This window comes from Tenrec ecaudatus, chromosome 4, assembly GCF_050624435.1.
Source record: "Tenrec ecaudatus isolate mTenEca1 chromosome 4, mTenEca1.hap1, whole genome shotgun sequence".
NCBI classification, from domain to species: Eukaryota; Metazoa; Chordata; class Mammalia; order Afrosoricida; family Tenrecidae; genus Tenrec; species Tenrec ecaudatus.
This window is the reverse complement of record NC_134533.1, coordinates 64,593,967-64,873,063: the sequence shown is the minus strand read 5'-3', so window position 1 is coordinate 64,873,063 and position 279,097 is coordinate 64,593,967. Positions and strand designations below refer to the sequence as shown.

At 48.2% G+C, this 279,097-nt stretch overlaps 10 protein-coding genes, 1 non-coding gene and 1 pseudogene across 13 annotated transcripts; 5 read left to right on the top strand and 7 right to left on the bottom strand.

Moving 5' to 3' along the window:
- Positions 1-18,236: 18,236 nt before the first annotated feature.
- Positions 18,237-27,106, bottom strand: HPX (hemopexin). The gene is made up of 10 exons (XM_075547729.1): positions 27,024-27,106; positions 26,613-26,677; positions 26,434-26,505; positions 25,934-26,055; positions 24,079-24,229; positions 23,051-23,263; positions 22,662-22,781; positions 18,879-19,009; positions 18,624-18,786; positions 18,237-18,505 (listed from the first exon to the last, which is right to left on the bottom strand). Exons 1-10 carry the CDS (start codon positions 27,104-27,106, stop codon positions 18,237-18,239), a joined length of 1,389 nt encoding a protein of 462 aa, XP_075403844.1.
- A 2,967-nt stretch (positions 27,107-30,073) lies between these two features.
- On the top strand, positions 30,074-30,625 carry LOC142446740 (succinate dehydrogenase cytochrome b560 subunit, mitochondrial pseudogene; annotated as a pseudogene).
- Positions 30,626-40,806: 10,181 nt separating this feature from the next.
- On the bottom strand, positions 40,807-78,972 carry TRIM3 (tripartite motif containing 3). The gene is made up of 12 exons (XM_075546154.1): positions 78,792-78,972; positions 67,724-67,889; positions 52,148-52,379; positions 51,769-51,920; positions 51,375-51,555; positions 50,375-51,107; positions 50,153-50,256; positions 43,561-43,728; positions 43,193-43,361; positions 42,942-43,012; positions 41,483-41,623; positions 40,807-41,363 (listed from the first exon to the last, which is right to left on the bottom strand). Exons 2-12 carry the CDS (start codon positions 67,852-67,854, stop codon positions 41,211-41,213), a joined length of 2,235 nt encoding a protein of 744 aa, XP_075402269.1. The 5' UTR covers positions 67,855-67,889; positions 78,792-78,972; the 3' UTR covers positions 40,807-41,210.
- Positions 78,973-81,338: 2,366 nt separating this feature from the next.
- Positions 81,339-86,043, bottom strand: ARFIP2 (ARF interacting protein 2). 2 transcript variants are annotated; one of them, XM_075546151.1, is made up of 8 exons: positions 85,886-86,043; positions 84,931-85,071; positions 84,588-84,684; positions 83,895-84,013; positions 83,520-83,741; positions 82,839-82,996; positions 82,517-82,691; positions 81,339-82,097 (listed from the first exon to the last, which is right to left on the bottom strand). In XM_075546151.1, the coding sequence occupies exons 2-8, from the start codon at positions 85,027-85,029 to the stop codon at positions 81,942-81,944; spliced, it is 1,026 nt and encodes a 341-aa protein (XP_075402266.1). In that variant the 5' UTR covers positions 85,030-85,071; positions 85,886-86,043; the 3' UTR covers positions 81,339-81,941. The 2 variants fall into 2 exon arrangements, with proteins under 2 accessions (XP_075402266.1, XP_075402267.1); XM_075546152.1 differs by lacking the exon at positions 85,886-86,043 and adding an exon at positions 85,636-85,851.
- A 66-nt stretch (positions 86,044-86,109) lies between these two features.
- On the top strand, positions 86,110-92,291 carry TIMM10B (translocase of inner mitochondrial membrane 10B). 2 transcript variants are annotated; one of them, XR_012783937.1, is made up of 4 exons: positions 86,110-86,210; positions 86,405-86,500; positions 86,670-86,916; positions 87,446-92,291. XR_012783937.1 is itself a non-coding variant. In XM_075546153.1 (3 exons), exons 1-3 carry the CDS (start codon positions 86,181-86,183, stop codon positions 86,844-86,846), a joined length of 303 nt encoding a protein of 100 aa, XP_075402268.1. In that variant the 5' UTR covers positions 86,110-86,180; the 3' UTR covers positions 86,847-92,291. The 2 variants fall into 2 exon arrangements, 1 of the variants encoding a protein (XP_075402268.1); XM_075546153.1 differs by having other exon boundaries at positions 86,670-92,291.
- Positions 92,292-98,144: 5,853 nt separating this feature from the next.
- DNHD1 (dynein heavy chain domain 1) lies at positions 98,145-171,316 on the top strand. Its single transcript, XM_075547728.1, is given in 43 exon segments — positions 98,145-98,199; positions 98,469-98,537; positions 99,020-99,854; positions 103,711-103,884; positions 112,797-113,000; positions 113,079-113,189; positions 115,700-115,856; positions 122,122-122,376; positions 122,490-122,627; positions 122,756-122,807; positions 131,638-131,900; positions 131,991-132,234; positions 136,367-136,524; positions 136,986-137,165; positions 137,168-137,492; positions 139,732-139,859; positions 139,964-140,162; positions 140,620-140,714; positions 141,300-141,507; positions 144,102-144,227; positions 144,519-144,616; positions 144,705-147,591; positions 147,789-147,969; positions 148,125-148,317; positions 148,798-149,086; positions 151,845-153,447; positions 153,623-153,831; positions 153,986-154,190; positions 154,267-154,369; positions 158,965-159,114; positions 159,311-159,493; positions 159,627-160,058; positions 160,309-160,792; positions 165,223-165,501; positions 165,731-165,883; positions 166,091-166,269; positions 166,404-167,366; positions 167,557-167,743; positions 167,954-168,064; positions 168,191-168,392; positions 169,352-169,443; positions 169,619-169,768; positions 169,992-171,316. Coding segments are annotated over 43 exon segments (14,634 nt in total).
- A 7,530-nt stretch (positions 171,317-178,846) lies between these two features.
- RRP8 (ribosomal RNA processing 8) lies at positions 178,847-190,657 on the bottom strand. The gene is made up of 7 exons (XM_075546148.1): positions 190,435-190,657; positions 188,587-188,953; positions 187,748-188,198; positions 187,515-187,644; positions 187,266-187,372; positions 187,069-187,165; positions 178,847-186,846 (listed from the first exon to the last, which is right to left on the bottom strand). The coding sequence occupies exons 1-7, from the start codon at positions 190,531-190,533 to the stop codon at positions 186,727-186,729; spliced, it is 1,371 nt and encodes a 456-aa protein (XP_075402263.1). The 5' UTR covers positions 190,534-190,657; the 3' UTR covers positions 178,847-186,726.
- Positions 190,658-190,730: 73 nt separating this feature from the next.
- On the top strand, positions 190,731-197,901 carry ILK (integrin linked kinase). The gene is made up of 13 exons (XM_075546149.1): positions 190,731-190,840; positions 191,199-191,333; positions 195,217-195,382; positions 195,527-195,622; positions 195,794-195,890; positions 195,994-196,077; positions 196,179-196,264; positions 196,395-196,504; positions 196,609-196,736; positions 196,814-196,935; positions 197,031-197,130; positions 197,244-197,374; positions 197,492-197,901. Exons 2-13 carry the CDS (start codon positions 191,245-191,247, stop codon positions 197,639-197,641), a joined length of 1,359 nt encoding a protein of 452 aa, XP_075402264.1. The 5' UTR covers positions 190,731-190,840; positions 191,199-191,244; the 3' UTR covers positions 197,642-197,901.
- TAF10 (TATA-box binding protein associated factor 10) lies at positions 197,856-199,320 on the bottom strand. The gene is made up of 5 exons (XM_075546150.1): positions 199,049-199,320; positions 198,787-198,941; positions 198,486-198,550; positions 198,234-198,348; positions 197,856-198,030 (listed from the first exon to the last, which is right to left on the bottom strand). Exons 1-5 carry the CDS (start codon positions 199,278-199,280, stop codon positions 197,941-197,943), a joined length of 657 nt encoding a protein of 218 aa, XP_075402265.1. The 5' UTR covers positions 199,281-199,320; the 3' UTR covers positions 197,856-197,940.
- Positions 199,321-200,786: 1,466 nt separating this feature from the next.
- Positions 200,787-208,966, bottom strand: TPP1 (tripeptidyl peptidase 1). Its single transcript, XM_075546147.1, has 13 exons — positions 208,884-208,966; positions 208,715-208,786; positions 208,297-208,436; positions 205,993-206,143; positions 205,688-205,815; positions 205,373-205,551; positions 205,046-205,244; positions 204,751-204,939; positions 204,444-204,513; positions 203,510-203,630; positions 203,256-203,414; positions 202,961-203,086; positions 200,787-202,787 (listed from the first exon to the last, which is right to left on the bottom strand). The coding sequence occupies exons 1-13, from the start codon at positions 208,925-208,927 to the stop codon at positions 202,647-202,649; spliced, it is 1,719 nt and encodes a 572-aa protein (XP_075402262.1). The 5' UTR covers positions 208,928-208,966; the 3' UTR covers positions 200,787-202,646.
- Positions 208,967-209,536: 570 nt separating this feature from the next.
- DCHS1 (dachsous cadherin-related 1) lies at positions 209,537-248,177 on the bottom strand. Its single transcript, XM_075546146.1, has 21 exons — positions 247,914-248,177; positions 229,654-231,523; positions 223,073-223,261; positions 222,753-222,984; positions 222,400-222,636; positions 221,060-222,085; positions 220,655-220,848; positions 220,421-220,517; positions 220,171-220,328; positions 219,188-220,052; positions 218,839-219,078; positions 218,626-218,751; positions 217,616-217,825; positions 215,024-215,902; positions 214,811-214,924; positions 214,481-214,692; positions 214,235-214,389; positions 213,939-214,069; positions 213,539-213,822; positions 213,056-213,194; positions 209,537-212,618 (listed from the first exon to the last, which is right to left on the bottom strand). The coding sequence occupies exons 2-21, from the start codon at positions 231,442-231,444 to the stop codon at positions 210,007-210,009; spliced, it is 9,891 nt and encodes a 3,296-aa protein (XP_075402261.1). The 5' UTR covers positions 231,445-231,523; positions 247,914-248,177; the 3' UTR covers positions 209,537-210,006.
- Positions 248,178-272,627: 24,450 nt separating this feature from the next.
- Positions 272,628-272,791, top strand: LOC142447339 (U1 spliceosomal RNA). The gene has a single exon (XR_012784080.1). It is a non-coding gene; the product is annotated as a U1 spliceosomal RNA (small nuclear RNA).
- Positions 272,792-279,097: the final 6,306 nt, after the last annotated feature.

The window sequence follows — 279,097 nt, the reverse complement described above, 5'->3', positions numbered from 1 at the left end:
CAGTCCCCTGGCTGGTGAGATAGAGCCCAGAGCCTCCAACCGTGTGAGGGGAGCGTTCCCATGCAGGCTTTCTCTAAAAAGCTCATTGCTCGAAGGCAGGTCCTTTTGGTTTGGGTTCCCATCCTAAATTGTATTTGTTGTTGTTGCCGCCATGACACATTCTCAGGAAAACATAATACCACTTCAACAGTGTCCTCAATGACAGCTCAGTGGCATTGACCACACTGATGGTGGCAAGTTATGCCACCGTGCTCACCCTCCTTTTCTGAGTTGACCCTGCCTCACTAACACAAACGTGTTGCCCCCTAATCTTCCCAGCTTCTGTTGTCAATTGGATCCCATGCAGACAGTTCTTAAAAGACCAAGAATGCTGAGGGCAGACTTTTTGTTTGTTTTACTAGTTAAGCTAAACCGAATTGCTTTAAGAATGCTAAAGTGGGTATTTTTGGTATAAGGTGTAAAGATAATCCCAGGGCAGTCGTTTCAGGAATTCACTCACCTTCCATGGTTCCAAGAAGTCTGTAAGAATTCTTAATTCTGTTCTGCATCATCCCCGTTTTGATCAGGATTTTCCTATGGAATCTTTGATGGAAATGTTCAGTGTTAATTAGGTACCCTCCAGTGTTTTTTGTCTCATGGCAAAAGAGCAGTAGTTGTTCCAGGGGGGTGGGAGCAATTAGGGACGCATTCCATACGTTCCTCCTGTTCTTGACTCTCCTTTCTCTGTCGCCAGGTGAAGAGAGACTGCTGTCGTGTCTGAAGCAGATCTTAATTTACTGAACGTGCTTGTGTTGAGCAACAGACTGGAGATGTTCTCAGACCATCTAACATTAAAGATGCCCAAACCAGAATTCATTATCTCGTGCTCTTTTCTTCATCTACGGTGTTTCACTGAGGCAAAGAGAACCTTTTCCAACATACAGAGTCCATTTCATGCATGCTAGAAACTTCAAGGTCATCTTTGACTATACCTTCACTGGACTTGAAGTGACAAATACTTTACCATTTCGACATGGACAATCACAAATGTATACAATAGTAGACAGAACACTATCATGAACTCTCATACATTCATCAAGTCAACAATTACCAATCCATGGTCCCCCTTAGGATTCAAAGATAAATTCCATCTGCTTGACACCCAACTTGGAAGCGATAACCTGGGTCCTGAAGAAATTGCAGCGGGAATTGTTCCTAAGAAAAAAGGGGGCCCAGTCACTGGCTCGCTTTCAAGGGTATTTCTTAACATATAAGGCACTGTCCTTGGTACTTGAAACACATCCCCCCCAAAACAAGCTCTGGTTCTTGCCTGCTTGAAGTTTGAGATTCAACAGAGAAAGGTAAGATAGAGGGTCTAACTAGGATGCAAAAAAAAGTCTACAATTCACCAGTACACCTTCCTTCTGATGTTTTTTACATACCTACAGTGTTCTTGAATGCCCAATCTCCTCTTGGGTTTTTAAAAACTCCTGACCAGTAACCCATCTTTTCTCTATTGTTCTCTCTTTCCCCTTTTAATATTCTTTATGGTGTAGGAGCAACAAATAATCTGTGAGCCAATTGTGGTTCCCTCTACCCTGAAGAAGCATTGGATGGAAAGATCAGCAGTTCAAACTCACCAGCTGCTCCAAAGGAGAAAGATGAATTGGAATCAACTCGATGGCAGTTGAGGGACTTCCTTGGAGACAAATCGATCCAGAGTCACTATTTCTAGGAGTAATGGGCTTATATTATTTAGTTTGATCCCCCACCAACTCCCTCCCATCAAGTTGATTCCAATTTGTGGTGACCCAAGGCTGTAAATCTTTGTAGGCACAGGTAGTCTTCTTTCTCCGTCGGAGAAGCTGCTGGGTTTGAACCACTGACCTTGGAGTTACCTTCCAGTACCATCAGGCCCATTAGGACAGCATAACTACAAATCTGGGCCTCAGCCCCCTCCAGCAAATGTACCCCTTTCCTCCCCATTAATGGCAAAAACATTTTTGCATCAAAATCAGTCTTCACCACCAACCACATATAAATATGGCTTTATACTGTAACCTTTCTTGTATTCTGTTTACTCAATCCCTTTTCTTCTGGTTGGTTATTTTCCATTTGAAAATTTGTAAGAAGCAAAGTTTCCCCACACATTGTATGAAATGAAGTTTATAAGTCAGTTGCTAGACCTAGCAAGGACTTCCTTAACACCCTTCTTCAGCATGGCTTGTCTCTAATGCATAACTGAGAAAGAGACCAGCATAACAGGAGGGCTGAGGGAGAGACAGTCAAGAAGAAAGTTGAGAGGGACCAGAAGGGTAAGAGGAGACTCCAGAGAGTAATGCCATGGAAGGAATCCAAGGGGAGAAGGACTTTCAAGGAGGAGACATGGTCAACAGCCTCAAATGCAAAAAGATTTCCTATAAAGTCAGGGCAGAGAAGGTTATGTTGAATTTGGCAGCACGAATGTCATGGATCCCCGTAACAAGATCTGTATCAGCAGAAAATGGAGGCAGAAGCCACAATGCAAGGAACTGAATAAAAGGAAAATGATAGAGTACAAGGGAAAGTAAAAAATTTGCTTCAAACTCATAGAAACTTTTCTCAAGCAAAACTATCCAAATGTGCAGGTATTGTTTCTTGGCATAGCCTCCTGATACATTTACATTTTTGAAGGGCTAAAGAATGGTGCACTTTTTAATGTACACAATTATTGAAATGGCAGTTTTGGCATCCTTGAGAGACTCAAATCATGTGCCTTTTAAATATTCTTTGAGTTTTAGGAACAAAGAGAAACCTAGAGGAACAAGACCACAACTGTAGGATGAATGGCTTCAGATTCCCTAAGAAAATTCCTGTAGGAAACCCTGGCTGCCTTAGAAGAATGAGCTGGTGCATTGTCATGATCAGGGGGAAAGGAAAAAAATATTTAGTACAACTTTCCTAGTCTTTTCTCACCAATACAGTTTTCAGTTTTCTTAAAATTTCTTCCAAATAAGCTCCCACGGTCATCCTGTGTCCTTCAAGAAAATCTATCAAGAATGCCCCTTTGAAACACAAAGAAGATGGGGGGGGTGTGAAACAGTTACCATAACCTCATGAGCCAACCTCTCTGCCTTGAATTTAACTGGCTAACATCCCTTGGGAAGCCGTTGTTTTTATCACACCTTTTAATTTTTAAGGCACCCTAAGAAGAAAGACTAAGGCAAATGAAAGAAATGATGAAAAGATCTGAACAGAAGACTTCAAAGGGCAGCTCGAGAAGACAAAACAAAATATAATGAAATGTGCAAAGAAGTAGCGTTAGAAAAGCAAAAAGAAAGAACACACTCAGCATATCTGAAACTGAAAGAACTCAAGAAAAAACTTAGAGCTTTGTGCTAGTTACTTAATCTGGTGTCAATTTGAGACTATTACGAGAGAAGAGGTGGGGTTTAGCCTGTCAATCAGGTCGCAGCTTGATTACCTCATTGGGAGACGCAGAAGAGACAAATAGTTCACTGGAGACCAGATGCTCTCTCTCCCTGTGTGCGAGACAGTATGGTTGACAAGCCTCATGGAGCTACACTGACGGAACCAGAGCCCGGAGCTGGAGGAGCCACATTGGAGACCCATGCCAGCTCTCAGATGTTTCCACCACCACTGATTTGCAAGACTTTCCACCCATTAGCCTGTGACCTTCCTGCATTCAGCATTATTGCATGACTGTGTGAATCTAAAAAAGGAATTTATGGACTAGTATTGACATATGGAGTAATATTGGACTTATGGACTGGATTGGACTGGACAGGGATGTTTTCTTAATATATAATTACTCTTTTATATAAAGCTCTTTCTTATACACATGAGTGTCTATGAATTTGTTTCTCTAGTCCACCCAGACTAACACAAGCTTCGAGGCACAATATTGAAAGATTCTATAGGCAATCTTTATATATACTTCCATAGGCAGGAAGCATCAAAAAAGATGAAAAAATATACAGTCACTGTACGAAAAGTTACATTCCACCATTTTGAGAGACACGAAAAGTTACATCCCACCATTATGTTCATGAACCCATAATGCTGCAGGAAGAAGTCCAACAAGCCTCCAGGAAATGATGAAATACCAATTAAAATGTTTCAACAAACTGATGAAGCCCTGCAAGCATTCACTCATCTGTGCTAAGAAATTTGGAAGACCACTACTTGGTCAACTGATGGCAAGGGATCCATATTTTTACCCTTCCAAAAAAGTGACCCAACAGAATGTGTTGATTATAGAGCAATATCATTGATATCACACATAATTAAAATTTTGCTCAAGATCATCCCAAAATGGTTGCAGCGGCACATTGACAGGGAGCTTCCAGAGGGTCAGGCTGGATTCAGAAGAGGACAAGGAACAAGGGCTACCATTGCTGTCATCAGATGGATCTCAGCTAAAAGCAGACCATACCAGAAGGATGTTTATTTGTGTTTTATTGACTATGCAATGGAATCGGACTATGTGGATCATAACAAACTATGGGTAGTCTTGAGAAGACTGGGAATTCCAGAACACTTTATTGTGCTCCTGGGAGAAAATGAACATGATGCAAGAGGCAGTTGTGTGAACAGAACAAGGGAATACAGCGTAGTGTAAAATCAAGAGAGGGGTGCACAAGGGTTGTAATCTCTCACATATTTATTCAATCTATATGCTGAGCAAATAATCTAGAAGCTAGATTGTATGAAGAAGAATGTGGCACCAGGTTTGAAGGAATTCTTATTAACAACCTGATATGCAGATGGCACAACCTTATTTGCTAAAAAGTGAGGACTTGAAGCACTTGCTGATGAAGATCAAGGACTGCAGCCTTCAGCGTGGATTACAACTCAATATATAGAAAGCCAAAATCCTCCCAACTGGACCAGTAGGTAGCATGATAATAAATGAAGGAAAGATTGAGGTTGTCTAGGGTTTCATCTTTCTTGGGTCCACAATCAGTGCTCGTGGAAGCAGCGGTGAAGAGATCAAAGACGAATTGCATTAGGTAAATTATTGGAAAGCAAGAATTTTACTTTGAGAACTAAAGCGCACCACACCCACTCCGTGGTATTTTCAGTCGCCTCATATGCAGGAGAAAGTTGGACATTGACTAAAAAAGACCAAAGAAGAATCGAGGCATTTGCATTGCGGTGCTGGCAATGAATATTGAATGCACCACGGACTGCCAACAGAACCAACATCTCAGTCTTGGTCTTGGAAGGAGTACAGCCAGAAAGCTCCTTGGAGGCAAAGATGGCGAGACTTCATCTCGCGTACTTTGGACATGTTATTGGGAGAGAATAGTCCCCAGATAATGGTCTCACACTACATAAAGTCGAGGGGAAGAAAAGAAAAAACAGACCCTGCAGGAGATGTGTTCACACAGAAGTTGCAACCATGGGATCACGCAGGAGGATAGGGCTGGCCTGGGAATTGTTTTGTTCTGTTATACACAACAACAATAACAAGACTAAGGCAAGAATATCACTGAAAGGACATGTCTGCGGCCATCCCCTTATCACAGAGACAAGGTTAAACACGTTTTGTTTGGAATAAACCTATGTATGTATCAACTGTAAAATACTAGTAACAATAGTATTTTATTGATCCTCATAGAATAAATAAATACAGAAGTTCCTTTTGATACATCTTGAGCAAAGAATACACAGTAGCTGAAGAATGAAGGGAAACCCTGAGTGGTCTAAAAACTCACCGCCTTCCAGCAGATGACGCCTCATAGCGCCCCTAGAGGACAGAGTAGAACTGCCCCTGTGAGTCGCTGGTAACAGCTCAACCCCTGCGAGGGCACCAGGGCTCTCCTCCCTGAGTGGTACAAGTTCCTAATGTGCTCGGCTGCTAACTGAAAGATTGGAAATGCAAGTCCACTCAAAAGCACCAGAGAAGAAAGGCCTGGTGATCCGCTTACCAAAATAATCTTTTGGTGAAAACCCGCAGGTTGCTCCGTAAGGAGCAACAAACTGAGCACAACTAAAGAGAATATTGTGAAAAATAAAACTTAATTTGCTGAACCATTTGCATAGAAATGGTCAAAAGAGAAACCAGGTTTGCTGTGTAAATTTTCACCAAAAACATAATAAAGTATTATATTAAAATGCTAGGGGGTCATTGTTCTTCTCTGGCGTGGGTCCCCGTGAGGGCAGGACAGCTCCACAGCCATGATTTTTTTGGCTTCGTTATCAGAGTGTGCGAGGGTAAAGGTTTTACTTTTGTCTTTTTTTTTAATGGGCACAACTTGAACATGGGTGTACACTGTAAAAATGAAAGCGGTAGAAAGATGAACTTGAAAATAAAATAGAATATGAGAGACAGGGTGGAATCCTCGAGGGAGTGGGATCTATCTAGGCTTGATATTGGCCACCTTATAGACAATAGACAACGGGTGAGAATGAAGATGCAGGCAAAGTAGTTGGGCAAAAAGGTTGGGGCAGGTACTTGAGGTGTTCTTTTTAATAATATCAAGGTTTCACGATCTTTAGCTGAAGAATGGGAGAAAGACAGGTTTTGTGCTCCCATACTCCTGTACACTCCCAGATTCATAGCAGTTCTACCCTTTCCTATAAAGGTTACTATGAGGACATCACGGCAGTGAGTTTGAGATTTTAGCTGAGGAAGAAAGGGAGTGTTGAATAGGATACAAGAAAAACCCCACAAGACAAATATGATCCCGCTGTTGGTATCTATTATCACCACTATTGTTTTTTCCTGCCCAGCAATCACTCCCACTTTCATTGGTAGCAAGATGTCTATTTACTTTAAAAACTTGCTTAATTGGGCCGCCACTCAAGTATTCCCTCAATGTAAGAATACTTTCTTCTATTAAATCAGCATTCTGTGATGCTCACCCTCCCAACACAACTGCTGAAGACAAAGTGCGTGAATAAGCAAACGTGGTGAAGAAAGCTGATGGTGCCTGGCTATCAAAAGATATAGCGTCTGGGGTCTTAAAGGCTTGACGATAAACAAGCGGCCATCTGGCTCAGAAGCAACAAAGCCCACATGAAAGGACACACCAGCCTGTGTGATCACGAGGTTCTGAAGGAATCAGGTATCAGGCATCAAAGAGGCACTTACAGAACACAAACTGGTGAACATCTTGCCATCGTGAAGGACAGTGAACGGAAGCAAAGCTAAGAGATTGGTGATAACATCATTGTAACACCAGCATTAACGTGGCTTGAAGGCAACGTCCACCCCTGAATTTTTCATTTGTTTTAATCAATAAATTCATTTCTTAATGTATGCCTATTTGAGTTGGGTTTTATCACTTGCAACCAAGAGCTATGAGAAATACATGTGGCAGATACTGTGTGGGCACTCATCCCACTGCCATCTTTGTATGACCTCTCCTCTACCAGGAAAGATTCAATATAGCAGGGCTGAAAACTTGAAAACTACACTTCTCGGACTCCCTGTCAGCCGGATTTTGAAGGTGGGAGGATGGGAACCCTCTTCTGCTCCTGCCAGTGCCGCTGACAATATCCGTGGCAGTGGTCCCTGCCTAGTGAAAATAGAGGTGGTTCTGGCCACATCAACGTTGTAAGCCCCAGCGACACCTGCAGTGGCTAGCAAGACCTTCACTAGTTTGCATTCTCTAAGCACCTTGTGCCCAAAGTTCCAATTCCACTTGGTGGCTTCAGCTTCTTAATCCTCAAGCAATAAGATTTCCGCCGCCTCCGGCTCCTCTAAACTAACATTGTCAGTAGCTTTTTGATCTCTGCATAGCCTTTAAGCTTCTCTGCATGACCAACACATTTTGTAGCAAATCAATTGCATTAAATACTCCTTTACTTGGAATATGGAAATTGTTTGTTTCCTTATTGTACACTGAATGATACAATGTACAATTATTTTGCATGCATATGCTGGTGGTGGTGTTAGGCACCCTAAGGAAGCACCACCCAGTCCTGCTCCATCTTCATGATTCTCATGTTCGAGCCCGTTGGTACAGCCACTGTGTCCATCCATCTTGTCAAGGCCCTTCCATTTCTTCACTGCCCTTTCCTCTACCAAGTATGATGTCCTTCTTCACCTACTGGCATGTCCTGATAACATGTCCAAAATACAAGGCTTCTAAGGAGCATTCTAGCTGTACTTCTTCCAAGACAGATATATTTGTTCTTTTGGCAGTGCAGGTACTTCAATATTCTTTGCCAACACTGTAGTTCAAGTGCATCTGTTTTTCTTCAGGCTTCCTATTCAATCTCCAAGGATGAAAGCATTATGAGGTGGTACCAAAAAAACCCAAAAGCTTCGCTGGGTGGACCTTTCATAGTGTGCATTTTTCCTGTTAGGTGAGCATCCAGCAACTCACTCTGAGTTAGTGCTCCCAGTGGCATAGCCTGGGAAGGTTCTCTCTGGTCATAGTAATTTTTTTCATAAAAACAGTTTCACTCAAACTTCACTTTTTTTTCCCCTGCCCCTCCACTTTTTTTTTAAAGCAATTTATTAGGGGCTCATACAACTCTTATCACAGTCCATACATATACATACATCAATTGTATAAAGCACATCTGTACATTCTTTGCCCTAATCATTTTCTTTTTTTTTCTCCTCTTTTCTTTTTTTACATTTTATTAGGGTCTCATACAACTCTTATCACAATCCATACATATACATACATCAATTGTATAAAGCACATCTATACATTCCCTGCCCCAATCATTCTCAAAGCATTTGCTCTCCACTTAAGCCCTTTGCATCAGGTCCTCTTTTTTTTTTCCCCTCCCTCCTCACTCCCCCCTCCCTCATGTGCCCTTGGTAATTTACACATCGTTATTTTGTCATATCTTGCCCTATCCGGAGTCTCCCTTCCCCCCCTTCTCCGCCGTCTCTCCTCCAGGGAGGAGGTCACATGTGGATCCTTGTAATCAGTTCCCCCTTTCCAACCCACTCACTCTCCACTCTCCCAGCATCACCAAACTTCATTTTTTATGATGGCTGGTTTAAGAGAATAGCCGTGAAATTTAGTTTCCTACTTGGGGAAAAATGCTGCTGAAGCTGTTGTGATGTCGAACACAGATTACCAGGACAACGCTATGGGAAAAACTCCAATGTGTGAGTGGTTTTCTCATTTCAAAAATGGTGAAATGTCCAACCCAGGGATGCACATGACAGCCAACTAAAAAGGAAAGGAAAGGGGGTAAAAAATGATGTGGATAGTGGGGGAACAGGGCACAACCCACCCAAGGGGAGGGTATTGTTTATGTCTCCACAGGAAAGGCAGAGAGGGACCAGACCTAAACTCGGTGCACCAAACCTTGAGGGCAACATACCAGCATGAGGCAGCAAACTAAGAGAGAGGTTTGCAGGGCCCACCCCAAGCCCAGCAAGTCAACCCCCTCCTCAGAAGAATGCACTAGAGAGGACAGATGAAGATACAGCCCAGGGAGAGTGGCAACAGACCACATGGGAGAGAGAAAAGGAGAGAGAGAGAGAACAGCATTCTGGCCCACCAAGCCTCCAGGACGACATTCCTGCAGGAGAAACCAATGCACAGAGAGGACCACAGGGCCAGCCCCACCACAAGACATGACATCCCTTCACTGACCCACAGTGCTATCGAGGACAGCATTGGAGACACCGTACGGGAACTGTGCCCATCTAACACCCCACAAACACCAGGTTGAAACATGAAGGGAGCATAACAGAGCAGCAAGGGGAGCAAAGCAACACAATTCCCAAGGAATCCCGAAAATAGACTTCTGACTCAGAGGTCAGGGTACCTCATCAGACCCTCAAAAGGGTCCGCAGACAGGCTGTTTCTTTTCTTCTTCTCTTTTTTCACTTTTCCCTCTTTGTAAAACTTCTTTTTCCCCCTTATGTCTATCTATATACGATAAGCAGAATAAATAATCCCCAGGAGAAAACAACAGGACCAACCATTCCGGGGGGGGGGGGCGGGTGGAACATGGGACAGGAGGAGGTGGGGGGAAAGGGAGAGGGGAGCTAATAAACGTACGGACAAGGGAATAACAAGAGATCTAAAATTGATGACAAGGAGAGTATAGAATGCTTGGTGGGGTTTGATTCAAGTGCAATGTAGTCAAGAGGAATTATGGAGGAAGAGCCAATGAAGGTCGATCATGATAGTGGGACAGTAGGAAAGTAAAAGGAAATAGAGGAAAGAATTAGGAGGCAAAAGACATTTATAAAGGTATAAATATAGACATATATGTAAATATATTCATATATAACAATAGGGATGTAGGTCTATGCACATATATGTTAAGTAGTAAGGTAACAGACAGACATTGGGCCTCTACTCAAGCCCTCCCTCGATGCAAGAACTCTTTGTTCTAATAACCTGGCATTCCGTGATGCTCATCTTCTCTACAGAATCACTGAAGACAAAATGGGTGCATGAGCTAATGTGGTGAAGAAAGCTGATGGTGCCCCTCTATTAGATGATATAGTGTCTGAGATCTTAAAGGCTTGAAGTTAAACAAGCGGCTATATCAGGGAAACAACAAAGCCCACATTGAAGTAGCACACCAACCTGTGTGATCATGGGATATCAATGGAATCAGGTACCAGACATCAGAAGACCAAAAAGAAACAATCATATCAATGTGAATGAGGAGGGCTGGGGTGGAGACCCCAAGTTTGCCCATAGACAAGTGGACATCCCCTCACAGAAGGGTCACAAGGAAGGAATGAGTGAGCCAGGGTGCAGTATAGCACCAATGAAACACACAACATTCCTCTACTTCTTTAATGTTTCCTCCCCCCAACTATCATGATCCCAGTTCTACCTTACAAATACTGCTAGACTGGAGCATGTACATTGGTACAGATAAGAGCCCTGGACACACGGAATCCAGGACAGATAAATCCCTCAGGAACAATAATGAGAGTAGCGATACCATGATGGTAGGAGGAAGGTGGGGAGAGAAGGGGGGAGGGGGAACTGATCACAATGATCAACACACAACCTCCCCCTGCCCCAGGGGGACAAACAACAGAAATGTGGGTGAAGGGAGACAGCAGATGGTGTAAAATATTGAAATTAAAAATCATTTACCAAGGGTTCATGAGGGTGGGAGTGAGGAAGGGAGGGGAAAAAAGAAGAGCTGGTACTAAGGACTCAAGTAGAAAGAAAATGACTGGAAAATGATGATGGCAGCATATGCACAAATGTGACTGATACAATTGATGAATGGATTGTTATAAGAGCTATAAGAACCCCCAAGAAAATGATTTTTAAAAGGTGAAACGTTGATTGATGATAAACCTCATTCTAGACGTCCATCAGCTTCCTGAATGGATGAAAATGTTGGCTCATTGTACATTTGGAATTCATTCAACCAGGTCAGACTGTTAATCAGGTTTTCTATTTAGAGGATCTGAAAAGATTGCATAACAGTGTGTGACCAAAAAGGCCTGATTTGTGGCAGCCGGGGGACTGGTTTCGACAGCATGACAATGCACCTGTTCACGCGCTGTCTCAGTGCACCAGTTTTTGGCAAAAACTGTGTGACCTACTTTTGTTTCTGGGAATGAAGATGGACATGAAAAGAGGGCAATTTGACAATGTAGAAGAGGTGAAGAAAAAAAATGAGGGAGGTGCTGTCAGCCGTCCAAACAGGTAAGTTTGAAAAATGTTTCCAAGAATGGAATTACAAGTTTGACAAATGCATTAAGTGTAATGGAGAGTACTTTGAAGATGATGAGGTTGTTTTGTTAAAAAAAAAAAAAAGTAAATACATAGCTTTGAAAAAAAATCCATTTTGGGGGGTGGTTACCGCCTCATCTACATACAAATGAGGTTCAGAGGTTCAGATAGATTAAGTTTCTTCAAGCCACAATTAGTAAGGGGCTTAGCTGAGACTGGAATTTAAGCTTGTCTGACTCTAATGTTCTCATCCTTTCCCTAATCTGTAGCAGGACTTTGTTGGTGGTATTTCATTCCACTTTGTTTTCTTCATGGCTAAATAAAATGGAAGTATTCTCTTTTTTTTTAACATTTTATTAGGGGCTCATACAACTCTTATCAAAATCCATATATATACATACATCAATTGTATAAAGCATATCTGTACATTCTTTGCCCTAATCATTTTCAAAGCATTTGCTCTCCACTTAAGCCCTTTGCATGAGGTCCTCTTTTTTTTCCCCTCCCTCCCCGCTTCCCCCTCCCTCATGAGCCCTTGGTAATTTATAGATTATTATTTTGTCATATCTTGCCCTATCCAGCGTCTCCCTTCACCCCCTTTTCTGTTGTCTGTCCCCCAGGGAGGAGGTCACATGTAGATCCTTGTAATCGGTTCCCCCTTTCCAAGCCCACTCACCCTCTATTCTCCCAGTATCGCCCCTCACACCCCTGATCCTGAAGGTATCATTCACCCTGGATTCCCTGTGCCTCCAGCTCCTATATGCACCGGTGTACAACCTCTGCTCTATCCAGACTTGCAAGGTAGAATTCAGATCATGGTAGTTGGGGGGGGGGGGGGGGGAGAGGAAGCATTTAGGATCTGGGGGAAAGCTGTATTCTTCATTGGTGTTACATCGCACCCTGACTGACTCATCTCCTCCCCTAGACCCCTCTGTGAGGGGATCTCCAGTGGCTGACAAATGGGCTTTGCTCCACTCTGCACTTCCCCCTTCATTCACTATGGTAAGATTTTTTTTTTGATGATGCCTTATACCTGATCCCTTTGGCACCTTGTGATCGCACAGGCTGGTGTGCTTCTTCCATGTGGGCTTTGTGGCTTCTGAGCTAGATGACCGCTTGTTCACCTTCAAGCCTTTAAGACCCCAGACACTATCTCTTTTGATAGCCAGGCACCATCAGCTTTCTTTGCCACATTTGCTTATGCACCCGTTTGTCCTCAGCGATCTTATCATGGAGGTGTGCAGCCAATGATATGATTTTTTTGTTCTTTGATGCCTGATAACTGATCCCTTCGGGACCACGTGATCACACAGGCTGGTGTGTTCTTCCATGTGGGCTTTGTTGCTTCTGAGCTAGATGGCTGCTTGTTTATCTTCAAGCCTTTAAGACCCCAGACACTATCTCTTTTGATAGCCGGGCACCATCAGCTTTCTTCACCACATTTACTTGTTCACCGCTTTGGCTTCAGCAGTTGTGTCAGGAGGGTGAGCATCATAGAATGCCAATTTAATAGAAGAAAGTATTCATGCATTGAGGGAGTGCTTGAGTAGAGGCCCAAGGTCCAAAATGGAAGTATTCTTAAAAGAGTTCTTCAGGTGACCAACCTTGAAATTCTTTTTAGACAGGGGGGAAAAATAAAGGAAAAGAACACTGGGAGGGTAATCAAAGAACCCCATATTTGTATGATGTCAGAGAGCAAGAGTGTAGGCAGGATGTCGTCAGGGAAGCAAAGGGATAACGGATAAGAATTGTGGTCACAGAGTAGGGTATTGGCATTGAGGGAATTCTTCGTAGGTGAGACAACTCTGAGCAGTTTCGAGTTTTACAGTTTGGCCACCATGATTGGATGACTGAAGGCATTGCTATCTGCAAAGCCTTCGGTCATTATAAGGACATGTCCAGCGGTTAGTCAATGGTGGCAATACGAATGGTAGAGAGGATTTCCAGTAAGACAGCAGACAAGGTCAACGTACTCCCCATCCCTCAGCAACAAAGATGGGAGAGACCAAAGGAAACAGACACGGACAGTAATCCTGAAACCGTGAACTTCAGAGGAAAGGGTGGAGAGTGGATTGAATACCAACTCGGAGAAGAAGCTGATGAGGAGTGTCAAGAGAGGAGACAGGTGAGTCTATTGCCAGCTGACCTGATGCAACCTGGTCATCTAGGGCTTTCTTAAGCAGCATTTGATCAACTTGCAACAGGCACCAAGAAATAGGGAACTTCCCTACTTCCCCTACTCTCCAAGTGACCAGAACATGCCCCCCGCCTTCATCTCCACTCAATGGCTGATTACATCCCTCTGGCACGGCTACTGCTCCCCTGAGATAGGAGCTGTGCCCTTACGGACGGAACTCCCGGTCCACCACCTCCATGTCTGTAAGCTTGTGGAGGTTGCCTAGTTAGACAAGCAGAATGTGCAGTGCCAGCTCCCTGGCCGCCCCTGGGTGGGCAAAACTCCTTCATAACCAGCAATTGAAACCCCAGCTGTTCTCAGAGCCTGCACATTTCAGGACAAACACCCTGACCCCTGCCACCCTCCGAGCTGGCATGAATTGCTTCTGGATGAGATGCTCTGACTAAGACAACATCTGTGCTGACAGGACCAGGCTTTCCACAATCCCCTTTGTCCCCCCCCCCCCCACTGACACTTTCTCACTGCCCTTGAACTTATTGGCTGGCACAGGGTGCTGAACCATACCAAGTTGCCTGCTCCAAACAGTTTTCTCTTCTCCGTGTTGGTTTATTTGCCCTTGATTTTTATAATTTCTCTCCCTGCTTTCCTTTTCTCTTTCTTTTCTTTTGTTTCTTTTTTTCTCTTCCTTCCCTTTCTCTTTGTTTTCTCATTTTCATTACTATTCTCCCCCTGCCCATAGTTAGATTTTTGTCTTTTAATTTTGTTCCCTCTTTTCTTTTTCCTGTCCTTGTTTTTATTTTCCTTTCTAATTATCATTTTTTTTCCTTACTGTTGGTTGCCGGCTTTCCCTCGCTATTTTTTCTTTATTATTTTCTTTTTCCTGCTGTTAGTTTTTCTCTCTCTCTCTCTCTGTTCTTATCCCATCCAACATAAGAGAAACTAGGCTTACACAGTCCTACCATACTCATACGTTCCACAACCCAACTCTTAAATGAGGGTCACTACCTGCCCCTGCAGGTGATCATTCGTAGACAACAGCTAGCAGCAATCAAACCCACCCTCAACTGTGCTTCATGAACAGTTAAAAATAAAAATTAAAAAAAAGAACTGTGCACATACTCATGTTCTTTATCACACCCATCAGGAGACTGATGATAAATGTCTAAGAGCACAACAACATACAATCAATTAAATACAACACCAATGTCTTGGAAAAAAACAAAACAAACAATTTCCATTCACATGAAGAAATGAGATAGAGTAGTGATGAAATACAATGCCAAGAGACCTTTTTTACCACAAGATGATGTCAAGGAGGCCAGGAAGTGAGAGGATGCTGGGAAATGGATTGTGGTAGCAACTGTACAATTCTGCTTGACGTGATTGACCTATGGAATAATATTATATATATATAAATATTAATTCCCGGTTAATAAAACTAAGAAAATGAAGATAAAACAACAATAAAAATTCCTATCTGAGGAAGACACAACATTGAAATGAACTTCTAAGGTATTTCTTAAAATAATATCTTCCTGGGGAGGAGACGAGCCAGTCAGAGTGCAGTAATAGCACCAATGAAACATACAACTTTTCCCTAGTTCTTTAATGCTTCCTCCTAACCCGCTATCATGATCCCAATTTTACCTTACAAATCCAGCTAGAGCAGAGGATGTGCACTGGTACCGATAAGAGCTGGAAGCACAGGGAATACAGAACAGATAAACCCTTCAGGACCAGTAATGAGAGTAGTGATATCAGGAGTGGAAGGAAGGGGATGGTGGGGGAGAAAGGGGAAAAACAATCACAATGATCTACATATAATCTATCCCTGGGAGACAGATAACAGAAAGTGGGTAAAAGGAGATATCAGACAATGTAAGATATGACAAAATAATAATAATTTATAAATTCTCAAGAGCTTGTGAGGGAGGAGGGAGGGGGTAATGAGGAGCTGATATCAAGGGCTCAAGTAGAAAGCAAATGTTTTGAGAATGATGATGGCAACAAATGTACAAATGTGCTTGACACAATGGATGGATGGATGGATGGATGGATGGATGGATGGATGGATGGATGGATGTGATAAGATTGTGATAAGAGTTGATATGTTCCCAATCATATGCTCCTACATATAAAATATCAAAGGTTCAGTAAGAAAATTGTTGGAACTAATTGAAAGATTCAGCAAAGATCAACATACAAAAATACCTTGGCTTCCTTTACACTAATTAAAGTAACTCTAAAAAGGAAAATAATACATTTTACAATGTCACTCCAAAGATAAAATGCTTAGGAATAAATCGAACCAGAAAAACAAAAGATGTATACAAAGAAAACTATAATACACTACTACACGCAACCAAGACAGACCAAGGTAAATTGAAGAATGTGCTCATGGATAGGAAGATTCCCCATTATAAAAGTGTGAATACCACCCAAAATAATTGCAGACATAATGTAATCTCAATCCAGATTCTAACATTATCTTTTAAAGAGATGGAAAAACTAATCACCAACTTTATCTGGAAAAGAAAGAGATCTTAGGAAAACAAAACACTATTAAAGAAGAGCCAAATGACCAAGACATTGGTACAAAGCTCAGTGAAACAGAGACAAGAACCAGAAGTAAATTCATTCTACTGTGGACACTTGCTCTTTAACACAGAGCTGAAATTCATTACATGGGGAAGAGATGATGCCTTTAATAAATCGTGCTGGCAAAACTGAATATTCACTTACAGGAAAATAAAACAGCCCATATCTCAAACCACATATACAGAAAGAACTCAAGACTTACATATAAAACCTAGACATATAAAGATCAGCAATGAAAAAACAAGGAAAAACTTCAACTCAACTTAGTGTCACTGAGTTGATGCCTACTCATGGCGACTCCCACGGTAGGTTGCCAAGACGGTAATTGTGCATGGGAATAGAAAATTCCATCTTTCTCCCTTGGAGTGGCCCAATGTGTAACTTCTACACCGCTAAGGCTCTCTGGGACAAACTTAGGGGCCTAATATATGGCACAAATACATTATCAAGCATAACTGACAACACATACAGCAGACGGGCCTATACTGAATGTGTTGTGGGTAGAAATAAATAAAGTAAACTAAAATAATTTTTTAAAAAAAGAAAGAAAGAAAAGACCAGGTTTAGTGGTTGGACAGAGATTGATGGAACCCCTGAGAGTATGGCCCTTAGTTACCCTTCAGGCCTAGAAACAAACTCACCACTGAGACTCAGATTTTCAACCAAAGACGGGTGTGTCTATTGTGCGCAATCACATTGGTAAGGTATGCAGAACTTAGGATAATCAACCAGTTGAAGTTAAAAGGGCAGCAAATCCCAAAGGCAAAGTTCCGAAAGGCTAGGGAAGACAGGACCAACTCCTGTTTCCGTCATCTATTCACTCTGCACCTCCCATGTGCAGAACAGTGTGCCAGGCGATGGAATTATGTGCCAGACAGTCCTTCCTTCAAGGATGTATCACTCTTTCACAATCAGAAAGGGAATATAGACAAAGCACCAGATAAGCCCATCAAAGCCTGTGGAATCAGCACTGCCTGGAGTGGACAGGGGACCATTTACACACCTCTGGGCTCCTGGGTATGATATTTAGTGGTGGCCCCAGATGAAGTGCAAACAAATGGTTTTCAGCTAGTTTGGAGCCGAAAGACTGTTGGTTTGTGACCAGGAAAACCCTATGCACTGTAGCCTGGACCAAGGTGGCACCTGTTGGCCTAGATGGTATTGAGATGAGCAAGCGCTCAGATCCCCTCTGCCAGCAGGGCTCCTAAGGTGCCAGCTGCAGTCCCTAAGGGCTTATTCTGCAAATATGTACCACGGTCTCAGATACTCGTGTCCTTTGTCTTCTCCCCAACTTTTCTCTGATACTCAGCTGGCGTCTTTCAGGGTTTCCATCCGGAATCCCATTCCATTTGTAATGCCTCGTTCATGGAAACCAGTCTTGTCTTCTGGCATGCTACTACCTGAGCCACCTGAAGCTCTGATGTGATCGTTCCTAACGAGAAGCCCCTCAGATGGCAACCGGGACCCAGCCCACTTTGCATAGACGCCGATGCTCTAGGCCAGATTGTTTGCTACACTTTGGGATTAAGCTGTGCTCAGTTAGTAATGTAATGGGCGAGTCATTTCCCTAACTTTGCCTCTTACTAGCTCTATAAATTTAGTATTCCTTTTCCCTCTGTGCTCCCATTTTCTGCACTGTACAGAATCTAGGAGAATCCAGTTTATGATCGGGATTTAGGAATCACCTGTGCAGAAATGAGGTTTGTCCTAAGCCTTCCCTTCCCTTGCTTCCCACAGACTTCTTTGTGCTTTAGAACCTGAAAGAGAAATCCTAACATCTCAATTCAAAGAAAGAAAATTGGTCCGCAAGGACAGACTCGAGTGTATCAGCACTTTGACTTTATTGTGCAGAAACTGGAGGTGTACGCGGAGCCAGATTCGCTTCAGGACACTAAGTGATGGCAGCTAAAGAGGTGGATCGCTTTTTGGGGCTGGGGCAGGGTCTTGGCTGCACTCAGTTTGTCCATGTCACTGTAGCAGTAAATATTGGGACCATGAACGAGGTACAAGCTGGGACCGTCGGCAGAACATGAGTTGATGCCAAGGGAGTGTTCCACACATAGAGCCCCATCAATCTTCTCATGAGGCCAAAGGAGCTCTGTCCACGTGGCTTGAGATCCTAACGTCAGGTCCAACCACCACAGCCGCCGTTCTGGGGAAAAAAGCACCAAACATGACATGGCTTCCAAGTTGGAGGGTTTTGACACGGTGCTGTGTGTGTCCTCATGGGAATCCGTGCCGTGTCAGCAGACCACCCCGAAGTCCCTTACCTGCTGTGACGTAGAGCCGAGAAGATCCAGGGCAGGTAAAGGCTGCATCGATGGCATCCAAGCTCATCCCATCAGGGTTCCCAAGTTCCTTCTCCAGCCTCTTTGGATAGCCACTGACTAAGGTATAGCCTCCCTTCGTCAGGAAGACATACACTTGGGTGCCCTAGAGGACACAGGGCATTCATTCATCAACATCGAGCTGGGCATCCCTGCCCTGGGTCTCCCCTTCAGGCTTCTCCCTGGGCCAGCACCCACCTGAATCAGATACAGTTTGTCCTCCCAGGAGAAGGCAGCATCCACTGTGGAAGGGCCTTGGGGCCACTGGTGAGCAATAGGCCAGGTATGCCATCCATCTTTTCTGGAGTCCAGGCGCCAATAGTAGGATCCTGTGGGGCAATAGCGGTGGTTCTAATGCTGGTGATAAATGGCCATGCAACGAAGAGGCTAGTAATAGGTACCGGGGAGTTGGTCAGGGCAGAGAGGTGGCATGCAGAGGCTAAGAAGAAGGAAACCAGAGACGAGAGAGAAGCAGAGCAGAACTGGGACAGCAATGTTAGGCAATGCAACTTAATTGGAATTGGAGTTAAGAGGGGCTGCCAGAGAGAAAGGGATGAGGAACAGTGGTCAAGTTCCCAGGTAAGGCCAACGCCACAGGGTCTGGTAAGGGACTCCATACGCCTTTCAGGTGTCTATGGGTAGCGATGTGGTCATAGGCAGTGAGATGGCAGCCAGAAGTTAAATGGAAGCTTCTACTTAGTCTTCTCACTCTGGGCAGGTTAAGTGAGGAAGTAGCCTTCTCTCCACAAAATGTAGCACCTTTTTAAAGGAATTGACTAGGTCCTTACCCTGTCTGGCTCAATCCACTCCAATTATACTGTTGTCCCCCTTCTCCATGGAAATTGCTATCAAGCCACCAGTATTTTCTATTTTGCCAAATCCAAGGGTCAGTTCTTCATTTGCATCTTACTCTAACAAATCCTCTGTCATAGCTAACCACCTACCACTTCTTTCTTCTTTAAGTATCTTTTTTGAAAAATGAAAAGCCCTGGATTCTGTCATACCAGCCTGATATCTAAATATTACAATCTAGGGCTTTAGTTTGTGCCTCTTTTCTTCTCTGCCTACACTTACTCCCTTTATGATCTCACCTAGTCCCAAGGCTTTGAAGACCAGCCATCTGCTGACATCTGTCAGTCTGCTCTCTTCAGCTCTGACCTCTTCTTTGAGCTTCAGACTCAAATTCTGTTGCCTACCTGACATGGCCCTGTGGTTGCCTCATTAAGCACCTTAAACTTAACGTGTCCAGACTGATTAGTGCCTCTACCAGATACACAAACAAACAAGCACGTGCAGGCATGTGGTGCGCGCGTGCACAGACACACACACATACACACATACACACACTCCACTAGTCCTCCCACAGTTTCCCAGTTTTAGAAAATAAAACCACCATCTACTCAGTTACCCAGCCCCAAACGGTGAATCACTCTTGAAGCCTATTTTCCCTTCGTCCCTGCCACCAACATCCAATCTATCATTGCTCTATCAGCTTCACCTCGACAATATTTCAGGAAGACAGACACACTGCCACCTTTGACTGTTGTCACCCGAGCCACACCATCATCACCTCTTACCTATGCTGATGTTGCTGGGCTGCCTGCTCACACAACTGTGCCTCTATGCTTCATTTTCTGCAAGAAGCCAGCGTGATCTTTTTAAAAACAAACCAGAGCATCACATGGCTTCCACAGGCTCTGTCTCATGGACTCTGCTGCCCTCTCTGGCCCCATTCAAGTGGCTCGGTTTTCTTTCCTGGTTCCTCAAAGTATTCACTGCTCACCCCCGGAAAAGAAATGCTCTCCTGTGCTTTGTTTATGGAGGGACTGTTGTCGGTTGCCTTCAAGTCCACTGTGACTCATGGAAATCCCAGATGCTTCAGACCAGATCTGAGCCCCCTCGGGCTTTCTTGGCGGTCATCGTAATGGATGCAGATCACCAGCGCTTTTAGTCCACATTATTGTTGGGTGGGTTTGAACCACCAACCTTTAGGCGATCAGTTCATCACTGAAATCTTGGCTCAAATATCATCTCCTCAGAAAAGGAACCCTCTCCTTGTGCTCGCCTCTGTCCCATCATCGTGCCTTATTTCTGTCACAACTCTTAACACTCACTGGAAGGAAACGCTTTCCTTCTTTCTCTTCATTCAGGAGTGGTCTCTCTCGCAGGCTCTGAGGCCAGGTGTCCTGTCGGTCACAGTGACAACCATCACCAAATACCTGCAACAGTGTCCAGTGCTGATTCCAAAACCAAGCTCACTGCCATCGAGTCCATGCCAACCCCATACGGCAGAGTAGAGCTGTCACTGAGAGGTTCTGAGACTGTAAGTGTTTACAGAAGTAGAAAGCCCTGTATTTCTCCCACCAGTGAGGCTGATGCTTTCTACCTGCTGACCTTGTGGATCACAGCCCAACCAGTAACCCTAACATCACCAGGGCTCCCCAGGGCTGATTAGATGCTCAATAAATATCTGCTTTGGAGGCACGGGTAATCCAGGGTAGATGATACCTTCAGGACCAGGGGTTTGAGGGGCGATACTGGGAGGGGAGAGGGTGAGTTGATTGGAAAGGGGGAACCGATTACAAGGATCTATATGTGACCTCCTGCCTGGGGGCTGGACAAGAGAAAAGGGGGTGAAGGGAGACGCCGGATAGGGCAAGATATGACAAAATAACAATTTATAAATTATCAAGGGCTCATGAGGGAGGGGGGAGTGGGGAGGGAGGGGAAAACAGAGGACTTAATGCAAAGGGCTTAAGTGGAGAACAAATGCTTTGAAAATGATGAGGGCAAAGAATGTATAGATGTGCTTTATACAATTGACGTATGTACATGTATGGATTGTGATAAGAGTGGTATGAGTCCCTAATAAAAGGTTTAAAAAATCAATATTTGCTTAATTAAATGGGTGGTGTTTTCACCGCAACCACAAATTATCTTTATAGCTGTGACCACGACAGGTCATGCTGGCTAGCATACTCAACTTCCCTCCGGCAGAAACTACCTGGTGTGTCTCCTCCTTCTTTGGGAATCGGAGTTATGTTATTGTGTGCTGTGCAGAAGGACCCGCTAAGGTGCTCCTGACCGCTCAGTATTCAAGACACAGGCTGACCAGAAGTCACTTTCATGTCTGGTATGAAAGTATGGCCTGGAAGAGTTAGATTTCCTCTTGGGAATTCAGACTAGAAAAGGCAGTGCAACTGAACGATCATGAAAAACAGAGAAGGTGGAGAGGACAGGATGGCCCGTGCGCAAGTGGCCACGAGGTAGAGGAAAGAGAAATATTAAAGAAAAGAGAGGGCCCTTGCGTGCGGGGCAGCTGGATCGTGCCTGTCACAATTGTTCACTCCTTCTCTTGAAGCTGTTCTTGAGGGCGGAGCAAGACTCACTGTGACTTGCCCATTCAACCCAACATATCTCTAGGTATTATTAGATGGCATTAACCATTAGATTCCCCGTGTCTTCATTAGCCACTCAGAGGGGAAGCCTCGAGCTAGAAAGCCACTTCCTAAAGGGCCTGGGGTACCCAAGACTTCTTGGTAGGGTCTAGTTCGAAACTACTCCATGGGAGTCAGAAGAACCTTCTAGTCCTATAAAGAAGTACAGTCCTAGCAACCCACAGGGGCCATTCTACCCTGTCCTTCAGGGTCAAGATGAATTGTAACGGACTCGGTGGCAGTGAGGTTGAGTTTGAGGCACCTGAGAAAATATAAAGCCTCTGAGAACCACTTCAAGGGGAGTCAGAACACCCCAGAAGACATGAGCAAGGGAGATATCAAGCTAAAGAGTTGGACCATGAAAAACCAGGCTGAGAAATACATGCAGCAGAGCAGAGGCGGCACATGAAAGAGCACATTCAGGGTGGGAACAGCTGGGGCAAGTTGGGGACACAGGGATAGAGATGATAGAAACAGGGCAGGGATGAAAGACCCAGTGGAAGGCATGGGGGGCAGAGCAGGGAGGACTGGGGCCATCTCTTACCGCTGAAGGCATACGTGGCCCCATGGATGTCAGACACCAATGCAGATATGACAATATCTGGGTTACAGGGTCGAGGCATTTGTGCATGGCTGGTCCCATTCCTGTGTCCAGAGCCATGGCCTGGGGAGGGGTGGGGTAGAGAAACGGGTGAGGGGAGCACAGACTGAGGCCAGACTTCAGAGCAGGGTCTGAGGTAGAAGAGAAGGCTGGGATGAGTGAAAGGATGGGCTTCATATGACGACATGAAGGACAAGTCAGGTGGAAATGGGCTGGGAAAGGCTAAGATATTGGAACACAGCGAAAATAGGGCTCTGGCACATGTGTCCAGAAAGTTGGGTGAGGAGCCAGACAAATTGGAATGGGCTCCGAAGGGGCTAGGGCTCGCTCACCTCTCCCAGGGCAGGACATGAAGTAGTTTCGGGCATCCCGAGGATATCCAGGAGGCACCTCTCCGGTGACAGGGTTGAAACGGAAGAATTGGTTACCCTGGAAACAGTAGTAGCGGCCAACCCATCGCAGGGCAGAGGTGCAGTTCCCCACAGCAGGCCAGAGACGCTCCTTTTTGGTTCCTGTCGTAAAGTCCCAGAACCACTTGCGGTCACCTTGAAAACAAACCATCAGTGAGCCTTCACGGAGGTCAGGTTATACCCACCTCTTCTTGCCCTGGGTGTCTCAAGAGAGGCCAAATACGGTCCAGACCACATGGAGTTCACCATTCAGCAGGACAGGTGTGAGGAGTGAATGAACAATGAAGCGCAGCACCAACGTGCACGTGACCAACTCAGCAGAGAGAGTAAGGCTGATGGAAAGTCGAAGAAGAGGGGGGATCTAGAAAGAGGAACACCCCTAAAGATCGATCAAAGTGAGTACACAAAGGACAGTAGAGCCTCTCTAGAGCCTAGGGCCCAAAGAGCGAAGGCCAGAGCACCAATAGGGATTTCATCATGGAGAAATTTATATCCCAGGCTGAGGAGCATATATGTGTCCTAAGTATCACAGGGAACAATGGGGGACTTTCAGCAAAATTTCACCCGATTTCATGAAAGCTACCATGGAGCTGGTTCCAACTGGGCCCCACAGGGCTATTTACATGGCAGCCTCCGGAGCAGACTGCCAGCCCTTACTTCTGACATCCCACCAGGTGGGTTCTAACCATCAACCTCTCCGTCAGGAGTCAGGTACTTAACCATTCTGTGCCACTCGGTGACTCTTCGCACCCAGTGGCCTTCCCCACCAGGATCTTTATGCACCCTCCCCCACGTGACCCCTAGACCACACGTGGCTGCTCTATTGCTTCTTCTTCTGAAACCTGACAGTGGTCCCATTAGCACCCCCATCACCACCACTACCACCATCACTATTGACACCACCACCAATCTACCACCAGCCCAGTGTCTCAGACCCCCGTCGGACTGACCTTGAAAGAAGAGAACACCCTCCTCTGGGCATTCCCCACGGTGGCATTCCACAGCTGCGTCCGGTGAGGTTGGGATTCCAGGAAACTCCTCTTGGAGCAGCTTTGGATACACTTTCTCCTTCTCAGGAGGGAACACCCAGAATTTGTCTCCCTGCACAGAAAAGCACTCTGTTTACTTCTCCCCTCCCCGAGGCTGCCACCGTCTTCCTGCCCAGCGTGAGAATACGAGAAGCTCTGGCATCCCCCACACTCTCAGTCCATCTGTGGGTAACAGTATGCTGCCCCCTTGCACAAGCACACATGCTCGGGCTGTGAAAATCCAGGCACTGTTACCCGAACACGCGAATCCACCAGACACAGACACCACGCACTTCCGCAGCCCCGGTCTTGGAAACCCATCCGTAAACAGTCATCCTGACACCGTGCATCCATTGTTCCATTCCTTTGTTTTGCCATTCATTGAAGAGACAGATGCCTAATGTCAAGTGCTGGGGCCGGCGTAGGTTAAAACGAGGAGCGGCCCGACGCTGCCTTCAAAGAGGTCGCCATAAAAAAACAAGAAGAATCCATACACCCTGAGCCACGAAGCCATTGCCGTGAGGCGTGATCAAAGTGGTTTAGGGGCCTGGAGGGCATACATAAGTCAGCCCAGAGCAGTACCAGAAGGTTGGAAAATGAGCAGCAGTTTTCCAGGTAGACAAGTGAGGACACGGTGGTAGCAGCAGAGGGCGCAGCATAATGGGGCGCATGGACAGAAGGAAGCACGGTGTGCTGGAGAGCAATGCAGTCTTGCGTGGTAGGCCCACAGGGAATCTGGCAGGGGATGAGATATGCCTGGGAAGGTGACCAAGATCCAGGTCGTGAGAGTGCGTGCGTGCCTGGCTTGGCATGACCAGGCTTGCGCCAGTGCTGTCTCCTGAACTGCAAACCACTGGAGGAAAAGGGTTAGTGGGTGAGGCTACACTCAGCCTGGGGGTGCTGAATCTGCAGTTCTGTGAAACATCTGGGTGGCACACGTGCTTTGTGCTTACCAACCTATCGTAAAGCTTTCACCCACCCAATGGCACAGCAAAAGTAAGGTCTAGTGATCTCTGCTTTGCTCACGATTACGGTCAAGAAAATCCAGGGGAGCAGTTCTATTCTGCAGCATGTGGGGTTGCCGAGGGTCAGGACTGACAGAGATGTCTTCTAGGTAATTGGACAGAGATGCCTGGAGCTCAGGAGAGAGAGCCAGCTCTTGGGTCAACAGCATAGAGTCCTCAGGGCCATGACAATGGTTGTGATCACCCAATGGGGCTGTTGAGGGGCTAGGTGAGGAAGATTCATGGAACTGATGGAGGATCAGAAACCAGAGAAGAACAAGAAAAGAGGCAGGAGGGAAAACAAAAGTTGTCATCAGGGCCCCTCAGCAGTCCAGCACTCGTACAAGTGAGGAGAAGGGGCCTTCCCTCTGTGGGCTTGGCCAGAGCTCATGGGTTGGTGAGCAGAGTGGTCTGCACATCGTCCCCCACTTGTCCTTTCATCGGGTGTCACTGTGCCCTAAGCAATCTGAGCAGGACCTGCATACCACAGCCCAACACCAAGTATCGGAGAGAATGGCCAACAGTGTGATGTGCAGGAGGGAAGTCAAGAACCGAGATCAGGAATGAAGAACAGCCACTGGGTGTGTGCTACCTGCCCTACCCAGGTGCACACCCGCTCCCTGTACTTGGTCCTCTGCAGAAAAGGGAGGCACAGATGGAGGAAACCTGTTCTCTATTGGTTTGGGCTTCATGCCAGGCCCGCTTGGGAGATGGCCTCTAGTGTGGATCCCAGCTGTTTCTGGCTCGGCCCTGACGTTGGCTCCCAGCAGTACCTTAATCAGGAAGACCCTGTCACGGTCGCGTCGGAATGCAGCATCCACAGGGCCGGTGACATTCTTCCACTGCTCTGAGATCGACGCTCGGACCCATTTGTGACCCTTCCACACGAACTCCCCTGAAAAATCCACATTCACTCAGGGACCCAGAAAAAACACTTGGCTTACAGAGCAGATGCAGAGACTGTGAGTGATTACTCACTGTCCCGGAGTCAATGGGGACTCATAGCAAGTCTATGGGATGGGATAGAACTGCCCTGGGAGTTTCCAAGACTGTTAGCTGTTCACGGGAGTAGAAAGCTCTGTCTTTCTCCCTTGGAACAGCTGGTGGTCTCAAACTGCTGGCTTATCAGATAAGCACCCCAACATGTGACCATTCTAGTACCAGGGCTCCTTGATGGCCTCAGACAATTCCCAAGACCCGATAGAGATGAAGAGCCCCTCTGAGAAAGGGGCTGCACGTGAGGTCTCCAATGCCCCAACCCGGCCTCTCGTACCTTTAAAATACAGTATGGTTCCACTGTCATCCAGGGTGGCAGCGTCAAAGCCCCAGCCATCGGAACATCGTTCTGCGGGTGGGTGCGAGGGTTGGGTATAAAAAAGGAAAAGAGTGGTCAGATGATACAGAGGCAGAGACATAGCCAGTCAGCCAGGCTCAAGAAGTTGGAAATCTCACCAAGGACGTCTGGGTCTGGTTTGGTCCCATTCCCACCTTCAGCTTCGCTCCCAGGGGCACTAGTCCTGGAGGGAAAGCATACCGATATCTGAGTGCCCTGGAACCGAACTCTCGCCCTTAGCACTTGCCTCCCCACTGGAATCTGAGCAGTTGCCACCTAGCAGATTCCCGCTCAAGGCAACTCCATGGGCGTAAGAATGGAAGAGCACTTCCCGGGACTTTCAGGGCTGATCCCCCAGAAGAAGAGCTCCAGGTCTATTCTTCCCAGGGGTCTCTAGGTGGATTTAAATCTCCAGCTTGCCAGCCAGCAATCACGTGTGTACATCAAATTTACCCCAGGCCATAAAAAACAAACCCTACACCACCTTAGCACAGACCCTAGGCCTCCAGTCCTGGCCCTGCTGTACTTACGAAGTAACAGGGTGGGCAATGGCCAGTGACCAGCACAGGCCCAACAGCCCCAGTACCGCGGGTACTCCCAGTGCCCGAGCCATGCTGAGCTGGAGAGGTCACAGGACAGCTCTGGGCTCCCGACGGAACTCCTATATATAGTGATGGAAGCAGCGCCACCCCCACCCTCTCACCCTAGTGGGAGTGAGCTGCCTCCCAGGACTATGCCAATATTGGCTGATTTCATCACCGCAAACAAGGTCAGAGTCTGGACAGAAGCATGAGTCCTGGACTCCCTCTTCCTGGCATTGCCTCCCCTCCCCCATTCCGTAACTACTGGGCAGGACTTGCCCTTCACACTGAGGCCCACCTGTGACTCTATCATCTTGTGCATGGGTCTGGTTGTCCAAACGGACAGGGAAGGAGGTGGATCGATTTGAGGGTCACATTTCTGTGGTTGATTTGCCTCAACATTGTAGGAAGGGGGGTGAGAAGAGAACTGGCTTTACCAAAAAAAAAAAAAAAAGTTCATGTTTTAATCTTTTTCTTACTGAAGTAAAACTACATATAATAAACTACTTGCCATTTCAACATTTTCCTCTCTCCCATCCAGCCTCTAGTAACCACTAGATAAACTCATTTGCTTAGTATAGGTATTCCACCTAAGTGGGGTCACTCAATATTTGTCCCTTTGGGTCTGACTTGTGTTACTTTCAGGGTCCCACCCTACTGTGAATATGTATCAGAACTTCCTCTCCTTTTATGACTGACTCTGATTTCATTGTATATATTTGCTTATGCATTCATCTGCTGATGGACACTTGGGTTGTTTCCACCTTTTGACCATTGTGAAGAGGGCTGGAATGAACATTATTGAACAAATAAGTGTTTGTGTCCCGGCTTTCAAGTCTTTTGGAGTATATGAGTGGGCACAAAACAAAAGGGAAAAAATTTCACCAAGCAGAGCTTTTGTTGTATGCATTTTCCCCACGAGGTGAGCAGGAGGCAAGTCACTCTGAGTTAGTGCACCCAGTGGTGTCGCTTGGGAAGGCTCTCTTGGTCACAGTGAATTTTTTCGTACAAGTTGTTTTGCTCATTTTTTGTAGTGGCCAATTTAAGAGAACAGCTTGGCTGTGCATTTTTGTTTTCTGCTCAGAACTGGTTTGTTTCCTGATTGCAGAAACTGTGGTGATGTGGAACACAGCTTACAAGGACAGCGCTATGGGAAAAGCTCAAGTGTACGAATGGTTTTTTCCTTTCAAAAAAGGTGAAATGTCAATGACAAACCTCGTTCTGGACATCTATCACCTTCCCAAATGGACAAAAATGTTAAGTTGTAGTTCATTTGGAGTTGGTTCCACCAGGTCAGACTGTTAATCAAGTTTTCTATTAGAGGTTCTGAAAATATTTCATGACAGTGTGCAATTAAAAAAGGCCTGATTTGTGGCAGACGGGGGACTGGTTTTGCCACCAGGACAATGTACCTGCTCACGAAACCATCTCAGTTCCCTCCAGTTTTTGCTAAAAAACAGCATGCCTCTCTTGCCCCATGCACTGGACCCATCTGACCTCGCTCAGTGAGACTTCTTTTTGTTTCTGAGAATTCAAGGACAGCAATTTGATGATGTAGAAGAAGGTGGAGGAAAAAAAACGAAGGAGGTGCTGTCAGCCATCCAAATAGATGAATTTTAAAATGTTTCCATGAATGGAATCACAGATTTGACCAATGTATTAAGTGTTATGGAGAGTACTTTGAAGGTAATAAGGTTGTTTTGTAAAAGTAATTTAAATGCATCATTTTGAGAAAAATTGCAGGGTTTTTTTTTGGGGGGGGGTATACCTAGGAACATAATTGCTGGATCATATGGGTTATTCTGTGTTTAACTGTTCAAGGAACCACCAAATTGTTCTCCATAATGACCACATCATTTTACTATCTCACCAGAATGGATGAGAATTCTAATTTCTCCACCTTTTCACCCACACTTGTTTTCTGATCATAACCATCCTAGTTGGAGGGAAGAAGCAGTAGGCCTCACTGAGGTTTCGATTGACGCTTCCTTAATGAGTCATGGGAGTCCCAGGGGGGTTCAAAGGGGTTAAGCGCTTGTTGCTCATGTGTGTATCTCCTTTGGTGAAGTTTCCATGCAAGTATTTTGCCCTTTTTTTAAAAAAAAAATTTTTTTATTGAGGTATGGAGCTTTTTGTTGGAATTAACATTGCTGTGTAGGAATTTCACCAAAAAGAAAGAAAGAAAGAAACACTAAAATAAAAAAAGAAAGTGCCCTGCCTTGCTGTAAAGGTTATGGCTAGAGGTACTGATGCTTAAATACGCCTAGTAACCATGCATGCATATATACGTATACATACATATACGACTTCGAATACTCCAAGACCAGCTGCTTTTTCAATTTTCATCCAAGGGCTTTCTGGAACATTCCCAAGTTTCTTCAGCTTTGTCCTTGGGCTAGTGATTTTGGGTCAATAATTTCTCACCATTGCCAAATGTCCAAGCTTCACCTCCACCCTCACCCCCACTGGCAAAGCGCTTTGGAAACCCCCTCGGAGGGAAGGTCTGACAGTAAGGGGCCTGGGAGAGGTGTGGTCCTTCCAGGAGGCACCGCTAATCATTGGTCTTTCTTGGGAGTTTACACCTTAGGGGAAAATGCTCGATTTACTCATCACAGAATAAATAGAAATGTTACTGAGCTTTCAAAATATTTTCAGCGAATTCCTGCTAAAATGCTATCTTCTCAACAAAGCCTTTGCTGACTGACTACCTTCCCTAGCTATTTCAGGCTCTTGCTTGCTTCTTTTATGCTACTTATTAAAATTAGAAATGATTTCACCTCTTGGTTTTATTTGTCCTGTTTTGTATTTTCTTTTCTTTTTAACAGTTTTATTGGCACTCCGTCCACATATCACACAATTCAGTAGCTCAACCGTCTCAAGAAGAGTTGTACGATCATCACCACAGTCAATTTTAGAACATTTTCTTCTTTCTTATACTCAGTGTTATTTGTGTAATTTTTTAATTGTGGCAAAAATATGCACAACGACTTCCGTCCCATCCGGAGTCCAAGATGGCCGCGCTCTTGCTGAGACATGCTGGCCGTCATTGTCTCCGTGCCCATCTTAGCCCTCAACTCTGTATCAGAAATGTTGTTCCTATGGGAACCACAGCCAAAGAAGAGATGGAGCGGTTCTGGAATAAGAACACAGCCTCAAATTGTCCATTGTCTCCCCACATCACTATTTACAGTTGGTCTCTTCCCATGATGATGTCCATTTGCCATCGTGGCTCTGGTATTTCCTTGAGTGCAGGAGTCTCTCTCTTTGGCTTATCTGCTCTGTTGATCCCTGGGAACTTTGAGTGTCATTTGGAATTCATGAAGTCCCTGTGTCTGGGCCCAGCACTGATCTACACAGCTAAGTTTGCACTTGCCTCACCTCTCATGTATCACACCTGGAATGGCCTGCGCATTTGATGTGGGACCTGGGGAAAGGCCTGAAGATCCCCCAGCTCTACCAGTCTGGAGTAGTTGTCTTGGTTCTCATGGTGCGATCCTCTCTAGGACTGGCGGCCATGTGAGAAGTTGAGAGTCCCAACAGCTTCCCATAAATCATTATATACATCTGTTAAAAAAAAATATGCACAACAAAATATTCTCCAGTTCAACAACTTCTACATTTATAATTCAGTGACATTCATTATACTCTTTGTGTTATGCAACCATTATTGATATATTTTCCAAATTATTAACATAAACTCAATGCCCCCTGAGCAAAAACTCTACCTCCTTCACCCATGGGACCATTGGTCAAGTTTGATTTCTGTCATTCCTTTAGCTTTTATTTTAATAGTTTTCTTAATATAATATTCACATATCATATACTTCCATAATTAACTCACTTTTTTAAAGAGTGGTGTGTACATAATTACAATCAGTTCTAATGCTTCTTCCTCTCTCCTGAATTCATTTTTTCATTGTTTGCTTCCCAATTCCCCTCATACACACCCCTCCCCATCCCTGATAAAACATTGCACCAGTTATTGTCTCTATGCATCCACTCCTTCTGTGCTTCATAAACTGGGAAACCTGATGGAAGCAATTAAAAACAAAACAGAAAAAGAAAATTATAATAATATAAAGATAAAAACAAAGAGTAGAAAGAAAAGACTACCATCAATATTTAAAAAACCAGAGAAGAAATTTCTGTTGTGGAACAAGTGAGAAATACTTGAGCCTAGAGCAAATTCAGGTTGGGTCAATAGAGAAGTCAACTGACCAAGTATCATATTATCCCATGGTTTGATCCACCGTAATCAAGTTTACAATAATCTCTGTCTGATAGTGCAGCTGTTAGAGTCCCTCGCCTGTAGTTGAGGGGATCTGCCAGAGGCTTAATCTGACTAGCTATTTTGCAGATGGATTTGGGGCTCCCACTGTCCTCGATAGCCTTCTGCAAATTGGGTGTTCACAATTTAGACTCTGACGCTCTTCCCTCCATCGTGTTTGTGTTTGTTATCAGCATCTTTGGCTCACACAGGCTGGTGTGCTTCTTCCATAGGGGGCGTAGTTGATGGCTCACTTAGATGGCTGCTTATTTCAATACAAGCCTTAAAGACCCAGACACTATTCCAATAGCCGGACCTCATCTGCTTTCTTCATTACACTTTGCTGTAGCACCCTTATCTTCAGTGATCTCTTCATGAAGGTGAGTACTGAGTGGGGAAATGTTATAAGAGCTAACTGTTCTTGGATTGGGGCTAGAATTACATGGGAATCCAGAATCCATCTGCTTGTCCACAAGTTGTGAACAACTCTGGTTTACTTTGGTGGTCATTCTATGACAAATACAAAAATAAATACGAACAATGATGACAACAACAACAAACACCCTACCCCACCCAACCCTGCCCAAAAGAAACAAAAAGAAAAATGTCAATCATCCCCCTAGGGTAAAAGGTGATTGTGTTGATACCATCAATAATTTATCCAATGGCACAGAATTTTTTTAAAAATTTTTTTATTTTAACAATTTATTGGGGCTGATACAATTCTTTTCACAGTTCATACATATACATACATCAATTGTATAAAGCACATCTGTACTGTCTTTGCCCTAATCATTTTTTTCTCTTTTCTTCTTTTACATTTTATTAGGGACTCAAACAACTCTTACCACAATCCATACATATACATACATCAATTGTATAAAGCACATCCATACATTCCCTGCCCCAATCATTCTCAAGGCATTTGCTCTCCACTTAAGCCCCTTGCATCAGGTCCTCTTTTTGGCACAGAATTTAAGACATTGTTGATATGAATTTATTCAATTGTCCAACTGCAAGCAGAAATCCATGAGGTGTTGCTTTGCACAGATTGATTTCATAATTGAATGAGTTTTGTTTACATTGAGCATGGGGGTTGGCGCCAGGAGAAATTTTTCTGTATCATTTCTTACTAGTTGCCCGTTGGTTTACCACTATATTCCTACCACCTAACAAAGTGCCCAAATTTAGCAGCAAGCGTGAGGATGGCCCAGGGCCAGTGTCTTGCCCTGTTGTACAGAGGGATCCTATGAGTCATACACAGCTCAACAGCATCTAACGAAATCGTGCCTGGCATGTAATAGGTGCTCCCCAAAATGGATGATTTTTAAAAGTTCATGGACAAAGTCCACTCCCTTCTAATTCTATATGTCCGTGAACATTTTTAAGGTCCCTTGTATTTATTGAATGCAAACAATGGCTTTCAAATACTAGGCTGCATTAATGTTGCAGTCAGATTTCTGACAACTTTCCCCCTCTTGTGGTTAGAAGAATATTAGGAATTGGGGGCACCTTGTGATGGAACCGTCACAGGCCCCCTTGTCATTGCTCTCCATCATACAGTTCTGTTTCTCTGTCCTCACATTCTTTTCCTCCAGCTACAGAGTAAGCCTCAGTGCGCCCTGGGGACCACGTTTAAAGCCTGTCCCATTTCCATATGGGCAGAGTCGACTGTAGGCCAGGGTCAACCCAGGACCTCTGTTTCCTAGCCCAGCTTGGAAGGCTCTGACAGCTAGAAAACCTTAATAGAGTCTCAGATCCCTCCTGCCCTCTGTAACTGTTCCTCCCAGAAGGAAAACAAAGATTTCTGGGACCTCTAGAACACTATGTCACCAGGCCTCTGCCATGAGGTTCCATGTTCCCTACTGATGAACGGATTCCATGAGCCTTGTTAGGATCCTTCCCTCCTCATCGGTTAGTGAGGCCTGAGCAAAGTCGAGCTGTCTGAGCCCTTGGCAGCATGGGCCATGCCAAAGTGGCTGTAGCCTGACACCCACTTCTCACTGCAGGGCATTGCTGGCTGACCATTCTCAGCACACACCTGGCCCCCCGTTGCTGGGCACTGGTGGTTGCTGCTCCCAGACTCTACCTCTGTGCTCCCCTTTCTTTCTCTTCCAACCTCTGAAACCTAAAATCACCTTCCCCAGAGCTAGGATGGCATTTGTTCTTAGATGCCATCAGTGGTCTCAGAAACCCGCCTCCAGCCACCAGTCATGTTGACAGATTTCATGGAGACATCCGTGCCACTGAGGCTCCCCGGGGAGATGGAAGCGGTGCACCAAGTCACCCCACCCCACCCATACAGGAGACCTTAAATCCTCCTAGCAGGGCCGATGCACCTCCTGGTGCAGGGGACTAGCCTCTCCTCCCCTCTAGAGGAAGACTCTTTGGAGAACGCAGCACCCTCCAATATGGGATGATGGTTTTTCAGTTTTTTGGACCAGTCCAAAAACTGTGGTCCCCATCCTAGCTGTGGTAGTTACATAATCTGGTTTCAATTTGGGACTTGAGAGGAGTAAGAGTGAAGGGGTGGAGTCTAGTCTATCAATTGTGTTATAGCCAATGAGGTCTCTGTGTGGGCATAGCCTTCCCCTGAGGATTCTGGGAATTCCTGGATTTCCCCCTTGGAGGTGGAAGGCACTTCTCTCTTTCTCTCTACACTGACTTCCTGAGACTCTCTGCTGACAAGACACATGGAACTTACGTTAGTGCCTGAGCTGGAGAAGCCATGTGGAGACCTCTGCATGCTTCTACCACCATTGGATCCCTAAGACTTTGCACCCACTGGGTTGTGATTTTCCTGCATTCAGCGTCATTGCATGTGTTTCGTAAGTCTGAAGAGGACTTTGGAGATTGGTATCAGACATATGGGCTAATATCGGACTTATGGACTTGATCTGGACTGGACTGGGATGTTTTCTCAATATTCAGTTGCTCTTGTACATAAAGCTCTTTCTTATACACTTATGACTGCCCATGAATTTGTTTCTCTAGTCTACCTGGACTAGCACACGAGCCTCTCTGGAGCTGTGTTCCTGGAAGAGTGCCATATGGCCCCGTTCACAACTGTCTCCTCATTCACTTCTCTAGTCCAGCGATGTCGACATCATTTTCAGAACCTCCCTTACCCCAGCCACTAGGCCAGCAGGGTCTTCTGCATTGCAGGTGGCCCAAGCTGAAGCTCAAGTTGTGCACCGTGGCTGCAAGGCTGAAGACTACGCTCATTCGGGAGCCCAAGCCGTGGCTATTTTTTCTCGCACTAGTCACCGAGCACAAAGCTATGACTTTCAGGGAAGCACATGTACTAGCTTCTCTACCATGCACTTGAAGAGGCAACACCTACTTTTCCTTTCTTGTGATAACTCTGTGATGAGCATCTTTGTACAAGAATCTCAGCTGATTCTTTTTTTTTTTAATTTTAACAATTTATTGGGGCTCATACAATTCTTTTCACAGTTCATATATATACATACATCAATTGTATAAAGCACATCTGTACAGTCTTTGCCCTAATCATTTTTTTCTCTTTTCTTCTTTTACATTTTATTAGGGACTCATACAACTCTTACCACAATCCATACATATACATACATCAATTTTATAAAGCACATCCATACATTCCCTGCCCCAATCATTCTCAAGGCATTTGCTCTCCACTTAAGCCCCTTGCATCAGGTCCTCTTTTTTTTCCCCTCCTCCCTCCCCATTCCCCCCTCCCTCATATGCCCTTGGTAATTTATACATCGTTGTTTTGTCATATCTTGCCCTATCCGGAGTCTCCCTTCCCCCCTTCTCTGCTGTCCCTCTCCCAGGGAAGAGGTCACATGTGGATCCTTGTAATCAGTTCCCCCTTTCCAACCCACTCACCCTCCACTCTCCCAGCATCGTCCCTCACACCCTTGGTCCTGAAGGTATCATCCACCCTGGATTCCCTGTACCTCCAACCCTCATATGCACCAGTGTACAGCCTCTGTCCTATCCAGGCCTGCAAGGTAGAATTCAGATCATGGTAGTTGGGGGGAGGAAGCATCCAGGATCTGGGGGAAAGCTGTGTTCTTCATCGATACTACCTCACACCCTAATTAACCCATCTCCTCTCCTAAACCCCTCTATGAGGGGATCTCCATTGGTCGACACTTGGGCCTTGGGTCTCCACTCTGCACTTCCCCCTTCATTTAATATGATATATATACATATATATACATACATATATACATATACACATATATACACATACATACACACACTTATATCTTTTTTTTTTTTTTTGCATGATGCCTTATACCTGGTCCCTTGGGCACCTCGTGATCGCACTGGCCGGTGTTAAAAAAGAAAAAAACTTTTTTGTGAATTGGGTGAAAGTTTACAAAGTAGATCAGTGTTCTGTTCAGGCCATCATACAAATTCTGTTTCATATCACTGATTGCGATCCCCACAATCCATCACGCATCCCACTTCCTCCCTGTTTCCTGTTCTTCCCTGTCCATTCCTACCTTCTTTCCTAAGCCTTCGGAACTTTGTCTTTGAGTAAATGCTGCCCTTTTGATCGCCAATGATGATTCCCCGGAGATGTGTATGCCTCCCTAGTGCTATTGCTCCTCTTATAGACCTATGGTTTAACTGAAAATTGAGCCAGGAAGGCGAGTTCATTTCCAGACCAGATAGGCGACTAATGGCCATCGCCTCAGGGACTCCACCAAGAGAAGAAACCTGTTTTGTTTTTCTTAATGATTTTTGGTTCCACTTGTGTCTCTCATTCCCATGTAGGGTCTTTCAAAGCAATTGGTAGTGGCAGGTCTTCTGGTCTGGTTCCTCTGGTCTCTGGGTTGTGGGTGCTGACATTCACAAGGTCCATTATTCCCGTGGATGATTTTCACATCTTCAATGTTCTTCATTTTTTTTACCTCCAGATGGGGGGAATGACTGCACTGCAGGGAGCTGTTTGTGAGGTTTTAAGACCCTGGTCATTACCAACCTAAGTAGGATGTGTAACATTGCCTTTGTGGGATAGATTATGCCAACTGACCTTGATGTTCCTGAGCCCCTGGTCCAGGGCCCACTGCCCCAGCAACTCATTCCTTTAAGATATTTGGATATGTCTATGTACCTTGCACAACTCTGCTCCTTGGGTACAACACCACACGCATGGATATACAACTTGCAGCATAGGTAAATCCACATGTAGAAATACTCTGTCAGAGGTATGTATACCCCACTCTCCTTCCCACGCCCAGTCAGCTTCTGTGTCTATGCATGCGTCCAAGCTAAAGGATTCTAGGAGCTGTAATCCACCCAATGGCAATGAGTTTGGGTTTTTGTTTTGATTCATACATCACCTTTACTGCAGGGTTGTTTACACAGCAGCATCTGCCTCTGTTACCTCTAACTCTAGCACTCCTCCCATGTCTTCCCCTTCTTCCTGGGAGTCCACTTCAGGCCCCAAGTTCCACCCTCTGACCAGGGTTGAAGGCAGAGTGCTGGTGCGTGCTTGGACTGAGTGTCACCACAAGGACATGGGAACCAGTGAGCTGCCACCCATCAACTGGAGGCTAGAGCCCAAGCTTTCCTGAAACTAGCTCTTCTTAGCCTCCCCCCTTTGCCCTTCTCAGTCCTGGCGGTAGAGCCTCTGCTGCATATCCCCTTCAAGGCTCCTTTTCCTTCCTATGGAAGCCTCTGCTGCCCAGTGGGTTGGGGCATCTCAGTGCTTTGCTTGATTTCCTAGGGGATTCAAGCTTGGGGAAGTTGAGCCTTTCCATAAAGGTTGGCACTTCTTTCTCTTAACAAGAAACTTTCTTTCTCCAGGTGGGGTCTCGAGATGAGTCTCTGTGTCATCATGGACGGAGCAACCTCATGCTCTGCAAGGGGCTGGACTTAGTTGGGACACTGTCCCACTGCCTCTAGGAATGGCTACTCCCAGTCTGTCTCTTGTTACTGATCTGACCTCAGCCATTTTCCTCAGGGCCCACTGGGGTGGCTGTCTGTGCGGGGCCTGTTGCCTTTGGCTGTGCATTCCAGGGAGTAGAGAGAGGTAAGGCTCCCTCTTGCCCAGGGCTTAGGGATAAAGTTGCAAGCATTACAAAACAAACAAACAACCCCAAATTACTGATGCTCCACATTGATCTCTACACCATGTACAATTTCTCTTGCTCTAAGATCATGCTTCCAGCACAGCCCATTCTTGGGTCTCTAGAACTAGACATGTTTGTTGTTGTTAGGTGCCATTGAGTCAGTTCCAGCCCGTAGTGACCCTATGTGACCGAAGGAAACACTCCCTGGGCCTGCACCGGACTCACAATCGCTCCTATGTTTGAGCCCATTGTTGCAGCTACTGTGTCAAACATCTCCTTGAGTCTTCCTCTTGTCCACAGACCCTTTACTTGACCAGCCCAATGTCCTTTTGCAGGGACTGGTACAAATAACTAGTCACTAGACTAACGATCATAATAATCATTACTTGCTCATATCTATTAAGGGTGGAATAGGACCAGGAAGTGTTTTGTTCTGTTGTACAGAAGGCTGCTGAGTAGAAAGTGACTCAAAGGCACCTCACAATAGTAACATCTATTGGGTGCACGTCAGGCAGTGGGCTAAATACTGAGCATAGAGTATTTCATTAAATACATATAACAACTTTTTTCAGGGCCACCCAGGTCCCCTATGTTTTGTAGTCACCATATAGGTCAAAGCAGAATGGCCCCATGTTTCTGGGGGCAGAGGGTGGGCTGGGGATGTGAGAGAGAGGGAGAGAGAAACAGACATTTCTGCTATACAGGAGGTGGCTGGGTCAGAACTGGTGTGATGGCATCAGAACTGTGCTCAATTGGGTTTTCCATGACTGATTTTTCACAAAGAGGTCACCAGGCGTGTCTTCTGAGGTGTCTCGGGATGGCCCTCAACGGCTTTTGGTTGGCAGCTAAGTGCACTAGCTGTGTGCACTTGGGGTTTCGCGTCTATGGCAAACGGAGCTGATGCTGCCCAGCCATCCCCATCTCATAATGACCTACAGGGCCTATGAGGCTGGTTTTGCAAACCCACAATCGGAAGTTACAATGGCTAGTGGAGGGTAGTGTCATGATTTCCACACTGGCTGGCTGGCTCCTCAGGGTGTGTACCATGGGATGTGACAGTAATATTTTAAAAGCAGGTCACCAAATGATAACCCAATTAGTAGGGCTGGCCAATTTCTAGTGTTTCAATACTCCTACCATGGCCAACTTCAAGCAACTAAGACCTCACCAAACCCAGGGTTCGGAGCAGTAGCACTGTGCTATGGTATCTCCACCACATGGATACCATAGAAAGAGGATGACAAGATGTGTGTGGGGGGCGGGGGGATCCAGAAGTAATAAGTTTTGAATAGTTATCTTCGTTTTTAATAAATCATATTTAGTTGTATATAGTTTTATTTTTACTAGTTGGGCTCAATAATCAGTGTCACTGTCCACTGTATTGCCCTAATAGAATGTTACCTACTTTGTCTACTGTTATACCTTCTTTAACACCTACAATGCCGTCACGATACTTAATATTGAATCCTGCAATTCCTACGTCTTAATAGCAGCTAAAATCTGTCCACTTCTCCCCAGGGTACCCAAGACCTCCATATGGTCCAAGCAACGCCCTCTCAAGAGCTGCAAAGACCTGGTCTTCACAAGTCCAATAGCCGGGAAGAGCCCCTCCTATCCGTGTCCCCAGCATACTATCCCAGGACAGTGTGGAGCTCTTCTCCTTGACCTCTCGTGACCCATCTTTCCAGATTCTTCTCACCATTCCCCAACTTTTATTAACTGCTTGGTTGGTGATCACGCTAGGCATGAGGGTGCCCTGGTGGCACAATGGGTAGTCAGGCTGCTAACTACAAGGTCAGTAGTTCAAAACTACCAGCCACCCCATGATAGAAAGATAAGGTTTTCTACTCCTGTGACAATTTAGTCTCAGAAACCTACAAGGGAAGTTCCACTCTGTCCTATAGGGTCACTCTGAGTTGGCATGAACTTGATGGCATCAATCTGAAGTTTGGGGGTTTATGCTAGACACCAGAGGCTCTGACTTACCAGTTAAGAACAGGGCAGTTCCCAGTGCTCCAAGATGTGAATGAAACATGCGGGCGTGGAGTAGGGAACCAGCGGGGAGGTCTGGGGGGCTGGCCCCAATCCCAACTACTAAGTGGACACCTGCCCTTCCCCCCAGAATTTATTTCAAAGGACAGCATTGAATCTGCAGCTCCGGGAGAGGGACATATCTGATCGGAGCACACGGAAGCAGATGAAGGGGAAGGAGAAGAGAGTGGAGCACATCCTGGCCCACCAGGCTTCAAGGACTATGTTCCCAATTAGAGCGGCCAGTCCACAGAGAGGACCACATGGCCGGCCCCACTATGAGACATGATGCCCCTCACTGACCCACAGCCCTACGGGGGACAGCACCGGAGACACAGTGTGGGAATTACACCCTATCTGATCCCGCCACACTGAGGCAAAACACTGGGGGGTGGGGTGCAACAGAACAGCAAGGGAATGGAGTGGCAAGGTCCCCAGGGAATGCTGAAGGTGGACTTTTGGGCCAGGGCGTGGTGCCCCAACAGACTGGACTGGAAAATACTCCTAAAGGCCAACAGGCAATCCTTTAACTGAAACAACAACAACAAAACAAACAAAGAATAGGACAGTTAGAGTCCCAAGTGGGGACTCTGCTCTTCATTAGCACTTCTCCGAGCTTCAGTCTTTTGCAGGCTGGAGAAATTCTCGTCCCTACCTCACAGGGAAGCCAGATCCCTGAGTGCTGGCGTGAATGATCCCTGGGTTTGGTAGCCAAGCACTGACAGAGTAGAGCTCAGGAGGGGGTGCTAGGCCTCCAGTGCCACTATGGGGAAAGGGCAGCAAACACGGGGCACTATGCAGCCAGGGGTTCAGCGCTGAGCTCTATTAAAAGCCACCCAAATTTAAGTTTTTACCTGGGATAGCCCAGCGAGGTTAACCTGGACAAGATAAGGGCAAGGTCAAAGGAAACAAGCAGGCTGCTCTACAAGCTTTTGCATATACCTTGTCATGGCCTTGTTGGCTGTACTTGCACAAGAGCACGAGGGGAGCAGAGGGAGGGGGGCATGTGTTCACACCAGTTCCAGAGCCTCCATCAGGTGTAATCCAGGATTAGGCTTGAGCTTCAAGGACTGTCCCCATATTCTGCAGCAGTTGGCTGTACTCTGGGCACAGGACATATATGTCTTCGACTCTTGCCCAGGCCCGGGGCACAGAGCCTTGCCTAATTCTCCAGGACTTGCAGGACCTGGGGATAGGGCTTTGGCAGGTGGCCCCAGGTATGCACTTTTTTACTCTCCTCTCTTGCTTCAAAACATCAGGCCCCAGTTTAGGCCCCTTGCACCTGACAATGCTCATTGACCTGCCCACCAAAAGAGCAAGTCCCACCAGCCCATCCCCACCCCACAAGAAACCAGCGAAACCATCATGGTGAAGACATTTATTTAATACGGAGGGTGGGGTATTGCTGTCTCTGTGTGTATGGAGTGGAAGGGAGACAACCAGGTTTGTGCCCTGGAGTCAGAGGCTGTTGTGGCCCCAGGTTGGAGTGTGGGGAGCAGACTGAGGGGGCAGGGGAGGTGTGTAAGGGGTTAGGGTGAAGCTCTGCACACATCCTTGCAATCAGTCCAGGCTCACCCAGCCACCAAAGCAAGAACCGAATAAATAAAGTGCAACTGTAGGGTCTGGGGAGGGGAGAGGGAGGGCACTGGGCATACCCACGCCCACAGCCCACATTCAGTGCTGCCAGGTCTGGCCCACCTCCTGGCCAGACCCTTTTGTCCAATCACCCCTTTGTCCATCCCTCCATGAGCCAGGTGGAGCCCCGTACAGCTACTGGAGGTAGCGATAGGCCTTAAAGCAGTGGTTGCCAGCATCAGCCACCACCACGTGGCCATCCGAGGTCAGTGCCAGGCCCTGGGGGCCGTACAGTGGCTCTGCCGATGTGTTGATATAGGACAGGAAGGAGCCAGAGCTGTCAAAAACCTGGGGAAGGAGTGGAGATTGGGGGGAGAGGCAAGATCAGGCAGATGAGCTCTGGAGGGCGGTGTGGGGAGGGGGCACAGGAGGAAGCCAACCCCCAGTACCATCCATGCCTTACTCACCTGGATACGGCTGTTGCCCCAGTCAGCCACAATGATGTTACCATTGGAATCTACAGCTACTCCCGTGGGGGCATTGAACTGCCCGTTGCCCTCACCGTGGGAGCCAAACTTGAAGAGGAACTCGCCGTCGGCACTGTATACCTGGCGGGGAAAGGGGCTGGGCCTAGGGACGAGGCCTCAGGCAGAGGATGGGGACTAGAAGAGAATGAAACGAAGCCCTCCCCCTGGATGAGGACCCTCCAATGTGCAACTCGAGCTCAGGCCTTCTTAACCTTCACACCCATGTACTCGATCGCCTACTGGCCATCTCCAGCTGACGCCCTCAGTACATCCAATCTGCTGGGCCATCTTCCCTGGGAAAGCTTTCCTGTGTCTGCTCTGTGACTGGCACCCCCCAGTTGGCTGTGGGTCATTCTTGACTCCACCTTCTCTCAGGCTTCACAGACAATGAATGATCGCAACCCCTGATTCTACCTCAACTGCTTCCCTTCCAAATCTGCACTTGTCTCTATTTTAAGATGCCCTCCATCATGTTGCAGGTCCTCATATCATACTCAGCTGGATTACTGTAAAGCTTAAAGCCTCTCTCTAATGATCTTCCTAAGACACCCAGGGCAGCATCATTCCCTTGCCCCAAACCCTTCAACGGCTCCCGACAGAAGAGAGCAAGCCCCACCCACCACCAAAACCAAGAAATTCACTGCTGACTCACAGTGCCCTGCTGTGGGTTTCTAAGACTGTAACTATTTATGGCAGTAGAGAGCCCTCTTTCTCCCTCAGAGCTGCTGGTGGTTTGGAACTGCTGACCACATGGAACACAGACCAACATGTAACCACAACACCACCAGGCCTACTTAAGCCCCATAAAGGAGGAGCTTATCAATCTTACCTTCCCTGGCACTGACCAAACCCAAACCCAAAGTCTCAAGGGAAGCAGACGGTCACCTCTGTCCCCCAGAGCCACTGGTAGAGGCCAGCTGCCAACCTAGCTGTTCACAGCCCAATGCTTAGCCACTGCGCCAGCAGGGCAGCTTCTCTGCACCACGGCAACTTTGAAAAGTGGGTATAAGCTTCTGGAACACACTGAATGAGTGCCTCCAGGGCTTGACCCCACTTTGCCTCAAATACTGCCCCTTCTCTCCTTTCTCTTCATTCCCACTGTGCTTTATGTTTGTCTCCATCAGTCTCACGGGGATCAAATATGACCCTGGTGCCCTCTCAGTCCCCGACACTTCCCTTCCCCTATCACCGAATCTCAAACACATGCAGTGACAAGGGAACATGTCTGCTTTGTAGGCCTGGCTTCCAGCATACTACCTGGAACAAAACAGCCAGGCTGCAAATGTTTATTGTTTGAATGCATGACCCCCAGGGGAAAATAAAGCAAGGAGCTGTGGGGTCTTAAAGAAGAAAGGGTGCTGGGGCAGTGCTCACAGAGCGGAGCGGGTAGGCGACTGACCTTCACTGAATGATTATGGAAATCCGTCACCACAATTTCATTCTTGTTGTTCACCGCTACAAAATGGGGCCCTGAAAAAAAAGTGTTTGGAAAGGAGAGGGGTCTCTGGGGCTGGGGTTAAGTGGGAAGAGGCCTAGGGGAAGGAAGCTTTCTAAGGCTAAGATATAGGAGAAGGATGCCTGGGGCTGGGTTGTTGGGGCGGTTCTCTTGGACTAGTTATCGGACTAGGTCTTTGAATCGTTCCCCAATACCTGCAAACTGGCGATCAGTGGCTCCACGGCCCCCAAAGCGGCCAACCAGTTTGCCATTGGGCTGGAAGGTGAAGACGCAGCAGGATTTGTTGTCCACCACAATGATATGTCCATTCCGGTCCACAGCCACTCCCTTGGGGCCCATGAGGCGGCCAGCTCCAATCTTAGTCTGGAGGAAAGAGATACCCATTGGAGGTTTCATTCTGACTGCTGGCGTGGAGAGTCTTAGCCTGGCTCCAAAACAGAATTTTGGGCAAGGGATAGGCCAGGGAGGAGGAGGAGGCAGGAAGGAACTAATCCAGGCCGTGCCCATCAAGGGTCACTAGAATGGTCAGTACACCTGGTTACTTGGGGTGCAGGCTTCTCACCTTGAACTTGCCCTCAGGGGAGAAGATGCTGACCCAACGGTTGTCGTAGTCTGCCACAATAATGTCTCCATTGGTGTCCACTGCCACACCTGTGGGACGCTGCAGCTGCCCAGGTGAGCGTCCTCGGACCCCAAACCGGAATTTGAACTGGCCCTCATTGGAGAAAACCTGCAGCAGAAGAGCCAGGGAGGGAAGGGAAGGAGGGGAGAGACTGTGGGCACAGAGGGACGGAAGTAGGATCCTGAAGGAGGAGTCCACCCCCGCCCCATTCACAGTTACTCACTGATACCACACCGGGGAAACTGGGAACATGCCTATAGACCTCGGCAGACAAACAGCAGCTGTGTGAATGGGTTGTGAAAATAGGAACGGGCGAGGCAGGGACACGGAAGGCTTTACAGAAAAGGAGATCACCTAAGAGTTTAACAAGCAGGCTAAGAGAGGGACGAAAGCCGGCCAGGAAAGGACGAGGACAGGTGCAAATAGGATGCAAAGACAACACAGGGTCCAATGCAGGCGGCGCTCCAGGGGCTGTGCAGAGGGGCTGGATGGCAGGCAGCTCTCGGGTGGGTAGGAGGAGGGGTTGAGCTTTTTCCTGGGGATAGTCACTGAAAACTTCTGGGCAGGCAAGTGGTAAGATCAGACTTAATAAAGAGCATCCTGAGCTGCAGGGAGCATTAAGCCGTGAAAGCAAGCTGGCCAGTCAGAAGCTCTGCTCACAGGCAGGTCCAGGAGAGGGTGAGGCTGGCTTCTCCCAGGCTGGAGGAAAGCACGTGGACTCAGGATGTGACTGGGGATAGGCGCAACAGAACCGAGTGGCACACCAGGAAGGGGAGAAGAAAGTCAGCCAGGATGAGTTCAGTGGGTCAGCAAGTCCAGCCATTCAGAGTACAGGCTGACAAGGTAACCTTCCTTCCTCCAGGACAAAGTGCATTCTTCAACCTCAGCCCACTCCCTTGTCTTCATCTCCTTAGCCAACCCTGAATCACCTCCCTTAAGCTAAAGCCTTCTTGCTGCTCCTTCACAGTCAAAACATTACTCATGCTTTAGCCTCACACACTCAGCTTTGTTAAGGCTCTGGGGACACAAGATGAATCAGAGCCAGAATTCAAGTTCTGGCCTTGGGCCTTGCTCTCTGATCTAGGCCTGATTCCTCTTTAGTAGACTGGGCTCTCCCTCCTCATGCCCACCTTTCTAGGTTGGCAGTGCTGTCTGAGCTGGTCCCATTGGCAGAAATCACACCTGCTGAGGTTGACCTTCCAGTAGGTTGAGCAGGGCAGTCCCTAGTTCCGCCCTAATCCTTGTGGTGGAACAGTGCCAGCCAGAACAGGAGGGAGGCCCCCAGCCTGAAAGAGCTGATGTGAGAGGGACCAAAAGTTGCCACCTGATCAGCAAGAAAGTCTGAGAGGTTCAGCTTGAGACTCAGCCTTCCCATCCTACCCCAGCTCACAACTTGAGACCCACCCGAGTCTTCATCTTTGATTCTCAAAATTTCCCACTTTTTTCAGAGAAACAAGTATTGACTAACCCACCCATAAGTCAATGCTCACACATAAAGCCAGGTTTCTATGATGTATGCTTGGTAGTGCTCATCCAAACCTTGATTACCTCTGGGACTAAACAATTGGCAAATACCGGTGTTCACTTGGAAGTTTATTTAGTGTCCTTCCATTTGCTGAATTATGTCCTGCACTATTCTAGCAGTTAACACTTAGGAGACATTCACCCATGAATTCCTCAGCTCCATCTCAGACCAGACTGGCTGCTCCAGTCAATTACCCTGGGACAAACCATCATCGTGCTCAGCTCGAGCCAAGAGCCTTTGGTTGGTCAGCTAGCTTCTCCGCTTGGATGCTGCACAGCTCCCTCAAACTCAACACTTGAGAAAGTGAATGCACAACTTACCCCCGGCCTGCTGCTCCTCCTCCTCCTGTGCCTCATCACATTGGATGGCAGCACCCCGCCCACTGAGTCCCGTCATCCTTGACCCTACTCTCTTAAGAGATGGTTCAGCAAAGCCTACTGTATGTATATTTGCTTCCTAACATCTCTAAATCTGCTGGCTCCCTAGTTTGGTCATTAACCTGGCTTTCCTACACCCTACTAGCAGAGATAGGTCCCCAAGCCTCGTGAAGGAAAGATTCAAACAAAACCCGAGGAAAACAAAAAGCAAAACGACAACTAGGGATCCCAGTAAAGAAGGAAGACACTAAAGCAATGGCTGGAGTTGTTCACAGAGTGTGATGCAGATGACAACATTTTTTGGAAAGTGCTGATAAATTTTCTAGACTAAGACAATTAATACAAGAATATAATAAAGGGTGAGTCAAAAGCACTGCTATAAAAATCACAGAGGCCTTCTCCAAGTAAACAAAGAAACCAAAATCAAAAGGTAAACGTTACTGGCACATCTTCCATCTAAGTCTATCCACTTGTGAAGGCAGCGTCTCCATCCCTCTAGTCCTCCCCATCAGTCCTGCACTCTTCCATGCACACCCTGTCGGAATGGGACTGTGGCGTCCAGAGGGCCAAATCGTGCTCCTTTGAAATGGTCTTTGAATTGTGGGAACCAAAAGAAGTCTGAAGGGGGATCACTGGGCATATGGGGTGGCTAGGATGAGGCTTCCCACTGAAATTCTCATAGGACGGCTCTCACTCCCTCGAAGAAGGAGCAAGTGCACTGTACAATGGGGGGGGGGGCGGGAAGTCCTTGGTACAATTCTCCCGGCCTTTTTCTCATCGGGATAGCTCTCTCGGCAATTCTAAAAATCAGTCCTCGTGACCGTCTGCACTGACCTCTGCCCAACAGGTCTGCTCACCTTTAGAAACTCTTTTTACTGGACCTGTGGGTCTTCCCCCCTTCCTTCTCCCCACCCTGCCCCTCCACTTCCCCCCTCCCCAAAGGTACCCCACAAGATTCAGACTAGAGGATTGCTGAGAGAACTTGTCTGCGGCCATCCACTGGTCACAGACACATGCATAAACAGTTTTGTTTGGAATAAGCTCATGTGTATATGCGCTGGCATCCTTAGCAAGGCTTTTTCACTTACCCGTATGCACCCACAGTAAATATTTCAGGGAACATCACAAACATTTCTTCTGTCAGTTGATGAGGGGTCTTCCCATTAAGGATTTGCCTCACCATTAACTACAGAAGGTATCGTAGAAAATAAAGTTTGCAAGGGCCCTGCTATGAGTTGAAATGTGTCCTGAAAAATTGTGGTAGAAGTCTAACCTCTATCCTTATGGGTGTAATCCCATTTGGAATGCCTTTCTTACACTAATGGAGTCATATCAGTATAGGGTATGCATAAACCTAAGGATTTCTGAGATATTAAAAAAACAGATTAAGCAAAGACCAAACAAAAATAAAACTTTACTACCATAGGTAGACTTGATTCAGTAGAGAACCAAATAGAACTACCCTTTTGAGTTTCCAAGGCTCCACGAGCAGCTGGTGGGTTCAAACTGCTGACCTTGTGGTTAACAGCCCAGTGTGTAGCCTGCTATGCTCCCAGGGCTCAAACAAATGCCCACGCAAACCATAAAGGTAGATGCCACGTGGGAAGCACCAAAGAATGGAGGACCATCAGGTCAGAGAAGCTGAAACAAAGGTTTCCCCTCACAGCAGGGAGTCTTCTTCTAGAGTTGATAGATTCCTACTCCTCTCATGGCTAGAAAATAAATTTCTGTTTGAAAGAATCCCACTGGTGGTACTTCTGCTGTGACAACACCAAGAAACTAAGAAAAAGGACTCAGCATCTGGACTGGAGGAAGTCTTATTAACAACCTGCAATATATAGATGGCACAACCTTGCTTGCTCGAAGTGAAGAAGACTTGAAGCTCTTGCTGATGAAGATCAAAGACTGTAGCCTTCAGTATGGATTACGACTCAATGTAAGGAAGACCAAAACCCTCACACCTGGACCCAGAGGGAACATCATGATAAATGGAAAAAATGTGGAAGTTGTCAAGAATTTTTTCTTGCTTGGATCAACAATTAATGCTCAGCAGTCAAGCGCTCAAAAGACACATTGCATTAAGTAAATCTGCTGCACAAGACCTCTTTAGGTTATTGCAGAGCAAGCATGTTATTTTGAGGACTAAGATGCACCTGACCCAAGCCATGGCATTCTCCACTGCATCATGTGCATGTGAAAGCTGGACCCTTACTAAGGAAGGCCATAGAAGAGTAGATGCATTTGAATCGTAGTGCTGGAGAGGAATATTGACAGTACCATGGACTGCTGAAAGGACAAACTGCTCTGTATTAGAAGAAGTAAGGCCAGAGTGCTCCTTCAGATGGCAAGATTTCATCTTATATACTTTGGACATATCATCAAGAGAACCATTCCTTGGAGAAGGACATCCTGATGGTAAAGTGAGAGGGCAGTGAAAAAGAGGGAAGCCCTCCATGATATGGATTGACACAGTGGCTGCATCAATGGCTCCGGCACAGGAACAATTGAGGATGGCGCAAGACCGTGTCGTGTTGTGTACATAGGGTTGCTATGGGTCAGAGCCAACTCGATGGCACCTAACAACAAGAAGCTAGGACAAACCTGACCCTCATTAGCTGAAGGGAAGGCTCACTGAAGATCTGGGATCCTGGTCTACACTGGGACTGAGAGGATCTCCGAGGTCGGGAGGTAGAAACTCAGTGTTGGAATCCAAGGGCCAGTTAAGACATTGAGGTGCCTGTGGGAGTAGAAGCAAGGTTGGTGGCGGCCATCGGACTAGCAGATGTTTGGAAGAGAGAGGAGGCTGCAAGCCCTACTTCTCAGCTCCGCAACCTGGAAGAACAGATGGCATGGCCTCTCATTTCAGTAGGCAAAGTGGTACAGGTGTTTCTGTGCATGCGAGCACATGCCGGAAAGAGGCCTCCAATCTCAGCCTTCATACCAGGGAGCCTCCCTGGCATACAGAGAAGAAAAGGAGGTGGAGGAGGGTTGGGGGTGGGGGTTGACCCAGTAGAGCTTCAACACAGCCTTCTCTACCCCCTCCTCACCATCTGGGCTAGGCCAAAATGCCTCCCTGTGCTGACCTGAACCTCTTGGAAATGGGATAGGAATTCCATGTCAGCTGGACAGGGCTGGGCATGTGCCACAGCTGCCAGGTGGAAAACAGGGCCGGGGCGGAGAGAAAGGAGTTTTCCTAAGCATTGAGGAGCTTGGCAGGGCTACAGTTTTGACAACAATAGTCAGACCCAGTAAGTAATATTTCCATTTAAGAATTCTAGATTTATAGGTGCTGTGAACGTAAGTATCTCCAGGGAAACATTTTTCGGACAAAACACTTTCCCAATCTGAAGTGTACTGTAGTAGTTAGAAACAATTCCCTACAAGATAAACCTCAAATTCCACAGCATCACCTCCAAAACCATTTCTGACCGCAGCTACACCACCCTAACAGTGACCTGCTTCCAGGCCGGGTGGGGTCCATCAGTTCCCTGAACAACTCCTCCAGTACTTCGCCGCCTGCTGGCCTTTGTTTACAGGCTCCACCAGGACAATGCTATTTTGACCAGTGGTTAACTTTAGGAGGTTCGCGGTGTGTCGGGCAAGGTGCATGACATCATTTAATGCCCCCATAACACTATGAGGCATTATTTTCCTAATTTTACACATGAGCTAACTGGAGCTCAGGGAGGTCACATGACTTGTGTGTAAGTGGCAGGACTAGGAGTCATGCCCAGGTGTCTGGTTTCAGGGTCTGAACTTCTAATCACGACACTGTGCATGCTGGGCTCACTGCGGACTCCGTGCAGCAGAGACCATGTCCATGTCCCTTCAGAGCCTAATGCCTTAATCAGCTCTATGAGCTAATGGGAGGGTGGAGCAGGGGCAGGGGCAGGGGCAGAGTAGCACTACAACTTCTTGCCATTGGCAACAAGCAAGTGGAAAGCTAATTGCAGAGGAATACACTGACTCATCCGCCCTCATGTGGGTCAGAGAACTGTGTTCCAGAGGGTTTTCAGTGGCAGGGATTTTTCAGAAGGAGATCGCCAGGCCTTTCTTCCACCTTGGCACCTTGGGGAAGCTGTGAACCTCCAAAGTTTCAGTTAGTGGTTGAGTGCTTAACTATTTGAGCCACCCAGGGATTCCAGTCACGAAAAAAGGTACCCTCCCACTTGACTAGTTACTCCCACTTGACTGACTTGCCAGAGGCTAGCTGCTGTCAGTACACACTCAGAAGGCAGGAGGGTGCACTGGAGGAGAGCAGGGGAGGGCAGAGCCTGCATCCTGCTGGCCAGGAGCAAAGGTAAGCCAGTGGAGGCCCAGAAGGAAAAAGGAAGGAGTGGGGCCCTGGGACCAGGAGCAGGACTGGTCTGAACCAGGGCCTGGGAAGTGGAGGTCACAAGCCTGGTGAGGTGTGGATTACTGTTCTTGCAGGAGGGGTGCGGTGGGAAAGGGGTAGATAAGAGGTGCTGCTAGGATTTATTCCTCTCTGTGGAATGGCACTATCTGTAAGGTTTCATCTTTCAGGTGACCTGTATCCGCTGCCTTCTCCCCCCACCCCCCCATCCCCCGCTGAGGCTGAAGCTCAAGCAGCAAATTTTGGTGTTGGGGGAGGGTGGGGGGGGGCACGTACCTGGATACACTGGTTGTTGCTGTCTGCCACCACGATGCGACCACTACTGGCTGCCGACACACCCTGTAAATTGGTGAATTCGCCTTTCTCCCGTCCACGGCTGCCTGTGAGGCAGGAAGCGCAAGAGAAATGCAAACATAATCTCAGGGGTCATTCTCAGCCTCACTCCCCTTGCCCACCCTCGCTCAGGCAGCCCCCATCCGGCTCCATCCGCCGCTGTACCAACGCGGAAGACGAGTTCATCCTCAATGGGGTTGTCCTTCCGTTTGCCACCTGTGCTGTACATGGAGCTGGGTCTCCGCACTGCCTTCTGGCGCACGTGGCTGCCCGGGCCGCCGGGGGACTTGACCCGGCGCTTGACATCGTCCGGAGAAGGTGGCAGGTCGCCTGGGCGCAGGGCACGCACGCGGAAAGGGCTGCCGCGCACTGGCTGTCCGTAGAGCAGCACGGACAGGAGCAGCTCGCCCTCGGTGCGCGCCGTGTACACCAGCTCGTAGGTGCCGTTGTTGTGGTCCACCACGGGCACCGGCAGCCGCGAGCCGTCGGGGCCCGTGATCTCAGCGCGCAGCTCCGCGCTGCCTGTGCGCACTAACCGCCCGTCCTTGTCTTTGGTAGTGACAGTGAGCGAGGCGGGCTGGCCCACCAGCGCCTGGCGCAGGCCCTCGCCCGTGGCCACCGTCTCGTGTGCCGTGGCGCTCGTGGTGAGCAGCGCGCCCACATTGAGCACTGATCGCCGAAGCCCGTCGACCTCCAGGACCAGTTCCAGCTGCGAGTTCTCGTGCGGCCGCTCAGGGAAGGCCTGCGCAGCCAGCGCTGCCAGGCGCTCTCTCATGTGTTTCCGCACGAGCAGCACCTCGGGGGCGGAGCCCAGGCGCAGGGCCTGCTCCGCGAAGCTGCAGCTGCTGCCGATGTGCTCCTGGCCCTGGCGCAGGGTGTCTAACTGGGACTGCAATACCTGAAGGGGAGAGACGAGGGGTGGTGTGGTCACCGGCAGAGGGACTGCCTCTGTGAGTCTCACCCCCCCCCTCGCCCCCCGAGCCTGCAAAAGCGCTGTGGCAGGGCAGAGGGTGGGAGCAGCAGGAAAGGCCCAGGCTGATGCCTAGAAGCAGAAAGGGAGGCCTGGAGAAAGGGGCCCGGACAGGTGGGAAACAGGAGCAGCAGTGGAAGCAACGGGGCATCGGTGAAGAGCTACTGGGGGGGGGGGGGGGGCGGGCACACGAACCTTCTGCTTGGCCCCAAAGATAGCTTCCAGGTCGCTGACCAGGGCCTGCTTGCGCTGCTGGAGCACTTGCTCCAGGTCCTCGAAGGCGGCGCTGATCTGGGCCAGGGCCTCTGCCTTGCGCTCCTGCAGCTGTTGGCTGATGCCCCCGACTAAGGCAATAGCTGCAGACAGCTGTGGCAGTCTGGGGAGGGGAGGCATCTCACACAGGAGTTGCTGGAGGGTGCCCACACCAAACCACCCATTCACCCTGCTGCTGGAGGGTGCCCACACCAAACCACCCATTCACCCTGCTGGGCTCAAACGCTGTCCTTCTCCAGATCCCTTACCTGGGACCCGCCCTCCGCCTTGCACTGCGACACACTCCCAAGCGACGCCCCCCCTCCGCTGGGCCTACCTGCCCCGCACGGCTTCAAGCTGGCGCTGCAGGGCGGCCTTGTGCTGCTCCACCACATCCCGCAGCAGCACCGTGCCGTGCTCCCGGTGCTCCCCCGCGCGGCACTCCCCGCACATGGCCGTCTCACAGGCCTCACAGTAGAACTCCATTGTCTGATGGCACAAGGGACTCCAGTCAGGCAACCGCCGCTGGACACCCAACTTCTCCGCCTTTCCCACCTCTGTAGCCCTCTCTGCCCCTCCCCTGTCAGGTGCACCACCCACCTGGACCGTGCCCCAGGAAGTAACTCTCTAGCCCGACACCACTCCGCCCCACCCCCATGCCTCTCCTCTCCCACCCACCCCAAGTCCTGGCCTCACTGGGCCTCGCTTGGGCCCACCTTGCCTTCATGGTTGGGGCAGGAGAGGGGGCGGCCAGCCACAGCGCTGAGGGGATGGGGGTCCTCGGGGTTGGGGGCCCCATCAGGTGCCTGCTGCATGGCTTCCATGAGGCTGCTGATGAAGAAGTTGTTCTGCAGCGCCGAGACGCCCTGCTCGGGGAGGATGGATGTCTGCCGGCACACTGGGCAGGACAGCGTCAGGCTCTGGGCAGGGATGTAGTTCTGAAGGCATCTGTGTGGAGCAGAGAGGGAAGTCAGAGGGTGAGGTGCGCCACTGTGTCCCTGCTCACACGTGGCTCTGGGGTACACCCCTCCCTCTCTTCACAGGTCTTCACTTACATGCTGTTTGGAAACCTCACTGGTCGATGCATTATACTTTCTGCCAGGGGGGCGTAAATCGCCTCCTTCCTGAGTTGCAACACCTCCCTGACTTCGCTCAAGAGGGTAGGCATCTGTCCGCCTTTCTCAGAGGCACAATCATAAGCTTGCCCACCTTTCACAGGTGTGTTTAGACCCTTCTCACCGAAAATGTACAACTAGCTCCCCTTTCACGAATCCAATGTACATCTCCTGACTGCACTGTGCTTGCCAAATGGGTGCCATGTTGTGGAGATACAATGGTAAGGTACAACCCCTGCCCTTAAAATACTTCCCGTCTACAGAGACAAACGTGTGGCCAGAAATAGAGAATTTAGAGAAGTGCACACTGTACTGGCAAGGACATGTGTGTTGGGGCTAAGCTGCCAGGGTTCAGCTCTCACGCGGGCCCGCTATGACACTGTATAACCCACGGCTAATTACTTGACTTTTTTGGATCAAGGATTCCTCCTTTGTCAGATGGAGGGAGTACGAACCCCAGTGGGGAAAAAGACTTAGAGCCAAGCCTGATTCACTGAAAGCAGTACATGATGTGGACTTTTCATATTATTTATCATTGATCTAAGGAACACAGAAGATGCAGGGATAAAGAAATGCACAGAAGGGGCATTTAGCCCAGCAGGGGAGGTCAGGAGAGGCTTCACAAAGAGGTGGTATAGCCAAATTTTCAGGAGTAATTGTTAGTCTGACCAAAGAAAAGTATGGGAAGGGAAGGTGTCCCATGTACACCTATAACAAGAAACAGAATGTGCTGGGGACAAAGACCAAGACAAGGAAATATAAGGAGAGGGAGGGAAAGGCCAGCTCAGGTCTCAAGGGCCACACTAAGGAGCTGAGACGGTATCCCAATAGCGACAGGGAGCCGCCAGAGAGCAGCATGGGCAGGCTTACATGTCACGCATAATAAAGCTGCTCCCAACAGCTGTACGGAAGAATTTGAAGGGTAGAGGCATCAGCGAAGGGACAGTGGTCTCATCACTGTCCAGTTCATTATCCTTTACGAAGCACGTAGGTGTCTAGTGCTGAGCTTAGTGTGCGCGTGTGTTGTATATTTTATACAAACATGACTAAATAACTTCCAGCATCTTATTTTCTCATTTAAAAATACACTCTTCAAATCCTTACCTGTACGTTCTAGTAGGATCAATGTCACGTCCAACACTACTGTAAAATTTTTCATATATATATTTTATGTCCGCAATTATAGCTATTGCTATCTTTTTAATATATAATTTATGCTGTTACTTTAAAAAAATCATTTTATTAGGGGCTCATACAACTCTTATCACAATCCATACATACATCAATTGTGTTCAGCACATTCGTACATTTGCTGCCCTCATCATTCTCAAAACACCTGCTTTCTACTTGAGCCCCTGGCATCAGCTCATTTCCCCCCTCCCTCCCTGCTCCCCTCCCCCACTATTGCTATCTTTACTCCTTTTTTTAAATTCTGATTTGTGTCAGGTGGCTTTTCTCATTTTTAACCTCAGCTTGCACTGATAAGGTTTTGTCATGGAGAAGCTAGTTGGACTTATTCTATTATCTGCCTATTCTAATGCTACATTTACTCGAATAAGCCTCTAATGTGTGAAACTGAGCTCCTTCCCCAGATAGCAAAATGGGCTCTGAAGTGGTGAACTGTCCAAGGTAACACAGCCACTGAGCACTGGAGCCTGGATGCAAATCCAAATCAAGAGGTGGGGAGCACCTGCACTGGGGCAGAAGCAACACAGACTACAGGGAAGGGACTGACTTGAAAGATCGTTAAGTAAAACTAGTAGGAGATATTGTCTGATTACACAGACGAGGCGTGAGAGCAAGTCGTGGTGACTTCCAGATTACTAGCTTAGATGACTGAGGCTGGTGGTGACCCTCAAAAGATCATATCATTGTGTTCTCACCTTCCCAATATGATCACTGAAGACAAATGGGTGCGTAAGTAAAAGCTGATGGTGCCTGGCTATCAAAAGATATAGCATCTGGGGTCTTAAAGGCGTTAAGGTAAACAAGGAGCCATCTAGCTCAGAAGCAACAAAGCCCACATGGAAGAAGCACACCAGCCTGTGTGACCACGAGGTGTCGAAGTGATCAGGTATCAAGCATCAAAGTACAAAATATCAAATCATTGTGAATGAGGGGGATTGCAGATTGGGGACCCAAGACTCATCTGTAGGCAATGGGATATCCCCTTATAAAAGGGTCACGGGGAGGAGACAAGCCAGTCAGGGTGCAGTGTAGCAACAATGAAACATACAACTTTCCTCTAGTTCTTAAATGCTTCCCCCTACCCCCCACTATCATGATCCCATTTCTACCTTACAAATCTGGCTAGACCAGAGGATGTACACTGGTACAGATAGGAACTGGAAACACAGGGAATCCAGGACAGATGATCCCTTTAGGAACAGTGCTGAGAGTGGCGATCGGGAGGGTGAGGTGGAAAGGGGGAACTGATTACAAGCATCTACATATAACCTCTTCCCTGGGGGACAGACAACAGAAAAGTGGGTGAAAGGAGTAGGTAAGATATGACAAAATAATAATAATTTATAAATTATCAAGGGTTCGTGAGGAAGGGAGGGGGGGAAATGAGGAGCTGATACCAAGGGCTCAAGTAGAAAGCAAATGTTTTGAGAATGATCATGGCAACAAATGTACCAATGCGCTTGATACAATGGGTGTATGTATGGATTGTGATAAGAGTTGTATGACCCCCCCAATAAAATGATTTTTTTAAAAGAAAAAAAAAACAAGCAGTTTATTATGTGAGATGAGTTCGATCTTGTCCAGGTTGAGTTTGCCATCACAGTGGGACATCGGGTGGACCAGTAGACAGCTGGAAATAAGGCAGGCTAAGAGATAGATGGGGTGCTATTGGCATTTCGATGGTCTCTGTAGTCATGGGGAGGATGAGGTCAGCTGAGGCGAGGAGAAAGAGAGAAGAGAGCATTCAGCAAATACTGGCTGAGGGGAACAAAAAGGCACAGGCAGAGAGGGAGAAGAGACTGCATCAGGGACGCAAAGTGAGCGAGTGATGCATTTCCAGGAGCTAAGTGTCATCGGTGTCCACAGAAGCTGAGGAGTCAGGAAAGGTAAAGACGGGGAAATCCCCACTGGGAAAGCAGAGTCAGTGGAGTGGTAGGGAAGGAAAGTGCAGGGATAGCAAGTTGAAGAGCGAAGGGCAGGTTAGCAGTCTGAATGAGAGGGGGTCTTCCCTGTTGACGTGGGAATCTTGAGTGTGTTTCTACATGGAGATGGAACCAGTAGAGAGAGAGAAGAGGCTAAAGCCTGATGGGGCAGTCTGGGAGGAGGGGGTGGTGTAGGTTGGCCTAAAGAGAAGACGACTTTATCCTGTGAATGGAGGGAAAGGGGAAAGGGATGGGGGTGAATATAGATGAGCAAGAGGGCAGACGCTGGTAGAGAAAGAAAGAGGAAAATTCCCAACTTGCCTCAGACAAAAATCAGCCACTGGGTGTGAAGGAGGGCGGATTCAGGAGAATGGTGACTGCGGTGAAGGAGAGTAGTCACTCAAGGAAGAAGAGTGGGGGCTTAGCAGAAACAGAGACTAGGGACCAGAGGTGGAAGGAAGATCTGCACTGTATCAACTCCCTGTATCCTCAATCGTTTCTCTGAAGCTCTCTAGATCTTTTGATCTTAAATAATGAATATTATTTCTTTAGTAAGTACCATGTGCCAGTTCTAAGTGCTTCACAAATATTAACTTACTTAATTGTGACCTAGTTTTCCTCACAGCCCTCTCAAGTAAGGAGTGGTTTTTCCTTTGTTGTGTAGTCGGGTTCTTTTTCTTCTTCTCATACTCCACATTCCTTAGGGCCAGAAGGTGGGGCCAAGTCCTCCCTGCTCCCAATGAAACATTTCTGAAGTGCTCTTCCACAGCACTGCTGAAGCTCAGGATTTCTGGCTATTCCACCCTCCTGGGTACTGTCTCCACTGACCCAGAGTCACTGCATTCACACACACACACACACACACACACACACACACACACACACACAACCTGACCACCATTCTCAGTGGCTCTGACATCCACAAGGTGACCCTCACACCAATATAACTTAATTCTTTGCCCTTCTCACCCCCAGGCTTCTTTCTTCTGCTTCCTCTTGGCTGTCTCTGCTGACATTTGTATTTCAACCATTCCACTGTTACACACTCTTCCCAGCTTGCGAAATCTAATGTTTACTCGGCAAAACACCTTCTGGGTCATCAACACCTCTTACTTATTGATCAGATCCAGCCTGTTACAATAGCTTCCCAACTTGGCCTCTGGTTTCCACTCTTGCTCCTCAACAATCCATTCTTCACATTGCAGTCTGAAACATATTTTCAGAAGTTTGACTTACACGCCTTCCTGCTTGCAAAAAACCCTCCAGGGGCTTCCTGGTTGGTGAAGGCAGTCATGCACATGGGAAGGCAGCATGTTCCCTTTGGGCCACACAGGCTCCACGCTGAGAACCCTCCCAGACTTCACTCTATGGGTCTCTTGATATTTATACTTTTTGCAACAATTAAAATGCATTCATTGTTATCAATCAATCAATAAAATCTAAACCCTTTAACAAAACCTACAAACTCACCTATAAATCACCCCAATTCCCTTGGACCTCACAGCATTCCACTCTCCTCTTACCCCTCTTACTCTTACTAAAGGAAAAATCCTTCAGCCAGATTTTTGGGGTGGGGGGTGTCTCTGAACATTCCATGTCTACTTTCATATCCCTCAATGCCTTTCCACTGAGTCATCCTATTGCCTGGAACAATCTTTCAGACCTAGCTCTTCAATCTCAGTTCTCAGTTCCAAGAGTCATCTTTTCAGGGGTCTTGGGTGTGAGCGCAGTCTCTGTCTATACTTCACTTGCTCCAAGTTTATTCTCTAAGAAACAGGCTAAGATGCAACTCCCTTGAGTACCTGCATGCTTACTGTTAGTCACAGGCCACTAGAGGAGAAGCTCTTTGAGAGCAAGGGCCAATGAATAAATGAATTCATAACAGTTAAAAATGAAGATTCTGCAGGCAAACTTGGGTTCAGACCTCAGCTATTTACTGCCGGGTAACTTTGGAGCCATTTCTTCATTGCTTTAATTACTCTGAAACTTCGTTTCTACCTCTAAAGTGGGGGGGGGGGGATATAATATCTACTGTGAGGATTGAGTAAATTAATACATGTAGACCCTTGGTCAAGCTCAAGTCAACTTACTGAGCTCAATTATTCTGACCTTACAGGGTTGACAAGGCCATAATTTTTTTAATTAAATACTTTTATTGGGGGCTTATAAAGCTCTTATCACACTCCATATATACATCCATTGTATCGAGCAAATTTGTACATATGTTGCCATCATCATTTTCAAAACATTTTCTTTCTACTTGAGCCCTTGGTATCAGCTCCTCATTTTTCACCCTCCTTCCCTCATAAATCCTTGATAAGTTATAGATTATTATTTTCATATATTACGTCATTCTCTGTCACCCTTCACTCACTTTTCTGTTCTTCCCCCTGGGAGGGGGTTATATGTTGAACCTTGTGATCAATTTGCCCTTTCTCCACCACCTTCTCCTTATCCTCCGGGTATCTCTATTTTCATTGTTAGCCCTGAGGGGGTTATCTATCCTGGATTCCCTGTGTTTCGGGCTCTTATCTGTAGCAGTGTGCATGCTCTGGTCTAATTCAATCTGTAAGGTAGAACTGAGGGCATGCGAGTGGGGGGGACGACGCATTAAAGAACTAGAGCAACGTTGTATGTTTCATAAGGCCATAATTTTTGTGGAAGCAGACTGCCACATCTTTCTCTCATTAAGCAGCTGATGGGTTCAAACCATTGACCTTTTGCTTAGCTGCTGAATATTTTAGTGACTAGCCAACAGGGCTAGACCCTTTAGCCAGTCCCTGGTAAACAGTAAGCTAACAATAAATGGCTGCTATTGGAATCTTGGTGGCATAGTGGGTTATGAGTTGGGCTGCTAAGCACAAGGTCAGCAGTTCAAACCCACCAAACCTCCTTGAGAGAAAGAGGCAGCTTTCTACTCTAGAAAAGATTTACAGTCTTGGAAACCCACAGGAATATTTCTTCTCTGTCCTAGTAGATTGCTGAGTCAGAATCGACTTGCTGGCAGTGAGTTTTGAGCATATTGTTATAAGTTCCCAGATGCCCATTTTCTCTGGGAGTGCTCAGGGAGCTGGCTGTAGGAGAAGTGGCAGAATTATCCAATTGTAGCTCTGATTCAAGGATGAGGTTTTGTTAGGTGGGCTTTGCATAGGTCAAGGGTTTAAGGCAACTGTGGGGTCAGTCCGATGATCCACCATAGGGCCCAGGACAGGTAACAAAGACAGGGGGGCTGAATGGAGGCGGTGACTTAAAGAAGCGTATGGGACAGGGTAGTAGAAGGCAGAAATCGGGTAGGCGGGGTGCGACCATGGAGGTGGTTTTATTCTGGGTAACACCAAGACCCAGGGCACGGTTGGAAGAAAGTGTGACTGCGGCAGAGGGAAAGTCCCAGAAGATCAAATGGTCAAGAGGGATAGTGGGTAGTAAATCATGCAGGAGGATGGAAGAACTAGGGAAGTGCAAGATGGGTGAGTCTGTTTCCAAAGTTTATCGTAATCCATTCAATGGGGAAAAGAGTCTTTCTAACAACCGGTACTGGCAAAACTGAAGATCTGGTTACAGAAGAAATTAAACAGCAACCTTATCTCATACTATATATCAAAACTGCCTCAAGATGGATCACAGAATTAAATGTAAAATCTAAAGCAATAAGGATCCAAAGATGAGAAAAATAGGGGCAAACTTAACGTCCCTAATGTATGGCATAATAGTCTACATAGTTAACATTTCTCAGAGCAGAAGATAAACTAGTTGAATGGGAGCTCCTAAGAATTAAACCCTGGTGTGCACCAACACACTTCTCCAAAAGAAGAAGCGGAGCACCTACAGACTGGGAGCAAATCCTAGGCAACAACACTATCTGATAAACTCTAAAGGTTACAGAAAAGCTTCAACAACGTAACAACAAAGAGACAAATGCTCCAATTAACAAGGCTATGGGCAGACACTTCACCAAAGAAAACAGTCAGGTGGCCAACAAATATGGGAAGAAGTGCTTGTGATCATTAGCCACTGCTCTGGAGTGGATTCTGACTCACACCAGCCCTGTAGTCACCAGAAGGATGCAAACCAAAATATCAGGGAAGTATCATCTAATGCCAGCAATGATCAGAAACAAACAAACAAAAACAACAACAAATGAACAACAAATGTTGCCAAGGAAATAGGGAGACTGAAATTCTCATCTCCAGCTCTGGGATTGAAACATAGTACAACCACTTTGAAACTATTAAGGAGAGAAGCCATGATCTACCTATCCCATTACTGGGTGTGTAGTAGAAATAAGATCATGGCAGGAGCCCAATACATGCCTATGTTCATTGCACTATTATGCTGCCATACACAGTAGCAAAAAAAAAAAAACAAAGGAAACAACCTAAATGGTCGCCAGGGAGCTATTCCGTACATTCTTACAATAGAGTCCTACACAACGTTAAAAAATCACAATGCGTCTGTGAAACACCTCACAATGTGGGTAAATGCAAAGTGCATTATGCTGAGTGAAACAAATCAAATGTTGTATAGATCACTGTTATAAAAAGAAACACGAAGAGGTTTACACAAAGAAAAAAACATTCTTTGATGGTTACCACAGATAGGAGGCGAAGAGAGGGAAAATCATTAACTAGAGAGTAGACATCTATTAACTTGGGTAAAGGGACAAGCGACAGCACAGTAAGGGTTAGGTCAGCACACTGTGTCTAAGGCAAAGGAAGGCACCAGGAGGTATGCAACAGGAAACAGCAGCATTGGTAAGTACAATTATATCTACAACTCTGCAATAAAAGTAATAGCACACAATAATTTATGACCGACCATGTAGGTAGATATGCCAACTGAACAGGTGTGTAACAGCATTGGGAGTGCATCATGAGCTTATAAAGGCTTGGCAGAGGATAATTCTACATAAGGTATTTCTATGTTCTACGGAATGTATATATCCAAGTAGATAGGAAAGGATCCAGGGGACAAAGCGAAGCAAGCTTCGTTGCTCTAGACAAACACCTTGAGGGTCTGAGTCACAGGGTTTGAGAGGTTGAGATCAAAATCTCAGGGGATGTCCACGTCAACTGGTATAACACATTCCCAGAAGACATGTTCTACATCCTGCTGTGGTGAGTAGCGGTGCTGTTATTCGGTGTCATTGAGTCGGTTCTGACTTACAGCTACCCCATCTTGTACCCTAGACCAAAACACCACCTGGTCCTGTGCCATCCTCACAATTGTTCTTATCTTTGAGCCCATCCATGTAACCCCTGCATCAACCCATCTTGTCAGAGGTCGTCCTCTTTTTCGCTGCCCTGATCCTTTACCAAGGATGGTATTTCTCTCCAGGCACTGAAGTATATGGGGCGTTCTTCAGACACCTTTCTTGCCTCAGGAGTACCCTAGCTGTACTTCTTCCAAGGCAGATTTGTGAGCACTTCTGGAAATGCATGATACGTTCAAGATTCTTCCCCAGCACCACAAATTAAATGGATCTATTCTTCCCCATGCACTGTTCAACTTTCACCTGCACGAAAATACCGCCATGACAAAAAAAGAAAGAAAGAAATACCATGGCTTGGATCAGCTGCATCTTAATCCTCAAAGTAACATCCCTGTTTGTCGCCATTTTAGAGAGGTCTATACAGCAAATTCACCCACTGCAATGTATCTTTTGATCTCTTGCTTACTGCTTCTATGAGCTTGGATTCTGGAGCCAAATAAGATGAAATCCTTGACAACTTCAATCTTTTCCCCATTGGTACCTGTAGGTCCAGTTGTGAAGATTTTGGTTTTCTTTAATATTGACTTGTAGTCCACACTGAAGGCTGCAATCCTTGACCTTCATCAGCAAGCACTTCAAGTCCTCGTTTTCACCAAGCAACGTTGTGTCACATGCATATCATAGGTTGTTAATAAGCCTTCCCCCAACCCTGATGCCACATTCTTGTTCAAATTATCCAGCTCCTCTGGCTCTTTGCTCAGCATATAGACTGAGTAAGTATGGTGAGAAGATTGAATCCTGAAGCACACCTTTCCCGATTTTAAGCTATGCAGTATGTCCTTGTTCTTGTCACACAACTGCCTCTTGATCCATGTACATAAGCAAAATGTAGCATTCTGGGATTCCATTCTTCTCAAGGTTAATTCATAGTTTTTATGGCCCACACACTTGAATGTCTTGGCAAAGTAAATAAAGCACAAATAAATATATTTCTGGAATTCTCTGCTTTGAGCCAAGATCCATCTGGCATCAGCAATGTCCCTTGTTCCACATCCTCTCTGAATCCAGCCTGAACCTCTGGCAGCTCCTGTCAATTGTACTGCTGCAACCATTGTTGAATGGTCTTGAGCAAAAATTTACTTGCATGTGATATTAAGATATTGTTCTATAATGTAAGTATTCTGTTGAGTCACCTTTCTTCAGAATGGGTACAAATATGGATCTCTTCCAGTCAGCTGGCCAAGTAGCTGTCTTCCAGATTTCCTGGCATAGATGAGTAGGTGATTCCAGTGCTTCATCAACTCTTTGAAACACTTCAATTGGTATTTCATCAATTCGGGAAGCCTTGTTTTTGGATAATGGTTTTTTTCCCCTGCAGCTTGGATTTCCTCCTTCAGCACCATTGGTTCTTGCTCATATGCTACCTCCTGAAATGGTGGGATGTTCACTGGTTCTTTTAGGTGCAGTGACTCTGGATTCTTTCCTCTTCTTTTGGTGTTTCCTGAAGCCTTCAGCATTTTGCTCAAAGAATCTTTCAATCTTGCAATCCAAGGCTGGAAGTTTTTCTTTAGTTCTTCCAGTGTAATGCAGGTTGAGTGTGTTCTTCCTTTTTTAGTTTTCTAGCTCCACATTTTTGCATATGATATTAAAATATTTTATTTTGTCTTCTTGAGCTGCCTTTGAAATGTTATGTTCAGCTCTTTGACTTCATTATTTCCTCCATGTGTCTCAAATCTGGCTAGACGAGAGCATGTACACTGGTATAGATAAGAACCCTTGACACACGGAATCCAGGACAGATAAATGCCTCAGCAACAGTAATGGAAGTAGTGAGACCATGAGGGTAGGGGGAAGGTGGGGGGGGGGGAAGGAGAAGGGAGAAAGGGAGATCTGGTTGCAATAATCAACGTATATCACCACCACCCCTCCCCAGGGGGGCAAACAACAGAAACATGGGTGAAGGGAGACAGCAGATGGTGTAAGATATGAAAATAACAATAATTTATCAAGGGTTCACCAAGGTGGGAGGGTGGGGGAGGGAGATACCAAGGGCTCAAGTAGAAAGAAAATGTTTTGAAAATGATGGCAACATATGCACAAATGTGATTGATACAATTGATGTATGGATTGCTATAAGAGATGTAAAAGACTCCAATAAAATTTTTTTTTTAAAAGAGCAAGTTTCAGAGTCTCTTCTGACATCCACTTTGATTTTTTCATTTCCTGGCTTTTTAATAACTTTTTACTTTCTTCATGTAAGATGTTCTTGATGTCGTCCCACAGCTCCTCAGGTCTTCTGTCAATAGTGTTCAATGAGGCAAATCGATTCTTTAGATATTCTCAAAATTCAAGTGGGTAGACCACGGTCATATTTTGGCTCTCGTGGACTTATTTTCATTTTCTTCATCTTAAACCTTAACTTATTAGCAATTGATGGTGTGGTCCAGTCAGTCCCTGGCCAGTTTTAGCTGCTAATACTGGCTGTCTCCATTGTCTTGCCCACAGATGTAGTCAATCTGAGTTCTGTGTATTCCGTGCGGAGAAATCCAAGCCTTTCGTGTTGTTGAAAAATTATATTTGTGATTCAGTCGTTGGTCTTGCAAAATTCTATCATGCGACCTCCAGCTATCATCAAGGCCATATTCTCCAACTACTGTTCCTTCTTTGTTTCTCACATTTGCATTTCAGCGACCACTAATTATCCATGGATCTTGACTGCATGCTTGATCGATTTCAGACTGACGACATTTCAACTTCCTCATCACTAGCTTTGGTGGTTGGTCAGAAATGTGAAAGTAGTTGTACTGACTGGTTTTCCTTGGAGGCTGCTAGACAGACACACTCCGGTGCAGACAGCGCTGTACTGCAGGTGCTTGAAATGCCCGTTTGGACGATGAATGCAATGCCACTCCCCTCAAATGTCTCATTCCAAGCAGAGTGAGTCATAATTTCCTGATTCAAAATGGCCAATACCAGCCCATTTTGGCACATTTATACCTAGAATGATGATTGTTTTTTAACAATTTATTAGGGGCTCATACAACTCTTATCACAGTCCATACATATACATACATCAATTGTATAAAGCACATCTGTACATTCTTTGCCCTAATCATTTTTTTCTCCTCTTTTCTTTTTTTACATTTTATTAGGGACTCATACAACTCTTATCACAATCCATACATACACATACATCAATTGTATACAGCACATCCATACATTCCCTGCCCCAATCATTCTCAAAGCATTTACTCTCCACTTAAGCCCTTTGCATCAGGTCCTCTTTTTTTTCCCTCTCCCTCCCTCTCCCCCCTCCCTCATGTGCCCTTGGTAATTTATACATCGTTATTTTGTCATATCTTGCCCTATCCGGAGTCTCCCCTTCCCCCCTTCTCTGCTGTCCCTCTCCCAGGGAGGAGGTCACATGTGGATCCTTGTAATCAGTTCCCCCTTTCCAACCCACTCACCCTCCACTCTCGCAGCATCGCCCCTCACACCCTTGGTCCTGAAGGTATCACCCACCCTGGATTCCCTGTGTCTCCAGCCCTCATATGTACCAGTGTACAGCCTCTGCCCTATCCAGCCCTGCAAGGTAGAATTCGGATCATGGTAGTTGGGGGGAGGAAGCATCCAGGATCTGGGGGAAAACTGTGTTCTTCATCGGTACTACCTCGAACCCTAATTAACCCATCTCCTCTCCTAAACCCCTCTATGAGGGGATCTCCATTGGCCGACACTTGGGCCTTGGGTCTCCACTCTGCACTTCCCCCTTCATTTAATATGGTATATATATATATATATATATATATATATATATATATACATATATACATATATATACACATACATACACACACACATATATCTTTTTTTTTTTTTTTGCATGATGCCTTATACCTGGTCCCTTGGCACCTCGTGATCGCACTGGCTGGTGTGCTTCTTCCATGTGGGCTTTTTTGCTTCTGAGCTAGATGGCCGCTTGTTCACCTTCAAGCCTTTAAGACCCCAGACACTATCTCTTTTGATAGCCAGGCACCATCAGCTTTCTTCACCACATTTGCTTATGCACCCATTTGTCTTCAGCGATCCTATCATGGAGGTGTGCAGTCAATGATATGATTTTTTATTCTTTGATGCTTGGTAACTGATCCCTTCGGGACCACTCGATCACACAGGCTGGTGTGTTCTTCCATGTGGGCTTTGTTGCTTCTGAGCTAGATGGCCACTTGTTTATCTTCAAGCCTTTAAGACCCCAGTCATCTGATGAGTGATGATTTTTTAATGCATTCCATTTAATATTTGAAACCTTTCAGCTTTCCTAGATTCATAACCAGATTCATACATTCCAAATTCCAATGGTTAATTGGTTAATTGATGTCTGCAGTTGTTTCTTCTCCCTTTGAGTTGTGCCCATCGGCACATGAAGGCCCTGCAGGCTCTACTCCCAGAGGCTTTGCTCATCCAGGTCTTTATGGTTGCTTCCACTTCCAAAGGCAACTCTTCCTCACCCTCAGGGGCTCATCCTCTGGCACCGTCTCTGACATTCTGCTTCTTTTCATGAGGTTTTCAACACCTGACAATGTTTCTATTCTCTCCATAGTTTTTAGTGGCTAATTCCTCAGAAGTGGACAGACAATTCCTTTTTAGTATTCTGGAAATTTTGCTGAAACCTGCTCAGCTTGGGTGACCGTGTTGGCAGTTGAAATATCACTGATATAGCTTCCAACATCACAGCAACACACAAGCCGCCACAGTAAAACAAACTGGCAGACAAGTGGTGGGATGAAGAGCTAGAGGGTCTTAAAATCTTGGGGGGACCTCAAACTATTCGTTTCTTCCCCAGGTGGAGCACAGAAGAATGAAGAAAATCAATGACTAAAAGAAATGATTAGTCCAAACGGTTAATAGACCACTTGAAACATAACCTCCGCTAATTTGAGACCATACAAACTAGATGGTTTCTGGCTACCACTATCAAGCATTCTGTTTGGGCTCACAGTAGAAGGCCCGAGGCAGAGCGGGAGAAAATGTGGACCATAATTCACAGTCACAAAAAGATCACACTTACTGGTCAGATAGAGACTGCTAGAAACTCCGAAGAATATGGCCCTTAGGCAACCTTCAAACCTGAACCCACTTCCAGAGATCAACTTGTAGCCAAACAACAGACTGACCGGTTAAGTGAACACTATCAGCCATGAAGAACGCGTTTTTCTGAACAATCAACTGGTCTGAGACCAAGAGGGCAGCATTTACCCAAAAAATAGTTGAGAAGGCAGAAAGGGGCAGGAAAGATGGGCAAATGGGAATGGAGAACCCGGCTGGTCCGAGTGCAATGGGGTCACAACTAATGAAATGGAGAACCCAGGCCAGAAGTGGGAAGAGCATGCTACACAGAGGGGATTGTAACCAATGCCATAAAACAAAATACACACACACTGTCAAAAAAGACACTATGTTACCCTGCAAGCTTTCACCCTAAGTGCAATAAAGTGTTCAAAAACACATTAAAAACAAAGTCAACAGTAGATCAGGGATGGTGATAAGAAGTTGCGAGGTAGCCCAACAGTGAAGTTGCTAGACTAGCAACAATGACCAGAAGAGGGAAGAAAAGCAGTATTCTTCGAGAACAAAGCCAGAAGCCGTGTCCCTGCAGCACAGCCCAATCCCAGTAAAGAGAGCAAGGGACAGAGTTAGTGGGAAGAAATGATGACAAGAGCCAGCAATCAAGACACCTAAGACCAACTGATGAAGGCTGAGGGCCCGAGAGAGAATATGGGCAAAGTACAAATGTGACTGGGCATAAAAACCCGGAAAGGCGTTGTTTGGCTCTCAGGGTAAGGCAAAATCCCCTAACAGTTCTACAATCCTCCAACTACGTTTCAAGTTTCCTCCCGTGACACCCAATCCCTCTTGCTCTGCTCCAGCTTCCTGGCCTTCATTTAGGCCTTCTTACCTGATGTACACACATTCCTTCATGCCACGTGGCCTTTTTGCTTGCTCTTCCTCCTGCTTAGAGTGCGCTTCCTGTCCCCTTCACCTAGTTAACACCTACTCATCCTCAAGATCACACCTCAGGGGACACTTCCTTAGGGAAGCCTTCCCTGAGTCTTGACACTGGAGCAGACCTCAGATGCTAAGCGCTCATAGCCCGGTAAGCTTTTATGTAAGGCATTTATTAAGGGCGGAATATTTCAGTTATCTGTGTAATTATTTGATTGTTATTGTTCTCTTTCATATCAAGTAAGATCCTTAGAAGCCAGCATCAAAATTCTGTGGGTTCATCACTGCATACACAGTACATGGGACAGGGTCTAGCATGCAGTAGTTGTTCAATAAATAAACCAGTGTCCTGGTCCCTGGCTTTTCTCACCATTACTTCCAGCTACTGGTAAGTCTTCCCTCATTGTTTGCTAAGTAAATGACTGGATAATAAACAGAAAACCAGAGTGTGGGAGGGGCTGACTAACAAACAATGGGAGAAGGACAAGCTTCACTTCAATAGTCTCCCATTGGTCATCAACTCTTCTGGGGCTGGTGAGGGCAGAGGGTCTCCAAAGTGTCTGACTTTGCTGATGGTATTAAGGACTACACCTTGGCGTTTGTAAAGGGCCAGAGAAGGCCCTATTCCGGGCAGGGTCCATGGCCAGTGTTAGGAGCTTCTTGGCCTTCCACAGATTCTTGCATCCACACCCGAATCTCCTACTGGTAAGGGTTCACCCACCCCCTTCCCATGTGTACGCCCATTTTCTTTACCTCTGATAGGCTTGCATACACTGCTCCTCTCATGGGGCCCCCACAGTGTCCTCATCCCACTCTAACATGCAACACCCCTCCCTCCCACACAACCCCTCTCACCTTTCACAGAAGGTATGCAGGCAAGGCAGAACCTTGGGGCACCTGTATCGATCCAGGCAGATGCTGCACACCAGGAACTGCTTGTCCATCGGTTGGACCTCTGGTCCAGGACTATCGTCTCTCTTCGCCATGGTGCTCACGGAAGGTTCTTACCACTCACACCAGCCTGTGTATAGAGAAATGGTCAGTACCAGGTGGAGAGAACTTCCACTCTCATCTATTCTAATCTGCCCCTCGTGTCCCCACCATCACACCCCAGAGAATAAGCCGCATTTTTTTTTCTGGCTTGGAGCCAAACAGGGCGGTGCTTTGACAGGATTACAAACCCATGAGTGTAGCTTGTATAGCATGCATAGGTAACTAACTCCGAAGGGGCTGCAGGGTTGGAAAAACCCATACAATGCACACAGTGTTTGTGTAAAGACAGTGAGTGGGTTGGCTGACCCTTGAGCTTGATGCTACGTGTTCCACCCGTGGGTTGGCTGCTTACCAGATACCTGGCCTTTGAATAATTCAAACAACCTCTTTGAGCCTCACTTTTCTCATTTGGAAGATGGGAAGAATACATCTTCCCTCAAATGGTAGAGAACTTTCTAGATGTCTGGTAAGGAATGCCCATTTTCACTATTATTCTGCCCTGCCCCTTCCCCCATCTAGCTCTCCAAAATTGTCCTGCAGCCCCTTCCTGATGAAGTATCTCTTTTCTGAGACTGGTCTCCATGACCTGGTGCCCCCCTCAGCACACCTGTGTGGAAGTTCACTCTTTTCACATCTGATCAGTATCCAGGTGTTGTGGGTGCTGTCTCCTGAACATATCAAACCCATACCTCTGACTCAGGGGTACCATCCAGCCACACACCTCTAACTCAGGGGACCATCAATCCTTTCCTGGATTACACCAAGAACAGCCTTCTAATTGGTGTCTCTTCCCTTGTGCCTTCTTATCCATCCCCCCTGGCAGCTCCCATGAGTCTGCTAAAACGCACGCCTAATTTTGTTAATAAACCAAACCCATTGCTGTCGAGTCAATTCCGACCCACAGTGACCTCGCGTGTGCTTCTGCTCTCCACGAGGTTGTCAAGGCCGCTGTGACCTGTTGGAAGTAGATTTCCAGGCCCCTTAGCAGAGGTGTCTACGGGTGGATTCAAACGGCCAGCCTTTCAGTTAGTGGTCAAGTGCCCCACCCCTTAACTATACAAATTGTGGGACTTCTAGCCAGCTGCCTAGTCAGTAGTGACACCCGGTTTAAATTCTTCGGTGTCTCTTCATTGCCCTGAGAACAAAGTCCCAATTCCTTAAGTGAGCCACCAAGGCTTAAGCTCCACCTCCTTATGTTCCTCTACACCAGTGGGTCTCAACCTTCCAATCGCCGTGACCCCCCTCAAAGGGGTTGAGACCCACAGGTTGAGAACCGCTGCTCTACATGCTATCCCCTCCTCTCTCTTTGATCAGCCACACTGGTGGCCCTTTCCATTCCTGGAAGCCTGGTTTGCTCTCTTTGGCTTCTGGGCTCTTCTATTGTGTCCCCCGACCTGAGATCCTTGTCCTATGCCACCCCCATCCCACTTTCCCAGCTGAGTTCTAGTTATCCTTCAGGTCTCCAGGCAAATGTCACCTCCTCCAGAAAGCTGTCCCTGATTTCCTCAAGTCTGGGTTAGGTGCTCCTCCTCTGTGGCCTTTTGTTGTGGTTGTTGGTAGGTGGGAGTCAGTCAGAAAGAAACACTACCCAATCCTGCACCGTCCACACAAGGGCTGTTATATTGGGGCCCATGGTTGCAGCCAGTGTCAATCCATCATTTTCTGTTGCCCCTCTACTTTGCCAAACATGATGTCCTTTTCCAGGGACTGGTCTCTCCTGATAACACATCCAAAGCACTTGAGACAAAGTCTGACCATCCTTGGTTTTAAAGAGCATTCTTGCCATAACTTTTTCCAAGACAGGTTTGTTTTTCTGCTGGCAGTCCATGGCACTTTCAAGATTCTTCACCAGCACCGTAATTCAAATGCTTCAACTATTCTGTGGTCCTCCTTATTCAAAGGCTAAGTTTCACATGTGTAGGAGGCAACAGAAAATACCATGGCTTGGGTCAGGCACACCTCAGTTTGCACGGTGACATTTGCTCTTCAATATTTCAAAGAGGTCTTGTAGGGCAGATTTGCCCAGTGCAATACGTCCTTTGATTTCTTGACTGCTGCTTCCACGAGCATTGACTGTGGACTCAAGTGAAATCCTTGACAACTTCAATCTTTTCTATTGGTCCAGATGTGAGGATTTGGGTTTTCTTTACACCGAGTGGCAACCCGTGCTGTAGGCTACAGTCCTTGATCTTCATCGGCAAGTGCTTCAAGTCCTCCTCACTTTCAGCAAGCAAGGGTGTGTCATCTGGTCATCTACATATCACAGTGGTTAATTAACCTGCCTCCAATCCTGTTGCAGGACTGTTCTTCATAAGGCCCACTTCTCGGATGATTTGCTCAGTATACAGACTGAATGAGGACTGTGAACGAATGCAGCCCTGGTGTGCACCTTTCCTGATTTTAAACCATACAGCATCCCCTGGTCCTGTTTGAATGACCACTTTTTGAGCGCGATGAAGAATTTTGGAATTCCTACCCTTCTAAATGTTCTTCTTAGTTTGTTAAGATCCACACAGTCAAATGCCTGTGTCCCTTAGCACCAATATTTCGCCCATCATAGCTTTCTTGCTTTCTTGCAGGTCTGCTTCATCTACAAAGATTCCCTAACAGTGAGGGCTAGTTTTTGCTTTTATTCCAGGCACTTAGCAAAGAGCATGCATGACATAAGGATCCATCTATACTTAATGAATCTATTCAGTAATTTGACATCTATTTATTAAGTGCCTGCTTAGGGTTAGAGTGATGGACAGCGCACATATAGTCACTGTTCTTCTAGTAGGAAGGTGGCGTCATATTTTTAAAGTAACAAATAAATATAATTACAAATTGAATAGGGGCGGGGGTGAGTGCTCTGACAAAACGCACTCAGGAGACAAGGATGCTCTAAGAAAGGACCTTATTCGTGAGTTCCCAGGGAAGATCTCTTCAACCAGAGCTCGGAGGGCCAGAGGGAATACTGTAGGAGGAAAGACAGGCATTGAGTGTGAGGGAGGGCAATCATTGCAGGCTAGAGGAAGAACATGTGTGGGGCTTCTAGGGCAGAAAACTCATGTGAGAACCCAAAAGGACAGTCTGATGAGAGCAAAGTGCATATGAGGTAAGAGGTACTTTAGAAAGGTAATCAGAGGAGGGCCGGCCCCAATCCCAACGACGTGGACAGCACTGAAGCTACAGCTCAGGGAGAGGGACATGTCTGATCAGAGGACATAGGAGCAAATGAAGGGAGAGGAAGAGAGAGTGGAACACATCCTTGCCCACCAAGCCCTTAGTACGATATTCCTGCTCAGAGCAGTCACAGGACCATATGACTGGCCCCACTATAAGACATGATGTCCCTCACTGACGCATAGCACTATGGGGGACAACAATGGAGACATAGTGTGGGAAATGCCACCACACTGAGGCAAAACACTAAGGGTGTGCAGTAGAACAGCAAGGGGAACAGAGCAACAAACTTCCCAGGGAATACCAAAAATAGACTGTGGAGCCAGGGCGTGGCACCCCGTTAGACTCCACCAGAAAACACTCCTACAAATCAACAAACAGACCTTGAACTATTTATAAGCTTTCCTTTTTGTGTGTGTCATTGGTTTTTTTGTTGTTTTGTTTTCTTTTGTTGCTTTCTTTTGCTTTGTCTTGCTTTTTGTGCATATTATTATATCTGCAGGTCTATCAAGATAGGCGGGATAAACAATCTGGAGGAGAAAACGATGGGATCTATGGTTCTGGAGGGACATGGGAGAGGGGGAGGGGGTGGAAAGAAAGTGGGTATTAACAACCCTAGAGACAAGGAAACAACAAGTGATCCAAATTCTATGGTGAGGAGGGTGTAGGAGGCCTGATAGGGCTTGATCAAGGGCAATGTAACGGAGAGAAATTACAGAAATCCAAATAAGGGCTGAACATGATAGTGGGACAAGAGGAAAGTAAAAGGAAATAAAGGAAGGAATTAGAAGCAAAGGGCATTTATAGAGGTCTAAGTACAAGCATGTACATATTTAAATATATTTATATATGATAATGGGGAAATAGATCGATGTGCATATATTTATAGGTTTAGTATTAAGGTAGCAGATGGACATTGGGTCTCTACTCAAGTACTTCCTCAATGCAAGAACGCTTTGTTCTATTAAACTGGCATTCCATGATGCTCACCTTCCTGACATGATCGTTGAAGACAAAGTGGGTGAATAAACAAATGTGGCGAAAAAAGTTGATGATGCTCAGCTATCAAAAGATATAGCATCTGGGATCTTAAAGGCTTGAACATAAACAAGCGGCCATGTAGCTGAGAAACAAGGCCCACAAGGAAGAAGCACACCAGCCTGTTTGATCATGAGGTGTCAATAGGATCAGGTATCAGGCATCAAAGAAAAAAATCATATCGTTGTGAATGAGGGGGAGTGCGGAGTGGAGACTCAAAGCCCATCTCTAGGCACTGGATATCCCCTTATAAAAGGGTCTCGGGGATGAGACGAGCCAGTCAGGGTGCAGTATAGCAATGATGAAACATACAACCTTTCTGTAGTTCTTTAATGCTCCCCCCCAATCAAGATCCCAATTCTACCTCATTACAAATCTGGCTAGACTAGAGCATGTACACTGATACAGATCAGAACTGGAAATACAGGGAATCCAGGACTGATAAACCCCTCAGGACCAATAATGAGAGTAGAGATATCAGGAGGGGAAGGGGAAGGTGAGGGAGAAAGGGGCACTAATCACAAGGATCTACATATAACCCCCTCCCTGGGGGATGGACAACAGAAAAGTGGGTAGAGGGAGACATCGGACAGTATAAGACATGAAATAATTTATAAATTATCAAAGGTGAGAGAGGGAGGGAGGGTGGGGAAGGGGGGAAATGTGGAGCTAATACCAAGGGCTCAAGTAAAAAGAAAATTTTTTAAGAATGATGAGGGTAACAAATGTACAAATGTGCTTGACACATGGATTTATGTATGGATTGTGATGAGTTGTATGAGCCCCCAGTAAAATGATTTTTTTAAAAAAAAGGTAATCAGAGATGAGGACTATGAAGGATTTGGGAGGTCACATTTAAGATTTTAGGTTTTATTCTAAATTTGGGAAATCATACAATTTACTAATTTTATATGATATAATTTACAAAAATGAAAAACCTACCTGGAAGCTATACGGACTCAAGAGGAGCCAGAGTAGAAGCAGGGAGAGCAGATAGGAAGCTTTCTGATCAATTAGGGTGAGATTTTAATGTTGGATGTCTGCAGAAGTAGAGGCATAAAAGTAGATGGACTGAGAACTAATCATGAGGTCTACCTTTTTTATTCTAGTAAAAAAAAGACATTGTGATGAACTTGATGTGAGAGGAAAAAGGGAATGCTGAAAATACTTCCTAGGTTTCTTGCTGGAGCAAATCCTGGGTTATGCAGAGGCAGGGCGAGGAAGGGCTGGTCGGAAAAGACTGTTTCAGGTGGGCTGAGTCTGAGCTGCCTGGGTGCTGTCCACGTACAGATGTCAAGTAAGGTATAGGTTACAGAAGCATCAAAGAGAGGTCTGGGATGATTATTGATTTGACGTTGTTGGCAGATTAATGGCACTTAAAGCAACGAGAATGGATGAGACTGCCTAGGGACAGAGTGAGGAGCAAAGGAAGGGGGGCCAGCAGAGGTGACTGAGATGATCCCACAGGGAAGGGGAAAAGAAAACAACAACATGTGGATCCAAAAATATCCACGGAAGAGGGTGATCTAAGAAAAGATGGGTGATGTAGGGTGAGACTTGGAGGGCATCTACCAATTACAGTGTGGTGGGGACAGAAGCCAGATTAGTATGACTGAGGAATGAAGATCAGAAGAGGTTTGCACAGGGAATGTAACCAGTTTATAAGAGGCATCTATGGCCATGAAGGGAGGCTGAAAAACCGTGGACTACTTAAAAAAAAAAAGGCAGCGACAAGGGCCAGGTCATCCCTCAATGTGTGTCGTGACAGGCATCATTGATCATTGTGCTCTCGAAAGATCCTAAGGCTCCAGGCTGGGCTGGATGCACCCTCCCCTTCCCTATAGCACGGGTGTGGGTGTGGGCAGAGTGGGAAGGGCAAGCCTGGCTGCGTACTTTGCCATTGTGGGTACTGGGATCCTGAGGTTCCCTCTCCAGATGTGAGGGTTCTGGATCTAGAGAATACCAGAAGAAAAAAAAAACAAAGCAGGAGGGACAGATTGGGAGTTGGCGGAAGGAACAGGCCAGGCCAGAACGGAGCTCAGGCTTCACTCCGGTGAGGGGGTGGGAGAACTGGGAGGAAGAGTAGGAGTGGTCTGCTGGGCCGCGATGGGGCAGCTGGATGTCAGGCTCCGCCTCTCTCCAAGCCCAAGGGGCTCTCCCAGCCCATCTCACAGGGGCGGGGATTGGGCCACATCCAACGACGGGCAGCTCCTCCCTCCCTTCCCCTTCCTGCTTTACTTCCCCACCCAGATGCACTGGGCATTCAGCAGCTGAGGCCATGCACCAGCCGGAGTGTCTATGATTCCCTTCATCTCCTGTGCTCCTGTCCCCACCTCTTCCAACCCACTGTGCTCTAGAGATCTGCCCCCAAGGTCCTACAGTGAGGGGCTTAACTGTTTATCACCACTGACATTTGGAGGTGGGTGAACCTAGAACAGAGATTTTACCCTCCTTCCTAGGCTGCCTCTAGCGTTCACTGTATCTCTTCTACTCCTCCTATAGGGCTAAATTTGAAAGGCAGCTCATTTCCTCACTCACCATTCACTCAACACCTCTGCTAGGCCTGGGGACACAAAGATAAATAGTCACAGGTCAGCCTTCATGGATTCCAGAGTCTAACAGATGGATTCCTGTGATGTAATGTGGGGAGGGCTTTGGGGATGGGGATGGGAACGGGGATGGAGTGGGGATGGAGGCCAGGGGTCAAGATAATTCTCCAGAAGGAAATGGTATTTAAACTCTTAGCCCTGGTGGCATAGTGGTTACACATTGGGTTCCCAGCCACAAGGTCAACAGTTTCAAACTACCAACAGCTTCTCAGGAGAAAGTGGGGCTTTTCTACTCCTATACATAGTTACAGTCTGGAAACCCACAGGGGCAGTACTAACCTCTCCTATGGGGTCACTATGTGTCGGCATTGACTAGTTGATTAACCAGGTGATTAACATTTATAGAGCGTTTGGTACCTTTTGTATCTGTGGACTGTGACAAGGGAGGGCTCAGAGAGAAGAGGGGAGGTAGGTAAGAGCTAGGTCACACACTGCTTTATTGACCTTAGTAAGCAGGGTAGACTTTGCCCTTCCCTATCACGGGCTTATGGCTTCACCAAAGAGAAAAAGGAAGCGACTAAAGAGTTTGTAAGTATACAGTGACAAGAACAATTCTTTTGCTGCTTTGTAGAAAATAACTAAGAGGAGTCCAGGGCTACAATATTGACAAGGAGAGGTGGAGGCTTTGACTCGCAGAGGTGAAGTCAAAGTGGATTTCATAGGGAGGAATCAGTAGCACTTGGTGTCCGGGTGATTTGACATGAAATGGCAGGGGAGCAGGAGTCCAGAATGATTGCCGTTTTTCTAGCTTGGAGACTCTGGGAGAGGCACAAGTTCTGTAAGCTCCCCAGTTACTCCCTAAGTGAGTACGAAGTACCTATGGGACAGTCCAGCAGAGAGGTCCAGATTGGCAGTTGTAACTCTATGAAAGGGCCGAAGGAAGAAGTCTAGCCTGGAGATATGGTGTAAAGATGATAGAAGGGGATGACATTACCAGAGACCTTGGCAGGTGAGAAAAGAGGTGTGTGATGGAGCCTTGAGGAACATCAACCTTTAAGGGACAGGTCAGGAAGCAAAGCCGGCAAAGAAGACAGAGAGTAGCTAGAGGGGCAGAGAAGCCGGACAAATGCCACGAGTTTCAGGGAGAAAAAGTGTGATGTTCATTGTGAAATGCTGCAGAGAGGAGCTGTGGTCTAAGGCCCGTCCGCAAAAAGTTGTCAGTATTTCAAGGAGTGCAGCTTCTAGGAGGAAACAAGGTTCAGGGGGCTGAGGAGGAAGTGGATGGTAAGCAAAGGAAGATAGTGCTGAGTCCCTAGATCCTCAACATCTGCAGTGTGCGCTCCAAGGCTCGTCAGTGTCTCCACCTGTTCAAACAGCATCTATTTGTCTCCTCGACTTTCTCCTAAACTTCACAGAATTCCTCATGTATATAATTTACACAGCCATGCGTGGAAGTGATCACGGCATTACTGACAAGTGGATGTGAGAGGTCAGCTAGATTCACTTGCCTCCAGGTGTATTCACTTGCCTCCATTGAGATCTCAGCAAAATGAAAATAGGACTACAGGTTACTATCTTCGGAGCTTCTCTGGAATAGAGGAAACCTGGGATAAGGTCAAGTCTTCAACTCCAAGAAACTCTTTCTATAAGATTGGAGGTTAAGGGTGATGAAATTCACAGTCCCGTTTCCCTCACAGGTGTGCCAGACTCAATAGGAGAATGAACCATTCAAGCAACTGATAAGCTTATCAAAGGATCTAACCTCCCTGGGCACACTCTGGACAAGGTCTTTCAAAAGGAAACAGAGCTGAATCAGGCACAGTCCCTATCTTCCATCCACCCTGAGATTAATCTGGGAAACAGACCTGGAAATCCCAAACTACTGTGTGATACGGGTCATGATGTTGGCAAGTTCAAACCGCTATGACAGCAAAGAGGAAGAAACAGTTAACTCTGAAGATGCTTTATTGATAATAAGGAAGGCCTTCAGATGAAGGATTGAGTTATCTCTTGAGGGTAAAATAGACGTTTGCCAGGTGCACTGGGAAAACAACGAACAATGAAACAGTAGCACGAAAAATGAAGAGGCATGGCCCCGTTGGGTGAGAGAAATGACCCCTAAGGGCAGTGGCTATGCTGAATTCTTTCATGATCCACTCAAAGAAGATTCTCTGCTTGTCTCTCAGGCTGCGCCTCCACTGCAGTCCTTAAATGTTTAGCTCTGCAAGGCTTTGTTCTAGGGACAGTTCCCTGCCTTTTCATACTCTGGCAATCGCATCCTCTCCCATGGCTTCACTTACCATACAACTGTTAAATGACTCTAAAGATCTATCCCCATGCAGAAGACTCCCTTGAATCTCAGGCCTGTATATTTTATTCTATCTTGGACATGCTTGTCTGAATGATATGTAGGAACTGATAACAAAACAGAATCCCTGTTCCCCTAAGCTTCTACGCCAGCCATGTTTATCTCAGTGAAAGGCTGCACCATCCCCCTTGTCACATGAATCAGAACCCTAGACAGCTTCCCAATGCCTCCTCTTCTTTCACCTGGATTTTGTACCTAAAAATGTGTCTAGGTTTAAAGGTCAAGATAATCAGGATCTAGTGCTGGCTCTGTCAGTAACTCCACCAACTCAAGGTGCGGTGCAGGGCAAATTCTTCTCCTAATCCCTTACTTGCAGATTAGGTAGGGAAGTCTACTTGTTACACAGACCTGAGATACCCAAAGGTTCTTTTCCCCTACAGACTGTAATACGGGCTGTACTCCCTTGATGATTTAATTTCTATCTTCCAGCATAAAGCTAGGTGCATTAAAGGGTGGTCACAGTTCCCCCCACTTGCCCTTTGAAATAAATGTCGGTCGACTTTGAGTCATTTTGCCCTCTACTCTAGCCATATGGTTTTGGTCTGTTCTGAGCACAGGCTTTTCAGAACTTGAGTTTTTGCACAAGTTCATCTCTCAGCGAGAGTCGCATTGTCCCTTTAGTGGTGAGGTGGTGCCTGGCAAACAGAAAGTCTATGCTGCTGACAGGAGTGCATATCAGATCTCTGCAGTTCCCTCTCTCTAAAGCGAGAGGCAAAAGCAAGAGCACTGACGAACAAGAAAAGTCAACGATGCTCCGCGAAGCAAGACCTTTGCTTAAGCTTCCCCACAGCAAAGGGTAGTAAGTGCTCTGTCACTGGAAGCATGCAAGCCAAGACAGAGCACATGCCAGGCCTGCGGACTCTGCTTTCATTTCTGCAGACAAATGAGGTCTCCACTAAGGGGATGAATGGGCATTGGCAAGCTGGATCCACTGGCAAGAGGAGCCCTGTGAAGAGGACCTTGCACCTGCTATGACCTCCCAGATCTGATCACCCTGAGGCCAGTCCCAGACTTCTGCTGTTTACACCTGAGACCCCCACACCAGGAACATGCCCCCCACCCCCGCGTACACACACCACCTGCCTTCAGCTGGACTGACCTCCCTGGAGTGCAGCCTGGCCCTCCAGCCTGCAACCATCTGTCCCTGCAGGTTCGAAGCCCAGGATCTGAAGCCAAGTGCAGAAGGGAGGGAGGCCAGAGCTAAGGAGGGGCCTGGGGTCCTCCAGGCTGGGCCCCGGCTGCAGGGAGCCAGATGGGGTCCTTTCCTACCAGAAGTCGCCTCCGGATGAGGCTTCCTGTCCAGCGAGCAGTGCTAGGGGAGGGAAGACTGTCCTCCATCCTGCCTGGTGGGCCTCTGGGCGGCCAAAGAGGGTGGGGGGTGGGGGAAGTAAGAGGTGGAGATGTCTGCACCAGGGAAAAAGGAGCCCTTCGGGAAAGCTGGGCCACAAGATTCCAGAGTCCCACTCAATAACCCCACCCCACCCCCACCCCCACCCTCGGCCGCAGCACTCAGCACCCTCGCCAACACACACAAGCTCCCCAACCCCGAGCTCCCGCAAGGAACCTCACCCATCCACCCGCGCCTCCCCCCACCTCAGGCATAGACCTCACCTGAGCAGCCACAGCCCGAAGAATCCCACCCCCCTCCCTCTCACAGATATGGACACGCCTCACGTGGATGGAGACAGGCATCCGCGCCCCCACCCACAGACCCTCCGACGGACGCACACACGGCTTGGACGTGGACCTGGACCCCGACCCAGACGACAGGGATACAAACGCACGCCTGGGCCCCGCCCGTCTCACTCACCGCGGCGGAGAAGGATGGGAGGGCCGAGGCCCAGACTGCGGCCACTCCGAGGGGCCCGCGGCGCTGCCCCGCTGCCAGAGCCCGTCCGCCCGGCCGGCCCTGCCCGCGGCGCCGCCCCACGTCCCGCGCCTCCGCCTGTCCCCGCGCCGGCGCCGCCGCTGGACCAGCCGCACAGGCCGGAGGGAGGGGCCCAGGCGGGGCTGCGGACGGGCCGGGGGAGGGGGCGGCCCAAGTGCTGAAGACCCACCCACGTCCCGCCCACCGCCGCGGAGGCCGCGCCCACTCCCCGCCCGCCTACCCCCAAGTGAGTCCCTCCCCACCCCACCCCCGCCCCCGCTCCCCGCGGCTCCGGCGGCCGCTCCCTCCGCTGTCGCGCTGAGAGCAGGTGAGCGGGACCCGGATCCCGGATCCCGGATCCCCGCCAGCTGCCTCGGCTTCCGAAGGCTCCCGGGCAGGGCCAGTGTAGTTGGTCTCAGGGACGAGGAAAAGGCAGCTTTGAGGAGCAGCGATTTCGGACTCTGGGAGCCCGGCCACCTTGCCTCCTGGATGGAGGTACCCTCCCAGCTCTCGTGGGGCGCCCACGGAATATTGCTAGTCTGATATATGCTGAGCCGGGATCTCTGCGTGGTGGAGCTCTGGGAGAAGATGGTGTTGGGGGACAACGGTGGAGGACATTGATTTGTCTCTAGATGCCTGGCGCTCTCAGGAGCCCCTCCATGAGAAAATAACGGTTCTAACCATCCAGACTCTTGTCCTCACCCCAAAGATCTAGAGCAATTCTCAGAATCATCGCATAGAACAGTCCCAGTGGAAAAGAATAAAAATTGTCCTAACCTTTAATAAGGACTGAGTGCTTATTATATACGACACAAAACTAACCACTTCGCATATATCATCTCATTTAATAATTCAATAGGCAGCTTCTTTTATTAGCCCTGTTTTACAACGTTAGGAACAAAGAGCTTTGACTCTCCAGCTAGAAAGTGGTAGAATCAGTGGCCGAACCTTGCTTTTAGGCCGATTCCAGCCAAAGTTGGGAGATTCAGCATGGAGTTCCCAGTGGACCATAAAGTGCTGGCTTTTGGGAGGCGGGTGGAAGGCTCCAAAAAGCTTCTGGGCAAAACTCCAGGATCTTTTAATTCGATTGCCCCTGTGAACTTCTTGAAACTCACTTGTATATGACTTCTCACCTAATAATTAAGCTCATCAGATGACTACAGGCTGCCCAAACCTAGGAAGCCTGCCTGGAAGCTGCAGTAAATGTGACAAAGGTGAGCAAAGTGAGGTGCCTCATAGGTCCCTAGGAGAATCTGCTGCCTGGATTGTGCCCTTCACGCAGCCCTCCAGAGATAAGAATGTGCAAAGATACTAGAGCTCTCCTTGGCCAAGGCGCATGGAGGTGATGGCACCTACCCTGCCTGAGTCAACGTGCTGGCTGTCAGGACATTTTCTGGCTTCACACAAGGTTCCAATTTGGGTGCTCACCTGGGTCAAGCTTGGAACTGCCTCAACTTCTGACATGAGTCTAGCTGGGTGACCCAGGGTTTGTGACTGGGTCTGTAACAACTCAAGATTGAGCTGGAGCTTTTTGTACTATACAGGACAAGGGCATTATGGTGTTTTGATATTTTAACACTCAAGACTTTCCTAAACTTTAGACTTCTATGCAGTCAAGCTCCAACTTAAACTCCTTCACAGCTTCCTGTATCCCAGGATGCTCTTAACATCTTACTCGTCTTCCTCTGTGATTCTCCACCTTCCTCGTCCTGTGGTGGCTCCCCAACTATAAAATTATTTCATTGCTATTTCATAACTGTAATTTTGCCTGTTATGAATCAGGCGACCCATGTGAAAGGTGTTTGACCCCCAAAGGGATCGCAACCCACAGGTTGAGAACTGATCTAGCCACTCCGTTTTTATAATTTCAGTCCAACTGAAGTCTCCCCAACTTACTTGGGGACTTTGTAAATTAGGTGAGCTTCTCTGCTTACAATGTTCTTCCCCAGACTCTCCCCTCACTGGTCTCAGCTTCCAACTTGATAGCCCCCTTCTCTACCCATTTGGGTTAGATACCCCTCCTCTGGGCTGCCACAGCTCCTTACACTTCCTGTATCCTAGGTCTTTTCACTGTATTGTAGTTGCTTAGTTACTTGTCTCTATCTCCCCACTAGGCCGTAAACAGTGTGGGCAGGGACTGTGCTTTATTCACTGATGTCTCCCCAGGGACTAGCACAGTGCCTGGCAAATAAAAGCACTCAGTAAATATTTGCTGTGTGAATGAAGGCATGGTGACCAACTGGTCCAACTTCTTCTGGACCAAGCTCTTACAGCCATAGCTTACAAGGTGTTGGCCTGAAGAGCAAATAAGCTTTGTCTCCAGTGGGGCTGGGGTGAGAAAGGGCCTACAGAATGTTCTTAAATCCTGTGACTTCAGCTGTCTGGTCCTAGCTCCTCCGACCTGATAGGGCTTAGGTGTATGATTAGGCTAAGCATTTCTTCACCCAGTCCACCCTCCTGCAGTTCCCCACAAATGGACCTCTCTGGGCCTGCTTTTATGAAAGGTTTATTCCTAGTGCTAGGCCCCAATTCACCAGGGCTCTGAGCACAAACTGGGTGGCTGGGGTAAGGCCCATTCAGATGCAGGGCCAGAAATAGGGTTCCCCATTATCCCTACCCCCTTTGGTCCCAGTCTCCTTCTCTGCAATGGGCACGCATAGAGGAGGGACAAAGGATATTGGAGGCAACATCATTGGCCCAGGGGAGCCCAAGAAGAGCTGCCACTGGCTGACAGGGCCTTTTGAGGTTCTGCCATTGGTCAAGAGGCAGACCCCAAGGAGCTGGGTTTAGGCCTGAGGAGTGATGCCATTGGCCAGGGAGTGATCTTGTCATAGCCTTTGGCTGTGGAGTGGAAGGATAAGATCTGGGAATGGAGCCCAGTGGCCAGGAGAACACAGAACAGGGTGGCAGCTGCTGGGCCTGCTGGCCCTCTCCCTACAGCAGCTTGGGCAAAACTGGTGTCAGGCACCAGTCAGGGAGAGGGAGCCCAAGCCACAGGGCAAGTGGCAGGGGATGTCCCATGTCCAATCTTCCCCACCCTGGGGCTGCCCCTCCCAGTGTCCTTCTTGATAGCCAGGTTGGGCTGTGAGCAGCTCACTGCTCCTCTAGCCAGGAGGGCTTCTCAGCTCCTGGTGGCCGCAGCTTGATGTTGAACTGCTGCAGGGTCTGCTCCAGCTGTTTCTGGTTCCCAGCAAAGTAGGCGGACACGGCATTGTGGAAGAGCAGCAGCTGCTTGTGCATCACCTTGATCTGGGGGTCCAACAGGGTCAGCTAAGGCTGGACTCATGCACCCTCATTCAGGAGCTATGAGCCTAAGCCTGGGCCTGAGTCCCCACACCAGGCACACCTTAACTCAGCTCTGATAGGGCTTTTAGAGTAAAGAGGCAACCAAAGAAAGGGGCCATCTGATGGGAGAAACCTGACAGTTTGTTGGGCCCAAGGTTCTGGTATCCCAGCCCAGAGGGTGGCTTCCCCACTTCTGTTCCCATGCCCAGCATCCAAGAGGAAAGGTCAAAGGGGGCAAACTTGGCAAGGTCTGGGCCGGGGGGTATCGAGAGTGAACATCCCACTCTGTTGCCAGGCTGTGTTTCCCAATTCAGTGATGGGGAGGGGCTCGGGGAAACATTAATAGTGGACTGTGGGCTAGGGTGAAGGGGCAGGGTTGGCACCTTATTTTCTTCCAGAAACTTGAGCTTGATGGCCACATCTCCCCGCAGCTTCTCATACTTGTCCCGATGGGCCTGGAAGGTGGCCTGGGCGCTCTCGAGTCGGCCCCGTGTCCCTGCATCCCGGGGACCTAGGCTCAGCTCCTCTAAGTCTGTTCGATAGGCATCATATTCCAGCCTGGGAAGGAGGGTGACACAGGCTGGTCTCCACTCATTTCTCCTCCACATACTCTCCTTTCCTTCTTGAATTCTTATGCCCCTACTGCCACAACTTGCACCCACACCAGCCACTTCCCCAGACCCTAGCCCCAGCCAGTGTCCACACCTGGCAGCCTCATACTGTTTGACAGTCATGAGTGTGTCTTCCATGGTCTTGGTGACCAATGTGTTGATGCTAGAGACAAAGAAGTTCACAGCCCCCAGCAGCGTCTCCCCATTCTTGCACAGCAGCTTCTGTGTCTCTGCATTGTAGCCAAATTCCTCCTGAGGGCAGAAGGCAGAGACAGTAAGTAACCTTCCCTACCTGACTGCCACCGCAGAGCCCTCCACTCCCTTCCTCCCCAGGCAGGAGGCTGACATCACATCTCACTGGAATACTCAAGGTCTGCCTCCAGCCAGGCTCTCCCAGCCAGAAAGTTATTGGGGCACCCTAAGGCTACCTGGGGTAGGAGTATGAAGGGAGGGGCTTCTCAAATAAATTCACAGTAATGGAACAGGAAGAACTAGTGCAGCAGGCAGGGGAAGGGCTCCAGTTAGGCTGAACACCACGGGCATTCTTGCTGATGCAAAGGGTTACTTGTGAGGCATTCTCCCCCTCCCCTCCAGCTTCTGGACCTCTGTACAAACCCTTAAGCTGCCTCCACAGGTGAGTGTTGCTGGGGGCAGGGCTGGGCCCACCCTGGAGGGGTTCTCCCTGTGGGCTGCAGGAGGGAGGGAGGGAGGCTGAGGGGTGACTGCCTGGGAGGGCCCGGGCCCAGTCCTCCCCCTCTTTGGCCTAGCTGAGCACCTGAAGCTCTGGGGACTTCTGGCTGAGGTCAGCAAAGGCGTCACCCAGTGCATGCTGGGTCTGCAGCAGGCTGTAGAGGTGGGCTGTCAGTGCCCGGCCCAGCTGCAGGACACTCTCATACTTGCGCTTCGTCTCACGCAGCAACTCAATCTGCAGCTCTAGTTCTAGGTCCACAGTCCGGGAGCCTCGGCCAAATCGCTCCGACAACAGCTGCTTTGTGCACTGATTGGGAAGTGGGAGAACAGGTCAGAGACCCTGGCACCCTACTCCCACCCCCTCCGTATTTATTCTCAGCCATAAGGACACTGGGGTCTGGGAAGAAGGGGGTTAAGGGCCCCAGGAAAGGATGGGGGGCGGGAGGTGTTTGAGTCCCACCTTGTATGTGTTGATGCCCCATTTCTTGACGATGTCAAACTTCTCTCCAGCGATGCCCCGAGCCACCTCGTCTCCGGGGCCAGCGGGAGCGGCATTGTGAGATGGATGCCGGCCAGACCCTAAAAGACCAAGTTCTTTGATCCCAGGTTCTCGCAGATACCACCACGTACCTCTGCAGCCCCATGCACACTTTCCTCCCAACACAGGAAGATGACTTTCTAAACACAACTGGGTTTCCCTGCACATTAGAGGGAACGCTTTGTCTGAACCCCAGGACCTAAATCCCAGCACACATTTCTCATGACTTCCTCTGGCCCCCTTGTGATGTGGGTGAGATTCAGGGCTGTTTCTCTAAATGGTAGAGCCTGGAGAAAAACCCTCGGAAGTCTCACAAAGTTCCAAATCAGCCTTAAGCTCCAAAGGAGGGGAATGTCTGTGAATCAGACATCTTAAGCAGGCTAAAGAGCTGACCGCAGGGTAAGGATAAGTGGGTTCATCTGAGAGGCTAAGCGGATGCAGATGGACAACCCTGGGAGGTGGCCTTGGGCTGCTGAGGAGAATCTGGGGGTTCATACGGGCAAGAGGTCCCAAGGCAACCAGACACAATTCTGCTTCCTTAGGCACACCCCAATGCTTCCAGAACCACTCCTGTGCCCCTGGGCACACCAGCTTTTTGTCTCTGACCATCCATACCTGTGGGGATGAGTCCATCACCGGAGCCCCCATAACCACCAGACACAATGCTGGTTTCATTAAGGTTGGGTCCTGACACCATCACTTGCTGGAGGTCCTATAGGCCAAAGAGGGGGGCATTAGGGCACAGAAGCAGCTGAACCATGTAGGGGCTGGAGGGGACAAGGTTGAAGTATCATAGGGAGAGCAAAGGACAACTGCACAAAATCAGGACGAAGATTTACTAAAAAGAAGGTGAGGAGTGACATGTTAGGGGAAGGCTACTGGAATGGGATAAGGACTCAGAGTTTATAAGTCGAGATTCAATTTGAAGGGGAGGGGGGTTTGAAATCAAGAAAAGCACCTGCTCCAGCCCATCATCCTCTGGCAGCTGCCCAGCTTCACCATTCCCATGGATAGGGATCTCCATTGTGGCTGCCTTTCCCAGTATCCCGTCCGTCATGGTGGGGGCAGGGACTGGAGTCAATGCCTCCACCCCAGGGCCCTGCAAAGCCCAACACAGGTGGTCTGAGGAACTACTGAGCATTCTAAAGGAAGAAGGTCTCCCTGGTCATTCCCGAAGCGTTGCAGGTTGTCTCCAGCACTTAAGAATGTCTTGGGGTTCCGCCATCACTCTTTTCCTTAGCTATATGTACTTCTACCCACCAAGGTGAACCTTTTCATTCAAGCACACTAAGGTCTCAGGCGTCTTCTCATGACCGCCAAAGCCCACCAGGAACTCAAGACTCATGCATTCAATCACTCAGCAGATAGTTAATGAGGGCCGGCATTGGGTCAAACACACCATGAGGCTCTGGGAACTGAGCAGGAAGCAAAAGGGACAAAGTCCGCCCCCTTTTGCAGCTTATCCCATTCAGGTGTGACTTTCCCCTTCCCTCCCCCAAGAGATGGATCCCCTTTCCCGGGGCTCAGGCGCCCACTCCTCGTTCATGTTGGTCCTGCACTGCTCAGCCTTTCCCACTCTTTTAGTGCCTCGTACCCCTCCCTTCAAGTGGCCTCTGCTACCTCCACCCCAAGCACCTCTTCCCCTTGCTCAGATCCACCCTACCAGGCCTTGGTTGAGTCAGTTGGTGTATGTCCTCCGCCTCCACGAAAGGCCTCTTCTTCCCGGGATAAAGGTGATCCCTTCCAAAGTCAGTTATGTCTTCCCAGGTGTGAGTCTCCGCCCCACCCCCCTTCACCTGGGCATCAGGTGTGCCCCCATCTTACCCAGGGCTCAGGGGCATCATGCCCTCAGGGCAGGTTTGTGCGTTTAAGTCCCTCTCGCCAAAGTCTGTCCGGCCCCCCGCCCCCCTCACCTCGGGCCGGGCCGCTCTTCCCCTCAGGGCGCCAGGCCCGGGCCGCGCAGGGACCTCGGGCTCCAGTTCCCGTCGCGATCCCAGCAGCAGGTCAGGGACTCGGCGGAAGTGACGTCCCTTCGCGGGCAGAAGAAGCCGGCCACGTCGCAGATTAGAAGGGCGGAGGTGACGTTAGCCGTCGGGGGCGGGGCGGGGCTTGAGCCAACCCCTCTGGTCCTAGGGGAGCGGCGTGGGGTCACTTCCGGGGCGTGTTCCAGCGGTAACGGAAGTGAGGTCGACGTGCGCCGGTGGCGTGATGGAGCAGCCACAGCAGCAGCTGAGAAATGTGAGTGGGAGCTAAGCGGCTCCGGGGCCATACCTTCCGCTCCCGACGCTGCCCACGTCGCAGTGTCCCCACAGAGCCAGGGATCCGAGGGCCGGCAACTGCGGGGAGCGGCGCGCAGCCCAGGGCAACCTCAGGAAGCGGGACCTGCATGGGGCGGGAGGGTTCGTTATCGCTGGGTTCCCCTTTTCCTGCAGTTGCGGGACTTCCTGTTGGTCTACAATCGGATGACAGAACTCTGCTTCCAGCGCTGCGTCCCCAGCCTGCACTACCGAACTCTGGACGCAGAGGAGGTGGGGGACTAAGTCGGATGGTTGTCCTCGCTCCGCACAGCCAACTCCCGAGTTCACGTCTGTCCCTGGCCTTTCCCCGGCCTTCGCCCTTAAGCTGGGGCTGGGGAAAGAAGCTGGGGGCTGGCAGGAGCTCCCTCAGCCTCTCCTTCCACCCTGCCTTCTCGTTTAGGAGGCATGCTTGCACAGCTGTGCTGGGAAGCTGATCCATTCCAACCACCGTCTCATGGCCGCGTATGTGCACCTCATGCCTGCCCTGGTCCAGCGCCGCATCGCAGACTATGAGGCCGCCGCAGCTGTGCCAGGCGGTGCTGCGGAACAGTCTAAAGCTTCGCCCCCAGGCAGTTAGCTGCTTCCAGCGAAGAAGCCTTGGACTGGGTAAAGCCTGCAGAGAAAGCGAAGGGTTGCCTGAGAGCTGGGTACGTTTGCTCCTTCCCCTGGAACAAATAAACCTGGTTGGTTTTTCAAACAGTGTCTGCCCCCGCACCCTCGGAAGGGAGCGCACTTTATTGGCACCATCCTCTGTTCTGTCCGGTGCTACATACCGATTAGCTTCAGCCCTGGCTACTAAGAAGTTGCTTTCAACTTACAGAAGGTAAACCTCAGTCCTCGAAGGCCCTTGGTTAAAGCAACAGGATGTTGGTTCCTGCCCAGATGACAGTATATGGGGCCTGTGTAGTTGTCCTTCGGATTTAAATGGCTCACTTGTGATTCAAGTATACATTAGTTCATAACTATTTTGTATGGACTGTATCTTCTAAGAAAGTGTCCCAGGGAAGGGCTATCTTAAGAACAACAGACCCCAAACCACAGGGCTTCTATTCTAGGCACTAACTTTTGTGAAATTAGTAGCCACAGAGCAAAGATGAAACTTTGAAGATCTCTGGATGTTTTGGGAACTTCTACCATTTTCCTAGATTACTTCCTTACTATTTTCTGTGGTCTCAGGGTGAGCAATAAAATCTTCAATCAAAAAAGTCTGTGCGCTTCTCTTCAGGAGAATCCAGGAAGGGGAAGACATGGGAGACCATGTTTTGTAATACATTCAGACACGAGGGGGAGAAATTTTAAAAAGAGGTCAAAGGTACTTTTTCAACAGCTAGAGTTGAAGCCACTGATACACTCTGACAGAACAGAGAATGGTGCCCCCCAAAAAGACATGGTATTACTTTTTTAAAAGGATAAAGTCCAAACTTCAGGATCTCTTTAACAAGACCTTTATAATCACCTCTAACTCCAGCCTTTTCACACACCTACCTCACTTTGTTCCTACTATACCTATTATGTGGCTTCTAGCTCAGTTCTGGATTCTTTTCTCATTAATTGCTCTTTTGGCATTTTTTCCCCAGTGTTCAATTATCTGAATGGCATATCACTTTATTCCCCCAATTTCTTGCTGTCTTTAACCCCTTTTGCATCCAGCTGGTTTTTTCTGTTCATTGAAGCTGCTAGAGAAAAAGTTGTATTAAAAGAGAAGAAAAAGTTATATAATGAAATGACTGTTTTTTCTTTCTTTTTTTTAAACATCTTATTAGGGACTCATACAACTCTTATTACAATCCATATATACATCAATTGTGTAAAGCACATCTGTACATTCTTTGCCCTCAGCGTTTTCAAACCATTTGCTCTCCATTTAAGTAAGCCCTTTGCATCAGATCCTCTTTTTTTCCCCTCCATCCCCGCTCGCCCCTCCCTCATGAGCCCATAATTTGTAAATTGTTATTTTGTCATATCTTGCCCTGTCTGACGTTTCCCTCCACCCCATTTTCTATTGTCCGTCCCCTAGGTAGGAGGTCACATGTAGATTCTTGTAATCGGTTCCCTCTTAACAACCCACTCACCCCCTACTCTCCCAGTATCTCCCCTCACCTGGTCCTGAAGGTATCATCCGCCCTGGATTCCCTGTCCCTCCAGCTCCTATCTGCACCAGTGTACGTCCTCTGCTCTATCCAGACTTGCAAGGTAGAATTCGGATCATGATAGTTGGGGTTGGGGAAACCTTTAGGAACTGGAGAAAAACTATTCTTCATCGGTGCTACATCGCGCCCTGACTGACTCATCTCCCCTAGACCCCTCTGCAAGGGGATCTCGAGTGGCCGGCAAATGGGCCTTGGGTCTCCACTCTGCACTTCCCCCTAATGACTCCTTTTTCACAGAGGAAATTGAAGATCTTAGACACTGGATTCCACAACAATAAACTTAGAACCACCTAGAGAAAGACATTGCCTCCTACATATCAGGAAATTAAAGTTCTCAAGTAGCAGACCCTGAGTGAATGTGCAGATTGGACTTAAAAGTTCATATTCGTCTCATTACATCAGGATGTTTGCCAGTATCTGGAAACCCACTGATGCAGGTATAGGTCATATTTTAATCTTAACCTTCACAGCAAACCAGTAAGAACTGCCTCCACTTAACAGATGATAAAGCACCAGAGTATACCAGAAGCCCATCTTAAGCACAATTACTTACTGAGAAAAGTGATGCCAATCAGTGCTTCCTTTAGCTGCTATCTCTTGAACGAAAAGAGTTGTTAAAATTAAAGGTGATGTGTATGAGCCCCCAATAAAATGATGTTAAAAGACAAAAAAAAAAAAAGTGATGACCAGAAACCTCCCTACAATAAAATTCTCCCCTTGGAAAGTATAAATGTAAAAAGAGTTTGTGAATCACCCAACTTCCAGAGACATAAGCCTGGGATGCTGTGTAGCTGGTGGGGAGAACTCCACATCAGTAACTGTGTGTCCTTGCAGTAAATTTCCATTGTGAATTAACTATTTCCTCTCCATGTCTGAGAACTCATAACTGCTGGAAAAATATGAGGAACTGAGTAAAACCTCATTCCTGTCACTCCATTGTTCAAAGTCACTAAATCTCCCATGGGTCTTGGTATCCGCCAACAATATGATGTTTCAGGCCCAATGCACTGGAATAAATATTGACAAAAGACACAGGAAACAAGGCTGTGTTCCTGCCATTGTGACATCAGAACTTCCCATTCCCCAGCAAATTAACATTTCTATGAGGAGATTTCAACCATAGCACCCGGTCTTGTTATTTGTCCTTGGAAACTACTACTCTTGCCTCTAATGTATTGTTTTCCTGTTATCTCCCTTAGTTTTTTAATGTCTGTCTGGACAATAACCAGTCCATATTTTGGTCTCAGTTCTCAAGGGCCAAAAATTTCTACTCTTTAGCTACCTCCTACTTTAGTTATATCCCAGCCATTGTTGCCTCAAACTATCCTAAAACGAATTTTCTTTTTTTTCCCTAAAACTAATTTTCATCCCATTCACTGACCATATATATTTCTTCCACTTTTGCTTATTGAACTATTTCTATAACCATTCTTTGATTGAACTGGAACATTCAGGCCATTGATGATTCTACCTTCTGTCCATTAGCACCTTCTTAGGTTTATTTTTAGCTTAAATTCTAGTGATTTTTTTTTTGTTTTGTTTGCAGTGTATTAAATTTGCCTCCTCTCTGTGAGACACTTCTGGTAAAATAATAACCTTAGATAAAAGTGAAACATTTGTGGAATTTGGCCAATGATCACTATAGAGCAGATTTGTATCACTGGCTTAATGGTTCCCAGATTCAAATTTAAGGCTCATGCTTTATAACCCAACCAGACTTTTCTAGTCATCTCTCCTCCCTACAATTATAGTTCCAAACCAGTATTCATAACCACCTGTCCACTCTTTGCTTCCTATAGATAACCTTACTTCTTCTTACACAAAAGTAGAAGCCATCAGATGGAAAATATATTCACCTGTCTACATCTGCCTCGTTCTCTTTCCCATCTAAACAGAGCAAGTGTTCCCCTTATCCAAGGTCAATGCCTATTCTTGTGATCTGAGAACTAGCTTTTTTCCTCTAGAATTTCTGACATATTTTACAAAGTTCTGATTGTTTAAGCAAACCACTCACTGCCATCGAGTCAATGCCAACTCACAGTGACTATAGGACAGGGTAGAACTCCCATGGTGAGTTTCTGAGACTTAACTCTTCAGGGAGCAGAAAGCCCTTGTCTTTCTCCTGAGGAACGCTGGTGGTTTCGCGGTTAGCGGCCTAACACCAGGACTCTTTAAGCAAGTTAAAGACTCCGTTCTTAAACCGTGCTGGACTCCATTTTCTTACCAGCTACCATGCTTTCTTCCACTTCAAAGCTAAACTTTTTAAAAACAATTGTCTGCTTTGACCCACTGTATGGACCTCTGCTACCCTCATCCCCATGAATAGTTCTTACTATGGCCTCGGGGTCATTGGGAAGGTGATCTTCCCATTGCTGAGTCCGGTCCTTAACTGTTTGCTAGTCCTCACGTCTCAGTAGCAGTGGCATCACTTGTGCCTCATCTTTGACTCCCTTCTCTTGTCGGAGTCTTTGTTCCTGCTTCCACGACTACCTTTGGAGTGCAGTTGTTAGCCTTTCTGGTTCTCAGTCTAATTTGTCTAGGATGGTTTTAACTGTATACCAGGCTCCAGTTACTGATGACTCAGGTCCCTCCCTCAAGTTCCTCTCATCTCCACTTAGGTTTGTCAAAAACATCCTCAAAGTTTAATATGATTAAGACCAAAATAAAAACTTTTCCTCCTTTGCCTAGTACTCATTCAGTTGCAGAAGCTAGAAACTGAGGCATATCATTTCTCATCTCTCATTCAATGTGAAATCCCATCAGTTAATATTTTTGAATAGCCTTTGACACCAATTGCTCTCCACCTTTATCATAATCTCCCACAAGGGTTATTGCCATGCCTTCGTCTTCCAATATTCACTTTTGCTCCTCACCAACCTGTTTCTACCTTTCAGCCAGAAACTACAAACTGACATCAAGCATGACAATAGAACAAAAACCACACTGCCATGAAGTCAAGTCTGACTCATAACAACCCATCCCAGTTTTCTTAGGATTTAAGTCAACTAACTGAACATAACCTGCAAAGCCATGCCTACCACCAGCTCTGTTCTCAGTGACTGTCAAATAGCAAACTAGCAGTACTATTTGCTGAGATGAATTGCAACTCTCCTGATCCAACCACACTGACCTTAAAATTCCTCCAACCTGCCAGGCACTATTCATCTTAGCATCTGTGCATCTGTTCCTTCTCTGCTGTACCCACATACTCCCTACTACTACTTTAGATCTTGCTTCGATAGAATTTCCTAAACAAGCTCTTGTAAGTCCTTACTTTGGTATGTCACACTGCTGATGTTGATAGGTGCCATCGGGTTGATTCCAACCCCTAGTGACCTGATGTACAGCAGAAAGAAAAACTGTCCAGTCCTGTGCCATCCTCAATTGTTCCTTCCCATGCTTGAGTCCATTGTTGCAACCATGGTGTCATCTGTCTCCTCGGGGACCTTCCTCTTTCTGCTGCCCCTCTACTTTACCAAACATGATGGCCTTTTCCAGTGATTGGTCTTTCCTGACAACAAATTTTGCCATCCTTACCTTACCTCCAAGGAGCACGCTGGTTGTACTTCTTCAAAGACAGGTTGATTTGTCCTTTTCGCAGTCAATAGTACTTTCAATATTCTCTGGCACCACAATTCAAATGCATCGATTCTTGTCACTTCCCTATCCAAAGAACAAGTCTCACATGCAGATGAGGTCGTTGAAAATACTATGGATTGAGTCAGGCTCTCCTTAGTCCTCAAAGTAACTTCCTTGCTTCCCAAGATACTAAAGAGGTCTTGTGTCTCTGTTTTGACCCGGGCCATACATATGGATGAACCCTTGGTGACTCCCCGCTGAAGATGGACCAGGGATGGGAATAGCCATGTTATCATGCACAGTGTTTCATTGGAAAGTTGATTGTTGCAGATGCAAAACCAAAAACCCAAACTCACTGCCACCAAGTTGGTATCAATTCATAGTGACACTGTAGGGCAAGGTAAAACTGCCCTGTGGAGGGGCAAGCGAGGAGGGGGGGGGGGGAAATGAGCTGATTTTTTTTTTTTTACCCATAGAAGAATAATTAAAAGTTTTTAAAAAGAGAAAAACCTGTAAATAGATCAAGGTCTGATTTTTTATCTCTAGGCGTGTCCTTCAGTCAGGTCCAATGGGCTACCATGCTCTGGCCCCAGAGTCTGTCCTTTGTACTCCCTTGGGGGCTTCCTGCTCTGCTTCCACGGTTGCTCGATGTCACAGGGTCAGTCTGGGCCAGTCCCAACACTGAGTCTCCAGTGTTGTCCCCCTTAGGGCCCTGGGCCATTAAGGGATGGTCTGTCTCATAGTGGGATCAGCCATATTGTCCACTCTGTCCACTGGCTGCTTAGAGCAGGGATATCGTCCTTCAGGTCTGATGGGCCAGGATGTGCGAGGAGCTGATATTAAGGGCTCATATAGAAAGCAAATGTTTTGAGAATGATGATATCAACAAATGTACAAATGTGCTTGACACGATGGATGTATGGATTGTGATAAGAATTGTATGAGCCCCCAATAAAATGTTTTTAAAAACTACCCTGTGAGTTTCCAAGACTAACTGCTTACAGGAATAGAAAGCCCCATCTTTCTTCCACAGAGCACTTGGTGGTTTTGAACTGATGACCTTTCAGATTACAGCCTAATACATAACCACTATGCCACCAGGGCTCCTGTTATAGATGCAGTTTGGTTAAAACTTAGCACCCTATCATTTGACCTCCCTTATGGTCCTTTTAAATTTGTTCTAGTTTTTAATATATTCTGCTTTCTTTTTTTTTTTTTTAGGTTTAGGGTTAGACCTACGCTTAGGGTTAGACCTAGGGTTAGGGTTAGGCTTAGGGTTAGGGTTAGGTTTACGGTTAGGGATAGGGTTAAGATTAGACCTAGGTTTAGTGTTAGCCCTAGGGTTAGGGTTGTCTGCTTTCTTTTCTATTGAGATTTTTATCTGTTTTACTTTGTTATTCTTTAGCTCGGGGGTTTTGGTTTTTAAAAACCATTTTTCTGCATATGAAATCCATGATAGATAAATCTAACAGAGACAGTAACTGAATTAATGGATCCTTGGAGGTACGTCAGGGGAGGATGGGGACTAACGAGCACAAGAAAGAAGAAAATGTTCTAAACTGATTGTGATGACTGTACAACTCATCTTGATGTGATTGAACGATTGAATTGCATGATGTGTGAATTAATTATATGCTACTAAACTGCTGAAAAATATTCTAAAACATTGTGCAGCTGATTTACCTAATGCAACCCGTCTTCTGGTCTCTTCACGGTTGCTTCTCTGAACATTAGTTGTACTGATTCATAGCGAATACCTTTTTTAACAACACAAAAAGTGACTATACACATGGACTCTCCAGATGGAATACACAAAAGTTAAATTGACTACAGCCGTGGAAAGAGATGATGGAGAAGCTCAATATCAGCAGCTAAAACCAGGACAGGAGCTGACTGTGGAACACACCATCAATTGCTCATATGTAAGTTCAGGTTAAAGCTGAATAAAAGTAAAACAAGTCTGTGGGAGCCAAAATATGACTTTGAGTTTATCCTACCTGAATTTCTAGAACAGCTCAAGAACAGATTTGATGCACTGAACACTAATGACAAAACACCTGATGAGCTATGGGACGACATCAAGAACATCGCTCATGAAGAAAGCAAAGGGTCATTAAAAAACAGGAAAAGAAAACATGAAAGTGGATGTCAAAAGAGACTTTGAAGCTTGCTCTTAATTGTAGAGTAGCTAAAGCAAATGGAAGAAATGAAGTCAGAGCTGAACAGAGAGAGAGGGGGTAGCGGGGAGGGAGGGGGAAAAAGAGTTGATGCAAAGGGCTTAAGTGGAGAGAAAATACTTTGAAAATGATGAGGGCAAAGAATGTACAGATGTGCTTTATACAATTGATGTATGTATGGATTGTGATAAGAGTTGTATGAGTCCCTAATAAAATGTTTTTTTTAAGCTGAAGAGAAATTTTCAAAGGGCAGCTCAAGAGGACAAAATGAAATATTGTAATGAAATGTGCAAAGACCTAGAGTTAGAAAACAAAAAATGAAGAACAAGCTCAGCATATCTTAAATGGAAAGAACTGAAGAAAAAAACTCAAGCCTCAGGTGGAAATATTGAAAGATTCCAAGAGCAGAACACTGACTAGTGCAGGAAGCATCAAATGAAGATCCTGTCTATAGCTGGCATATAAAATATGATTGATAAATACTTGTTGAATCTTTCCCAGCTCAATCTACTATTAACCAGAGAAAGGCTTTTTATCGCAGGAGATTGAAGTGAACCTACAAATTTAACTTCTTGCAAATGATTTAGATGTGTTTTTCCTTCCAAATCTCACCTGTCACAAAAGAATGATTGATACCTTCTACCCTTATTGTTGTTGATAGAGCAATTGACACCTGAAAGGGGCCCATTTAGGTCAAATCATTCTTTTTCATTCCAGTTTGCACTCAATTTGTTAAGACCCCACTTAACAACGAAACCTGTTGCTAACAATTTGATTCAGACTCATAATGGTCCTAATACAGAGTAGAACCAAACCATTGGGTTCTCAAAGCTGTAATCTTTACAGAAACAGACTGCCACATCCTTCTGAAAAGTGGCTGGTGGATTGGAACCTTCAACCTTTGCTTAGCAGCTGATCACTTTAACCACTGTCCTACCAGTGAGTCACCATCAAGTCAATTGGTTTCTTTACCCAAGTCAATCAAATCAGTTCCTACACATCGCAACCCAATATACAACAGTATTAAACACCACCTGGTCCTAGGCTGTCATCACAATTGTTACATTTGAGCTTATTGTTGCAGCCACTGTGCCAATCCACCTTGTTGAGAGCCTTCCTCTTTTTCGCTGCCCCTCTACCAAACATGATGATGTTCTTTTCCAGGGACTGGTCACTCCTGATAATATGTCCAAGTATGTGAGATGAAGTCTCATCATCCTTGTTTTCAAGGAAAATTCTTGGTTTTTTTGGTTCTTTGGGGAGTCCATGTTACTTTAAAAATTCTTCCCCAGCACCACAATGCAAATGCACTGATTAATCTTTGGCCTTCCTTATTCAATATGGACTTAAAAATCATTTTATTAGGGGCACATACAATCCATACATACATGAATTATGTAAAGCATATTTGTACATTCATTGCCCTCATCATTCTCAAAACGTTTGCTCTCCACTTAAGCCCCTGACATCAGCTCCTCATTTTCCCCCCTCCCTCCCCATTCCCTCCTTCCTCATGAACCCTTGATAATTTACAAATTATTATCTTGTCTTATCTTACACCGTTCAATGTCTCCCTTCACCCACTTTTCTGTTGTCCATCCCTCAGGGAAGAGGTTATATGTAGATCCTTGTAATTGGTTCCCCCTTTCCACTCCACCCTCCCTCCACCTTCCTGGTATTGCCACTCTCACCACTGGTCCTGAAGGGATTATTTGACCTGGATTCCCTGTGTTTCCAGTTCCTATCTGTACCAGTGTACATCCTCTGGTCTAGCCAGATTTGTAAGGTAGAAATGGGATCATGATAGTGGGCAGGGGAGGAAACATTTAGGAACTAGAGGAAAGTAGTATTTTTCCATCGTTGCTATCGCACCCTGTCTGACTTGTCTTCTCCCCGAGACCCCTCTGCCAGGGGATCTCCAGTGGCCTACAAATGGGCTTTGGGTCTCCACTCGGCACTGCTCCCTTCATTCACTATGGTAAGATTTTTTTGTTCTGATGATGCCTGATATCTGATGCCTTCAACACCTCGTGATCACACAGGTTGGTGTGCTTCTTCCATGTGGGCTTTGCTGCTTCTGAGCTAGATGGCTGTTTGTTTACCTTCAAGTCTTTAGGACCCCAGATGCTATATCTTTTGATAGCCGGGTAACGGGCACCATCAGCTTTCTTCACCACATTTGCTTATGCACCTATTTGTCTTCAGTGATTGTATCATGGAGTTGAGCACACAATATGTTTTTTTGTTGTTCTTTGATGCCTGATAACTGATCCCTTTGGCACCTTGTGATCACACAGGCTGGTGTGCTTCTTCCATGTGGGCTTTGTTGCTTCTGAGCTCAATGGCCACTTGTTTACCTTCAAGCCTTTAAGACCCCAGACGCTATAGCTTTTGATAGCCGGGCACCATCAGCTTTCTTCACCACATTTGCTTATGTACGTGCTTTGTCTTCAGCGGTTGTGTCGGGAAGGTGAGCATCATAGAATGCCAATTTAATAGAAGAAAGTATTCTTGTATTGAGGGAGTACTTGAGTGGAGGCCCAATGTCCTTCTGCTACCTTAATACTAAACCTATAAATAATCTAGTTCTCTGATTATTTGCTCAGCATACAGATTGAATAAGTATGGCAAGAGCAAAGAACCCTGACACACACCTTTCTTGATTTTAAACCATGCTATATTCCTTGCTCAATCTGCACAGCTGCCTCTTGATCCTTGTACAGGTTCCCCATGAACACAATGAAGTGTTCTGGAATTCCCCTTCCCAAGGCTATCCATAGTTTGTTGTGATCCACACAGTCAAATGCCTTGGCATAGTCAATAAACACAAGTTCAGCAGGAAAGCAGAGTTAAGTTAATGGTTTTAAAAGCTAAACAAAAACTTCAGGTGGAATATACTCAAGGTCATATTTTAGAACATGCTAGTTACAAAGTAGACATAAGTTTGAAAGAGATTCAAGTTAGTAACCCAGTTATTTTTAGTCTCCAGTATATATGCAACTGAGTTAAATCCTAACTCTCACTGCCATAGTCAATGCTGACTAACTTTACCAGAGTAGAAAGTCCAGTCTTTCTCCTGCGGAGCTGCTGGTGGCTTGGTGGCTTGCCAACTGCCTACCATACAGATTGCAGCCTAACAGGTAACCTCTTCACCCAGAGGGCTCCTCAAATGCTAGTCCAAGGATTTCAGATTCTAGCCGCTCTGATAGGAGACTAGCTGCAATCTCAATAAAAACGGATGAAAGAGGAATTAAAGGGTTAACAATGCATTGGAGTGGGGGAAAGCAAAGGATACCCACTGCTTTCCTGTAGATTCCAATTCCTAGTGACCCAAAGGAGAGAGTAAAACTGCCCCTTTGGGTTTCCAAGACTGTAAATCTCCCTTGGAGTCGGTGGTGGGTTCGAATTGCTGACCTTTCGATCAGCAGGCCAATGTGTAACCCACTAGTCCACCAAGGCCTATGGGGCAGGTCCGTTCTGCTGTATGTCGCCTTGGAGTCAGAGTGGATTGGGCAGTGGTTTAGCCACTCAATGAATAGATAAATGAGTGTATGGATTAGAGCTGCCCGCAACAACCTCATAATTGCTATTCTCCTAATTCTATGGTGCCACTCTTTTAGACACAGACAAGCCCTTTCCCAGTCCCAGGAATGCAGGACCCAGAAATTTAGTCTGGGCCCCGCCCCTCCTGGCAACGGCCCCGCCCCTAATCCCCGCCCACCCAGTCTTGGCCTCTCCTCTGCTTGGCTTCTAACAGAGATTCGAGCCTTTGGGCTCCAGGTAACCGTTTAACTGCTAGAAGGAGGTGGGCTGCGGTTGAATCCTGTTCTTGAGTTTCGCTTTTATTCTAGCCCCTGCCCCCTAGGGAGGCCCCTCCCCCCGCATCCTCTTCGGTCACTTTTAAGCAAGCCCACCACAGTCCCAAGGTGCCGCCTCCTCCTTCCCCCTCCATCCCTCAAGTCCGCTAGCATGGTCCCCTGCCTGTTCCCTCTTCCTCCGACTGACCGAGTGGTTCGCTCTGTGGGTGCCTCTGCTTACTGACCTCACGACTCTCTGTGGGAAGATGGCCTATGGGACTGGGGCTTTGTGGTCTCTGAGTGACACCTGTTCTTTCAGGCGATCGCCACTCCACTCTTAAGTTCCTTGCTGTGACCGAGGTTCTCTGAACCCTGTCAGTGTGTAGGTTTGTGTCTTCGTGTGATCACACGTGCGTGTCAGTCTTTATGTGGATGACTGGGCTTAGGGTGCGCTTGTGTGGGGGCTCATGTCTGTGTTCACCCACTTGTCCAACAGGCATCCCCATGATACCTCACCAGCAGCTCTGGCTCTCAGGTGCCTTGCCTCCTGTACCAGTCCGGCTAGGTGAGAGGGGCAGAAAATGGGGAGGTGGGAAGGAATCCCTATGCATGCAAAGATCCCACCTCCTGGGCAAGCTTCTTACCACAGTACTGAGGGCAAGCTAGTGAGTCGGGCTTAATGAAAGATCTACAGGGCTCGTTCTACCCTGCAGCTTCCCCTTTTTACACACACACATTTTCATGCCTTGGGTCCATCCCTCCCCATTTCTTCTTTTCCCCTTCCTTACCCAGTGGTTCTCAACCTTCCTAATGCCTGAACCCATTAATACATTCCCTTGTGTTGTGCTGACCCCCCCCCAACCAAAATATTATTTTCATTGCTACTTCATAACTATAATTTTGCTACTGTTATGAATCGGGTGATCCCTGTGAAAGGGTCTGGACCCACAGGTTGAGAACTGTTAATCATCCCATTAACTGTAACCATCGCTTACCCAGAACCTAAGGACCTTTCTCTCTCTATCCCTCCTGGTCTGGTCCACACAGGTGAGGCCCAGCAACCCACAACTTGGAACTGGCAGTCGAATCCAGAACACTGGGCAAGCTCAATACGACAGCAGTTGAACGCTCAGCTCCTGTTGGTCCCTCATGAGGAGAAGTCCCGCTCATCACCTGATGAGGCCTCATCTGATGGCCTGGAATCTTGGAAGTCCGTATTGCTCCCAGAGGAAGAGGAGTTGCCCTGGACCTCGGAGAGAAAACAGAAACTATTCCTTAAGGCCGTGACCAAGGGGCAACATCCCGCAGCACTGAAGCTTCTGCTGGATGAGCTCCAGTCACTGTTGGCAGCCGTGTTGCAGGACTGCAGCCCCGCAGCATGGCACTACCTGCACACCGTGCTGGGTTTGCTGCCTCCCTATCGCTCACTTCTGTGCAACCACCTTGACCTACTGCCTTTCCTGGAGCAGCTGTACCGCTGGGCACCGTGGGTCCAGTCCCAGCTCCATCTGGACATACTTGATGCCATAGACCAGGCCTTTCCCCCAGACAATTCTTTGTTAGCAGTTGTCTCCCATATAGGATGTCACTCACAGATGCAGAATGTCCAACACGGGCCTCCATACCACACATGCCCTTTTGTGCAGGCCCGGTGTAATGGACAACAGGTAGAGGAGGAGTTGGCTACATGGCTGCGGCCACTGACCCTGCCTGAGCTACAGAACAGCGTAGGCATCGTTGGGGCTGAGGTGGCCCTAGAAGAGACGCCGTGGCTGGATGGCCTTAACCTCCTCCCCCTGGCACTGGCAACAGACATCCCTGTACAGTATGAAAGCACTAGTGCTGAGGAAGCAGAGGAAAAACCCATTGACAGCAAAAGGAGGTAAATGAGGGAGCCAGCCTTTTGAGCCAAGTTCTTTCCCCATTGATGTTAGGGATTTGTCTGACCCCAAACCAAACTGGGCTGAGGTTGCTTCTCTTTTGTGTGTGTGTGTATGCAAAACAAGTCCAACCATCTTAATGATAATCTCCATAGAGAAATGCAGTAATTAATGAAAAAATTTTAAAACAGCCCAAATTCACCTCCCTCCTTCCCCCACACATAGTATTAGAAATTTTCTTTCTTTCTTTTTTTAAAAATTGTTTTATTAGGGGTTTATGCAACTCTTATCACAATCCATATATACATTAATTGTGTAAAGCACATTTGTACATTCGTTACCCTCATCATTCTCAAAACATTTGCTCTCCACTTAAACCCCTGGCATCAGGTCCTCATTTTTACCCTCCCTTCCCACTCTCCCCTCCCTCATGAACCCTTGATAATTTATAAAATTTTTTAAAACGTTTTATTAGGGGCTCATACAACTGTTATCACAATACATACCTACATCAATTGTGTAAAGCACATCCGTATGTTCTTTGCCCTCATCGTTATCAAAGCATTTGCTCTCCACTTAAGCCCTTTGTATCAGGTCCTCTTTTTTTTCCCCTCCCTCCCCACTCCCCCTCCCTCATGAGCCCTTGATAATTTATACATTATTATTTTGTCATATCTTCCCCTGTCCGACATCTCCCTTCACCCACTTTTCTGTTGTCCATCCCCCAGGGAGGATGCCACATGTAGATCCTTGTAATCAGTTCCTCCTTTCCAACCCACCCTCCCAGTATTGCAACTCACACCACTGATCCTGAAGGGATCATCCGTCCTGGATTCCCTGTGTTTCCAGTTCCTATCTGTACCAGTGTACATCCTCTGGTCTAGCCAGACTTGAAAGGTGGAATTGGGATCATGATAGTAGGGGTGGGTGAGGGTAGGAAGCATTTAGGAATTAAAGGAAAGTTGTATTTTTCATCGTTGCTACATCGCACCCTGACTGGCTCGCCTCCTCCCAGAGAACCTTCTGTAAGGGGATGTCCAGTGGCCTGCAAATGGGCTTTGGGTTTCTACCCCCACATTCCCCCCTCATTCACTATGGTAAGATTTTTTTGTTCTGATGATGCCTGACACCTGATTCCTTCGACACCGTGTGATCTCACAGGCTGGTGTGCTTCTTCCATGTGTGCTTTGTTGCTTCTGAGCTAGATGACTGCTTGTTTACCTTCAAGCTTTTAAGATCCCAGACGCTATATCTTTTGATAGCCAGGCACCATCAGCTTTCTTTGCCATGTTTGCTTATGCACTCATTTGTCTTCAGCAGTATTAGAAGTTTTCTTTATTCTTTTTCTCTCACATTCAGTACTCTTGAGATTTGCCTCTGGATCTACTTTTACTACCTGCTGGGTACTGGATACAAGGCCCTCTTGAGTAGCTCCCAGGTGAGTGTAATCTGAGGAGCCTTCCCACCTATGCCTAAACCAACACCAGGCAGATTGTAATGGGCAGCACTACTGGATGGGATTTCCGCCCCCATCTTTGTACAGCCTTCTTCCAGGCCTATGTAGGCACTAGCTGAATCCATTGGCCGTTGAATAACAAATTGATGCCCTATATGTTTCCCAGAGCTCTCCGTAGGATTTAAGAATGTCTCCTAAGACCTCTGTTTCTGAGGGTTCTCTTCCTCTGCTCTTGGAATTCTTCCCTATTCTTTGGTCTGAATTTCTAGATGCTTCGCCTCTTGCCTGAGACACCTTATCTGGGAAAGGTTACTGTTGGGCTTCCTCATTGTTTTAAATATAAGGCTCAGCTTCGTCTTCAAAGTGACATCTTTGCTTTGCACCACTCTTTTGAGGGGCCTTTTGCCACAGATTTTCCAGTTGTCCTTTGATTTCTATGGGTGTTGATTGTCATTTATCATGGTGTTGCTTACTGGGCCAGTTATAAGGATTTTCATTGCTTCGTGTTGAGATGTAATCCATTACTGAATCTGTAGTTTTGATTTTCAGCAATAAGTGTTTTCAGCAAAGTAGGGTTGTGTCATGCGGTTGTTAATTAGCCTTCTTCCAACCCTGTTCTTCATATAGTCCAGCTTATCAGTTTATTTGTTCAGCATACAGAGTGACTATGTATGCAAGCAAATAACTCTGATTATAAACCACTCTGTTTCTCCATAAACCTGGTGGCCTATGGACAGATTTCCTATGAGACAATTAGGTGTTCTGGAACTCCATTTATCAAAATGCTACCCCAACCACAATATGATCTACACAGTCAAATGACTTCACGTAGTCAATAAAAGACAAGTAAACATATTTCTGGTATTTTCTGCTTTGGTCCAAGATCCATCTGATGTCAGCAATGATATCTCTTGTTCCGTTTTCTCTTGTGAATCTGACTTAAATTTCTGGTCATTTCCTGTCAATGTACTTGTTTTTCAATTATCTTCAGCAAAAAATTTACTTGCATATGATATTGATGACATTATTTGTTTATTTACACATTCTGTTGGATCATCTTTCTTTGAAATGGGCACAAATATCCAGTCACTAGGCCATGCAGTTGTCTCCCAAATATCTTGCAATAGATGAGTGAGCCCTTCCAATGTTGTATCCATTTATTGAAACATATCAATCGATATTTTATCAATTCCTGGAGCTTTGTTTTTCACCAATGCCCTCAGAGCAGTTTGGAGTTCCTTCTTCTGACCATAAGCTATCTCTTGGAATGGGTGAACATCAGCCAATTCTTGTGGTGCTTCTTGCATCGATTTGCCCACAGAACAGAGACTCCATCAATATTTCAACAAGAGTCTTGATTTTTTTTCCTTCAGAGCTTTCAGCTTGAGAAATGCCAAGCATTCTCTTCTCTTTTGGCTTTCTGACTCCAGTCGTTGCACATTTTGCTATAATATTTTATTTTGTCTTCTTTAGTCCCCCTTTGAAATCTTATATTCAGCTGTTTGACTTTCCATATTTCTTCCCTTCCCTCTAGCTACATTCAAGAACAAGTTCCAGAGTCTCTTCTAACATTCATTTTGGGTTTTTCTTTCGTGCTATTTATTTATTTATTTATTAGTGACCCTTGAATGATATCCTTGGTGTCAACCCACTGCTCTTCAGTCATTAATGTTCAATGCATCAAATTAATTCCTGATATGCTCTCTAATTTCAAGTGGGAGATACTCAAGGTTGTATTTTGGCTCTTATGGACTTGTTTTAATTTTCTTCAGCTTCACCTTGAATTTGCATGTAAGCAATTGAGGGGCTGGGCTGTTCCCTAGTAAACCTCTGACTTTGTTCTGATTGATAGCGACCATTTTCATTGTCTCTTTCTACAATGTTCAGTTAATTCTTATATATCTCATATAACAAGATTCACATAAGCAGTTGCCATTTGTGTTGCTAAAAAATAAATTTTCAACGAATAGGTTGTTGGTCTTGGGGTTGGGATTTTGCTGATTGATAGAAGGGTGAGAAGATGAGAGTGCTGGGGCAGGTTTGAGGGGTAGGGGTGAAGTGACATGCCATGGAATCCTGGCTGGGAAAGAAAAGGTGTGGAACCTAGAGGTGGGAAGAAAAGCAAGGGAGTTACAGGTGCAGGTATCGTACGGGGTGGAGAGCTGGTATAACTAGAGTAAAAGTTTGAAAGTTAGAGGATTGGAAGGTCCGCAGAAGACATCTCTGTAAAAGTACATGTTTACAAGGTGAGTGAGTTGGGTAAATGCCTAGCCAGGCCCCTTCCACCACCTAAGCTAGCTCTTCCTGTCACTAGCTGATAGTAGCAAGGCCCCCCTCTTAAGTATCAGACCTTTTGTTCTGCTGCCCTTTCCCCTCTCCCCCTGATTTTTTTTATCATACAGGCCTCCGGCTGATCAGGGAGTTCCTGGAGAAAAAACCTCCCAAAAGAGAGATGCTGACTTCTTACCTGAGACTTCCCTCCTGCGTAGTCATGTGATGAACATTCTACAGATGGAGAAATATCTGAAAACGTCCCATTTCCTTTATCTCAATGTGGCACCCAGTCGGCACTTTAGGTGAGCACGTGTACTCCCCTTACCCTTTGACAGCTTCCTCCCCCTCTTTCCACACCGCTGCTTCCTTTAGCCCCCACTTCTCTTCTGTCTCCTTTCCTTCCTTTTGCTCTCATACTCTTTGCTTCCCTTTCCCTTTCAACTTATATTAGTCATTTTGTCTCTCAATTTTTGCACGGTCCTCTTTATTCTATTATCCTACAAGGACAGAAACGTTTGTTCATATCCTCAGAAGAGAATTGAAGGATGACTTCTTTCAACTCCAATGCAATAATCAGGTGTTTGTTTACGTCTTTACAGTGTCAGGAAAACATGTGTTTTCCCAAGGTGTCCCATATCTGAGGTGGAACCAAATCTACTTTCTTTTAACTTCTATCTCTTGGTCCTAGTTTTATCTCCTTGGGCTCTAAGACCAAGTCTCCTTCTTTACATAGCTATAGAAATAGTCATTCACTTTTCCCCATAAGATCAAAATCTTACCTATTCTAAAAGCCCATTTATTGTTCAGTCAAAATTGAAAATAGCTACCATTAATCAAGCATGTACCAGGCATTGTGCTAAAAATAAACACATGCCATGTATTCTCATTGAAGCCTCACCTACCAAGTTGTTGGTGGTATTATTCCCACATGTGAGTTGAGTATACTGGTACCCAGAAAGCTTAGGTTAACTTGTCCAAATCCACCTAGGAAGTGGTGGGACCAGGACTCCAACCTAATTCAGTACATGTATAAAACAAAGTCTGAGGTCTTCGCCAGTATCTGACATACTCTTGCAGAGAACCTTATTTCCTGCATACATGGATCTCATTCGCACTTCTGAGCTGTATCAGTCATTTATGTTTTGACTAATTTATTTAACAAGCACTCATTCATTGGGAGCATTGTGCCAGTGGCTAAGGGATTGTTTCTTGGTTTTCCTTCTCTGCTATGATGCCGGGCTAGGACTCTGCAGACTACATTTCTCCTTTCTTCAGCTGGCCTGTTCGGTTGGATAAGCAGGTGTCCTAGGAGGAGACTGAGATTGGACAGCGGTATAATCGGAGAATGGACTTGTTCTTCCCTGCTCACTTACCATTGCTGTCAGCATTGCTCCAGCAATACAGAAGGGGCTTTCCAAATCAACCCCTTCATATCCCTGAGAGGAGCTGACAGCAGCTGGGTTGTCTGGATATCTCAGAGTGCTGAGACCCAGAAAGTCCCTCCTACAAACTGTAGGCATCAGTAGCAGCCTGGCAGCAGCCTCTGCTTAGAAATCTGAGTCCCAGCTCTACAAACCTCTCTTCCAAGTGCACAGATTTTGATAACCCAAACCTCTTCCCTTTTCCTCCAGTTCTAAGGCTAATATCTTTTCCCTGCAGTTATCTCTCTGTCACCTTAGTGTTTTCTTCTTGCCTTTTCAGTCTTCTTAGACCTTAAAACAAATGCCCTCTATTAAATTCATTTTGGTGAAACGCCTACTGTGTGTTCTGCTTTCTTAACTAGATTGTAACTGACACAGGACTTGGTATCATGTGTAGTCTCAGATGTGAGAATGTGAGAATCTGAGTTTGGTCATGTCCTTGACCTTGAACATTCTGAGCTCTTCTTCATGGAAAATAGAAGAATAGTAATTCAAAAAGGAGGCTTGATAGTATAGTGGCTTATGCACTGGGCTGCTAATGGCAAAGTCAGCAGTTTAAAACCACCACCTGCTCCAAGGGAGGCAGATGAGGTATTGTACTCATAAAAAGATTCACAGTCACAGAAACCCACAGGGGCAGTTCTACTTTGTCCAGTAGGGTTGCTATGAATCAGAATCAAGCCGATCACAGTGAGGATTTTTTAAATTGTTTTTTGTTTTTAGTAATTCACAGCCTGTGGTGTCATCACAATTAATGAAATGGTCACTTGTGGTTGAACCTGAGCTCCAGAGGCTGCTACCATTGATGGCCATGAGGGCAATGATGGTAAAAGCGGTAATGTAGAGTGGGATGACCACTAATCACAGCTGAGAGTTCATGAGAAAGAAAATCAAGCTGATGGCATCCCGCTCTCAGCTTACTCATAATCATCAAGCAGCACAACCAAAGATGACTAAAGAAGCCACGCGTAAGAGAATAAAAAGGCAGTGAATAACTAAGTCAACATCTGCCAAAGAAGGAAGCCCAGTGAGACAAGTCTGGTGCAGCTTTCCTCCCACCAAAAAGTGCCTGTTGATTCCACTACAGGCATCGGTGGGTTAAGTTTACTCTACAGATAGTCCCTGACTTGGGATGTATTCAGGGATGAAGATGCACACTTAGGACATCTAGTGGTTTGTTTATTGAGCTTTTTATTGTGAATTGGGTCAAGGTTTTCATCTCAGATTTGACATCCAGCAATCACACACATTCTGGTTCAAGTCATCTATTACGGTCCTCTCAATGTACCGTGGTTTGTTTTGTTTTGCTTTTTTTCCCCACAATGAGCTGCTTTAATTCTAGATGGCATAGAATTCTGGGCATAACAAAGCCTGAGGAGAGCTCTGGCAGGATTCTGGGCTGGGCTTACTCTGATCTCCTGGATAGGGATGGCTTAGTGAGAAGAACTAAAGAGATGGACCATTGAAAGGTTTCTTTTCTTCTGTTGTACGAAAGTTTACTCCTAAATGTATAATAGTCTCCAAGGCAACCCTCTAACAATAGGTGGCAACAGATTTTATAGCAGGGAATTGGGATGTTTAGGAATGGAATCAAGGGTCATCATTGTTTCAATCAGAAATAACAGTTTGTTTTTGGCCAGATTTCTTAATTCCCGCTGTGGCCAGGGGGTCTTCTCTGCGGCCCTGAGCTCCTAGAGATTCTTCTTTCTGCTTCTGCTCGAAAGCCTTATGGATCTCACCCATTTCCTTGCTCTGGTTCTTGGGCTGCTTCAGGAGCTTCTTGTCATATTCATGGCCCAATATGGTACCTGTTGTCGCTCCTCCAGACCTGCCCCGTACCTTTCTTTATTCCATTTTCTCCTTGTGTTTCTTGTTTCCACTCATCATCCTTTTCTAACTCTCTGAACTTTGTCTGTGGCTAACTACTACTTTCTGCTTTCTTGGGGACGTTTTTCTTTTTTGGTACGTTCTATCCTTAGTAGTGTATACTAGATGCAGTGCTGTAGCCAATTCATAACTTGCTGATATTCACTCAATGATGCTCAAAGATTGCATTTCTGTAGATACTGATAATAAAGGCAATAATAATGAAAATTACAGAAGCGAGCTACTTGACCTAGATCAAAGCTCACCTATGACATAGTCCGTGGAACACTGCCCTGTTGTAAGCCAAGGACGACTGCCTAGGGATGCATAAAGGATTAGGAAGGAATCAGGTTTTCAATGGACTCACAGAACTGTGGGAGCAATAGCTATCATTCTGACCCATATCCAAAAAAGGAGGAATATTTCCAGTTCAACTTTTCTCCTAAACTGTAATCATTTTTGTGTCCTCTGATGTCTTCATATAGGCGCTCTTTATATTTTATTGACCAGTTTTTCTAAATGTCCACAAATGGGAATTGTCCAAAAGTCTAGAGCACCATCATCTGAAGTATAACCCTTGTCATTTGTTTTCTGGATTTGTTTATTTAGTTATTTTGCCATGTACGGGGTTGTTGTTTTAATGTGCTTGAATTTATCTTTTTGTCTGGGAGTATTCTAGATTTAGAAAGTAATTAATACCCTCACTTATTTAAACTTCTTGCTCAATTGTCATATTCCCACTCTTTGCTCTAGATTTAAAGTTGAAGTGTCCTCCTCCCAAGTACCGTCAATCTCCCATTTCCTGCTCTTCCCTTCTGCTTCACTTTATCGTTATGTTTATCATCTTTCTCCTCCAGGAGAATTGGAACTCTATCTGGGCAGAGATTTTTGTTATGTTTTGTAATGTATTCTCAGGACTTAGGCTGGCATAGAGTGGAAACTCAGTAGTATTTGTTGAACGAATAAATGAATTACCAAGAGGAAGAACACATTTGGAGAGGGTTCATTATGAGGTCAGTATAAAACTTGTGTTTAAGGTGCACACAAGACATAGGGTTTGAGATGTTTTAGAAGCAGTTGCAAATATAGGTCTAGGATCCAGGAAGAAGGTCTTGGCTTGCCTCATTTACTCTCTAGCATTGTTTAATACTCCAATGGAATCTTTTGTTTGTTTAATCATATTATTGGGGGTTCATACAACTCTTTTTTTTACATTTTATTAGGGGTTCATACAACTCGTATCACAATCCATACATATACATACATCAATTGTATAAAGCACATCTGTACATTCTTTGCCCTAATCATTTTCAAAGCATTTGCTCTCCACTTAAGCCCTTTGCATCAGGTCCTCTTTTTTTTCCCCTCCCTCCCCGCTTCCCCCTCCCTCATGAGCCCTTGATAATTTATAGATTGTTATTTTGTCATATCTTGCCCTATCCGGAGCCTCCCTTCCCCACCCCCTTCTCTGCCGTCCATCTCCCAGGGAGGAGGTCAAATGTGGATCCTTGTAATCAGTTCCCCCTTTCCAACCCACTCACCCAGTAGCGCCCCATCATACCCCTGGTCCTGAAGGTATCGTCCACCCTGGATTCCCTGTACCTCCAGCCCTCATATGTACCAGTGTACAACCTCTGCCCTATCCAGTCCTGCAAGGTAGAATTCGGATCATGGTAGTTGGGGGGAGGAAGCATCCAGGATCTGGGGGAAAGCTGTGTTCTTCATTGGTACTACCTCGCACCCTGACTGACCCATCTCCTCTCCTAAAGCCCTCTGTGAGGGGATCTCCAGTGGCCGACAAATGGGTTTTGGACTCTGCACTTCCCCCTCTCCAATGGACTCTTAATCCTTTGAGATCACAGACTGCATAGTAGTCATCTTTATGTCCTCACCTCCAAGCACCAAGCTCCAAAATCACTTATAGGACAGGGTAAACAAGTCCCTGTGGGTGTCCGAGACTCTAACTCTTTTCAGGAACAGAAAGCCTCAACTTTCCCCCAAGGAAGGTCTAGGGGTTTTGAACCGCTGACTTTGCTGTTAGCAGCCCAACTTGTAACCCACTGTGTTACCAGGGCTTCCCGCCAATTGCAGTACTTGGATAAAGGAGGAACTTGATGAATGGTTTAACTGAGCTTCAGGAAGTCAGGGACTCCATTTTTCTTGTTCACTATGGTATTCCTGTGCCCACCACAGTCCTTGGCCTTAATAAACATTTCTGCAATGAATGACTAGTCCTCAGAAGAGCAGTGGTCATTAGGTGTGAGGAGGGTTGTCCCTAACTCTAAGCCCTGCTCTGAAAGATCAGCCTCCCTCGGAAGGTCCTAGGGAAAGGATTATACACTGGGTACAGCCAAGGCTCAGTTCAGATAGACTGCTATCCAGTTGAAGGTTAAATGGGTTAGTGGTTAAGGGAGAGGCTTTGAGTCAAGACAGATTTGTATTTTATTCTATAGCTTCCCTTTGTCTCAGTTTTCTCTTTTATAGTTTTGGGATAATTGTACTTGAGCAGAGTCTCTGAATGGTGCAAACAGTAATGCACTTTACTGATGGCTGAAAAATTGACAGTTCCAGACCACCCAGAGAGAAAGGCGTGGTGCTTTACTTGGGAAAAATTAGCCATCGAAAGCCCCGTGAAGCTCAGTTATGCTCTGACACACACGAGGCCACAAGGAGGCAGAACTGACTCCACAGCAGCTGGTTTTGTTCCTTGCAGAAATCCAGTAACTTTAACAGAGAAGAAACAAGTCCACCCTGATATCTACCTCCATGTTCTTCATTTATTTGTTAAGTAATATATACTTGAAAGTTGAGAAAATGAAGAGGTAGGGAGGGGCCATTGTATCTCTTAGGTATTATAGGACATACTGCTTTTGAAGAGTGTAGAAGTACACGTAGTCGTAATGCCTAAAAATAGTATTGGCTGCGAGTTATGGAAAGGAAATTGTAAAATCAAAAGTAACAATAATTTTATGAAATGTGCTCAGATATAACAATATACTAAGTAGTCTACTGCAAAAGAGCCCAAGGCCTACAAGGATTTTAAGGTGCCTCTGGAAGTGCTGCTCTGGCTCATTGCTTTGTAGTTTCCCTCTTTATTTGCCTGCTTCCTATCTTCTAATATTTCCCTTATTTTTCTGTCTCAGAAACTCCAAACAGCAATTTCCTGATTATATTGGCATGTTCTTTCATTATCTAGGGATATACTTTTATTTTATTTTATTAGGGGCTCATACAACTGTTATCACAATGCATACCTACATCAATTGTGTAAAGCACTTTTGTACATTCATTGCCCTCATCATTCTCAAAACATTTACTCTCCACTTATGCCTCTGGTTTCAGGTCCTCATTTTTCCCCTCCCTCTCTGCTCCCCCATCCCTCATGAACCCTTGATAATTTATAAATTATTATTTTGTCTTATATTGCCCCATCTGATGACTCCCTTCACCCACTTCTCTGTTGTCCGTCCCCCAGGTTGGAGGTCACATGTAGATCCTTGTAATTGGTTCCCCCTTTCCAATCCACCTTCCTTCTACCTTCCCAGTATCACCACTCACATCACTCACACCACTGGTCCTGAAGGTATCATCCGCCCTGGATTCCCTGTGTTTCCAGTTCCTGTCTGTACCAGTGTACATCCTCTGGTCTAGCCAGACATGCAAGCTAGAATTGGGATCATGATAGTGTGTTTGTGTGAGGGGGGAGCATTTAGGAACTAGAGGAAGGTTGTATTTTTCATTGTTGCTACATCGCACCCTGACTGGCTCGTCTCCTCCCTGATACCCTTCTGTAAGGGGATGTCCAGTTGCCTACAAATGGGCTTTGGGTCTCCATTCTTCACTCCCGCCTCATTCACTATGGTAAGATTTTTTGTTCTGATGATGTCTGATCCCTTCGACACCTCATGATTTCACAGGTTGGAATGCTTCTTCCATGTGGGCTTTGTTGCTTCTGAGCTAGATGTCCGCTTGTTTACCTTCAAGCCTTTAAGACACCAGACACTACATCTTTTGATAGCCGGGCACTATCAGCTTTCTTCGCCACATTTGCTTATGCACCCATTTGTCTTCAGCAATTGTATCATGGAGGTGAGCACACAACGATATGACTTTTTGTTCTTTGATGCCTGGTAACTGCTCCCTTCAGTACTTTGTGATCACACAGGCTGGTATGCTTCTTCCATGTGGGCCTTGTTGCTTCTGAGCTAGTTGACCGCTTTTTAACCTTTAAGACCCCAGATGCTATATCTTTTGGTAGCTGGGGACCGTCAGCTTTCTTCACTACATTTGCTTATTCATCCGCTTTGTCTTCAGCGGTTGTGTTGGGAAGTGAGCATCAAAGAATGTCAATTTAATAGAAGAAAGTATTCTTGCATTGAGGGAGTACTTGAGTGGAGGTCCAATGTCCTTCTGCTGCTTTAATACTAAACCTATAAATATAGTCACATAGATCTATTTCTCCACCTTCATAGATAAATATATTTGCATATGTACATGTCTTTATGTAGGCCTCTATAAATGCCCTTTGCCTCCCAGCTCTTTCCTCTATTCTAGGAACATACTTTTAACAAAACATTTCTACACTGAACATTTTTTTTCCACATTTTAATACCTCTGAAATCATGGCATGTTTTACAAACTGATTCATCAGTTTTGCAGAGTCTTGGGAGTATTTTTCTAGTCTTTCACATAATAATGTTTATCATATAATTGATAGCATCTTAGATTGGATGGGATATAATTTTAGGGTGTTTTGAAAACTGTGAGATAAAATTCCATTATCTTTTTATTCCATTTTCCTGCGAACTTTTTCAAGCCACCCTCATAGAGGGGGTACTAAAAAAACCCCAGAATTGTGCTGGGCCAAGTGGAGCTTTCGTACTACACATTTTTCCCACTAGGCAAGAATCTAGCAACTCACTCTGAGTTAGTGCACCCAGTAGCATCGCCTGGGAAGATTCTCTCTGGTCTCAGTGAATTTTTTCGTAAAAGCAGTTTCACTCAAATCTCATTTTTCTGTGATGGCTGATTTAAGAGAACAGCTTGCAGCTATGAAATTTTGTTTCCTCCTGGGTGCGGTGGGAGGATGCCACAGAAACTGAGGCGATGTTGAATACAGCTTACAAGGATAGCACTATGGAACAAATTCAAGGTGAAATGTCGATTGATGACAAACCTCATTCTGGATGTCCATCAACTTCCTGAAGGGACGAAAATGTCAACTCGTAATGTATTTGGAGTTCTTCACCAGGTCAAGCTTTCTATTTAGAGGTTCTGAAAAGATAGTATAACAGTGTTTGACCAAAAAGATTTGATTTGTGGCAGATGGGACCCTGCTTTTGTCACAACAATACACCTGCTTATGCAGGCAACTGGGTGTGCCAATTCGGCATTAAGAAAAAGAAAGCAGGCCTCTCTTGCCCCACACACCTTACCTGGCTTTGCTTGTGTGGCATCTTTTTGTTTCTACGAATGAAAGGACAGTGATGTGATGATGTAGAAGAGGTAAAGAAAAAAAATGAGGAAGGTGCTGTCAGCCATCATGAGTTGGAAATATGTTTCCAAGAATGGAATTGCAGGTTTGACAAATGTATTAAATGTAGTGGAGTTGTACTTTGAAGGTGATAAGGTTGTTTTGCAAAAAAACATTAAATACATAGCTTTGAAAAAATTCTGTCTCTTTGTTTAATACACCTTGTATATAGGTCTGGAGACAAGAGGTTCTTAGAACAGGATAGGTACTTTTTTTTAATTCCCTTCTATTCATTTGTTCCACCTTCTAGTTTGAAGATCATTTTGCTTTTCTGTACTTCTAACTCCTTCCTTCCTTTTTCACTTCCTTCCTGCCTGCCTGCCTGCCTTTTTCACCTCCCCACTCTTCTCTTGTCCCTTCCTGGGCCCTCACTGACTAGCGCTCTTTTCTATAGGCCGTACAACCTGGTAGTCGTGCCACCAAACAAGGTGAATCCTGAGCACTACATCTTCTCTCCCTTTGGGATCCTGCATATGCATCCTGTGGAGGGCAGTGACACAATGACACTGGGTACCTGGCATCGCCACTCTGTTCTCTGGCAAAAGCTTCAGTTTATTCCGTTCTTTAAGAATTACCTTGTACGCAAGGCGTTGACCCGGTAGGTGATGATGGGTATGGAACTTGGGAGGATGTAAATGAGGGCAGCAGCATGGCAGCACCGACCTCTACCCTGTAGCTGGAAGAAGACTGTGAAGTTCCAGGTGATGCGTCAGTGCCAACTTTTCTTACGGAATCACCTGCTCTCGGCTGTGCCTCACTTTGGAGCTGGCCTACTCCATGTCAGCAGGTGAGTTCTTCAAATTACACTTAGGTGGGACTTTTTTTTTTTTTTAAGGTGGGACTTTTAAAATTGTTATTGCCAAAAAAAAAGTAAGGCTCATTGTATTTTGTATTCAAGAAGAATGCAAAAACAAGCGCAAAGAAAGCGACCCTTTAATCACACCGCCTGTCAGTAACCACCGTGAGCATTTTGCCGCAGAGCTTCCTAACCTCCTTTTCCCATCACACAGACGAAATGGATCCTGTCGCACACGCTATTTAACATGCTGGCACTTTCCCTGAGTAATATGTACTGAGCACTGCCCCATGCTATTATGTTTACCACCTTGCCCTAGATCACACAATGATTGGCTCTCAAATCTGGGAGGTAAATTCCAAACACTGTGTTCTTTCCATAGTATTCCTTGAGTTCTTTTGGGGGCAGAAATATTAACTGCACCTGTTTTCAGTCCTTCTCTGCTTTCCCAACACCACTTCTCAGCTGCTTCCCAATTGCGTTCTCTGCTGTACTAAACACAAAATACCTCACTACCACTGAGTCAATTCTGACTCATAGCAACCTATAGGACAGGGTAGAACTGGCCCTGTGGGTCTCTGAGGCTGTAAATCTTTATGGGAGCAGCGAGCCTCATCTTTCTCCCAAGGAGCAACTGGGGGGTTTGAAATGCTGACCTTGTGGTGAGTAGCCCAACTCGTAACCCACTGTGCTACTGGGGCTCCTTATCTTCTCTCATACAGAGACCAAGCAGGAGGTCTTGATGAACACAGGGATTTAGGGCATGACTTGAGGGCGGTGAGGACTATAATTGAGATTGCCCAGTGTGGCCAGTCATCTTCCTTTTCTAGATTTCCTGGAAATTCACATTTTCTTAATTTTAACAGGCTGGCTCCAAAAAAAATTTTTTTTCAGACAAGGGGTAAAGTGATTTTATTTATGTTTTATTTATTATTATTAGTTAATTAAAAGATCATTTTATTGGGGGCTCTTACAGCTCTTATAACAATCCATAACATCAATTGTAGCAAGCATATTTGTACATATGTTGTCATCATTCTTTTCTAGACATTTACTTTCTGTTGAGCCCTTGGTATCAGTTCCCCCCCCACCTCGTGACCCCTTGAAGAATTATAAATTATTATTATTTTCATATCTTACACCAACCTCTGTGCCCTTCCCCTAGTTTCTGTTGTTGGTCCCCCTGGAGCGGGGAGGTGTGGTTATGTGTCGATCGTTGAGCTCGGTCCCCTCTTCCTCCCTTCCTCTCCCCGCCTTCCCCCTACCCTTCTGGAATTGCTACTCCCATTCCTGTTACTGGATTCCTTGTGTCATGAGCTCTTATCTCTTATCTGTACTTGTGCACATGCTCCTGTCTAGCCCACAGTCAAAGGAAGTATTGGGGCCATGTTAATGGAAGGGGAGGGAGTGTCAAGGATCCAGAGGAATATTGTGTGTTTCATCGGTGCTTTACTGGTTCACTCATCCCTTCCTTGTGACCCTTCTGTGAGGGGATGTCCCATTGTCTACAGATAGGTTTTTATTGGTATACTGTGCTGGCTAACTCTTTGTGGTGAATCTGAAAAACTTTATGAACTGAACTTGGCAAGCAACTTACAACCTCTGCTCCAGGCTGTTGCCATCCTCTAGTCTAGCCTAATATCATGAAGCTATTAATAGTTTAAAGGCTTAGAATGTCGACCAAACTGAATTTACTTCCCTAATATTAGTAAGACATTTTACTCTTTAAACCTCAGTTTCCTGGTCAGTAAACTAGAGATAAGGATTTTTGCACAGTGGTTTACATGTTGAACTGCAAACCGTAAGATCAGCAGTTCGAAACTACCAACAGCTTCAAGGGATAAAGACAAGGCTTTCTCCTCCTGTAATGAGCTGCAGTCTCGGAAACACTCCGGGGCAGTTCTACTCTGTCCTGCAGGATTGCCAAGAGTCAGAAGGGCCTGGATGACAGTGAGTAGAGTGAGGACTACATGCGACTGTGAATCTAAGCAACACGTTTGTGTGTTTTAGTAGACACTAGATGAATGCACCGGTTAGGATCATCCTCTCTGCTTGTTGGCGTTTTCATCTTTTGCAAGGATGTTTAGAGATGTGAAGTTCTTCAGAGAAAGTGGATAGAGAAGATGGCTTCTTCAGGGTTCTTAGGGCCTGCCCATACGGGAGTTTCAAGCCCAGGATCCTAAAACTTACCTGGCCAGCGAGATGTTTAGGGCCATTAGCTTCCTCTATTCCGGGGAAGAAGCATTTAGAATCTTTCCTTTCAAGTCCGAACTTTGTGACCTCTCCTGGCAGACGCGCCACTTTGCGCAATCATCTGCACAGAGCCCAAGCCCAATCCCCCAGCGTGGCCCTACCAGCAATGTCCAGCGCTTGCACTCTTCCAAGGAAGTCCTGAGAGGAAGTTTGTCCCTGTGGGCCGCTAAGAATATTGTGATCTTCCCACGATGTCCAAGAAAGGGAGCTGGGTTGCTGGTTCTAACTGTCCTACCCCTTGGTTCCAGGCTTCTGCAGGAGCTGCACTGTGTGCCCTGGCTTCCTCAGGAGCCAGATCAGAATTATGAGCTACTGGAGCTGCAGAAGGCTCTCACCAAGGCGAACCACAAGGCTCTGCGGCTGCTCTGCCGCTGCCTGTACCTCTGCACAGCCATTCTTAAACTGGTAAGAAGTCCCAGGTCATTCGAACCCTCTCTCCAAGGTGAGCTCCCCATGGTGCCAGCCTCCTCTTCGTTTATGTCCTGGCCTCTCTCTGCAGGTGGCTCAGAGCCATTGCCCTGCCTTGCAGTAGCGGCCTCCATCCAAGGGTGACGGGTCCTTAACAAGTGGGCAGAGACTTGGATTCCACCTGTCCCTAACCTTTTGGCCCTGGCCTGTGAACAACAAGGATATGGATCAGAATGACTTCTGCTTTGTCAGTTGGTTGTGCCAGGGACTTTAGGGGATTTGAGAGAGAAAATCCTAGTCTTTCGCGCCACTGGGCTTATCTTTGACCCTACCTTGAGCAGGTGTAAAAGGCAGGAGGATCGATTCTAACGTATGTTGTCGTTAGACGCCATTGAATGAGTTCCTACTCATACTGACCCTGCGCACAAAAGAAGTAAACACTGCCTGGTCCTGCGCCATCCTCACAATAGTGTCCATGCTGAGCCCATTTCTGTGGCCACTGTGTCAAATCCATCATGTTAAGGGCCTTCTCTTTTTTCCCCTGCCCCTCTACTCCACCAAATATGTTGTCTCTAGGGACTGAGGCTCTCCTGCCAACATGTCCAAAGTATGTGAGATGAAGTCTTCCCACCCTTGCCTCTAAGGAGCATTCTGGCTGTACTTTTTCAAATATAGTTTTGTTAGATCTTTTAGCAGTTCATGGCCAGATTCTTTGTGAGCACCACAATTCACATTCCTCTTCAGTCTCCCTTATTCTGTGTCTAACTTTCACATGCAGGTAATTGAAACGATGAGGCAATTGAAAATCTCATGGCTTGGGTCAGGTGTACCTTAGTGTTCCCAGAGTAGTCTCTTTGCTTGTCAACACTTTAAAAGGGCCTTGTGCATTAATCAGTGCAATGTGTTCCTTGAGCTCTTGCTTGCTGCTTCCATGAGTGTTGATTGTGGATCCAAGCAAGACAAAATCCTACGATATCGTCTCCATTTATCATTGATGATCCCTATTGGTCTTGTTGTGAGAACATTTTTTCTTAACACTGAGCTGTAATCTATACTGAAGGCTGCAGTCCTCGATCTTCATCAGTAATGCTTCCAGTCCTCTTCACTGTCAGCAAGCAAGAGTGTGTCATCCGCACATCTCAGGTTATTAATAAGCCTCCTCCAGGACTGATGGCACATTCTTCTTCATAGTATCCAGCTTCTTTGATGATTTGCTCAACATAAAAATTGAATAAGTATGGTGAGAGGATTCAACCATAACTGATTTTAAACCCCTTTCCTGATTTTAAACCATGCATCATTCCTTTGTTCTGTTTGCATAATTTCCTCTTGATCCATATACAAGTTCTATAGGAGCACAATAAAGTGTTTGGAATTCCCATTCTTTTCAAGGCTCTCCATAGTTATGATCCATAGAATCGAATGCCTTGGCATAGTCAATAAAACACAAGTAAATATCTTTCTGGCATTCTCTGCTTTCAGCCCAGATCCATCTGATATCAGCAGTGGTATCCCTTGTTCCGAGTCTTCTTCTAAACCTGGCCTGAACGTCTGGCACCTCCCTTTCAAGCTCCTGCTACAACTGTTGGTGGATCATTGTCAGCAAAATTTTACTTGCATGTGATAGTAAGGATTTTGTTCTATAGTTTTCACTTTCTGTTGGGTCACTATTCTTTGGAAGGGGTACAAATATGAACCTTTTCCAGTTAGTTGGCCAAGTAACTGCCTTCCAAATTTCTTGGCAAAGATGAGTCAGTGTTTCCAGTGCTTCATAAGCATGTTGAAACATTTCCACTGGTATTCCATGAAATTCTAATGTACAGTCACTAGAAATCCTGAAGTTTGTGTCCATAAGGGAAGATGAAGGAATATAAAGACCAAACACCCATTCCTGCCCCTGCCTCCCCTTTCCTTCCCCAACTTCCACCTCTCCAGCACGCACCTTGGAGGAAGTTCCAGCACACCGAATGGTGAAGCAGAGTCCAAGGGGAGGGAGATGGCCAGCTGGACTTGAATGGAGCCAGAGGGAGCTTAGGCCAAGGGCTGACTGAATGACTGGAGCCTCTAAAGAGGTGGGAAGTAGGAATCAAACTGCACTCGGCAGGCCTCCTTGGGGCAATTTCTCCAAATCTCTGGTTCACTAAAATGAATGGCCACACACAGACCTGGCGAGATAGCAAAAAGTAGGTTTGTCTGCCTGCCAGACTACTTACTGGTTGCTTTGCTGAGATAACTCAAAGAAAAAGCTTTGTGTAGATAGGTAATTGGGGGAGGAAAAAAGGATCACACCATCTGCCTTGACCCACGAGGGCTCTCTAATCTGAAGGCCTTAGTTTTAACCACTGGCACCAGGGAGGTTGTGTCATCCCCACCTCCATGACCCTTCTCCTACACCAGATCCTACTGAATCCTCAACAGCGTTTACTACCAACTTTACTCCTAGAGTAATATGTGACAAATAAAGCTACTGAATGGCTTAAATTAATAACTTCAGGTTGTATTATATGAATACTAGCAACAAAATCATTTTGTATCATCTTTCTACATTGAATTACAGCAGTTTTAACCACAGCATTACTAGAGTGCCGGGGGTGGGGGGTGGGGGGTGGGGGGGAGTCTTTACGTTGTTTCTCCTTGCTCTTGTAGTTACTACTTTGTTCTCAAAAAAAGTTGCTGATATTGCTTCACAATTACTAATTTCCCCACAAGATTGTAGCTAAAGCGCCAGAAAAGTTGACAAAATCATCCATTATAAAAACACCAGCAGCCACTAAAACAAGAGGGTGTGCTTACAGCACACACGTGCAGCTGTCACCAAGCCATTCCTCGTGTTGTTGTAATTGGACCATGATGACCGCTCTGACCTGAACACACTGGAAGTTTCAGACAGAAAGTCCCATAAAGTTTAAGTCTTGTCCAGGTTTTGAGACCCGGAAGCTGGGCTAATGAATGAATGCTTTTTGTTGTTATAACTAACTTCAGGGGCATTTTAATTCTTAAAATTATGAAATTCCACTGAAATGCAGCACAAAAATGTATCGACTGCCACTTTGGTGTCACCCCGCTGACAGCGTCACCCAGTGCAATCCACACTCCCACATGCACTTGTAGGGACACCACTGGCTGTCATTGCAGAACGAGCTCCCCAGCTGGCCCTGGGAATGGCAAAGGTCAGTGCAAACTGCTCAGTAGCGTCCCCTTCAAGTGGCCCCAGGACATGTGCCCTGCTTGTCTTGCCCTTGGTTTATTGGTTTATTGTCGTGGTGGTTGTTAGCTGGGGCCAGGTACCCACACAGTTCTCTGGCCAATCGCCATCTTCAGATAGGCCAGTCACTGAACAGAGCACTCACCCAGATCTTGCAAAGATGAGAACTTGCCAGACAGTGAAGCGGCCGCCTTGCCGCTCTGCGCCCTGCTCTAGACGCCGTGCGAGTTGCTCCGGCGCCAGGAAGAAACCGTGAGCATCTCAAAGATAGCTTTGGCTCTAAGACATTTCCATTCCAAGGAGGAATTCCCTCTTGGCTGAAATCTTATCACTCTTATGATATATAACAGTGGATGTTTGGATACATTAGAATTCGATATCATCAAGTTTGCAATTTTCTGTAAGTATTTTAAATACCTATAATTAAAAAGGGAAAAAAAGTTGAAGTGGTCAAATGATCTCTCTCTCTCCCAGAATTCCTTATCCTACCCTGGGTTTTCCTTTTTCTGTTTTTTTCTGTATTACTCATTATTCCTTATGATTTCGGTTATCTAGTGGGCTATAACAGACATACCCTCAGAGAGTGGCTTTAACAAACAAACATTTCTCACCGTTTAGGACAGAGGTTCTCAACCTGTGGGCCGCGACCCTTTTGGGGGTTGAATGACCCTTTCACGGGGGTCGCCTGATTCATAACAGTAGCAAAATTACAGTTATGAAGTAGCAAAGAAAATAACTTGATGGTTGGGGGGATCCCCACAGCACGAGGAACTGTATGAAAGGGTCTCAGCATGAGGAAGGCTGAGAACCCCTGGTTTAGGAGGTTCCAGGTCTGAATTCCATTCCGAGCATCCTCTCTCCACAGGGAGGTCTTTCTTTCCAGTTGCTCCCTGGCTCCATGGAGCTCTCCGCATCTCTGTATCTACCTCGCCCCACCACGAGCGCATTCCCCTGCTCTCCTTCACTGTCTCTTTACTCAGCCTGCTTCATATCTCTAAAGAGATCGACGCAAGTACAGGTTACACTAATCCTGCCTCATCAAGACAGCAAAGAGCCATTCTCAAATTGGATTATCACCACAGATATTATGTTAGGCAAGATTGTCCAGAGAAACAAAACCAGGACTGGCTAGCTAGCTAGCTAGATTTATACAGCACGAAGGAATCTAATAGCTAATTAGTCCACACAGCAGTACAGAGGGCTCAGTTCGACTCACTTCCATGGAACAGTTAATATACTGGAAGTCCTGAGGGCTGCCTGGTCCAAGATCAAGGAAGCAGACAGCTGAGTCTTCTCTTCAGGCAATGCAGGCAGCAAACAGCAGGGCAGGCAACCAACAGTCAGCAGCTCAGGAGCTCAACAAAACAGGCCCAGATGGGAGCAAAAACTATCACTTTGAGGACTAAGGTGTGCCTAAATCAAGCCCACGGCATTTTGAATCACCTCATATGCGTGCAGAAGCTGGACAGTGAATCATGAAGGCTAGAAAAGAGCGGGTGTTTTGAATTACAGTGCTGGTAAACAATGTGGACTAGACCAGGCTGCCAGGAGGAAGAACAAGTCTGTTTGAGAAGAATATAGCTAGACTGTTCCTCAGAAGTGAGACGGTGAGACTTAATCTCGTGCACTTTGGACTTGCTGTTCGGAAGGACTGGTCCCTGGAGAAGGACATCATGCTTGGTAAAGTTAGAGAAGCAGTGAAAAAGAGGAAGGCTCTCAGAGCTTGTCCAGACTAACGATCAGTTTTCTCTCCACTCCGCCCTGCAGTGGGTTTTCTACTAGACACAGACTGACTCAGTTACTGCAGCAATGGGCTCCCACAAATCTCCCGTGAGCATGGCACAGTGTTTAGTGTGATTCAGTTATGCACAGCGTTGTTTTGAATTCAATCTAATTTGATGACACCTCACAGCAGCAACAATAGTCGATGGACATTTGGGTTGGTTCTGGTGTTTTTGTTTGTTTTATTACTGTGAATAATACTGCTAAGAGCATTGTTCTTCCTATCTTTTGGTGGACACACACATTCCTTTCTTTTGGCCATCTATCCCTGGAGTAGTGCGTTTGTGTTTTTTTACAGTCCTAGACAGTTTTCAAGAGCAGTTGTAGCCGTTTACATTTTCCTCCAAATTGTAGGAGACTTCTGTTGCTCTGCGTGCTCATTACCCTTGCTATTGCCCGGGTCTTTGATTTTAGCCAAACCAGTGAATGCTCCGTTATAGCTCACTGTAGTATCTCATCGTGGTTTTAACTGACATTTCTCTGATGACCCACAACATTGAGCATCTTTTCATATGTCGATTAGCGATTTCCACACCATCTCACTTACTTTTCATTGTGTTGCTTGTAAAAGGCCTATCTACAGAAAGTTCCAATTGGACCATAAATAGAAAATGTATGCACCTGCAAATAGAGAGGTTTACAATGTCTGACATAATTTTTTAAGCGATATACATTTTTAAAAGAAAGATTGAATAAGCAAGGCTCAGAAATAACTCTAGGGCATGGGCTCCAGGGTATCTGGTCTGTGAGATGGCTGGTTCATTAGCATGATATTGTCTTATGTTAGAGGACAAACCTTAATATACAGCTAAAGTAACTGAGAGTGTGGCACTGATAAAAAGATAGATTAGCAAACAGTATAGTGGGACTTTCAGCAGATAGGCCAGGCCATGGGTACTGCACACGGGCACATTAGAAACCAAAAGCCAGTGGCCAGGAACTGCGTCAGAGTAGATGTGTACTTCATAAGATTTTCAGTGACTGACTTTTAGGAAGTAGATCACCAGGCCTTTCTTTTGAGGCGCCTGTGGGTACACTCAAAGCTCCAGCCTTTGGGTTAGCAAATTGTGTATTAGCTACTTGTACTACCTGGGGAACTCCAGCACATCACAGCTCCTCAGCCTATGTTCTTCACATCATGTCCCATCTTCTCTGGGCATGTTGAGATTTCTGGGGTTCCTCTGTTCTAAAACCTCTAGCTGGACACATCTAGATTCTAAGTTCTGAGGGTTTGTTCAGATCCACCCCCAGTGAGTTTCCCACTCTCTGTTGCAGATTCATGAAGACACGTACCAAATGCAGCAGGGGCTGCAGGAGCGAGTTCTAATTTGCAAGAAGACCAGGAAAAACCAGGGTTCTATATTCCTCCAGAGGGTACAGCGCCAAGAGCTGGAGCAGAGGCTGAAGCAGGCAGAGGCCTGGCTGCTGCACCTAGGACAGCTTGCCCGCCTGGTGGACTACATGACTTGCCAGAGCCTTGTGACAATCATGGAGAAGGAGATTACCTCTTTTGTGGCCAACAACTTGCAAGTGAGGTGGTGGGTGGCATGTGTGGGGCTGGGCAGGCAGTCACAGGCCGGGTGGGTGAATGGATACCAACATCAACATCTTGTCCCACGAATTTTCTGACTCTTCTTTCACAGAACCCAAGGCAGAAACCCTTCCTCAAAGCACAGTTGGTCTTTGACAGTTGTGGCCAGCTGTCTCATGTGCCCTCTATTGAGAAGATGATGCAGATTCTAAGCGAGGGCCTCCAGAATGTGAAGACCTCTGTCCTGCAGGTAGTCTGGGAGGGCAGGGGCCGACTGTAAGAATGTCCAGTTCCCGTCTGCCCTCCTCGTAACCAGAGCCTGGTCTGAATCACTTACTGTTTTCCATTTTTGCCCCTTCTCCTTAACTTGGCATGAAGGTGATGCAGTCTTCACACCTCCAGAGCTCCTGGGACTCCCTGTATCCCCAAGGTATTTAAGAAAACCTAGCCCAAGAGTGGGCTGGCAGGAGGGAGAAGGACACATGGACAGTGTAGAGTAATAACGACCTAGGAAGAGGGCAGGAGGCTCTACAGTCTGGGAATCAGTCTTTGGATGTAAATGGAGCAGCTCTAGCCTGTGGTACTGCACACGGGTGTGAGGGTTTTTGTTGATGTGTCTGTGCAGGCACCTCAATGGAAGGTGGGTGGTGGGGTTTGAAACCGTGTTGGGTACATGATCCTCCTGTTCCCCTCATGTCACTTCATCTACCGTGGACGTCGAGGACTAGGCTGATTTGTACTTGTTGGAAGAACGCCACTTGCCCACCATTTGCTTGACTCGTACATCCCCTTTTCATTTCATACAGCGTAATTCATTCACCTTAGTGAGCTATTTTAGGATGGTCAGTTATCATTTGTTATTGATCTTCAAACATCAGAGGAAATATATAGTTTCACATTTTCTTTGTTTTGGAATGCAACCCTCTCACAAATACAAGCATTAAATACACCCTTGCATTTGACATGTAGGGGCCATTTCCATTTTCCTCTCACCTATTATGTTTTCAGGAAGCTGGTTTAATGGACCAAAGTTAATTTTAGGAACTAGGTGAGAAAAGAGGAAAAGGCTACTTGAAAGGAGGCTATCCTACAACATACCATTTGGGGTCCATTTTCCCCAAAAGGAATTTAGGCAGATGGAGGCTGTTGATATTTGCTTGACACAGTGCAGTGGAAAGTGGAAGAACTCTGGATTCAGATATATGTTGCTTCAAACACGAACTATATGCACCGTGTGAATTTCCTACTCTGTAAAATGGGAATCGCCCAAATATCTAACTTGCAGAATTGTTTGAAGAGTAAAAGAGGTGATACATCTGGTGGCATGGGGCTTAGCACATTACACACACACACACACACACACACACACACACACACACACACACACACTGCAGTGTCTTCCTGTTATTAAAAACTTAGCTAACCCTGACACTTCACAGTATTTTAGTATATTCTGTATTCCTTTGTTTCACAGATATTTATTTAGCAGTCTTTTTGTTTGAATGGCCAAAAAAGTCACCCCAACCCCAAACCATTGTACTTTTATTCTAAATTATAATGAAAGTAAAGTCTTCTCTTGTAATGCATTAGTATATCCCTTCCACTTTTAAAAGAACGTGGACTGATGTGTTTAGAACCGGAATGCCATGCTGCTTGCATCTTTTCAAATGGTTCAAGGGAAAGTGCTAACCACAAGGTGGGTAGTTCAAACCCACCAGCCTCTCCAAGGGAGAAAGATGAGGCTACTGCCTCAGGAAAGATTTACAGCCTCAGAAACTTGCATCATTATTCATGCTTTCACTTTCCATTTCTCTCAGGGCATTAGCTATTGTGTTTATTTGCTTTTATATTTATTTTCTGTGAAGTAGCAATGGTTTATTTAGATTTCACCTATGATGTAACTAAACTAATGGCTTATTGAGATTTCACAGATGATGTACATAAGGTTCCTTTAGGAACCTTCTTTGGTTATAAACCAAATCAACCTCACTGCAATCCAGTTGATTTCGACGCACTCTCTGCTGCTGCTGTAACTCTTCACAGGAGGCTTGCAGGGAGGCTGGTGCGTTTGAGCCACCGACTTAGTGTAGTGGTTGTGCTTCGGGCCGCGAACTGCAAAGCCAGCGGTGCTAAACCACAAGCTGCTCAACGGATTCACTGCAGTAAAGCGTTAGTGTTGAAAATCCAGAAGGCAGTTCTACTGTCCTCGAGGGTCGCTATGAGTCGGAATGGACTCAATGGAGTGAATTTGGTTGGGTTAGGAGTCCAGTGTTTACTTGACAGCCCCACATGAACTCCTTTAATTTATTTATAAAAATAATTTTATTGGGGCCTCACACAACTCTGCTTACAATCCATACCTCCATCCATTTGTACATTTGTTGCCCTCATCATTCTCAAAACATTTTCTTTCTACTTGGTATCAGCTCCTCATTTCCCCCCTTCCTCCCTCCCAAACCCTTGACAATTTATAAATTGTTACTATTTTTTCATATCTTACACTGTCCAACATCTTCCTTCACCCACTTTCCTGTTGTCCGTTCCCCAGGGAGGGGGTTATATGTAGATCATTGTGATCAGTTCCCCTTTCTCCCCTACCTATCCCTTACCCTCCTGATATCTCTACTCTCATTATTGACATTGACCTTTTATTCCCCCATCTTTATTTATTTTATTTTTATTATTAAATAATTTTATTGGGAGCTCTTATAGATATCATAACATTCCATAGTTCAACCACATCAGGCAATATTGTCCAAATGCTACCACAATCAGTTTCAAAACTTGCTTTTCTTCTTGAGCTCCTTGATATCAATTCCCCCTTATCCCCTCCCTGCCTGATAATTTTCTTGGCATATCTTACACAATCCATATAGCCATTCACATACAATTCTGTTGTTTGATCCCAATGAGTGGGATTATCAATGCTATCAGCTCCCTATACCCTCCTTTCCCCACCCCTCTTCCCATACTCTCAGGGAACCATTGCTCTGTGTGTGTGTGTGTGTGTGTGTGTGTGTGTGTGTGTGTGTGGTGGGACCATTACTCTTGTTACTGTTTCTGAAGAGTTATCTATCTTGGCTTTCACGTACCTAATGATCTTAAATATATAAATGAACATACGTAAATCTAACATGATTAATAAGGTAAAACAAATAAAAACCATACTAGTAAGGGGAAGAAATATTAGAGAACTAGAGGAAAATTATGTGCTTCATCAGTGCTATACTGCATCCTTGAATTATCATCCCTTCCATGTGGCCCTTCTGTGAGGGACTGTCCAAATATCTTACAGGTGGGTTTTGGGTCTCCATTACATCTACGCCCCTTCAAATCAATTTGGCTGCTTGTTTTTGAACTTCTGATACCTCTTCCCATGTGCGCTTCTTCCATGTGGGCTTTGCTGCTTCCCTGCTAGATGGCCGCTTGTTTATCTACAAGCTGTAAAGACCCTAGATGCTATATCTTTTAATAGCTTGGCACAACCAGGTTTCTTCACATTTGCTTATGCATCATTTTGTCTTCAGTGATCATGTCAGGAAGGTGAGCATCATAGAATGATGCCTTATTGGAACAAACCATTCTTGTACTTAAGTAAGGTTTAAGTAGAGGTTCAAAGTCCGTCTGCTCCCTTGTTGCATTTGCATATATAACATATACACACAAATACACATATATTTACATATATACATTTTAAAATTTTTTTTCCTCCAGCCCCTCTATCATTTTTACCCATATTTTACCTCTCAGTAATACCTCAGATACAACTCAATAGATCAAACGCGGCAAGAAAAGCTACTCCCTCCTCGCCATCAATTTTAGAACACTTTCTATTCCCCTGTACCCATCCTGGTTGGCTCCACTTCCCACCTCCCCTCCTATGCCCCCCAGGAACTGTGGGACCATTTGCTGTCTCCATATGATCACCTATCCTGCCTATCCTTGAATAGATAGACACACACACACACAAAACAAACCCATACAGATAGTCACAAGACTAACAGGGATCCTGACACAGAGCTGATGACTAGCTCTCTGTTAAATAGCAAGCAGGGCATGTTATAAGCCACGCGTCCAGTCCCCCATTCTTCCAGCACTTCCTTCCTCTTTTGTTACATTCATCTGCACAACAGCATATTTATTCCGTCCATAGGAATAAAAAGTTTGATGGAATTATGCTTGTAATATTTATTCATTCATTTAATAAAACTTGTTATCCTTTGGATGAAATGCTACATTTTTATTTCCTTGCATTTGTTACTTCAGTAAAGAAATATACAGCATGAAGAGGAAAAGTGTCAAATAACCAGAGGGTGACACTCTAATTCCTTTCAACTTTGTGTTATACCCCAAATTCCCAAGAGATATTTGAGTGAATTATGCAATTCCTGAAAATATTCAAAGAACTAAAAATATTTTTTAATGTTTTATTAGGGGCTCATACAACTCTTATCACAATCCATACATAGATCAATTGTGTACAGAACATCTGTACATTCATTGCCCTCATCATTCTCAAAGCATTTGCTTTCCACTTAAGCCCTTTGCATCAGGTTCTCTTTTTTTCCCCTCCCTCCCCGCTCTCCCCTCCCTCATGAGTCCTTGATAATTTATAAATTATTATTTTGTCATATCTTGCCCTGTCAGACGTCTCCCTTCACCCCCTTTTCTGTTCTCTGTCCCCTAGGTAGGAGGTCACCTGTAGATCCTTGTAATCGGTTCCTTCTTTCCAACCCACTTTCCCTTTACCCTCCCAGTATCGCCACTCACACCCCTGGTCCTGAAGGTATCAGCCACCCTGGATTCCTTGTGCTTCCAGCTCTGCACCAGTGTACTTCCTCTGGTCTAGCTAGACTTGTAAGGGAGAATTCAGATGATAGTGAGGGTTAGGGAGAAGAAGCATTTAGGGACTAGAGGAAGGCTGTATTCTTAATTGGTGCTACATCGCACCCTGACTGACTCATCTCCTCCCCTAGACCCCTCTGCAAGGGGACCTCCAGTGGCCGACAAATGGGATTTGGGTCTCCACTCTGCACTTCCCCTTTCATTCACTATGGTAAGATTTTTTTGTTCTGATGATGCCTTATACCTGATCCTTTCGACACCTCGTGATTGCACAGGCTGGTGTGCTACTTTCATGTGGGCTTTGTTGCTTCTGAGCTAGATGGCCTCTTGTTTACCTTCAAGCCTTTAAGACCCCAGATGCTATCTCTTTTGATAGCCAGGCATCATCAGCTTTCTTTGCCCCATTTGCTTATGTACCCATTTATCCTCAGCAATCATATCATGGAGGTGTGCACCCAATGATATGATTTTTTGTTCTTTGATCCCTGATAATTGATCCCTTTGGAACCACGTGATCACACAGGCTGGTGTGTTCTTCCATGTGGGCTTTGTTGCTTCTGAGCTAGATGGCCACTTGTTTATTTTCAAGCCTTTAAGACCCCAGGCCCTATATCTTTTGATAGCCGGGTACCATCAGCTTTCTTCACCACATTTGCTTGTTCACCTGCTTTGTCGTCAGTGTTTATGTCAGGAAGGTGAGCATCATAGAATGCCAATTTAATAGAAGAAAGTATTCTTTCATTGAGGGAGTACTTGAGTAGAGACCCAATGTCCTTCCGCCACCTTAATACTAAACCTATAAATATAGCCACATAGATCTATTTCCCCATCCTCATATATATATTTGCATATGTACATGTCTTTGTCTAGACCTCTATAAATGCCCTTTGCCTCCCAGCTCTTTCCTCTATTTCCCTTGACTTTCCTCCTGTCCCACTATCATGCTCTGCCCCCACCTGGGTTTCAGCAATACCTCTTCATTACATTACCCTTGATCATGCCCTACCAGGCCTGCCACACCCACCTCACCACCAATTTGGATCCCTTGTTTTTCCCTTGTCCCTGGGTTTGTTAACACCACTTCCTTACCCCCCCCCCACCTCCCCCTATCCCAAGTCCTCCCCGGAACTGTCGGTCTGTTGTTTTTACTTCAGCTTGTTCATCCAGCCTGTCTTATTTAGACAGTCCTGCAGAGATAATAACATGCACAAAAACAAGACAGAGCAAAAACAAGCAACAATATACAACAAAACAACAACAAACCACTGACAAAGAAAAAAACAAAACACAACAAGAAAGAAAAGCTTGTAGTTAGTTCAAGGATCATTTGTTGGCCTTTAGGAGTGTTTTCCAGTCCAGGCTGTTGGAGCACCACGCCCTGGCCCCAAAGTTCACCTTCAGCATTTCCTGGAGACCTTGCTGCTCCATTCCCTTGCTGTTCTGCTGCACTCCCCCAGTGCTTTGCCTCAGTGTGGCCGGATCAGGTCGGGCGCAATTCCCACACTGTGTCTCCGGTGCTGTCCCCACAGGGCCATGGGTCAGTGAGGGACGTCATGTCTCTTAGTGAGGCTGGCCATGTGGTCCTCTCTGTGGACTGGCTGCTCTAATTGGGGTCATCGTCCTCAGGGCCTGGAGGACCAGGATGTGCTCCATTCTCTCCTACTCCCCCTTCATCTGCTCCTGTGTGCTCTGATCAGATATGTCCCTCTTCCGATGCTGCAGATTCAATGCCGTCCTTTGAAATAAGTTCTTCTGGGGGGAGGGGCAGGCACAGGATTTCTTTTTTATACTTAAAATGGTCACTAGGGAAGCAAAGTGGTTGTTAAATTATTTGAATCCATCCACGAGTTATAACCTCCACCACCCTAGGGCCATCCATCTCGAGTTGATTCCAACTCAGAGGGTTTCTGAGGATGTAAATCTTTACAGGAGCAGAGAGCCTCCTATTTCTCCCCTGGAGTAGCTGGTGGATTCCAGCCAATGACCTTCCCCACAGTCACCAGTCTCCATTAAAGCTTATCAGAAATCTTCATCCTAGATGGAGGAAGCTCATTTTAACACAGAGGTAATTTTGCCCTCTGCTGGTGGTTGAAAGCTTCTGCACCGCCTACCTTTTGAAATGATGTTTTTCAGCATGAGTCTGTGGATTAGCTATGCACCCACCCCCGTTTTCTTTCCTTTTTCATTGGGGGACTCAAGAAGTTCATGAACAGGGTGAGAGAAACATGTAGAACAACATTCAAAACCATAAGAGAGGCTATGGTCCTTTGGTCTGGAAATGAGCTCACCCCCATGGCTCAATTGTCAGCCAAACAATAGGTCTACGGGGAACAATAACTCTAGGGGGGTGAGGTACACTCATATTAGAATCATCAAAAGGGAAGCATGTACCCAAGGACAAAGATCAGAAGGGGCAAACTCAAAACCCACTGCCATCCAATAGACTGCGACTTACAGTGAGTGACCCTGTGGGACAGGACGGGACAGCCCCTGTGAGTTCTTTAGCGTTCTATCCAAAGTGGATGTAACTCTTTATGGGAGTAGAAGGGCTTCTTTATTTCATTGAACTTAGAGAGACTCTATTTTCAAATAAGCCCACATTAACAGACACCAGGGATAGGAGTGAACAAAACTCCTTCTAGTTTGACTTGCTCTTCCCAACTGGCCCTCTGCTTTCTAGTGAGTGCCTGCTGGCTGTCTGGGAGTGTCCTATTCTCAGTCTGTCCAGTGAGCCAGTGTTCCCTTCAGCTTCCTTCCTCCCATGTGAGCCTTGAGACTGCAGGTGGTTAGTCCCCACCCACTTGTGTTTTAGGGTTTATGAGGATCTTTTGTCATCATTTTGGTGAACATGCTATGTATTCGTTTTATTTTATTTTACTCTATATTTGTTCCACGAGAACCTGGGAGATTTCAGCACTACTACCATCTCCCCAGAAGCCCTCCTTGCCATTATGTAAAGATTCTTCTTCTGATGTGGCACCAAGACGGTTAGATGTTGGAGGCAAGGGCCAAAGCAAAGTGACATGTTAGGAGAATATCCAAACAACGTGGTGCACGAGATAACGGGAACTCAAGCTGGGGCGAGGGCACCCACCGAGGTGGTGAGAATTGCTTGGACTCTGGGTGTATGTTGAATGTAGTGCTAACGGGATTTGGTGAGGGGTGGATGGGTTGTATGTAGCTTTTGACTTGGGCAACTGGAAGGACTGTCTTCCCATTTACTGCTGTTGGCAGGCTGTAGGAGGAACAACATTTGTGGAGAGAAAGGAGGAGCTTGGTGTGGGACCCGTGAAGTTCGAGTTACAGCCACGTGAATCATGTGAAGATGTGGAGTCGGAGATTGTTTCAATGGGACTGGGATTCAGGGAGAGCCATAAATCTTAGCGAAAACCTATGACACTTAAAGGCATGGCACCAGGCCAGACAGCCTAGAAAGTGAGTGTGGGTTGAGAAGAAACCTGAGGATTAAGCCTTGGCTCAACATTGGTAGTGTGGTTCAGTTTTGGTAATGTGGTTCAGTATTGGTAGTGGTGGTTCAGTATTGGTAGTGTGGTTCAGTTTTGGTAGTGTGGTTCAGTATTGGTAGTGTGGTTCAGCATTGGTAGTGTGGTTCAGTTTTGGTAGTATGGTTCAGTTTTGGTAATGTGGTTCCGTATTGGTAGTGTAGATCTAATTTCTGAACATTTTTGGTGGGTTTTCTCCTTTTGGACCAAGTTTTAAACACAAATGGCAAAATTGGCGTATAACCAGTTCCTAAAAAGTTAAGGTGGAGGCCAAGTTCAAGGATGTTCCTTAAGGCTGGTTATTGAGAACTGGCAAGCTCAGTATCATTTCCAATTTCTTTTCAGTGTGCATTTCCACTCTGCTGATGGCGGAATGCTACAGACTACATTTCCCAGAGCCCCTTGTAGTTATGTATCATGATCTAGGACCCACTGATTAGACTGATATATGAGTACTATGAGTCAGAACCAATTCGGCAGCATCCGACAACAGCAATTAGACTTACATGAATGAGACTTTGGTCCAGATTTTTGTCAACGGTAGAGAGAGGTAGAGCACATGCCATGTATTTTGCAATGTGTCAATGACATCCCAATTCACCAGGTAGAGAGCCTTAGTTGTTCTTGTTTCTCAGCTCTCCCAATTATTCTGCAACCCATTTAATAATCTACAGTGCTTCCTTTCCTTGCTTTTATTAGCTAGACTGTATTCCATTCTTCGCAGATGAACTCTAACATACATTTCCTTCATGGGTCTGGTGTTCTATAGGTGTGATGTAGATGTATGGATAAATTCAATGATAAAGAATGTGTGTGTGTGTGTGTGTGTACTTATATACTTGGTGTGAAGGAGGTTGTGTGGGGGCTCTGGAAGGTTCTCACTGATAATTATGCCACGTCTTCCACTAGTAGAATATGAAGAAGATGACTCAAACATGGCCTTCCTGATGTCCAAGTCCCAGGACCAGCGCAACTATGCTGCGAGAATCTTCTGTGGCCCGGATATTGGATTGGTGTGGCCTTGGAAGTCTCGTACAAATACTGGAAGCCTGCAGGTCCGTGGGTACCACCTGCGGGGCCAATTCTTGCCCTTTAATTACAAGCAGCTGCAGGAGGACCTTGACAGTAACCCTCAAATCCAGCAGGCAATGACTATACAACAGGCCCTGATGGAGGTGAGCATAGTGGTTTGAAGAGCAGGGTGAGGCCCCTCAATCCCCATCATAGCCACCTGCCTCTGCCCTAAACGTTTTGTCTGCCCACAGGGTGTGCTGTGCGAGGTGCAGGAATTTTGCGGAAATTACCAGTGGCTAGCAGGCATTTATGAATTCCTACAAACCTGGGGGCCTCAGAAGCTGGAGGCCATGAGAGGCTGTCCCATCCAGAACTACAGGACCCTAGTGAGCCGCCTGAACACTTGGCAGGCCCGTGTCTCCACCATGCCTATTGAGTTGATTACAAAAGGCAGGTTGTTGCTGCTGAGCTGCCGTGAGATGCAGGCAGAGATGGGTGAGTGCTGCCAGCCCTCCTCTCTTCCCTACTCCCTTGCTTATCTCTGTTCACAAGATCCTCCCTGGGCCTGAAGTGTACTGCAGAGGCTTTGGCTCAGGACCCTCAATGTAGCCACAGTCTCCCACAGCCCCTTTCCTTTATAATAAAACAGATCCTTGTGTTCACTCAGAGGACAGTCCATCTGTTTGCTTGGGCTCTTCAGGAATTGTGTTCCTGCCGCATGTAACGTTCCAGCCCTACCACGTGGAAGCGGCTTAAACCAAATGTGGCAGAAACAGTCGTATCCTATTCGTAGGCTGTTGGGATTGGTTTCTGCACAGAGATTCTTGGGAATTTGGGGTGCTGCATTCCCCACCTGTGTCAGAGTTCAGCCTGACAACGTGGAGTACAAAAAGTTGCAATTCTCTGTAAAGGATCTTGGTTTCCTCTGTAGCTCTAGCTTCTGTGAAAGTTGATAGTGAAAGAAAAACCTAACTTTCCCAGTTAAAGAGAGAGCTTTTCATTTAAAATTGTCATTCTGGGTCTGATTTATTCTGTCCTGAACATCCATCAATTCAAAATTCACAGCATGGTTATGGTGCTCCCTCCTCCTTTTCCTCTCTCAGGTGGCACTTGCTGTTGGAGGAGGATCCCTGGGCCTATGTGTTTGTCTTTGTTAGTTCTTGGGACCCTCATCAACATTTTATGCGTCCTTGCCTGGCCCTTAACCTCCTGACATGACTGCGTCTGCTGCTGATAGGTTCCAGGCTGCTGTAACTGACTTGGGTTCTTGGCGTAATCAGGCCCCAGACTTTGGCCCTGGTCTTCCTTGCTGACCCCACCTTGGTCCCCGCTGGCATTGTAGCTCCGTGGAGTCTAGTGAAGCCTCCACATTGAGGCTGACCCACAGCCTCAAGTCCTTTACTCCTCAACACAAGCTGCCAACTCTTGGTTCGCTTCGGTAGCCTCTGCCATTTTGGAACTGTGGGGTATTTAGAAGCGTTCTCTTTGGCCCGTTTTCTATCACACCCATCTCACGCCACGATTCTTACACTTTTGTGACTGCTAGCAGGAGAGCACACTACCAGTGGTCTCTTGTCCCATGTTAGCAGAAGAGCACACTACCAGGTGGTCTCTTGTCACTGCTGACCCCACTAGGCCAAGGCCCAGTTGTTGGTATCTCAGGGTTTCAGAGAACTCCGATTCAAGATCTAGCCTTGTCTCTTTTGCACTTCCCATGGGAAAGCTGTCTCCTGTGTGGGCAGGCTTTTTGCTTTAGGCTAGGAGCCCAACCTGGGGAGAGTCTGCAGTGGAACAGACTTGGAGTCTCCATTCTACCGAGACTCTCCCAGAACCTGCTGAAGATGGGAGGTCTGTGAGCTGGTACCTGAAGCCATTTTCTGGAAAGTGCCTGGCTGCCCCTGCCTTTGCTCAACAGATGTCAGCTCATGCCTCATCTTATGTGCCACAAAGACTTCTGTATCTTTTGGACCACGAAAACTTTCTGCGCTCCCCCACTCCTCTCTCCCCTTTGTCCAGGCTGGCAAGGTAGGAGCGAGGAGGACCTTGAATGGTATGCTTTCTTCGGGCCCTGTTTTGGGCAGGCTTTGCTCGACTGCTGCTCTGGACGTCTGTGCTCTCTTTCTAGTCTGTTACCTTCTTGCTCCAGAGTCTAGAATCCACTGGCCTCTTTACAAAGAGAAGATGGAGAGAGAAAATCACAGGGTTTCAAATGCTGGCCATTTTCACTTGCTTCATGACCATAGATCACTGAACATCTTTTGTTAAAAAAACTTTTCAACATGAGTACAATACTTAGCTCATAGGGTTCCAGTGAGGAAATATTATTTGTGATACTAGTATTGAGTCTGGCGTACAGTCAGTGCTTAATGATTTTTTCACTTGAACTCAGCTCCCTTTGTCTTATCTCATCCTTCCCACTGATGAGATGTTATCTTCCCAGTCTCCAGCTCTGCGCCTCCTTTTCCTGGCTCCCTTCAGCAGTGAAGAATGAATGGCACAATCCTCTACTTTCAACAGCTGGTCTCACCAGGAGCCTAGTCACCCTTGCCTCCTCCCTCTCCCCAACCCCACAATGTTCAACCGATTGCTAAATCCTCTCCATTTTTCTGCCTCCCAAATACCGTTCAAGTCGGTTTCCCTATCCATCTCCAAATTCCAGCTCCAAGGCGTCCTGGTATTTTGTGAAGTGATTGCCGTTGCTCGTTGATACCATGGCGTGTCGCTGTTGAGCTCCTGCCTGCCTTTATCTGCCAGATGCCATGGTTCCAAAAGCCATAGCCTGGCAGTGGCCTGGTCATGGAGCAGAGGGATATTTTGAAAAAAGACGAATTTATACCCTTAGTGCTGTGTTCAACTCAGGCTAGTATCCCACACCCTGGGCATTTTCTGTCTCGATTCTTTTTTTTTGTTTAATTGAAAGATCATTTTATTGGGGGATCTTATATCTCTTATAACAATTAATACATCAGTTGTATCAGGCATATTTGTACATATGTTACCATCATTCTTTTGTAGACATTTACTTTTTTTTTTGACATTTACTTCTATTGAGCTCTTGGGCTCATCACCCCCGCCCCCTTCTGACCCCTTACTAAATTATTATTCTTTGCATATCTTACACTGACCTGCTATCTCCCTTCCCCCATGGTTTCTGATCTTCATGCTCCTGGAGGGGTGTGTGTGTGGTTATGTGTCGATCATTGCGACTGGTTCCCCCTTCCTCCCCTTCTTTGCCCACTTTCCCCCTCTGTCTCAGTTCTTAGTGCTCATCCCCTTGGACACAGTGTCTCAGGGCCGCCTCCAGAAGGCCTCCCTCATCTGCAGCCAGGACTCACTCTCCCACCTTCTAATTGCAGCGATGCACAAGAGGGAGGGAGTAGGTTGGCGTACGCTTTACACCTCCAAACAGGAAACACGACAGAGTGGCACCAGGCTACCTAAGCTTGACTCTGTCCTCTGTTGCATGCATAGCAGCTGTGTGGTGTTGATCAAGTTACTTAATCTGCTGAACTGCAGGTACCTTTTGTACAAAACGGGATAGTGAACTCTTCGTAGCTATGTGAGGATTAAATGAAAACGCAGGCAAAGCACTTGATAAAGTGCCTGTGAGGTAGTAAGTATGCCCTAATATGTTTCTTGGCATACTGTGTGCTGGGTTTCTATACTGTAGCTCACTGTTCTGTGCTTGCTGAAACCACCGCTAGACTCCAGAGGTCGTGATCAACAGCATGCCGGAATTTAGATAGCATCATGTTTTCTTATTTTCAATGGCATATAAAGACAACATGCTTCTCTTAATTAGTGATATCTTAGATTAGACAAATTTCATGTTGTTGTGATTCCTGACCTCTGAGGCGCAGGTAAGCACAGCCACAATGGGGAGGCTGGCACGGGACCAAGCAGTGTTTCATTCTGTTGTGCATAGTGTCCCTGTGCACCTAACAATATCAAGGCAGTGCCATTACACATGTTGCCAAGGGCAGCTTCCAAGATTAGTTTGTAGCCCCACACCTCCCTGGCAGCTTCCGTAATGCCTAAAATCCAAAGGCAGATCATACTGTCCCTGGAGCATCTCTTCTACAAGAACTTTGGTGAGATTCCCCAAACAGAAATCTTCCTCCTCTGCTAGGGCATTCCGCTATTCGTGAATTTGTAATTTTTATGACTTTGCCCATGCTGCTTTATCTGTTTGGCATGCCTTTATCCCACTGAGCATTGACCACTCAAGACATTCACCTTCAATGTCCCCATCTGTGAGGACAGCCTCCTGAAGCCTCTCCTCTGTGCACTATATTGAGGCGCCCTGGGCCCTCAGAGAGTGTTTATCACACTGGTTTCTGGGAATCTGTTTGTTTGCTCATCCCTGCCACCCTATGATGAGCTTTTGAGGGCAAAGAGGCTTTCAGCCTCACCCCCTTGCTCTTGCCTTCCGGTACAGTACACATACCTACCCAGTCACTGGATGCTGAGCCGGAATCTGGTGAGCATTCAATGAGTGTCGGAATGAATTCATAGTCTGGCTTCCTTTTGAGCTCTCTTCTCCTCTTGCTCCAAACATTCTCTCTCTGCATTTCTCCTTGAGATGTACCGGCTAATGCCCGCCCCTGCCCCCGCCTCCTGTCTCCAGATTCCAAGCTGGACAAGATCAGGAACGACATTCTTGCGCAGTTGCAGGATGAGTGTCAGAGCCGCACTCAGCAGCTGATAGCCGAGCTCACAGACTTCATGAAAATCTTCCAAACCATCAACTCGGACATCCATGCCATTGCGCGGTGCTCCCAGAAGGTGGGCTTGCCCCGTGCCCTTGGCCTCGCCATTCCAGGCCCGCCCATCCCGCTCAGCAACACGCTCTCCTCAGGTCTTGCCTTGGTGCTCCATACTTCCAACTGGAGTTCACTACGTGTTAGACCCTTGCAAACGCTCCCCCTGTTCGCGTGGCTCTCGGTTTCCTCATGTCAGGGCATGACTAAGAGCCCGCCCCCCTGCCAGAGCCATGGTCCTGCTCTCCATGGCTCGCAGTCACACAGGGACCCAGTGCCCTGTCATCAGGGGGATGCGCTGGGGGGCAAGGAGCCTTGCTACCTATCCAGAGACCTGGCCAGATGGCCTCTGATCCCAGCTGGTTACAAGGCTGCTGCCGGGGTCTGGAGTCTCAAGAGAGTGACCGAACCCCTCCCCACCCCCCACCAGACCAAAGTAGGGTGCGGGGGTGTGGGGCTGCTGATCTCATCTGATTGTCCTTGCAGCTGAACGAGGCCAACGAGAAGAACACCGAGCTGGAGGATCGAGTGGAGTACACACGGTTACTTCACGAAGTCATCCGCAACCAATTTAACCTCTTCAGTGCTGAAAACGAAGCGCTGGATGTCTCGGTGAGAGGGCAGTTCAGGGAGTCACCTATCGCCCCCGCCCCTTCCACATCCAGTTCCCCTCCCCAGAACGACATCCGCCTGACTGTCCTCTGCTTGCCTTGAAGCTGCTGGATACGTGGGAGGCATTTCAGTTTGAGAAAAGTCAGGCAGCAGAGTTCCTTCTCAGCAAGCAACATGCCATCGTGCCCAAGCTGCAGCAGCTGATGGCAGCGGCACTGGTGGAGCTGGAAGTCCTGCTTGAGAAGGCCGTGTCCAGCCCCTTCATGGACCCTACGCAAGAGCAGAGGAGCATCGAATGCCAGCTCATCTCACTGGAGCGTCAGTTTCAGAGCACAGTCAACCACCTCGATGAACTGCACCATGCCTATGCCACCTTCACTGGTACTGAGCGCCTCTGCTTTCTCCCCTGGCTGCCCGAGACAGAGCCTTCCTCCCGCTGAGGACTGGAACTCAGGACCCGGGGTCCCCATACGGGCCTCCGGAATCTCTCACTTCTGTAGTCTCAAGGGAAGATTTCAGGATACAACCCTTCAGACCTCAGTTGTGCGAGCTGCTGTACTTAGAGTAGGGGACTCACAGTCTGCCAGGGAAGGCAGAGTCTGCTGTTGTTTCCCCTAGTCAATACTTCTGTTCCACCAAAAGATACTTGCTCTTACTCCCCCAGTTTGCATTTATCTTTTCGTGTGTCTGCAGCAATCTTACAGAGGGAGTTGTTTGTCCAACAGCTGATGCTGAGATAATTCCGACCAAAGAGTATGTAGCTACCGAGCCAGCTCTTTTGAATGGAGACAAAGGGAGATTAGCGGAGCTTACATTTGCTGTCTTTTTAAAGTGTCCGGTCAGAGTTTCTGTAGTCAGTTGACCCTCCGCCTATGAACAGGCTAAGGCTGCCGGGAGGGATGCTGTTCATGAATCCCAGCACTTGGGTGTTGTCCGCTCACTCCAGGCTCAAGCAAGTTAGGCTGGCGGTCATAAGCCCAACCTTCAGTCCAGTCCCATTCCTTTGAGGGCACTGCAGGCCTCCGCATCATGATGATTAGTCATGACGACTTACTCTTGACACTGATATCACGGCTGACCATAAGCCAGAAAACGGGATTCTCACCCGAGGTCAACCCAACAGGGGGCCTCTTATGTTCTTCTATGTGGGCTGGGCCTTTATTCCTTCGCATTTCACTGATCTCTCCCTGGGCTGGGAGCTCATACCTTCAACACGGATCTATGGTCAAGCGTGTTTCTGCAAGCTTCCTAGTCCATGTAGTCTGCCAACGAACCAACGTCAAAAATGTTTATACTCACAGATCATCAAATAGCTTGGTAAAGAAAGGCAAATAACAGGCCTACAATATAACGAAGGTATGTAGGCTGCTAGAACACAGGAAGGCATCTGGGGGAAAACTGAGTGAAGTAAGAAGGGTCCAGGGGAGGAAGATAGATAGCACTTTTGAGTGAGGGGGCCTGGTGGTCTCATTAAGGGGATGTTTTAAGCACAGACTTGAGTTGGGTGAGGGATTTAGCTTTGTAGGTTTACAGTGTTCCAGAAAGAATGAACTGCCAGTCAAAGGCCCTTAGTAGGAGGGAGCATGATGCCTGTCAGGGGAAGCCAGCCCCTAACACATCATTACGGGTCCGGTAGGTGCAATTGTACAGCGATAAGTAAGGATTATAGTAAAGTTACAGAGAGCATGAGAGATAGAAGGGAAATACAGAAATAAATGGAGTCAGACACGATTCATGGCAGCTTGCTCACCTCAGCCCCGCTTGGTTGTCCGCGTGGAGGGAGAGAGCCCTTTAATGCTAGCCCCGGCTTTTGATATTCTCTGGGGACATGCAAGCCCCCTAATTACAGGTGAGGACATACATCACAGGAAGGGGTTGTGCTATAGGTCATACAGTAATGGGAGGGGGTAATCTAGGGGTATCCACATAATAGGAAGGAGGGATTGAGGGTATACATATGGCAAGATGGGCAGATCCTAGATTTAGGATGGCAATGTAACTTTGGCTGTCCCAGAGTCAGTTTGGCCTGTTCCCTGACTCAACTGATAGAGATCCTTATTGGTAGGGTGAGAATGCTTGATCGCAGGCCTCAGGGAGGAATAGTTTATTATCCCCAGTAGCAGGGAGTGAGGCCTACCCTGTAGTCTGGTGACTAACTGCCCTCGGGGAGGATGTCTGTAAGTGGCTGACCTCTCCCCACAATGCCCGGTGTATGTGACCAATGTGCCTGGAGTGGCCTGAGCTAGAGGCTGAGAGAAGAGAGCTGCTTCCCTTTCACGCTGTACTCATGTTCTTACCCACTTCCTTGGGATGGCCTGCAAAGACGAGGCTCTCCCCTCCCGTAAAGAACTCCCGCCCCGATAACGCACGGGGGCAGGTCTTCTCCATCCTGTAGGGTCCCTACGAGTTGAAACCAACGGAATGACAGTGCATTGGAGTAGAAGTGACCTGCTCTCCGTTTTCCTACTTCAGCTTTCCTTTACTCCATTTGCATATGGAACATATTGGGCCCTCTTACCCCTCCTGCTGAACCCTCCCTTCTATCATTCTGGGCTCTTCACTGACTACCCCCTTCACGCCCCAGCACCCAGTCCTGGGCCTCAGCTAGCCTGTCCCACAGGGGATGAGACGCCTGTGGCCCTGCCGGCCTGTGGGACCCGTCCGATCGTGCAGCAGCAGCGCATCTGGCACCTGTACCGTATCATCTCAGAGCACATCAGCGAGTGGAAGTGCATGGCTTTTATCAAGGTGCTGACACCCTTCCTCGGAGCTCCTGCCTGGGGGGAGGAGGTCTGCATGGGTGGAGGTGGGGAGGGTCTCCCAACAGGAAGTGAGAAGCCCTCTGCCTCTAGTTCAACTTTGCGATGGCCATGGAGAAGACAGACGCCTGGTTAACAGAGGTGATCCAGATGATCACAAGCTGGGAGCTGCAGAACCCAGTGCTGCATTGCTGCCAGCGCATGTTGGAGGAGTTCCGCAGCTACCTCCCACTGCTCATCAAGCTGAGCAGCCTGCAGCTGCAGCACCCTCCGGTCCAGTCTCTCTTGCGAGGTGGGTTTCTTAGAGTCAGAGGGGAGGGGCTTGGGAATGACGTAAGGGCTAGCTAGAACTTTACCAGAACTGACTTCTCTGCTGCTCCTGACAAAAATGCCACTTGTCCCTAGGCTGCTCCTTTCATCAGGTACCGAACCTCTTTTTTCCCATGGGGATCCATCCATTTTTAACCACCTTCACGATGCTGTAGGACCGTCTCTTCTGACCTCATTTGACCTGACCTGGGCTTTGGGTTGGGGTCTGAGCTCTGGTCCACAGTGTGCATAGGACTCTGAGTTCTGGACTCTATTTTTGTGCTCTGAGATCTGCACTCAGTCTCAATGAGGCTGGGTTGGTCTGGGCTCTGGATCCCAGATCTAGATTCTGGGATTGGGGTTAGGTCTGGTATCTGAGATATGGGTGGGCCCCTGCCAGATAGTGGATGGGATTCTGATGCTGTCCTCCCCACCTCCAGCTTTAGGGCTGGGAAGTTTCATTAATCTGGACCTCTTAACATTGGGCCAGCTGATCAACTGTCCACTGCTGGAGTTTTCCGATCGAATCAACCAGGTGGGCTCACAGGATGACATGGAGGGATCCTATTCCAGGACTTGTTTGCTAAGCATTAATTGAGCCAGTTAAAGGCCTAGCAGCCCCTTGAGACAAGGAAACAGTGAATGTTGGCATGTAGAAGATGGGGGCGGGGGACCAGGGAGGTATATGTGAAGTTAATGGCATAGTTGAAGGGCATGGGTATTCTTAAGTCTCCAGATGAGGATTTGATATGTAGTTTCTGGAGGAGGGCAGTTCAGAACTTGTGGCCACGCAGGAAGACAATGCCCCCACCCACACCCCAAACACTCTTCCTTACCCTGTTGGAAAAGAGCACACATGACTGATGACTGTGTGTTCAGCTGGAGCTTTGGCAGAGGGCGGGATTCACAGCTCGGGGGACAGCCTTGCGTCCAAGTAGCTAAGATGCCATTGATGTCATCGTTGAAGCCAGATGACTTTATGCTTCCTGCATCCCCAAGACCGGCGCTCCTCTGAGCTCTGGTTCTTGGTTTGTGCCCAGGCCCAATCCCTAAGTGCTAGCTCCCAGTATCTCCCTTGAGCCATTTCCCAGTCCTGCTTCCTGAGACCCACCTTTTCCAGATGTGGCAGTGTGAAAATGATCGAATCCATGCCCAAGACAGCCTACGGTCGCTGCAACGGTCCTGGGAAGGAAGGCAGTTGCGGCTGCTCAACTTTATTCTGCGTGTACCCTACGAGCCCCCAGCTGCAGAGCGCTCCAAGAGGCAGGCGCTCCGCGGCCCCCAGTGGGACATAGTATGCCAGGATAGTGGCACCTTCATTCTCTCAGGTGAGACTCAGGCCTGGCTGCTCGGTGAGAGCCCCCTGCTGGAGACCATTTGCACTTCACCCACCACTGTCCATCCTTACTTGATAACCTGAGACATTTGTCTGTTCTGACACAATGTCTTCCTATCTTGGGACTTTCCTCACATTTCGAATGCTCTCCCCATCCCCTACCCCCACCCCCAATTCCCTCAGCAAAGACTCTTCCCTTTCTGGACACACTCAGACATTTCTCATGGTCAACTCTCAATCTTCAATGCCCTTGTCCTCTAGACTGTACCCTGAAGTCTGGTTTTATGCCCCTCATTCATTCTCTCATCCAACTCACCTGCTTCCTCTGTGCCAAATAGAGGAGACTTTAAGGTTGACAAGACAGCAGCTCTGCCCTCAGGAGTCCAGTGAAAGATGGGCAGTTAGCTAGGCAGTCGTATAGGGCTAAGTGCATAATGGGGCACTTTATTCAGGGCAGTTACGTTTCAGAGGACCAGGGAGCGCTCAGGGCCTTCCCTGAGGCAGAGGCCCTCGTGCTGACCTGGAAGGAGCAGGAGTTTGCCTAACTTGCACGGTACGAGGGCACAGGAAGGCACGTGCGTAAGTACCAAGTGATATCACTGGGGAGTTGCCAGCGCATGAGGAAATCCTTCTCCAACACAACAGAAACAGCCAGTTAATCCAGAAATTGAGTTAAACAGGTAAATCATAAACTATGATGCATTCATGGCCTAAGAATTTTATTTTAACTTAAAACATATCAATGTGTATTCATTTGCTCTCAACTTAAGGTCAAGGCCTTGTCCTTGGAAGTTCCTCACTGCCTTTCTTGCACAGATCAAATGGTTCATGCATTGTCTCCTGTTTCCTTTCAGTTTCTAGCAAATCAAGCAGCAATATGAAGACACTTCAAAGGCCCTGAGGATTTCCCAATAGTTTGAAATTGTCCCGCTTACACTTGCTTTCATAGCATGTCTTAGAAGGTCACTATGGGTTGGCATCCACTCAAGGAAAATGGGTTTCATTTTTTAATTCACCTTGACCAAAACTTTCATAGTTTCGATAGAAACAGCATCTCTTTCCCCACCCATCCATTTTTTTTCAGGGATTCATATTAATGTTAGACTAAATTCTGGAATTAAAATGATAACACCCACAGACAAGTTGGCAAGCACACCCTGACAACTGCTGAGAATACATTTCAGCTAATGGGAGCAATAGTCTGTGTGTGTTCGACAGAATTATGACCTCCCCAAGATACCATGTGTTTTTTATTTGTGTGTGTAATTATTGTTGGTTTTTTTCAACTGTTACATAAACATACACAACAAAACATTCTCCAATTCAACACCATGGGTTTTTTTTTTATATGTACTTTGTTGATGGATGTAGCCTAGATCTAGGCTTAAGTGAGATGCCCACCACCTCTTCACAACCTTCTCAAAATCAATGGACAATTTGAGTATGCAGAATAAACTGGAAGTACACTTTCTCAGAGAGCCACAGAGAGGGTTGTGGGCCGTCACATACTCCTTTGAGAATAAGAGATGGACCCCTTTTGCTACCACACCTCGCAAAGAGCGAGTAAAGGGGACAGAGAGAGGGACCAGAGAAATACTGTTTCCCTAGGCAGTGGAGAAGTTCTTTCACTTGGAGAGCAGGACACTACGCATTTTCTTCCCAGGAGAACTGTCTGGAGGAGCCCTGGTGGTGTAGTGAGTTACATGTTGGACTGGTAACCCCAAGGTCAGCAGTTCAAATCCACCAGCTGCTTCATGGGAGAAAGATGAAGCTTTGTGCTCCTGTACACAGTTATAGTCTCAGAAACCCACAGTACAGTTCTACCCTGTCCCTTAGGATTGCTGAGTCCGAACCGACCCATTGGCAGTTAAGGGATATTTTGGAATGGTTGATTTGTTTTAAAGGACTGTTTGGGGAATCCTGCTTCTGTCTGAATTAATCTCTTCTCTTGCTTCTCTTCCAAGACATTTTTACCCTCGTTAGGACCCAATTTTAGCCTCAGTCTCCCCGATGAGATAGATCTTTGAATAGTATAAGGCCAAGGCCATGTCCTTGGAAGTTCCACCTGCTCAGGCCCTTATACCAAAGCTGTGGAAGAGGATTTGGCCCTCGGCCTTTCTCCCAGTACTCCTTTCATCTCGGCTTTCTTCCTATAGAACAAGTAATGTAGGGGGCTGGAATCCCTTCCTAAACTAGAGGTTCAAGTTCTTCAAATAAGTAGGTTTACCTAAGGATAAAACCCAACACTCATAATATCTAAATGGGGGACTAATCAGGCCAGGAGCCTGATTGTAATGCATGGTGTGTGTATGTGTGTGTGTGTGTGCGCGTGCATGTGTGTGCGTGTGTGTGTGTGCCGTCTGTTGTCATTGCTCTACTCCAAAGCAGTGCTGCTTTCACTGCCCGGCCAGAGGCTTTGTGATCCTCAAAGGTAGAAAGGGCGTCTGGCCTCTGTCATTGCCTCCCCTGGAAGGGATCCCAGGTCACCTTGACTTCTCACTGCTCTTCTCCCTTCCCGCCCCCCACCTTGGTCTTTACCCCATCTGACCACCGGCTCCTCTCACCCAGAGGCCCCTCTTCCTGCAGACTGCAGCAGCCTGCTGGACTCCATCCAGGAGACTCTCCGGATGCTATTCAAGATCCTGGCCACCCAAAAGTCGGGTGATTTGCACAAAACAGCTCTAGAGTGGATGACCCTCATGCACAGCCTGGGTGAGTGCAGACTTCCAGGTGGGCTGATGGGCGAAACTGGAAGTGGAAGCATCCCAGGGGGCATCACTGAGGGGGTGGGGCGGATCTGAAAGACAAAGCAAAAGCCTCCCTCAAGGCTACTTCTTGGAAGGAGGGAACCAGGTGTTTCCTGTGGAGCCAGAATTACATAGCTGGGTTGGTGCCCCACCTCCACTCCCCCCACCCCCAAGAGGTCACAGCAAGAACAAGCTGCGCCCTTTGCGGAAGCCCAAACGCTAGCGTCTCATCCAAAATCCCTCTGCCTGCTCCCAGGTGCCCTGCTAGAGGTGTGGGGGACCTTCCAGCAGAAGTGGATTTTTCTGAATAAAGTTCTGCATGAGATGAAGATCCAGTTTCCTACCTCTGAAATGGTAGGGGGACCCGGGGAGAAAGGGTGGGCCGTGGCTCCCGAATGACTAGTGAGGAAGCTGCCATCTTCCCGTGCACCCTGCCTTCCAGAACGCTCGTTTCAAGGTCGTGGATGACCAGTATCGGACCCTGATGAAGACCTCCGTGGAGGACCCGCTGGTCCTGTCACTTATAGTGCCCAGTGCTAAGCGGAGCCCTCACCTCCAGGGGCAGCAGCTGCAACAAGTGCTCCACGCAGGCTCAGTGGAGCTCGAGGGGATCATCGTGACACTGGAGGGGGTGCTCTACAGGGTGCGTGCTCGCTTCCCCCGCTTCTTCTTCCTGAGCGACAGTGAGCTGGTGGCCCTTCTTGCTGCCCCACTTGAGACATGCGAAGCCCAGAAATGGGCACATCGTTGCTTCCCTCATGTGCTTGCTGTGCGCTTCCAGGCCAACTCAATGGATGAGAAGGAAAGCAAGGATGCGCTGGAGGAGCCGAGCGCAAGCATGCCCGCGGCGCCGGTGGAAACAACGGCCGTGCTCGGGGCAGGCGGGGAGGTGGTGAAGTTGCAGGGAACGCTTCCTCTTCATCCTGATCTCCCCAAGTGGCTGGCCTCTCTGGAGACATCTCTGCGCACGGTCCTCGTGTCCATGCTGCAGGGCTGTGTGGCCACCCACCTCACTCAGGGCCCGCCCCCAGAGTTCTTCCAACAGCTGCCTCCTCAAAACCAGCCAGCCTTGTACCAGCATATCTTACACTGGCTGGCTCTAGCGCAGACCTTCCCGTGGCAGTGTGTGCTGGTGGCAGAGCAGGTGGTGTGGCGGGCAGAGATGGAGGAAGCGCTGCTTGAAGGGAACGCCCTGGCCATGGTCCCCATGCAAATGCACAAGCTGGAGGTACTAGTGCACTTTCTGCGGGCCCAAAGGGTCCGCCTGGGTGGGCAGCCCCTGCCCTCTGTCCACCAGGCCAGCCTGCTCAGTGCCCTCCTGGTCTTGACTGTGCGCCATCGGGACATAGCACAGCTGCTGCGGCAGCATGACGTCAGTGATCTGAGAGACTTCCACTGGGCCCGCCAGCTCAAGTACCACCTGGGTTCCTCTCACATGACCAGGAGTCCCCTGCAGAGACTCAGGACTATCAGTAAGTCTGCCGGACCCTCTCAGCCACCAGCTCCCTGCTGGATAGAAGTGCTGGGCCACTCCTTCCAGTATAATTATGAGTACCTGGGCCCCAGGCTGAAGCTCTTACCCACCCTGCTGCATGAGCGGCCAGCCCTGGTGCTGCTACTGGCCCTAGACGAGGTGGCTTGCGGCACCCTACTGGGCCCTGATGGTGTGGGCAAGACAACTGTGGTAACCAACCTGGCCCGGGCCCTAGGCCGCCATCTGGTGATACTGCCCTGCTTGTCTAGGATAGAGGTCCCAAGCCTGAGCAACTACTTGAATGGTGCCCTCCAGGCTGGTGCCTGGCTGATGTTGAAGGCTGCTGAGCACCTGCCCCCGGGTTTGCTCTCTGCCCTGGGCCAACGCCTAGCGGCATTACGCCTTCTGTATGCCCCGCTGTACCAGGAGGCTTCGCAAAACACCAGCACCATCGACCCCACCCAGCCTCTGCAACTCGGCACAGGCTTCTTTGAAAACCACCATGTGAACATTCGCCTTGGCTACGGCTGTCTCCTGACACTGCGGGCCTTGAGCCCTACGGTGCCCGCCAACTTGCGCCTGCTGTTGCGGCCTGTGGCGTTGACCCTGCCTGACCTGTACCACCTAGCAGAGATGACCCTGCAGAGTGCAGGGATTCGAGACCCCTCCCGCATGGCCACCCGCCTTACCAAATTCTTCTCCCTGGAGCGTGAGCTGGTGCCTGGGCCCCTGCCCTGCCGCCTGCCTTTGCTCAAGCAGGTACTGGAAGATACGATCCAGAGACTAAATGCGACCCTGGAGGCACCCAAGCAAGCCCGCGTCACCTCCATGGAGGAGGCGTCGCTGCTGCAGGCCCTGCTGCACTCGCAGCTGTTCAGCAGCCCCAACGAGGCCCACCTGCACAAGCTCCGCCAGCTGCTCTGTGGGCTCTTCCCGGGGGCCAGCCAAGTGCTAGCAGAGCCAGCGACGCTGAGGCTGACAAAGCCACTGATGACAGAGGCGCTGCAGCAGGCAGGACTGCATCCCAGCCCTGACATTTTGGGGTCTGTGGAGCAGCTGAGCCAAGCCCTGAACGTAACATCAGGCATCCTGCTCCTGGGCCCTGCGGGCAGTGGCAAGACTACTTGTTGGCACAGCTTATTTAAGATCCAGAACCAACTGGCATCCCAGGAGAATGTATGCACCCAGGGTTGTCAGCCGGTGGAAATTACCAGCCTATACCCCAGTGTCCTCAGCCCCCAGGAGTTCCTGGGATGGCTGGAGGGTCCCTGCTGGCACCACGGTGTCTTTCCCAGGCTGCTGCGTGTGGGCACGCAGTGCAAGTACACGGGCTCGAGGAAGCTCGGGCTGGAACCTGGGGGCACTCAGCACTGGGTTGTCTGTGACGGGACACCCAGTGCTGCTTGGTTGGACCCCATCACCTACCTCCTCAGCGATCCCCCCAAGCTTAGCCTCCCCAATGGCCAGGAGATACTGCGCCCCCCAGACACCTTTTTCCTGATGGAGGTGGCAGATGTCACAGACATGTCTCCGACGGTGGTGGGTCGCTGTGCTCTGGTCTGGTGTGGCGGGGAGCACACCTGGCAGAGTATGCTTAGTGTCCTGATGAAGGCCCTGCCCCAGGAGTACCGCCTGCAGCGCCAGTCAGTCACTCAGCTCAACCACTTGGCTGAAGTGCTGGTGCCTGCCACACTCCAATTCCTCGTCCACCGAGGGGCTGGCTCTGTGCTGCAGGTCCATGGGCAGCAGGCTGTCTGCCCAGGAGTGGCAGAAGTCACCAGCCTGGCCCGCATCTTTCGTGCTCTGCTTGACCCTTACCTGCGCCTAGAGGAGAAGGAGAAGACTCGTGGCTCAGGTAGGCTGGGACGGGCTGATCTGAGAGAGGGCAGCAAAGCTATGGGGCCTGGAGGATAGCTGGGGCGAGCTGGAGACGAGAGCATGGATTCTTGAGTGGAGCTAGACCCAGGGGCTGAAGAGGAGGAGAAGTGACTCAACAGCCTTCTCCTCGCCTCCATCCACATTCTTCTCTTCTAGTGATGGTGACCTTGCAAGGGGAGCCCAGCAGTAGTGAGCCCATGTCTGGGAGTTTCAGGTACTCCAAACACAGCTCTCTAGGCAGCTGGATCCAGGTGGACGGCAAGGATGTGTGGAATAAACAGAGGGAGCACCTGCTGGCAGTCAACAGCTTTCTGTATGCTCTCATCTGGGGGTTTGGAGCACTCCTCCCTTCCAGGTGCTCGCACAGGAGTGTGGGATGGGGGAATGAGGAGGGCTGAAAGGCACTGGTATGTGGGAGCCAAAACCTAGGTGACATCGCAGTGGAGTATGGGGGCGCATCCTAAACAGAACTGTTATAACTGATACTTGCCTGTTTGTCCATCTGAGCAGGTTCTGGCCCCTCTTCGACACCTTTCTGAGGGACACTATTAATTCCATCCCCAACTACCCCGAGCCACCACAGGTAGCCTCACTGTTTGATCTCTATGTGTGTCCTGAGGATGGGACCTTGGTCCCCTTCAATGGTCAGTCCCTGAACAGCTGCATCAAAGGAGCTCCAACCACCTTCAGCCTTTCTCCTCAGGTGTGGGCACGGCGGAGCACTCGCTAGGGGTGGGGTTGAAGGAGCTATTTTCAGAAGAGTCCATGTTCTGGGGCCAGTTGAGGCCCACTCTCCCAGTCTTTGAGTAGCTTCCGCAATCATAGGGAAAGCCTTCTGCAAACCAGCGTTAAGACAAGTCCCCTAGAGCAGGGGTCCTCAAACTATGGCTCACGGGCCACATGCGGCCCGCCCAGGATATTTATCCGGCCCACCAGGTGTTTTTGCCCCGTTTTGTTTTACGTCAAAATAAGATATGTGTAGTGTGCATAGGAATTTGTTCATGGTTTTTGTTTTGTTTTTTTTTTTTAACTATAGTCTGGCCCTCCAATGGGTCTGAGGGACAGTGAACTGGCCCCTTGTTTAAAAAGTTTGAGGAGCCCTGCCCTGGAGCTTGACTTTCAGCTAGATGACTAACTTCAGCTGTAGCTGCCTCAGTGAGCCCTGCCTGCCCCTGTTCTGCAGATGGAGCAGCTCTTGTATGCAGTGGATTTGCTTCTGTCAAGAGGACAGCCAGTGCTCCTGGCTGGAGAGGCAGCATCGGGCAAGTCAGCCTTTGTGGAGGTGCTGGTTGAGCCCAATCACCCCTACACGTGCATCCCCATCAACCCGATGTTCACTTCCACCCACCTGCGCCTCCTGTTGAGTCGAGGAACACAGGGCCAAGCACAAACCTGCGCATGGACCGGGCATTTCCAGGACCCTAAAGGCTCCCTCCTCTTCCTGCTGGAGGACCTACATCTGGCAGCTTCTGGTGAGGCGCTGGGAAGAGGAGGAAAGCTCTGCCCTCTCCCGAGATTGTAAAAACTTCCAGTAGATGACTCTGGATCACACTTTAGTGCCCAGTGCGTGGTGTCTTCTCATTCTACACGAGTTCCCTAAGCAATCACACAGCCACACCGAGAACTTCCTCTACCTCCACTGTGCTCCCACTGCTAAGGCTTTACCTCCATCCCGAATGAGATGTGTCTGCCCATCAATATACTAGGATCCCACACTCAACTATGAACTCAGAATCCCCCCCCTAAAAACTGCCCCCTGTGTCCTCTTAACTTCGCCAGAATCAGGTTAGTATCTCCCACCTTCATCAGTGTCTGCTCACCATGTCTCTCGATTCTCCCGCCTAAATGTATTTCAGATCTTTCTGTCTCATCTTTCCATCTTCCTTCGCCCACAGGGCCATTCCCTGGGAACCTGGCCAAATGTTCACATGAGGCTTTTTGTGACCAGGCCTTTTATTGCTTCTTGCCCCGTGTCTGCCTGTTAGCCTGTGATAAACCATGATTTCATACTTCTACGCTCACTTGCCTGTGCCCCCGGCGTCACACTCTGAGCTTCATGAGAACAGGAATTCTTTTTAAAATTTTATTGGGGATTCATATAACTCCTGTCACAATCCATACACCCATCCATTGTGTCAGGCACATTGTACTTTGTTGCCATCATCATTCTCAAAACATTTCCCTTCTACTTATCAGCTCCTCATTTTTTGGTATCAGCTCCTCATTTTTCCCCTCCCTCCCTCAAGAACCCTTGATAAGTTCTAAATTGTTATTGTTGTTTTTTCATGTCTTATACTGACTGATGTCTCCCTTCACCCACTCTTCTGTTGTCTGTCCCCCAGGGAGCAGGTTATATGTAGATCATTGTGATCGGTTTCCCCTTTCTCCCCCACCTTCCCCTTCCCCTCCTGGTATTACTACTCTCATTATTGGCCCTGAGGGGTTTATCTGCCCTGGATTCCCTGTGTTTCCAGCTCTTATCACTACATGCTCTGGTCTAGGTGGATTTGTAAGGTGGACTTGGGGTCATGATAGTGGTGGGGTATGTGTGTGGGTGGGTGGGGGGGAAGCATTAAATAACTAGAGGAAAGTTGTGTGTTTCCTCGGAGAACAGGGATTCTTTTGAGTTGCCCGTGAGTTGATTCGGACACAATCCCCCTCAAGTGTGCAGACCAGAACTGCCCCCAAAGCTTTTCAAGGCTGTGAAGCAGATTTTAAGAACTGTCTTGAAAGGCACCCCAGGTGGGTTCAAGCTGCCCACCTTTATGCCATGAGTCACCTGCTTCACGACTTGAGCCCCCCAGGGACCCCTGAGACCGGGCCTATGTCTCGTTTCTTGTAAGTGCTCCATAAAGAGTTTGTAGAAGAAGAGGAAGGCAAGGGGGGCAGTGAGAGTGACCGTTTGATAGCCTGAAGGTTAAAGTTTATAAATGGTACCCCTCCCTATGATGACAAGTTCAGATTATGGCTGTAGGAATGGGCAGCCGAAGAGTGGCACCTAGGTGTACATAATGGGAATCAAGGAAGTCAGTGGACTAAGGCAGTGTCCAGTAAGACAGTGAGGTCTCTATGAGGAAATAGAAAAGTTTAGCTAGTTGGTACTAACAGCAGGTCCAATTTACTAAGTACTCATTGTGCCACATGCTATATGTAATCCTTCTTCAAAGGGTCTAGTACGATGGAGATCTGCTATGATTATCTTTGGATGGAAAAAAAGAGACCGGGATTCAAAAGTTATTACCACCTTGAGACTGTATATTACACCTACTAGAAATAATATCATTTAAAAGACTGACAATAACAGGTATTTGCAAAGATGTGGCATAATGGAAACTCACACATCGCTAGTGGACGAATCAAGGAAAAAGAGGGACAGTCTCTTATTAAATACACACTTATTCCATAGGGTCCACCAAGTGAAATGCAGAACATGTCCTCAAATAAACTTCTACATGAATGCGCATAGTACATTATTCAGCATAGCAAAAACCTGGAAATAGCATACATGTCCATTAACATGGCGCGGGATTTACCACTTCCATAATGGAGCACGACTCAGCAATAGAACAAGCTACTTCGACAACAGCATGGCTGAATCTCCAAACACCACCACCACCACCACGGTCAGTGGAAGAAGGCAGATAGACAGCATGAAGTACTAGGACAGACGGAGCAGTGGAGTATAGTAATGGAGACTGGTGTTTGCCACAATGGCGGTGGCAGGGGCATCGGCTGCACAGGGGCATACGGAAACTTGCTGGAATCGGCAGCATTTTTACATATTGTCGGGAGTAGTAGCTACACAAGTACTTATATTTGTCAGAACTTGAAATGTGGATGTTTTATGTAAATCATGTCTTGATTAAGTGGGTTTTAAAAAAAATGTGCCTCACTCTCTTTGAGTGGCAATTCATTTTTATTTATTTATTTATTGAGCCCCTATTTGATCAGGTGTGGCTTGCATCTCTCTCAGTTCCCAAACCTCCCTGGTCTTCACCCTTTAGTTAGTGAATAAATTTGGTCATGGAAGTAGGAGGTGCGGCGAGTCAGAGAAAAGTGTGTACTCGCTTTTAGGCAAAGAACCACGTACTCAGACAGGAGCAAGGCTCAGCACGTCAAATGTAGGAGATCCCTTCAGAACCCTGGCTGTGCTGGAAGTAGACCTAGGAAGCTGGGGAGAGGACTAGCAGGGCCACGGGAACACTCTCTGTTATTCTCCATGTCCTACAGATCCAGAGAAGAGCTGCCAGCCAGTGTTGGAGGTGCTGCGCCAGGCCCTCCATGGCACTGTGTACGCTCACAGAACCTTGGAACTGCAGACGGTGCAGCCGACAGTCAACTTCTTTGCTACGGCCACAGTGGCAGGCTACTGTGAGCGCCCACTGTGCCCACGCCTCTTCCGACTCTTCACCGTGCTGGCCCTGAGTAACATGACTAGGACAACCCTGCTGAGCAGGCACGCCCCAAGCATTCAGGCCTGGCTGGAACGCTTCCCCTCTGTGGACCTGGAGGGGCTTCTGGCAGGAGTACTGATTCAGATCTCAATGGATGCTTGGGAGGCTGTGTGTAGATGCTTCATGCCTTCCCCGCTCCACCCACACTACCGCTTCTCCCTGCACTTGGTAGACCACCTCCTCAGTAGCCTCCAGCTGCTGCCAACCAGGTTGGGCTCCCGAGGTTTCCTTGACTGCCATAATCACCAGGCGCGCTTGCACCGGGTGTCGGGCTTCCGAGGCACCCGTCTGACCACCATGATGGCCACGCGCAACCTGATGCGCTTCTGGCTGCATGAGGCACAGAGGACCTTTTGTGACCGACTGGACGGCCCTAAAGAACGTTCCCGGTGTGCCAAGATCCTCTTAGAAGTAGCTCAGACCGCCTTCTGCTTGAGGGCAGAAGACCAGAAGCCAGTCAAGGGCTGTATGGAGGAAAAAGAGGAGGAAAAGGTGCCTGAAGTGGAATCCGACGGGGAGTTGGCCCAGTGGGGGGACTCGAGCAATAGCGGCAGTGAGAGCGAGGAGGAAGGGGACCATTATGCCCTCCACGTCCCCACGGGCTCACACTGCAGCAGTCCCAGTCTGACACCGTCCAGGACACTGCCCAATGATGACCGCCTGGAGAGCAGAAGTCAGAGGGCAAGCAAGGAGGAAATCCCTGTGCTCTCTAGCTTAAAACTCCCGACCAAGAGATCCAGGAGTTTGTGGCAGAAGATAACCCGGATGGACATGGTCACACCCTTGTTGCTACCGGTGCTGCTACTCCATCCCCAGGAAAAGCCCTCTGACCTGATCTTTAGTCAGGAACTGATACTGGGTTCCACGTTGGAGAACCCTAACTTATACCTGGAGCGACAGTGGGCGAGTCTGGAAAAGCAGCTAGCCGCCTCGGCCGCTCAGCTGAAACTGAAGCTCCAGCTTGCCGTGTGTCGGTCCATGACCCAGCACGTGGCCCGCCTTGTCCGGGTGTTGGCCAGGCCCCGGCAGCATGGCATGTTACTCTCAAGGGCTCCAAGTACTGGGCGCCATACTGCCATCACTTTGGCTGCTAACATTTGTCAGGCCCACCTCTTCCATCTACCCACTGGATCAGAAGAGGCCATTCTGCAGTGTTTAAGGGACGCTAGCTGGCATGCTGGTGTGTTAAACCAGCAAGTAGTCCTACTGGTGCCGGAGGGAGTGGACGTCACCACCTTTCATCGCCTGCTGGCCCTGGCTACCTCAGGCAGTTTCCCTGACCAGCACACGGAGGCAGATCTAGATGCCCTGCAGGAACAGTTCCTCCAAGAAAACCTTGGCGTCAAACAGAACATCAAGAAGGAAATGGTGTTGCAGCGGTAAGGCCAAGGATTGTCATGCTGTTTGACTCTCGCTCCATCCTGGGCCCACAGGTCCAGAGCTATCTAGAGGCTATGGCCAGGGCACAAAAGATCAGGAGCTAAGGGGCTGGGTTGTGACTGGGGCCTGGATGGGCAAGCAGAGGGAAAGGGCATCTGAGCTTCTGACCCACAGGTTCTACCAGCAAGTGTGCAGCCAACTGCACCTGTTCTTCCTGATCAGAGTTGACCAGGCCCACAACCAGCTACCTCCCGCCCTGTTCCTGAGGCTCCTCCAATTGGCAGTTGCCAGCATCGATCACTATGAACCTTGGGAGCAAGCTGACTTGGTCAGTGTGGCCCAACACCGCCTGGAGGGTGTTCGGAGTGTACCCCTTGGTGATGGTGAGTCCCCTTGACCTGTTCCTGCCACTTGTCTCAATCGGGTCCTGATGGGAAGTGTGCGCTGGGCTCGTCTCCTTCCTGAGCTCGGAGAGCTCCCCTCATTTCCCCACCCCTTACAGACCACCAAGCCAGGGTGAGGTTCTGCTTTCTGCAGGTTCTTCGAACTGCCCGGATCTCCAGGCCTCCGTTACCAATGTGTCCCAAGTCATGGCTCTCATTCACCTTTCGGCTGCCAGCTACCTTGAACACTTGTGCCCTGCACTGTCACTTGCCACCCCTAAGACCTACCTAGACTTCCTGAACACCTTCCTGCAGCTGCAGCACAAGATGGCCTTGCAGATGAGAAATGAGGTCCAGCGGTGAGTGGCCTCATTCCGTGCCGCGCGCCTTCATCTGTTCCCCTTGGCTCCACTCACTGACACATTGCATCTCCAGGATCCAGACGGCCGTGGAGAAACTGACATTGCTGATGGACCAGCACAGTGCCCGCTCCAACCTGGCCTTCCACTTGGAACAGCAGCTGAAAACTTCCCGCAAGGTTAGGGCAAGAAGACCGTGAGTCATACATGCAGAATGGGGTCAAACAGGATCTCAAAGGGTAGGCACCATCTAGACTAAACAAACCCAAGTTCTTGTCTCTTGTCTCTCTAAAGTACTCCCCCGCACCATCCCCCAAGGGTCTCTGAAATCCCTGCTGCCTCTTCCTTCAGAGCTTAACCACAAGTTTCCCTGGAACAGCCGAGACAGACGGACTCTTCTCTGAACACACGAAGCCCAGTGTCTGCCTCTGTGTGTCCCTCATGCCTCTTCAGTATGCTCCCCAAGATCCCTCTAGAATCCCGTGAAGGAAGAAGCATTTTCATGGCTACGTCTTCTGCTTGTTGTTTTCTTTGCCATCCCATCGTTCTCCATCACGGTTAGCTTGCTCGCTTCCTGGAGAGATGCTCTTTTCCCATACTGCTTTGCCCCTGGAGCCATTCCTTCCACGAAACCACCAGGAACAGGCTGTTGCATCCAGAGAGGAGATGTGGATGGGTGATGGTGTCAGGGGACAATTGACATGATGTAGATGTAAATGGCACACCAGACACCCATATCCGGAATTGCCTCCTGACCAGGGCATTTCCCAGCCCCCAGCGCTTCCCTTCCCGTTCATCTCCCTAAGCCCTGCTCCAGAGTGCTTTCGAGCTGCACAATTTCTGCCTTCTGCAAACGTGACGCTCACGTAATTGATTTTCCTAGCTCGGGCCTTGCATGTGCGATGACGTCTCTCCGTCCTCGCCACTATGGAGCATCCTAGGCACGCCTCTTGCAACCCAGCTTTGTTGGTCTTCAGCGTTCTTCACTAACACCATGACACCGTAATCCAAAGCCATTCATTCTCTTTCAGTCATTCTTATTCATTTCCCAGCTTTGGCATACATATGATGTGATTGAAAATACCGTAGCTTGTGTCAGGGACACTTTAGTCTTCAAAGTGACTTCTTTCCCTTTTAACACTTTAAGGAGGTCTTTTGGGGAGAAAAATGTGGCACAAAACTCAAAATAATATGAGAGACTGGGCTTATTGGTCAGATAAAGATAGAGATATAGATAGAGATAGGTGGAACCCCCAGGATGATGGCCCTTAGTCACCTTCAGGTCTGGAATTGAATTTATCCCTGGGGCCCAATATTTGACAAACAATAGGCAAGTCAATAAAGGGGAGCAATAGTATTAATCAGGTATACACACCTTAGAATAATCCACCATTTGATAACCAAATGGCATCATCTACCCAAGGACAAAGTTCAGAAAGGTTAGGAAGAAGAAAGAACGGAAAGGGGAAACACTGAGAGGCAGCGGGCTAAGTGAGGGTGCCCCGAAGGGACTGCAGTGAATCAGATGCAACAAACCGAACTGCTGAATGTAAAACCGATGAGCTGCTCCGGAAACCTTCAAGGAAAAGTTTCATACGAATAGCAAAGAGGTCTTTTGCAGCAGATTTGTCCAATGCCAATGGAATCTGATTTAACGGCTGCTTCCATGAGTATTGTCTGTACAGCCAAGTGCAGTGAAATCCTTGAGGTGAGGGATGGGGGCACAACGATTCCCTCCACTCATCATGATATTACTTATTGGTTCAGGTGTGGGCTTTTGCTTTCTGTATGTTGAGCTGTGATTCAACAGCAAATACTTCAGGTATTCTTGACTTTCATCAAGCAACGTGTCCCCTGTGTTGAACTTAACATAACCTGTGTATTACAGGGAGTTAAGGAGTCCTTCTTCAATCCTGACACCTTGATCTTCTTCATATATTCCACTGTATTGATAAAATACTCAGCATGCAGATTGACTAAGCATTGGTAAGAGGACACAACCCTGTTACACATCTTTCCTGGGTTTAAACCATTCAGTATTCCCTTGTTCTATTCCAACGACTGCCTACTGGTCTGCGTCCAGATTCCAAATAAGCATAAAGAAGTGTTCTGGAATTCCCATTCTCTGTAATGTTATCCATTATTTGCTATGAGTCACACGGTCAAGTGCTTTTGTGTAGTCAGGACAGTGGTAAACCTCTCTGGTATTCTCTGCTTTCAGGCAAGAGCCATCCGACATCAGCAAGGAGGCCCTTCATTCCACACCCTCCTCTGAAGCCAACGGAAGTTCTGGCACTTCCTTGCAAATGGACTGCTACAACCATTTTTAATTACCTTCAGCAAGATTGGACTTGTGTGTGGTATTAGTGATGTTGCTTGGTACTTTCTGCATTCTGTTGGATCACCCATCTATGGAGTGGGCACAATTATGGATTGCTGCCAGTTTGTCGGTCGAGTCACTGTCTCCCACATTTCTTGCCAGAGACGAGTAAGCACTTCCAGTGTCGCATCTGTGTGTGGAGATGTCTCAGTGTTCTGTTGCTTCGTACAGCCTTGTCTTTTTCCAAGGCCTTCACGGCAACCTGCACTTCTTCCTTCAATACTATTGGTCCTTGGACACATGCCACCTACCTCTTGAAATGGATGAACAGTGACCAAATAATGGCTCTGTGTATTACTCCCACCTTCTTTCGATGCTTCCTGCATTGTTTAATATTTTTCTCACAGAATCCTTTGACATTGAAAACCATTGACAAATGCCCAGCATGTTCCCTTATACTTGTCCAACTTCAAGGGTTTGAACATTGAGCTCTAATACGTTGTCTTCTCGAGTCATCCTACGAAATTTTCTGTTCTGCTCGTTTGCTTTATCATTTCTTCCATTCACTTTAGTTACTTGTATGTTCAGGAGCAAATTGCAGAGTCTTCTGACATCCATTTGGGTCTTTTCTTTCTTTCTTGTCTTGTGCCTGGCCTTTTGCTTTCGTGCCCAGTGCCTGAAATTTATTTTGGAAATGGAATCTAAGCAAGCTAATCTAAAGGTTGACTCACTTCCATTGAGTCAACTCTGATTCACAGCAACCAAAATGACAGAGTAGAACTGCCCCTGTGGGTTTGCAAGACTGTAAATCTTTATAAGAGTAGAGAGTCGCATATGTCTCCCTCAGAGAACTAATTGCATTGCTAACTGTGGTTAGCAGCCCACGATGTATCCCATTACGTCACCAGGGCTTAGGTAAGTTTTAACCAGACATGGAAGCTTAATAAGAAGCAGGTGTCCCGGTCCAAAGAAACAGCAGATACAAGGTCCCAGATGTGGGGACCGTGCGCCACATTGGAGGAAGTAAGAGTCAAGATGACTGCAGATGGAGTAGGGTGCAGGGGCAGAGGGGAGAGATGAGGTTGGAAAAGTGAGTCTGAGACCTGATCCTAAAGGCCTTGCAAAACAAATGAAGGGATGGTAAGTGTTAGGGACAATTATGAGATTTCATTTTTAGAAAACCAAGTAGGTCGCACCATGGAGAATGAATTAGAGTGGATGAAGTGCCAAGAAAGCTGCTTTTTTTTCGTTTTGTTTTTAATGGTGTACTGGTGGCTACTGTGGGCTAGGTGGATGTGGGACTAGGGAGTTATTGCTTAATGGATACAGAGTTTCTGTTGGGGTGATGAAAGGTTTTGGAAGCAAATAAAAGTGAGGGTTGACAACACTGTGTGACGGACGCCACATAGTGGTACACTTGAGAATGGCTAAAATGGCACTGTTTGGCTGCTGTACATAGTAGTTTAGCCGAATAGAAATTTCAGACTGAACAAAAAGAGAGAGGGTGAATTAGAGGGAGAGTCAAAGGTGAGGCCAGTTAGGAAGCCCTTGCAGAAGGCCAGGGTGCATGGTGGTTGGCAAGGATGTGGCCAATCCAGAAAATATCTAGGAGATAGATTGGAAAGGCCTTTATACAGATTGGGAGTTGGGCAATAGAAGAGGTGGATTTAGAGTAACAACTAGGCTCTTCCCCTGGGAAACTCGGTGTTTCCTGTCACAGTGGTCTGAGGTGAAGACAAGACGGCAGGGCCGCTGAGGAGGCATAACTAATATATTCACTGGGGCTCATGTAGAGCCTGAGGGACCTGTAAGCCATCCAAGAGAAGATTTCGTTTAAGTAGATGGATACACAGGGAGGGAGCTTGTAGAGGAATCTAACCAGAAATAGTGATTTGGGAGTTATTTGGATACAAGTGATTGTCAAAGCCATGAGATTAGGGAGGGGGTGTGCAGACAGCTAGAGTGAGAAGACTGCTGAGGCATCTTTAAGGGGTGGAAGAGGAAGAGACGTATCCACCAGACAAGATGTAAGAGGATATAATATGAAAGCTAAGGGAAGAGAATGCTTAAAGAGAGGGGAGGGGGAGGAGACCTTCTGCGACAGTTGCCTCCAAAGGGTCAAGTTCACATGAGGAAGGTAGCATACCAATAGGCTTTGGATTCGGCTTGCCTGCGCCTGTTTGATGGCAAAACATTAGCTGGAGGGGGCGGGGCAGGGAGGTGGGGTGGGGAAGACAATCGATTTGTGTATTTCTAGATGTGTGGTTTACCGATTAGGTTAACTGATAATCCCAGGGCTCAGACCATAATTGTAACCAGCTTAGAGTCCAACGTTGTCACCCTGACTGTCAGGTGAAAAGTGTGTTGGGGGGTCCAAGCCCATGGAGTCGTCTCCTTGGGGGTCCCCACTTGGCCCAGGATGTGAAGCTGCAAGACCTACATGTCTGTTCACAGAGCATCGATTCCCTTCAAGGCCGCATAGAACAAGACCGGGTCCTGTACAGACAGCAGCTGGCAGAATGCCAGCAGCAAGAAAAGCTCATTGAAAACCTGACCAAGCAGCGGGATGCCCTGCAGGCTCAGCAGGAAGTGTTCCTGGAACAGGTGGGCTCTTTGCTGCTGCGTCCCCGCTTAGTACCTCTCTTGAGGAAAGGATGCTGAGAGGAGAGGATGGGGTGGTCCATTCTAGAGCACACTCCGGAGGAGAGTTGGGGATGGCTTAAACAGTGATCCTTCAGAGGGAATCCCTGCAAACACCCTGTGGGGAAGCTCGCTTCTGAGTGCATACCTTCTCATTTAGATGGGCAAGGCATTTCTGGGCCCGCTGAGCCAGCTGCAGGTGACTGACTTTGAAGAGCTACGGAGCTATCGCGCACCACCAGAAGCTGTGGTCCAGGTGACCGATGCGCTGTGTGACCTGTTCCACCGTGAACCAGGCTGGGCCAGTGCGAAGCAGCTGTTATGCACTGAGGATTTTTATCAGGTAAGGAAGGTGGGGCACAGTGGAGGAGTGAGGAAAGAGAGGATGGTAGGGAAGACTTGGTAGGCCCAGTCTCTTGGGTCAAAGTTCAGAGCATCCACATCTTTCTCGTCCCCCTCAACACACATCCTCCCAGGAGCTGATGTTCTTCCCCAAGGAGATGATGACAGACACGGAGCTGATGAAGTTAAGCATCGCTTTGCAGGCTCCCAGCATGAGCGACGCAGCGCTTAGAGCAGTAAGTGTACCTGCAGCACGCCTGACAGTCTGGCTTTGGGCTGTTCTGCGCTATGGGTGGGCCCAGCGCCGGGGAATGCCCACGGGGCTGCTGCTGCGACAAGTGGAAGCTACACTAGCTCGGGAGCAAACTCGCCTGGGCCAGCAGCAGTTCGAGGCCCATGAGACCCTGAAGCGCAGCTTGGACATGAGTAAGAAGATGGCAGAAGCCCAAATTGCCCACAATCAGGTGCTGGAGTCCCTCATTCAAGCACAGTATGGCAAATATTATAAGTGGCCTATAAAGACTACCCTACTCACACCCATGGCCGCCTGGACAACACAGCAGAAGGTAACAACCGCCCTTCCAGATCCCCCTTCCCCACCCCGTTTATCTCTGCAACCCTCCCCTACTTATCTGCTCTTCTCTGGACCCTCGATGCATCACTGTCCTATTCACCACCTCCCACCCCACCCCACCCCACCCCCTCCATGCTTTATTCTGTTTCCCTATCTGTTTCTCTCTTTCTTCCCTGCCATCCCCTCGGAAAATATCCTCCTTACTTTGCCTGAATGCCCTGTGCTCTTCCCTCCCACTCTAGAAGCTGATAGGCCGCTGCAAGACTGTCTTCGGAGATGCCCTCATGTGTGCAGCTGCCTTCATCTATCTGGGTCCTTTCCCACCAGCGCGGCGCCAGGAGCTGCTGCATAAGTGGCTGGCTCTGTGCAGTGGCTTTCAGGAGTCTCTGGGCCCAGATGATGTGGCACAGGCTCTGAAGTCAAAGCAGAAATCTGTCACCACACCAATAACTCCCCTGCTGCCCACACACTCTCCCTTCAGCCTTCTGTCCCTGCTGAGCTCTGACTCTGAGCAGCACCAGTGGGACAGGAAGCAGAAGCCGCAGGCCAAGTCTGCCCGCCTGGCTGGACTGCTTCTGCGAAGTCTAACCCTCTACCATAGCAGCTGCTGGCCTCTGCTGCTTGACCCCAACAACCAGGCCCTCATCTGGTTGGACCCACCGCCCCTTGGAGGGATGACTTCTTTGATTTCGGACCTCTCCAAGGACAGAGGTAAGCACAGGGGCCGTGGGACATCTGAAATATCTCTTTGCCACGTGTGGTTTTCCTTCTCACAATCAAATAAAGACACTAAACATTTGTGGCCAGGATCGCCTAGATGCCACCATTTTGTCCTGTATAGATAAATCAGGTGACATTTATACTGTCTGTGTATTACAGTGCTCCTAAGTCCACATGGCTGACCACTCTTCTGTATGGGAAGCTGGCCAGCAGCTTCGTGTTTCACTGCCTGTCTTCACAGGCCCCAGGGCAGCCTGTGACAGCAGAATGAAGAAGGCGCCCCGTGATGGCAGTTTTTCTTCCTTAATCATTCATTTCTGTTAGAACCGGTATAGGGGCTTGAGTTTTACCAGAAAATTAAGTAAATAATGATGCCTTTTTGAAATGAAACACTTTTTTAATAAATCATTTTATTGGGGCTCATACAACCCTTATCACAATCCATACGTACATCAATTGAGTAAAGCACCCTTATACATTCATTGCCCTCATCATTCTCAAAATTCACCTTCCACTTTGGTTCCTGGAATCAGCTCATTTTCCTTTTTTCCCTCCCCCTCCCTCCCTGCTCCCCGCTCCCTCATGAACCCTTAATAATTTATAATTTATTATTTTATCTTATCTTACACTGCATCTCCCTTCACCCACTTTCCTGTTGCCCATTCCTCAGAGAGGAGGTTATATGTAGATTCCCGAGATTGGTTCCCCCTTTCTACACCCCCTTCTCTCCCGGTATCGCCACTCTCACCGTTGGTCCTGAGGGGTTCATCTGTCCTAGAGTCCCTGTGTTTCCAGATCCCAACTGTACCGCTGTGCATCCTCTGGTCTAACCAGGTTTGTGAGGTAGAATTGGGATCACGATAATTGGGGGGGGGGGGGGGGGGGCGGGGAGGAAGCGTTTAAGAACTAGAGGAAGGTTTTGAGTTTCAAGAAATGAAACACTTAATACCCTTACATCTCTCATCATTTTGTTTAGTTTTTTTTTCTTTCCCTTAGCCAATTTCATTTGTAAGGACCATATTGAGTGCTAACCAATGCCAGAAATCTTTCATATCCCATCTTTGAACTGAAACCATATCTGCATGGCTTCTGTGTCTTAGGAATGATTCTGGGGATTCCTCCTATTTATCTAAGCCTTTGTTTGCCATATCTGCTGAACTTCTGCCTTTACCTCACAGCTGTGACAAGAAAGTAGTCTGGCAAGGTGACTGCCATGGAACGTGGCCCTTATTACTGAGCTGGACCCAAATCACTTGGGGAAGGACGACTCTTCTCTTGGGTACTGCACATAGAGGAGTGCTTTGGAGGAACCCGTCTGGAGGGTTAGACTTTCCTGATTCCAAAGCTCCCCCCCCCCATATAATATAATTTCTATGCCAGGCATCATGAGGTAGAGATTTTGTTTTTGTACGTATTTGTGAAGTGCATGAATACCTGATCATCAGTGGCCTAGAACTGCTGGATCTGAGCAGAGGAGCTCCCTTCACACAGCTTTTTCTAGAGATTGTTTCTTATCTAAGGCTGTGGGCAGTATATATGCTCCAACATCTTTCACTAAATCTACGAATGCTTAGTGGGTATGTGGTCTAAGTCTCACGAGATAAGCCAATTTCTTGCATACCACATAACCTAGCCAGCTTCTCAGCAGAGAAAATAAAAATCCTAATTTTCCCTCCTAAGGTATTGTATAACTCCGGCGCACTCTACGCTGCCAGTAACAAGAACAGCAGCAACAGCATCTATCTCACATTATAAAACAAGTGCAGCGGCAGCAATCCAGGGTTGATGTAGGACTTCAGTGTTACCTTCAAGCACCCAACTACTGTATACCTTTCTGCCTTACAACCCTGATCGTGCTGGCTTATCACACGATAGAAGATGAATGGATTCCTCAAAGAAAATATGCTCAGGCTCTAACCTACCCTCGCCCCCGTGAAGAGATGATCAAAGATGGGGCGCTCCAGCAAAGCGTGGCCAAGAAATCAGATTCTGCATGCCTGCAGAATGAATAGCGTCTGGAGCCCTCAAGGCTTGTCTTCACACAAATAGTCATCTAAGTTCCAGGCTTCAACGAAGACCACATGGACGAAGGACACCAGCCTGTGTGATGCAAAGATTGCTGAACACTGTTTACACAGAAGGCTATTTATGACAGTGGAAGCTTAAGCATCCATTTGCAGCATTTTCACATGGATTAAGCGTCCAGTGAACCCCTTTTGACCATAGTTGGACGTGAAGAGGCTTGCTAGCAGACAGCATTATAAAGTGGGTAATGGCAGATGTAGCAGGCTAGGGGCATAGCACGGGAGACTGGGGGAAATGGGAGACTGACAGCAAGGAGTATAAGAAAGAAACCAATGTCATGATGATTGTACAACTCTTCTTAACAGGACTGAACTATCAACTGGTGTGATATGTGAATTTTATGCCAATGAAACGATTTCTTTAAGGCATGCTAGCCTGCCCCCGAGAACCTGTGAATGTGACCTAATTTGGCAAAAGAGTCTTTGCTGTTATAATTAAAGACCTTGACATCAGATTGTCTTGGTTCTAGTGTGACTAGAACAGAAATATCACAGCTGGGTAACTTGAAGAAGCAAATTATGCTCTCACAGTTAAAGAGGCCTCGGCGTCTGAATTCAGGGCCCGCGTTCCAGGGGAAGGCTGCGTCTCATGCAGCTCTAGGGAAAGGTGCTTGTCCCATGGTCTTTTAGCATGCTTCACACGGTGTGTCATTTATTTCCCTCCATTTATATATCAAAAGAGGTGGACTTAAAAGCACCATTTAGACACATAGTGCCTCATTGGCATAACAACGAAAACCCAATTCCCAAATGGGATTATAACCGGGTGTGTTGTAGAATTTACAACGCATATTTCCCAGTGATACAATTTCATTTCCTAAAGAGATCATCCTGGATTACCTAGGTGGGCCCCGAATCCAATACCAAGTGTCCCTATAAGAGACACGAGTGAAGGCAGAGATGCACAGGGGGAGAAGGCAACGTGCAGATGGGAGCAGATACTGGGGTTATTTCGTCGCAAACCAAGGGATGCGGAGCAGATGCTGCAAGAAACAAGGAAGGCTTCTTTCTGATGGAAGAAGTGAGGTCCTGCTGACTCTTTGACTTCGCACTCTCAGTCTCTGAGAGAAGGATTTTCTGTGGCTGAAAGCCACCAAGTGTATGGTAACAGGTTCCAGCAGCTCGGGAAATTAATATGCACATCATGGCTGCGTCACCTACAAGCATCATGTTCTTGTTGTCAGGAAAAAAATTGTCCACAAGTGTGAAGAGCCACATGTGGCAGGTAGAATTTTGAACCCCAGATCCTTTGTGCTTGGGGTTTCTCCCATGAATATGTTAAATATGTGGCCAAAGAAGCTTTGCAGATGTACGTTAAAGTTCCTAATCCATTGGCCTGAATACAAAACTGTTCTCCTGGAGAATCTTAGTGGAATCTAGTATAATTACATGAGTCCTTAAACACAAGGAAGGGGTGGGGGCGGGGGGATGGATGGCCAGAGACATTCAAGGCGCCACAAAGATTCAAAGCACCTTTGGAGACAGAGGATGCTCCCAGGTAAGTGTGAGTAGGAAATGAGTTCGGCCATCAGGTAGTCAGCCTGGAACAGGCCCCTGAGCCCCAAAGGAGAACTGAAGCCCCAGCCGATACCTTTGTCTTAGCCCAGTTAAACCTCCAGCATAGAATTCAACCCATGCCGTGAAATGTGTTAAGTTTGTGGTAATTTGTTAGGTGGCAATGGAAAACAAATACACCCAAACCCCGGGCTCAGCAATGCCCACCTGCAAAGAAACATAGGACAAAGAAGAAGTCACCTGTGTCAGCTTCTCCCACACAGGAGACAGTGAAGGAAGGGAGTTGGAAATACGATTGCTGTGTCTGCCACACCATCTGGGTCTTGACTGTCAGGTTTCAGGCCTTCCACTTACCCGTCGGTGCTTGCTGGCACTCATTTCTTTATCAGGGAGACTCTTGTAGTTGCTAGTGATGAACTGAGGTGGAAATGCATCGGCTCCTCTGACCTACATGCCCGAAGGATAGAAATGGAGCTGATTTCAGAGATGAGTAGAACCCCACCTTAGAGTAATAGTAACATTGGCTGGCAGTTACATGCCTCCTGTCTACCTGAATAGTGCTTCATGTGTATTCTCAAGTCTTCACAGAAACTCTATTTCAGAACCCTTCACAGAAACCACCTAGTCCATATCAACTTCACCAAGCTTACAGGTGAGCTAATTGCGTCATAATTGAAGCAATGACCTAAGGTGCTTTCCTGTGACTCTTCCCTCATGAGACCGAGTTCTTGGGTGAACAGCGGCCGGATTTGTTCTCTGAGCACCGGCTCTTTGCATCTTCTGTCACAGAGGAAGACCTCATGAGCACTCAGGGGAGTGTGTGTAAAGGCGAGACAGGCACGCAAGATGACGACAGTGAGAACACTGAGGACAAGGACCAGGCAGAGGAGCAGGAGGCGAAGGCACATGAAGACAAAGAAGACGGCAAGGAAGACAAGAGGGAGGGCAAGGAGCAAAAAGAGGATGCTGAACAGGATGAAAATGAGAACGAAGAGACAGAGCTTAAGAGGTCAAAGTCAAGCACAGAGACTCAGTCTCCACCTCTTCACCCGCTTCAAGTGCTCTCCGGTGCTGACCCAGAGCTGGGTCTACAGCTCCAGGAGGCAGCTGCCAATGGTGAGAACTGAGCCCCCCTACATGTTATCCCTCTTTGCCCGCCCCCCCCCAATTCTGTGTGAGGCCTCTCACATACACCAGTGTTACCTCAGCTTCTAGCCAGCTGTCCTTCATCCAAGGGACCATTAGCCCATCACAGTGAGCAGGTCACAGGCAGATGTGGGGGATGGAGATGGGGGCCTGAGTGTTGGCATGGTGGGTAGGGTGTGCTGCGCTCTCTCCCTCACAGGCATGCCCATACTACTGACCAAGATGGAATTTGGCCTAAGGTGCCCGGAACTGCAGTGGTTATTGCAGCGGGAACAGCTGAGCCCACCTCAGGTGCAGCCTGGCTTCTCCCTCTATCTGAGTACTACGCTCCCTCTCAGAGCCTTGGGCAAAGGTGAGGCCCAGCAGGCATGCTGCCAGTACCACTCTCTGGTCACCGTAGGCCCATGGGACTAACCCGAAAAGGACTTCACTCACCTTGGCCTGTGTAGGCTCAGATTCCCTGGGCAATCTCCCTGTTTCTCCCCCACACCTCCTCCCACCTCCGTCTGACTACCACCACCAAAGGTAAGTGGTTAAGCACCTCCCCTTTTACCCCCAGTGCTAAGTGGTGACTTGCTGAAGGGGCTGAGTGTGCTGGACCTGAGCCAGGACGTGGACCTACTAGAAGAAACTATGCTGTATGAAATTGTGTGCCTAGAAAGCCCTGAGCTAGAGACCCACTGGCAGGAACTGAAAATCAGCTTCCTGGATACTTGCAAAGCCGTGGAGGTTGCTGAGGTGCTCGGGGAGGGGTGCCCAAGTCTCTGGGCTGGGATGAGTACTGGAGGGGCTCGGGTGGGGGTGGGACTGAGCGTAGCCATCTGGGGACTTTGCGGGAAAGGACCAGATTGATGCAATGAGTGGTCATGCAGGAAAAGCTGCTGGTGATGCTGTTGGGCCAGAACACACAAATTCTGAGACCAGACAAGTTTCTGCGGAACATGGTGAGGACCCAGGCAGAGCTCTGTCATCTACATGCCAAGAAGGAGGAGCTGGAAGAGCTGAGGATGCAGGAGATGGTGTTGTGGGCACCCTATCGGCACGTGGTCCATCATGGCATGGCTTTGGTGCAGGCCCTACGCCCGCTGCAGAACCTGATGCCGCTTTCCCATCTGAACCCAGATTGCTTCATGGCAACCACCACACAGATTCTGAGCAACATAAAGAAGTGTGAGGCTCAGCCAGGGGAGGACATGGCCAGCCATCTGCTGCAGATGAGAATCCAGATGATTCGTCAGATGCTGGGCAGCACTGTGGCTGTTCTGGGGGTGACCTGCGTACCCTTGGTGGGTGCCGTGGGGGCTTTAGCTTTGCTGCAAGCGGCAACAAAGACACCGGAACTGGAAAGACTGGCGCTCTGGCCTGGACTAGCAACCTCTCCCAGCACTGGGCACAGCCACTACCTCCCAGGGGTGGCCCGACCAGCCTGGCTAGGGCTGAAGGCCTGGCACGAATGTGGGATGTTAGAGATGCTGGCCCCATTTGCTGGCCTGCGGGTATCTCTGGTCGGCCAGTCCGAAACTTGGCAGGCTTACCTGTCACTGTCATCCACAGTGCTGGGTCCTGCCCCTGGGCCTGGGCCTGATCCCCTCAGCCTCCTCCAAAAGCTGATCCTATGGCGTGTGCTTCGACCTGACTGCCTGGCAGGGGCCCTGGCGGACTTCACCACCAGTGTCCTGGGCAGACCTCTGGATGAAACACTTGGTGCTCCCACCATGCCCTTGGAGGCCAGTCGGGCTACTCAACCCATGTTGGTCTTGTTGCCACCGCCTGGCCATCCCACTGCCACCCTACATCCTCTGACTGTCATCCAGAAGCTGGCTGCAGACAAGCAGGTTTGGGCATGGCCTCTCAGCCATCAAGCCACTTGGCACTCCGCTGAGTTGAGCTGGGGTGGGGGGTTATCCCTACCCCTCCAAGTTCTCATGAATCTGATGACTCTGTCTTTGGGGATCACTGTGGTGGCATTTGTCTGGGGGATCCACTTCACTTTAGTTATTCTGCTGTTTGTTTGTTGGTCCACAGGGACATAAGCATCTTCAGGTGATAGCCCTGGGCTGTGAAGCCTGGGACCCAGTCCCGTTTGTGGTCAACTCTCTACGCCAAGCTATGCACAAGGGGTACTGGCTGGTGCTGGATAACTGTCATCTGATGTCCCACTGGCCGCAAGAGCTACTGCAGCCCTTGCTGGATCTGTCTGATGCAGTCCAGGGTGGGTCTGCTGCCTGGGTATGGCTTCTGACACACTACCCTTCCACTTTCCTGAGCGTGAACTCTCAGGCCCCATGGCTGGTTTTTCTAGTGCCAAGCCTAGTCTGGGTGGCTTTCTCAGGGATTCCTGACCCTGTCATCCACAAGCCTGATGCTCAGACCTGTGCCTGAGCCCTCGCTCCAAGCCTGATTTCAGCTCCATGTCCCCTAGTGGTCTCCGACTTGGGTTTGGAACTTGTGGAAAGCACCAACGTGCCCATCGTCCACAGGGAGTTCCGTCTCTGGCTTATTTTGCCTGCGGAGGCCATTGCTTCCTTGCCAGGTGAGGAGAACTCCGCCCTGCCCCACTACCCCCCCCCCCGCCCCCAACAGGCTCTCAATGAAGAGGGCAACTGCAGCTGTGCTGACTTAGCCCTCTCCTTTCTTTCCACTTCTCCCCTACCCCCAGTTGTGCTGACTCAGCACTCCTTGCCTGTTTTCTGGGACCAGTCCCTGGAGTTAGGCTGTGTCTTGGCTGACAGCATAGAGCTAGCGGAGCAAGGAGCCTGCATGCCACCCCTGACCCAGGCCCTGCCTCTGTTCTTTCTGCATGGCCTCTTGCTCCACCGGCAGCTCTATGGGCTGAGGCTGCAGGCGCACAGAGGACACTGGTGAGTAGCCCAGTGAGTCCGCCCGTAAGTCAATGTCCTACAGCCAAAAAAATTTTTTTTTAATCTTCCACATGCTGAGATGCTTTGACAAATTTCCCTCTGGGATCTCCCAGGACTTTGGGAATCTCACTTTGAACTGAGTCTGGAAAGCAGAGGCCGATGTGGTCGGGATGAGACCTCTCTGGAAAGCTAGAACTAAGCTTAGGAGGCAGGAGAAGGCGTGTGCGTGGCTGAGTGGGTGTGCTGGGGGACGAGGAGGGAGAGGTAGGGCTGGCCAGAAAGAAGGGCCTTTTCAGCCACAGCAAGGGGCCTTATTTTATTCTGAGAATCACAGGAAGCCACTGAAAGGTTTTAAGTGAAGAAATGGGATTCCATTCATCTGTGGCAAAGACCAAGCTGGCATTGGTGCCAAGGGACACTAGTGGGGGCGGGGCCAGCAGCAAGGTTTAGAGGCTGCAGCAGTAGTCAAAGGAAGAGAGCATTGAATTGGCGATAGGGGCACCCTGGGTGGCACCAATGGTCAAGAGAGGTTAGCAGGCTATTGGAACCCACCAGAGGTGTCCTGGAAGACAGGCCTAGCGGTCTGCTTTGGAAAGGTCACGACCTTGAGAACCCTACAGAGCAGCTCTGCTCTATACACAGGGTCACCCCGAGTCAGCTTCAATGCAAGGCAGCTGACCAGTCCATTAACAGCAAGTCACAGCAGGATGGAGAGTGAGCACGGGGTGGGGGAGGTCAGTACAGAAGAGGGAGGAGTCAAGGATGGCTTCCAGATTCCTGTCTGGGGCCTTGGGTGACACTCAGTCAGTGGGAAAATGGGGTGAAAAGACTTTGTGGGGAGAAGTGCTTTCTGTTTGAAAGCAAGCTGTATCTGAGGTGAGCGCTCAAGCCTGGGGAGCTTGGGAACAGATGAGGCAATTGGATGGCATTGGAATCCCTACTTCCTGCTCCCTTCCCAGGAGTCAAGACACTCTGACCCACGTCCTTCAGACCCAGGGCCAGCTGTGGGCCTCTCTCAGCAATCCCAGGGTAGCCATGCAGGAGCTGGCTGGTGAGACTCTGGTCACCCCCCACCCCCTTACAGTCAGACACCAGCCCCCACGATGACCTGGAAAGAGGTGGGGCTGGGGTACTGAGAGACTGGGGCAACACTCCCCAGTTTGCTTTGGGGTGGAGAAAAGTGGAGGGTGTGGGCCGGAATTGAGGGGCTCTGATGTCATCCTCAGTCTCCGTGTTCTATGGAGGTCCTGTCGGGGACATCAAGGACAGGGAGACTCTGATTAGCCTCACTGGAGCCTGCCTGAGCTCTATCAGTGGGAACTGGACCTACCCACAAACACCCCAGCATCTGCTGGCCACTCTCACGCCCAGCCCAGGTAAGCGACAATCCATAAACTACTGTGTTGTGGTGGGGCAGGGAGAGGGCAGCGTCCTGCCACCCCACCGGTGGTGGACATCAGTGTCAATAAAGGTGTATACAAGGTGGCAATATCCCTACACTGTGGGGGTTGGGGGGAGGTCAGGGGCCAGAAGGCCTCCTCCCAATGGCTGGGGTTAGGGGTGTTCACCTGTCTCTCGCACCTCACCTCCACCCTCCAGAGCTTGGGGAGCAGGATGCTATCATAGAGTGCAAGGCCCAGATGCGCTTCCTGCCCACACCACCCGAACCCCGGAGCTGTGGACTAAGTGCAGGCCCCCAGGCCTGGCTGATGCGACGCCGAAGTCGGGCTCTCCTGAGCGAGCTGCAGCGCAGTTCCCAGACTTGGGTTCCCGGGGTTCCCGAGGTCGCCCAGCGTGCGGAGCGGCGGCTGCGGCACCGCCTGGTGCAAGTCTTGCGCAGGCTAGAGGTGTTGCGCGATCTCCTGAGCGAGGGTGCTCGCCAGAACAAGTTGGGCGCCCAGAGGTCTGCGTTGGGGCCAACGGCTCAGGGCCCTCTGGAGGGCTTCCTGGAGTCGGAGGCGCTGGAGTTGCAGGAACTGGTGAGCACGCTGCAGTGTGACCTGGCCTGCCAGCTGGAGCAGCTGAAGGGCGCGCCCCCGTGCGCCTCTCGGCGCTGTGCCGCGGTGGCCCAAGCTCTCTGGGCTGGCCGCCTACCGCCACCGTGGCGACGCCACGCGCCAGCAGGCCCCCAGCCGCCCTGGCACTGGCTGCGACAGCTGTCCCGCCGTGGGCACCTGTTGACCCGCTACCTGAGCGGGAGCGCGGGCGCTGAAGAACCAGAGCGCACCTTCCATCTGTCAGCCTTTGGCCACCCGCGGCGCCTGCTCCTGGCCCTGCGTAGGGAGGCTGCCTTGGACCAGTATCCGCCGGGATCGCCTGGCCCTGCGAGCCGGGGTTCCAGCTCCACACACTGCGTGCAAAAACGCCAGGAACTAACCAGCACCCCTCTGCATTTCAGGGTGCGTGCGTCACCCTTCCGTCCCCGATGGACTCCCCATACAGTCCATGACTTCCCTTACAGTTTTCCGGTCACGCCTCTTCCTGATCTTGACACCCCCCCCCCCCGCGGGAGGGGGCGGGGCCCACGCGGTTCTCCTCCCCTGCCTGGCCCCACCAGCCTTTGTCGCTCCCAGGTGGAGAATGGCCCCAACCCCACGGTTCCAGAGGCGGGGCTGCTGCTGACTGGGCTGCAGGTGCTGAACGCCGAGTGGGATCCGCTAGCTGGGGCTTTGCAGGACAGCTCCTCCAGCCAGCCCAGCCCTCTGCCTCCTGTCAGCGTCAGCACGCAGGCCCAGGGCGCCAGTCACCTGCCTGCTCCAGGGCGTCTGGCTGTGTACTCATGCCCTGTGTACATGGAAGGGCCCCTCGGGACCACTAGGCTGCACAGCAGGAACATCCTGATACACCTGCCCCTGCCCACGAAGCTCAGCCTGGACACCTGTACCCATCGGAGGGTTTATGTGTGCAGCCCACCCCTACCCTAAGCCCACACCCACAATAAAGCGGTGACGACTTCTGAGAATTGCAAGGAGTAAGGTGCGTGCACAACTAGGAAGTGAAGTACCGAGGGGAGCGCCCAGAGTGGGCACAACTGGAGGATGGGCATGAGGGAGAGGAGGTAGAATAGGATGAGCGTTCGACAGCTAGGGAGAGGGGGGTTGTGGACACACTGGAGAGACGGGTCTGGGTGTTTGTCATGTCTCCGAGGAAGACCTGACACTGATTAACACCCAGAACTCTCAATCCTGGTACAACTCTATTGTGCTCTCCATATTGTGCTCATCCACAATCGTAATGCTTTAAAATGTTTTTAATCGAATGGTATTACGGGGAATACCTCCATCCTGCCTTACCAGTCATTCCATCCCTAGTCTCTGAGCGAGTCATGCACACAAGATCCAAGGTCCTTTGTTAACTCAGCAGTTCTTTATTGAATACCCCACTGAGTCAGGAGTTTCTCCTAGAATCAGTGAGACTGTTCTAGGCAAGCTTCATTTTTTGTTGACCGAAAATAAAACAGGGTGATAAGGTAGAGAGAAGTTAAAACGGAGTATAGTTCAAGATGATGTTGGGTCAATAATTGAGTTTGAGAATTTATTCTTTGCCCTTGGTTCCTGAGAAATAACTTCAAAAACTAGAAAATTTCTGTGTTTGAAGAGAAATTCTGTAAGACTGTCTTGCTTCCATGATTTCCCTCCTAAACTGCCATTGGAGCCAGTAAGGCTGTGAGTGTCTTCTACTTTAGGAGTTAGGAAAACCCCTTTCGACACAAAATCACAACTCTAACCCATTGAAGTTGGGATCTTTTAAGGGCAAATTCTCAACTTTCCACCTGCTTTTGATCACATTTGAGTGCCTTGATATTCTGGTTTAAGTTTTGCTCAGATTTTATACTTAATTGTAGGATTAAAGGGCTTGGAATCAGGAATTAAGACCCACATTTACACCTGTAAGTGAACATTCTTAAAGCAAATTCTTCCCAGAATTATTTGTGGTACTAGTCATTTGCAGATAACTTAGATGTCTGTTGCTGGGGGAATAGATATGTCCTAACCATGTTCTTTGGAATACTAACCAGATATCACATGCAGTCCTCTTAGTATGTGCCAGGCATGTACCAGATTTTAGGGACACAGCATTGAGAGAAATAGATCAAGTCCTTGCTTTCACTGAATTTACATTCTATTCTGGGGAGAATCATTCAAGCAAATAGCACAATAAAAAAGGTGGTAAGTTCTTTAGGGAGTTGGCATTTGAACAGAGACCCGGTTGAAGTGAAGAAGTGAGCCGCATTGATACCTGGGGGAATAGGAGTCCAGGTAGATGGAAGAGTAGGTACAATGAGCGGGGCTCCTGGGCTCAATAAATAGCTGAAATGAAGGAGGTTGAAGAGATTAGCCGGGAGAGGTGATTAGAATCAGATGACAGAGGGCTGCAGCTTATTCTGAGCAGGACGGGAAGGCATTAGAACATTCCGAGAAGAGGAAACAGTGAGCTATAGATACATACAGCAACGTGTAGCATTGTGCTGAGAAAAAATAACGCATCGTTGATGTTCAGGCATAAACATATAAAAGTGCTATGCAAAGTATTATCAAACTGATCTATGCTAAAAGGATAATAATCAACTAAGGACTTTGTTAGAAGAACCTATGTGAAAATAATTCTGTTATTACATTGATCAAACAAGGGGAAAAATTATATGATCTCGATTTGGAAGTATTTGATGATTTAATTCATGGTAAAAAATTGCATATATAGAAAACAGAAAGGGACACCATTAAACTGACAGTTTCCAAAATCCTTACTGAAACTGTCATACTAATAAGGAATCGCCGGAAGACTTTGTTCCCTCGAGTCTGAAAATGAGGCAAGCACGCTCCCCAGCAGCCTGCCACTTGACCATAGGAGTATACCCCTGGCCAGTGGAGGAGACAAAGAAAACATCAGTGAGATAGAATTGGACAGGATGAAATAACCTTGTGGGTCTGCCGAGAAGATCTGAGTATGTAAAAAATTTTTAAAATCTACAGAAAAATTGTTGTTGCTGCTGTTAGTGCCATCGAGTCAGTTCTGACCCATAATTCTGTTCGTTTTGCACAACAGAACGAAACACTGCCCGGTCCTGTGCCATCGCCATAATGGCTCCTATGCCTGAACCCTTGGGTGTAGCCACTATGGCTCCCCCTCTCCTTTACCAAGCTTGATGTTCTTCTCCGGGGACTGGTTGTTTCTGACATGTCCAAAGTATGTACAACTAAGTCTTGCCATTCTTGCCTCTAAGGTGCACGCTGGCTGTACTTCTTCTAAGACAGATCCGTTTGTCCTTTTAGCAGTCCGTGGTATTTTCAATATTCAGGTAAATTATAAGGATTAGTCAATGAAGTTTGGAAGGCTGCAGCTTCGCAGCAAAAACTGGTTGTATTTTAAATATACAGGGAGCACACCATGAAATTTTAAAAGCTTCCATTTAAGAGTAAATGCCAAGAAATAAGAGTAAATTTCTTTAAGAGTAAATGCCAAGAAATAAATATAACAAAAGATGTGCAAGACCTTTCTTCTTTAATCATTTCATTGGGGGCTCTTACAGCTCTTATCACCATCCATCCATCTATAGTGTCAAGCATATTTGTACATTTGTTGCCATCATCATTTTCAAAACATTTTCTTTCTATTGAGCCCTTGGAATCAACTTCTTTTGCCACTCCCCTCCCTCCCTCATGAACCCTTGATAATTTATCTTTTTTTTTTTTCTACATCTTACACCAACCGCTGTCTCCTCCACCCACTTTTCTGTTGCCCATCTCCCTGGGAGGGGGGTTATATGTAAATCATTGTGATCAGTTCCCACTCTCTCCCCCCACCTTCCCGTTACCCTTCTGGTATTGCTACTCTCATTATTGGTCCTGATGGGTTTATCTGTCCTGGATTCCCTGTGCTTTCAGCTCCCATCTGTCCCAGTGTACATCCTCTACTCTAGCTGGATTTGTAAGGTAGAATTGGGGTCATGATAGTGGGAGGGGGAAGGAAGCATTCAAGAACTAGAAGAAAGTTGTATGTTTCCTCAGTGTTATACTGCACCCTGACTCATCCCTTCCTTGTGACCCTTCTGTAAGGGAATGTCCACTTGTCTACAGATGGCCTTTGGGTCTCCACTCCACCCTCCCCCTCATTCACATTCACATGATTTTTTTGTTTGGGGGCAAGACCTTTATTTACCCACAAATCTATGACACATTATCTAGAGCAATTAGAGAAATAAATTACCCATATATACTCGTGTATAAGCTGAGTTTTTCAGCACAAAATATATGCTGAAAAATAGGGTTCAGCTTATACATGGGTAAGTGGTACCCCAGCGAGGTGTAACATCTCACAGGTGACTGCCATTGCTCCGCTGTTCATTCAAAGGCCCGCTGACACTGCAGGCCTTTGAATGTTTGTTTACTCACATCTAACCAATCAGAGCTGTCCTATGACGTGGACGGCTCAATTCGCAGAAGCACCCACAGTGATTCACTTACACCCGCAGCTGAACAGGTAAGGATGTGTCTGTGGCTGCGCTCCGTCTCTCCCCTCTGGTCTCTGTGTTAATTCACATCCTGCATTTCCCACCCTAGGCTTATACTCGAGTCAATCCATTTTTCTGGTTTCCTAGGTAATAATTAGGCACCTCGGCTTATACTCGAGTATATACGGTATATTGTTGGGTGTTCAGTCAATTCTAACTCATAGCGATCCTATATCCAACAGAACAAAACACCACCCAGACCCGTGCCATCCTCACACTTGCTTTGCTTGAGCCCACTGCCTCAACCACTATGTAAATCCAGCTCCTCGAGAGTCTTCCTCTTTTTTGCTGCCCTTCTACTCAGCACGATGTCGTTTTCCAGGAACTGGTCTCTCCTGATACATCCCTAAAATACGAGAGATGAAGTCTCACCATCCTTGCTTCTAAGGGGCACTCTAGCCATCCTTCTTCCAAGATATATTGCTTTGTTCTTTTGGCAGTCCATGTTACTTTCAATATTCTTCTCCAGCATCGTAGTTCATTGCATAGATTTTTCTTCAGATTTACCCAGTTGAAACCATCCCTTGATCTCTTGACTGCTATTTCCTTGAGCATTGATTAGGGATCCAAGCAAGATGAAATCCTTCTCCACTTTTCATGATGCTCCAGTTAAGAGGATTTGGGGTTTTCTTTACATTGAGTTGCAATCCCTGATCTTCATCAGCAAGTGCTTCCAGTTCGCCTCATTTTTAGCCAACAAAGTTGGGTCAACTGCATGCCACAGGTTGGTCATAAGTCTTCCTCCAACCCTGATGCCACATTCTTCATATGGTCTAGCTTCACTGGTGATTTGCTCAGCATACAGATTGAATAAGTATGGTTAAAGGATACAACCCTGACAAACACCTTCATAATTTTATCTTATTTCATTTTTTGATCACTAGGAAAAAACCTGTTTAATTAATTAATGGTACTGTCAATTACTATATATGAGCAATCAAAATAAAACTGAAACTCTAGTTCGCAATATAGCAAAATCAATTCCAGGAAGAATTATAACAAAAATGTAAAAGCATAACATTAAACATTTCTGAAGACTGTATAGAGAAATTTTTATGGCCTTAGGGTGATTTTTTTTTCAATGAACAGTTTTACTGGCTTATAATTCACAAACTATATAATTCAATAGTTCAATCATATTAAGAAGGATTGTGCACGATCAATTTTAGAACATTTTATTCTTTCTTGTACTCATTATTAATTCCCCACCCCAACCCCAACTTCCCTGCCATAAGCCTAAGACATGATTAATCCAGTTACTTCCCTGGATTCCATATAAAGAAAAACATACAAAGCACAACACAGTGGAACAAAAAGCACAAAAACAGTAAGATATATAAAACAGAGGAAAACTACAATAAAAGGCAGAACATTTAAAACTAGGAACAAATTAAAATAAAGGGGACAACACACTATAAGGTGATGCATTTTAACTATATCCGCATGAATCCACTTTCTAATGTGGTGTGTCTGATAGTAAGGCCACTCATATCCTTGCTCAAGTGTCAGAGTGAACACACCAGAGGCTTAATCCACTTGGAGACCCTGCAAATGGATTTGAGGCTTTTGCTGTCCTCCCTAGCCGCCTCATGCATGTGATATGAATGGTATTGTTTGATCACTTCTGCCCTCTATTATAGAGTCGCCTTTCTTTGGAAAGGGAATACGTTTGAATCTCTTCCAGTTGGTTGGCCAAGTCTAAATTTCCTGGCATAGACTAGTGAGTGCTTCCTGTGCTTCATCAGCGTGTTGAAACATTTCAATTCCTGGAGGCTTGTTTTTCAGCTAATGCCTTCAGTGCAGCTTGGACGATTTCTTTTGATAGCATCAATTTTTGATCATGTGCTAGCACTTGCATTATGTATCATTATCATTATATACCATGAAATTGGAAGATTCCATATTATGCATATGTCAATTATCCCTAAACAGTAGAGGTCTTTTTATGTCCACAATCAAAATACAACTGATAAAATCATTATAACTTCCTTGTGTGGACCCCCTGATTCCCACCCCATAATTAAGATCCAAATTAACAGGATAGGTGAACAGTGTTGCTTCTGGAAAGATAATTAGATGTTTGAAAGCACCTTGAAATAAACAAGGTTTTACATAGTATTTGGGGTCTTAAAGACTTGAAGTCAAACAAGCGGCCATCAAGCAGGGAAGCAACAAAGCCCACGTGAAAGAAGCACACCAGCCTGTGTGATCATGGGGTGTCAGGGGGAATAAGTATCAGAAATTCAAAAACAAGCAATCAAATTGACATGAAGGAGCACAGGCAAAGTGGAGATCCAATGTCCACCTGTAAACTAACTGTACAGTCCTTCATAGAAGGGGCACACAGAGGTACCGGATATCTAGGGTGCAGCAGAGCACTGATAAAACATATAACTCTCCTTTAGTTCTTTAAAATTTCCTCCTCCCACTATTATGGCCTTAGTTTTACCTTACTAATCTTGCTAGACCTGCTTATGTACATTGGTACAATTAAGGTCTTTCGATGCATGAAATTCAAGATAGATAAACTCCTCAGAAACAGTAATGGGAGTAATAATTCCCGGAGTAATGGCGGTAGAGGAAGAAAGGGGTGGGGGAGGGGGAACTGTTAGCAATGATGACCATGTAACCTCACTGGAGGGGAATGAACATCAGAATTTTAGGTGAATGGATACATTGGAATATGTAAGTTATGGCACAAAAAATCCTATAATTATATATATATATATATATATATATATATATATATATATAAAGGGTTCTAGGGGGTGGTAGGATGGAGGAGGGAAGGGATATCAAGGAGTTCATGAAGTAAGAAAATGTATTGAAAATGATGATGGCAGCAATTGTACAATTATGGTAATCTAATAATCTATGGATTATAATTATATATGTAAGAGTTCCTAATAAAATGTTAAAAAAGAAGAAACAAACAAGGTTTTGTGACCTTGCATAAGCTTAATAAGATGCTGAGAGAAGACACGAAGATACCCCAAAACTTACTAGCACAACACTCAGATTTTTCTTGTTCAAGGCACATTGTTACTGGTCAGACAGCTTTCCTCCAAGTAGTGTCTCACATATTAAACTTCTGACTCGCCCTTCAAGAGATGTGCTTCCGCATTACCCTGGTGGGCAGGTATGGGGGTCCGAGTTCATGGAGTAGGCTCATTCCCGTTTTCTACTCACTTTCCATTGGTGACAACTTCCCACATTACTCCATCTAGATGTAAGGGAGCTGGAGATGTAATTTAACTTAGTGTCCAAGACAAAGGATATTTGGGAGGCATTGATCTAGCCCAGCAGTTCTCAACCTGTGGGTCTCGACCCCTTTGGGGGGTCTAATGACCCTTTCACAGGGGTTGCCTAAGACCATCAGAAAACAAAAAAATTTTTACAATATATAATTACATATTGTTTTGGGATTAATCAATATGCTTTATTTTTAATTATGTCAAATTTGTAACAATGAAAATACATCCTGCATATCAGATATTTACATTATGATTCAAAACTAAAAATGACAGTTATGAAGTAGGAACAAAAATAATTTTATGGTTGGGGGTCACTACAACATGAGGAACTGTATTAAAGGGTCGTGGCATTAGGAAGGTTGAGAACCACTGATCTAGCCGGTTTCTTCCACTAAGAAAAGGTTATATTAGTGGGGAAATCTGGAAGATGAAAATGAGCTCAACAGGGGAAGGATAGTCGAGGAAGATGGGACAGCGAGTGTAGACTGAAGCAAAATAAAACCTGGACTGCTTAAGGAATTCAAAGAAATCCTGTCTGGACGAGGTTTTGTGGGAAAGGGTACGGCTGGATTATGATGCAGTTGGAGAAAGGCTTGGGCAAGATCACAAAGGACTAGTCATGAGTCTATATTTTATTTTATGTCAGAAGCGTCCGGTGATTGAGTTTAGGCAGCCAAGTGACAAGTCTGATTCACATTTTAAAAGATCACTGAGCTGGGTGGAAAAGGAATTGCTCTGGGGGCGGCTGTGGAAGCAATGAAACCAGTAAGCAGGTGTCTGTGAAGGGCAAATGTCCCAGAACCAGGTGTCTGGTCAGAGGCGTCAACTGGAAGGGAGGACGAGCTGGGAGGAAAAGCTCTAATTACTGCTCTTTCTGAAAGCTGTACAGGCCTTTGTGCAAAGACAGAAACGGTTAAGCGTTTGGAGGGAGTTGTGCCTCTGCCAAGATCATGGTGTTTCTTTTGGAAGTGGGCTCCGAGGCCTGTATTACAGGAACAAAAGCTGGAGCGCACCCATAGTTGCAAAAGCAATAAACATCCCCTTGGAGAGCTCTAGAAGGGATACTGAACAAGAATGAGGCACAGCTTGAAACCAAGTGCAACTTTATGTTTGTATCTCATCACCTCTCTGAACTTCATCTACTCGGGTGCCTTCTCCTCCCCAGGAGAGAAGCTGCGACAAGCATGTGCTTTTCCGACTTTCTTTGTACAAAGTGCCACGGTCAGTTGAAGACACAAAGACAACCAGGAGGCAGTGTTGAGCAATAAAGCCCCTGCGCCACAGTTTAAAATATCCTTCTCCCAGCCCTGGCTCAGTCCAGTCCAGGAGCCTGCGCTGGGCAAGGGTATCATGATCCTATGTTCTATTTCCTTCACCGCCTCTCCTAATAGCTGCTGCCTGCTCTTAAGCTGTGTTGCAGAGGAGAAAGAGCAAGATGAAGCAGTTAGTTCTTAGCTAACTGGTTGGTTCAGTGCTTTCTGGGCTTGGCAGATAGCTACAAAGGCCATCCCTACTGTGCCCTCTGCTGTACTTCCTGTGCCCTGGGGGGATGCTGCTTTATTCTAGGACATTCCCTGCAACTCCTTCCTCCGCCCACAGAGCATGCTCCTAGCTTCTTTTCCCTGATGTCTCTTGCCTCTTCAAGTGGACCTATTGGAGGGAACCTACTGTGGAGAGAACCTTCAAGTGGACCTGTTACACAGAACTCCACATCACCCCCTACTTCCTCCACTGCCACACAGAAATGCAGGCGAATGCAAAAGCAGTAGCATTCTTCTTGCTCCATATGTAAACAGCTGGTGAGCCTTGGCTTTCCCTCAGAATGTCTAAGGCAGAAGTCATTCTTCAGGTTCACGCTCCCTAAAGGGTCCCTGTGGAGCCTACTCACTAGATTGAAGGGCCTGGGTTCTCACAGCCTCGCTGTGTGCTGTCTCATGGTCGCACCTCTCTGCAAAGCCATCGCGAACTTTCCTCCTCCCACACTATCCTCTGTCACCTCTTACGCAAGGACCTTGAAATATGCTGCCAACAATCATACTATATGCTTTAGCTTCCTGGGCTCCCAACCAGATTCCACAGAGTGGGTGGTTTAAAACAGCGGAAATTCTTCTCTCAGAGGGCTGGAAGCCTATTGGCAAAGATCCTTCCTTCTCTCTCCCAGCTGCTGGCAGCACACCTTCCACCTCTGCCTCTAGCGTCACATGGATGTCTTCTGTGTGTCTTTATCCACGGTTCTAATTCTCTTTTAAAGACACCAGCCATAGTTTGTCAGGCCCAGCCCTTCTCTACTGAGATCTCTCGTGAGCGAATCATAGCTGCAAAGATGGATTTCCAAATAAGGTCACATTCACGGGTCCTAGGGGTTAGGACATCAACACTGTCCTCCTAGGGATGCAATTCAGAAAACTCTCTTCTCATGCACAGCTCTCAGCCTCAGCATCGATGGAAGAGTTAAGACAAAACAACACAGCGCACACATTATCCAGTTTCCAAGCCACCTTCCCTTTCACGGGTCTCCATCACTTACTCTTACAGCCACACGCTACACTCTAGGGCTACTCTGCTTCCAAAATTACTAATTCAAGCGTTCCAGTTTCTGACTACTGTCTCCTATCCTTCCAAGTCACTTGTTCAATCATTCCCAGTGCACCAACCTACTCCTGTCTTCACGTTCCCGCCTGTTCAACAAAGTGCCACGGTCCGTCCGAGCAGTCGCTTTCCTGCTAATGGCAGGAAACGTGTGTTTGTTCTCATTCAGTACTCACCTCTGCCCCAGGTACGCTTACATTCCTGAGAAGGCAGAGGGAAAACAAAGCAAACCAAAACCGCCACTGAGCTGATTGACAGAACTATAAATTCACAAACACTACTACCATGAATTCAAACACATTACTCCATAGCAGGCCTCCCAGCACCGCAGTCTGACTTTGTGTTCACCTGCACCTGTCCAAAGTATTTGATGACTCTATCTCTGACCCACCTTCTAATCTTCCTCTACTTTTACACTCGCATTTTCCCTTATGCACTAAATGCTTCTCAGAGTGATATTCCAAGCCACTGTGTTAACTCATCGTCTTACCCTGGATAGATCATCCACTTCTGACTTCAATTGCCATCTCTCACTGCTGACTTCCCAATTCCTGCCACAACTCTCTCCTATGACTTGGATGCCGTACTTTCCAGTGTGCGCCTGCAAAGGCACCTACGCTCTCTCGCTTCCAGGGGCGTCCCCAGCGCACCCAATTGCTCAGCCAGACCTCGGGAACGCACACCAGACTCCTTTCCCTTTCAACACCTTCCAAAACCCACCCAGTTCCGTCAGCGAGTAGTCTCCTGCCAGCCTCAATGCTTCCATCGCCAACAGTCAACAGTGCCCTCACCTTGTTCTAGGTTCCTGTAACACAGGGGTTCTCAACCTTCCTAAAGCTGCGACCCTTTCATGCACTTCATGTGTGGTGACCCACCCCCAATCATCACATTATTTTCATTGTTACTTCATAACTGTAATTTTGCTACAGTTATGAATCGGGAGACCCCTGTGAAAGGGTTGGTTTACCCCATAAGGGGTCTCGACCCACAGGTTGAGAACTGCTGCTGTTCACACCTCTGCTCTCAATGTCAATCAGACCCAGGTGTCCCTTATCGCACTTAGGTGAGCAAGTGCCTAACCTCTGGGAATACAATGATAAATAAGGCCCAAGCAGCTCAGTCTGATGCCTAAAGCAAACACAACCCAGTATGAAATGCTGCAGGAGCACTCTGCCCATAGTGCTTTGGGAGTTCTGATGAAAAATGAGGAAGTAACAAACCATTAGGCTTTTAGAAAGGGTGAGTAAACCTCTGCCCAGTTAGGTACATCGTTCACAAAGTCCCTATTTGTGAGACTGCCTGTTGTTAGGTGCTGTTGAGTCAATTCCAACCCATCGTGACCTCCATAGCTTCCTAGGTGGAGATCTGGAGGGGAGCAGACCACCAGGCATTTCCTTGCAGAGTGCCTGCTGGGGTGAAAGTTGGCCTGTGGGTTAGCAGCTGAGCACTTCACCATTGTGCTACGAGGATTCCTTAATTTGCCCACACACTGAGATTTCTAACCCCCACATCAGAACTCATGGCCCTTTCAAGGTAATTTGAAACCATGCATTGACTAAAAAAAAACCTGAGTGACTCAATTGCACATGTTCTTAGTTGAGAATGACAAGGTGTGGTAGTTACATAATCTAGTGTCAATTTCAGAGGATTACGAGTGAAGGGGTGGAGTCTGGCCTATCAAGAGATAACCAATGAGGCCTCTGTGTTGGCATGGCCTCCTGAGAATTCTGTGTAGTCCTTTATTTCCTCCTTGGAAGTGAGACACCCTGTCTCTGCTCTCCCTGCAAAACATCCCTGAGAAGCCACATGGACCTACCCTGATGCAGCCAGAACCCTAGACCTTGAGAGCCATGTGGAGCCCCCTGCCAGCAATGAGATGCTTACAGTGCCACTGGATCCACAAGACTTCCCACCCATTGGCCTGTAATCTTCCTGCACTCAGCATCATTGTGTTTCATGAATCTGAAGAGGACTTTACAGATTGGTGTCGGACATATAGGCTAATGTCAGACTTAAGGGCTTGATCTGCACTGAGCTGAGACGTTTTCTCAATGTTCAATTTCTCTTGTAAATAAACGTCTTCTCTATTCATGAGTCTGTTTCTCTAGTCTACCCGGACTACCCTCTGTCTTGTTTCGGCTCATGCTGTGAACACATTATCTTCTTGTGATCTCTTTAGTGGCATGTGTTCAGCAGCCTTGTTCTTCGTGTTGATTTCACTGATAAAAAATGGCTCCGCAGTGTGGGCGTGCTCACTAGTATCCCAAGCACACCTAGGCTGTGCCGTGTTATATAAACCTTGTTCAGGCGAAGTTACAGTGCTGTTGGCTGTAAAGTTAATGTAAATGAAATGACAATATGAAGGAGCTTCAAAAAGTTCATGGAAAAGGCATATAATGAAAAAGCTACATATGGATTTCAATCAATATGTCTGAATAGGATCTTGTTTGAAGCACTAAGCATTAAGACATCAGTTTGGAGTACAGACCCGAAGTCCATCCAGCTGTAAACAATTAGACATCCCCTTACAGAAGGGTCACAAGGAAAAACGAGCCAGTCAGGGTGCAGTGTAGCACCGATTAAGCATACAACTTTCCTCTAGTTCTTGAATGCTTCCTCCCCCCACTATCATGACCCCAATGCTACCTTACAAATTCAACTAGACCATGACATGTACACTGGTAAAGAGCTGGAAACAGGGAATCCAGGGCAGATAAACCCCTCAGGACCAATAATGAGAGTAGCAATACAAGAAGGGTGAGGGGAAGATGAGGGGGGAAAGGGGAAACAATCACAATGATCTACATATAACCCCCTCCCTGGGGAACAAACAGAAAAGTGGGTGAAGGGAGACACTGGTCAGAGTAAGATATGAAAAAATAATAATTTATAAATTATCAAGGGTTTGTGAGGGAGGGTAGCGGAGGGGAAAATCGAGAAGCTGCCAAGGGCTCAAGTAGAAAGAAAATGTTTTGAAAATGATGGCAACAAATGTACAAATGTGCTTGACACAATGGATGCATGTATGTATTGTGAAAAGAACTGTATGAGCCTCCAATAAAATGATTTAAAAAAAAAAAGACATGAGTTTGAAAAAAAAAACAAAACCCTATCAGAGCAACCTGCATTCTGCTAAAATTGAAGCAAGAACATCAAATTATGATGATGTTTCAGTGGATGGTGAAATCTTTGATGCTTTATGAAGCATTCATGGAGACAAGGCTCAGCGAAAGCAGCCGTTTACAGATGGATAACTCATTAAGAAGATTCTGTAGGTGACACTCCTAGTGGCAGACCATCTTCATCAGTGAAGGAACAATTCATTCTGTCATCGCCTACTTGAAAAGGATTGACAGGTAACAACAGAAACAACGGGTCAACACAATAGATATTCCAATCAGTTCAACAATTCGGATTGAATAATTAAAACAAACTTTCTTCTGACTGGGTACCAACCAGATCAGCAGTAGACAAGAGTAGTATATTCCAATGGAAACTTTGGACAGTGGGATCTAGATCCTGGAGTGCTTCTTGAATGAATTATAACATGAAATATGGCCTTACCAGTACAATCCTAAACACAAAGCACGATCCAAGTAATGGCTACCAAGAGGCAAGAGTGGTCCAGGAAAGCAGCAGTGGACCAACCCAGAGCAAAGGTCATGGGCCAGGGGCTGCTCAAGGCACTTTGTTTACTTACTTTCTGAAGGGCCAAAGAATAACAATATCTGAGTATTTTGAGAAAGTCAGCCAATGCTTTAGCAAAAAAATACCTGGGAAAATTTCACTTCCTTCCTGTCCCCCAGGCTACTCCTGCTTCTCTTCTTTCACCGAACAAGGGCAATTTTGCAAAAATTCCAACGAGTTATCACTAGGCATCCTTCTATATCCCTGCTTTAGCGACATAGGACTCATTTTATAATCTTAGAAAAAAATCTTTCAAGGGCAGCCATTTCTCCCTCAGTTAATAATGTAAAAAAAGACAGGACCGAAAAGCTCCAACTCCCGATTCATTAGGGATTGGACTAGTATCACCACTTACAAAAGTGTTTTGACAATGATGGATCTTAGGTTCCAAAACACAGGGCTTTTGTTACTTTTATTTTCTAACTCCATTTTTTTAGTGGACTTTTTTGAAGTCCCCTCGTATGTATTGCATGTGTGTGAGTACATGTAGTATGAAAAATGTGCACAAAATGTTAGGCAGAGAAAGTAACAGCGTACAAGACTCCAGAGGGTCTGAAATTTATCTAAAAAACAAAATATTATACATTAAAAATGAGGTACCTTTCAATAGAAACCCGTCTACTAACAAAGCTGTGTTTCCTATGAAACGCGCGACCAGCAGCTCGTGGGAACCTAACCCTGCATTTCCTCTAGGAGCAGGGGACCAGCTTTCACTACTTCAGTGTTCACAGTGACTTTACTGAACACGACTGTGAATGAATCAATTGTATTTCAGCAACAGTAGACGCAAAGGCAAAGTGCTGGCTGCCGAATGGCTCCCAGTCCAGTCCCCAGTTTTATCTTCTAGCCCACAGTCTGTCCTAAACTCTGCTGTCCCTTAACTGGAGGCGTCTGCGGGCTCAGAATCCTAGCTCTATCCTTCCAGTGGCCACTCAGTTCTTATTTTTGTGGATGAAAGGTTGCGTCTTTACCCCATGGCATATGTGCTCTGGGGATAGGCCTGGAGTATATCATCCTACTCCTCTTACCCTGAGCGCTAGCTTCCCTTGCCCACAGCTTGCCCGGGATGTGTCATCCTGAGAAGAAATGGACACACCCTTTTGGCCAATGAACACCCCAATACCCTCCACTCAGACATGGCATCACCCAACAGTTTATGAACTGAGACCCAGTTCCTCCACAAGCCTCCTCCCCTCCAAGGACAGTTCAGAATCCATCACAAGTCTATAAACAAAAAGTTCATGGAAAATGGAACAGAAAGATAATAGGATTTCTCATGAACTTTCTGAAGCTTATGAAAGGAACCTACAGAAAAGGCCTGTCCCCAACCTCTTCTGGAGCCTTCCTCAGCCTGCAAATCCACTCTTACCTCCACCTCCACTCCTGAGTAGACAGTCCTCGAAGAACAATAAGGCTCGCCACACGATCGCCACAGTTAGGGTTTATTGAACCCCTCCCATGCTTCTAGCCAGGGCCACAGATTCTCTGTTAGCCCACACCAACCCACAAAACAGGAGTCTTTACCGTTTCCCATGTGAAGCAGCCGACATGGAAGCATCTGAGATTAAGCGACTCCTAGGTCTAAGTGGCAAGCAGGGATTGAAACCCAGGCCTACTTGGCTCTGCCATCTGTACTTGGTTATGCACACTCTCGGGAAACTCGGCGCTAGGAGTAGTTGACTTGGATACGAACAGCTTGAAGCGCACAGTGCAGGGAAAAGTCAAGTAGCGGTGACCGAGCACTGCGCCGTGGAGACTGTCGCATCATCCAGGAGCCCAGGCTGGCATGGCTGGCATGTTGAGCCAGGATGTTGGTGGGCTGCCAGGAGCTTCAGAGACGAGGAGCAACACCTGCCTGTCTACAGCCTTGAAGACCTGGGTGGACTGAAGCTGAAGGAACAGAACCTGAGTGAGCGGAGGAGCTGGTCTGCGGAGAGAGCTGAGGAACACAGATGAAGACAGCAAGACAGGTAGCCAGGTGGCTCAGGAGAGACCCTACATTCAGAGAAGCCCTGAATCCCAAACCTTCTAGTTTCCACAAAATTGAAGGAGAGCCACTATTCCTAGACTTCCCTGTGTTCTCAGAGTAAGCCCCTTAGTCTTTACCCAGTTTGACTTTCTGCTTCTTTCAACCAAGGAAGCCTCCATGAAATCAGGAGCTGAGCAAGGCCTTTGTTCTTGACTTGGGGGCAGGGAAGTCCCAGGTCCTGGCTCACAGCATCATTGGCTACTGTCTTCAGTGTTCTGAGCCATCAGTTCGAAGCCTGCCTCCCTTTCAAGGGTGGTCCAGGGGTCACCTGCGCTTGTAGAGACATGGCTGAAGCTTCAGACCTGAGAGTTCAGTTTTGGCTCCCACCCGAGGGGGTCCAGTCTTTTGAAAGTCAAACAGGAAGAAGTGGCTGTTGGTGAGGTCCTAGGGGGAAGAGAAGATCTGGTGAGCTCAAACTAGCTGCTTACCATCCTTCCCCTCCACTTTCTGACCCTGCTCAGAACCTTCAAGGTTCCTCCCTCCCATGCTGTGTCTTCAGATCAAATGCTTGTGCCTGTGCTCATGGCCTCCATCCTGTCAACCAAGTCTCCGACAAGGACCACACATAATGCCAAAGTACAGGTTAAGATTTCCTGGAGCCCTCACCTTAGAGTTGACCTTGAAGCCCAACTTGGACACAGCACCCAGAAAGACTCGAACATCTTCAAAGCGGCTGCTGACCTCAGCCACCTTCAGGAGACCCCTGGGAAGGATGGAAAGTTCTGTACAAATTCAAGAGCTCTTGTGCATGAGGGTGTGCGTGTACACGCACACACATGTGCCAGTGTCTAGGGGGTTCCTACCCTGGCTTCAGCACTCGGTTTGCCTCTTCCAGGAAGTCCCTAATATTAGTTCCCATCAGTGACAGGCAGAACACAGCCACATCAACAGACTCATCCTCCAGTGGCACCTGTGGAGGGAAGGACTTGTATGAAGCCAGCACTGAGCGCCACCGTTGGGCACCTCGGCGGGAAGTAGAAAAAGGAGAGCAAGGGCTTTAAAGAGATGAGCACCTGGGTTAGAGCAAAGACCAGATTCACAGAGGCGGTTACCTGGGCCATGTCACACACGGTGACCCTGGGGTCCAGAGGAGCCAAGTCAAAGCAGTGCACAGGGTTCCGGATACTTGAAGCCAAGCGGCAGTCCCCGCAGCCGAAGTCTGCCACCACCAGGGATGGAGGCCTGGGAGTGGGAGCAGAGGGTCATGCACTGGCCTGGTGAGTGGGTCCATGGCTGACCCACGTTACTTCTCACAGTGGCCCCCTACCCCATCTTCCCCACTCACCACTGGCGCAGATCCTTAATGATTCGGTCCACAGGCTGCAGTGGCCACTTCTTGACTTGGTTCTGGAAGCCCCGATGGTAGAGGTGAAAGGCCTCTGGGTCTTCTTGGAACAGGCGCTGGGCAGCACTGCTGGGCCCTGAGTAAAGCTGCTCATTGAGGTAGCGAAATCGGGCGCCATCCAACCGCTCTGCCATGCGGGCTCGCAGCGCTCCTGCCCGAACCTCATGGTTGTCTGGCCTGGGAGCAGGAGGCACCTCTGCCTCTTCTGAAGGGGCCACGCCTGGAGCCTGGCCCTGTGGCGGCAGAGGCCGAAACTTGTTCTTGTGTCGCCGCTTGTTCTTCTGCCGGTTTCGCCACTGCTTGCGGTTCAAGGTATTAGGTGGCTGAGAAGTAGCCTCAGCGCTTGACTTGTGTGGGTCATTTGTAACATGCTCTCTCTGTGCTTTGGGGCCTGCAGGTAGGGGAAGGGACGGCATATTGGGGGCAAGATCTTGCACAGAACACTTAGCAAGCCATTTATCAATCCTATGCCTTACTATTTTAATTAGAGCAAAGACATTTTTAAAATTAGAGAATAATTCACCGACTCAACATTTTCTACATGTGCAATTCAGTGGTAATGATGATACTGTTCGTGTTGTATAACCACCTTGACTATTCTTTTCTTAACATGAACTCAATAGCTCGGAACATGTCTGTCCTTGAGACAGACTGAGGCCTCTGAAAGTACTTTCATGGTCTAAGCCTAGTCCCAATGGTGGCAGGTAGCCTCTGTCCTACGTAGGATAAGCGAGTCTCCCTTGACCCCCCCACAAATATATGTACACAGCCAGTAGTACCTGTTTGCTCCACCTTGTCTATGTGCTGGGCTCTGCTGGAAGGGGCCGGTTTCTGGCACTTCCTCTTTCTTGTCTCCTCTTCAACAGAGTCCCCGTCAAGAAGGGCCCTTTTCTTGTAACTTTTCTTCTTTCTTTCCACTTCCTCATCCTCAAAGTCACTCCCAGTTGGAGCCTGTTTTTGGCGTCTCTTCCTTTTATCCTCTACTTCAGCAGAGGCACTAGCAAACGAGGCCTTTTTGGGGCATTTTTTCTTCTTTCCTACCTCCTCCTCCTCCGAGTCACTGCCAGGTAGGCTGGGGAGTTGCTTAGGAAGAGATGCAGCCTCCAGGGCCCGTAAGGTGGCCAAGAGCTGCCTGTGCTTAGAGCCCTAGGGGTAAAACAAGGATGGGAGCAGGATGAGAGAGATGGACAGTTCTGAAAGGCAAGGAGGGCGAGACAGAGGCTTGATTCAGACACTGGCAGAGATACCTGGATTCTTCCTAGCCGAGTAAGCTGGCTTAGGAAGCCTGCCAGACTCTGGAGGATAATCATGTCCCAATCCCAACCTTTGGGGGTGGATGGCATAGAAACCGCCCACTCCCATTTCTTCAATGTGCACATGAGATCATGGATGTTCCCCCCAGAGGAATGTGCTAAGGCGACAAGCAACAGGTAGGAAGGCCAGAGACAACTCTCAATTTCAGACTTCTGCTCTCCGCAGGTGATGATGCTGTTCTACAGCAGAGAATCACAGGTTTCTGAGCACCGGATCAGGCGTGTGCATGAAAGGCGTCTCTGGCTGCGGTGTCAAGAGCAAACTGGAGAGATACTACCAGCAGATAATTGAGTGAGGAGGGTGGGTGTTCCAAGTGGCTCGGCAGAAGAACGGTGGCAGAGTTGAGGTAATAAAGGAGGAGCTGTCAGATGGGCAGAGTCCATGTTGTGCGCACAGTGAAGGGCACAGGAAAGCAGAGTGTGAGGAATTAAGTACTCCAGGTTGTACGTTGCGAAGGTTCAAAGGTAGAGGCCTACAGTAGGAGAGATGACATCCTGCTGGATGGTCTGAGACCCAGCATTCATCTTGGAAATCCTTGGTTCACACCGAAACCTCACTGAATGGTCATATTCAGAACCCTTTGCTGCCAGCACCGCCACTCTCTACAACCCACTCTCCACATTGTCAGCAGCTGTCTTTCCAGACACAATGCAAATCTGAACAGAGCACCCACGAGGCACACTTCCTTGGCTTCTCTTCTGCCCTTGAAATAGACAAAACGTTTACCTCTCCAGCTCCAACTACCCTTTATCACTCTCTGGGCTCCAGCCACAGGCAACGTTTTGGGGAACCCTATAGGGTTGCTATGAGTCGGATGGGCCTCCGTGGCGGTGAGTTCGGTTTTAACAGATCATACACACGGGGGCTTAGTTGCTAGTGAGTGACCCATTGGGCCAAGGTCAACAGTTGGAATTCATCTGCTGTTCTGTGAAAAAAAGGTATGGCCTTCTGCTCAGCCTCGGAAACGAAGGAGGCCATTCGACCGGGCCCTATAAAGTCGATAAAGGGGCGGTGAGTTGGCCAGGAGGTTGGCGTGGGGTCGGTTGGAAAGGCCGTGCGCTCTTGTCTAGGACCACCTTTGCCCGAGCTCCTCCCTTCGTTTCCGCTTTCCTCCTACATGTGTATCCGTCTCTCCGCGACAGTGTGATTTTCTCGGAAAAGTTTCCAGATATTCACCCACCCGCTCCAGAGGTGCGGCAGGTGCCCCCCTAGCCACCCGACACACACGGGGCGTGCCGAGGCGCTGAGATTCCCCCCCGCGGGTGCGTTTCGAGGCTCGAAACAGCTCCCAGTGTCCCTGAGTGGTCACTCACCTGGGTTTGCGAGGCGGCCGCGGGCCGGGGCCGTGAGGGTCCGTGGCCGAGGGCCGCGACTACGGGGGCCTCCTCGGCCCACTCCGGCTCCTCGAACATGCGGGCCGCGAAGGCGGACTCGCGGAGCCCCGCGTCCCTCCACGTGTGACAGCGCCTCCGGGAGCCGGCGCAGCCACCAGGCGGCCACGAGCCGGGCCGGAGCCGGAAACCAGCGAGTGAAAGCTAGCGGCAGCTAGAGCGGCAAGCGCGGCTCCGGAAACCACCGAGTTTCGACACCGAGGCCTAGAAGGGCCAGGGAGGGCGGGCGGGCGGGCGGCGCGGGCCCGCTGAAGCCCGGGGCGGGGCCGGGTGGCGGGTGCGGCCGGACGGGAGTTCCCCGGAGAAGGCGCCTCGAGCCCGAGTCCCGGTGAGTGCACGTCCGCCCGCGCCCCTCCGCGAGACCCAGGCCCGGCCAGCGCACCCACTCCGCCCGAATTCCGAGGCGGGAACGGGAGCCCTACCGGGGACCCCCTCTTGTCCCCCGCCCTAATCACGAGTGGGGTGTCCGTGCCTGCCCTCCGTTCTCCCTTCGGGAGACCACGCCGCCTGTTCCCTCAGCCTCCTGCACACGCCTTTCCCGCACACCCGAGGGGCAGTCAGGGATCTCCCCGCTCCCCAAACTTCCTTTCCCGACCCCAGGAGTCCCTGACGCCGCGCCCAGACGCCCGCCCCCAACAGGAACACTTGCCTCTTGTACGGGACAAATATTGGGGTTCCCTCCACAGTCCCCAGGCTTACCCAATCTAGGGGACTCCGCGCCTGGACACTGCTATGGACGACATATTCACTCAGTGCCGGGAAGGCAACGCGGTTGCCGTGCGCCTGTGGTTGGACAACACCGAGAACGACCTCAACCAGGGGTGAGCTGAGGCCGCTGGTGGGGAGAAAGCCAGATTCCTGCCTCTCTTCGGAACGCGGGGTCCTCCTGTCTGGTGGGGTGGCTGGTTTGCCGGCCAGTGTGATGCGTGTTAAGCACATCCTGTGGAGGCACAGGGTCTGCAGTGTTGAACCGAACCTTGACAAGCCCAATGAGTCTTTGCGGTAGAAGCTGCAGGGACCTTTGCAGACCCAGTGGTCTGCATGGGCAAAGATTGTGAGGCAAGACAAAGTGGAGAGTGCCAAGAGATTGTCTGGGATTCCATGTGGCTGGAGAATCAAATGCTTTTTGCGTGGGCTGCAGTTTTGGGTGCAAGAGAATGACAGGAGATAAGGAGGGGAGGTCTGCAGGGGTCAGGCCATCGGGTCTTTATTCTAACAGCAAGCACTTGAAGCTGTGTAGTGATGAGACGAGACTAACCCTTTGCTAAGTATCATCTTGGCTACTTTATGAAGCGCTGACAAGATTGGCTTTCTGGAAGCTATTCCAGAAGCAGTGCTGGCATAAGACTGGAATAGGAGCAGTTGAAAAAGAAAAGTGACCGGATTCCAAAAATATTTAAGGGGAAGACAGCTGTGGGAAATGAGAAATGTCAAATATGATGGGAAGCATTTGGGCTTGGACACTCGGAAAGATGGGCATGATAATAATTCAGCAGGTCATCGGTTATGCAGATTCCTGGTTTGGGAGAGAGGCTTAGAGGCACAGATTTGGGAGACACTAGCATATAGATGACACTTGAAGACTTGTGTGAAGGAAGTAGGGACCTCTGAATAGAAGACCAAAGGGCCTGGGATGAGACGCTTGAAACTGGAAAGGAACAACCCCCAGGGTCAAAGGAGAAAGAATAAAGTGTTGGTGAAGCTTCCGGAAAAGAAGATTTCCATGAAAGGGGCTTGGGCTTGGTCAGCAGGAGCGTCCCCACTTGCTGTTCAGTGGAACAGTAGTACAGGCTGCTCCAAAGTAACTCCCCTCCACGATCTTGACGGGAGCCATTCCAGAGGAATGCTAGGTACCATAGCAGACCGTCCTCGGTCCATGCATTTAAGTACCGAATGTACTGCACACACTTTGTGCCGAGCTCTGTTGCAGGCCTCTGCGAAGGTAGATTGTTTCCTGCCCTCGAGGTGGCCAACTGGTGGCAGGTTGCAAAATGAATGGGAGGTGTGGCTGTAGAAAAAAGAACGCAGCAATCAAGTTCTATTAGATTGCCTGAGTCAGGGAGTCACCGCAAGCAGTAGGGATGATGCTTCTGAGACGGGGTTAGCTTTTTTTTTTTTTTTTTTTAATATTTGGAGTTTTTCGATGTGAAAGTTTTTAAGAGGTAAAGCTCTGAGTCCTGTGTACAATTTCTCCTTCATATTTTGCAAAGTACATTTGTTTATGTTTCATATTTCTCAAAGGGTGCACGATAAAACCAGTGAACACCATTAAGCCTGCAGGACTCTGCTGCCAACAGTTGGCTGGGCAGCATTAGGAAGACAAGGCTTTGATGCTGCTTTAAGGGTGCAGTGTCTGAGGGCCCAGGCTGGATAGATACTGGGTATGAGGAACAGCGGTTAGTTCCCAGCAAGCATCTCCGAGTCTGTAGAGTCCAGATCCTGAGGTGACCCTGGCCAGAGGCTTGGTGCTCCTACTTTTGCTCTTGGACTGGTGGCTGTCTTGGGGCGACCGGCTGCTGCTGGAGGCTGATTAGTCACCGCACAAGTTTAATAGCTAGGAGGCAGGGATGATTGATAAGCAGGGGGTGGGAATTGCTTCCTGGGACACCCATCTCCAGGAAAGCTTTTGGCATATCTATGTTGGCAGATGAGGGCAAGCTGTGGGAAGATCAGTAAATTTAGAAGCCATACTTTCCACCCCCATCAGTTGTGGTGTGTTGTCTGGATTTAAGGAGGCCAGAGGGTGGCCAGATCCTTGACCAGCTCCAGGACCTGCCCAGAGCCCCTGCACGGGAAGTGACCACAGCAGTAAGGCATCTGGAGGCCTTCAGCCCAGACCTCAGCCCCGCCCCTGCCCCGCCCCTTGGATCTGCAGTCCGGGACTGGAGGGAATTTCCTTTTATGGCCCCTGGTTGTCAGGCTGGCCCAGCTCCCACCCTATTGCTTTGTTTTTGTATACTTCTTTTTCTTTATAATATACATGCCCTTGAGACAAGAGAAAGTCCAGTACAGTTTTTCTTTTCAAAGCAGCTGTTCTGGGGAGAGCAGGGGTTGGAGGCGGGGCACACCCCAGTTTAATATGGCTTGTTAACTGCTACACCATAAATGCATTTCTCCTTTACTTAGTAAACCCTCCCAAAACATTATTTTAATTCCATTACAAGTTTAGGTTTGAGCTCAGTAAAGAACCAAAGAGCAACTTTGGCTCTCTTTCCCATGGATTGTGGTCTTCCTGTTCCAAGGTACCCCCCTACCTACCCCTTAGCATGCACTGAATACCTTCTGTCATTCAGTCCCCCAGAAGCATCGGCTAATACCAAGTAGTGGATTTTTACAGTCCACTGTGACAAACGCTACAGTATGGGGGCGGACAAGCTGCAGTAGAATACAAAAAGGTCTGACAGACCTTGCAAAACTGATGCAGGGGACAGAGCCTCCTGGGAGTAGGATCACGGTCTTGGGGGACACAAACGTCAGTTGGCACGGCAGAGCCCAAAGAGGCAGTGTTCTCCATCCTGCTTTGGTGAGCAGCAACTGGGCTCCTAAGCAGCCATCTAAGGTGGAGCTTTCCGTCTCTCCCTGACTGGAGAAAGAAGAATGAAAAACCTCAAAGATACACAGAAGCAATTTGTCCAACAGACTGAGAATGTCAGTCTTTACAATCCTGAGACCAGAAGAATTAGGTGGTGCCCAGCTAGCACTACCTACTGCCCGGAAGGGGATCACATTAGAACATCCTGGGTAGAGTGGAACAAAAATGTGGGTCCGAAATTAAAATCATTAAAAAAAAAAAAAGACTAGGCTTACTGTTTGAATACACTGGTGGGATCCCAATGCCAAGGTCTTTAGCCACCTTTCAGGCCTGAAGGCTGTGGGCTAATTAATTTTCAGACAAATCTATTAGGGGAACAGTAACACTAGGAACATACACGTGCCTTAATTGATGAGACCAAAAGGGTAGCATTTGCCGGGGACAAAGTTGCAAAGGGTTAGGAAGGTGTAAGCATGGAGGAAGTGGGAGGAATGGGTGCTACACTGGGGGATTGCAGTAAACGACATGAAAGAAAACATGTACAAGTTGAACGGAAAACTGCTCTACTCTATATGCCTTCACCCAATTCACAATCTAAAGTATAAAAAGGAAAAACCAAACCAGTAGCATAGCAGAAACCAGATGAAAAAAGGTTGTTACCACCTAGTGAGAATGGGCTTCCCAGGGAGAAAGGATGGTTTGGAGGGGGAGATGGGGGGTAAAAATAATGAATCTTATGGACGTGTTGGGTTTCATGTCGCCTTAAAGAGTCCTGGTGGTGGCGCAGTGCTTATGCATTGGACTGCAATCCTCAGGGTCAGCAATTCAAAACCTCCAACTGCCCCTCGAGATAAAGACAGGACTTTCTACTCCTGTAAAGGCTTAACAGTCTCTGAAACTCCCAGGGGCAGGTCTCCCTGGCCGTGTAGGCTTGCTAGGAGTCAGCATCAACTATGGCAATGAGTTTTGTTTTGTTCTAATGGAAGTAGCCCTTGTTGCGTCTGAAGCTAAGGGCAAGAGCTGAATTGGGCAGACTTGGAAGTTGTTGACATAAATGAGAATTGAAATCCTAGAGAAGTGAGGTTTCCCATGGAAAACATGAAGTGAGCATCAGTTGAAAGCCTCTACCCCATCCCGTCGCCAGATCACTGACCATTGTCCTTTCCACAAAGGGATGATCATGGCTTCTCCCCCTTGCACTGGGCCTGCCGGGAGGGCCGCTCTGCTGTGGTTGAGATGCTGATCATGCGGGGCGCACGGATCAATGTAATGAATCGTGGAGATGACACCCCCCTGCATCTGGCAGCAAGCCATGGACACCGTGATATTGTTCAGAAGGTACGTATGAACCCATCAGCCATGTTAACCATAAGCACTGTACCGTACATGAGACGTGTGTGTGCTCTTCTTCCCCCTCCCCGATCCGTACTGCAACACCCATCTTTCGTGTGGGACTGTCTTCTGCCCGGCCCTGGGATCCAGCTGCTGCAGTACAAGGCTGACATCAATGCAGTAAATGAACACGGGAATGTACCTCTGCATTATGCCTGCTTTTGGGGCCAAGACCAGGTGGCAGAGGTAAGGACTTGAGTTCCAAGCCCTGGGATTGGGGGGAAGCAAAATCACAGCCCAAGTGGAAGATTCCAAAGCAGTTAGCTCATCTTTAGTGTGACACAGGGTACAGACTGCGTCTATGGTACTGCCACAGGGCTAGCAGGAGCCCTCGTCAAAAGCACTTTCTCATTCCAGGACCTGGTAGCTAATGGAGCCCTGGTCAGCATCTGTAACAAGTATGGAGAAATGCCTGTGGACAAAGCCAAGGCTCCCCTGAGAGAGCTTCTTCGAGGTCCATCCTTTCCTCCTCCCCAACTTTTGCCCTCTACTCTGGCCCCTCCCCGCCTGTCTATTCGTTAACAATATCTAAGGTCAAGATTGTGTTTCTTCTCCAGAGCGAGCAGAGAAGATGGGTCAGAATCTCAACCGAATTCCGTACAAGGACACATTTTGGAAGGGGACCACCCGCACTCGGCCCCGTGAGTCACTGCTGGTGGTGGGAGGGGTGGCAATGGAATCATCCTGGGCTCCTGGAGCTGAGTTGGGGGAAGCTGGGGACCTGACCTGCCCACGCTCTCAGGAAATGGGACCCTGAACAAACACTCCGGCATTGACTTCAAACAGCTCAACTTCTTGGCGAAGCTCAACGAGAATCACTCTGGAGAGGTGACCCTTGCCCTTCATGCTCCTCCCTCCCCAACTCCTCACAAATTACCTGCTACACACCTGCTTTAAGCTCCTCCAGACAGGAAAGCAGTAGCCTTATTAAAGCATCCTAACCCCCACCTGTTCTCAGCTCTGGAAGGGCCGCTGGCAGGGCAATGACATTGTTGTGAAGGTGCTAAAGGTGCGCGACTGGAGTACCAGGAAGAGTAGGGACTTCAATGAGGAGTGCCCCCGGCTCAGGTAGGGGAAAACCTAAGATGCTGCTGGTTCCAAGGAACCCTGAGTTGCACTGAGAGGGAGATCTTTGGGGCTGGGTCTCAGCCAGGGACACTCTCTCCTCCCAGGATTTTTTCGCATCCAAATGTTCTCCCAGTGCTAGGAGCCTGCCAGTCTCCACCTGCTCCTCACCCCACCCTCATCACACACTGGATGCCATACGGATCCCTCTACAATGTCCTCCATGAAGGCACCAGTGAGTAGCCATGTGCGTGCCCTTGGTTGGGGTGGAATGGTGCACAGAACCTATTTAACTCCCACCTCCTCTTGTAGACTTCGTTGTGGACCAGAGCCAGGCTGTGAAGTTTGCCCTGGACATGGCAAGGGGCATGGCCTTCCTACACACATTAGAACCCCTCATCCCACGACATGCACTCAATAGCCGTAGTGTCATGGTGAGGTCACAAGCCCACTTCTAGCCCAGACTCCTCAGAACTCCTTTACCTATCCAGACTGACTCACCTCCTCCCACCTATATTCTCTTCTTCAGATTGATGAGGACATGACTGCCCGGATAAGCATGGCTGATGTCAAGTTCTCTTTCCAGTGCCCTGGGCGAATGTATGCACCTGCCTGGGTGGCTCCTGAAGGTGGGTGAGGGCCTTGTATTGGGAGGTAAAGAAAAACCATTCGGTTTTGGTAGAAGGCAGCAGAAATAAGCCAGGTGGGCAGTTGGAACAGATAAAAAGTCCTGTTCCTCCAGCTCTGCAGAAGAAGCCTGAAGACACAAACAGACGCTCGGCGGACATGTGGAGTTTTGCGGTGCTTCTGTGGGAACTGGTGACACGGGAGGTGCCGTTTGCTGACCTCTCCAACATGGAGATTGGCATGAAGGTGGGAAGAGATGTGTACACTTTTGCTGGGGGACGGTAGTGAGGTGGCAGTAATTAGTGTTCCGGGCTCTCCCACATGACAAAGTCCTGATGCTCACCTTCTTTGTCCTCTCGGCAGGTGGCGCTGGAAGGCCTTCGGCCTACAATCCCACCAGGCATTTCCCCCCATGTGTGTAAACTTATGAAGATTTGCATGAATGAGGACCCTGCTAAACGGCCCAAGTTTGACATGATTGTACCCATTCTGGAGAAGATGCAGGACAAGTAGGGCTGGAACATCCCTGCCTGAACTCCAGAAGTATCCGGACACAGTTGGGGGAGTGCATCTCCCCAAAACAGTAGGCCTCTGGATGCCTCCCCTGCCTCCAGTCATGGTACTACCCCAGCCATGGGACCCATCCCTTGTCCCCATCCCTACCACTGTGGCCCCCAAAGGGACTGGGCTCAAAGCTTTGCCACTGGTCACAAGGTGTCTCCCGGCATGGGAGGGATCAGCCCCGCCTGTCACAATAAAGTTTATTATGAAAACAGGCTGGTGTGGGGACAAATACATAGACGTTGGGCGGCTCAGGTGAAGTAGTGCGGCTTCTTCACATTGATGCCATACTCGCTGAGGGCAGGGGTCAAGTCCTCCATGGTTAGAGTGTACTTGCGGTCCTGAGGAAAAGACAGAAGAGCACAGGCTGAGTACAAGAATCGCTGTTTTCCATTCCAGATAGGTGACCCTGAGTAGGTCTGACACCTCCCCTAGGGCTAAGTTAACCCACGGGGGGGGGGGGGGGTGTGAGGGGGTGCTACAGGGGAAGGAACGGCTCCAAGGCTGTGGGGTAATTACAGACTCGGTCAGCCTCCCCTCACACCTTGCTCTTGCTTCGGGAGCTGCCGGAGGCCGTGCCCTTCATTTTGCAGTGCTGCAGGGCATCGTTGGCAATATCTGAGATGAATTTCTGGGCAGCTAGGGAGATGAGGCGAATTCTAGAGAGAAAACGCTGACATGAGAAAGCAAGCGAGCTCCCAGGGGGTCCGAAGCAGTATTGGCCAACACTGCCTCGGCCCTGGACACCCAAACCCCACACAAGCACCCAAAGCTCTAGCCTGCTCGGTATACTCACATGCGAGGGTCCGAGGCCTCAAAGCCAGCACGGTTTAGGTAGTAACCAGTCACTGCGTCGGGGATCTAGTAAATCAAGTAGACAAGTGTCAGTTGGCGTCACGCAGCACAGAGTGGGAGGAGAGGAAGGGAAGGGAGATGGCAAGCCTGGCTATAAGGAAGCCCAACAGTTGGGATATGCACAGGGGTAAATCACAAGGGCTAGGCGGGGAGCGAATAGGAGGGTGATGAGAAGCCAGGAGGTGTGGCTGAGAGTCGCAGTGACAGCGGGCCATGTGGCCTCGTTCGGGCGGTAAGCCCACCGTAGGCGTGTAATCCTCCAGCTGCATCAGAAAGTCCACAAGAGGCGTGCTGGACACCACCGGCTTCACTTCTCCGTTGGCCGCGCTCGGCAGCACGTAAACTCCGTTAGACATGACCCCTTCTGGGGGCGCCGCGCCGCCCGCCGTCACCGGAGCTGGAAGGGAACCAGCCAACTCAACCCGAGGGGGAGGCTCAGGGCCCCCGCTAGCTCGGCCTTGGACCCGCGCTCCCTCCCGCCCCCTCACCCGTCCCAGCCCTCACCCGGCACGCGCCGCTCAGCCGGCTCCCCGGCACGCGCCGCCACGGGACCCGTGCCCCCAGTCACGGCTCCGGCCCCAGGTCCCCCTGAGGTCCCCGCGGGGCTGGCCTTGTTCTCCGCGGCGGTGCTGGCAGGCAGCGCGGCGGGGGCCGAGACCGGGGGCGCAGGGCCCGGGGCCGAGGCGGCGTTGGCCGGCACCGCCTCGGGGTCCGCGCCGGAGCCGCTGCAGCTCATGGGGCCGGTGGGAGAGGCGGCGAACAGAGCCGCTTCCGCTTCCGCTCACGTACGCGCACGCAGCGGGGGAGACGTCACTCGCGCCACCACTCGCCCCGCCCACGCCGTCTCCTTCCCGCCCACTCCCTGCCCCGCCCCTCGGCTGCGCAAGCTTTGTGGAATCCTCCGAGTTTGTTCCTTCCCCAGTCTTTGGGAGCGGTGTGGGCGGCTACGTGTCGCCCCCGCGATATTCCAGGTGGTTCCTCCGGAATGGGAAGCCCTGTTTGTCCGAGATTCCCTGGGGACCGCATTCAGCCCACAGCCCGGAAGATTTTGCTCTGCGGCGCCTAGGCCTAGGGGCGCATCTACGGTATTGCAGATGTGGCACGTGCCACGGATGCCACAGGAAGGGGGCGCCGCTGAGCAGGCGCTCTTATTCTTGGCCGTTTACGTCGCCCGCTGTCAGCTCTTTCAGCAAGTTGACTCTTTAGAGATTGATAGGCCGCTAACCGTAGAGGGGGGCTTCCGAACCCACGGACTGCCCCATGGGAGAGAGGAGGGCCGCTCCCCAGAGATAGGCACTCGGAAAGTCTACGCAGTCACTGTGAGTCAGAGAATCCACCAGATGGCAGTGGGTGGGTTCATTAGTCCAGGCGGACCGCGTTACCAAGAGAAGAAAATGGAAAAAAAGATGATCACATCACAAACCAGTTTTCATCAGCGCAACTTAGGAAGGAGCAGTTGTAAGGCTTATGCAGTGCCATAATGTGTTAAGCAAAATATTAACGAGCTTGGCTTGTATATTTGACCTGGCATTATATAAAACGATCTAAAACGTGGGTGTCGTATATTTGGACATATACGTGCTTGCCATAGGCAGGGAATGCCATAAATCCTCCCCTGCATAGACCCAACACCCCGCAGCCATGAGGTGTCTGCCAGCCTTGCTTCCCCTCTGCCGCCTTGTCTTCCAGCCACTGCACATGTGGAGGACAGAGTAGAACCGCACCCCAGGGTTTCCAAGGCTGGGAATCGTGACAAAAGCACACTGCTGTCTTTGTCCCAAGGAGAGTGCCTGATGGGTTCAAACCAACCATTTAGCAGCCAAGCCCTGTAACCATTGTGCCACCAGGGACCCTGGCATACCCTCTCAAGCTCACTGCCACCAAGTTGAAGCCCACTCATAGTGACCCCATAGGACAGGGTAGAACTACCCCTTTGTGTTTCTGAGACTGTAACTCTTTGCAGGAGTAGAAAACCTCTTTCTCCCTCAGAGTGGCTGATGGCTTTGAACTACTAACCTTGTGATCAGCAGTCCAATGTAGAGCGCCTGATGCCACCAGGGTCCCCCTTACATCCCCTCTAGTTCCCTTTTTTGGCCTTTTCATGGTTCACTGTAGAGCTAGAGAACCCTCCCTCCCAGCCAAGTGCCCTAAGAAATAGGGGCTGTAAGGGGGAAGCCCAGAATATTGCCTTTTAGAAGGTGAGAGAACGAAACGCAAAGGAACTGCAAATGAAAGTGTGGGATTCTCAATTCACCAAACATTTATTGCATTCCTCTTTGCCAACCACTGAACTTGGGCTTGGGGATACAGAGTTCAATAGGACAAATTTCTAGAACTCTAGATACCAAGGCTTTGGAAATAAGGCAAACAAAGGAGTTATTTCAATACTGGGTGGTACCTTTGACGCTGGAGGTAGGCAGAGTGTGGGAGTGCGAGGAGGAAGACATCTGCCTAGTCCAGGGTGCCAGGCAGTTTGTCAGCATTTTTTCATCTTCTGATTCCCGATCCTTCAGTGAGGCTGGCATTTTGAGAATTCTACTGAGCAGATGAGGAAACGGCCTCAGAGAGGAGGAGTTAAGTTCTTGGGTTAGCATATATCAGAACCCCAAATAAGACAGGTTTGATTTATTATTTTTTTTCATCTAGGATTTTTCTGTCATACTAAAATCATCTCATTGAGCTTCAGGGAAGCAAAATGGTTCACACAAGATGGTAACTTCCGAGCTGAGTCTTTAAAGAATTATGGAAATATGCCAGGCAGAAGACTACATACACTTTGGTGACTATGGCAGTGAGTTTGGTTTGGGTTTTAAGAAGTAGGAATAAGCTTGAACAAAAGTGAGATGATGGAGGTGAAGGAGTGTGACCGTGGGGATGGGGGGCATAGGTAAGGGGAGAGGATAAATAAGTTTTTTACTCAGGCACAAATGGCAAGGAAGAGACCTGGTCTTATGGGCCTTGATTAAGAAGTCTAAACTTTACCCAGTAACCTTTGATGCGTTTGAATCAAGTAAGTGATCTGATGGGATGCACGTTTTCCTCTGAAAGGTAGTTTAGGAAGGACAAGGATGCTATGTTTGGTAGGGCCGCCTATAGTACAGAGGACAGAGACTAAGACTAAGCTAATGTTATAGCAGTGACTACGGAGGTAAATGGACGCGTTCTAGATATCCTTCAATTATCTTCAATCGGTGGAACTTGTGGGTTGATAGAAACATTAAAAGGTAAAACCAGAGGCTTTCTAGATTGAAGGCAGGGGCTATGAAGGAAATGAGAGTCTAGCATGGCACTTAAGTTTCTGACTTGGTCAGAAGAAGCATAGTGTCAATCTTTAGGAAGAACCCAGAGAAATGGGACAGCTTGGGTTTGGGATGGAAGGCGATGAAGTGTTGTGTATCTTGCAGCTTGCATTTGAGGTATCAGTTACTATTGGATAAAGAATTGCATTTAGTTAGATAATGACAACTGGAAATATCAGTGATGTGTTCAAGGGACCATGGGTGGCGTCAGAGGAGCAACAGCCTGATGCTGGAGCGATGGCAAACAGCAGCACTCAGTGAGTATGCAGAGAAGGAGACGTCCATGAAGGCGGGAGGCAGGTGTGGTTCGAGAAACAAAGTCCTGGAAGCTAAGGAAGGAGAGGGAGTGGAGACCACAGCAGAGAGCCCCTAAAACAAAGAGCGACAAGTGTGTGCTGCCTGAAACGGGCTGATCCTCAGTGAGCCCAGTGTCGGGGAGGAAAGGGCAAAAGCAGAGATCTCATTGCAATGGACAGGAGTGAGCGTGAAGTGAAATAGTGTACACAGTAAGGTAGGCACTCTTTGGGGAAGCCTGGATGAAAAGAGAAGGAGGAGATGGGGGAGGAGCACCCCAAATGCTGATTATGATATTTTGTAGGGCAAGAGTGTGTGGACCCCGGAGTATGATGAAGCCAGGAAGGGCTGGGAGTCTAGTCCAGCTCACAGCATGCCATGGTTAGGGAGGTAAGCTGTCTGTAGCAGTCAATGGTTGAGGGTTCATATGGCTTCCACCAGGGCGAAATAAGGGACCAAGCCACTGGCTGCAAGGCAGGAGACAGATCTTCTCTCTTGGCAGGAAAAGGTCAAGGGTTGAGTAGTGTCTTCAATAGATCTGGGAAGTTGGGTGTTCCCCAGCCTGTCACAGGATCCCAGCCAGGGCCAGAGCAGAACCCCTGACCCTGCACCTCTTCATTCAGACAGGACTCATGGCAGCCATGGGTCACCTAGGGGAGAAGTGGACGTCAGATCTGGGTTGGTCTCGGTACTACCGAATTGCACATCCTGCACCCGTATTCACATCCTAGAGGTTCCCCTGCCCCATCAGAACTGTTCCAGGTAGATGACCAGTGTTCCCCAGACTGCTCTGAAAGCATCACACCCTTCCGTGCACACTCACATCAAAGAGGCCTGCTCCGTGCTTCTGGTAGAGACTTGGATTGAGAAAACCGAGAGGAGGCTGGCCATTGAGGATTCTGTGCTCATTAATCAAGGAGAGGATTCCTCCAAATACAGGAGTGGAGGCCTGAAAGTGAAGCAGTTCAAGTAGAGGTTAGGGTGGGGCTGAGTAGTTCGATTTATTGGGGCATCTAAAAAGATCAGAGATCTCTTGAGTCTGGCTTCTGGGTACAAAGTGTTGGTGGTAGGGATACGAGTAGGTCCTGAGAGGGGCTTTGGGTCAGGCTAATTCTCACCGAGGTGCCAGACACCCATGGGATGGCTATGCTGTTGCTGACCACCCAGTAGCCGTCGGAGAGTGCAGCCACATCGGGGTAGGCACGTCCACTGGCATTGTAGTAAGTAGACGGTGGCAGGTGGGGGCTGGAGCTCAGAAACTTGGCTACAGCTTCCTCCTGAAAGGCAATGTGGAGTGAATGTTGGCCTGTGGCCTTCCCAGTAATCTGATGAACCCTCTACCACCTATCCATCTCCACAAGCATACACACACCTGGTATGGAGGCCGTGGGAACACATTGCTGAAGCCGCCACCACTGATATAGTCAACAATCTCATTGGTGACGAGGAAGGGATTCCGGAAGGATGTGCCTCCCACTGTGGTAACATAGGGGCTGAGGGCAGAAGACAACATTCAGCTTACAGGAGGAACTGTGAGCACCTCCAGGATGTGTGGGATAATTACGTGCGGCCTAATCCATGAAAACAAAACAACCCACTGCTGTAAGTTACTTCTGACTCCCAGCACCTGTGTTAGAGGAGAACTGCCCAATCGAGTTTCCAAAGCTGCCCTTCTTCATGGAAGCGGATAGCTTCATCTTTCTCCTGAGGAGCAGCTGGGGGATTTGAACCTCCCACCTTGTGATTAGCAGCCCACTGCTTTACTTACCACACCATCAGGAGTTCCTGGATCTTGCTGACCAAAAAACTAAACCCACAGTCATGGAGTCCATTCAGACTCCTAGCAACCCTAGATGGGATTTCCAAGACCCGCTGACCTTTATGACATCAGAAAGCCTCCTCTTTCTTTCAAGGAGCAGTTGGTGTGTTCGAACCACCAGCCTTACAGTTAGCTGACCAACACTGTACCCACGGTGCCACCCTTGAGCCTTCCTAGAGGGACCAGATTCCATGGGTCAGTGTTTTCAGCTTTTAAGGAATGGACTGTGGAATCGCTGTTTCTCTACAGGACACCCACCAAATCTTCACAAGATTGCCTGAGTATTTAGGGAGTAGGTGCTATATCTCACCCATGAGACCTGCGGCTTGGGACCTGCAGGAAGAAAAACCAAGTAGAGCAGCCCTGGAAGGTAAAGCTGAAGGTTGAGTAACAGAAGGTTCTGGTGGGGTCGAGACAAAGGTTCTAGATCATGAAGCCAAAGGTGAGAGGTTGATGGTCAGCCATAAGGGTGGGCTAGGATGCCTACCTGGAGGCAGGGAAGCTGGGACGGAACTGATGCCTTCCAGAGACAGACCAACAGCCAGCCCCACTGTCACCTGCGAGAGACATCAAGTTCAGCACTCAGATTAACTGGTCAGAGCTTGGTATGCGAGTTCAGGAGTAAGAGTGGAAATTCAGCTGTCAGTCATGACTGCGGGCGGTCAGAGTTTAGAGGTCAGGATACTGGTCCTTGTTGAGGATCTGGGTTCTGATTTGATTCTGAATCAGAGCTCAGAGTCGGGTCACTGGGGGTGAGTGGCAGGGGGGCATCTAAGTTGAAGGTAGGCAGTCACCTGAGGCAAAGAGCATGGTGAGACCCCGGGCAGCGGCCTTCATGAACTCAGTGTTGACCCGCTGTATGTAGGTGTTGCTGAGGGAATCCTCGTCATCTCCATAGCTAATGGTGTGCACGTGCGGCAGGGCCGACTCATTACTGAGCACGAGGAGCCACTGTAGGAAGGGCTCCTGCGCCTCATGCCGGCCTGGATGGACGGGGAGAAGGATACCAGGTCAAGAGAGTCCCTTGGGACAGTAGGGACCAACGCCCACCCCAACCCTTTTCCCCACCAACCGACCCCCTGGCGGTACCTGGGTTACTGTAGACCCAGGTGGAGATGTTGGCACCGGCGCTCATCAGGTACTCCACGTCTAGACTGGCCTCGATCCCGGCCCGGCCCTGGCCCTGTTTTCCAACCACGTGGGCTATTGATGTCTGGTGCACAAATTTCCCACCAAAGAGGTGCATGAATTTAGCCAGGTCTGATTCGTGGAAGTACTGGTCCAGGAACTGTGGAGGGAGCAGAGGCACGCCGTGGGGGTAAAGGATGATTTATGATGAGGGTGAGAAGCAGGATGGGGAGGCACTCAGGACATACCAGATAGCTGTGGGGACCTGGGCTGATTGGCATGGCTCACCTGGGCACAAGCCTGGCTGTTGTTGGTGGCACCAGAGCCCACATCTCGTGCTGTCAGGTTGTACCGCTCCCGGATCACAGCTGGGGTCACCCCTAGGTGCAGGCCAACCGCCCCTGCCACCTGCTTCTCATGACGTTGCCTCAGGGTCGATGTAGGAGGGAAGCGGTGCAGACCCCCCACTTGAGGAGGGATCAAACTTGAGGAGGAGCTCTTAGAGACTCCAATCCCCCCCAACCCCATTTTACAGCTGAAGCCCAGCTTCCCTGGCTCCAGGTTCTGCCTCCCCAACCCCCCACCAAACCCACTGGGTGTTACCAAAGTCCACATGAGATGCCAAGGCCCGTGGGAGCTGGTAGGGTTGTAGAGACCTTACAACGCTGGTCTTTGCAGGTCCCCCCACGTAGCGATGGAATTCAGCCCCAGAGAGCAGCAGCTCTGCCTGTCTGGAGGGGAGAGACCAGAGAAGGTCAGAAATCATGCAACAGAGCCGAGGAGGTCCCTGGAGCAGCCCTGGGAAATGGGTCCTCTCCTTCCTACAGGCATCCAGCAAGCTCGCCCCTCCCTCCCACTGGAGTGACCTGTCACCTGGGTGGGACATGGGGTCAACCATTTCCTCTCACCGGACGCTCAGCCAGCAAGTCAGAAAGTCCTGTGTGGTCACTGAGTGACAGTTCCGGGCGCCAGCTCCCAGCAGCCACTTGCGGACAGTGCGGAGGGTCAGTGGTGATGGCCTGACCAGTTCAGCCACATCCTCAAGGGTCAGGTATTTCCCTGCAGGGATTCAGAAGGGGCTCTCACCTTCGCTCATTGTTTTCCCACCTTGCCTGCCTTAGACCCCAGCCAAGAGACATCCAAGCTTCCCAAGGAGCCTGGAGCAAGGTCTTGAGGATGCTCAAGTAATCTTCTGGCAAAAAGGAGGGTTGTATAGCTGCAGGCTATATGGGGGTGGTGAACAGGTGGGGAGGGGAGGCTGGAGAGACTTGTTCTGCCAAGGTTACATCATAGTATACATTGCCACGATAGTGAAAAACAAGCAAATAAGTGAACAATTTCCACTTTAAGTTCCACAATAAAAATTTTCAAACCTTGTTGTTGTTAGGTGCCATCATCAGCCCCGGCTCATAGCGACCCTGTGCACAACTGAAGGAAACACAGCCTGTTCCTGCACCATCCTTACAATTGTTCCTAAGCGTGCAGCCATGGGGTCCGTCTATCTCATTGAGGGCCTTCCTCTTTTTCGCTGCCCCTCCATTTTACCAAGCATGATGTCTCTGCAGGGACTGGTCTCTCCTGACAACAAGTCCAACGTATGCAAGACAAAGACTCGCCTCTAAGGAGTATTCCGACTGTACTTCTTCCAGGACAGAGCAGTTTGTCCTTTAGCAGTCCAAGGTACTTTGAATATTCTCCACCAGCACCACAATTCAAATGCATGGATTCTTCAAACCTTTTCAAAACTCACTGTCCTTGAGTTGATGCGAACTCACAGCGACCATATAGAACTGCTGCCGTGGGTTTCTGAGACTGTTTACGAGAGTAGAAAGCCCGGTCCTCCTCCTGTGTAATGGCTGGTGGTTCCGAATTGTGGAACTTGTGAATCGCAGCCCAACTCTAACCACTACTCCACCAGGGTTCCTCATCTCCTCCACTCCCGAGGGGCTACCCCATTGTTGACTTTGGGGAGCCAATTGTACAAAATGGCATCTACAGTCCCTCCACTCTTCATGCTTGCTGTTTTCCTTTTTAACAATTTCTAATTTATTGGGAGCTCTACAGAGATAATAATCCATAGTTCAGTTAGATCAAGCAGGATTGTACAATGGTTGCCACCCACCATCATTTTCAGAACATTTTCTTTCTTCTTGCACTCTGGCTGATTTTCCTCCAAGGTGCTGGTGAGTCACTGTTCCTGCATGGAGCAAGGTACCCAAGCCCTGGCCTCCTGGGGGAGTGTGAGCCCACCTCCCTCAGTGCTCACTGCTGCTGTGAAGGGCAGGGGACACTGCAACTTGACCGTGGTCAAGGTTGTTTTGGAGCCGAGTGGGGAGTGGAGTGGAGGAGACTGCAGAGAGCAGTCAGGGAGCTGGACATTGTCCAAATGGGAAATAAGCAACGGAGTTGGTGGTAGTGGAAGTGGAGAGAAGTGAGCGATCCCGTTTTAAGGGGTTGAAACTAGCAGCCTTGGTGTCTAAACAGAGGAAGTGATGTTTGAGGAAGGAACTTGAGATGGCAAGCGCTTAGAGCCACTAGATCAGCGGTCCTCAACCTGTGGGTCGGCACACCTTTTTGGGTTGAACGACCCTTTCATGGGTTGCCCGATTCATAAAGTAGCAAAATCAAGAGGACCTGATGCCAAGGGCTTAAGTGGAGAGCAAATGTTTTGAGAATGATGAGGGCAATGAATGTACAGATGTGCTTTACACAATTGATGTATGTATGGATTGTGATAAGAGTTGTATGAGCCCCTAATAAAACGTTTTTTTAAAAAGTAGCAAAATGACAGTGCTGAAGTAGCAACGAGAATAATTTCATGGTTGGGGGTGAGTCACCACACATGAAGTGCATGAAAGGGCCGCAGCTTTAGGAAGGTTGAGAACCCCTGCTCTACATGCTATTCCCGACTCCAAGGACAGTTGCTAAGCAGCAGCGGTAGGAGTTTTGAATCTAGAGGCGATCACAAACCTCGATCTTAGGGTTCTAGCTTGAGGAACTGGGGGAAAGGCTGAGGGGACCAGGAGGCGTTAGTTAGGCATTATTACACTTCAGTTCACATTTCTGGGCAGCAGCTCTCCAAAAAGCCATAGGCTACTTCTGCGACAGGCACGGGCGGGGTACGACTCCAACATGCCCTACATTACCCCACCCCACCCTCCCCCGCCCAGACCAGTGCCACTCCCACCCCTCCCCCAAGTTCCAGCATGCACCATAGCGAGGAGAGTGGGGATCCGACACAGCCTGCACCACGTGGGCGAGTCGCTCCAGGTTCCGCTGTCTCAGGGCAAAAGTGAGACTCAGCTCTTCCTCCGGGTCCAAACGGCCCAGAGACACCCAGCCTGGGGGCAGCCTGCAGGTCAGGGGTTAAGGTTCAGGGACACAGGCTTGGTTAAGGTGGAAGTGAAAAACATAGGTCTTGGAAATCTAGGTCATAGAGAGAGCTCATGTCAGCTCTCGGGCTGATATGGGTCCCGGGAAGTGAAGGATGGGGGATTGTGCCTAGAAACCCCAGGATGAGGCGATAGGGTGGGTCCCAGGGCCAGTGAGGGGGTGAGAGGCTGGGACGAGGAAGGTGGGTGCGGGACTGGGCAAGGGGAAGGAAGAGGCACTCGCTAGCAAACCACTCACGTCCGCTGCTGGTCGGGCTCTGGGCTGTAACTGCATTTCCCAGCAATGGAAAGGGCGAGAAGTCCTAGGAAGCTGCAGGGCGGGGAGCCGGGTTGTCAGTGTTTCCCATCCCAACGCCCATTCTTTCGTCCACCGCTCCCAAGCATTGGGTGGGGGGATATTTTCTTACCAGGCTCGGAGTCCCATTCTGCCTTTCTGCCTCCCTCCTGTCATGTGATCTATCACATGACCCTTATAGTCTTCCCGCACCACTACCCCCACCCCCCTTGGCTTAGCGCCACGCTCGCTCCTCCCTCCCTGGGAAGGGAGTTTCCGAATGCTGGGGAAGGGTGCCCCTTCATCTCTCCCTCTGGCCTGCCAAGCAGCTCCCACCAGGGTTCCCCGAGTCCAGGGTGGCACAGTAAAGAGAATCACAGGTGTAGGGGATTTCAGGAGAATAGTTTCACTATCTGAGCTCAGATCTCATTTGTAACACAGACACTGTCATATTAAAACTCATCTGTCTCACAGGCTTGCTGCGAAGTCACCCTGAGATAAAGTTGGCAGATGGCTCAGCAGAGACCTTGCCACGGCCAAGGCTCAACAAAGGGGAGCTGTTACAGACTGGATGCACAGTGGCCCAGGGAGAGCCACGCCGCCGTTGAGCTGCTCTAGCCTCCCTGCTGCCCTCGTCCCCACCTCCACATGCAGCCAATCCCCCAGCTCTATGTCACCACCAACCTCAGGCTAGACTCCTGAGCTCCAAGACCTCCGCATGTCCCCCCACCCCCTCCAGCTTCCAACACCCCTGCTGCCCCCCACAGAGCAGAGTCGGAGACTGGATACAAACTGCAGTTTATTAAGGCTCCAGAGTGAGAATTGGCACTTGGTTCTGGGTAGGGGTAGGGGTGTCAGTGGAACCCACTGGAACTAGGCCCCTATGGGTTAGAGAGACCTTAACCCCCGTGCCCCCCAATAAATAAAGTCTCAGCCCCACCCCAGGGTGCTGGTGCAGGGCAGGAAGTCCTCCGGGAGAACCCAGGGCTCCTGCCTCCTTCATGTTTCCTCCCCAACCCCCTACATTGGACCAGGTCCCCAGGCCAGTACCCCAACAGGGCGCCTCTGGTGCTGGTGCTCTGAGGGGCTAGTATACAGGACCTGCCCCAACTGGGGGAGCTGGGGTGAGGATCTGGGGCCCCAGGGTCGCCTCCCTTGTGGCCAAACATGGTCCGAGGCTGCCCAGGGCAGGCTCAGAGTGGGGCCTGCATTGGGGACACTTCGCATCCCAGGTCAGGGCCCAGCCCGGGCCACAGCTAGAAGTGCAGCTCTGTGTCATCAGGTGGCTCCAAGCCAGATTCTGAGCTGAGGGCCGAGGCTGAGGGGCCCTGGGCCACCCCAAATGGCGAGACAACGGGTGAGCGAGCAGCCAGAGGGGACAGGGAGGGTGAGAAGCTGGGGGACATGGCAGCTGAGGACAGGGAGCCTTCGTGGCTGATGGGGGAGCGGTGGGAGGCCGGCTGGAAGATGGCTCGGGCTACAGCTGTGCTGGCTGGTTTGGGGGGCACAGACTTAGCTCCTGGGTGGGCCACGGCAGTGATGAGGGGTGGCGGGTCAATGCGGGGAGCTGGAGGACAGGGCCGGGCTTCATCCTTGAGCCGGGCAATCTCTGTGAAGACACTGGCTAGCGGCTGGAACTGCGGGCACCAGCTCAGCAGGTAGTCCCAGTTATAGCTGCCACGAAGCTCCTCCTCTCCAGCCACGATGGCCGTCAGCGCGCCCGCCACGCACGGCTTGCCGTCTGCTGGGAAGCCATAGTCCCCGGCGGGTGCAGGGCTCAGACCACAGCCCCCCAGGAAAGCGGTGGCGGTGGCAGGGGGGCCCTCCTCTCGGTACAGGGTGGCTCCTGAGCCTGGCAGCAGCAGCCCTGCCTTGCGGCCCTTGTACCACGTGTCAGGGGCCGGCGGCTCGCAGGATGTGTCACTCAGTCCATCCGCATCCTGCTGGATCCCCGAATCGGGGCCACGGGCGGCCAGGGAGGAGGCCACACTGGCCACACGCGGAAACTCGTTGATCATGCGGATTTCGTCATCCTCAGCGGCCTCTGCGGAACCGCGGCCGCTGGAGTGTGAGGGGTCCAGGGAGCCACCGCGGGGGTAGGGTCCCCCAGCTCCTGGTCCACCGTAGCTGGGGAGGGTCTGATGGTACAGGTGCTCTGAGGGCGGTGGGCTAGGTGGCTCCCGGCCCAGCTTCTGCAGGGATCCACTGGACAGGGGTGCCGCCTGTGACATTGGGCCCGGGGCTGCCTCAGTCTTGCGATTCCGTGCCCGTACCAGCCCTAGGACCAGAGCTGCCAGTGCAAGCACCACGACTACACCAAGCGAAGCTGCCACCGCCCCTACCAAGAGCAGGTTGAGGTCAGGCGCCAGACCCAGGGCGGTGTGGGTGACATCCATGGTCACAGGCACGGTGGCGCTTCGAGAGGCAGGCAGTGGCCCTCGGGCCACTACCTCCAGCCTCATCTCCCGTGGTGCCTCACGCCGGGTCCTGCCCCCACTGCTCGAGGCACCTGTTCCACTGCCCGGGGCCCGGCTGTCCACCCGCAGGTACAGGGCCCCTGTAGTCTGGTTGATACCAAAATAGGGTGAGGAGGTGGCCAGGGAATAGAGCACCAGGCCATCGGCACCCCCGTCCTCATCGGTAGCCTGCACGCGGCCCAGGCTGTGACCGCGCCGGGCACCTTCTGGCACTTGGAAGTAGAAAGCTGGAGCCAGGAAGACAGGGTCATACTCATCCTCACCAGTCACCAGCACTGACACGGTGACCGAGGCCGAGAGATTCCCAGCATCTGTAGCACCCACCAGCAGCCGAAAGCTGCCGGTGTGCTCATAGTCAAAGGGCACGCGGGCCCGCAGCTCCCCAGTGGAGCCGTTCAGAGCAAATGCCTCCCGGCCCTCAGGTCCTGGCCCAGCTTCTAGCAGGCTGTAGCGGAGCCTCCCAAAAGCTCCGGCATCGCCATCAACCGCATGCAGAGTGGTGACAAGAGTACCCGGAGGCTGGTTCTCTGCCAGGCTGGTGCTGAGCAAGTTCAGTGGAAAGGCCGGGCCATGGTCATTCACATCCTGGACCTCAATTGTCACCGGGGCTAGCGCGAAGTGTGCCCCAGCAGGGTCGGCAGCCTGCACGACCAGCTGATGGCGAGCCTGGCTCTCACAGTCCAGGGGGTGGGCCAGGCGCAAGGCCCCTGTGCTCTCATCCAGCTCAAAGAGCCCCAGGGGGTCCCCCGAGCTGATGGTGAAGCGCACGAGGCCGTGAGGACCGGGGTCGGCGTCGGAGGCCTCCACGTGCAGCAGCTCAGTGCCAACAGGTGTGTCCTCAGGCACCGCCATATGGTAGGCTGCTCGGGCGAAGACAGGTGGGTTGTCATTAACATCCAGCACCGTGACACTGACTGGCACTGCTGAGCTGCGGGGTGGCTGTCCCCGGTCAGCCGCAGCCACCGTTAGATTGTACTGGGTCATGCTCTCGAAGTCCAGAGGCTCAAGCAGCACCAGGCAGCCCAGCGCCCGGGGTCCTGGCCCTCCACCCTCCCCAGCCTCGGCCAGCCTGGGCTCCAGTTGGAAGACTCGGCCCCGGTTGCCACTGACGATGCTGTAGTCCACGGCAGCATGGGTGCGGCTTCCGTCGGCGTCTGTGGCTTCCAGGGTAAGTAGAGTGGAACCAGGGGGCAGGTCCTCAGTCACAGCCACGTGGTAGTGCTGCAATGTGAAGCTTGGGGCGTGGTCATTTTGGTCCTGGAGCTGCACATGCACTGTGGCTCGTGCAGCCCGGCCCGGCACCCCGTGATCACGTGCTTCCAGCACCACATCCACCACGCCGGGGCCCTCCTGGCCCAGGGCCACAGTTTCTACTGTCATGAACAAGGTCCCTGAGATGAGAAGGGAACGGGAAGAAACAGGCTTTCAGCAGAGGCTATGGGGGAGAACTGGAGAGTGACTGACACATCAGGGTCTAGGAAATGACCTCTGGAAATGGACTCCAAGTTCAGGGAAGGACTCTGGGTCACGCAGTCAGGGAAGGGCTAACAGTAGAGATGGGTGATGCTTTCTTCCCTGGGTCAGACACCAGGGTTAAGAATTTGAATGCCAAAAAAAGTGTGACCTGATGCAAAGGGCTTAAGTGGAGAGCAAATGCTTTGAAAATGATGAGGGCAAAGAATGTACGGATGTGCTTTATACAATTGATATATGTATGGATTGTGATAAGGATTGTATGAGTCCCTAATAAAATGTTAAAATAAATAAATAAATATATTCTTCGATTAAAAAGTGGCCTAGCAAGCTAGCAAACCAGGGAAAGACGCACCGTTGTTGGGGTCAACACTGAAGCCCTCGGCAGGCGAAGCCAGGTGGTAGGAGATGTGACCGTTGGCACCCGAGTCCTGGTCAGTGGCAGAGACGGAGAGAATGGCGCTGCCCGGGGGCGTGTGCTCAAGCAGGGTCACCTAGGGTACCAGGGAAAGTGTTTCTGGCCAAGCTTTCCAGCTGCACGGGCACCCACTCAGCCTGTGCGCCAAAGTTTGGCCCCTTAAGTGCCACTTGGCATCAAGGTTGGAGTCCCACTCCATAAAGTTCTACTGAGAATCGTCTCCCACCCTTTTGGTGCTCAGGTTGGGAGAACCTGCCTGGACGCGGTTTCCTTGAGAGACTGGCTTGGAAATGCGGGTCCGAGAAGGGAACCCTCTCCTCTCCAGGGTACTGTCCCTCGCTCCGCTCCAAAATCCGGGTCACTTCCACCCAACAGGAGCCACCTTGGGCCTGGTGTGAGGTTGCCCCAGGTCAGCAGTACCTGGTAAAGGCTCTGTGAGAAGGCAGGTGCGTTGTCATTAACATCTTCGATGAGCACCGTGAGGTTGGCACGGCCCTCATGAGGCCCGTCGTGTGCCAGCAGCTGCAGGGAGTAGCGGTCATGCTGCTCGAAGTCCAGGGGGCCCGTGAGGGAGATGCGTCCCCCGTAGCGGCCAACGCTGAAGGGGTCCTGGGGTCCGGATGGGCTCAGCACGTACCACAGCACTGGTCCTGAGTCCACATCATTCCCTGTGACCTGGGCGATCTCGGAGCCCAACAGCGCATCTGTAAAGCAGGGGACAAGCGTGTCTGGCAAAAGTAAGGTGTCCCAGGGGGGCCCCCAGTGTAAGAGACTTGTCTCCCTGCCACATTTTGTATCTCTCACTTTACCCAGCCCTCACCTTCTGGCACTCGGAGCTCCCAGGGCTGGGGGATGGTGGGGCGGTTGTCATTGGTGTCGATGACCATCACCGTCAGGGTCGCTGAGCCCACCAGGGCTGGGCTTCCTCTGTCTGTGGCCATCAACACAAGCCTGGGCACAGAAGACGGTCAGCGGGTGGGGCAGGGCCAAGAGACAAGGGGCAGCCTGGGCAGATCAGAGCGGGAAGCTGAGAGGACTTAGGGCATAGCCTGGGGATAGAAGGCTGGATTTGGGCTTGACACACCCAGGTTAAGGCTTTACAGGGCTGGGCCTCACCGCGTTTCTGCCCAGATCTCACGGTCCAAGATGGCTGTGGTAGTGATCGTGCCAGTGGCTGGGTCCACATGGAACAATCCTCGCGCGGGCTGGGAGGCGGCCAGGCTATAGGAGATCTGTCCACCGGAGCCTTGGTCCAGGTCATCTGCCTCCACCTGGAGGAAGTAGGAGGTTGTGAGGCACTGGCCCAGCCACCGACCAGTCCTCTACCAACCCCCATCCTCACCCTCTCAGCACACCCCATACCTGCAGCAGGGGCCCCTCCAGGGGCCGGGACTCAGGCAGGAAGGCCACGTAGTGGGGCCGAAGGAAGCGGGGCGCATTGTCATTGGCATCTTGCAGTGTAAGGGTCAACACTGAGAAGGCAAAAGCTCCCCCGCTCTCTGCCTGCAGCACCAGCCGTAGCCGTGGGCTTACCTCGAAGTCCAGTCCCTCAGCCGAGCGCACTGTGATGGCTCCTGGTGGGGAGGCAAAAGGGCGGGCCCTCAGGTAAGGGCAGCCCCTCCGTACTGGTGGCTCCTTGGTCCAGAGAGTCTGTTCCCGCCCTCAAAGCCTGTCCCTGCTCCTGTGCCTCACCTGTGTTGGGCTGGATTGAGAAGACCCCTCTCTCGTTCCCGCTGAGAATACTGTAGGTGATCAATCCATGTGAGCCCCCTGCATGGATGGCCTTGGGGGAGGCAATGGGAGTTCCTGCAGAGGACACACATGGGGTGGCGTGTGAGCCCTGGATGGCGGCACCTTGGGTGCATTTTTGGCGAGTAACCTGTGGGAAACGGCTGGGGGACCCACCTGGCGGTGCATTTTCCCGGAGCGTGGCTTCACTACTAGCCCGGGGAAAGCGGGGTCCACGCTCAGACTCTCCTTGCAGCCCAACGACCACCACGCCGGTGGCAGAGCGAGCTGGACGTCCAAGGTCGGTGGCCACAATGAAGAGGGCGAGATCCTGAGGGCCCAGCATTGCAGGGGAGCGGGCCACCCGGATTTCACCCGTGTAAGAGTCAACTGTGGTGCCCGGGGGAGGGGTGCCTGCCAGTCGGTACAGGATGGAGGCATTGGCACCAGCATCACGGTCCTCAGCTCGCAGCGTGGCCAGAGCCAGGGTCGGGGTGTTGAGGCTGGGGCTTGGGCGAGGCAGGCGCACTCGCAGGGGACTGGCAGGGAAGGTAGGTGCGTGGTCGTTGACGTCACGCACTGTAATGGTGACAGGCACGGTGGTGCTCAGGGGCCCGGCAGCTGCCCCATCCACCGCACTCACAGAGAAGGCATAGCTGGGACACTGCTCTCGGTCCAGCGCCACAGCCGTGCGCAATTCCCCAGAGCCCGGCTCCAGCAGGAAGGCTCCTGCTGCACCAGCACCCAGGTAGTAGGTCACACGGCCGTTGGCCCCAGTGTCAGGGTCATGGGCCTGTAGCTGCAGCAGCAGGGTCCCTGCAGGTGCGTCCTCGGGCACCTCCACGGAGTAAGCTGGCACAGGGAAGGCTGGCGCGTGGTCATTGGCATCCAGCACAGTCACAGTCACAAGCAGAGTGGCACTGAGTGCCGGCTGCCCTCCATCCCGGGCCTCTATCTTCAGCTGGTATGCTGGCTCCAATTCCCGGTCTAGTGGCCTCCTGGTGCCGAACTCCCCAGAAGTGACATCGAGGACAAAGGCTCCTGCTGGGTCCCCATCTGCAGAGAATGGCAGCCCATTGAGGTGGAGATGATATGCAGTGAACAGCAGAGAGAGAGAGAGAGAGAGAGAGAGAGAGAGAGAGAGAGAGAGAGAGAGAGAGAGAGAGAGAGAGAGAGAGAGAGAGAGAAACAGAGAAACTGGGACAGAGATAAAGAGAAAGAGAAAGCCAGGTGAGCTGCTATTCTCAGACTGGTCTGAGGAGCCCTGGGATTTCCTTGAGATCTTTTCAGGAAGACTATACGATCCGAACTAGTTTGCTAGCAATACTAAAATGTAATTCGCCTCTTGGATTCTCACTAGCCCACATATGTACTCTGGAGTTGTCCAGACGCTGCATGAGACATGATGACGTGATCGTTCAACAGCTCATGTGCTCCTGGGTTCCCTAGAATCTCTAGGGAGTAGGTTGGAATACAAATGTCTGTCTTCTGAGAGTTAGGGTTTGTTCCCTTTCTTGAGTTACACCTGCTGTAATGTCCACACCTCTCTATTGTCCAATAGAATGTTCTTTGAAGTTCTGGCATTCTCTTGTGCCAATGCAGATGCTTGGCAAGTGCATTTATTGGCTTCTTTTGCTATGGGTTTTCTGAATTTTCTCTGTTTAAGTATCGAATATAGTCAATATTGGTGTATATATAGCCCATGTAAACAAAAGCGCTGCAGATCTCAAAACATTTTCAGAGTTTGAAGTGTAACGACAGTGTAAAATCAAAAGGGCGACATTTACCCAAGGACAATGTTCAGAGGATTAGAAATAAAGAAGATGTATAATGCTTCTGGATAAGACTGAATTTTTGAATTGTATGACATGTGGATGAAGTGCTAACACAACTTTTTTTTTAAAGGAGAAACAAGACCAGGAAACAGGGAGAAATCAGAATATGTAATGGCACACGGAGGGGATTGCAATGGATGCATAGAAATAAACTGTGTATGAATTGTTGAATGGAAAGCGAATGGTCTGTTCTGAAAACCTTCATTCAATTCACAATAAAAAGTGGTTTCTTTCCCCACCCCCGACTCTCATGACCTCAATTCTACCTTACAAATCCAGCTAGACCAGAGCATGTATACTGGTACAGATAAGAGCTGGAAACACAGGGAATTCAGGACAGATAAACCCCTCAGGACCAATAATGACAGTGATACTAGGAGGGGAAGGGAAAGCTGGGCAGGAGAAAGGGGGAACTAATCACAATTATCTACATATAACCCCCTCCCAAGGGGACAGGCAACAGAAAAGTGAGTGAAGAGAGACAATGGTCAGTGTAAGACATGAAAAAAAATTTATAAATTATCCAAGGTTTATGAGGGAGGGAGGGAAAAAATGAAGAGCTAATACCAAGGGCTCAAGTAGAAAGAAAATGTTTTGAAAATGATGACGGCAACATGTGTACAAATGTGGCACATTGGGATGTATGTATGGATTGTGATAAGAGCTGTATGAGCCCCCAATAAAATGATTAAAAGAAAAAGTGGTTTCTTCTTCTTCTTTTACAGAAAGGAACAGGAAGATAAAAAATAGAGACACAAAGGGAGATGAAGAGCTGGCAAGGTTTAGAAAGGATACTCAGACGCCAAATGTGTGAAAGAAAAAAGAAGAGAGGAGGGGAAAGATCCAGACCCACCGACGGAGGCCGACACAGGGTCGAGGAGGACAAGTGCAGGAAGAGTGGGGGCCGGGTGGATACATGTGGGACAGTTCTCACCCAGGATGCGGTACTGCAGCTGCCCGTTGGTGCCCACATCAGGGTCAGAGGCCCGCAGTGTGGTAAGAGTTTGGGGGTCCTGACCCTCGGGAACCTCCAGAGAGAGGTGGGCACTGCCAAAGGTTGGGGCATGGTCATTCTCGTCCTCCACAGTCACACGAACTGTGACATGGGTCAAGAGGGGAGGTAAGCCCCTGTCCCGGGCATACACTGTAGGGAAACAAAGTCAGTGAGATCGAGCCTGCTTCCACCCCATGATGAAACCTCTATTGCAGTGTACATATGCGTTCACAATATACACACACAGACTGGACAATATCCCCCCCCCTTTCAGGCACACAGGGTTTCAACAAACATGAACACATGCATCAGAAAATGTTCTTTCCCATCTCACCCTCGCCTGCTTGGTGCAGACCCAGAATCTTGGACTAATGGTGTGACAGGCAAGGCAGTGACTGAGGTACCAAGAGATCTGAGTTGACACTCCAGACCTGTCATTTCTAGGATGTGTTTGCTTGAGCAAGTTGCTTAACTTCTCTGCCACTCAATATAATCTGAGGGAATCTCGCAGGGGGATAGCTGGGACACCGCGACATTATGCGCTGGAGAGGCATGTGCGGCCACAGGGCTAACTACCTTGAAGCCAATTCATCTTGCACCCTGCCAAACTCTTGACTCCCCAAACCAACAGAAGACATTGCCATCGAGTTGATCCTGGCTTATGTGTTTACGGAAGGAACTGAGCTCCACTGTTCCCTTGGCTACAGTCTTTACAGAAGGAGATCAACAGACCTTAATTTCACCTCACTACTTAGTGGGCTTAAATTTCCCACCTCGCAGTTAGTAGCCAAGAACAAACAGCATGACTCTCCAAATGGGTGCAAAACAGAACATTGGCTGTGTTGTATCGGGCAGAAGCCTCTAGAAATGCAGTCCGTTGGGGTTTTGCCCACAGAACGCTGGTGCTTGTGCTTACAATATCTCCTGCCCTTGGTCCTGTCAACCCATACCTGTCAGGTTGATTTCTTCCTGCTCCTCCCGATCCAGGACCCGAAGAGTCCTGAGAACACCAGTGTCTGGGTCCAGGAAGAAGCTTTCACCTGACACACCTCCATAAGTCACCTGGCCACTGGGTCCTGAGGACGGACAGCACGGAAGAAGATCAGAGGCTGCTTACAGCCCTGGAACATCCTGCTCTCAATTCACCGCGGCCCAGGTCTTACCCAAGTCCGGGTCGGTAGCCCTCAGCGTGAGCAGAGACGTGCCAGGTGGGCTATTCTCCCTTAAGACGACCCTGTATTCCTGCTGCTGGAAAGTGGGCGCCTCGTCGTTGACATCAGCCACACTGACAGTCAGGAGTTGCGTGGCCGAGCGTGGTGGGGAGCCGTGGTCTGCGGCCACCACTGTCAGGATGTGTTCCGCTCGCTGCTCGCGGTCCAGGGGGCGCACCACGGACAGCGCTCCTAGATGAGGGCGGACAGGTTGGATGGAAACTTCCACAAGCCCTCCATATCAGACACTCCCCCTCTCCCCCGCAGGGCTCCCACCCTGCACCCCCATCTCAGCTCTCACCGGTGCTGGAATGTAGCCGGAAGTGGCCGTCCCCGCCAGCTGCCAGGCGATAGGTCACTCGCGCAGCCTCACCCAAGTCCGGGTCCCGGGCTACCACGTGCAGCGCCGCGGGCCCAGGCGGCTGATCCTCTGGGAGGCGCACCCGAGCGGGCGAAGCGAACACGGGCGCGTTGTCGTTCTCGTCCGTGACGAACACACGCGCCGACACGCGCGCCGCGCGCCGGCGGCTGGCGTTGGTGGGCCGGTCCGCGGCTTCCACGAGCAGCAGGAGCGCCGGTGTGGTCTCGCGGTCGAGGCCGTGCGGAGCGCTGAGCGCCCCGGTGCGCGCGTCCAGGCGGAGCGCGGGCAAGGGCGGCTCCTGGAGCAGCAGGCGGTAGCGCACGTCGCTGTTGGGACCCGGGCCGTCGGCGTCCGACGCGCGGAACGTGTAAAGCGCCGCGCCCGGCTCCGGGTTCTCGGGCAGCGCCAGCGTCAGGGGGTCGCGCGCGAAGGCGGGCGCGTGCTCGTTCTCGTCCTGCACGCGCACCTGCACGCGCAGCAGCCGCGCCCCCGCGCCCCCCGGGCCCTCCGCGCGCACCGTGAGCGCGCGCCACGCCGGCCCCGCCTCGAAGTCCAGGGGCCGCGCCAGGTACAAGCGCCCCGAGGCTGCGTCAAGCGCAAAGGTGCCCTCGGGATCGGCGCCGCTCACCAGCGTGTAAGTGAACGCCCCCATCCCAGGCGGCTCTGGCGGCGCCACCGAGCCCAACAGGGAGCCCGGCTGCAGCCCCTCGGCTGCCGTCACCGTCAGCACGACAGGCACCGGGGCCGCGGGGCCTGGCTCGGCGGGGTCGGGCGGGGGCTCCGCGGAGCGAGCAGAGGGAAGCACCTGCGGGGGAAGCGAAGCAGAATCAGAGAGGCTGCCGGCTGGGTAGGAGCCAGGACCCCAGGAAGCCGGAGCTCCTGGAGGGGCCCAGAGCGGTGGGGAAGAGGGCAGGCAGTCTCACCTGCACCAGCAGCTGGAGGCTGGCGCTTCGCGGAGGGCTGCCTTGGTCGTGAGCACTCAGAGTCAGCACGTAGTGGGGCCTCTCTGCTCGGATCAGAGGTGCTGCGGTGAGCAGCTCCCCGGAGTGAGGGTGGAGGGAGAAGAGCTCGGCACCAGGACCTAGGATTGGGCAGAGGAGGGGGCAGGCCTTGGGTTCCATGGGGCACCTCAACACCCACCCACCAGCTCTCCTCCCTCCGCCGCTCCCCAACCTGTTAGCGTGTACAGAATGGTGCCATTCTCTCCCTCATCCGGGTCCTTGGCCTGCAGCGTTGACACCAGCGTGCCTGGAGGTACGCGGTCTGGTACCTGTGGGGACACAATTCAACGGAAATGGCGCTCCTGTCCCCTGCTTGCTGAGCCCCAGACCTACAGCCCTCTGTGAGCCCCTCCCTACCACCCGCCCTCCGACTCACTCCAGGGCAGAGTGCCGCTGCTTCACCTACCTGGATAGGAAGGCCACCGCCAGCAGCCCCCGAGGCCTGCAGGAAGGTGGGGCTGTTGTCGTTGAGGTCGAGCACCGCAATGTGCACAGTGCCTGTGGTGCTGCGCGGCGGGCTCCCCGCATCCTGCACCTGCACCAGGAGCTGGTAGCTGTTCTGCCGCTCCCGGTCCAAGGTTTGGAGTGTGGTCACTTCTCCTGGGAGTGCAGGAAGGGGGACCATGGGTGGAGTAGGCTGGGGCTCAGGGTTGCTAAGCAGTTGGAGTTTGGGGAGCGTGGAAGGGGAATGCCAGGGATTCCCAGTCCTGATCCCGAGAGTCCAGGGCCTGGGTTGGGGTAGGAATCTTGTCTGGGAGCTCTGGGAGTAGTACTGTGGGACCTCATTCAGACTTTGGGTTCTGGGGCTCACCAGTCTGGGGGTGGATGCGGAAGGCCTTGCTGTCTTCTGACAGCTGTCGCAGACTGTAGGTCAGACGTCCATTGGGACCCGAATCTCGATCCGTGGCGGAAACCCGGCCCACGCTGGTCCCTGAAGGCTGGTTCTCAGGCACAGCCAGGAAGGTGGGTTCCTCAGACAAGCGGGGGCTGTGGTCATTCTGGTTGAGGATGCTGACCCTCACGGTGGCTGTGCCCGTCTGTTGCCCCAGCTCAGCTTTGGATCCAGACACTGCCATGACCTTCAGTGTGTACAACTCCTGGGCCTCCCGGTCCAATGCGGCCCGAACCCACAGCCACCCACTCTGTGGCTCTAGGCCAAACAGGCTACTTGCTCCATCTGCTGCAAGATGGTAGGTGACAGGACCCCCATCAGATGCTCGGGCCTGCACTTGCAGGACCTGGGTCCCAGGGGTGGTGCCCGAGGATAGATCCACCCGGTAGGTTGTGCTGTCAAAGTGGGGAGCCAGCCCACGGCCCCCCAAGTCCTGCACCACCACCCTCAGTCGAAAGTGGCTGGTGCGTGGTGGGGTGCCCCCATCCCGGGCCTCCAGCTCCAGCTCATGGGCTGCCCCCCCTGGGGGGCCCAGGGGTCTCACGAGCCGTACATGGCCTGTGTTGGGGTCTACAGTGAAGGCTCCACCACCCCCAGCAAGCAGAGTAAAGGTGACTCGACTGTTAACACCCGAGTCAGGGTCCAGAGCCCGCAAGGTGTAGATGGGGGTTCCCGGGGAAGTGCTGGGGGGCAGCAGCACCGTGTCTTCAGGTGCAGGAAAGGCAGGGGTGTTGTCGTTCACGTCCTCCAGCAGCACCCGGACCCGAGCCACGGCAAAAACTGGGGGTATACCGCTGCCTGCCCGAACCTCCAGTTCCAGCACCGGCCCCAGCAGTTCCCGGTCCAGAGAGCGAAGGGTTTGTAACAGCCCCGAAGCCCCATCTAGGGAGAAGAGTCCCTGGGGATCCCCGCCTGATAGGGCGAGGGTCACAGGTCCCAAGCGACCTGAGGAAGAAGAGAGGAGTCAGGGAAGAGGCTGAGTCCCAGAATCTGATGACAAGAAGACCTAGGAGTGCCACACCTGTGCCTTTCAAAGAAGTCATGGGCGTATGTGCTCCCAGGTGTTAGCAGGGCAGCCGGATGACACGGGGGTGATACCTGATGTGTCTGGGGAAGGAGCTGTGAACCCAGAGCGTGCCTTGGAAGGTGTTCTGTGCTGGGGTTTGCTATGGCTACCAAGGGGATCTTGAGCTGAGGCTGGAGGGTTAGAACGGGGCATTTCGGCGTGACATGGAGTGGTTGGACTTGCTCCACAATACCTGGTGGATTGTGTGCCTGGACTATGCCCACACTGGTGCCTGGCGCCACATCCTCGGGTACAGAAAAGACATACTGTAGTTGCTCAAAGACAGGTGGTGTGGGCGTTCCTGGCACAATGCTGATGTTGACTCGGGCACAGGGCTCTGCCTGCAGACCACCTCCATCCTGAGCCCCGATCTCCAGCTGCACCACAGAGCTGGCCCTTCTGGCTAAGGGCCAAGCTACTGACAGCAGCCCTGGGAGGAAGGACAGAAGCCGGGGTGCGTGAGGAAACAGCCTGGGGCTGGAAGGGACTGGGGCAGGAGGGGAGCGGGGTTCTGGGGGTAGGTTCTGGGAATGGGAGAATCCTCACCTGAATGTTCATCCAAGGCAAAGAGCTGGGGGCTATTGCCAGCCACAATGCGGTAGGAGAGCAGCCCATGGGGCCCCTGGTCAGGGTCATGGGCACGCACTCTCAACACAGCTGTGCCTGGTGGGCTCTGGGCACTCAGACTGGCAGCATACTCCCGTGGATAAAACTGAGGTGGGTTGTCATTCTCATCGGACACAAACACCTTCACATATACCATGGACTTGAGGCCTCCCTGCGGGGGACACGCAGCGAAAGGTCAGGTGGGTTGGCCTTTGTGAGCACCACCCCCACCCCCACCCACATGTGGCCTGCCCACTCACTCCATCTACAGCTGTCACAGTGAAGTCAAAGCTTGAGGGTCCCTGATCACGATCCAGCATCCGGGTTGTACATACGTCACCACTGTGGGCATCGATGCGGAATGGAGGGGATCCTGACGCCCCAAGCCCAGCACCCAAGGAATAGGAGAGCACACCGAATGGGCCACTGTCCGCGTCTGTGGCTGTCACCTGGGGAGAGGCTGGGATGAGTGGTGTCCGCTTGTCTTGGCCAGGAAGGCCAGAGGCAAGCGGCAGTGAAGAGGCGCAGACCCAGGAACAGCTGATGCCCGGCATCTCTGGAGGGTGGACCCGGCAAAGGAGGTAAGACCTGGCCGACACCCAGCCTGAGCCCCTAGCTTCATCCCTTTAGGTAACAGGACTGGCCCTTTCCCCAAACGCATGCATGGGAGGCAGGGACACATCTCAGACACATCTGAATGGTACAGGTCTGCTGTCTCCACAGCTGTGGACAAACAAGCGGTCAGTGTGCAGAATATGAATTCTCCCTACTTTCCACCACTAGATCCACACATCAGTGCACAACTGCCTTTTCCCACCCTTCCTTCCTTCCTGCAGCAACAGAGCAAGCGGGCTCGCTCCTATCAGGCCAGTCCCTCCCCAGTGCTGAGTATGCCGCTGCCCACCCCTCCCCCACCCCACAGGTCCCTGTCCTCCTTTCTTGTGGACTTCACACTATTGATTAGCCCCTCTCTGCTCTTTCGCCACCCTCTTCCTCTTCACTTATAACAGTTCAAAAACCAAGGAGGAAAAGCTTGCTGGAGCTTGCATCCCTCTCCAGCTGAGCCCCTCACTCTCTACTCGCTCACGGCTAAATTTCTTGGCGACGTCACTGACTTTTTCCTGCATTTCCTGAGACAATCGGTGAAATGGCTTTGACTCTGATTATCAGTGTTTCTCCACATTCTTGGGCCGATGTGCATGTCCAGGACTGACCCTCCTTGAACCCTTCTTTCCTTGGTCCGATGACATCACACTTTGGGGTTTCCTCCCTCACCTTTTCTGCATCTGTGGATAATCCCTGGATGGTGAGACTCAAGCTCCCAACCCTGGCCTACTAGGCCCTGTGGGAGTGGACCTCTGTGCCTGTCTCGTTGGCCTGATTTCGCACCACTGCCCCCAGCACCACAGAACCCAGTCATGCTGCAAAATGAGTTCTTTTGGAAATATGTCATCCTTCATGCCTTTGGGTTCTTTCCGTGCACAATATGACCTGCCTCACCCTCTTTCTGAAGGCAGGCCCTCCCTTCCCCGCCATGCTTGGGCCTACGCTGGAACCCACTGTTGCAGCCACTGCGTCAATTCCTAGGAACAGCTGTGGGGCTGGTGCCAGGCTGGGCAGTGTTTCCTTCTGTTGTGTACTAGCTCCCTGTGGGTCGGAACCAACTGGACGGCACCAAACAACAACAGCACCCTTCCTTCCATCCAACCCGATCTAAGCTGTCACCTTCCTTGTGAAGTCTTCCCGGACTGTCTAGTCAGCGACAAGCCCTTCCACAGAGCCCTGCACTCTGCACGGATCGGCCAGTCTTGTCTTCTACAGCCATGGGGTGGGCGCTCTTGTTCACTGCTGTCACGGATGCCAGACACAGGAGCGGAATGACTTTTTGTTGAGAGATCACTGGCCTCCCCATGAGTGGGCTGCTGTTCTGGGGGAAGGCCATCTTCTCATCCTTTCTTTCAACAAACACTACTCACTGAGCACCAACTTGATGCCACGAACACACAACAGTGACCAAGAGACACCCTTGCGCCCCGCGAGCTCCATGTAAAGGGTAAAGCCATTGCATTGACAAACAAGAAGAGCGCTGAGGGCAGTGGCCCCAAATCTCCAATAGATCATGTAAGTTAGCACCATCACCAAGCCTCATAATCGCCTCAAGCCAAGCACTGACTGAGAGACTCAAGGAGACTTGTGCTGGGTCTGATCTCTACAGTGAATCAAATCATTACAGAGTCTGATTATCCTGGGAACTGATCACAGCAGTGTCTGCTCTAGGTGCCTTCAGCATCCCTTCATCTCCCAGCCAACCTCCCAGAGGGACAGCATTGAATGTGGGAGAAGAATTGCAAGCCTATGGGGCAATGTTGAGGTCATTCAGTCATGGGAACTGGAACTTCCAAAGCAAAGAAATGCAAGGTTGGAGGTGGGGGGCTTTCCCGGTGAAATCTTGGGCATCTCCCAGAAAAGTTAGAACAACCAAGCATCCATGCCAGAAGCCTCTGATCATTTCAGAGCCAGGTCAGCAGGAGACCCCATTCTGAGAGCTCCCAAGCCCAAGGCAGAGCCGGGCACACAGTGGGCGCTCTATGTATATTTGTTCATAGTGTAAACGGACATTCTGACTGCCCTGCCTTATAACAAAAACTTCTTTCAGACCAAGTTCTAAACAGTGGGTGCACATTAGGCTCTCTATAGTGGGTTAGCTGGTGTTGGCTGCTGCAGCCTGTGACAAAGTGCTCTTTGTGGACACAAGAGCTTCAGGGTCATGATACACTGTAAGAGGAAGCTGAAGAGTTCCCTTTCCTCTGTTAGAAAATATTGCTTCATGAGAAGACCAGCCAAGGACGTCTGATTGTTGCCCAGGTCCCTGACAGGAGTGATTTGTGGCATTGTTTACCCTCCTAAGAGACACCAAGACCCTGCCTCCAGCGAGCCCTGGAAACAGCTCCTGCTCCAACCCTTTGCTGTGGCTATGGGCCCCGATATCCCAGGAGACAAACTCCCTCCCCCATATCAATGCTGGCGGGCAGCAGCACAGCTGTGGCACCATCTCCAGAAGCTGTTAAAGACCTTTGCCCTTTGACTCACTGCAGGAAGAAAGCAATAAATAGCAGTTTGGGGGAAGTTGTCAGGATGTGACCCCCAAAGGCACAGGGGCCATTGACTGGAAATGACCAAGGCAGACGTGAATCCCCTGGCCTCTGCAGCCCCTGCTTGGAGGTTCCATTGCAAAAGCACCACCTCCAATCACAGAGGGTTCTCAGGCCTAGTGTACACTCCAGCCTTATTCAGCTCTCTCTGATGCTGCCCAGTAGCTACGGCACACCTCATCTTTCTGCTCCTGTCCCCAAGCCCACCCCTGGTGCTCAGCACAGACACTATTTTCAAGGAGAAAATAAAAACCCTTTATCTGTAAATCTTGAAATTCCTGCCAGACCACAAACTTCTGCATCTACCCCATTCTGCTCTTTCCAGGTAAATGCCTGCTTTGACTCCGAGACAGGACACTCTGCTTCTCATCCCACTGCCTTTCCACTCCCTCTACCCGCACTCCCTGCTCTGCCTTTTCTTATACGTTGGTTGTTTCCTGTGATTTATACGCGACCTCTTGTCTCAGGGTTCTCTTCCACTTCCGTGTCTTCAACCGTCTTTCACCCTGGACCACTCTGCTGAACTCTAGCCTTGTATCTCCAGATGACTGCTCAATGTCTCCTCCTGGATGTCCCACAGGGTCCTGAAATTCAACCTATCCCAGACTGAACCCATGCTCAGTCCACGTCTGCTCTTAATGACTCTTCCATCCACACAGCTCCAGCCAGGAATCTGCACTTCCCTTTTCTTCACCCACTCGAACAACCAACCAGGGGACAAGGAACTCCTCATGATCCCTCTGGTTTGTCTAGTCCACTCCGTCAGCATCACCACTGTCTTGATGTCAGGCTGTGTCATCTCTCCCTTTTGACTATTTCACCTCCTTCTTATAAGTCTTCTTACCGGAGATGTCTGACCCTCCGATCCACCTTCTACTCCATAGTTTGCAACCTAGACTCTGCTAACACTTTGGACTGGAAAGTGCTTTGCTGTAGGAGCTGTCCTGTGCACTTTAGGGTACTTGCAGCCTCCCTGGGCTCCACACACTACCGTGTTTCCCTGAAAGTAAGATATCTTCCGAAAATAAGACCTACTTACAGTTTGCCTCTTACTGAAATATAAGGCATCCCCCCAAAAATAAGGCCTCCCTGATAATAAGCCCCTCCCCCAAACCTACCGTAACTCTGGACCTTAGCGGTGGGTGCCTCCATGTGCAGCCAGAACAGACAGGAAGTACGAGGTCTCTTTTAATCAGAGAGCCCGCGCCACCGCCAGGACAAGCTGCCGCCTGGTGCTCGCTCTGCCCTCACGGAGTCTGGCTGACTCACAATTAGATAGTGAGTCGTGCGGAGCAGGAGTAACAAGAAATTCTTGATACTATAGGATTCACAGTTTGTCTGGTTCTGCTGGTTTGTGATGACAACTACTACCATACTGTATACAGGTAATAAATTTCCTTTTTTGTTGTTCAACAATAAATGTGTACCATATTCTTCTTCATGGAAAAATAAGACAGCCCCTGAAAATAAGACCTAGCACATCTTTGGGAGAAAAAATTAATATTAGACACTGTCTTGTTTTCGGGGAGACAGGGTAGATGTTTCCTGCCAGCTTTGAGTAACAAAAATGTCCTGGGGGACAGGGGGTTGCAAAGCCACCTTTAGTAGAGAAAACAGCTCTTTTATCCAGACTACCAAATCATTTTTTGAGAAAACAAATCTGTTATCACTCTTCTACAAAAACTCTTCAATGTCCTTGAGGTTACTTTGCCGCTAAATAATAAATTGGCTCCAAAAATAATGCATGTCACCGTTACGTCCCATGTTCGTAAAAAAAAAATCACCTGTACGAGACCAACAAATATATTGCACGTGTCAACAAATACATTTTACGATAAAGATGAAACTATAAGGGGGCAGGGAAGCCAGATGAATGGAACAGAACCGCCACAATGGAAATGACAGAAAACACTGGCACGTAAAGAATGTAACCAACATCACCAAGCAATCTGTGTAGAAACAGTTCAATGGGAACCTAAACCGCTGTGTAAACCTTTGATGAAAACAAAATGCAATACTATTTTAAGGAAATATTTAAGAGAGAGCTTGTACTTCCTGTCTTACCTTAATTCCTCACTGTCTGGCCTCCCTGTGTATAGATGCATCTTCCTCTCTTACATCATAAACTACAGAGACATTGAGCCACTTGGATGAATCAGACTCTTCCCTCCCTCTGTGCATGTCACCTGTACTCGCAACCTTTCCCCTCCCGTGCTCCCCTCATAAGCTCCTGTTGAACTTAAGGGTCTCCTGTGGGAACACATTCATACTACCTACCTGTACTCATAAATATAGGGCATTTTCCTACAAGGAAGTAATGAAATTCCTTGCACACAAACCTCATTAGACTACAAGGTCCATGAGATGGTGTGTGGGGGTATTTATTCATTGTTGTGTTCTGAGTCCCTAATAGAGAGTGGCTGGCACATAGTATAAATCTATATTGAAGCAATCACATGGTAAGACTTCTTACAACTATGACGAATTCCCAATGAGCTTTTTTTTTTTCCTTTGCTTCCCCTGTGATCACAAATAGTAAACACTCCTGGAAACCACCTGGAGAGCTTCCCTCCTGCTTCAGGCACAGCGGGGAGGGAAGAGAGGTTTGGAAGTCTTAGCTCACTGGTCCTGGGCCAGGAGGGAGAGGACCCACAAGGAAGAGTGGGTAGTGGGAGCTGCCAAGCAGCAGGCAATCAAATGCCCAGACACAAACCAGCAGATGGGGTCAGCCAGGCCAGGCACTGGCCTAGCAGTCTAGTCCAGCCAGCAGTCCCTGAAGGGAATGGTCAACGTATAAGACTAAAGGTCTTAAGCACCAGTCTCCTAAACAATCTCTCTGACTAGCTTCTCCTACAGCCAAGCCCCATGGAACAGCCCAAGCAAACACTGGCCTGACCGAGAGCCCCTCTGGCTATCTCGGATTAGGAGAAAGCCAGAGGTCACAATCAGGTCCCTACCTACCTGTTCTCACAGCCTCCAACCCCTTTTCATCAGCACTGCTGAAGCCACAGTTGAACAATGGGGTCTTCCAAAACACACCACAGCGTTTTGCTGTTCTTTCCGTAGGCCTGGTGCCCCTCCTCTGGGCTGCCACAGCACCTCCTATGCTGCCGGCGACAACACTGTGCAGTGTGTCTCCATTCCCTGTCCAGGCTGGCATGTGTCTAGGGCAAGAACTATCTGCTTCCTGTGTTCCCAGAGGAGTTTACAGAGCCCCTCTCACTTCCTGAGGCTGAGGCCGAGGCCGTGTGACAGACACATTTTCTGTAGACACCATCTCAACTACCAGGATTGCCCAGCCCAGCTCTGATCCTGTGGCCACACATCTCAGGCCAGAACCCTCTCTCTTCACCTTCCGCACTTTGGAGTTCAACAGGGCTAAAACTTGCGGCAAAAAGTTGCCATCAGGAGGGAGGGGGAAAAAAAAGAGGACCTGATGCAAAGGGCTTAAGTGGAGAGCAAATGCTTTGAAAATGATTAGGGCAAAGAATGTACGGATGTGCTTTATACAATTGATGTATGTATATGTATGGATTGTGATAAGAGTTGTATGAGCCCCTAATAAAATGTTAAAGAAAAGTTGCCATCAGCACATGTCCCTGGAACACCTGGTTCCTAAGCTGGGGTTCCCTGTGCCCCCACCTGATCCACCTCTACGCTCCCCAGTAGGATGTGCACCGCCTACCCACCTGCAGGAAGCAGGTCCCGGGCTGGGCCCCCTCAGGCAGTGAGGCGTTGTAGAAGGTTTTCTGGAACTGGGGCTCGTTGTCATTCACATCTTGCAGGGCCACGCTGACTGTGGCCGAGGAGGCCAGAGGAGGCACGCCCCTGTCTGTGGCCACCACGATGAGCTGTGGCTGAGGTTCCAACTCATAGTCCAGCAAGGCTGCCGTGGTAATGATGCCTGAGGTGGGGTCGATGGAGAACCAGTGAGTGTAGGTGCCAGGGGCGAGGCTATAGGTGACCTGTCCATTGGGCCCCTGGTCAGGATCCTGGGCCATCACGCGTACCACAAAGCTGCCAGGGAGCGCCACCTCAGGCAGGGGCTCGGCTCGGAAGAGCTGGCGGTCAAAGGCAGGCGCGTTGTCATTGACATCAGTGACATGCAGCACAAAAGCCGCTTCGGCCCGCAGCGGCGGGGAGCCGGAGTCCGTGGCAGTCACCCGCAAGTTATAGGCATCTCGCACCTCCCGGTCTAGCCGCCGAGCCACGCACACCAGGTAGATGACACTGTCTTGGGTGCTCAGTGCAAAATGGCCCTCACCACCTTCCAGGGAAACGTTGACGTGCGCAAAGTCACCGTCGTCGGGGTCGGACACGGAGATGCGAGCGACCAGCTGTCCAGGCGGGGCGGCCTCCGACACCCGGGGGGAGCCGTCGGAGCTCAGGAAGATCACAGTCATGGAGGGCTGGTTGTCGTTGGCGTCTCGCACGTGCACTGTCACAAAGGCCGAGCCCAGCTCGGGGTGCGCACCCCCGTCCCAGGCCTGCACCACCAGCTCGTGGACCCGCCGCTGCTCAAAGTCCAGTGGCCGCTCCAGCCGCAGCAGCCCCGTGTGCGCGTCGATGGCGAAGGGCTCGTCGCCCTCGCTCTGCCTCCGGTTGATCTCATAAGTCACAGCCCCGTTGGCACCAGCATCGGCGTCCGAGGCAAACACCTGCAGGACGGGGCTGCCGGTGGCCAGGCTCTCGGACACCACGGCGTGGTAGCGGCTCTGGTTAAAGGCCGGCGCGTGGTCGTTGATGTCCAGCAGCGTCACGTCCAGCAGGGCCTGGGCCCGCCGCGGGGGCGCTCCGCCATCATAGGCCTCGAGCTGCAGCATGTAGTGGGAGCGGTTCTCGCGGTCCAGCTCGCCGGCCACCACCAGCTCAGGCACCGGAGCCCCGTCCGGCCCAGGACGGGTCTCCAGCCGGAAGGTCTCTCCAGCCCCATCGCCAGACAGAGCGTAGCCCTGGGTGCCCAGGCGGCCGGCGTCGGCATCCCGCGCAGGCTCCAGTGGGTAGCGGGTGCCCAGAGCCGTATGCTCAGGCACCTGCAGGGCAGCCCGAGCCTGCGGGAAGACGGGCGCGTGGTCATTGATGTCAGCCACTCGCACAGTCACTTCCACAGTGGCACCGTCAGGCGTGACGGCAGTGAAGCGGTAGCGGTCCCGCCGCTCACGGTCCAAGACACGGGCTGTGCGAACAACCCCAGTGTGCTCGTCGATAGCCAGGTCTGTGCCCACCCCGCTGCCCTCCTGGGCAGAGATGAAGTACATGGGAGGCGCTGCCGTGCCCGCCGGCAGCCCGGCACTGATGTCTCCGATCAGGGTGCCCGCTGGCTGCTCCTCGTCGATTTGCAGGTCCAGGCTCCCAGCCTGAGCCCGCATCCCCGGCACCCCTGCCCCCAGCAGCAGCAGGAGCAGCAGCACCCGCCGCAGTGGTGGCAGGGGAAGGGACTGCATGCCAGTGCAAGAAGAGGGGGTGCCCAACTCCTGCATGACAGGGGCAGTTCCAGCTCGGTCCCCAGCTCCCGATCAGGTCCAACTTGGACCCTAGCTCCAGCGCTGATTCCCTGACCTGGAAGAAAAGCAGGAGGGAAACGGTCATGATGTGGGAGGGGAAAGTGTGAACAGGTCCAGGAAACTGGCATCCAGGTGGTTCCCAGATGCAGGCACACTTCGCTCTGGTCCCGGCAGCCTCCAGTCTCACTTCAAATTCTCTCTCTCTCTCAGCAGAATAGTTTGCTTATTCAGACCTTAATGTCTTCAACCTCAATTCTGTCTCTTACCTTAAAACTATGGTTAATTCTTTCTGTTTCCTGTCCTCCAGGGCTAATTCCCACCACTTCACTGGGGCGGAGTGAGTCTTGTACAGAGGCTCTCCTCTCCCTTCAACAAAAGATTGAGCCCCATTGGGGCAGGGAATGTATGGATGTGCTTTATACAATTGATGTATGTATATGTATGGATTGTGATAAGAGTTGTATGAGTCCCTAATAAAATGTAAAAAAAGAAAAGAGGAGGAAAAAAAAGAAAATGATTAGGGCAAAGAATGTACAGATGTGCTTTATACAATTGATGTATGTATATGTATGGACTGTGATAAGAGTTGTATGAGCCCCTAATAAATTGTTTAAAAACAACAAAAACAAAAACAAAGAAGGAATACTGCTCAACATAATAAATGCCATATATGATTTTTTAAAAAAAAAGATTGAGCCCCATCTCTGTGGAGGCACTGGAGATGAGGCCATGGATTAAAGAAGCAGTCCCTGCTATAGGGAACGTGTAATGCAGAGATTGAACAACCGATCACAAAGTGTTAAGGGTTGTAAGACAGAGGCACAGGGAGTTTTGAGGTTATATATAAACTCTCACCAAATTCACTGCCATCGAGTCAATTCTGACTCACAGCAACCCTACTGGACAGGGGGGAACCACCTCTGTGGGTCCCTGGGATTGTGACTCTTAACAAGAGTGGAAAACCCAGTCTTTCTCCTGTGAAGCAGCTGGTGGTTTTGAACTACTGACCCTGCAGTTAGCAGCCCAACTTGAAACCACTGCACCACCAGGGCTCGAGTGCATATAAGAGGGGTCTACTCAGGGAGTCCAGGAAAGCTCCTCTGAGAAGCTGATAGTCAAATGGGGATCTAATCATTAGACCATCCCTGAGGGATGGACAGGATATGGCAAGGCTTAAAGCCTGGAGTGTTTGAGGGTGAGGAAGGGAAGTGCGCTGTGTGTGAAGTGTAGAGCGCTGGGGCAGGCAGTATAAAGTGAGGCAAGGTCTTGTGAGTCATATTGAGGATTCTGACTTTATCCTAAGGATAATTGGAAGCCACTAATGCATGTGGAATAGAGAATGGCGTGACAGTTTACGTTTTATGAAGACCACTATAGCTGTTCTTCGGAAAACAGGCACACGGATACTAGGTCAGCTAAGAGGCCAGTAGTTCGAGCCCACCAGTCACTCTGAGGGAGAAAGATGAGACTTTCTGTTCTGGTAAAGATTTACAGCGTTAGAAATCCACGGGGGCAGTTCTACTCTGTCCGATGAGGTCACCATGAGTTCGAATGGACTCTATGGCAGTGAGTTAGGTTTCTGAGCTTGTGGGAGTCCAGGCGATGAAGTTGCCTTGTTGGTGACTTGGATGAGTGACTGCAATGACAAATGGAGAAGAGAACAGATCTGCCGACTTCAAAACCAAAACTCATGGAGAACAAATCAATTCTGACTCATAGTAACAGGTTTAGGAGAGGGTGGAACTGCCCCATGCATTTCTGAGACTGGAAATCTTATGGGAGGGGACTCTTTCTCTCTCCAACCCGCTGGTGGTTTCGAACTGCTGACTTTACAGTTAGCAGCCCAACTAGAAAATTTAGGTGGTAGAATTGGCAGGACTTGACTGCTTGGAGAGAGGTGGTAAGAGTGGGAGAAGTCAAGGGTGAGGGACTGGTTTCTGGCCTGACCATCAGCTGGACAAGGGGGTCCGGTGGACAGAAAGAGAAAGAAAACCAGAAACAAGCAGTGCCTCTGAATGTGAAGGGAGCAAGGGCTTCAACAGGTAAGTTCAAGTTCAACATCGTAATGGGCCTTCCTGATCCCAGCCCTCCCAGTCTTATGTGGCCCTGCCTTTACTTTGTCCCATCACACTTGGCTTTGCAGCAACACTAGACGTGTCACCATGCCCTTTCCCAGTTCCTTGCCTAGGATGTATTCGCTCATGCCGATATGCTCTGAAACATCTTCTCCATGTGAGCACCTCCTCCCTGAACTCCAATGGGATCCAGTTTTAAAGTCTCATCTTGTGTGGACTCTTCTCGGAGAGACCTTAGCCTCTCCTTTAGTAGAGCCTGTTATACCCTCTACTACAGCAATTCTCAACCTGTGGGTCGCGACCCCTTTGGAGGTCGAACAACCCTTTCACAGGGGTTACCCAATTCACAACAGTAGCAAAATTACAGTTATGAAGTAGCAATGAAAATAATTTTATGGTGTGGGGTCCCCACAACATAAGGAACTGTACTAAAGGGTCTCGGCATTAGGAGGGTTGAGAACCACTGCTCTACTAGGATCGCACTACTGTGGGTGTTTTCTAACTGAAGCTAGCCCTGTGGTGTTTGTGTGACTGCTCTTGGAACTGGACTAGAGGCTCCTCAAGGGCAGCAGTGGGTCTTAGTTGGATCCTCATTTAGTAGCGGTATTAGTGTGAGCTGGTATTCATGCTGAATGAAGACGGAGTCAGAGTATCACAATTTCACACCAGCACACTCTCATGTCATGACACTGCACATTTGGAGGGGTGGATGTGGTGGTGGTGCGGTGCTCACAGAGATGCCATCTCAGATAACCTACACAAACACATGAGTCAATGCCCCAAGGCACCATAGTCAGCTGGTGACTACAGAAGGGCATCCTCAGCGGGGTCTGGGAATTGTCTCTGCCCTGGGCCTTCTTGTTCTTTTAAGGGAGGAGGGTTTCTGACCAGCCTCTCTTTCCCATGTACCCTTCAGGTCTCCAACTCTCTCCTTGCTGTGAGGCAATGGAAATGAGCTGGGGCTTTTGAGTTTGGCCATGGCTTGAGTCTCAGCCTTGTATTTTCTAATCTGTAGAATGATTTCAGTAATACCTACCCTGAGGCTGTATGAGAATGAGAGGCAATGTAAGTGAGGGAGATGTTTTCTCAAGCCCCCTGATGGATCCCCTCTGGGCCTCCTCATCCCAGCTTCAGAGTCCTGGGGTTCTACATGTCACTAAGACCCCACTTGCTGGACCCCAAGCTGGAGAAGCCCCTTGAGTTGCTGTATGGAATCACAAGTCTGAGGGTTTCTGAACAGAGAGGTCAGGGTGAACACAGGCCTGACTCAAAGAAAGGAGAGACTGAGTTTCTGGGGTGGCCAGAGAGGTCCAGGTCAGGGATCAGGGTCCCAAGACTAGGTTAGGGGTCAGGGGTCAGAGTTGGACCTGTCCATTTAATCAGTCACTGGAGGGGGAACAGTTTTTGTTGGAGGGGAGTAAAGATCGTGGATCCTGAAGACCACGTATTTACCACATTCTGTATTATTATAATTATCCACTACCCTTTCCAGACAAGTAGAGAGTTGGGGGCTGGGACTCTATCTGGGATTCACCTTTGTGTGTACCCCAAAGCACAACACACAGAATGTGACCAACACATTTTCTCAATGAAAGGATGTGTGAATTGATGTGAGATAAAAGTCCAGGTGAATGGTCATCCTGAAACAGGACAGCATTCAAGCCCAGGTGCGACACCTTGTATGAAAGCAATTCCTTCTTCCAGAGGGTGTCCTGCCTCTGAACTCGCCTCACCACCAGGACCCTGACCAGTACCCATTCCCCCAGTACACACTCCCAGTGCACACTAGCAAAGTCACAGACCCCACAAAGCCAAGCTCACTCTCTCACCCAGCTAGACACGAAAAGATACACAGACCTACACGCTCACAGAGATTTATTCCCCTGCACTCACACTCACATGCAGACCAACACGCTTAACACACACGCAAGCACCCAGAGAGGCTTATTTGAGCATGTGCTAGCCAGGTACAGTGTAGACATCACTCTCCACACATACACAGAACCATGTTTTCTCACACACGTATTCATTCATGCTTCTCTTACATACAGACAGACAAGACACAGACACATTTTTGAACACACACACACACACACACACACAGAAAGACACATTCTCTGGAACTTCACATGGAGTACAGGCATGTTCACACCCAATTACTCATCCCTGTGTGTGTGTACACACTCGCGTGCACACACGCACACAAATGCACTTCACATGCACAGCCGGGCCCACTTTCACTTCTGCGCAGCCTCCCACTGGCCCGGCACGCGCACACCCACTCACAGATGCACGCACACGCAGGCATGCTCTCACACATGCTGCCGGGCCACTCCTGGTCAGTTCTGCGGCTACAGCTGTGACCTCAAGGTCCCCGGGGCCTCTGTCTGGACTGTGCCTCATCGCTTCCTGCTGCAGGGCTTCCAGTTCCAAACGCAAACTCCAGACTCTCTCCGGAGACCAACCGTCTCATCCCCTCACCAGCTCTCTCCTCGGCTCCAGCTCCCCCATCTGTCCAGTGTTTCTCACTGCCCCTCCTCCCTGCACTGTCTCCTTCCTTCTCCAGCTCTGTCCTTCCTCCCAGAGCCCTCCCTGCGCATCTGTCCTGCCTCCTCTGGTTTCTCTCCCAGTCTGTCCTGTCTCCTGCCCAGATCTGTCCTCTTTTGTTCCCCAGAGCTGTCACATCTTTCCTCTCACCCAGTCTGCCTTGATCCGTGCCCCCACTCTACCCCCGGTTCTATTACTCTGTCCTCTGACTCCATCCTGTTCTCCCCCTCTATCCCCACATCTGGGCCTCTGGAGCCACAGCTGGTTCTCATTAGGAGGGGGAGGGGCAAGACTGCTCATTGGGGCCTGAAATGTGATGTCAGTCCCCTTTCTAACTTGCAGAGCCCCCCCCCCCCACCCCCAGCCTGTGTGTCCATAGGATCCAGAAACAAGGAGGAACATGGGAGAGAAAAGAGAGGTGGGTTGGGGGGGGTGCGAGGGGGGCGGTATAGGCAGGGGGACCACAAGGGAAGGGAGTCCTCCAGGAGGAAGTAGAGGAGTGGCCAAGGTACAGGAGGGGAAGCAGACTGGGGAGCTGGCACCGCCCAGACCTCCTCCCTCAATTTCCTGTCCCAGGGCCAGGGAGGGGCAGGGACCAGAAAGACAACAGGGGTGAGGAGGGGGGCTGTGAAAAGCAGATGGGAGTAGAAATGGAGGAAGTGGGTAGCCTCCGTGAGCCAAAGGCCTTTGGGATGCAGGGCCAAGTGAAAAGAAAAGAGATGCGGGCGAGTTCTGAAGGGGTGGCTGAGAGCAACAAGGAGGGAGAGTGGACTTGCACAGCAGTAAGTGGAGCTGGCACGGGAGGGAAGGGGAGGTCATAGGAACAGGAGTCAAGAATAGCCACAGCCCAGAGGTAGAGCGGGACTAGAGGTGGGAGCCAACAAGGAGGGAAGGCAGGGGGAGAGGAGAGAAAGAGGGACAGAAGAAGGGAGGAGGGAGGAAGAGACAGCTGACCAGTGTCCCTGGGACGATCTCACCAGGCAGTGCCACAGCCTGGCTCTGATTCCCCCTGGAGATACCTGGGAAGAGACCAGGACAGTGGGAGCAGAAGAGGCCCGGAGAGACTGTTTTCTGAGCTCGTCTGGTATGCCAGGCCCAATTCCATGCAATTCGCAAACAGTATTGCACCTAATCATCCTAGCAACCCCATGAAGGAGGCTGGTGGCGCTGTTGGGTTGGTGTTGGACAGCTAACTGCAAGACAGGCAGTCAATACCCACCAGTCACCCGGAAGGAGAAAGATGAAGCCATCTGCTCCTGTAAAGGTTAACAGCCTCAGAAAACCTACCGGGTCATTCTGAATTTGATTCCACCTGTCTATTTTAAAATGAAGAGGTCAGAGTGGAACAACTCTCCCGCTGGTGGCCCCAGGACTTTGCATACCACGTGGTGTGTGGAGAAGGGAAGGGTGGTGAGAGGAAGAAATGACAGAGATGCCAAGGGGAAGAGCTCTAGCAGGAGAACCCACAGAAGGAGGAAGGCCAGGGAGGAGGCCAGGTAACGGTCAGGTTAGCAGCAGTGGGGCTGAGCCAACAAAAGTAGGCAGCATTTGAAGAGGTGACAATGACAAGACTTGATCACTGATTCTATAGGAAGGGTTAGGTCACAGGGAAGAGTCTAGTCTGAGTCCTGAGCTTAGGGTCTGGTTACTGAAGTGCCCCCCTCAGGATGTGGCAGGGGAGAAGTAGTGTTTGGGGTGCCTATTGGGGTCCCCATGTGGCAAGGTCTCCAGCAGGCTGGAATTGTCAAATCTGGTGCTAAGAAGAGCAGTAGAAGCTGGTGATGGGGATTTGTACCCATTGAGGGCTCACGAGAGCGGTGGGAGTGGAGACTCGTCAGAGAGAAAGAAGAGAGTAGGACAGAAACCCGGGGAGCAATCACATGTTTGGCTCAGGCAAAGGCGCCCTACAATTTTTTCTGGATGAGAAAGAGGGGGCAGTATGACAGACCATTTCCAGGAGGGAGAGATCAATTGTGCCTAAAGCTGCTGACAGTTCAAGAAAAAGGAGGGCGGAGAAGTGGCCGCTGAACGCAGCAGGAAGGTCGCTAGTGACCTTGGGGAGAATCGTTTCAGGAGCACAATCAGCAACAAACATCCTGCAGTGGGAAACTGGGGAGGATGGAGTAACAGCTAGCTATACACCGGATGCCAGCACAGGTTCATTCATAAATAGACCCTGGGAATTCGAAGGCAGCATGTAGTAGTGAAAGCGTTCTGGTGGCGCAATGATTACAAACTTCGATGCTAACTAGAAAGTCAGTGGTTCAAACCCACCAGTGGCACCAAGGGAGAGAAGCCCTGGCGATCATCTAGAAAACCCTATGAGGCAGTTCCCCTAGGGTTGCTATGACTAGGAGTTGTCTCAACCGCACACAACAGCACCTAGTGGTTGTTCAAGGGTTGAAGTCTTGCCTACTATGTAGGAGATCAGGGTTCGATTCCAGGCCAAGGTACCTTAAGCACAGCTACTTCCCAGGTGTCCATGGGGGCTTCCGTGTTGCTATGATGCTGCACAGGTGCAGCTTCTAAGTGAAGGCAGACTAGGAAGAAAGGCCTGGCAATCTCCTGAAAAATCAGTCCATGTAAACCTTATGGATCTCAACAGTCCAATCACAAGAGTCACCAGGAGTCAGAGGACGACAGGACAATAAGGGAGGCAGAACAGCATCATGGTAGAGGCATGGACTTCAGGGTGAACCCACCTGGCTTGTTTCATTTCCAGCTCCACACTGACTCGCTGGATAACCTTGGGCAAGCCCCTTAATCCCTCGGTGCTTCTATTTCCTCACTGATAAAATCAGCGTACCTATAATCCCTGCCTACTATGTTGCAGTCAACAGTTATAGCAGCGCCTGGCACACAGCGAGCCTTTTTATAAATACCTAGACATGAGCTGAGTGCGGCGCTGAAGAAAATGGACTCTGCTGACGGACATGGCTGAGCTCAACCCCTGACTCTGTGCAAACCTTGGTGTTAGTTTCCTCTTCTGTGATTTGGAGACGAGCCTGCCTGCCTTATATGGTTGACATGAGGGTGCAATGCAGGAAGGCTCACATCACAAACAAACCCTAGCCTGGTCTGGTACACAGTGAAGCCTCAATAAACATTAGCTGCTGGGCATACACAATAGCCCTGGGGTCCGTGTGACTGCAGAGATTGAGGCTCAGAGAAGCTAGCAGAAAAAAGCCTGGAAGCAGTCAGTCGGACTGTGCTTTCAGCTACAGCACATTGCTCCGGAGGGGGTGGAGGGGGTGGTGGTGGTGGCGGCGGACATTACGAGGAATGTGCAGGTACAGGGCTGTATAATTGACTTGACAATAGAACAAGAGAGGAGAATGAGCCACCTTCTGCTTTCTCACTGTCATTGAGTCAATTCTGAGCCTTAGCAACCCTATAGGACGGAGGAGAACTGCCCCTGTGGGTTCCCGAGACTGTCAGTCTGTATGGGGGCAGAAAGCCTCACCTTTCAAGTTCTGCTTTTGGAGCGGGCATCTGACATTGTGCGCAGGTGGGCTGGAGAGGGAGGAAGGCTATCTGTGATGAGGCAATTGTCATGCCAGGCACAGTGAAAGGGGCATGGGGGCAGGTGCTGAGAGAAGCAATGAGAAGTGGAGGCTGTGTGGAGGGGCACCAAGGTCTCCAGGAGAGGGATATAAGGATGGAGGTCCGGGGCATGTGTGTGACATGATTCCCAGATTGATGTATTCAGCACACATCTACCGAAGACCTACCCTGTGCCAAGCCCTGTCCTAAACATTAGCACTATCACCATGACCTGGAGAGACCAAGCCCTTGATTTCCTGATGTTCACAGACAGGGATAGCTGAGGTGATGGGGAGGTGAGGAAGCTGGAAGCAGGGTGGTGGTGACAGGCAGCAAAGGCTTGGTCTTAATGTCCCAGACAACTGGAGTCTGGGCTGTAGATGAGGCCTAAAAGGTCTGAGCTAGCAGGAAGGCAATCTAGAGATGTCGAGAGGGGATGACAAGTGTGGGGGTAACAGGAAAGTTGAGGGGCAGGAGAGCCCAGGAGAGGGACTGAGTTGTGAAGAGTAAAATGAACAGTTTTATATAAATAGCTGTCTTCTTTCCGTGTCCTCAAATAATCTCTTAAGGAGAAACTGTCACCTCCATTTTCACCAGAGGAAACAAGTAGTACATTGTGCTGCTGGCAGGTCTGAGATGTGTCCCCTTTCTTCCTCTCTTCTCCTTCCTCCTCCTCATCAGCCAAGCTGGAAGTGTGTTCGAGGCTCTGAGAGAGAACATATTCTTCTTCAAACAGCTTACAGAGAGAAACATAAACAGCCAGGCCAGCCCGGTGCATTAAGTGAACCGAGACGGGCAGGCTGCCTCACACCTAGGAGCTCTCAGAGCACCACCTGCAGGAGATGCCCTCTCACCATGAGACACAGGGACAGCCCTCCCAAGTGGCAGTGCTTAAGATTGCCCTGGTGATGGGGGTTCACCCAGAGAACATGAAGGGAAAGGCAGGCAGCTGGAAGTCTAGAAGGTGGGAATGGAACAGCATGAATGACCTGGAGGGGCTTTTGCTTGCATGTAGCAGGGCATCAGAGAGGAAGGTGTCTGGTCTCTGTTACCGCTGACAGACGGGAAGGAAAGAGTAGACAGGTTCAGGAATCAGGGAGCCTAAGGCTCCTGAAGGGCAAGGGCTGGGGTACCAGGAGCTAGAGGACCCAGAGTGGGTGCGTGTGAGGAAGGAGCACCTCTGGAGAACGGGGCTGGGGATTTGGTGTCAGGCAAGGCCCTGCAGAACTCTGCGGTCTGCAAGCAAGGCACAGTGTTGTCATCCTCCATGCCCTCTGAGAACTCCACCCTCCACCTGCCCACTGGAGTAGGGTCTGCAAATTGTTGGTGTTCCTTGAATATCTGTCGAATGAATGGAAGAGGGGGAAAGTGCAGAGAGGGATCTCACAAAGAGAAGCCCAAGTGAAGGGGTGAGGGCAGAAAAGGGCGGGAGCTCAGGAAGGAGAAGCTGCAGGGGAGGAGATGGCAGGGACTCCAGTGGGGCACATGAATATGAGGAAAATGTTCATCATGTGCAGAACTGAGACCAGGTCTCAGTCTTCTGAAGACAGAGTGAGGGTGACGAGCTAGATGCAAGGAGCCTCAGGAGTCCAATCAAACCGCTACACAGGGCCCTGGAGCCCAGCCTGCCTGGTGGCATCAGGAAGGCAGTCTGGATGTTGGGATTTGAAGGACAAGAATGGGTTAACCAGGAGAAGAAGGAGTGAAGAGAGAGTGGTAGGGGCAAATGGCTATAAGAGCACACAGTCTTGGGGAACTCTGGGGGATGCAGCTGGAACTCACACTGGGAGTAAGGACATTGAGGCTGAGAGGCTGGGAGACAGTCTGATCACAAAAGGTCTTCTAAGCTTCATTAAGAAGTAGAGATTTTGATAAACAATCTGGAGGAGAAAACAACGGGACTGATGGTTCTGGGAGCACATAAGAGAGGGGGAGGTGGCGGAAAGGAAGGGGGTGTTAATAAACCCAGGGACAAGGGAACAACAAGTGATTCAAACTCAATGGTAAGGAGGGTGTAGGAGACCTGATAGAGCGTGATCAAGAGCAATGTAACAGAGGAAGTACTGAAACCCAAATGAAGGCTGAGCATAATAGTGGGACAAGAGGAAAGTAATAGGAAATAGATGAAAGAACTAGGAGGCAAAGGGCTTTTATAGAGGACTAAATACATGTATGTACATATGTAAATATATTGATATATGAGGATGGGGAATTAGATCTATGTGCATATTTATAGGTTAATTTTAAGGTAGCAGATGGACATTGAGCCCGTACTCAAGTACTCCCTCAATGCAAGAACATTTTGTTCTATTAAACTGGCATTCCATGATGCTCACCTTCCCAACATGATCACTGAAGACAAAGCAGATGCATAAGCAAATGTGTTGAAGAAAGTTGATGGTGCCCAGTTATCAAAAGATATAGTGTCTGGGGTCTTAAAGGTTTGAAGGCAAACAAGTGGTCATCTAGCTCAGAAGCAACAAAGCCCACATGGAAGAAGCACACCAGCCTGTGTGATCACGAGGTCGAAGGGGATCAGGTATCAGTCATCAAAGAATAAAAAAGTCATATCATTGTGAATGAGGGTTAATGCAGACTGGGGACCCAAAGCCCATCTGTAGGCAACTGGACATCCCCTTACAGAAGGGTCGCGGGGAGGAGATGAGCCAGACAGGGTGTAATATAGCAATGATGAAACCTACAAATTTCCTCTAGTTCTTTAATGCTTCCTGCCCCCTTCATCCCCACTATCATGATCCCAATTCTACCTTAAAAATCCAGCTAGACCAGAGGATGTACACTAGTACAGATAAGAGCTGGAAACACCGGGAATCCAGGACAGATAAACTCCTTAGGACTAATAATGAGAGTAGTGATACCAGGAGGGTAAGGAGAAAGTAGGGTAGAAAGGGGAACCGATCACAAGGATCTACATATAGCCCCCTACCAGGAGGATGGGTAACCGAAAAGTGGATGAAGGGAGACATCGGTCAGTGTAAGACATGGTAAAATAATAATTTATAAATTATCATGGGTTCATGAGAGGGTGGGGGTAGGGAGGGGAAAATGAGGAGCTGATACTAAGGGCTCAAGTAGAAAGCAAATATTTTGAGAATGATCATGGCAACAAATGTACAAATGTGCTTGACACTGGATGTATGTATGGATTGTGGTAAGAGTTATATGAGCCCCCAATAAAGTGATTAAAAAAGAAAAAAAAGAGATTTTATCCAAGGACAATGTAAAGGGATTATAGAATGCTGTATCGGGAGCGGTGAATGGCCCTTTTGCTGCAGTGAGAAGAATGGATTGGAAGAAGGGAAAGTAGGAGACAAATTAGGAGGCTCTTGAAGTAATTTTTGTGAAAAGGTGGTGTTAGGGACTGAATTATGTCCCCCTAAAATACTTGCTATGAATTCTAATGGTTATAATCCCATTTGGAAATGGGTTGTCTTTGTTATGCTAATGAGGCAGGATAAGCATAGGGGGTATCTTAAATCAATCTCATGTGAGATATAAAAAAGATTAAATAATCCAGCTGACAGCTCGAGCTGGGGTGAGAGAGAGGCCAAGACACATGGAGATCTCCAAGCGAATCAGGAAGCAGAAGCTGCGAGACAAGGACCTTCCTCCAGAGCCCACAGAGAGAAAGCCTTTGCTAGAGCCGGCACTCTGAAGCCAAACTTCCATCCTCTAAAACTGTAAGCAAATAAATGTCTGTTTATTGAAGCCTCCATTTGTGGTATTTCTGTTATAGCAGCGCTAGATAAAACTAAGACAGATGGCGAGGTAAAGGCAACAGCAGAGGCAGGCAAGGGGTAGAATCAACAGGTTCCAATGACTTTCTGAATTATGGGATATGTAGAGAAGGGAGTAGTTACAGTTAATTTCTGGGTTTCTAGTTTGTCAACTGAGTGCATGGTGATCTCAGGGAAGAAGGAATGATGCATTTCACTCTTGAATATGATAAAGTCGCTGTATGGAGCCTTGGCAGCGTAGTGGTTTGGCGTTTGGCTGTGATCCTCAGAGTCAGCAGATCAAAACCAACAGCTACTCCAAGGGAGAAAGACAATGTTTTCTACAAAGGTGAAGAGTTACAGTCGCTGAAACCCACAAGGGCAGTTCTACCCTGTCCTATAGGGACATTATGAGTTGGCATCGATTTGATGCCAGCTGTGAGCTATAGAGGTCAAGTAGGGAGTGAATGCTGGACTTGACCACTGGATATGCAGGTCTAGAGCAAAACAGGGAGGTCTGGAAGGGAGATAGATACTTGAGAATGACCAGTCCTGGACAAGAGGGCAATGGATCAGCTACTGAGTGATCACCAAGGCAATAAGGCAATCCAAGCTAGAACCCCAAGCAACTGAACTGTTCAGGGGCCAAGCAAAGGAGGCCTCAAAACATCTTGGGACAGAACAGCGAGGAGAAGCCCCGGAAAAGATGCATGAATCTCACCAGATATCTCCTCATTTTCCTAAGTCACCCGCTAAAGTGTAAACTCCTTGAGGGTAGAACCAGTGTCTCCCATCACTGCTTTCTCATCACTATGAAATGCGGGCAGGATAAAATGGGGGTCAAAAGAGAAGAGCTACTTAAAGAAAAAGATTGGCCCAAACATGCCACATCCTGCCAAAATGTCAAGCAGTTGAGGACTTCGGGAGGAAACAAACCAAAATAAAAGCCAAATTTGTCAGGTAAGGGGTCACTTTCCCTCAGGATGAGCAGCGACGCTGAAGGAGCAGGAGTAAATGGGGAGTGAAGTGAGGAAAGGGGGTGCAGAAGACTTGCACACACGTGGCAGAGAAGCACAGAAAGACAGCACCTTCACTAACGAGGCATTAGGGGTCAAGGAAGAACAAGAGACACTGGAGAATCTTTGTACTCTTACCAGAGAATGGATATAAAAGGACAAATTAGAGACATGGAGTAAAACCAGAGGCTACTCAGTCAAGTGAGGCCCAAGTGGAGGAGGAGAGGAATGGGGTCCCTAGCACAAGAGAAGGAGTTGTCCCCTATCGAAGAGACGCCTCTTTGGTATTATAGGCAGGAAGAAGCAAAGACTGAAAAAGGTACTGGTAAACTGTGAGGAGGGAGACAAGGCAGAGGGAATTCCAATCAGATGGTTACAAGTTCTTCAGTGGAGAGCAGACCTAGTTCTCTCCTCTTAATTCTGCCCTCCGCTCCATTCCTCATGTCCTTTCTGTCACTGCCGACTTGACTCCACTGCCCGAGGAGCCCTTGAAAGCATCTACTTTTTTCTTCTCTACTGTCACAACAGCAGTTGGGCCAACACGATCCTCTCCTGTGTTCCTGTCAATGCCCACTGTCGCCTTCCCGTCATGCTCCTCTCTCCACTTCATGCTGCTATCAAAGTGATGTCTCCAAGACAGATCCGATCATATCCCACCACAGCTCCAAACGAATTGACGATTCTCCTTTATTGGGTCAAGTGAATTGCTTCTTATGACCCACAAGATCCTTCAAGATCTAACCCTCTGAACCGTGAAAAGAATTGTATCAGCCCCAATAAATTGTTAAAATAATTAAATAAATAAATAATGAAAGAAAATGAAAAAAAAAAGAAAAAAGATCTAACCCTCTAACGACCTCACCCACTGACTTTTCTCTCCCCATCTCTTATTTTCACTAAACTACTTGTAGCCTTCACACACACACACACACACACACACACAACACATGTTCTATACTTGAGCTTTACCATGCTACCGTCTTGGCTTATAACATTCCCATCCACACGACCTCTCTACCATCTCTCCTTTACTTGAGTGACTTCCTCTTTACCCCCGAGTTTAGGCTTCAATGCCACTTTCCAGAGAAAGCATCTTCCAAAGCTCCTTCAAAACACATCACTGCCGTTGAGTCAATGCCTACTCATAGCAACCGCATGGGTTTCAGAGATTGAAATTGCTTATGGGGATAGAAAGCAGTCTTTCTCCTGAGGAGCTGCTGGTTTCGAGCGGCTGACCATGTGGATCGCAGCCCAATGTGGAACCCGTACACCACCAGGGCTCCTTTTATCCAGGGGTAGGATAAAAGAATGTGACAAGGAAAACCGGTGGCACAATGGGTTAAGCAATAGGCTGCTAACTACAGTTTGGTGGTCCAAGTCCACCAGCCGCTCTAAGGGAGAAAAACGGGACTGTCTGGTCACATAAGGCTTTAGAGTCTCAGAAACCCTAACAGGTTCACTGTGAGTCCGAATCAAGTTGATGGCAGTGAGTGGGCATTTATTTAATTTTGGAAGACTCAGTGAGGCTGGGGTATATTGAAACATGAATTTATAGGTCTCATCACTTGATGTGGTACAAAATTATTCCACCTTGTAGGATTGACACTTTGTGGGACAAATAATCTCAAGGACAATGGGGCAAAGAGTGGCCAAAGGAGGAGCTGAAGGGAAAGCACATAAAGTCAGGAAAGAGTGGATTAGAAGCAGAGAGGTCAAGGGACAAAAGATCATTCTGAGGTTGAAGAGTCAGTGTAATTAGAGCCAGGGGGTAGGAGGTTGTGCATGGAGATTGGAGTGCAGCTTAACATTTAGAGACGGAATAGCACTAGAGAGGAGAGGAGAGGAGAGGAGAGGAGAGGAGAGGAGAGGAGAGGAGAGGAGAGGAGAGGAGAGGAGAGGAGAGGAGAGGAGAGGAGAGGAGAGGAGAGTCTCAGGAGTTTAGGGGGTTGAGAAATTGTGAGACTGGAGGTCTGGAGGGGCACTTACAACTAAGGGAGAAATCCGGGTTAGAGGAAGACCAACCAGGTCCAAAGTTTTTCAGGGAGAAGGAGTAATGCGTGGCAGAGCCAGGATGATGTGAATATTATACGGTACAGTCAGTTAGGACAACTCTTCCTGCAGTGTGTGTCGCCCAGGACTGTACTTCCAATGGGTTGTACAAGTGGCTAACGTGTGTGGCGAGGGCAGTTTGGACACTGGCTGCTATTAGTGTGAGGTCTCTGAGGACCCGTTAGGTACAGGGAACTCCAGTGAAGTCTACTTCTATCTGTAGGCATTGACAATTTTCCAGTGGATACATATTGCTGGGACAGTGTGGTCTGAGAAGCAGGGGCTGTGACCATGATCCTGAGTATGTCTCAGCTGAAACAGCATCTTCTGAGGGTGTGTGTTGCCAGCAGCTGTGTCTCTGGAGAGGTGTTGGTAGTAACAGTGCCTCCCATGGCATGTGTTGGCCGTGACAATGATCCCGTTGGAATGTGTTGGCTGCAGAGTTTCTGCTGTGTGTTGTCATGAGAGCATCTTCTGTAGGTGTGTGTTGGCTCAACAGAGCCTACTAGGTGGGTGTGTTGCCTCTGACAGCACTTCCAGAGGGAGTGCGAAGGCTGTGAGGGTATCTCCCGTGGATGCATGTTGCCTCTGGACTGCGTCCCCTGTGGATTGAGCAGGACTATGACTGTGTCCCCTGTGAGTAGTCGAGGAGTTGACATAAGCGACAATATTTTTCTGGCCTATGACCTTGTGGCTGCGGGCCCAGCCCACGCCACACTGAGTTCATTGTGCTTCTAGGGCTCCCTTTTCCCCACCCCCTCCACGTGGGACCCAGGCCTGCAGTGACCTCCCTCTGTCCCCTACACAGGATTCTGATCGCGGCAGGCATTCCCCACACAAACTCTCACTTGCTTGAGCACCAGCTTGTGCTCACATCACGCTTCAGGCTTTGTCTCTTTTCCCCTTCTATTTACACCCCCCCTCCGCCCCAGTTTCTTTGTCTCTGTCTCGGGTTGTCTCTGTCACACACTCATCCTCCACCTTTTGACACATGGCTCCCACAGAAGCAAACGACATACACGTACACTGGGTCTCGACTTGGGGCTCCCTCACCATCACACACCCATTCTGACCCACACATCTCCGGGGTGACACGCACTTACACACGCGGCCAAACAGGCAGACACAGTTACACGACCGCTCCGTGACATGCACGACACCGGAGCGCTCACACACTGAGGGGCGCACACAACCCAGTCCGCACCCCGCAGCCCGCCCCTCGGATCCGGGCACACTCTCGGGCTGCCACACACCCGGACTCGGTGACACACGCACACAAAGACACCCAGGCCCTGCCCCCACGCTCACGTTCACGCTCGCCCTAGTCCCGCAGGCCCAGGCCCCCCTCCCCCATTGTCTCGGGCTCAGAACAAAGCCCCCGGCTCCACCGCCGCCGCCGACGCCGCCACCCGGGGAGCTCGGCCGCGCAGCGGGCGCGAGCGGGCGGGCGGACGGACCAGGCGGCCACAGGCACTGACCTCCGCGCGGCGCGGGTTCCCTCGCCCGGTCCCGGGGCGCTGTCCGGCCGCGGTCAGCCCCCCGGGCAGCGCTCGCCCTCCCGGGGCCTGGGGCTGCGCATCGTCTGGCCCCTCAATACCCCGGTCCCACGCCCCGTTCCGGGTGGGCGGCCGTCGATCGCGCGCCCTTGGCCGTCGGTCTGGCCGTCGGTCTGGCTGTCCGCCGTCGCCGGGGCGCCGCCTCCTCCACAGCGGCCCCGCGGAGGATGCGAGATTCGCCGCCGCGGCCCCGCGCCCCCTCCCCTCCCTCCCTCCCCTCCCCCGCCCTCCGCGCGGTAACCCGAGCCCCCGCCCCTCCGCCCGCGGAGCCCCCGCCCCCGCCCCCACCCAAGAGCCGCGGGCCCCCCCACCGCCCGCCCTCCGCCCCTCGACTTCCCGGCCCCAGCTCCCGGCGCCGGATCCGGACCCAGCGCCGCGCCATCCCCCTGGTCCGTCCCCGTTCTCCACTTCCCTCTCCCGGTCACGTCCCGCGTCCCCTTCTGCCATCCCATCTCTGCGCTGGACCCTCCGCCCGCTGCTCTGCGGTCCCTGCGGCTCACCTCCTCCTGAGCCTCTCCGTGGGCCTTCTTCTCGCATCCCCTATTCCCCCTCTTCCCCTCCACTCACCCACTTCACCCTCATTGTTGCAGACCCCCGCCCCTTCCCCGCCCCACTCTTTAATCTCCCTTCTCTTCTTCCAGTACCCCCATCCCGTTAACGTCACCCCGTCTTCCTCTCCTTTCCTCTCCATCCTCTTCCGCCCATTTCCTTCCCTTCATTCCCCTTTGCCCCCCTGCTCCCAGCCTCTTCTCCCCATAATCTCTCATCACAACCCTTCGCCTGACCCCCACCCCTTTCACCATTCCCCATTCCTACGCCTTCTCCCCATTCCCTGGTCTCAACTCCATTTTCCCTATCCGCCTCTTTCTCTGGACCCTCGTTCCTTCTCAATCTCCCTTGGTGACTTCTTTTTGTCCCGAGCTCCTTATTTGTTTGCCTTCGTCCAACATCATCTTCTCTTCCCCTCACTGTCACGTTCATCCCTAATGTGACGCTAAAGCGAGTGGAGGATATTAGAAAGAAGACGTCTTGGTGGTCTAAACTCTAAACCGGGATGGGTCCTCAGAGAAGGGAAGGGAGCAAGGAGGTGGTCACGGGCGCGAGGGGCCAAACAAGAGAGGGAAATGGGGAGAGGTGAAATCGGACCGAGGTCGAGTGCAGCCCTCGGTCTAGGAACTAGAAGAATGTTGGCTCCTCCCCTCTTCTCCTTCCTCCGAGCTGCGAGAGGGCTGTGTGAAGGAAAGATCGTCTGAACTTGAAACCTGTACAATGGTACAAAGAAGCCAGGCACTGCTGGGGAGAGCAGGCCGTTTCCGTTAAGGCAGAAGGGAGTGTGGTTTGGGGGAAAGAGGAGTGAGGGAGAGGCAGGCGTCCTCGATGACATTCAGATTTCTGGCTTGGGCAGCTGGGTGGATGGATGGTGGTGACGATCACTGTGCAGACAGACAAAAGGAGCGGGAGGAGGTTGCTGAGCTTAGTGGAACCACGATGACTTGTGATTTGGAGGGGTAGACTTTGAAGTGCCGGTTAGGTAGGCAGGTCCGCAGTTGAGAGGAGCGGTCTGGGATGAACATAAATATTTGGGAGCCATCTGCAAATACCGTATAAGCTTGAATATAGGGTGAGGTTTTTTTGTTTTTCTGTTTTTCCAAAATCATCCCTCAGGAAAGAGGGAGTAACCTTATATTTGAGTCCTTACAAAGTCTCTCATATTACAGGGTTTGCTCTCATTTACTTTATTTTGAACAACAAACCACTGGATAGGGCAGTATGGTATGGTGACTAAGCTTGTGGACTCTGGAGCCAGACTGCCTGGCTTGGGGTCCTGACTCTGCCATTTACAAGCTGTGTGGTTTGGGGAAAGTTTCTTAACCTGACTCGGCCTCAGCTTTCTCATCTATAAAGTGGGAGATGACACCAGGCCCGATCTCATAGGGAGGCGTGAAAGTCACGCGTTCTAATGCATGGAAAAATATCTGTACTCGGTGTGTAGTAAGTGCTCAGCAAATGCTAGCTATTTTTACTGTGTGGGCAGACCCTTCACCTGAACTGCGCTCGACAATGCTATTTTGGATGCTTGTAGAAGTCATTTGCTAGAATCAGTAGTCGAAGCAATTTCACACAGCTATTATAACTATTCCTGGCAGCATGATCTCACAACTGCATGTGTTGCATGTCTCTAAATATGCTTTTTAAAGATTGCTTTAAAAAGCAGGGCGATAGTCCTTGGGAGGGAGTTCCGAGAGGCTGGAAAAGTTCTATTTCTTGACCTGAGTGATGTTCTAGGGCGTTTACTTTGTGACATCCATTGCACTGAAGACCTATGCCGTATGTCCTTTTCTGTGTGCGTGTTACACTACAATAAAAAGTTAACAAGGATAGAATCACTTTTAAAAAGCAATACATTAAGTGATTTTTGGAGGTCATGAATATACTCTTACAGGATGCATGCCAGAAACCAACTGCCCTGGAGTGATGCAAATGGAACTTGTGACTTGGGATAAAGTTTCCAACAACTCCATCAAATGTAGGCTCACACGGTGCTGTGTACTCTCCCAAACTGTTTACTTAAACTGGAAAAGGTGTAAGATGACTGAAAAGGTGACCCAAGTGATGAGAAAGACACTGCCTTTCAAGGTGCATGTGAAGAGCATACGTAAAAGGCTAGATACATTGTGAGGATGGAAAAGCAATATTTCTTAAGTCAAATATAATCTATGAGCAATGATATGTGCAACTGTGTATAACTAGGGCCATTAAGTAATCCAAGTAGACTTTTGAGTGTCTCACCCACATCTCTAACGGTGGGTCAAAAAACTTTTTGAATTTTTTTTTTTTGAGAAAATGAGGACTCGCCTTAGGGTTTGGATGCCTTATATGGTAAATGTGGCAGATAGAAAGTAAAACTAAGGGAGTGAATACGATTGCTCAGTGAGAGCTGTACAGGGGGATGAGAAAGAAGGGAACCTAGGACAGACCCAAGAAGCTCTATAACATTTAAAGGTTGGGGAGAGGAGAAACAGGTACTTTAGGGGAACAAGATGACTTATATTATTGCTTCCTTCATTTATTAAAGACACATTTAAGACCTTACAGTGTAGCAGCTTTACACTGAAAATACATAATTAAGAAAGACTAAAGGGGATCCCCAAAGTGCAGACATTATAGGAGAGAGACCGCTATTATAAGGGAGAAAAACAAAACAAAGATAGACTTTCATACTAAAGGGAGTGAACTTTGGAGATTGCCAAGTGAAAGGGGCGGGGGGTGGCGGGGAATAAAGCAATAGGCAAGACTGTTGATGGGTGTTAACCTGGGGTGAATGGATGATAGTACCCCACAAGAGGGCAAAGAGAAATCAAGGCGTGGGTGAACTATTGAGGGTTGGGGGGTTGTTTACTAATGTAAATTATTAAACAAAAATTTGATTACCTGAAATGTAAACCCAAACTAATTAACAATAAAATATGTTTAAAAAAATGAATGACTAAGGAGCTCACCATAAGCTGTGAAGGCAGGCTTACCCCTTGGCATAGACAGGCTTACCCCCTTGGAATTGGGAGTATAGTAATAAAGGAAAGCACAAGACTTTTTCCTGGAGAGGATTCCTCCTCCAGGATGGGGCTGGGATGTCAGCAAATAGATAATACTGGCACTGGAGCTTGAAGGTCGAGTAGATACTTATCAGAAGAAGATATTGGAGAAAGGGCTTTCAGGCACCATAAACAGGCATGTCCACGTCACCATAATTTCTGGTCCTAGGTAGATGCTATATAGGGGACAGTAGTGGTGGTCCAGAGTAGGTTGACTTGGCAGGCATGTCGGACTTCTGGATTAGTGTGAAAGGAGAAAGTAGAAAAAGGAAATAGGAATACATTGGGAAGGACCTTCACTGTCAGGATGAAAGGAGACAAAACAGATTTCAGTCTCAATATCTAACTTATTGTGAGCTAGTGAAAATAGAATGGGTTAAGAGGAGTATGATATAAGAGAAATTATGGAACTTAAAGATGGTAGAGAGGAAAGATTCTGAGATGTTTCTGGTTCCCTGGGTCATATACTTATTAAGAGAGAGATAAAATGATGAATTGTGTTTTTGAAATGATGAGTTTGAAATCTATGTGAAACATGCAGATAAAGATGCTTGTTGGAAGGTACCATATATACTCGAATATAAGCCGACCCGAGTATAAGTCGAGGTACCTAATTATTACCTGGGAAACCAGAAAACCTGATTGACTCGAGTGTAAGCCTAGGGTGGAAAAGGCAAAAGCTATTGTTGAGTTTCAATAATCAAAATAAATGAAAATAAAATTACTAAAAATTGAGACATCAGTGGGGTAATGTATTTAAATATTTATTTTAAATAAAAACATAAATAAAAGGACAACAAGTCATTTAACATTAGTAAACCAGCACAGTAAGTGGAAAATAGGTTCAACAAAACCAGTAAGGTATCAACAAGGATACCTTAAGAGTACTATTCCCTGAGCTTAATCAGCAACCAAGCTAAACTGTAAAGAGTTAAAATCCTTCAAACTGGGTTCCTCATCATCTTCCGTATCCCAATGCAGAGCTTCAGCTGGTGTGAGGTCATCATAGACGCTGTCCTCACTGAGATCGCCGTCATCACCATCACTGCTGTCATTTTCATACAAAGCACGGTCTTCACTGCCATCCATAGCATTACTAATACATTTCTGGAAGGCACGTTGTACCATGTCTTCTGGAATGTCTTCCCATGCATCTCGAATCCACTTTGCTATTAACTCTATGTCAGGTGCCATGAGATTTCCTCCTTTTGCTAGTCGGGCTTGACCAGATGACATCCATTCATGCCACATCCTTCCCTCACGGTCTTTAAAAGGCTTATTCAAAGATACAAGTCATAGGATGGCTCTGATTGGTTAGATGTGAGTAAACAAACATTCAAAGCCCTGCAGTGTCAGCGGGGCTTTGAATGAACAGCGGAGAAATGGCAATCACCCGCGAGATAACAGGTGCTCGTCTTTTTCTCTTGGGGGGCCCCAGTGAGGTGTTACACCTCGCTGGGGTACCACTGACCCGTGTATAAGCCAAACCCCAGTTTTTCAGCACATTTTTTGTCGGCTTATACACGAGTATATACGGTAAGTAGAAAACTTGGAATTCAGAGGAGACATCTGGGCTGATTGGGGTTGACTATAGATATTTTGGACACTGCATCATACAGATAATGAGTGGAACCATGAATATTGGTGTGGTGACCTAGAGAGCGTATATAATAAGAAGGACTAGGTAGGTCTACAAAAGGACCCTGAAGAGGAGTGAGCAGGAGTGACCAACAATGTAGTGCCCAACGTGTTCTCAGTAGCCAGGAAACAAACAGCTCTTAGAATGCAAAAGCTGTCGACAGAGTAAAAACCCCACAGTAAGATGAGAGCTGAAAGGTCTGCTAGATTTTGGAATCAGGGTCTAGTTAAAGAGCTTAGTGATCAAAGGAGAGGACAGGAAAAAGAAAGTAAAACAAAACAAGAAACAGATGACATTGAGATAATGAGTAAGTCGAAGTAAAGCAGGAGTGACGTGTAAGAGTGAAAATTCTTTAATTGCATGGGAAAGAAACCCAATTTGAATTAGTCTAATAAGGAAGGGTAGATTATTGGCCCAAGGTTTCAAGCCTGAGAGATGACTAGCAAATGGAGCCAGAAACTTAAATGCCACAAAGGCTTTCTCTGTCTCTAGCTTCTGTTTTTCATTTCATTTTGTTTATAGCTTCATTTTCCCCTACTGGTTTTTTTTAAATATAAAGTTTTTAATTTGGGGGACATTTTAGATTTACAGAAAAGTTGTAAAGATAGTATTGAGAACTTCCATATGGTCTTTGGTTAGTTTCCTCTAATGTCGTTGTTATTATCAGGTGCCATTGAGTAGGTTCTGATTCATGGCAACCCTATGTACTACAACAAACAAACCTCTGCCCGGTTCTGCACCCTCCTGACACTTGTTCCTATATTTCAGCCCATTGATGCCACCACTGTGTCAAACCATCTTGTTATCCTTCCTCTTTTTCACTGTCTCTCAACTTCAACAAGCATGATGTCCTTTTCCAGGGACTGGTCTCTCCTGATAACATGTCCAAAGTACATGAGAATGATACCATCTTAAATATTTATTGGTACAGTTGCCAAAAAGAAGAGCTTGCCATCGGCACCTTTTTTTGTTGGTTGCAAAGCCACACCTCTGACACAGGAAGCTCCAGCCTCAGAGCAACCCTATAGGGCAGAGTAAAGCTTCATAAATCTTTACAGAATCAGATTGCCAGAACTTTTCTCCTACTTTTCTTCATATCACTACATTTCTATTTGGAGCCTGTGGGATACAGAAAGATTTCTCCCAAGTTGTCTCCCCCAAATATATGGCCAACCCAAGATGCTGCTTGCTATGCATGGTAAATGACTGTACACTAGGAGGTCAAGGAAAGTAGGTCAGAGGTTATTCTCCCTAAGGGTTATCAGTCATCTAGAGCAACCAGGCTGTATAGTCTGCCTCACTCTAAGTAGGGACCACTCCCTTCTGATATTGTTCCCTTGAAGGAGTGTCCAAAGGCAAGCCCAGGACCACTCAAGGATGACTAAGGTTAGGCCACTATATGAGTCTAGGGTCACCCCATCTTGCCACATATGTGTCCCTATTATCTCCCTTTACTATCACGTGTACACCCTTAGGTCACCCCCCTCCTATTGCTTGTATTACCTATGTTACAACCCCTACCTATGACATAGGTCGTTATCTGTAATCAGGAGGCTTGAATGCCCCCAAAGGTATATAAACTTTGGGTAGAATTAAATCGCAGGCTTCCACCCGCCCTCTCTGCCCGTACTGTATATGGACCTGGCTGGTGAGATCATGGCAGTTCAGAAGGTGAGCATGCTACTATGAAATGTGTCTGCCTCCTTTATTTTACCTTCTCTTCTATCTCCTTTATTTTCTATGACTTTACTATAATCTTTATATATCTTAACTGTACAGTTGTGTCTACCAAACCTGTGATAGTTGTGAGGGGCTGGTCTACTCCCACAAATGGCGCCCAATGTGGGGTAGTAGGATATGGCCCCACCGGATGGCAAAGTGAATCAGGGAAATTGTGTGAAGTGAGGATCCGGTGTGAGGATTAGCAGATAAGTAGGAATAAGAATAATAGTATCATATTTTAAAGAGGACAATGGGACAAAAGAAGTAAACCTAAGACTTATGTTATTACTCTCACACATTTACTGCAAATAACAGAAGGTAGCAGTAATGAATAAAAAGATGCAAAGATTTCTACAAGTGGTGAAAAAGTATAATCCATGGTTCCCAGAGAAAGGAATGATAGGTAGGCTAGCATAGGGCTGGGGAATGTCCGTTAATGCATTCCCAGAGGGCTAAGCTACGGAAACAAAGAAGTGGCGCACTGCACATGCTCAGAGGTTCAGGTTTCCTGCTGGCCGGTAGGCATGGGTGGACGCTGAACCTGGATTGGCCCATCTAGGCCAGGTGAATTCAGTTCAGCCAATGGGGTCGATCAGGGGTCATCCACCACACCTCTCCGTGGAATCCTTGAAAAGGTAGGAGCCTAGAGTCAAGAGACATCTTTTGCGTGATACCGCCAGTTTCCAGCCAGGCTGCATGTGCGGGCGGAGTCCTATGGGTGCCGTGTAAACCCAAAACTTCTTCTAACTCTCATAAAACTCACTTGGATCACAAACCAGGCTTTGGCGTGAATTCTTTCTCGTGTGGAGCCAAGGACCGAGGTATAGATCTAGCTCCAGAGAGATCTAACAGGAACTTTATATCTAGGAACTTGGGAGAAATCTTTCTGTATCCCACAGACACCAACCCACCTCAGAGTTTCAGGGTGGAGACGGCTTAAGTCCCCTCCTGAACAGCTTAAAAACTTGCTCTTCACCACAGATAGGCACAACTTCATTGGCCCCCATGCTGATGGGTGAATCTCACCTGGGATCACAGAATGAAGGACAAATCATAGGCTTGAGACAAATAGCGGAACTCCTTGATGTAAGTGGTGGGATCTCTAGAAAAGGAACCTGAGTACATTTCAATTTGAGCTAAGTTAGTGAGAGGAAAGGGAACACGAACCCAGACCATCCCTGCAGCCCTGGCCACTTCCTGGAGAGGACAAAGGAGAGGGGGATTCTCGGGTGTGTTTACTGACAGGAGAGACAAGTGAGGGTCCAGGTTCACCTGAGCCAGCAGGCAGAGGAGTGGTCAGGAAAGGACAGGGAAGGAGGACGTGGGGGGCCAGGGTAAAGAGGGGGTGAGTAGAAGGGGAAGGGGAGGCAAGGTGCTCACTCTGGTTAGGTTGGTCCAAAAGGTTGGTGAGAGAAGGGCTCAGTGCTGGAGAAGGAGAGTCTTCCCAGAATAAGAGAACCTTGGAAGGGGAATAGGAAATACAAAGAGAGGATGGGAGCACAGAAAAAAAGAAAGCTTGAATACACGGGACCTCAGGCCACTTCTCTGTCCTTTGGCAGAAGTTACTTAGATTGGTTAGAATATTGAAATAAAAAATCCCTTGTCTGGGCCACTTAGACCCATTATCCAAATTGTACTTGGGCCACTTAGCCATGCAAATAAATATGAGGCGCTTTGGACTAATGTCCAGCACCAGCCCCAGTTTAGTGAGGTTGGCCAAGAGGCACCCTAGTGGTATCTGGGGATCAGTTTTCTAATTATTATTACCCATGGCTAATTTCCAGAGACCAATAGTCTAGGTTATAGGACCAGTGTCCTGACCACTTACCCTTGGCTACAGACAGAATAAGGAGGACTGGCGTGTTGACAAGGACGTCTCCATTGCCACCCTGGGCCAGGCAGGAAAATAGAGGGCAGTCTCTGACATGGCCACACCCTATGGACAGAGAGGCTGGCAGGGCTCATCAGAAATAGACATGGGTTGGGACTTAGTCTCTGTGCTACCAGACCAGAGTGCGACCGAGGATCCCTGGGGCCGATATCTGTGGGGTGAGAGGGAGAGGGTGCCCTGAAACAGCTGGGCAGCTAACAGGGGGCTCATTCCACGCTGGTTTCATCACCAAATATTAGGTTTGCCGTGATAAACTGAGGCCAGGCCAGAGAGAAGAAGGAAAAGTTTATTCTGCGCTCCCAGGTGAGGTTCACAGGCCCGAGAGTGGGGGTCAGTGACGTCGGGCCTATCTGTGGTATGGAGCAAGTTTTAAAACTGGTCAGAAGGGTAAACCAGAAGGGAGGGGGCAGGAGCTGCAGCTGTCTCCATCCTTGAAATTCCAAGGTGGGGTGGTGTCTTGATCACTCCTCTTGATTTCGAGGAGATGACTCATTGAAGCTGGAATCCTTGGTGTGATAAGAACAGATCAAACTGTTTCTAATGTTCCCGAATTGTGCCTAACCAACACAAGGAAGACAGGAATCGTGTTTGGAATCCAGGTCCATTGATCATCTGGAGAAAGGGCTACACATTTATGTTTTTGCAGAATAAAGCTGATGGACTCCCCATAGAAGGATGCAAGCACGTTTGAAGAAAGAACGACAAGGAGGAGATGAAGAGACCACCCAATCTTAACCATGATTCCACTTACAGGTGGCTAGCACCTCAAAGAGAGGGGCTATTTGTTTACATTTTCACAGGCAGAGGAGATGGGTGGATTTCTCTTCAGCCAGCAAGGCCCAGAAGAAAGGAGGCAAGCTGATGCTGTGACCTGAGATTAGAGGGAATAGCCAGACGCCCCAATGAAGAAGGCAAAATTTTAATTTTACTCTAGGTTTTGAAACTCTGCCTTTATGTGTGAGCGCCAGCCCTAGCTGTTTATCCATTAATTCTCAAGCATGGAATAACTGGCTGGTCTTTAATGAAACCAGCTATGGCTTCTATATGGTATTTGAAGAATATGAAAACTCCACTACTATGGAGGGGAGAGGAGATATGGGAGCCTGTAAAATCATGAGTTATCAGCATGTCATTGCTGACAGACTCAAATGGCTCACATGCCAGGGGCCACATGGAAAGGTGTTAAGAAATGACACTGTAACTGTTATTGATTGGGCCCCCACAGAAAATTTATAACTAAGTGCTCAGAGGAATCCAACATTACCTCATGTGATTATGTCAGTGATTGCGAGTGGCGCAGGACCCTTAAAGGCTACCAGGTCAAAGTTAATGTTCTGTCATTAGGGGGCCTTGTACCTCCCCGCCCCAGTTTACTGAAGCCTGAGACAGGCCCTGAAGAGTGGGTCCTGTGGAAATTACCTCTTGCCACTAACAAGCTATTCAGGCAGCTTTACTGGCCCCAGTCAATCTGGCTATGTGTAAGCTTTCACAAGAATGAGACTCGATACACAGTCTCATGCGTAAAGCTGCCTTATGTGCTTGCTGTGCTAACATCATACTTTTGATGCTCGAAGTCTTGTGCCATTTCTATAGGAAGCTATGAGATATGAAAAGAGACCGTGTTGCCTCTATCACACTATTAAATCTTAAACATGATACAGAAGGGGGAAATGTGGGAAACTAACACTGAGGGAAATATGATTGGGACTTAATCCCTGACTAGTACAGAGGGAATCTGAAAATGGTAGGAAAGCCACCACTTTAGAAAGTTAGAGATATAGTCCAAGTATATTTTCCTGCGTTAACTATCTTTTCCAGTTTCTCCCCTTATAGCTATGTTGCCTTATAGTGAGCACATGGTTGATTTTGTCTCTATATAGAAACAGGAATTCCTATTCACTCTCTCTTCCTGCTGCGGCATCCAACCCCTTCCATACCTTCCCCCAAATAGTAGATGGGCATAGGGGGGCTTTATCCCTAGATTCAAACTGCTTGCCACAAGCCTGAATTTTTGGTTTGGGTACTTTAACATTGTCATCAATTTTGCCTTGGCAGCTTTCAGTGTATAGTAAATTATGATGTATCCCCTGTAGCTCTTTGAATTTAATACATAAAACAAAGGGGGGCAATTGTGGGAAACAGAAAGATTTCTCCCAAGTTGTCTCCCCCAAATATATGGCCAACCCAAGATGCTGCTTGCTATGCATGGTAAATGACTGTACACTAGGAGGTCAAGGAAAGTAGGTCAGAGGTTATTCTCCCTAAGGGTTATCAGTCATCTAGAGCAACCAGGCTGTATAGTCTGCCTCACTCTAAGTAGGGACCACTCCCTTCTGATATTGTTCCCTTGAAGGAGTGTCCAAAGGCAAGTCCAGGGCCACTCAAGGATGACTAAGATTAGGCCACTATATGAGTCTGGGGTCTGCCCATCTTGCCACATAGGTGTCCCTATTTTCTCCCTTTACTATCACGTGTACACCCTTAGGTCACCCCCCTCCTATTGCTTGTATTACCTATGTTACAACTCCTACCTATGACATAGGTCGTTATCTGTAATCAGGAGGCTTGAATGCCCCCAAAGATATATAAGTTTTGTTTAGAAATAAATCGCAGGGCTTCCTCCTGCCCTCTCTGCCCGTACTGTGTATGGACCTGGCTGGTGAGATCATGGCAGTTCCATTTGAGCCCCCGGTGTCAGCTCATTTCCCCCTCCCTCTTTGCTCCTTTGTGGGGAGAGATCAAAGGCTTACAGACATCCTTCCCAGGGTAGTTAGTCACCAGAGTACAGGGTAGGCCTCTAGGGTGATTAGTCACCAGACTATATGGCAAGCCTCACTCCCTGCTACTGGGGACAATAAACTATTCCTCCTTGAGGCCTGTGGCCAAGCCTACCAATAATGATCTCTATCAACTGAGTCAGGGAACAGGCCAAGATGACTCTGTGACATCCAAAGTTATCTGCCCATCTTATCACATGTATCACATGTATGTCCCTAGACCACCCCCTCTCATTATTGTATTACCTATAGCACAACCCCTCCCTGTGATTATGTACTCACCTGTAATTAGGGGGCTTGCATGACCCCAGAGAATATAAAAGGGGCTGGGGCTACCATTAAAAACTCTCTCCCTCCACGTGGACCATCGAGTGGAGCTGAGGTGAGCATGCTACTATGAAACGTGTCTGACTCCCATTTATTTCTATACTTCACTTTTATCTCTCATGCTCTCTATGACTTTACTATGATCTTTACTTATTATCGCTGTACAATTGCGCCTACCGGACCCGTAATGATGTGTTAGGGGCTGGCTTCCCCTGACACTCCTTCATCCCCCCTCTCTCATGAACCCTTGATAATTCAGAAATTATTATTTTGTCATATCTTACACTGTCTGATGTCTCTCTTCACCCACTTTTCTGTTGTCCGTCCCCCATGGAGGAGGTTATATGTAGATCTTTGTAATCGGTTCCACCTTTCTGCCCTACCTTCCCTCCACCCTCCTGGTATTGCTACTCTCACCACTGGTCCGGAAGGGATCATCTGTCCTGGATTTCGTGTTTCTAGTTCCTATCTGTACCAGTGCACAGTGTACATCCTCTGGTCTAGCCCGATTTGTAAGGTAGAATTGGGATCATGATAGTGGGGGTGGAGGAAACATTTAAGAACCAGAGGAAATTTGTATGTTTCATTGTTTCTACACTGCACCCTGACTGGCTTGTCTTCTCCCCGTAACCCTTCTGTAAGGGGATGTCCAGTTGCCTACAGATGGGCTTTCGGTCCCCAATCTACACTCCCCTTTATTCACAATGATATGATGTTTTGTTCCTTGATTTCTGATGCCTGATCCATTCGACACGTCCTGATGACACAGGCTGGTGTGCTTCTTCTATGTGGACTTTGTTGCTTCTGAGCTAGATGGCCGCTTTTTACCTTCAAGCCTTTAAGACCCCAGAGGCTATATCTTTTGATAGCCAGGCACCATCAGCTTTCTTCACCACACTTGCTTGTGCACCCATTTGTCTTCAGCAATCGTGTCAGGAAGGTGGGCATCATGGAATGTCAGTTTAATAGAATAAAACAAAGTGTTCTTGGATTGAGGGAGCACTTGAGTGGAGGTCCAATGTCCATTTGCTACCTTAATACTAAACCTATAAATATATGCACATAGATCTATTTCCCCATCATTTATATAAATATATTTACATATGTACATGTCCGTATTTAGACCTCTATAAATGCCCTTTGCCTCCTAGCTCTTTGCTCTATTTCCTTTGCTCTTGTCCCAGCCTTCATTTGAGTTTCAGTAATTCCTCTCATTTACATTGCCCTTGATCAATCCCTACCAGACCTCTTGTACCCTCATTGCCACTGACTTTGGCTCACTTGTTGTTCCCTCGTCCCTGGGTTAACACCACTTCCTTTCCCTCCCCTCCCCCTCTCCCATGTTCCCCCAGAACTGTCGGTCCCGTTGTTCTCTCCTACAGATTGTTTATCCAGCCTCTCGTGGTACATTATCATTAACAAAGCTCCAGACTTTATTTGATTTCACCATTTACAACTTCCTACACATATGCTCTGTCCCAAGAGTTCATCTATTTTGTAATCATCGCACCTTAGTCTTATCTGGTCTGTGAAAATTTCCATTTTCCTTTAGACAGAGTTGAAGAGCGTTTTCCATCACATCATATGGAGGGGTACACAATGTAAAAATGAGCTATCATGGGTGATGTTAACCTTGATCACTTGGCTAAGGTTATGTCTTCTAGGTCTGCCTACTGCAAAGTTACTCTTTTTTTCTCTCTACAGATTTGGTTCTTTGAAAGGAAGTGACTAAGTTTAGACCATATTTAGAGAGGGAAGTTGTAGGCCCCACCTGAAGGGGGAATATAATAGTATTATATACTCTCTACATGATATATACAATATGCAACATAGTATTTATTATACATAAGAAGCCCTGGTGGTGGAAGAACTAAGTGCTTGGCTGCTAACTGAAAGAAAAGTCATCAGTTTGAATGCACCAGAGAAAAGAGGTAGCAGGAAGTCAGCAACTGTAGGGATTTTAGCCTTGGAAACACTGTAAGAGTTTGTGTCCTACATGGTCCCTATGAGTTGAAATTGACTTGAAAGCAAAGGAGGATTTTTTTTAAAAAGTATATATTATATATATATTACACAAGAGGGAAATATGTAAAATGGAATTAAAAGGTAATAGAATTTTTGAAATATGTATACATAAAATGTGTACATATAGGAAAGTTTGTATCTGTTTTTTTTTTCAGAAACTATTTTCAAAATCGGCATTCTATATGCACTGAGTTTAACAAATAAGCCTTATTTATATCACTCTTGGGAGCTGAGAGGCAAGAAGCTTCCACTTAAGAAAATGGCAGCCCTCATTCAGACTAAATGTTCAAAAAAAGCTTTGACTTGAATTGTCCTTTTGCCTTGGGCACACTTCAGTCCTTCACTCTGGACACTTATTTTACCTCAGGTCACTTCACTACAGTACTACCTTACCACTTCATCATAGACATCTTTCCTGAGCTCTCTGACTTGCTCAAACCCACATTTTATGGTTCTCATATCACCAGTACTCACTGCTAACGGTAAAGTTGGGGTTCAAATTGTTGTTTGCAAAGTGTTGCTATCGCCATAGTTCCAAGTTCACATTCTTTCTAGTACATGATTACTTGATGTTATCCTTCACTGGACAGTAATCTGGTTTGCTTACCATTGTAATATATATGTGCTATGTCTGCAGAATGTACGTGATGTTCAGTCAGAGGAAAACACTAAACCTACACGTTGGGGAGAGGCAACGACCTGCCATGCCCACACAGAAGCAAACCAAGAAGGAAAATAGAGATGGAGGGTCTAGACCCCATGTCAGCACCCCAAGCCCTGAAGACAATGTGCCTGCACGGAGCTGCTAAGGCACAGAGAGGACTATAGGGCTGACAACAGCTCAAGACATGATGTCCCCTCACTGGAGCATACTGGGGACTGGGGACACACATGCTGGCCCGTCTCTCCAACCTGTAGGCTTAGTGTTGTCCTCTATAGCACATACTTCCAGAGAGGAGGTCAGTTTGGGTCTGATTGGGGCCGGCCCACTCTTTTCATGAGGTGCTCCACATTGTTACATTGCCCTCGAGTTTGGTGTGCCATGGTGAGGTCTGTATGCACACTTCCAATTCTGTGGAGAAATAACCAATACTGTCCCCTTGGGCAGGTTAGTGCCCTGCTCTCCCAGTGCCATCATCTCCCCCCGCCCTTTCTCCCTACACCTTACCCCTTTCCTTTTCTTTGTGTTGGAGTAACATTTACATCATGGGTTTGGTCTGTCGCCCACCCAACTGCTTGTACCTCAACCCATATAGTGTGAAATAAGTGGCTGTTCTTCTATACCTACTGTGCTGATTATACTTACCTCAGGGGACTCATGTTGTACTTGTCATTTTGTGATTAGCTAGGAGAACATTTTAGATTTTAGTAATAAGCCCTTTGTCTGTTGTGTCATTGCTAAAAATCCTCCCCCACTCTGTGGGTTCTCTTGTTACTCTTTTGGTAAAGTTTTTCAACAAACGGAAGTGTTTTATTCTTAGTATATCCCAATTGTTGACTTCAGGTTCACGTGTGTGTGTACCTTTCCCTATTGCAGTTAGCCTATGTATTCCCTGAGCCAAGGTTCTTAGGTTTGTCCCAATTCCTTCATTGATGGTCCTGATAGTTTATGGTTTTACGTATAGGTCTGTGATCCACCTTGAGTTTGTTCTTGTGCAAGGACTGAGGAAAGGATCTTGTTTCATTTTTCTACAAGTGGATATCCATGGTTTCCAGCACCATGCTTTTTTGGGTCCTTTTCAAAAATCAGTTGACTATATGCTAATGATTCTGGGTTTTTTGTTCTTTTCCATTGGTCTGAGTATCTGTCATTATTCTTGTACCACACTGATTTGACCACTGTGACTGTGTAAAGTGAACCCTCTGACTTTGTCCTTCTTGTGGAGTTCTCTGCTAATTCTGGGCTTCTTCCTTTTCCACATGAAATTGGTGGTCAGTTTTTCCAATTCTCTGAAGAAGATTGTTGTTATTTGAATCGGGATAGCCCTTGTGTTAATCCAGGGTGACAAGAGAAACAAACTCACAGACACACCCATGCATCTCCACGTGGCTTCTTCAGCTCCATGGCTCTAGCATAGCTCCATGTGTCTTGTCAACAGGATTGTCTCGCAGGGAGTGTCTGTGTCCTGCCTCCAGCGGGATCTCTCCATGGCGCCTCCAAATGAGGTAATCAAGCTGCAACCTGATTGCCAGGCTAGACACCACAACCTTCACAAGTTGACACCAGATTATGAGACTACCACAGCATTAAACAAATATAGTGCCTGGAGTAAGACTGACATCTTTAATGTATTGAGTCTTCCAAATCATGTACATGGGATATTCTTCCATTTGTGGAGGTTGCTTTTGGTTTCCTGTAGTAGGGTCCTGTAGTTTTCCTTGTATAAGTCTTTTGGATTTTTTTGTTAAACATATCCCTAGATATTTCAATTTGGTCTTGGCTATTGTGAAGGGTACTGCCTCTTTGATCCCCTCTTCCATGGTCTTTTCTGATGTATAAAGCAACCCAATAGACTTCTGTTTGTTGATCTTGTATCCTGCCACTCCTCCATATATTCCGCTATTGCTAACTTTCTCTTAGAGCTATGTATTAAAGTCACCTGCTATGATTGTTGAATCTGTGATTTCTCTTTTCATCTTTTTAATAGTTTGTCTGCTGAATTTCGCGGATCCCTCATTAGCTGTGTAGGCTAATTTATTAGGCTCACTGGTTCCTGGTTTAGTGATACCTTGCATATTAGAGTGCCCCTCCTTGTCTCTTGTTATGGTTTGCACTTTGAGGTCTATTTTGTCAGAGGTTAGGATTGCAACCCCTGCTTTTTTTAAAGTTGCTAGTAGGTATATTTTCCACCAGTCTTTTATTCTTAGTCTACTTTTGTCTGTGAGCTTAACATGTGTCTCTGCAGGTAACATATTGATGGGTTATGCTTTCTGAGCCAGTCTGCGAACCTTTGTCTTTTAATGGATGAGTTGAGACCATTAACAATAAGAGTTTATTATCACGATCTGTGGATTCATTGCTGTCGTCCCGTAATTTTTGTGTTGGGTGTTTTCCTATGTTTGTACTGGAGGGCTTCATTCTTGCTCTCTTTTTCCTAGGCCATCTTATCTTGGAAATTGTTTTCAGTGTTTGGTGGTCTCCTGTTTGTGCTTGGTGGATGTTGGTCTTCTGATCATAGTGAGTCAGCAAGGATTTTCCACAGGGTTGGGTGTTTTATGGCGTGTTCCTTGAGTTATTCCTTGTCCTGGAAGACTCTTACCTCACCATGTATCTTAATAGATTGTTTGGCAGGGTAGAGGATACTTGGTTTGTTGTTTTTTCTTTCAGCTTTGGAATACATTATTCCACTCTCCTCCTCTTCATTGTATCTGCTGATAGGTCTGAGCATATTCATATTTGAGCACCATTGTATGTGTCTGCCTGCCTCTTTTTGTTGTTGCTGCTTAAGATTTTCTCTTTTTTCCTCAAAGTTGGATAATTTAACTATTATGTGCCCTGGGGTTTAGTCTAACTGGTGTCCTCTGCTTCCTATATGAATGTCTGATTCTCATTCATTAAGGTTGGGAAGCTTGCTTCCAGAAGTTACCTTGCTTATTTAGCTTTTGACTTCTTCATTGTGTCTTGTTCTGGTAGACCAATTATTTGAATAATGTTTCTTTCTTTTTTTTTTTTTTGAATAATGTTTCTCTTCATAGTATTTGTCATTGTCTTTGATTATCTTGTTTGACGGTCTTTCCTATTTGTTGAAGTCTGCCTAATTGTCCCTGAGATTGCTGGTGCGATTCTTCACCTCTTCTAGTCTGTGGTGAAACCCGTAGTCTTGTGTTTTGCTTCTGTTACCTCATTTATTAGTTCTTGCTATTTCCTTTGGTGTGTGGACTTCATCCTTTCTATCATGGACTTCAATTCCCCTATCATTGTGTCCTTACTCTGTGTTGCTTCCCTCATATCCTGTATTATTCCAAGCAGCATTCTGAAGATTTCTTTTTGTGGCAGATCCACATCTGATTATTCTCTGAGCATCATTAGGTTTATAGCTTCCTCCATGGTTGTGTTTTGTTTTCTTGTTGAGGGTGTTGAGGTATGTTGCTATCTTCATTTTGGAAGAACTGGGTGCCATGTTTCTGGGAGACCAAGGGGCCCTTAGATTTTTCTCTGTGTGACTTGTTTTAGAGGACTACCTGTGGTCTACTATGGTGGTGGGTCATATTGATATGTAGGTAAGTAGCTGCAGCAACTCAGTGACTTGTGGCAGTGGGGGCCTCAGTCTCTGGGCTAAGGCAGGCAATGGTAGGTATGCCATTGGCTGGTTGGGGCAGGACTGCAGCACAGGCACAGACCTGGTCTGTACTGTCAGGCTACAATTTGAAGGCTTTTAAAGACTTTGTAGAGCCCAAAACGGGTAGAGAGCCAGTTTTTGCCTTGGCCTGTTGCTATCAACAACTGTTGGCCTTTCCCTTTTTGTTATTTTAAAATCCTAGGCTGTGTTCTGGAGATTAGCATTCTGGCTAGGTTGTTATGTTTATGTTGTGCTAAGGGACAGTGTCTGCAGGCATATATTCAAAATTACACAAAGGAACACAGCCTGGAATTGAAAGTGGTTTAAAAAATTTTTCCCTTTGTATAATAGGTTTGTGGGGTGCCCTGGTATCAGGGCTGTACTGTGTTGTCCCCCCGTGTAGGAGGGCCAGTTTAGCGGAGTGGGTTTGGGGCCAATTGGATCTGAATTCACTCCTAGCTGCACTCCTGTGTCACTCCAGGCTCTATCTGGTTGTGCTCTGGGGAACTGAATTCTGTCACAGGTAAATATACCAACGGGTCTTCAATTGCTACAAATTATTGTTCTAATTATCTATCATTACCTACACTGGCAGGTTTGGAGCTGCGGAGAGGCAGAAAGGGGATGGCCTATGTAGTCACTCTGTTCCTGGCTGGGCAGGGGAGTTCCAAAGCCCTAGACTGTAGGCAGAGGTTGGATAGCAGTGAGGGGAACTCTAGTGTGAGGTCTTGTGGTTAGCTCTAGGAGGCTGTCTGCTAGCCTGGGATTATGACCACTTTTAGACAGAAGCCTGGGGGAAATTACTGTTCCCTTGGGTCTAGGGCTCAGGAAGGAGTGGCAGATACCATTCTGCTGGACCTGTTGAGTGGTTAGTGGGGCCCACAGGCAGACAGACACAGTTAACTTAGAGTGTTTCAGCAAATTCTTGAATTGCTTCATGGGTGAAAATCAAAGGGAAAGGTCTGAACCAGATCCTAGTATACAGAATCTATTTTTAGCACCCAGCCTCCCAGTATTGGCCTCCTTACCTCTTAATTTCTGGTCTAACAGCAGGAGTGCCAGATGGGTGATTTTACCTGTATGCCACCTTGACATGTGATTTTGTCTTGTTTGGTCAATGGGACAGCTCCAGATCTGTTAGCTTTTGTAGTTCTTGTTTCATGGTTATAGTTTTATTTATTCAAAGCAACACAAATCATAGTCTAAGTCAAAGTAACACAAATTCAACCCTTAGCCTCTTTCTGTTCAACAGCAACTTGTTTAAACTATGTATGCAAAGTTTGATAGTGAGACTTTATGGCTGACAATTCCTTCAAGAGGGAAACTGGATTTTCCTTGCCAGCTGAATCAGAATAATTGTTCTTGGTTTCATATCCCAGCCATCAGTTCCAGTTTGTTGGCCTCTGCCTCCATGTTGAATAGTCTACCTGGAATGATTCTTAAGGGTATGGAATTGTGTGTAGACCTTGGGGAGTTTTGAGAGTGAGGACTCCTTTCCTTTTATTTCTAGACATGTAGAATACTGTGCAGAAGTAGAATCTTTAAGCCAATCCAGGTCTTAAGCTAGGACATCTTTTAAGGGGCTGAGATTTAAGAGGCCTGTCACCATGAAATGGATATTTCAAAGCAGAAAGGATTGGGAGGTAGTTTCAACAATAGGAAGGGCTAAGAGACCTTAGGGAATCAGAGGAAGGGTAAGATGACAACATAAGAGAGACAAGATTGCCTAAACACCTGCCTTGTGAACAATTACTCTATGTCAGACTGGGAATCTCATAGTTTTAGCTGACTCTTTTATTCATTTGTCCTCTCTTAGTTCAGGAAGGCACAGTGAGCAGCATTGGTGCAAGCCTTAGCCCCTGGTTCAAAATTATTATGCGAAGCCAAAGGTCATTAGAGTTCCTTAGTGGAGCTCAGCCTTGAAAGAAGAAAGCAGTTTTTAAAATGGCTCAATTCCAGCATCATTTAAATTGGGATCTTCCAACACTGAGCATGTTTTCCAGTTTCTTAAGGACTTCAATTCCCTGAAGAAACTCTAGGAAAGAAAAAGGAAACTCCCAGTTCTTTCCCACATAACAAAAGCCAGAGAAAGCAAAAGGGGGGGGGGTGGATCTAGAACACAGGTGGCAGATGAAGTGAGAAGAGGAAGGGCTCCTATCCTTTGGGATGAGACAGAAGGAAATCCAGTTTCCTGAATTTCACTTCACAGAATGATCCATTTGCTGGAAGGCTGGCTGGACAAATTCACCAATTTCATAATTTACTAAAATTGTGTTTCCTTTAATTTGTAAAGAGTTTAAAACAATTTGCATGATTGGGCTGGTTTTAACTACTTTTGAAGATGTCTACAAAGTATCAGCTGACCAATCTAAATTTAGTTTAGCTTAGTCTTAGTTTTATTTGCAGCTGTTTCACTGAAGTAATTTTGCCAGGATTGGCCAAATCCAGTGCATTCTAAGTTTCTCCTTACTTTTTGGAATGAGAATTTTATTCTACAATGTGTGCAATGACTCAAATGTCAATAATGTTTATAAATAGTCATGGGTGGTGGGTGTATCTCTCTTCCAAAACATTTCAATTCAATAAATTTCCTTTCATCCCTGAACATTTTGTGCATTTATAATTTGTAAATATATTTGATTCTATATTTATAATTTATAAATAGATAAGGGTTTAAATATGGCTATACTATATGTGGTAGTTACATGATTTCATATCAACTTGATATATAAAAGTGTAGGGGTGGTATTCAACCTGTCAATCAGGTCAGAGCCTGATGATGCCTCCTTGTGGGCGTGGTCTTCTCATTAGGAGGACCCTGAGAATCTCCCCTTTTTTCTCTGCATTCACCTTCCTGCTGGGGAGACATTCTGAGACCTGCCATTTCCTGTAATACTACCACTACCATGGGACCCACACGACTTTGCACCCACAGGCCTGTGAAATTTCTCCATTCTGCATTGTTGCATGTGGCTGCACGAGTCTGAAGAGGGACTCATGGACTAGTAGTGAACGTATGGACTTGAGTTGAACTGGTCTGGGATATTTTTCAATATATAATTACTTCTTGATAGAAATCTCTTTCTCACACATATATGGACTGTCACTGGTTTTGTTTCTCTCGTCAACCAACAGAACACAATATGTTTTCATTTACCTCTTGTCTGCCTATTTGGCCCACTGTGTTGGTGTGTGTTTTGCTTTGCCGCTGAAAGCTATTTACCTGGTGTTTCAAATACTAGAAAGGGTACCTTTGGGTGGACAGATTTCAGGAAAATTTCCAGACTAAGATTATGAAAGAAGACCTGCCAATGTACTTCTGAAACTATTGTTCAGTGAGAGCATTCTGAAGAGCAGTGCAACATTGTCAGAAGATGAGCCCCTTAGGTTGGAAGACATTCAAAACACAACTGAGGAAGAACTGCTTCCTGGAAATAGAGTTTTGCATTAATGATCAGGATTTAGTAATTACATGAGAGCCTTCATTTGTTGATGGGGTATGAATCAAAAATTAGAATAAAGAGTTACAACCATCAATCCATTAATGATTAGAATGTATAACCTACGAATATAAGAACATTAAAATTTATAAAAAATGAAATTGAATGCATAAAGATAGATAGTTTGGCATTAAGGCAGAAATAGATCAGTATTGGCCATTTTGAATGGTACAATTATATGACCCATTATTTGGGAATGGCAAATGGAAGAGGGTTAGTATTGCATTCATTGTTTAAAAGAACATTTCAATATCGATTTTGAAGTACAATGCTGTCAGTGATGATATAATATATGGAAATCCAGAAATAAGATTAGTTATTCCAACTCGATGCCAAAGATGAAGAAATTGAAGACTTTTTTCAATGTCTGCAATGTGAAACAGATCAAACATGCAATCAAAATGCATTTGCAATTACAAGGATTATGAAAGCTGGAAACAATACTGGTTGGTATTTGAAAAACATTGCCTTTATGATAAAAATAATGCTGGAGAATCTTAGGATAAAAGTTTGCAAAACCAATGGATTATTCATGGAAAATACCCCTTTCTACAATATAAGTGGTAACTATATACATGACCTATGCTGGACAGACACACAGGAATCAACTAGACTATCATCAGCCAAAAGGTCAATATCTCCTATGTGGAATCCAAACAAAACAACCATAATTCAAATTTATGCACCAACCACAAAAACTAGTGATGAAGAAATTGAAGAATTCTACCAATGTCTTCAGTAAGAAATTGATCAAACATGCAGTCAAGACGAATTGATAATTCTTGGCGATTGGAATGCAAAAGTTGGAAACAAAGAGGCAGGAATGGTAGTTGGAAAATATGAACTGGTGATAGATATGAAGCTGGAGATCTCATGAGTGAACTTGCAAAACCAACAAATTGTTCATGCCAAATACTTAATTTCAACCACACAGAGGCAACTGTACACATGGACTTCCCAAGATGGAATACACAGAAATCAAATTGAATACATCTGTGGGAATACATGATGGAGAAGCAGCTAAAACCAGAGTAGGATCCAACTGTGGAACAGACCATTTATTGCTCATGTGTAAGTTCTGAATAAAATTTAAGTCCACAAGAGTCAAATATGACCTCAAGTCTGTCCTACCTGGACTTTGAACATCTCAGGAACAGATTTAACACACTGAACACTAATGGCAGGAGATCAGATGAGCTGTAGGATGACATTAAGACCCTTCTTCATGAATAAAACAAAAGATTAAAAAGATAGGAAATAAAGAAAAGATCAGCTTGGGTGGCACAAGAGACTCTGGAACTTACTCTTAATCATAGAGTAGCTAAAGCAAAAGAAAGACAGAAAGAAAGAAAGGATGAAGTCAAAGAGCTGAATAGAAAACTTCAAACGGAAGCTCAAGAAGACAATGCCAAATATTATAGTGAAATGTGAAAAGATCTAGAAACTGAAAGAGCTTATGAAGAAATTCAAGTCTCAGGTTGCTGTCCCGTCCTGCGGGACATCAACAACGTGGGTACCTGAAAGAGGGGCTGGGAATGAAGATGGGCAAGGGCCCAGAGAGATAGAGGCAAGACAGGAATCTGATCAAGCCTCGTTTATTGAGTTGAGAGCAGAGGTTTAAATAGCCAGCGAAGGGCGGGCACCATTACGTCACATGTAAAATAAGGTACAGCTGAGGTAGCCAATAGTTGTGCATCTCCAAATAAGGCAAACAGGTAAGTATGCTAATGAAGCAAACCTGGTGCCTTGGGGGAAATACCACCAGTCATGTATTGACCAATGAACATAGCAGCTGCTAGTGAAAGAGCACCAATCCTAGCAAGGGTCAAAACAGCCACCCTCTGGCGGGAAATGAAACAAAGGCAGTAAAATCTCAGGGCAGTTTGTATGGCAGGAAACAGAGTGAATTCATAAAGGTCGTACATGGCTTAAATCCAGGGTAGGGGGACACGCAGTTCCCTACAGGTTGCAACCTTGAAAAATTCTATGGGCAAGATATTCCCTGATACAGGAAGCATCAAGAAAAGATGGCATAAAAAATGAAGATGCAAGTAATACACCAAATTACTGTGCAAAACCCAAACTAGTCGACAATGGGCCATTTCAGGAGGTAGCATATGAGTGAGAACCATTGGTGCTGAAGGAAGAAGCTCAAACTTCACTGAAAGCATTATACAAAAACAAGGCTCCTGGAATTGATGGAATACCAATTGAAATGTTTCAGCCAGCTGAAGAAGCACAGGAAGCACTCACTCATCTATTACAAGAAATTTGGAATATAGCTACTTGGTCAACTGCTTAAAAGAGATCCATATTTGTGCCCATTCCAAAGAAAGGTGACCCAATACAATGCCCCTTTTGCTCGTGAATGTAGAATTCCTCTTAAAAAGTGGAAGAAATTGAAGTTAAAACTGAGCAAAAGATTTCAAAGGGTAGCTCAAGAAAACAATGTAAAGTATTGTGATGAAATATGCAAAGACCTAGAACTAGAAAACCAAAACAGAGGAATGTGATCAGCATATGTCAAGTTGAAAGAACTTGAGAAAAAATTAAAGCCTTGAATTATGATACTATGGAAACATTTTTGAATGATGCAGTAAGCATCAAAAGAAGATGGAAAGAACACACGGAGTCACTCTATAAAAGGAACTAGTCAACATTCTCCCATTTTGGGAGGAAGCATATGAGGAAGAACCAATGGGACTGAAGGAAGAAGCCTCAATGCTCCAGCAATTAATGGAATACTAAGTAAAATGTTTCAACAAGCTGATGAAACACTAGAAGCATGTATTCATCGATGCCAAGAAATTCGGAAGACAACTACCGAGCCAACTGAATGGAAGAATTCCATATTTGTGCCCATTCCAAAGAAAGGTGACCCCATACTTACCTGGCACGGGAGATGACATGATCACAAAGGTGGTTTTCCCAGGGTGAGGCTTATCCATTGCACGCTGGATGTGCTGACCCTTGCGATTTCCCCAAATGTGGGACTCCCGACTGCATAATTTGAGGTAGTGGGGAACTGTGTTTGTGCTCTCCCCTACATTATTAAAAACAAAAAAGCCAACAAAACAAAACAACAGATAAAGGTGACCCAACAGAATTCCCAAATTATAGAATATCGCATGCAAGGAAAATCTTGCTGAAGTTCAGCAACAGTTGCAGCAGTACATTGACAAAGAGCTGCCAGAAAGGCAAGCTGGATTCAGAATAGGGTATAGAACAAGAGATATCATGTCAGATGGATCTTGGTTCAAAGCAGGGAATATCAGAAAAATGTTTACTTGTGTCTTATTTGTTATGCAAAAGGAATTCAACTGTGTGGATCATAACAAACTATGGACAGCCTTGAGAAGAATGAGAATTCCAGAGCATTTACTTGTGCTCATGTGGAATCTGTAGATGGATCAAGAGACAGTTGTGTGAACAAAATAAGAGAATATTCTAAAACTAAAACTCATTGCTATCAGGTTAATTCCACCCTATAGAATAGGGTAGAGTAGCTTTTTCAGGTTTCTGAGACTGTAACTCTTTATGGGAGTAGAAAGACTCATCCTTCTTCCCAGAATCAGCTGATGGCTTCGAACTGCTACCCTTGTGGTTTAGCAGCCTGACAAGTAATCCACTATCCCACCAGGGCTCCTGTAAAGGAATACAGCACAGTTTAAACTTGAGAAAGGTTTAGGTATCAAAGAACAACAAATCATATCACTGTGTGCCCATCTTCTTGCTATGATCACTGAAGACAAATGTGTACATAGCAAATGTGGTAAAGAAAGCTGATGGTGCTTGGATATCAAAAGATATAGCGTCTTGGGTCTTAAAGGCTTGAAGGTTAAAGAAGCAGCCATCTAGCTTAGAAGCAACAAAGTCACATGGAAGAAGCACACCAGCCTGTGCGATCACAAGGTGTCCAAGGGATCACGTAGCAGGCATCAATGAACAAAAAATCATGTCATTGTAAATGATGGGGGAATGCAGAGTGGAGACCCAAAGCCCAACTGTGGGTATCGGGATACCCACTTACAGAAGGGACGTGGGGAGGAGAGGAGCCAATCAGGGTGCAGTGTAGCAACAATGAAAAAGACAAATTTCTTCTAATTCTTAAATGCTTCCTTCCCCCACTATCATGATCCCAATTCTACCTTACAAATCTGGCTAGACCAGAGGATGTACACTGGCACAGATAGGAACTGAAAACACAGGGAATCCAGGACAGATAATTCCTTCAGGACCAGTGGTGAGAGGTGATACCAGAAGGTGGAGGGAAGGTGGGGTAGAAAGGGGAAATGTTTTACAAGGATCTACATATAACCTTCTCCCTGGGGGATTGACAACAGAAAAGTGGGTGAAGGGAGATGTCGGAGAGTGTAAAACATGACAAAATAATAATAATTTATAAATTATCAAGGGTTCATGAGGGAGGGGGGATCAGGGACGGAGAGGGAAAAATGAGGAGCTGATACCAAGGGCTTAAGTGGAGAGCAAATATTTAGAGAATGACGAGGGCAAATGTGCTTGACACAATTGATATATGTATGGATTGTGATAAGAGTTGTATGAGCCCCAATAAAATGATTTTTTTAAATTGAGAAAGGTGTGCATCAGGTTGTAACCTCTCCCCATACTTATTCAATCTGTATGTTGAGCAAATCATCAGAAAAGCTGGATTATATGAAGAATGCAGCATTGGGATTGGGGGAGGCTTATTTACAACCTTCAATATGCAGATGACACAACCTTGCTTGCTGAAAGTGAGGAAGACTTGAAGCACTTACTGATGAAGAACAAGGATTGCAGCCTCTAGTATGGATTACAATTCAATGTACAGAAAACCAAAATCCTCACAACTGGACGAATAGGTAACATCAAGATAAATGGAGAAAAGACTGAAATTGTCAAGGATTTCATCTTGCTGGGATCCACAATCAATGTTCATGGAAGCAGCAGTCAAGAGATCAAATGACACACTATACACCAGGTACATCTTCTGCACAAGGCATCTTTCGAGTACTGAAAAACAAAGATGTTACTTTGATATGTAAGGTGCACCTGACCCAACACATGATAATTTCAGTCACCTATATACATGTGAAAATTGGACATTGAATTAGGAAGACCCAAGAAGAATTGATGCATTTGAATTATGGTTTTGATGAGGAATATTGAAAATACCATGGACTATTGCATAAGTTCTCATCAGATATGCGGTTTGCAAATATTTTCTCTTTTTCTATGACTGCCTTTTCACTTTGTTGACATGTGCTTTGAATTAAATGGTTTTAATTTTGATAAGTTTCCTCTCTCTCTCCCCATCTATATATATCCATTTGTGCTTTTGCTGTTGAATCCAAGCAATTCTTTCTTATTCATGTTCATTTGTCCATTAAATTTTCTTAACATTCTTTTTGTAAGCCCATTGACCAAATGTATAATAGCCTATTTTTGGATAAAATTCTATTACATTTATATATATATATATATATATATATATATATATATATATATATATATATATATTCATTTTTAGGCCTGAAGACTGACTAAGGGTTTTTGTCTTGGGGGTTTTAGAAATCTCTATCTGACCAGTAAAACTGGTATTTATGATTTTGAGTTTTGTTCCAAATTTTTCTCTCACTGCATCCCAGATCTTCTAATGTGATTCCTTTCAGAGCAATTGGTAGTGGTAGCTGGGCACTATCTAATTCTTCTGGTATCACTATTGGGGCGACTGATGTTTAAATGGTCCATTACTCCCCTGTGTAATTTTTTCCAAGTACCATCAATTTTCTTCACTATTCTTTCCTCTAGACAGAGAGAGATCAGTAGTTACACAGTAGATGGCTTCTCAGGACTTTTTAAGACCTCATTCACAACTCATCAAAGTAGGATGTTGAACATTGTCTTTGTGAACTATGTTATGCCAACTGATCTTGGTGTTCCCCTTGCTGAGTATTTTTATATGTATTATGATGTAATTTTGTTAAATGTCTATTGAGGTGATGTGGGTCTTCATTTATATTTAATTAATATAGTATATTACATTAATTCATTTTGGCCATTAAGTCAACTTTGTATTCCTAGGTTGAATCTCTTTTGATCATGGTGTATACAGAGTAAGTAAAAAGCATCGCTAATAGTATTATAGTTCATACATTAATGGATTTATTCCAAACAAAATATTTTTAAATATCTCTATGATCAGTGAATGGCAGCAGACAGATTGTTACAGTAAGACACTTGCCCATTCAAAATAGTGTCTCCCAATTAAAGAGAAGCCAATCAAAGCAACAACGAGATATCATCTCACCCTAGCATTAAAATCAAAGAAACAATAAAAAGAAAGTAACAAATACTGATGAGAGTGTGGAGAGACTGGACCAACCTTACATTGTTAGTGTAACTATATACTGATGTAACCACTGTGGAAAATGGTATAGTGCTTTCTCAAAAAGTTGGAAATAGAAATACCACATGACCCAACAATTCTTCTACTTCGTATGTATCCTAGAGAATGACGATTCATAACATGAATAGATAATATGGACACTCATATTCATCACTGCACTATTCACAATAGCAAAAAAATGAAAACAACTTACATGTCCATCAATGGAGGAATAGATGATCAAACTATGATATGCACATACAATGAAATAATGCATATTGTTAAAGAATAACTATAAATCTGTAAAAAACTTATACCATGGATGAACCTGGAGGACATTATGCTGTATGAAATAAGTCAATCACAAAAGGACAAATATTGCATGAGCCCAATACTATAAAAAGTAAAGGTAAAATTTTCACATTAAAAGAAAAATCTTTGATAGTTACTAAGGGTGGGAAGGCATGGAAGGGTGAATTACTAGCTACAGGGTGGACACGAGTTAACTTGAGTGCAGGGGGATGCTATATACTATAAGAGGATCATCAGTAAAAAAAATGTGGAGGTGGGGGAAGACACTGGGAGGAGTAAAAAAGTTAAAGGCAACAGAGGTAAATAATTCTCTGTACACAATCCTGCAATAGCAATGATCTACAAGTAGATGTATGGATAGAAATGCAGACTGAATGACTGTGGGTAGAAGAATAGAAGTGTACCCACAAATACATATATTTGTACATGGCTATTTACTTTAGCTGCAAATATATTGATGAATGTGGTGGAGGATACAGAGGGCAAAGTTATGAAAACTTCTAGACATAACCAAGCATTTTGTTGAGTCTGGGGGCTAAGGGCATAATCTCAGGGGACTCTATGGTCAATTTGAATAACACAGTCCACAAAGACAATGCTCTACATCCTACTTTGGTGAGTAGTGAATGAAGTCTTCGAAGACTGTCTCAGGTAAAACTCTGTGGCCTCTATCTGTCTGAAGGAAAGAAAAGTGATGACAATGGAAAGACACATGACAACAATTAGTCCATTAGGGCCACTTTAATAGCAGTCTCCACAACCCTGAGACCAGAACTAACTAGTGGTAGCCCAGCTACTACTACCAACTGCTCTGAAAGGCAGTTATAGTAGAAGGCCCTGGAGAGAGTTGGAGAAGAAATTGGAACAATATTCAAATCGTAAAACAAAAACCAGGCTTACAGGTTGGATAGGGTCTGGTGGAACCCCAGAGACTGGCCCTTAGTTACCTTTCTGTTCTGGAAATCAACTCACTCCATGGCTTAATTTTCAGCCAAATAATAGAAAAATGTATAAGGAGAAGAATAACATGTTAGAGGACCTTAGAAAATTCAAGATCAAAAGGGCATCATTTACCCAAGGCGAAAGTACAGAAGGGTTAGAAAAGAAGGAGGAAAGGAAACAGGAAACAGGGAGGAAGTGGGATAAGTAATGTTACATTGGGGGGATTGCAAGCAATGAGATGAAACAAATGTGAAATGTTGAATGGAAAATGAATCTGATCTGTAAACCTTCACCCAATCCACAATAAAAATTCTAAACAACAACTACAAAACTGCTTCTGAGATGTACCGAATATACTCGAGTATAAGCCAACCCAAATGTCAGCTGAGGCACCTAATTTTACCACAAAAACTGCATAAAAAATGTGCTGAAAAACTCAGCTTAGACACGAGTATGTAGGTAATCAAACACTAGTCATCATCCCTTTTGTCATGTAAATTCTAGCCTCTATGCCTGTGGGACAACCCCATTTTGGATGGAATTCTCCGTTACAATATTAAATTGAGATGTATTCGGAGTCTCTACTTTCCACAGGGGCGTGGCCTGCTGAAAGAGAAAAATCACACCTCTGTCAAAGCCTCTTGTTTTGTGACCTCCACTGCCTGGCTGAACATTGGTATAAGTAAAGAGACCTGCTTTGCCTTTTGCACATTTTTAGCTTCTGGCTCTGGATTCTGCGTTTGGTGTGCCTTTGCCTGACCTCTAATTCTTGGAACTTGAGATGTGGTCTATCACCTGACCTGATTTCACCAGCTTCCACAGCCTTGTGTATGAGAGGATTCTCTAGACAGATGAGATTAAACTTTGGATTTAGGACTTAACAGCACCTATAACCACGTGAGCCATTTCCTCAAACATCCATGAGCTCTGTGACGTGTTGCAGTGCAATTGCAGACCGGTGCTTCACATCAGGGAAAGCAGAGTGGCAGAACATCTTGGGAAAAGTTGGTCATTTGGGATATCTTTAATCTCCACTTGCTGGGGACTAGTTTTCTAAAAGAAATGATTTCCACAGCTTCCAAGGGGATCTCCTGGGCCAGAGGTCAGCTCAGAAGGTTATGATGGCATTTTGGGCGGTATGCCAATCTTAACAGGTTCTCAAAGAAAGCAGGAAGACCACAGGGGCTTGCTATGAAGAAGTTTTCAGAAAATTAAAAACTTCATGAGAAAAAGACCAAGAAAATGAAAGAGGAATTTTTTTCCCATCAAGGTAGCAAGAGCTGTCCTATAGGAATTTCAGTACGAAACCTTATCCTATCTACCCTACAACGTTGATTATGCCCTTTCAGACTTTTTATGTTCCCCAAACTCAGTCAACATTTAAAGGGAACAGGATTTGAGTCCTTTGAGGTTGGTCAAACTGCTATTTTTATGTAATATAACTCTAAAAGCACAGAATTATTTGGGCAAGGGTTAGAGATATTGAAATACCACCACCAAAGAACCACAGTATAATATGATACTTGGTCAATTGATCTCACTCTTGACCCGAACTGAATTTTCTCTGAGATCAAATATTCCTTTTTAAAATAATTTTATCGGGGCTCATACAACTGTTATCACATCCATACATGCATCCATTATGTGAAACACATTTGTACATTTGTTGCCATCATCATCCTCAAGACATTTGCTTTCTACTTGAGC

Coding starts and splice junctions, on each gene's coding strand:
- HPX (XM_075547729.1), bottom strand. CDS start 27,106: ATGGCTCGGGCACTGGGAGTACCCGCGGTACTGGGGCTGTTGGGCCTG. Junction 26,506..26,612: donor ACCAGACCCAGACGTCCTTG/GTGAGATTTCCA, acceptor ACCCACCCGCAG/AACGATGTTCCGATGGCTGG. Junction 19,010..22,661: donor GGCCACGTATGCCTTCAGCG/GTAAGAGATGGC, acceptor ATTGCCCCACAG/GATCCTACTATTGGCGCCTG.
- TRIM3 (XM_075546154.1), bottom strand. CDS start 67,854: ATGGCGAAGAGAGACGATAGTCCTGGACCAGAGGTCCAACCGATGGAC. Junction 50,257..50,374: donor TGAACTCGTCTTCCGCGTTG/GTACAGCGGCGG, acceptor CCTGCCTCACAG/GCAGCCGTGGACGGGAGAAA. Junction 43,362..43,560: donor CCCCTGAGGGCAAGTTCAAG/GTGAGAAGCCTG, acceptor TCTTTCCTCCAG/ACTAAGATTGGAGCTGGCCG.
- ARFIP2 (XM_075546151.1), bottom strand. CDS start 85,029: ATGACGGACGGGATACTGGGAAAGGCAGCCACAATGGAGATCCCTATC. Junction 84,685..84,930: donor AGGATGATGGGCTGGAGCAG/GTGCTTTTCTTG, acceptor TTTGGCCTATAG/GACCTCCAGCAAGTGATGGT. Junction 82,692..82,838: donor AAACAGTATGAGGCTGCCAG/GTGTGGACACTG, acceptor CCTCCTTCCCAG/GCTGGAATATGATGCCTATC.
- TIMM10B (XM_075546153.1), top strand. CDS start 86,181: ATGGAGCAGCCACAGCAGCAGCTGAGAAAT. Junction 86,211..86,404: donor CACAGCAGCAGCTGAGAAAT/GTGAGTGGGAGC, acceptor CTTTTCCTGCAG/TTGCGGGACTTCCTGTTGGT. Junction 86,501..86,669: donor GAACTCTGGACGCAGAGGAG/GTGGGGGACTAA, acceptor CTTCTCGTTTAG/GAGGCATGCTTGCACAGCTG.
- RRP8 (XM_075546148.1), bottom strand. CDS start 190,533: ATGTTCGAGGAGCCGGAGTGGGCCGAGGAGGCCCCCGTAGTCGCGGCC. Junction 187,645..187,747: donor ATTAAGGATCTGCGCCAGTG/GTGAGTGGGGAA, acceptor TCCCACTCCCAG/GCCTCCATCCCTGGTGGTGG. Junction 187,373..187,514: donor CCGTGTGTGACATGGCCCAG/GTAACCGCCTCT, acceptor TTCCCTCCACAG/GTGCCACTGGAGGATGAGTC.
- ILK (XM_075546149.1), top strand. CDS start 191,245: ATGGACGACATATTCACTCAGTGCCGGGAAGGCAACGCGGTTGCCGTG. Junction 195,383..195,526: donor ACCGTGATATTGTTCAGAAG/GTACGTATGAAC, acceptor CCTGGGATCCAG/CTGCTGCAGTACAAGGCTGA. Junction 197,131..197,243: donor TGCCTGGGTGGCTCCTGAAG/GTGGGTGAGGGC, acceptor CTGTTCCTCCAG/CTCTGCAGAAGAAGCCTGAA.
- TAF10 (XM_075546150.1), bottom strand. CDS start 199,280: ATGAGCTGCAGCGGCTCCGGCGCGGACCCCGAGGCGGTGCCGGCCAAC. Junction 198,551..198,786: donor TGGAGGATTACACGCCTACG/GTGGGCTTACCG, acceptor TTGATTTACTAG/ATCCCCGACGCAGTGACTGG. Junction 198,031..198,233: donor GCTCCCGAAGCAAGAGCAAG/GTGTGAGGGGAG, acceptor TCTTTTCCTCAG/GACCGCAAGTACACTCTAAC.
- TPP1 (XM_075546147.1), bottom strand. CDS start 208,927: ATGACAGGAGGGAGGCAGAAAGGCAGAATGGGACTCCGAGCCTG. Junction 208,437..208,714: donor GAGCCCGACCAGCAGCGGAC/GTGAGTGGTTTG, acceptor CCTGACCTGCAG/GCTGCCCCCAGGCTGGGTGT. Junction 203,415..203,509: donor TCCCACGGCCTCCATACCAG/GTGTGTGTATGC, acceptor ATTGCCTTTCAG/GAGGAAGCTGTAGCCAAGTT.
- DCHS1 (XM_075546146.1), bottom strand. CDS start 231,444: ATGCAGGAGTTGGGCACCCCCTCTTCTTGCACTGGCATGCAGTCCCTT. Junction 222,637..222,752: donor TGCCTTGGATGAACATTCAG/GTGAGGATTCTC, acceptor CCTTCCTCCCAG/GGCTGCTGTCAGTAGCTTGG. Junction 214,390..214,480: donor TGGAGGGGCCCCTGCTGCAG/GTATGGGGTGTG, acceptor TACTTCCTCCAG/GTGGAGGCAGATGACCTGGA.